The 285039-nt window shown below is 30.9% G+C and overlaps 36 protein-coding genes across 43 annotated transcripts; 20 read left to right on the plus strand and 16 right to left on the minus strand.

Annotated features, from left to right (window-relative positions):
• The first annotated feature begins 6283 nt into the window (after window positions 1–6283).
• Window positions 6284–12703, plus strand: LOC123293974 (transient-receptor-potential-like protein). Its single transcript, XM_044874996.1, has 18 exons — window positions 6284–6401; window positions 7286–7523; window positions 7621–7763; window positions 7842–8022; window positions 8124–8315; window positions 8418–8652; window positions 8754–8906; window positions 9127–9516; window positions 9821–9944; window positions 10007–10202; window positions 10411–10605; window positions 10651–10876; window positions 11047–11167; window positions 11229–11312; window positions 11375–11622; window positions 11687–11986; window positions 12063–12271; window positions 12398–12703. Exons 1-18 carry the CDS (start codon window positions 6298–6300, stop codon window positions 12629–12631), a joined length of 3573 nt encoding a protein of 1190 aa, XP_044730931.1. The 5' UTR covers window positions 6284–6297; the 3' UTR covers window positions 12632–12703.
• A 3677-nt stretch (window positions 12704–16380) lies between these two features.
• LOC123293975 (transient receptor potential protein) lies at window positions 16381–25671 on the plus strand. The gene is made up of 17 exons (XM_044874997.1): window positions 16381–16556; window positions 17171–17315; window positions 17378–17473; window positions 17538–17680; window positions 17802–18003; window positions 18098–18503; window positions 18896–19048; window positions 19280–19425; window positions 19797–20037; window positions 20099–20222; window positions 21145–21340; window positions 22864–23022; window positions 23086–23308; window positions 24151–24304; window positions 24407–24573; window positions 24636–24839; window positions 25035–25671. Exons 1-17 carry the CDS (start codon window positions 16390–16392, stop codon window positions 25595–25597), a joined length of 3489 nt encoding a protein of 1162 aa, XP_044730932.1. The 5' UTR covers window positions 16381–16389; the 3' UTR covers window positions 25598–25671.
• Window positions 25672–27925: 2254 nt separating this feature from the next.
• On the plus strand, window positions 27926–40969 carry LOC123291735 (calpain-D-like). The gene is made up of 18 exons (XM_044872133.1): window positions 27926–28141; window positions 30126–30436; window positions 31124–31484; window positions 31893–32542; window positions 32609–33020; window positions 33890–34153; window positions 34325–34440; window positions 34518–34671; window positions 34901–35048; window positions 35107–35174; window positions 35653–36055; window positions 36662–36851; window positions 37305–37507; window positions 38045–38550; window positions 38790–39066; window positions 39134–39400; window positions 39611–39753; window positions 39825–40969. Exons 1-18 carry the CDS (start codon window positions 27969–27971, stop codon window positions 40003–40005), a joined length of 4827 nt encoding a protein of 1608 aa, XP_044728068.1. The 5' UTR covers window positions 27926–27968; the 3' UTR covers window positions 40006–40969.
• A 19341-nt stretch (window positions 40970–60310) lies between these two features.
• On the plus strand, window positions 60311–61621 carry LOC123294199. Its single transcript, XM_044875309.1, has 3 exons — window positions 60311–60547; window positions 60783–61059; window positions 61608–61621. Exons 1-3 carry the CDS (start codon window positions 60311–60313, stop codon window positions 61619–61621), a joined length of 528 nt encoding a protein of 175 aa, XP_044731244.1.
• Window positions 61622–63076: 1455 nt separating this feature from the next.
• LOC123294201 (zinc finger protein 184-like) lies at window positions 63077–63698 on the plus strand. Its single transcript, XM_044875312.1, has 2 exons — window positions 63077–63613; window positions 63681–63698. The coding sequence occupies exons 1-2, from the start codon at window positions 63086–63088 to the stop codon at window positions 63696–63698; spliced, it is 546 nt and encodes a 181-aa protein (XP_044731247.1). The 5' UTR covers window positions 63077–63085.
• Window position 63699: 1 nt separating this feature from the next.
• On the plus strand, window positions 63700–64836 carry LOC123293486 (zinc finger protein OZF-like). Its single transcript, XM_044874332.1, has one exon. The coding sequence runs from the start codon at window positions 63767–63769 to the stop codon at window positions 64817–64819; it is 1053 nt and encodes a 350-aa protein (XP_044730267.1). The 5' UTR covers window positions 63700–63766; the 3' UTR covers window positions 64820–64836.
• A 1296-nt stretch (window positions 64837–66132) lies between these two features.
• On the plus strand, window positions 66133–67923 carry LOC123294202 (zinc finger protein OZF-like). The gene is made up of 2 exons (XM_044875313.1): window positions 66133–66564; window positions 66736–67923. The coding sequence occupies exons 1-2, from the start codon at window positions 66133–66135 to the stop codon at window positions 67921–67923; spliced, it is 1620 nt and encodes a 539-aa protein (XP_044731248.1).
• Window positions 67924–72312: 4389 nt separating this feature from the next.
• Window positions 72313–84075, plus strand: LOC123294204 (zinc finger protein 845-like). The gene is made up of 10 exons (XM_044875314.1): window positions 72313–72451; window positions 72710–73674; window positions 75981–76362; window positions 77124–77320; window positions 78452–79621; window positions 81625–81762; window positions 82100–82660; window positions 83278–83401; window positions 83531–83749; window positions 83858–84075. Exons 1-10 carry the CDS (start codon window positions 72313–72315, stop codon window positions 84049–84051), a joined length of 4089 nt encoding a protein of 1362 aa, XP_044731249.1. The 3' UTR covers window positions 84052–84075.
• LOC123291857 (zinc finger protein 718-like) lies at window positions 79723–81206 on the minus strand. Its single transcript, XM_044872288.1, has 3 exons — window positions 81107–81206; window positions 80454–81041; window positions 79723–80207 (listed from the first exon to the last, which is right to left on the minus strand). The coding sequence occupies exons 1-3, from the start codon at window positions 81185–81187 to the stop codon at window positions 79926–79928; spliced, it is 951 nt and encodes a 316-aa protein (XP_044728223.1). The 5' UTR covers window positions 81188–81206; the 3' UTR covers window positions 79723–79925.
• A 695-nt stretch (window positions 84076–84770) lies between the features above and the next one.
• On the plus strand, window positions 84771–89161 carry LOC123291967 (26S proteasome non-ATPase regulatory subunit 2-like). Its single transcript, XM_044872453.1, has 6 exons — window positions 84771–84928; window positions 84997–85053; window positions 85970–86646; window positions 86781–88408; window positions 88619–88737; window positions 88885–89161. Exons 1-6 carry the CDS (start codon window positions 84860–84862, stop codon window positions 89059–89061), a joined length of 2727 nt encoding a protein of 908 aa, XP_044728388.1. The 5' UTR covers window positions 84771–84859; the 3' UTR covers window positions 89062–89161.
• A 1216-nt stretch (window positions 89162–90377) lies between these two features.
• LOC123293471 (cytochrome P450 4C1-like) lies at window positions 90378–93925 on the plus strand. Of its 2 annotated transcripts, XM_044874311.1 has the most exons (10): window positions 90378–90669; window positions 90727–90930; window positions 90997–91185; window positions 91247–91313; window positions 92068–92194; window positions 92258–92437; window positions 92995–93235; window positions 93341–93520; window positions 93599–93735; window positions 93806–93925. In XM_044874311.1, exons 1-10 carry the CDS (start codon window positions 90474–90476, stop codon window positions 93818–93820), a joined length of 1536 nt encoding a protein of 511 aa, XP_044730246.1. In that variant the 5' UTR covers window positions 90378–90473; the 3' UTR covers window positions 93821–93925. The 2 variants fall into 2 exon arrangements, with proteins under 2 accessions (XP_044730246.1, XP_044730245.1); XM_044874310.1 differs by lacking the exon at window positions 93806–93925 and having other exon boundaries at window positions 93599–93793.
• Window positions 93926–94382: 457 nt separating this feature from the next.
• LOC123294207 lies at window positions 94383–95315 on the plus strand. Its single transcript, XM_044875318.1, has 3 exons — window positions 94383–94498; window positions 94597–95158; window positions 95305–95315. The coding sequence occupies exons 1-3, from the start codon at window positions 94397–94399 to the stop codon at window positions 95313–95315; spliced, it is 675 nt and encodes a 224-aa protein (XP_044731253.1). The 5' UTR covers window positions 94383–94396.
• An 11-nt stretch (window positions 95316–95326) lies between these two features.
• Window positions 95327–97399, plus strand: LOC123293733 (zinc finger protein 121-like). Its single transcript, XM_044874635.1, has 4 exons — window positions 95327–95454; window positions 95617–95740; window positions 96434–96655; window positions 97180–97399. The coding sequence occupies exons 1-4, from the start codon at window positions 95368–95370 to the stop codon at window positions 97356–97358; spliced, it is 612 nt and encodes a 203-aa protein (XP_044730570.1). The 5' UTR covers window positions 95327–95367; the 3' UTR covers window positions 97359–97399.
• Window positions 97400–97874: 475 nt separating this feature from the next.
• LOC123294208 (zinc finger protein 16-like) lies at window positions 97875–108265 on the minus strand. The gene is made up of 9 exons (XM_044875319.1): window positions 108252–108265; window positions 106313–106343; window positions 105674–106255; window positions 105486–105609; window positions 104518–104736; window positions 104207–104441; window positions 101859–101868; window positions 100243–100977; window positions 97875–99005 (listed from the first exon to the last, which is right to left on the minus strand). Exons 1-9 carry the CDS (start codon window positions 108263–108265, stop codon window positions 97875–97877), a joined length of 3081 nt encoding a protein of 1026 aa, XP_044731254.1.
• LOC123293587 (dolichyl-diphosphooligosaccharide--protein glycosyltransferase subunit STT3B) lies at window positions 107417–115673 on the minus strand. Of its 2 annotated transcripts, none has more exons than XM_044874457.1 (10): window positions 115396–115673; window positions 115089–115307; window positions 113279–113522; window positions 112608–112978; window positions 111826–112004; window positions 111542–111753; window positions 110807–111340; window positions 110457–110698; window positions 110243–110330; window positions 107417–109582 (listed from the first exon to the last, which is right to left on the minus strand). In XM_044874457.1, exons 1-10 carry the CDS (start codon window positions 115578–115580, stop codon window positions 109499–109501), a joined length of 2358 nt encoding a protein of 785 aa, XP_044730392.1. In that variant the 5' UTR covers window positions 115581–115673; the 3' UTR covers window positions 107417–109498. The 2 variants fall into 2 exon arrangements, with proteins under 2 accessions (XP_044730392.1, XP_044730393.1); XM_044874458.1 differs by having other exon boundaries at window positions 109528–109582; window positions 110239–110330; window positions 115396–115672.
• Window positions 115674–117018: 1345 nt separating this feature from the next.
• On the plus strand, window positions 117019–119041 carry LOC123293588 (vesicle transport v-SNARE 12). Of its 2 annotated transcripts, none has more exons than XM_044874459.1 (2): window positions 117019–117146; window positions 118111–119041. In XM_044874459.1, the coding sequence occupies exon 2, from the start codon at window positions 118162–118164 to the stop codon at window positions 118504–118506; it is 345 nt and encodes a 114-aa protein (XP_044730394.1). In that variant the 5' UTR covers window positions 117019–117146; window positions 118111–118161; the 3' UTR covers window positions 118507–119041. The 2 variants fall into 2 exon arrangements, with proteins under 2 accessions (XP_044730394.1, XP_044730395.1); XM_044874460.1 differs by lacking the exon at window positions 117019–117146 and adding an exon at window positions 117564–117586.
• Window positions 119042–120136: 1095 nt separating this feature from the next.
• LOC123294209 (zinc finger protein 883-like) lies at window positions 120137–130775 on the minus strand. The gene is made up of 10 exons (XM_044875320.1): window positions 130689–130775; window positions 129224–129502; window positions 128252–128551; window positions 127711–127876; window positions 127445–127554; window positions 126807–127128; window positions 126455–126523; window positions 121947–121978; window positions 121072–121393; window positions 120137–120884 (listed from the first exon to the last, which is right to left on the minus strand). Exons 2-10 carry the CDS (start codon window positions 129479–129481, stop codon window positions 120289–120291), a joined length of 2175 nt encoding a protein of 724 aa, XP_044731255.1. The 5' UTR covers window positions 129482–129502; window positions 130689–130775; the 3' UTR covers window positions 120137–120288.
• Window positions 130776–132026: 1251 nt separating this feature from the next.
• On the plus strand, window positions 132027–134793 carry LOC123293389 (TRAF3-interacting protein 1). Its single transcript, XM_044874193.1, has 4 exons — window positions 132027–132279; window positions 132794–133911; window positions 134101–134312; window positions 134387–134793. Exons 1-4 carry the CDS (start codon window positions 132027–132029, stop codon window positions 134535–134537), a joined length of 1734 nt encoding a protein of 577 aa, XP_044730128.1. The 3' UTR covers window positions 134538–134793.
• A 3614-nt stretch (window positions 134794–138407) lies between these two features.
• On the minus strand, window positions 138408–142292 carry LOC123291976 (lysM and putative peptidoglycan-binding domain-containing protein 2). The gene is made up of 3 exons (XM_044872467.1): window positions 142077–142292; window positions 141719–141996; window positions 138408–139907 (listed from the first exon to the last, which is right to left on the minus strand). Exons 1-3 carry the CDS (start codon window positions 142242–142244, stop codon window positions 139604–139606), a joined length of 750 nt encoding a protein of 249 aa, XP_044728402.1. The 5' UTR covers window positions 142245–142292; the 3' UTR covers window positions 138408–139603.
• A 1511-nt stretch (window positions 142293–143803) lies between these two features.
• Window positions 143804–146307, plus strand: LOC123293585 (transcription initiation factor IIA subunit 2). The gene is made up of 3 exons (XM_044874454.1): window positions 143804–143939; window positions 144012–144246; window positions 145961–146307. The coding sequence occupies exons 1-3, from the start codon at window positions 143868–143870 to the stop codon at window positions 145984–145986; spliced, it is 333 nt and encodes a 110-aa protein (XP_044730389.1). The 5' UTR covers window positions 143804–143867; the 3' UTR covers window positions 145987–146307.
• A 1231-nt stretch (window positions 146308–147538) lies between these two features.
• On the minus strand, window positions 147539–147992 carry LOC123294211 (E3 ubiquitin-protein ligase RNF180-like). The gene has a single exon (XM_044875323.1). It carries the CDS (start codon window positions 147878–147880, stop codon window positions 147539–147541), a length of 342 nt encoding a protein of 113 aa, XP_044731258.1. The 5' UTR covers window positions 147881–147992.
• LOC123294212 (protein-cysteine N-palmitoyltransferase Rasp) lies at window positions 147856–152065 on the plus strand. Its single transcript, XM_044875324.1, has 5 exons — window positions 147856–148106; window positions 148311–148480; window positions 150686–150900; window positions 151298–151644; window positions 152052–152065. The coding sequence occupies exons 1-5, from the start codon at window positions 147986–147988 to the stop codon at window positions 152063–152065; spliced, it is 867 nt and encodes a 288-aa protein (XP_044731259.1). The 5' UTR covers window positions 147856–147985.
• A 479-nt stretch (window positions 152066–152544) lies between these two features.
• Window positions 152545–178731, minus strand: LOC123294215 (dynein axonemal heavy chain 17-like). The gene is made up of 51 exons (XM_044875326.1): window positions 178579–178731; window positions 177945–178178; window positions 177409–177605; window positions 176810–177102; window positions 176438–176747; window positions 175649–176069; window positions 175126–175376; window positions 174827–175016; window positions 174026–174281; window positions 173668–173951; window positions 173157–173488; window positions 172754–172983; window positions 171729–172161; window positions 171383–171599; window positions 170184–170522; window positions 169634–169906; window positions 168998–169243; window positions 168706–168934; window positions 167908–168275; window positions 167611–167806; window positions 166349–166836; window positions 166011–166273; window positions 165731–165932; window positions 165359–165583; window positions 164779–165266; window positions 164384–164602; window positions 164089–164326; window positions 163446–163945; window positions 162851–163070; window positions 162613–162777; window positions 162079–162278; window positions 161578–161923; window positions 161280–161519; window positions 160972–161205; window positions 160525–160651; window positions 160200–160462; window positions 159718–160017; window positions 159079–159248; window positions 158629–158926; window positions 157614–157948; window positions 156907–157447; window positions 156214–156530; window positions 155760–155892; window positions 155461–155687; window positions 154862–155318; window positions 154191–154430; window positions 153929–154111; window positions 153656–153829; window positions 153411–153559; window positions 152718–152912; window positions 152545–152644 (listed from the first exon to the last, which is right to left on the minus strand). Exons 1-51 carry the CDS (start codon window positions 178729–178731, stop codon window positions 152545–152547), a joined length of 13689 nt encoding a protein of 4562 aa, XP_044731261.1.
• A 2870-nt stretch (window positions 178732–181601) lies between these two features.
• Window positions 181602–183877, plus strand: LOC123292501 (uridine diphosphate glucose pyrophosphatase NUDT14-like). The gene is made up of 6 exons (XM_044873209.1): window positions 181602–181757; window positions 181821–181864; window positions 182216–182280; window positions 182674–182881; window positions 182987–183063; window positions 183366–183877. The coding sequence occupies exons 1-6, from the start codon at window positions 181677–181679 to the stop codon at window positions 183515–183517; spliced, it is 627 nt and encodes a 208-aa protein (XP_044729144.1). The 5' UTR covers window positions 181602–181676; the 3' UTR covers window positions 183518–183877.
• Window positions 183878–184298: 421 nt separating this feature from the next.
• LOC123292498 (lysophospholipase-like protein 1) lies at window positions 184299–186453 on the minus strand. The gene is made up of 4 exons (XM_044873206.1): window positions 186190–186453; window positions 185140–185264; window positions 184925–185069; window positions 184299–184767 (listed from the first exon to the last, which is right to left on the minus strand). Exons 1-4 carry the CDS (start codon window positions 186275–186277, stop codon window positions 184412–184414), a joined length of 714 nt encoding a protein of 237 aa, XP_044729141.1. The 5' UTR covers window positions 186278–186453; the 3' UTR covers window positions 184299–184411.
• Window positions 186454–199095: 12642 nt separating this feature from the next.
• Window positions 199096–205211, minus strand: LOC123292497 (INO80 complex subunit D-B). 4 transcript variants are annotated; one of them, XR_006535005.1, is made up of 9 exons: window positions 205071–205211; window positions 204736–204871; window positions 202117–202809; window positions 201179–201529; window positions 200342–200835; window positions 200072–200179; window positions 199818–200000; window positions 199263–199741; window positions 199096–199208 (listed from the first exon to the last, which is right to left on the minus strand). XR_006535005.1 is itself a non-coding variant. In XM_044873205.1 (8 exons), the coding sequence occupies exons 2-8, from the start codon at window positions 204765–204767 to the stop codon at window positions 199413–199415; spliced, it is 2187 nt and encodes a 728-aa protein (XP_044729140.1). In that variant the 5' UTR covers window positions 204768–204871; window positions 205071–205211; the 3' UTR covers window positions 199096–199412. The 4 variants fall into 4 exon arrangements, 3 of the variants coding, with proteins under 3 accessions (XP_044729140.1, XP_044729138.1, XP_044729139.1); XM_044873205.1 differs by having other exon boundaries at window positions 199096–199741; window positions 200072–200176; XM_044873203.1 differs by having other exon boundaries at window positions 199096–199741.
• A 622-nt stretch (window positions 205212–205833) lies between these two features.
• On the plus strand, window positions 205834–209134 carry LOC123294217 (F-box only protein 44-like). Its single transcript, XM_044875331.1, has 5 exons — window positions 205834–205961; window positions 206059–206187; window positions 207104–207840; window positions 208765–209032; window positions 209100–209134. The coding sequence occupies exons 3-5, from the start codon at window positions 207139–207141 to the stop codon at window positions 209132–209134; spliced, it is 1005 nt and encodes a 334-aa protein (XP_044731266.1). The 5' UTR covers window positions 205834–205961; window positions 206059–206187; window positions 207104–207138.
• A 405-nt stretch (window positions 209135–209539) lies between these two features.
• On the minus strand, window positions 209540–226207 carry LOC123292500 (uridine diphosphate glucose pyrophosphatase NUDT14-like). Of its 2 annotated transcripts, XM_044873208.1 has the most exons (7): window positions 226149–226207; window positions 211693–211836; window positions 210726–210769; window positions 210596–210660; window positions 210288–210501; window positions 210137–210213; window positions 209540–209865 (listed from the first exon to the last, which is right to left on the minus strand). In XM_044873208.1, exons 2-7 carry the CDS (start codon window positions 211801–211803, stop codon window positions 209717–209719), a joined length of 660 nt encoding a protein of 219 aa, XP_044729143.1. In that variant the 5' UTR covers window positions 211804–211836; window positions 226149–226207; the 3' UTR covers window positions 209540–209716. The 2 variants fall into 2 exon arrangements, with proteins under 2 accessions (XP_044729143.1, XP_044729142.1); XM_044873207.1 differs by lacking the exon at window positions 226149–226207 and having other exon boundaries at window positions 211693–211923.
• Window positions 226208–232219: 6012 nt separating this feature from the next.
• Window positions 232220–234627, plus strand: LOC123292154 (UDP-glucosyltransferase 2-like). Its single transcript, XM_044872711.1, has 4 exons — window positions 232220–233125; window positions 233372–233594; window positions 233672–233891; window positions 234175–234627. Exons 1-4 carry the CDS (start codon window positions 232283–232285, stop codon window positions 234470–234472), a joined length of 1584 nt encoding a protein of 527 aa, XP_044728646.1. The 5' UTR covers window positions 232220–232282; the 3' UTR covers window positions 234473–234627.
• An 850-nt stretch (window positions 234628–235477) lies between these two features.
• LOC123292504 (UDP-glycosyltransferase UGT4-like) lies at window positions 235478–238539 on the minus strand. Its single transcript, XM_044873213.1, has 4 exons — window positions 237475–238539; window positions 236237–236474; window positions 235869–236094; window positions 235478–235798 (listed from the first exon to the last, which is right to left on the minus strand). The coding sequence occupies exons 1-4, from the start codon at window positions 238306–238308 to the stop codon at window positions 235513–235515; spliced, it is 1584 nt and encodes a 527-aa protein (XP_044729148.1). The 5' UTR covers window positions 238309–238539; the 3' UTR covers window positions 235478–235512.
• Window positions 238540–241621: 3082 nt separating this feature from the next.
• On the minus strand, window positions 241622–246465 carry LOC123294220 (UDP-glycosyltransferase UGT4-like). The gene is made up of 4 exons (XM_044875334.1): window positions 245506–246465; window positions 242442–242679; window positions 241973–242198; window positions 241622–241907 (listed from the first exon to the last, which is right to left on the minus strand). Exons 1-4 carry the CDS (start codon window positions 246340–246342, stop codon window positions 241622–241624), a joined length of 1587 nt encoding a protein of 528 aa, XP_044731269.1. The 5' UTR covers window positions 246343–246465.
• Window positions 246466–248362: 1897 nt separating this feature from the next.
• On the minus strand, window positions 248363–250805 carry LOC123291673 (UDP-glycosyltransferase UGT5-like; the record flags this gene model as incomplete). Its single annotated transcript, XM_044872039.1, has 4 exons — window positions 249945–250805; window positions 249231–249450; window positions 248701–248920; window positions 248363–248621 (listed from the first exon to the last, which is right to left on the minus strand). Coding segments are annotated over exons 1-4 (1527 nt in total), but the record flags the coding sequence as incomplete, so codon positions are not given.
• A 1283-nt stretch (window positions 250806–252088) lies between these two features.
• On the minus strand, window positions 252089–254546 carry LOC123291671 (UDP-glycosyltransferase UGT4-like; the record flags this gene model as incomplete). The annotated part of the gene is made up of 4 exons (XM_044872038.1): window positions 252089–252409; window positions 252471–252696; window positions 253134–253356; window positions 253740–254546. Coding segments are annotated over 4 exons (1548 nt in total), but the record flags the coding sequence as incomplete, so codon positions are not given.
• Window positions 254547–256057: 1511 nt separating this feature from the next.
• On the minus strand, window positions 256058–269822 carry LOC123294226. Its single transcript, XM_044875340.1, has 17 exons — window positions 268908–269822; window positions 267231–267453; window positions 266638–266857; window positions 266393–266577; window positions 262874–263670; window positions 262594–262816; window positions 262330–262535; window positions 262089–262201; window positions 260211–260955; window positions 259931–260153; window positions 259653–259872; window positions 259445–259588; window positions 257154–257898; window positions 256868–256931; window positions 256591–256810; window positions 256318–256461; window positions 256058–256151 (listed from the first exon to the last, which is right to left on the minus strand). The coding sequence occupies exons 1-17, from the start codon at window positions 269778–269780 to the stop codon at window positions 256058–256060; spliced, it is 5439 nt and encodes a 1812-aa protein (XP_044731275.1). The 5' UTR covers window positions 269781–269822.
• Window positions 269823–271585: 1763 nt separating this feature from the next.
• Window positions 271586–278212, plus strand: LOC123294227. The gene is made up of 10 exons (XM_044875342.1): window positions 271586–272418; window positions 273306–273528; window positions 273591–273810; window positions 273993–274173; window positions 274299–274368; window positions 274951–275816; window positions 276699–276921; window positions 277273–277492; window positions 277557–277795; window positions 278166–278212. The coding sequence occupies exons 1-10, from the start codon at window positions 271597–271599 to the stop codon at window positions 278210–278212; spliced, it is 3111 nt and encodes a 1036-aa protein (XP_044731277.1). The 5' UTR covers window positions 271586–271596.
• Window positions 278213–278848: 636 nt separating this feature from the next.
• Window positions 278849–281281, minus strand: LOC123291924 (UDP-glucosyltransferase 2-like). Its single transcript, XM_044872385.1, has 4 exons — window positions 280250–281281; window positions 279828–280050; window positions 279549–279771; window positions 278849–279146 (listed from the first exon to the last, which is right to left on the minus strand). Exons 1-4 carry the CDS (start codon window positions 281081–281083, stop codon window positions 278855–278857), a joined length of 1572 nt encoding a protein of 523 aa, XP_044728320.1. The 5' UTR covers window positions 281084–281281; the 3' UTR covers window positions 278849–278854.
• Between the last annotated feature and the right edge of the window lie 3758 nt (window positions 281282–285039).

Here is a 285039-nt window from a genome sequence, read left to right on the forward strand (position 1 = left end):
TTGAAAAAAAAATAATAGAACAAACCGTTTCACGCCCCCCCCCCCCTTTCACTTAACGTGTCGCGTATTCTTATTATTATAATTTCGCTTTTATTATTTTTTTTAAAATCCCATAAGATTAAAATGTAATATTACATCGAACGTATTACAACAGAAACCAAACACAACTCATGTTATTGTAAATATCTGTATATTGTAATTACAGAATGTTTCAGGAGGCATTCATTTATAATTTACAATAAGCAACAAAAAAAGTACTTCAAAGTAAGAATCTAGTAGCTTTTAGCAATTCTGGCTTCGATCACTTTGTAAAGAAAAGCTAAAATCTCATGAATTTTGAATATCTAAGGAAAATTTTAGACAGTTTAAACTTGATGGAATGTACCGAAATTTTTAAATAAATACAATTCATTTTTTCTGTTTGAAATTAAATTCTAAAATTTAATAAAAATGGTGGAAACGCATATAAATTATGTATTATATCCTATATCAATGTATTAATATATGTATTTTAATTTTATCTGCGCTCCCAACATATTTATCAAACTTATTTGATATAATGAAAAAATTTAACTTTATTAGAAAATCAATTTCACAAGCTATAAATTACGTATTTAACCACCGATATACGTCACTAGAAAAGAGCAATATTTAGGCAAGTTTTCTGAATCATCTGCCTAAGGTGTTGTTGGCTGGCAAAAACCTTGATGGCAGTTTATAAACCATAGAAAAAAATTATCTGTCATTTTTTGTCTTGTCAATTCTTAAAAATCATCTATCATTTTTTTTTTAAATTAAATCGATATGGGATCAATTCAGTTTTTCGGATACCAATAGATGAATAAAACAAACCTTAGCGAATAAGTATTTTTTGTGGTGGGGACAACTGAATCGATCGAAGCGATCTCTGTGGTAAAATTTTCTCTAAATCATGTTGTCGTTGAAAATAAACACATTTATTATCATAAATTGAAATAGAACTTGCTCGACCCGTTCGGAATTGCTCCCCGTGACCACCGATACCCGTGACCATCTTGTATGCATGGCTTAAAACAACAAAACATTTTGTAGAAAAGTGGTTACAAAAATCAAATTTTTGCTTGAATTAGTATTAGAAGAACATGGTTTAAAAAATAGTTTATTTAAAAATACTTTAATAGTTTTGAAACATGTTTGCCTGATACACTTATTATTTAAACTTGTCTAGACTGTTTTTTCTCCTAGGCGGTACATTTTTAGACCGTGTGTTTATTTTTCACCAGAAGCCAGCATGATAAGCTTGAAAATGAGAGGCAAATCATGGAATTGGAGAAATGAATAAGAAAGATAAGGTATGGACAGAAAAAAACATGCTGGAAAAATAGCTTTATAAAAGTATTTACTAAAATTTTATTTAAAAAAAACTATTTGCTGCGACTTTATCGGTTAACCACAACTTTATTCTCAAATAATTTTGATATTTATTTAAAATTTTTATACTTTCTTTCTAAATCATATGTTTCATTAAATACTACTCTCTTTCAGAAATAAAATTGAACTTTTTTTAATTTGTATCCCTAGAAATTTTTACGTTAATTTCCGACTAATAAGGAACGAAACATTTTATTTTATTTTTTACTAAATCGCAGCTTTATTATTTATATGAATCAGTTAAATCGTTCATTGCTTCTGAGACATTCTGTAAAAACAGAAATTACTTTTTTTTTTTAATAAAAATTGTATGTATAAACTATTAAAAATATTGTATTAATGGCATATAAAACAGTCTTATTTTATTTTATTTATTTATATATTTATTTATTTTGGAGAAATTTTTAATTTTCACATATGTACCTACTTAGAAACAAATACCTACATACAGGATGTACCACTAAATATATATATATGTTAATTTGCAAACAAAACAATAGGGTGACATCCTGTAATATAATAAAATTATATAAATGTATATTATTGATGAAACTTGTATTTTTCTTAATGGCTGGATTGTAATAAATTCGAAAAAAAATTGTATCTTTAAAAAAATAAATAATATTTTGTAAATATTTCAAAAGTTCTAAAAAAATAAAAATCAAAGTTTTTGAAAAGTCAATGTTGAATTTTTTTTTGTATTATTTGATTTACCGAAACTTTCCATACCTCCTAAAAAGCTGATCATTCCTGCAGATGATAAAAATGAGTAAAAAAATAAATGTCTCGATCAAAATATTGAAAATTTCATAATTTTCTTTTATCATCTATCGATATTTCGATAACTAGGACAGATATCGAAAAATTTTATTCAAATTTTTTATCTACATTCATGAAGTTATAATAAAATTCATCATCAAAGTTGAAAATAAGATAAAAATAATTTCAATCCTAAATCCATTCTGCTCGTACATTCCTTATATTAAAGAAACCCGAAGAACCAGGTCCAATCTAATATCAGAACATGATGTTCCCCATTAAATTCTGCAACATTTATTTAAGTTATTTTTTCATTGATTAGCTACAAAAAAACAAGATATTAAGGTGTATAGATTAAAATGACGCATCCTGTATATAAAAGAAAAACACCTGCGTTGGAGGCATCAGTTTTTTTTATTGTAAGAATGTATATCAATTTCATTTATCCCGGAAAATAAAAAGGAATTATACAATAAAGAAGACGAGTAACAGCTAGTGTCTTATAGAATATTATTATTAAATGAATATTAAAAAAATATATATTTAATATGATGATACTACGAATAGAAAATATGATTCCATTATTCTAAAATATAAACAAATTTAATAATAAAAATTTATTCTCATTGTAAATACTTTTGTTTTTCATAGAAAATAGATGTCCTGGGGATTTTAAAAATGTCTAAGATCTTACTACTTACAAAAATAATCAACTTTTTGATAGAAGAATATTGTTTTTACTACGAAAATCGAAAAAAAGACGTATGAAAGCTGTTGGCAAGTTTATCGCGCGTTAGCTTTTTTGGTATCACGTGATCAATTTGCTATGAATTAGCTACAGATATAATAATCGTAACCTAAGAAACTAAACCTTTTTTTAATCGTAAAAACGACACCAAATAATAATCAAACCTGTACAATATTAACTATTCATGAAGTGATTCGAATCTTTGGTTACTTCTTATAACTGTTCATAGATGGCTTCTTTTTGTATAGCCTAATTTGCAATCTCACACATAAACAGTGATGTATACGAAAAAATGTTTCAAACAAAAGTTGTTTATTTTTTTATAAAGAACATTTTTTATACATAAACTTTTGTTCTATCTCTAACGGTTTACAAGATGGGTCCTACGGAAACAAGATCGAATTGACCTATGTTGCTCATTTAAGATCTCGACCTCACTTTTTATGTCCTGAGCACACTATGGAATTTTCAGCTTGATATTCTTTTTCGTTTCTGAGTTCCCGTGTACACAGACGGATAGACGGACAGACGGACAGACGGACAGACCACCGGAAATCGACTAATTAGGTAATTTTATGAAAAACTATAACAAAATTTTATTCGTTGCACCAGTATTTTAAAGCGTAACAAACTTGGGACTAAACTTAGTAAAAAAACGCTAAAATTCATAGAATTTTTACATTTATACGACAAAATTTTTTGCTTCTAGATAGCATGGATTATGTTTTATTTCATACAGTTCCTGGAGTATTATAGACAAATTATATACCTAAAGTTTAAAGTTTTTTTTTTGGCATCTAAAGGTCATATCCACCACCACAGCTTCTTCTTAGTATCATTGTTTATTTATCAACAATAAATTATATGTTCTATTACATATTCAATCAAGTTTTCGGTAATGATTCTTGTTAGAACAGAAATACCTTGTAAGATTGTAAAGTTTCTATTACCTATTCTCTCTATGTATATATAGTTTTCTTTCGTCATCCCACAGGATTATGTGTCCCGTTAGGAAATTAAAATTAATATATATATATATACGTAAACGTCTCAGTATCTACTAAATCTTGGAACTGTTATAATTTATGCGCTTAAAGTACAATATAATGTATTTTCTATTGAATTTTTCGTCTGCTTTGTTGTACACAATAAATTTTTTTAAAGTTTATAAATTTTTTATTAAATTATCTTGTAAATAACAATTGTAAAGTACTTAGACGATTTTTTAGCCAATTAAATTATTATCAACTATAGTCAAACCTGGGTAAATGAGAACTGGATAAGTGAGAAAACTCTATAAGTGAGAGTAATAGCCAGGACCCGTCATTTAAAGCTCCCGAAACCTCTATTACCGAGAAACAAAAACCTCTGTAAGAGAGAGTTGTTTTTCCCTCATGGACCTCTGTAAGTGAGACTGCTACTTATCTATACCTCTATAAGCGACAGTCGAGCTTTATTTATTTATATTATTTAGGAGGAACTATAGCTACAATTTACTACATTCGTACTTACTGTGACTTGTTATTGCTGCGTACCTCTATAAGAGAGAAACGCTACCCATGTACCTGCATTAGCGAGAAACTCGGGTTAGTGAGAAGCCTCTATAAGCGAGAATGAGATTGTTCTCCCTTGAACACTCGCTTATCCAGGTTTGACTGTATTTAAATCTATTTGTAAATACTCACGTAGGTAGGGCGACCTAAAAGAATATTCAGAGGTGGCTCAAAAAATTTGAACAGTAAGACGGATTTAAATGCGGTTTTAGGCATTTGATTCGCTAGAAATTAAAAATATGCAATTTGCATAAATAATATGCATTTTAACTTCATTTGAAATTAATCGAAAATGATTCCAAACTTGTTACTCGGAGGTTTTTGGGAAATTTTCCTGAAGTTCTCGGAAAATGCGTCATATAATCGGTCCAAGCTCTCGTTACTTGGGGAATTTTTGGCGTTGCTGAACACGAATATCGTGATAGAATCGGAATCCAAGTACCTGCGGTCCAGAATAACCGAGTTATCCTGGGAACCAACCTCGGAGATCAATTCTGTCGCGATGAGACTCCCCAAAAACTGTTTGATTCACAAATTTTCTAAAACAATTTACAATAATATAATTAAATATACAATATATTTAGAGACATACTTATAAAGTAATTAAATGCGTACAAAATAATTGAGAACATGTTTAATCTATTTTCATGGCCATTTATTATAAAAACTAGGAAATGTTACCCAGTTTATTATGCACTTTTTATATAGGTATATTATTGGTTACCTGCATTTGTAAATGTAATCCCATCTAATTAAATAAAAGTATTAAAACCAAAAAGTCAATTTGTTATATCGAGTGAACTATACCAAAAAGTTAATTCTTATATATTATTACTATATAGCAAGTTTATTTCTGTCCTGTCCTTACCTTTCTTATTGTTTTATCAAATTCCATGATTCACCTCTCATTTCAAGCTTATAATGTCTCTGTGTGACGAAAAATATACTCACGGTCTAAAAATGTATCGCTTAGGAAAAACACGCTAGACAAATAATAATTTGGACGAAAAAATATCATAAATTTAAATAATAAGTTTATTAGGCAAACATGTTAGTTTTTATAGATGTTCTCCTAATACAGAGGACATCCTGAAGCCGGAACAACAGATTTTTCACAACTATTAAGCTATTTTTTTATACAAATATTTTTTAAACCTGTTCTCTTTATACTAATTGAAACAATTAAATTGTTGTTTGTAGCCACGGGTACAGTGTGGCCTCGGGTACCGGTTTCGCACGGGTCGAACTAGTACAACATTAGTTGCATAATGTTTCGAACTTTTTTTAAGTTACCCACCCTATAAAATGCATAATATAATAGTTTTGTAATACTTTCAATCGATTGATTAACTTTCGAAAGACTTCTTTGATTCCTAACAAAAAGTTTCAAAGTCATTTTCACTTGTGTTACGGTTTCGAATAGATGTGCAAGAACTTAACGTTATCACTTATTTGTATTATTACTTAAAAGTGATAACGATTTTGAAAAAAACTGCTCAAATTGTATTTTGATATTATTATTCAAAATATAATTGAGAAAAAATACTCCAAAATTTAACGAAACCGTAACACAAGTTTGTTTAATTTGGGGGCCGAAACAAACTTGCAGTTTTGATGCAATCGGTATGCATCAAGCGATTAATTAATTCTAAGTGTATGGTCGAGTAAATAATTGAAAAAAAGGAAACTAAATAGGCCACAAAATGCCAGAAAAAGGCGAAGATGGTAAAAGCGATACGGTAATTATTTAAAATAAAATTTGAGATAATCGAAAATTTAACCAATTTGTTTTTTGAATAGGTCGAAATCGAAATCGATACTGGTATTATGAAAAGTAATTATGAATTGCCAACATTACCAAAACCATTAACTTATGAAGAAAAAAAGTATTTATTGGCAGTTGAACGAGGTGATATTGCAAATGTTCGAAGGTAATTTATAATATGGCGAACTATTTAGCTTTTTTTCGATTAAAATTTACAACAAGAAATTAATTTTCGACAAGAAATTAGTTAGGTCCAATATGAGAGAAAGTCAAACCAATTTGGCTACAAAAAATAATTATACCACAAAAAAATTATTTTATTTTTTAAAAAAAGGAATTATCTTTTAAGGGTATTCATTACCATTTTCGAGGAGCAAATACTCATTTCGAAAAGTTTTGTTTAGAAATAATGAATCTACTTGTTCAGATCAATCAGCTGACCTTGAATAAGTCTTTTTTGTTTAACATTTTGCTACCTAGCCCTTACAAATGTTTACAATTTGTTTTGGATCTCAAAATTTTCGTTTTCGAGAATCTTTTACAAGCAAACTAGTTGAAGCTGCCTGTAAATTTTCAAGGGCTTATCTTTTATAAATTTGGAAAAAATGAACACCAAAGTTTTTTCCTATTTAGCGCTCCTCACGAGTAAAGAATGATATTTATGAAAAAATGTTTCAAAATAAAGTTGTATATAATTTTTAAAGGAACATTTTTTGCACAACTTTTGTTCCTTCTCCAACGGTTTAAAAACTGAATTCTACGGACCCAAAAGCCAATTGATCTACACTCACTTTTTACGTCCTGAGAACGCTATAAAAATTTCAGCTTCATGTCTGTTTTCGGACAATCGAAAATGTAGTAATTAGATAATTTTATCAGCCCCTATACACCCAAATTTTGTTCGCAGCATCAATATTTTTAAGCGTTACAAACTTGTAACAAACTTGTCTAACACTTTCAAAAGTAAAATATTTCTGGCCATACAAAATCAAAAATAACTTTTTGAGAGAAAGAAATAACTTGACATGCCTCTTTGAATGTTGATTTTAGAATACTTCAACAAGCCCATCGCACACATCATATTGATATGAATTGCGTGGATAGTTTGGGTCGAGGAGCATTAACAATCGCTATAAATGGTGAAAATATGGAAATGGTTGAATTGCTGGTTATTTTGGGTGTGGAAACAAAAGATGCATTGCTACATGCAATCAACGATGAATTTGTGGAAGCTGTTGAATTACTTTTAGAGCATGAAGAAATTATTCATAAAGAAGGCGAACTTTATGTAAGTTTTTGCGGGCAGAAAAAACAATTTTCTTTTGCAACTATTTCACCAAAAGAGAGATCAAAAATTTTTTGAATTTTAACTTTATGTTTTTTAGAGTTGGCAAAAAGTGGATAGCAACATCTCAACATTTTCACCAGATATTACACCGTTAGTTTTGGCAGCCCATAAAAATAATTACGAAATTATAAAAATTCTTTTGGATCGTGGAGCAACTCTACCAATGCCTCATGATATCAAGTAAACAAAAAAAGTCCTTATAATTTCTAATATTTTTCATAATTTCCATTATATTTGAACATTTTTTTTTTGCGAAAGATGTGGCTGTGATGATTGTATCCGAATATCAACTGAAGATTCATTACGCCATTCTTTGTCCCGTGTCAATGAATATCGGGCACTATCTAGTCCGTCGTTAATGGCATTGTCATCCAGTGATCCAATTTTAACAGCGTTTCAATTGTCCTGGGAATTACGTACTTTAGCGTTTGCAGAACAGGTAAAAAGTCCAGTAATACTTAACCATTTATTAAGAATACGGAATCACCAAACTTACTTTATTGTGGGAGTCACTGATGAAAATGTTAATTTTTCTGGCAGGAATGTAAAAGTGATTATTTAGAATTACGTATGCAATGTCAACAGTTTGCTGTCGATTTACTAGATCAATCTCGAAGCTCACAAGAATTGGCGATTATTTTAAACCATGATCCGGATGAATTACCATTCGAGGATGGTGATCATATGAAATTAGCTCGACTTGAACAGGCCATCAATTATAAACAGAAAAAGGTAAAAGCTTAAATAATTTTGATAAAGCAAAAGCGCAATTTTTTAATCGTTATACAAGCGATTTTCGTCTCAAGTATTTTAGAAAAATTCTTCTTTTTCTAGTTTGTTGCTCATCCAAATATTCAACAACTATTGGCATCAATTTGGTATGAAGGTGTACCAGGTTTTCGACGAAAAACTTCAATTCAAAAATTAATGATATGCATACGTGTGGCATTATTCTTTCCAATGTATTGTACTTTGTACATTTTTGCACCGAATACGCCAACTGCAAAATTAATGCGAAAACCATTTATGAAATTTTTAATTCACGCTTCAGCTTATTTATTTTTCTTATGTAAGTTTTTATTTTCATTTCCAAGTTTCGCCAGTGGCTTTTTTCAAAGTGATATTCATAATTTTTGTTTTCTAAGTTTATTCTGTTAATTTTGATTTCAGTAATTCTAATTTTGGTATCTCTTCGAGCTGAAGTTCACATTATACAAATGTTTGGCACTGAATCTATGAAAATATGGCTGGACGAACAATTAAAAAGACAAAGAGGACAAGGACCAACATATTTAGAACTGCTGGTCGTGGTGTATGTGTTAGGTAATGCCCAAAATTACTATTTAAATTGCAAAATAATATCCAGCGAGTTTTTTGTGGTAACTGTCAGTTCAAAGCCCCTTGATCACAATATATACATTTTTGGGACCTCTTTCGGGGGCTAATTTATCTATTAAAAATTTGGCTTATTTCAAAAGCGTGATAACATAAAATTTAAAAAAAAAAACGGATTTAGTCGAAAATATATCATCGTTTGTTTCAGGATTCATTTGGGAAGAGACGACTGAAATATTCTTAGAAGGAATGCAAGCCTATCTACGAAATATGTGGAATTTTATTGATTTTACCAGAAATTCTGTGTACGTTGGAACAGCAATATTAAGAATAGTGGCATACATTCAACAAATGTATGAAGTAGCCGAAGATCCATCACATCGTTATATTCCACGTGAAAATTGGGATGCATTTGATCCACAATTAATTGCTGAAGGTTTATTTGCTGCAGCCAATATTTTGAGTGCATTGAAATTGGTTCATCTATTCTCAATAAATCCACATTTAGGACCACTGCAAATTTCGTTAGGTCGAATGGTTATCGATATTGTGAAATTCTTCTTTATCTATAGTCTGGTATTGTTTGCATTTGCTTGTGGTACGTAAATTCCCTGGTGTTAATATTTTCTGCCGGTAGTCTAATTTAGTCTTGCAATGTTCTGAAAAAGAATTCTAGAAGAAAAAGTAAGTCTAAAAAATTCTGAAAAAGTATCAAAAAATTACTAAGCAGTTTGAAGGCTGCATTTAAACAAGTTTTTAGACTCTTCTAGAAGACTTTTTCAGAATTAATCAGAGATTTCATAAAAATTAAGCTTAAGCTTGACTAATTGATTAGTCACGTGTAGAAAAATCTACGATTTAATCTACAGGAGTTAATTTTTCATTATTTGATGCCATAACAGGTTTGAACCAATTGCTTTGGTATTATGCTGAAATGGAAAAGAAAAAATGTTACCATTTACCAGGAGGTCTTCCTGATTGGGATAATAACGGAGATTCTTGTATGAAATGGAGATATTTTGCCAAGTATACAATGCCATGACTTCAAAATTGAATCTTAATAGCCTAATAACAATTGTTTTTTTTAGTGTTTTTGAAGCATCACAATCATTGTTTTGGGCCAGTTTCGGTATGGTGGGCTTAGAAAGTTTTGAATTAGCTGGTATTAAATCATACACACGATTTTGGGGCTTATTAATGTTCGGTTCATACTCGGTGATTAACGTAATTGTTCTGTTGAACTTACTCATCGCTATGATGTCCAACTCGTATGCAATTATTGAAGTAAGGAATGATTTTAGATTAACGACTGGAGTTTACTACTTAAGTTTTGTGTAGTGCGATGTGTCCGTCAGGCTGTTGTCAGTTTCAAACAATAGATGCTTTGTAGCTAGCACAAAAACGTAAGGTTATTCGATCACTTAAGAAGTAAACTTCAAAAAACTTCTATAATCTATTTTTTACTTGTTCTATAATAGTTGAATTTTTTTAGGAACATTCTGATACTGAATGGAAATTTGCACGAACACGATTATGGATGAGCTATTTTGAAGAAAGTGCCACTTTACCCCCACCATTTAATATAATGCCTACACCAAAATTAATGTTTAAAATGTTGGGATTACGTAAGAAAGATAAATTAAAACAAATGTCATCGAAGGTAAACTTTCGTAAAACGGGAAGATTTGTTAGGAGGCATATAATTTTAATATTTTCCCATTATTGATTTTAGAAACGAGAAGGTAAAGAAAAAGAACGTGATATTCGATATACAGCTGTAATGCGAGCTTTAGTTTGGCGGTATGTTTCTGCTATGCATCGTAAGATGGAAGAAGATGTTGTCACTGAAGACGATATTAATGAAGTTAAAGGAGATATTTCAGCAATGCGATATGAACTTTTGGAAGTATTTGAACGCAATGGCATGGATATATCTAGTTCGGAAAAGAAAGAAAAAAGTAAGTGGTTTAGAGAACATTTTATCATGTCGGCATGTGAAGATATTCAGTTATTATTTTTCAATAAATTAATTCTGCAAGCTACAGAAAAAAACTTTTCCAAAACAATACGACCTCGACCTATGGCCAACAAATTACAAAATTATAACAGTAATTTCTCTTTTTTATAGCTGTTTTGGGTAGAAATCAGAAAGTATGGGAACGACGATTAATGAAAGATTTCCAAGTCGCACCAATCTCAGCCATGGAAGAAGAAACACCAGCTGAGGCTGAAGATAATCCGCTTTCAAAGTAAGTTCACTTTGAATTAATACGAAGATATGACCCTTATTTTCAAATGTAATGTCAATAGATTCCGAAGAATTGCACGACTTGCAGTCAACACTTCCAGTTCTTATAAATGGGGTCAAGTTGTCGAAGGAGCAGTTTGTCAGTCGTAAGTATACTAATCGATAGAAACTCGCTTCAGCTTAGTATATTTTCAATCAAAAATTTTAGTTCACAAATTGGACGATGTCACAATCGCGAAGCTTACAAAAATCAACAAAATCTTCAACGAGCAATGGAAGAAGCTCGAAAATTGGTACTTAAAAGTCCATTACCCGGAATGTCTCGAGCTGCGTCTCCAACTGATTTGCCTGTGGATAGTGGTGAAAATTTAATGAGTCTCTTAAAAGATATTTCTGCAGATACTGGGGGACGGTTTACTCCAACACCGTTGTCCAAAACACCAACACCAAGTGAAGGTTCCTAATTTATTTTTTGTCTTATCGCATCAATTGTAAACAATCTAATAATAATATTTTCTAGGAAAATCTTTAGGAATAAGTGGATCAAAATCTCCAGCATTAGGTCTTTCAGCGTTGACAACACAATTGAAAGAAAAATCACCGGCTCCGACACCCCGTGGGCCAACTCCGACTCCATCAGGAAAAATATCGAAAACACCAATTGTCTCCAGAAGTCCATCACCTCAAAAAGACGATGATACTACATCCCCACCAGAAATTGCATCACCCGTGCCATCAATAGCATCTCCACCACCTCTTATATCAATTGATAGTCCACCGTTGAAACCTGAAGATATTCCTTCAATTGCTTCCCCAACAGGTGAAATAAATACTTACCAGAATAGCGATTTTGACATTGAACAAATAAAAATGATCGATTAATCAATTATTTTTAGGTGATGAAACACCATTAATACCAATTCGTCGAACCGATGGAGATTCTCCACCCAAAGTGATCAAACGTAAAGCGCCTGGAATAGAAACATCTGTTAGTCGACCAGCCGCTCCAGAAATTCCACCACAATCTACACCAGGAGCGATTCCTCCACCACCAGCTAAAGTCAAAACACGACCTCCGACACCGCAGCCAGCAGAACCAACACCTGTAAGATTATTTTTTAATTCGTTTTCGAAAGCTAGAAAGACTTTGCAAGGAGTAATCAGAAAAGAAATGATCTTTAGAAATCTTTGTCTTTCATAACTATTATCTTTAACCTTAAATTTCTTCTAGGAACCATCACGAATTCAATCTCCAATTCCTGTAGTTAAAGTAACGGAACCAGAACCGGCAACGCCAAGTGAAGAAGAGAGTACATCAGCTATGATATCAGTACCAAGTACAGAATCATTAATCAAGAAAGATGAAGAAGAAGAAAAAGCAGCTTCACCAGAACCATTGCGACCAGTTCGTAAAATTGAGGATGTTAGTACGATTAAACGTCAACCTAAAACCGGATGGTTATAAAATCAGAAAATTGGAAAAAAAGGAAAATGAAATTTTATCAAAATCAATTTACGATTAAATCGTAATATTGATGAGTAAAATTTTTGCCATAGTACAGTCAAATTTGTAACAGAATAAAGAAAAATGAAAACCTTGCTCATTTTTTGCTAATCTTAAAAAATTCATAAATAGGCAACTTGTAGAACATTTATGTTATAATGTATAATACATTTATGTTGACAAACTCACATGTACGCAATACAAGTTGCCTATTTCTTAAATAAATTGACGCAACTAGCTCATAATTAAGAAACACATTTCATAAAGTTTTAGCAAAAATTGATCGGTTTATTTCGTTAATTAGCCGATTTTTTACTGTACTATAATATTAGTGACAACTGAAGTAATGATGGATGATTTTAAACATAAACAAAAAAATGTGAAATGTTTTATTTATTTTTAATAAATATTAATAAAATAATCTAATTGTTTAAAATTTTCATTGAGTGGTTTCTTTTTATAAACCTACCAAAAATTCATCCCCTCTTCAAAGTGATTAAAATATAAAGGAGATTTGGGCACTTGCAACATTTTTCACATTAGAAAAATTTCGATTTTCCAAAAATTAATCTAGAAATTGTCAAAATTAATAAAAGCAGTAATTAATAAAGCCTTATCTTGTTAATGATTTGAATCGAAAATCTTCTGAAGATTTTTCTAATTAGAATTTTATATTATTTCCCCAGCATGTTTTTGTCTGTCCATGCCATAATTTCTTTATTTCTTTCTCAAATTCCATATTTACCCCTCGTTTTCAAACTTATCCTGCTGGTTTATGGAGAAAAATAGTCTGACGATCTAAAAATGTACCGCTTAGAAAAAAAACAAGCCAGCCAAATAAGATTTTTAACGAAAAAATACCATAAATTTAAATAAAAATTGTATTAGGCAAATAAAATTCGAATGTAACAGATTTTATAGATGTTCTCCTAAAATGGAAGAAATCATTAAGAAGTTACAACAGATTTATTTTTCTAAAGCCAAGTTTCAAATTAACTAATTTAAAAGATATTTAGAAACAATTGCTTCCTCACAGTTAATTAAATCTTTTCTAATCAGTCAGTTTCAGAAATAGAAAAATTTGTCATTTTACCCTATATTAGTAGAATAGAATAGATAAGTATTATGTATAAAAATAAACCACTGGTTTGAAATACTCCAATAACCTTCATATTACAGTATTTTTGAAGAAATCCCTCCAGAAATTTACTATTTAGACGGCTCAAATGATATTGATTTCAGCAAAAAGTTTATCTGATATATTATTACTCTAGCAATTTTGTTTCTGTCTTACCCTTATCTTGATTATTCCTTTATCAAATTCTATTATTCATCTCTCATTTTCAAGCTTATTATGTCTAGGTTTGACGAAAAATATACTCACGGTCTAAATATGTACCGCTTTGGAAAAAACACGCTAGACAAATTTGAACAAAAAAATCTTTTTCAAAGATATGATGGCATGGAAAGTCGAAAAATTTAAGTTAGTAATTAAATGAGAAATTTTTCCGGTTTCAAACTTTTGATTTCGGCTGTACCACTGAATCGAATTTGAAGTTTAGATACTCTTTCGATGCAGAATTTAATCTTCTTTATTATTGAATAGTATGCCATTTTCCGCCAAAAGCCATGCACACCATCTGGAATTGCGGATTACACTCATTTAGGACCAAATGAAAGTATTAAAACAGCTAACCAAATGAAAGTATTATTTCCAGCTTGCTGGAAATTTATTCTTCGAAACAAATTAATTTGATTGGCTGAAATTGAATATAAATTTTCCAAACAAATCACTACTAAACATACCATTGGTTTTAATAATTTTTTTCAGTAATTTCCACCGTTGAAATCCACAAATTTACTATAGCAAAGAATATTCAAACTTGTCCTATTATACGAAAACTTATTTTGTTAAAAATTATCTTTAAAATAAGGAACAGATTACAAAAATTTTTTGTTTAAAGCCAATATTTTTTTTATTGTTTTGAAGTATCTATATGAAGGTAAAATATTTTAAAACTGGATTTTCTTTTTAATAACATGTTATTAATGAAAAATCGTGTATACGATGGTATGTTATGTGTTTTATTGGAAAATTGTGATTACATAAGATGATCGGTAAGAATATACAGGGCTTACTTTCACAAAAACGAACTAGTTCAGATGATACTAAATCGAAAAGTATTGTTTTCGTAAGCAGATATAATTCTCGAGGAAAGCCAATGAAAATTAAAGTTAACAGGAACACAGATGCTAAGCATTCAGACATTACACCTAAGTTTTCAAGTACTATAGCATCTATAATTTCCTAGTTTCTGAAGAATCTTCATGTTTTAATGTTCCTTGAAAAGTTTTTTAATATATGCAATCCTTATTACACAAATGTCTTACAAATAGACTAAAAATATAAAATTGAAAAAAATAATCACTACATAGTATAAAACAAAGTCGCTTTTTCTGTCCCTATGTCCCTATGTCCCTTTGTACGCTTAAATCTTTGAAGCTACGCAACGGATTTTGATGCGGTTTTTTTTAATAGATAGAGTGATTCAAGAGGAAGGATTTTATGTATAATACATCCATATTATAGTAGAGTAAGGGGTTGAAATAGAGGTTGAAAGGGATATGCTTCAAAAACTAAAAAAGTTGTGCATCGATTAAGCTCAAATATTGACACGATATACAACCAGCTTCAAAGATCTATTGTTTTTATCTACTTTTAACCTTCGGAGGGTAGAAAGGTGTAGCGAGAAAGTGGGGAGGAATTATCGAATATTTACAAATATACCTAAGTGGGGTATCAAATAAAAGAGCATGACGTGTGCATTACAAAACTGTTATCCCACGCAAGGAAATGTGGAGGGAGGGGTGCAAGTGGGGATGTTGCCCAGCAAAGCGGGTAGTTCGCAGCTAGTTATTTATAAAGAAACCTATTATTTATAGAAGTTTTGGGTACACCCATGCCAATTTTTAGCTTTAAGCCAGTAGAATACAAATATACGCAGGGAAAAAAAAGTAAAAAGTTAACGATTTTCTACAATTTTTTTGCAATTTACTCGAAAACTATAAAAAAAAATTGAAAAAACCAGCAAAAACAAAGAAAATTTTACATTGATGTAGTTCATCGGAATCTAAAAAGTACAAGTTTTCAAATGAGCTATTGAAGTTCGAATTTCGATGATTTTTCGCAAAGATACAGTTTGAAATTTAGGTAAAATTTTGTTTCTTTAATATATTTGAGCAGTTATAAAATACATCAAAATTTTGAATAATGTATATTATTGGGTCCAATTTTTTGACGATTCCTATTAAAATTTTCAGCACGTCTTCTGAAAATTCATTAATTATACCCTGTATATGAGCTATATGGTAATACATTTGACCTGTCCATGTCCGAATAAACTCTTGTCATAATATAGGAATATAGGTATCTAATTCTGGTAATTGGATTACGCGAGGGTATTGGTTGGATTGGATATGATATACTTACTTATACAAATTATAATGATTAAATTACTTTTCATGAAAATACACTTTTATATCCAATTCCTATCTAGCTTTTTATTATATTAATCACTTTTATTAAATACCTAAACATATCGTTCTATTTTTGTCCAATTTATCTAACTTACATGTACGACAACTTTTAATTCGAAACAAAAAAATATCGAAAATTAACAAAACGAAATTCCAAAAAATAAAATTTAATTTAATAAAAAATGTCTAGTCGTATTACTGAATCACGTGAAGATTTATTAGTTGGTTCTGAAGAAATTCGTAAATCACGGCAATCGATACAATCCAATTTTATCGAACATGTTTTAACGCCTGTGGAAAAAACATTTTTATTGCATGCTGAACGGGGTGATTGTGCAACAGTTCGAAAGTAAGTTTATTTTCTATGCTTTTTTTTAATAGAAATTTTGAACAGTATTAGTTTTACTAAATTATAATTAAGGATGTACGAGGACCAAGGTAATTTTGGATAAAAGGCGTGATTTTTTTGTATATGTTATAAGTTGGACTAAGTCTTAATCAATAAGGTATTATCGTTAGTGAAAAATAAATTATGAAATTTGAAAAAAGTTAAAATTTATGTAAAAATATATTTAAATATTCTGATTTCGAGTCATAAAAGCACATTTTTCTTTTAAAATATTAAAATTAAAGATCGTAATTTTTAAACTGTATATCATGTGACCTAAAACGCGGATAAGCCCTACTGTGATGTCATATCGGTATGGGCCATAGACCATCAGTTAGTTCAGTGTAGACAGCTGGGTATAATATATCCATAGATAATAAGTATTTATATTTATTATAATCCCCTGATAATGTCAGGGGAATTGTCCGATTATTTAAATAAATAAATGATTTCAAAAGTGGACATATTTATTATTGAACTTATAGGCAAACGATAGATGGATGATATGTTTTCATAGATTTTCCCAAAACTATCAATATGCGTTAGGTCTAATTAAGATATTAAAAATTTTCTAGATTGATCGAAGATCATAAAGATCAAACGGAGATATTAGATATTAACTGTGTGGACCCACTCAATCGTTCCGCATTAATTTCTGCCATCGAAAATGAAAATATTGAACTTATCAAAATTCTACTTGAAGCCGGTATTCAAGTTAAGGTATACGCTTCATTTTACGATGTTTGAATTAGGACTGAATTTTATTTAGTGGATTGTTTTAGGATTCACTTTTACATGCCATAAAAGAGGAATATGTCGAAGCAGTAGAAATTCTATTACGATGGGAAGAAGAAAATCATCAACCAGGAACTCCTTACGTAAGAAAATTCATCGTTTTAAATCTTGAAATACGAAATTATCCTCTTTTTGTTTTGTTTCTAGAGTTGGGAGGCAATTGATAGATCAGCTGCAACATTTACGGCCGATATAACACCGTTAATTTTAGCTGCACATAAAAATAATTATGAAATTATCAAAATTCTTTTGGATCGTGGAGCAACTTTACCAATGCCACATGATGTAAAGTAAGAATTATATCCCCTTCAGGGCAAAATATAAATACATTGCCAAAGGAATCGAAACCAATTTAGCTAATTAATAATTAGAATCAAACCTCTGACTTTAATATCTTTTTTTTTTTTTTAGATGTGGTTGCGATGAATGTGTAACGTCCAGCGAAACAGATTCTTTATGTCATTCGCAATCTAGAATTAATGCATATCGAGCATTAACTGCATCATCGTTAATTGCTCTATCCTCGAAAGATCCACTTTTAACAGCATTTGAACTATCTTGGGAATTACGTAGATTAAGTCGAATGGAAACAGAATTTCGAAAAGAATACAATGTAAGTAAATATTCTGTAAAAATATATCGAAATAATTTGACTCGGTTAACGTTTTTCGATACTAAAACCAAAGCTCTATTTTATTTATTTTCAGGAACTTCGTGCAAATTCACAACAATTCGCCACAAGTCTTCTAGATCATGCACGAACCTCATACGAACTAGAAATTATGTTAAATTTTGATACAATCGGTGATAATTGGGATCCGGGTGAACGACAAACATTAGAACGATTAAAAATGGCTATCAAATATAAGCAGAAACATTTCGTGGCACATCCAAATGTTCAACAATTATTAGCATCAATTTGGTATGAAGGTTTACCGGGATTTCGTCGTAAAACAATAGTTGGACAATTATTTCAAGTTGCTCAATTAGCTGCAATGTTTCCAATTTATTCGACCATTTATATGATGGCACCATACTCGAAATATGGTCGATTTATGAAGAAACCATTTGTAAAATTTATTTGTCATTCATCGTCATATTGTTTCTTTTTGAGTAAGTTTTTAAGGTCAATCAAAAGAGAGTTCTATCGGGTACGCTGTGTTTAATCTAAATGGCCATTAACCCGTTAGCACTCGTGAGTTACCATTTTAACTAATTTCACCATATTTCTATCACAAATTTCTTTCATTTACTGAGTACGACTTAAACTAACAAAAGTACACGAACAGGCTCGAAAATTTCCGAAGTTAATATATTTTGCTTACACCTTTACTCTCGTGATGAGAGAAATTCTCACAATTTCTGAAGGGTTATTTATGCTTTGAATCGAGCGTGAGCAAAATATATAACGCGAGCGCTAACGGGTTAATTCGTTATACTCGATGAATGCCATCTTTTAGATAATCGATCAAAATAAATTCGTTTTCATTCAAATTTTTGTACAGTGTTATTGGGTATCGCCTCACAACGGTTAGAAATTTTGGTCTTAGAATGGTTTGGAACTGATTGGATGCAAGCGATAGTTGAGGATTGGAAAAGAAAAGAGCGTGGAGCTGGACCGGGTTTTGCAGAATGTGGTGTCATTTTATATATGATAAGTAAGTTTTATCAACTGGAAATTTTCTATAAAAAAAGTTGAAGGCTCCCCTTGTGGAAAAAATTCTCGGTCAAAATGAAAATATGCACGAATAACATTTCTTGAATTTTTACTTTTTCTTAAAAAGCTTGAAAAAGTCTTTATTTTCAGTTTTGACAGAAATTTTTCCACAAAAGTCCTTTTGCAAATGTCGTATTTTTACCTGCTTTAATTTAAATAATTATCCTCGTAGGTTTAATTTGGGGAGAAATACGTGCCTTATGGACTGGTGGAATAGCGGAATACATGGAAGATTTATGGAATATAGTGGATTGTATGACAAATTTTTTCTATGTTGCATGGCTTGTTTTAAGGATCTATTCATATTACACAGTTCAGGTTAGATAAAACTGGTAATTTTGTATTTCACATTTTCTGATAAAAAATCGATACCAGAGGGTATTGTCCTCTGTATGAGAAAAAAAATTTAAAAATATATTATCGAGACAGCTAAGGCAAAAATCAGTCGGAAATATTGATTTAAGTTCATGTTATTACGTCATACGGCTATGTAAACTAAAAAGTTTTAATTATAAACAATTATCATGCAAAATATCAGTGTATTTGTTTAAACAGCCAACTGACGTCATAACCACAGAGCAATATGGCTTCTGGGCGCGAAATTTGAAAATATAAAATTTAAATGCATTTTAGAATCTTATTGAGATACTTTTCACAAATGGATGTAATATCTTATTTTTATTTCACAGATGGATGATGCCATGGGTAAAAATCCATGGATACCACGTGAACAATGGGAACCATTCGATCCAATGTTACTATCGGAAGGTGCATTTGCAGCGGGAATGATATTTAGTTTTCTAAAGTTAGTTCATATATTCAGTGTGAACCCACATTTAGGACCATTACAAATATCATTAGGTCGTATGATTATCGATATTTTAAAATTCTTTTTCATTTATACACTGGTCTTGTTCGCTTTTGGTTGTGGTAAGTTTCAAAAGTTCAACTTTTTAACTAACACAAGCTTTCAAACGGAACTATTTTTTAGGTTTAAATCAATTGCTTTGGTATTATGCAAATATTGAAAAAAATAAATGCTATCATTTGCCAAATGGATTACCGGATTACGACCAGAATGAAAAAGCCTGTTCAATATGGCGTCGCTATGCAAAGTAAATACACATTTTTTTATGTCTTATTATTAGCCCAATACGATAGTTGCCTGATGTCGAATTTATTTTAAAACAAGTGAAAACAAACAATTGACTGAGTTCATTGTTGAAATACCATACATAGTCAGTGTTGATTTCTTTATCACATTACACATACATACATGTGACACATACATAACTGATAATCAAGTATAGTACATATTATAAAATTTTCGCCTAATTGGCGCCCTCACGAGTAAACAGTGATGTTTACGAAAAAATGTTTCAAACAAAAGTTGTTTAATTTTTGATAAGGAACATTTTTTACGTTTAAACTTTTGTTCTATCTCTAACGGTTTACAAGATGGGTCCTACGGGCCCAAGACCCAATTGACCTATGATGCTCATTTACGAACTTGACCTCACTTTTTACGTCCTGAGTACGCTGTAAAAATTTCAGCTCGATATCTTTTTTCGTTTTTGAGTTATCGTGTCCACAGACGGACGGACGGACGGACAACCGGAAATGGACTAATTAGGTGAATTTATGAGCACCTATGACAAAATTTTTTTCCTAGCATCATTATTTTTAAGCGTTACAAACTTTGGACTAAACTTAATATACTATGTATATTTCATATACACATAGTATAAAAACGAAGAAGTTATAAGCATTCAAAGATTATTACCCATCTCTTTTAGCAAAACAAAGTTTCGTATGTATTTTATATGTATCTCTATGTTAATATCGGAAAATGACGTCCGATTTTGTCGAACTTTTTCCATATCTTTTAATATTTTCCCAGTCGAATATTTTTGAAATACTTTGTACTTGATTGAGAAGCCATATTTAGTTCCAAGGCTTCTTTTAATCATCATTATCTGATCCCTTAATTAATAATCATAACGAATTAATAATTACATATTTTAATTGTTTTTACAGTTTATTTGAAACATCACAATCTTTATTTTGGGCAAGTTTTGGTTTAGTTGATTTAATGAATTTTGAATTAACTGGCATCAAAGAATTTACACGATTTTGGGCTCTGTTAATGTTTGGATCATATTCTGTTATAAATATTATTGTATTACTTAACATGTTAATTGCTATGATGTCAAATTCTTATCAAATTATTTCGGTAAGTTGATCATTTATACTTTAGTCAAGTCACATTGAGCAATTTTTATTTTAACTTTTATAAAAATGTTTCGGCTGTCCCGTAGCTAATCAACTAGTTAACTAGGCAATTTGCATGACGTAAATGTAATTAAATGTTTTAAAAATAAGGTAAAATAGGCATTTATTTATAAAAACTATTCATAAAAAAATTTCGAATATCACTTGCTCCCAGTCTAATTCTATTCGATCCCAGAATTAATTATTTTGATAGAGTCAATCAAACGGATATGACTGAAAATAAATGAAAAACTTAATAAAAGTGACTAATTTTATAAAACTAGATTTGTTTATTAATAAATTTACAAGTGTTTGATGGTTATAATTGAATCTGGACCACAAATATAAACCTGTGATTCGCACATGGAACATGAATAGGTTCCTTTACCTATCCTATCTACCTTCTCTAAATTAGCTTTGTATCTAAAAATGATACCTATAATACTGATGTACCTTTTATTTATATTTAATTAATAATTAAATTAAATAATTTTTATTAAATTTAAATATTTAATTAATTTGTATATCTCTAACTCTCTATATTATAAATGTGAAAGTAAGGATGTTTGTTTGTTTGTTTGTTTGTTATATCTCATATATCGGATAACACATGAGCTATAATTTATAAAGATATATTAAACAATTCATTTTGAACCATAAATTTCTGCAAAAATTGTAATAATTGTAATAGTAAATGTCAAACAATTCATGGCCATCTTTTCTGATATACTCTTTTACATTTTAATTATGACTATTTTACACTTTAAAAAATTGAAAACTATGCATATATTTTAGCTGTGTAAAATATTCCCCTAGAGTGGTATGGACGGGGGGTAAGTGAAGTCAATAGAGGTGGAAGCTATAAAAAGCGGTGGTTTTTACTTTTAATCCCAGTGAAGCGGGCGGGTATCAAGCTAGTTTTATAATTATTACAAACTACAGAATGTAATAGTAATCTTGAGTTAAGAAATCTGCAAGACGCTCCAGGAGGCATTCTGTAAGAAGGTCCACTCATCCAAGAGGGTCGATCATGAAATCAATAAAAATAAGAAACTCTTTTTTCGAGTAAGAAAACATTTTATAATGTCGACATGCGATATTCAGTTACTATTTTCCGAAAAAGTTAATTCTGCAAGGTACAGGAAAAAACTTTTCCAAAATTCTGCGTGCGTACCAGCCTCTACACCGCGATGTAAATAATGTACGAGGCTAAACCGTTTAGCTGATCTTCAGACGTTGTCGATCGAAGACAGAGGAGAGTAACCCAAAAATGAGTCCCTTAAGAAAACATATAATTTATAGCCAAACTATTCCAGAAAAGTATAACGTCGAAATATTTTTGGTTTCTTTATTCAAGTTTTGCAATATTGGCATCCGAATTTCTTTTGATTTCGCTCAAATTTTTAGAACTATTCTATATTTCTCAAAAAGGATTTACCAACTTTATAAGAATAGGTATATTTAATATAGGAACTTTATGTTTAGGAACGTGCTGATACAGAATGGAAATTCGCTCGAAGTAAATTATGGATGAGCTATTTTGAAGAGGGTGATACGGTACCCCCTCCATTTAATATATTTCCAACGCCAAAAACATTCTATAAACTATGTCGTCGAAATAAACGTCAATCTAAATCATTTATGGTAAGTTCAACGAATAATGCTGGATTCTAGCTTGTTTTTTATAATAAATTTTTTTAAATTTAGAATAAATCTCGAGAACGGGCAGAAGAACGTCATGCAACGGTAATGCGTTTATTGGTAAGACGTTATGTTACCGCTGAACAACGGAAACGTGATGATTATGGTATTACAGAAGATGATGTCATGGAAATACGTCAGGATATATCTACGTTACGTTACGAGCTCATTGATATTTTACGGCAGAATGGAATGCGAACACCAGTTTTAAATGTGGGAGAGTCAACAAGTAAGTATCTTTGGAATATACTAACTAGAATTGGCAACAGAGTGATAACTATCTCTCAAAGAAGATTAAAAAGGATAATAGATGCAAGAGCATGATTGTTAATGCGCATGTCTTAATCTATATATATATAAAAGAAAGTCGTGTTAGTTTCTCCACTTATAACTGAAAAACGGCTGAACCGATTTAGCTGAAAATTGGCAGAGAGGTAGTTTAGAGCCAGGAGAAGTACATAAGATACTTATTATTCCGTTCGACAGCATTCCCGTGTGACTTGACATGAAACGTCAGTCACTATAAAACGTGGTATTACAAAAAAGAATCAGACTTGGAATAACAAAACGCAAATGACAGCTATGTAATTATGCAATACTCAATGAATTATGACTATTTTACACTTAAAAAAATTGAAAACTTTGCATATATTTTAGCTGTGTAAAACAATCCTTTCGAATGTTATGAAAGGGGTATAAGTCAGATCAAGAGAGGTGGAAGATAAAAAGCGGTGGTTTTTACTTTTAAGTCCAGTGAAACGGGCGGGTATTAAGCTAGTATACAATGTAATATCTATGTAAATACGGAATAAGCGATCATACTATCTTCAATTTTACTATAAATCTGCCCTTAAAAAGTTTGGCCTTAAATTTTTAATCCAGCACTGATACAAATTAAGAATTTACATGGCCAGTGCCAAAGAAACATAGCAAAATAACTCTTGCATCTATTGATAAGCCGTATTTTGCAAATTAGTTGGCCAGCCATAATGTTTTCTCCCCTTATTTTTTTAGAAATATGTGATTTTGACAAAACTTTCTCTCATCAATTTAATATTTATTTTGTTTTAGTTGCTGGGAAGAAAGGTCGTATAATGGAACGCCGTTTATTAAAAGACTTCACAATTGGAACTGTGGAAGGAGTTCAAAATATAATAAGTTCAACAAAAGAGCCCCGTGATGTATTCAGTCAAATTGCTAAAGCGATTGGAAAAAGGGCTAGCTCGTAAGTAAAGCCAAAATTTGTGTGTTAGTCTTGTCTCTATTTATCGAGGTCTTGGTCCTGGTATACAAATGTTTTTATTGATTTCTGGCTTTTCCTTTCTAGGAAAAATAAATCTGAAGAATGGAATACTATTGTACGCCAAAGTACCATAGTTCGAGATCCAATTGGATCAACGACTGAGGCAGCTTTTAGAAATTCACGTCACAGTTTAAAACGATATATTGCATCGAATACAAATAATGTGGCAATCGATCAAAACAAATTATTGGGTAAAATTATTCTGCCTGCAATTGGTGATTAATTAACCTAAAAATTTTATTACTTTTTCTAGAATATAATCCCAGATTGGTTGAAGTACCACCAACTGCTCGATTAGCTTATGCTAAGTTCATGAAAGCAAAACTAAAACAGGATGAAGCAACGAAACAGATAATCGAAGATGTTGTTAAGGTTGAAAAGCAATTGTCACGTGACAATAGTCAAGATCACCATCATTCGCGAGGTAGCTCTCTTAAGAGTTTGATTGCCCTCAAAGGTAAGTTATACAAAATTTTTTCTGAAGGTAATTCATCTAACAAAAGCGTTAGTGCAATGGATGTATACTTGTGTGCTGTCGACAAAGCATCTATTGTTTGAAACTGATAATAACCAGGCAGACACAGCACATTATACAGCACTTAAACTTCAGTCGTAAGCTGGAACTGACTCACACAATTTTTTAAAATTCTAGGTTTACTGCAGGAATCATTGGAAATACAATCAGACGAACTTAGCGAAGTTGAGAAAAAAGAAATCATTTTATCACCATCTCCGATACTCGAGGCTGACGAAGAGGCTGAAGCTCGATCTCTATATAATCGGCGAAGTTTAGCGCAATCTCCAGATATGTTAGATCAAAAAACACCAGTCAAAATCGTTGAAGATACAAAAATTGATATTGAAGAGAGTGAAGCAGCGAGACTTGAAGAAGAAGAAGTACAAAAGGATTTATTGGTTATGGAAAAGGAGGATTTTACACCGTCATTACCTCCCGTAGTTGTAACAACTAGTTCTCCGCCGGCTGTAAGAACACCGACACCTACATCAACTAGGTCTCCAACACCAAGTATTCGGTCACCAACACCAACTCTTAGTCCACAATCACCTACTCCTAAACCATCTTCACCTTCCACGAAAAGTCCATCCCCGAAACCCACCACCAGTTCAACTCCACAATCACCGCCACGAAAAGTAACTTATAGTACCGATGGAAAATCAAAAATTTCTGGAATGAAACGAACAGGGTGGCTTTAATCGATAGAGAGCCGTAGAAATACAATTGTAGGAGTAATTTTACAAGTAACTTATTAAAAATAGTATTATTATTATGACAAACGTTTTATTTATAAAAAAAAAAAAAAAAAAACCTTTAAAAATCTTATAATCAAATCCCTATTTAATATAAATGTGAAAGTACGGTTGTTTGTTTGTAACGCTTTCACGCAAAATTACGAAATGGATTTTAATAAAACTTTACAATAGCTCATACATCAAAAAACACATACCTGATTTATAAAAGGTAGGTTAAATTTGACCGTAAATTTCGGGGTTCAAAAAATCGATTATTTTCATAATACACCCAAATGTTATCCGATTTGAATGAAATTTTTTTTGGAACCCACTAATTTCGGGATAAAACTTTTTATTTTTGGTATTATTTTTAACCTATCTCACACCGTTGTGCGAAATATCAGTACTAGGGCTCCACTATCTTCAAAACTTTTATAGGTAGGTTAGTTTTGTCCACAAATTTGAAAAGTATGACCCAAATTTAGTATAATTCCATACTTGGTTGATTAAAATTGGATATAATTTGGATGTGATAGAGCAAAATTCAAATTTTTAGATTTTGATGACGTCATAAAGTTTAAAAAATTAATAATTTTCATAATAAATCCAAATGTTATCCGATTTGAATGAAATTTTTTTTGAACCCCACTAATTTCGGGTTAAACTTTTCATTTTTGATATTATTTTTAACCTATCTCACACCTTTGTGCGAAATATCGGTACTAGGACTCCACTATCTTAAAAACTTTTATAGGTAGGTTAGTTTTGTCCACAAATTTGAAAAGTATGACCCAAATTTAGTATAATTCCATACTTGTTTGATTAAAATTGGATATAATTTGGATGTGATAGAGCAAAATTCAATTTTTTGGATTTTGATGACGTCAGAAAGTTCAAAAAATTGATAATTTTCATAATACACTCAAATGTTATCCGATTTGAATGAAATTTTTTTTGGAACCCACTAATTTCGGGATAAACTTTTCATTTTTGATATTATTTTCAACCTATCTCACACCTTTGTGCGAAATATCGGTACTAGGGCCCCACTATCTTCAAAACTTTTATAGGTAGGTTAGTTTTGTCCACAAATTTGAAAAGTATGACCCAAATTTAGTATAATTCCATACTTGGTTGATAAAAATTGCATATAATTTGGATGTGATAGAGCAAAATTCAATTTTTTGGATTTTGATGACGTCATAAAGTTCAAAAAATCGATTATTTTCATAATACACACAAATGTTATCCGATTTGAATGAAATTTTTTTTGAACCCCACTAATTTTGGGATAAACTTTTCATTTTTGATGTTATTTTTTATCTAACTCACACCTTTGTGCGAAATATCGGTACCAGAGCCCCACTTTCTTCAGAACTTTTATAGGTAGATTAAATATGATCACAAAATTGAAAAATATAGCCCAAATTTAGTAAAAAGTGGTTTTTGTAGGTCAAAATTTTTCCTCAATGAATCAATTAGGCTTACAAATATTGCCTAACATATTCATTAACTATTTTATACCTAATAATTATTAGTAGTTAAAAAGTCTGAATATCCTTCGTATAGGTTGCTCAGGAAAAGTAAGACAAAAACCTATTTGTGATTAAAGGCGATCAAGTATATTAGTTACGATGTATTCTGGTTATTTAAAAATGTGCTTTTTTTTATTAATATATCCATCTACCTTCTGATTTAACAACGATAGCTCGAGCAGAAGAACTCCCCCGAACAACCATCGCGATTTTAAAGAACTAAAAAAAGGTCTTTCTTGCAATAGATTTTTATTACCAGGAGCGCTAATTTTTGAAACTGCCTACGGGTGCAAAATTTCTTAGTCAAACTGGCTTAACTTATTTACTTTTTACTACGTTTTCCCATCTCTAGATTTATCTAGATTTCTAATGAATTTTTTATTGACCACACTATACATTTTGATATAATTCTATAGAATGGATATTAAGTATTGAAGTTAAAAACATTATTTACCATTAGTAGAACAAAGATACCAACATCATATCCTATCTTTTATTATCTATATGAAACAAACATAGACAGCCATATACATTTAACATGCGTAAAAGAAAGATATAAATATAATATTGATAATACAGAAATATAAGTAGAGGTAGTTAAATAAATTTATATCAATATGGAGTACCAGCTGTTCTGTCAAAATCATCAAAGTCATCATTATTAAAAGAGAATATAAATAATAAAAGAATAATAAATAAATAAATATTATTAAAAATTATATTGAAATAATATAAATACAAATAAAATAAGAAACTTTAAAAATAAATTGTGTGATTCTTGTAGCCATGAATCTATTAAAATGGGTGCTATTGCATCAGTGCTTCAATGGAATTGTGATGAATGTAGTTTAATAAATCCAACAGAACGTTTACAATGTTTACGATGTGGACATTTACGAGATAAATCGTTTACATCCAACACAAAACATTTTAATAATGATCAAAATTTTAATAATTTACATTTAAAAAATAGGTAAAATTTTTAACAAAAACATTTGTTCTGATTTTCAATTTTATTTTGTGTCTTTGATTTTATTATTATTATAAATGTAAACGAATTTTTAAATGTGAAAAACACATCACAGAAAAGCCAATTTTATAAGAATTTTTATGAAAATTTTTTATATACAAAAAAAAAACATTTGTCAAGTGGGGGGTTTATGTTAATGGTTCTGTAGTATAGATGAACAAAGGAACAAAAGAAGTTATGATACAAGGAAAGGTCCCTAATTAAAAAAGTTTACGTCGTAATTTTCGTAAATTGTAAATAATTAACGGCAATTTATACTAATATTATAAATTCGAAAGATCAAAAGTCAGTTTGTTTGTCCTTATATCTTATTCCTTTCGTAACTTGTTATATCTCTATCTCTTTTCATTTAACATCAATTAGATAAAGAGAACGATTCATACTTGATTTTTTTGCCTATCTCTAGATTAGGCAGGGTTACCAACTTAGGGGTTTTCCCCCCAAATTTAGGGGTTTAAAAAGTCTAATGGGGTTTTTTTAGGGGTGTTATATTTTTAGGGGTATTTTTAGGGATTTTTTTTCAACTTCGAATATTCACTTTTTTAAGGTTTTCAGGTTAAAAAACGAATAATTATATTATTTAAATAATTCAATTTGGTATTTGATTATTGATTAATTATTTATAAACGATTATGTAATTAATGTAATAATACTTAATTGTTTATTTTATTAATAACATTTATTTATATTTTTATAATAATGTTTTTTTTTTTTTTTTTTTTTTTTTTAAGGGAATCTCGCAGCAATTGTATTTTAGGGGATTTTAGGGGTTTTTGGTTGGAGCTTTAGGGGGAAAAAATTTTGAGAGTTGGCAACACTGAGATTAGGAGATTTCCCTTCATTTCCCAGATACATTGGTTCGGTTAGGAACTCTTCCGCTTACCTACTCTAAGTAAAAGAGCCAGTCAAAAATTGATCTTTCATATAGAAAGAGGCGGCGAATGATTTAGATACGCCTGAACACTTTCTCTAATGTCAAAGTTAGGAACACTTTTTCTAATCTCAAAGACCTTTCTATGGTTCATCTTACTCTATGTAGAGGAGCAAAAATAGATCTTTCATGTAGAAAGAGAATGATTTAGATATCTCTATTTCTTTTCATTTATGTTAGTGAGACAAAGAAAACGGTACATACCTACTTTTTTTTTGGCATTTGTTAGGTTAGCAACACTTTTTCTGGTCTCATAGATCCGTCTATTGCTTACCTACTTTTTGTAGGGGATTCAGTAAAAAATCGGTCTTTCATGTAGAAAGAGAAAGTGGATGATGCAGATATCTCTATCTCTGTTCTTTAGCAACATCAATTAAAGGGGAGCAAAAGTTGGTCTTTCATGTTAAAAAGAGAAAAGGAATGATTTAGATATTTCTATTTCTTTTCATTAACATCAGTCAGACAAAGACAACGATACATACTTAATACTGTTTTTTTTTGTCATTTGTTAGCAACACTTTTTCTCATCTCCTAGATTCACTCTTTGCAGGGGAGTTAGGGAAAAATTTAACATATGTCTCCTAGATTATCTTTGCACTTTTTTTGAGGCCCGATTTCGGAATCAAAAATTAAAAAATTTCATTTTCTGCTAAAATATCATGATCGTAGAAGTCTAGACGTAGAGATTTAGCCCTGAAAAACCGCTCTACCGTAATCCCCCGACCAAGTGGAAAGTTTTTATGAAAGATGCTTTTTTAAGCATTGTTTAGCTTTCTACGATTTGACGCTGCTGAAGTTTTTTTTCCATCCAAGTGGCAGCACGGCCTAAACTGACCACGTGATCTAATTTTACGTTCAAACTCAGTGTCAAGCGTCATCGTGAAAATACATCTTAAGAGTTCAGCATGCTTAATTCCAAACTCGTTTTCTATTACACAGTTTTCTTTGCTTTCAAAGACCATGAAATTTAATTAACTTTTCTCTCTGTTGTTCCAGAAGAAATGACTTGACAAAAGAAAATTGTAAAAATGATATATTAGGACCACAATTGATGAGCGTAACATGTCATCGCCGTCGTGAGAATACTTCAAAACGTATCCATAAATCCGATGAATGTAATAATGATTTACTACTGCAACGTAGTAAACAATTTAGTCAAAGCTTACCAAATTTGGTACATCATTGGACATGTAATGATTGTACATTGGTTAATAACAGTGTAACACGCGTATGCGCATTATGTAATACGACATTAAATATAGCACATGCAATACATTTAATATGTTTTCAATGTGAAAATCATTGTGGTAAGTATTTTAGCTATAAAATCATGGCAAAGCGGGAGGCTTTGCCTCCAATATAGTTCCAAAGATGTAGCATCTGTCTTAAGTTAAAAACTGATTCTAGAAAACAAGTGAAATTTAAAAAACCCCAACAAATTTTTCGGTACTGAACCCTAAAGTCGCACTTGAAACCTATATTAAAACACTCCCCATTAAATTATCTTTCAAACGAAACAACAAAAATCAAAATCGGTTTATCCGTTTAGGCGCTACGATGCCACAGACAGACAAACACACAGCGGTCAAACTTAAAACATCCCATTTTTTTTATTCTGTTCAAAAAATTGGTCATTTTAGTATTCGACCTAGAAAGGAGTGTCTTCCTACTATTAGGTCTGCAGCCAAGCGCAATTCTAGTGAGCCATTTTAGAAAGGCTGAAATTTCTATAGGTGTTCGCCAGTACCACGTTCTCACTTGTAAATTTATTTCGGGATCTCAAAGCGGGAGGCTTTGGCACCAATATAGTGCCAAAGATGTAGCGTCTGTCTCAAGTTTGAACTGATTCCAGAAAGGGTAAAACCGATTTTAATCGAAAGGTATTCCAAAAAAAATATGGTCGGCGACAGATCTTCTGCAATTTCGGTTTAGCTAGTGCGCAATGTTTTTTTGGATTGGTTTTCTAAAAAGCCCCATTTTTAATTGAATTTTAGGTGGTGTGATTGGATTACAAAATTCAAAAAATATGATACCAATTGATGTTGGTAACAAAGTTGGTAGTACTACTTCAAATTTATTATCAACAAGTGTACCTGTCTCCTCAACGGCAACAAGTTCAAAATCTGGGGCAACATCACCATTTTTATCATATTTAAAACGTGATAAAAATCATGAAACGAGTTCAGAATTGGCAGCGACAAATGGTAGCGGCAGTGGAAGTACAAGTCATGTTTTATTAGAGAGTCGTCAAAAATTATTACCACAATGTGATCCACAAATGAAATGTTCATGTAATTGTCGTTATACGAAATTTACAACGTTTGTACCCCCATCCAAACATTATTATAGCTCAAGGTAAGTTCAAATCGTTAACTCCTCGTCCATTCTTAGACCATTAAGTACATGAACTGAGCGTCAAACGATTTAAAGTGTGCCAACATCTGAGGTAATGCCTTGGTTCAAATCTATCATGACGGATTTAGGAAATTCTAGGTTTCATCCCTTCATCCTAATCCACCCCGACTTTGATTTTCAGATGACACCCCCTTCCTTGTAATACCTCATTCAAATTCTCTTGGTATCATTTTTGAACTTCCCCCTCAATATCTAAATCGACGTGTTTCCACTCAAAACAATAATTACATCAGGTCCAGAGTTATTAAGGTATCCACTTTTGAAATGAACACACTGTAGATTTGAATGGTTCACCCTGTATTATACAGAGTATTAAAATTATTGACTTTGTTGATTGTTTCCTTACAGTTCCACATCATATAATTACATACGTGACTTTGATATTGAATTAACCAGTAAAAATGATGACATTATTGGTAATCGATTATTGGCAAACAAGAATTCTAGCAGCGAAAATAAATCACCAAAACGTCATATAACAACAAATTATCAAATTGATAATTTATTTCGACCAAAAGTCAGTCGATCCGTATCAAATGATTCGATGTTATGTCATAACACAACACGGCGAATCCCCTACAAAAATACCAATTTAGTAACAAGTTTCTACGATCTAACAATGTGTCATCCGCGAACAAATTCACAATATGTGATTGGCGGTGGGGGAAACGGTGATATTGATTCAACCACAACAACCAGTCGATTTAGTACTGGTTACACAATTGATCGCCGTCAATATCGAAATAATACGTATATTAAATCATCGTCATCATCCTCAACGAATTCCTCGAAAAATTTATGGACATGTACAAATTGTACATTAGAAAATTCAACGGATATTATATTATGTGCAGCATGTGATACACCACGACGACGTGATTTCGATGATCAGGATTCATCACCGATTAAAAAACAATGTTATTATCGAAGATCATTGTCAGAGTCACCTAGTGCTGGGGCTACGAAATCTTCAGTTATTATGAATCGTCGCAGTTTAGGTAAGTTATTAATACGGCATTTATAGTTTTCTCGCAATTTATGTTGGTAACTTTTTTGTTAAACAGGTAGTTCTTCATCGTCATCATCATCGTCAGGAGTGCATGGTAGCACATTTGATAATAATACATCAGAGTGCCTTGATAGTAATCCATTTCATTTGAATGAATTACGAAGTCGTAAACAACATCATACGACTACCATACAGAATACACCAGATTTATTGCTACGGACAACGTCTATTTGTGGCGGTGGAGAGGAAAATATTTCGAATGAGACTGATTTAGAGATTATAACACCATCAAAACCAGATGAAATCGAAAATAATAAAATTAAGTATACGTATATTGGTATGACAGCGCCAACAATTCCTCAGCATGCGACCACTACTACTACAGTTGGTGCGAAAAGTTCATCGACTATTTTGGATTTGGGCAGTGATTCGACGACGAAGTTAGATACAACAGTAACTACGAATTCGTAAGTATAGTGTTAAAATATCTTCTAAAAAACTTCGGGTATGTTGTGTTTTGTCAGATCCCAATAGCTATAAAAAAAATTAATTTGGCTACGCCACTGATAAAAATTAATATGAAAAATAAAGAATTCGTCGATATTATTCATTTATTGGCGCAAAATTTTGTTTTATTTTTATTTACAATCGACAATAACATGTTTTTTTATCAGTAATTGTTTGATTTTTTGTTGTGTAATGATTGATTGATTGGCACTTGAAGTTTTAAATAAATATTTTAATTTTTTATTGTATTCTTATTTTCGTGATTTACATAAAAATGTTTAATTTACCGCTCAGTTAAAAAAAAATTAATTACTTTATTTATAATTATTTTAAGCAATTTTTCTTATCAATGAATTTATGGTAATTTTTTTTTTAATTCTGTAAACGTGTTCATTTATTTTGTAGATTAGAAAAAAAGCTGAAATAGTGATCATTAAAGAAAGCTTATCTTAAAATTTTATTAATGAGTTAAAAAAAACTCGATTCGAATTTTTCTATTTGTATTATTCGCGATTCTTTACGAAACCGAAACCGATTTTAATTATTTTTTTTATTGAAAAGGCATTACACCCAGTTTGGTATCATTTAAGGATGTACGAGCACCAAGGCCAAATTGGACTAAGTCTAAATCAATTCTGAAAATTTTAGGAGGGAAGAGTTTTCTAATTCAATTATCTGCTTATTTTAATATCGGCCTTAATAAATATTCATCAATTTTGATCGAGCTTGCGGCAGGGTTGTTATTACACTTGGCTCTACAACTATAATATATGAAATAATATTCTAGCAATCCCAATGAAATTTCTGAGATGAGTAATTTGTTTTTTAGTATAAAAAGTAACAAAAAATCGGAAAATAGTCGTAGTGGACATCGAATGTGGACATGCCGGAAATGTTCATATGCATACAATGCATTGTGGATTGATAAATGTGAAATATGTATGTCAGCCAGAACACCGCCATCATTAATGCAACCGAGTTTAATAACAGTCACCAAAGATGGGGCACATTCTCGAGTTTCAAGTGCTTCAAATGCATCGCAACATCAAATCGATAGCATTGTTTCTGTCAATAACAATAATAATACTAATAAGTAAGTAAAATTTTCTTAATTAAAGCTATGTTTACACTTATTCAATTCTGTCCCGCAAAAAAAGTGGCACACTTAAAATTCATTTCATTTTTCGCCGTGATATATCTATTTGCGGGGCAGAATTAATTTTTGTGGTTTTAACGCCGAGATTACTTCTTTACTTATTTCCAGTAACATGGTACGCTATTTAAGAAGCAAAAACTATACAGACGATAATGTTGACCTAAATTCTATACCTAGAGTAATACTCGATGAAGGTCTGGAAGGAGATTTTCAATTTATGACAGGTAAAATATTATGTTCATTCTTCAGAGGCTTCGTTCTAAAACTAATAAAAAAAAAAAAACTTTCTAATCGATTCTAGGTGAAAATCCTGATCATACAGAACAAGAATGGACATGTAAAAAATGTACATTACGTAATTCGGGAAAAGTAACAGCATGCGTGGTTTGTGGAGGCTCTAAATTAAGGGCGCTAACGAATTCACGTGATATGACTTTACGTAAAGGAGAATTTTGGTAATATTTTAAAATAATACCGAAGGTCCGTTTTACTATTAAAGTCTAAAAACGTTGAGAAATTCAGAGTTATTTAGAGTTTTTAGGATTTATTCCTTCTTCAAATTTTTTTCCCACCAGGGTATCATTAGACTTAATTGAAAGCGATTTACTGTCGTGTTAAAATCTTAAAACGGGCCTTAAAAATAAATTCAGACTCAAATTTAAATTAATTTTGTATCCAATACAGGTCATGTCATCAATGTACTTTAAAAAATCCGCTGTCATCGAGTGTTTGTCTAGCTTGTAAAACAATTAAACAAAATTTAGATCAAAATATTTCTGCAACAAAATCATGTCATCATAGTCCAAATCGTAATTTGGGCGCTTATCCAAAGGTATAATCGAAAGTTCAATATTTTTTTTATAATTTTTCAATATATATATTTTTTATAGCGACATAGTACGGGAGCAACTGCATCAGGTGTAATCATTGGAGGCGGCAATCGTGGTGAACAGAAAAAGTAAATATTTGTTTGAGATTGATTGAATCTCAGAAGATAAATTGTGATAAATAAAATAATATTCATCAAAACCTGTCTCAAATATCTAGAAAACTGCGTCTAAAATAGGTTAGGTTAGATTTGGAGGGGCTATCCTTGAATGGGACACACTTAGACCAAAGGGTCCGTTGTGATATCGAAAAATTTTTGGTCCATCTTCGACCACTGCTCCATGAATCATTTTGAGTTGTTTAAGAACAACAGGAGTACCTTGATATCAACTCAATCTAGATTTTCAGAGAAAACCCAACAACCTAATTTCCTCCCTTTGGCTTAACCAAGTTCTCATCCCATTCGTGTCTGGTTTGTATCTTTACTGAGAACTTGGTCCCGAAGTTAAGAGAACTAAAGGGCGGTTTTATTGCAATCTCTCTTCTGAAATTCTAATTAATCGATTTTACCCATTTGATATCTTCAAAATGTCGATCAAAAATTTTAGAATACATTCATGGCAACAACAAACTTCGTCCATCACAGCTCAAAATGATATTATTACAACGACATCTTCTGGAAGCAGTTCTTTGGAGCCTGCCACTACAATTCCATCTTCTGTAATATCACCATCATCTACATCTTCTACGCGTCAACAGAATCATCAAAACTCACAACAGACGCAACAAAAATCCTGGCAATGTTTATTGTGTACTTTTGAAAATAGTTCGGTGACCGTAGCATGTGAAATGTGTCACAGTTCACGTTGTCTTAGCTCATCAACAGAATTATCAAGTCAATCGATACCACGCGCTCCACGCCAAGAAAGTAAATTAATGGAGAAATTACGGCATACCGAAGAGGCTGCAGCGGTTGATCGATGGGAACATATTGTGCAATATTGTAAACAGGCAAGTAAAAATTTTGTTGCTAAAATTAATTGGAGTAAATTTTTTTTATCCATACTATAACAGAGTATGGATGGCAATTTGGGCCAAAATTAATGCCATCGGAAAAGTTAGCGTGCGTTCAAAAATCTTCTGTCGAAAAAATAGTTAAAATTCTATGCAAATCATCTTTTTTTGCCTTCAAACTTTTTTTAAAGTTGCGAATAGATTGCATGAATGATGGATCCAAGGTTTCGAACCCAAACCTTCAATACCTGACACCTAGTAGGTTTTTACCCGTGCAAATAACATGCAACGAGGTTTTATCGTCACGTCCTCTATACAGGCTTTACAAGTGGTTTCATCACAGATGAAGGTTGAATTTCAATTGACAGTATCCTGTCAAAAATCTCATCAACCCTGTCAAATGTGTTCTTGTGTCTGTCGCATACTCTGTGCCTTGCTTTTGAAAAGGGTTTGATGGCAAAAAAAAAAAAAAAGTTGGCATATTTGATTTTGTTTCTGGTTTAACTTTGGAAAAATTTGATATAATATTTTGGATGATTTCTGAACGTATGTGTGGCAAATGACTTTTTTTTCTGGTGTTGTGCTAAATAAAAATATTTGTAGACAAATGAAGCATTTGTGGATGATTCATTCCCGCCAGCACCCAAATCATTATATTATAATCCATCAGAGTCTAGAGACACACATGTGGTACAATGGCGTCGACCACAGGATATTGATGTTGAAGGTGAATCGGATTCAATTGTACCATGGGCTGTCTTTCGTACACCAAGACCATCGGATATATCCCAAGGCAAGAAATCTTCTAGTACTACCTGTGAACGCATGCCTCCAAATTCCTTAAAGTGCTTGTGTGTGGAGTTACGTATCTTTTATTTTATTATTTTTTTTTTTTTATTTAATACATTGCATGAAAACTTTTTATTGCCTTTTTTTCCAAGAAGTTGTTTTTACGAGTATAAAAGAGGCTTTTTGTGAAAGCAAAAAAAAAAAACCTTTTTTGGAAATTTTGATTATTTTGACAGTTAGAAAATCGTTACAAACATTGTTTTTTTTTTAATGTAATAAATTTTTGTTGCCATTTTTTCCTTGTCTATGATTTTTTTTATTTCCTGAACACATTGCATGATAATTACCCTTAATTTTACCCATTTATTGGTGTATTGCAGGGATGGTGAACCAATATATTAGCTCTTAAGAGCTAAAGATAAAAACAAGTGTTTATTTTTTTTTTACTATTTGACAGGTGTTTTGGGTAACTGTTGGCTATTAAGTGCGCTGGCTGTGCTAGCCGAACGTGAAGATTTGGTACGCAGTGTATTGGTAACAAAACAGTTATGTCCTCAAGGGGCATACCAAGTGCGTTTATGTAAAGATGGTCGATGGACAATGGTTTTGGTTGATGATTTATTTCCCTGTGATAAACGTGGCCATTTAGTGTATTCACAAGTATGTTGTCTAATTCCGTTTAAATTTAACGCACACGACGCTAACGCAAATGGGTCCTTAGCACCTAGACCAAGAAAATCCTCCATGTCTTATTTGAGAACTAGCTATCATCCGAAGGCCAGACGTCTTCGAGTAAGGGGTGCTATTTTTAGGCAGATGATGTTATAGGATTCTATCGAGACCAGATCCAAGGTTTCAGACCAAAACAATCTAAACCTGACGTGCTGCAGCATTCTGTAGGTGTAAACAACGTATGTGGAGATTTTATCGTCCTACAAGTGGGATCATCAGAGATCCCCATGTTATGAAGATGGTAGTTCAATTGACTGTTTCCTGTCAAGAGTCCCACCACTTTCTTCAACTGTGCTGAAGTCTTCAACCATCTCTAATTTAAAGGTTGTTTCGATTTTAATAAAAAAATCTTGCGACTAATGTAATATCCAGGTCTTGAGTTAGCTGACTTGAGTAACGTTGTGTGCGAAATCTAACAAAATTCTAGTAACAGTCTTCTGATTATTTTGGTGTATTTATATCCAGGCAAAACGGAAACAATTATGGGTACCTTTAATTGAAAAAGCTGTAGCAAAAATCCATGGATGTTATGAGGCGTTGGTATCTGGTCGTGCAATAGAAGGCTTAGCAACGTTAACGGGTGCACCTTGTGAAAGTGTTCCATTGCAACCATCAGCGTTACCCGCGCCACCCGAAGATGAAATGGATAAAGATTTAATATGGGCACAATTACTGTCATCAAGGCAAGCGAAATTTTTAATGGGTGCTTCTTGTGGAGGGGGAAATATGAAAGTGGATGAGGATGAATATCAACGTAAGGGATTGCGTCCACGTCATGCGTATTCAGTGCTCGATGTACGTGATACGGGTGGTGTACGTTTATTACGGTTACGGAATCCATGGGGACATTATTGTTGGACTGGTGATTGGTCAGATGATTCACCAACATGGACACCACGGCTACGACATTTATTAATGCCACAAGGTGCATCTGATGGAGTTTTTTGGATCTCATTTGATGATGTTTTAAAGTAAGTACTTATTGACCCTCTCCTCGCTCTGAACATCTTTCTGTCAGCCAACACGATTATAATCAAAAGAAGCACAGGATTGCCAAACGCCCTTAAATGACCTGACCCACTCCAGAACAGCCACTCTAACCTAACACAATCATACAAAATCGAAATGATAGTGAGCTAAAAAATGACCTGTAGTTTATTTTGGATTTCAATTTCAATTGAATTTTCAAAAATTTTCATTTGGTTTGCAGGTATTTTGATTGCATTGATATTTGTAAGGTTCGTTCCGGTTGGAATGAAGTTCGTTTGCAAGGAACATTACCACCATTATCGTCCACACCGCATTTATCGTGTGTTCTGTTAACGGTTTTGGAACCCACGGAAGCTGAATTCACATTATTCCAAGAGGGTCAACGTAATTCAGAGAAATCTCAACGATCACAACTTGATTTATGCGTAGTAGTGTTTCGTTCACGTAGTGCTGCCCAACCAGAAGTGGGGCGTTTAGTTGAACATAGTAAAAGACAGGTAATAATCCAGATCCAGATCAATTTCAAAAAGATGGGCCTCTGAATATGTGCTATTTTTTGTTTAGGTTCGAGGATTTGTTGGATGCCATAAAATGTTAGAACGCGATGTATATTTATTAGTATGTCTGGCATTTAATCATTGGCATACGGGAATGGAGGATCCAGCTAGTTATCCAGAATATGTTCTAGCTATACATAGTTCAAAAAGACTGTTGGTGGAGCAACTAGGCCCACCAGATTATGTACTCGCTGATGCAATTATTAATTTAACACTAGCTAAAGGACAACGACATGAGGGTCGCGAAGGGATGACTGCATTTTATCTAACCAAGGTATGTAGCCTTTTTTTATAAGTCGGGAGACTAGTGTAGTATTTAGCAGTCATTTCTGGACTGCAGAAAATTTCGAAAACTGTGTCTAACAACGTTAGAAGAAATAGTTGTTAGATAGGGCATTGAGCAATTTTTAGCCGTTAGAATCACTGCCAATTCTAATGTTTGGTTTTAGACCTACTAGACATGTATGATTTTGGATTACTTTAGGGCTGGGCTGGTCTTGTCGTAATGGTTGAAAATCGTCATGAAAATAAATGGATTCATGTCAAATGTGATTGTCAAGAGAGTTATAATGTAGTGTCAACACGTGGTGCGTTACGAACTGTGGACTCGGTTCCACCATTACATAGGTAATTTTCATTAATCATTTTCCTCGAATAAATCATATTTTGTTGCTCAATAAATTTGTATTATTTTCCAGACAAGTAATAATAGTTTTAACACAATTGGAAGGTAGCGGTGGATTTTCGATTGCTCATCGATTAACACATCGTTTAGCGAATAGTCAAGGTTTATACGATTGGGGTCCAGTTGGTGTGAGTCATTGTCCGAACATCGATAATCAAGTGGAGGGTTTACATTCACCAAGACTAATTACGTGATTTCAATATCATCTATCGTATTTTTTAATCATCAATTAATTATGCTGTGATTTTTATCAATAATTTTTTATTTTTATCTTTCATATTTAATTATTATTATTTTTTTAATTTCTTGAGTGCCATTTTGTTTTCCACACTACTACAACACACGACGAGTATTTTTTTATAATACACGAATGATTTTTTATTATTTTTTTTTACTCTACAAAACGAATTCCCCTCGATCACTCCATTTTGTTTAGTAGATACATTCACTGAGAGGCACTATAAGTGGAGAACATTTATCGACCACCATTTTGTAAATAATTAGAATTTTTTTTCTACGGACCCATAGGTCAAGACCCAATTGACCTATGTTGCTCATTTACGAACTCTATATGCCTAAAATTTCAAAGTAAGGCCGGATTAACCATGTCAGGGTTCCTAATATGGATGCGTTACGTTATGTAACGCATCCATATTATTAGTTCTACTTCTCGATACTAGATGGCTCTGTTCTACAGATACGAAGTATTTCATCAACTGCGTTGAAAAAAAAACAATAATACATCATTTTCAGTTCCTAATTTTACCTAGTAAGATACTTTTTTTTCTCAAAATGGCGTAATTTCATTGATATCAGATGATCTCTGTAATATTTAAGCTGCTTTAAAAATTAAGTGGCTCTTATTTTACGGATCTTATTGGACACAAAATGGCGGTCGATAATAACCCAACATGCAGCGTTCAAAATGCTATTACAACAATAGATACGCATACCTAGAAAAGGCTGATTGCGTTTCGTTTATTTATTTTTTGCAATTTTTTTTATTTTTCTGGAAAATGTTTTTGGAAGAAAATAATATTTGCGGTGCGCGTTTCACACACACACACATACACACACATTTGTACAAACAAACAAATATTTCTGGATCTCTTATTGTGTAAAATCAGTAAAATATCAAAATGAAATTATTTAAAAACACTGCCGATTGAAAAAATATTTAAAAAAAAAAAAAATAGAAATTGTAAGCACAATATTATTACAAAACAAAACAAAAAACTGTATATTTTGTAAAAACATAAAAAAATAACTAAAAAAACAATACTTTTAGGTTATGTCCTTTGTTTTTTTTTTCAGGTTGGACTATTTTAATTGATAATGGGTCAAATCTTTTAGGATGTCTAAAATACAGAAAAATGTTGGATACGAAGGGGAAGAGTTTTTGTAAATCTTGACCTTCAGGATCATTTCGGGTAGAAGAACACTTTAAATTGGAAAATTGTTCCTTAATAAAAGATACCATTTTTCAATGAGAAATAAGGGAAGTTTTTCGAAAAGATATTGCTTGTGAAAAGCGATGAAACTTTGTTAGTTTTGTTAAAATCATCCAAAAATATACTTTCATTTGTATCTAGGATAGTCTACGAATGCTTCAAGGATCTGAGTCGGCTAGTACTGAATAACACCAGATTAATCTGGATACCGGGACACTTTGACGTTAAAGGAAACGAAGCAGCGGATTCGTCAGTACGAGAGGTGTCATCTCAAATTCCCTCTTCATCCGAGCCTGATGAGAGAATGGCTACGACAACCCCATCTTGATTACTGGGGCCAGTTGAGGAGGGTGATTGGACTCTCGGCAAGACAGTGCCGATCAAAATCTGGATATCGGGCCTCTCTGACGCCAAAGGGGACGAGGCAGCGGATTCGTCTATGATTTGTAGTTACATTTTCACGATTTTTGTCTAATCTATTCGATTTACGATAAAATGTATCGAATAGAAGAAGTTTTCTTCCGATCTGGGCGAAAAGTGACAACTTTCGCCCCTCTTTGCTAAACAAAGTTGCCGCTTTCCAGCTCCTTCGAGCAGAAAAATAGTATAAATACAACGAAAGCAAGTAAAGAATGTCTCCGATCTCATATCTCAGAAACCAAGCGACTCGACTTTTCTTTTGCTCGATAAAAGTTTAATATATGATTGTATTTTCTAATTAAAGTGTTCTTTTATCCTTCTATCTCTTATTAGTAAAGACCTAGAGAGTACTTTTGGATAATCCTGACGATCAAGATCCCTTTCAGATCAATTCAAAATTTACTTCTTAGAACGCACCATTTTTTATTTGAAAATTTGTTCTGTACTTAAGTAACTCTACAAGATTTTCTCCGGTATCGATTTAAACAGTTCACCTTGTATAATAAAATAATGTTCTCTGATTTGGAGTAAGTATTTTTGATGAATGTGAATATAGAAGAAAGCTAGAGTTTAAAATTTGAGACACCATAAAAATTTTAATATTTTACTTAAAATTTATTTCTTCCGTAGTAAAAAAATTTCAATGAAATTGTGAACTAGAAAGCTTTAGAGTCAGTTCACATATAAATTTTAATTAGAGCATTTTTTAATCGATTTTTAACATTTTATTCATGGGCTAGATTTTGGGTGAAGGGGATGGGTTTTTTGAGGACCCGAGGATCAGAAGATTGCTTCAAATAAATTTATTAAATGTACTCTGTCGTGCCCATGCACAAAATGTTAAATTAAGACCATTCCCTGAAATAAAATTTAAAAAAGACATTATTTTTCACAAAAAGAAGTTTACGTCACATGTGCGCAAACCAAATAAAAAAGGCTTCGGAAATTTTTTATGGAAAATAGATGCCAATCAAATTAACTGAAATTAAAATATTTTGTAGTTTTATTTTATAGTTGAAATAAATGTCTGGGGCCTAAAATCGTAATTTTAACCGTTGTCCAATTCCCGTGGATAGCCCAAACTCAAATTGAAACTGGCTGTGCAATTTTCTATCCCCCAATATGCCCTCTGCTGCCATTTGGATAATTTTTATGTCTGTAATTACATAAAATAAACGTAATACGATCGAGATCCAGGCCTCGATCGTTGAGTACTCTGTACTGTGCATATCAGGCTGTCTTCTATTTTCAATCAAAACAATTTCAATTGTTTTCAATCACTTAGACAGCCTGATGCGTTCATGTATAAAGCACGCAACGACCAATGACTAGTCCCCGCCTAAATAGGCGCCTTAAATTTAGGCTACGGACGCTTTTAGCACGGCCAGTCTATAAACCCTACATATATGATTAATTTCAGTGAATTTGAGCGGTATCATTTACCGGAGCCCTCTTCAATAATTTTGTATCACATGAAATTGTAAAAAAAAACATTATATAATTAAATTTTTGATTTCCAAGCAAAACATATATTTATATTATTAAATAGCATCAAACAGTGAACAGTGCGTGTTTCATACCATTAAATAATAATTAATTAATTTAATTAAAAAGTAAATATAAATAAAATAATAAACATTTAGAAAACCACATTTTTAAAACTGTGATAAAAAAATAAAATAATAAAAAAAAATTATGATGATTGGTAGTCGATTAAAATTAAAATCGTTTTAAAAAGAAAAACTCAATTAATTACTGATTAATTGTTTATGATGAATTTTACTCATTGAGAAAATACCACAGAGCTACAAAGTTGCCACCAAATGTTTGTCGCAGTAGAGAGAGACAGATAAAGTGGGCGCGGCGCGTATAACTGTCATCATTTCTCTTATACGCCTAAAATTTCTGTCTCTTTCTACCTCTTCACTGCGGTCAAGAATTCACGTATTGCGTTTCCTATGTCTATACAGCTCTATGGTATTGTCTCTATGATTTTAATCTGTAAGCTTGTTTTTAAGTTGGCAATATTTTGAGACACACAAAATTAAAAAAAACAGTGGGTTGTGTTTTTTAAAAACAGACCACAGATTTATTAATAAAATATAAATACAATTTAATTTATCTGAGGCATTTCAAAAAGCCTGAAAATTTGAAAAGAGTGTTAGCTATTCCGTGCTCATAAAGCGGAGGGCTTTAGTCCCAAAAGAATGCCAAAGATGTAGCGTCTGTCTCCAGCTTGAACTAATTCCAGAAAACGGTGGAAACGATTTTAATCGACAGATGTTCCACAAAAAATATAGACGAGGAGAGGGGGCTCATAATGGTTGAAAATCAGCTCAATCCAGACCATCTTACATCTTTCTGGAATCAGTTCAAACTTGAGACAGACACTATATCTTTTGCCCTATATTTGGCCCAAAGCCCCCTCGTTTTGAGAACGCAGAATAGGCTTACGATTGAGGACGCGACAATACCTATGCAATTTTCATTGTTTCTGAAAATACTCCCTAAAACTAAGCTTGGTCGCAGATCTTAAAGAGACCTAACAGCATGAAACTATCCTAGCACAAAGGAATCGGTTGGATTCAAGTTGGATTGGGAGTGACTGCCTCCTCGCTAGGACAGCTTCTAGGCATTGTGTAAGCCCGATTTAACATGGATGATTGATTAAATTGTATTTTAAACTGTTTGTAAAATGTGTTTGATTTGTTGTAGATTATTTTTTTTATAATTGGAAGTGAATAGTGTCCTATAAATGAAATGAAAATAATAAAAAACTTTTAGAATCCATAGTTCATGAAAATTGGACCGAGAGCCATTTTACAATAGAGAAATGGCGGGGGCCAAAATATTGATTTATTTTATAAATCTTTAGAAACATTCCTCTGTATTTTTTGATTTGCTAAAATTCCGCATATATGCTACCTTTTTTGACCACTCTTTTTCCATTGAGCTGAACTATTCGCTTCCATTAAATAAACTTGAATATTATTTCTGATCTCAAATGTGTTAATGTTGCATCTCATAATATTTACCATGTCTCTGATTATTTATGATTGCTCTCAAGGCTAGTACACTTTGGTTGCTTTTATCAATCGTAAAAAGAATTAAAATATGCGACGAACCATATTATTTGATTTCTGGCAGATGTTTGCCGTTAGTAATTCGAGAAAGCTTATAGAACATTCATTTCAAAACGGCTGGGCAGAACATAATTTAAAATACAAGTGATTTTGTCCGACACTCGCAAGAACGCGCTTTAAATTATTGAAATCTAAACTAGAATTGAAAGTGTCGTTCATTTTAAATCTTTTTACTTGTACGCACAAACAGAGCAAATGCACGCATTCTATACAAATGTGTGAGAAAAAACAAAATTAACACCCAAAATGTACTGCCCATAATTAACAACAGTTTCGAACAATTTTATCCCTATAATCGAATGTGATAAGTAAATTTTTATGATTATTATTTGAATTAAATTTCGACTTTTTCCCTCAATTTCCTAGATCAATTTCGCTGTTATGGTTTTGACCCGTTGCAGAAAGTTATAGATGGGTCAGTCTTCACCAAGGTCCTCGAATCCTCATCCTGCATTATTTTTGGTCGATAACTTCGGGACTAAAATCTCCGGGACAAAATTTTGCAAACCAACGTCGAATAGGGTCATGATTTCCCGATTCTTGAAATGTCACTGGCTTAAAAGGATCGCAATGATACATGCTCATTGGCCAAACATTATTCATAGGATCGAAGCTGATTCTCCGACGCCACAATTTGTTAGATACTTAGAAAAGTATAAATTGTACGGACACCAAAATACCAGTGTGCAGACTGTCACCAAATTACCAAACGGGTAACATACACGATTACCTAATTGATATTGATGATGACTACATGGCTGTTGAAATACTTATTTATATAATAAAAACTAAGAAATTGAGGAAAAAATCGAAATTTTAATTCGAAATATCGTAGAGTTCTCATTTATTATCTTTGATAATATTTATATGATTATTTAAGTTCAGTTGGACGAAGATAAGTACTAAAAATGGTACTCGATAAGTTTTTGGTTTTGTATAATATACAACAAAAAGTCACACAGAAAAAACTGATTCATAGAATCATGCGCAGCGGGGCTCCAGGGCTATCTGTTAACGAGCCATCAAATGATACAATCGGAAAATGTTATCTTCGATCTAGTATCCATTTCACAGGTTTATTTTTCTAGGGAAAATTTACCTGCCGAAATTAATTAGTGTGATGACTCTTTGTTCTATAATTGTAGGGTTAAAATTTACAGTAAAACCGTATTATAAAAAAAATATAAAAATAAACGTTTAATATATATTTAAAAAAAAAAAAAAAACCATTAAAAAAAAAAAACAATATATTGACCACTGTTCAAGTTAATTATTGGCCGCATTTATTAAATTTTAGCAGTTATTTATTAAAAATCAATAAAATTGATCGTATATAAAAATTATATTCATTTTGGAGTTTTTATTTCACCGACACATCAAGTTAAAATCCAGATTACTTTCAATTACTACTTGTTCAGGGAGTCTATGAATGATAAAGCTCTATGATTAATCGAATTCATAAACAGCGGTCAAAATACCTTCTAGAACAAAGGAAGAGTTCGAAATATTGGAATTACTCTGACTTTATACGTCAAATTAAAAGTTATTCCAAATTTGTAAAACCTTTTTCAAACTTTTTAAGAAAAAGTAAAATTTTAAGAACTGTTATTCGGATTTATTTTCAGTTTTGACAGAAAAGTTTTTCCACAAGGGCCCTAGAAGACAGCTTTGAAAAAACAAAAACAAAAATTATTTGTAACGCGTTTCTAGATGTGAGTATGAAATGGTCTTGTCAAAAGTTTGCCAAGATGAAAGTATTAATAATATCTTTAATTTTAGTATTCTTACTACATCGAGAACTTATCAATGCTCATAGTAATCAGAAATTCGATCATTTGTCCGAAGATTGTGATTCAAGAGACTTTTGTAATAATGAAGGGATTTGTGCGTATTCGGGTTCTAGGAAAAAGTGTACTTGTCTTCATCGATACTACCATGGCGCACGTTGTGATATACTGACTAACAATTGTGAACAAAGTAGCATGGCTAAAGATTGTAAAGAGGGAGGTGGAACGTGTATACCATTGTTTGGTAGTATTTATTGTGACTGTCATGGTGCATTCCATGGACGTTTCTGTGAGATACCAATCAAACTAATACGTAAGTGTATATATTCTAGGATATAGCACGTAAAAAAATCCATGAACCCTAACTTTAAATCGCTTGCTAGCTCTTACTCTTACATTACTAGCTACAGAAATAGCTTTGGCGATCACATTTATAAATGCTAAATTTTTTTTTTTTTATATTATAGATCATTGGTGTAAAAAGTTCAATATGTTTTTTGAGCGTCGTTTGGTTGAAGGAACAGAAGGCACTGCATATTTTGTTTGTGATCCAATAAAAAATATTTACCCAAACAATCATCATCAATTTATAATAGCGAATTTTTTTGAGCAAATATTTATCTTAAAAGAAACAGACTTTGAAAAAATTACCAACGAGGATATATCAAGCATTGAAGCGATGCATGTTCCAAAGGACTCGATACGTAAATAAAATACTTCAGTAATCGTTTTTTTTTTTTTTGGGTCCAATAGACCGTAAAACGGTACGGTCTATATCATTCGTAGACCATGAGCTAGTTTCGATGTTTCTATTTGCTAATAAATAATAAATTGTTAATTAATTGAAACATGTTAAAGTTGCAAAATAAATACATAGGCAACTTGTATTTCATGTATGTTATATCCTTACATATGTATAACAAATATGTTATACAAGTTGCCTATTTATTAATTTTATAAGTCAATTTTTACATGAACCATTTCATTTATGTTTATTAACAAATTGAAACATTTGCGCAACTGACTCATGGTTTACGAATTATATTTTCCTGGTGGAAAAATTTCTCTGTCAAAACTAAAAATAAGCCCGAATAACAGTCCTCAAATTTTTACTTTATTAAGTTAATAAAATATACTAAAAGAGTTACTAAGACTTCTAAAAATTCCTTTTTCAAAAAGGTATCAAAATAGTAAGTACAGTCAAAATCGCTTTTAACGACATTGAAGGGACCAACAAATTTCGTCGTTGTTAGCGATATGTACATTTTTATATTAAAGTACAAGTATGTCGATCATTATTACTGACTAATTTCAATGACGAATGGTCGCTATAACCGATATACGACGAAATTTGTTGGTCTCTTCAATGTCGTTATAAGCGCTTTTGACTGTACGTGTTGTTATTTTTACATCTTTTTGAAAAAGGATTTTTTGAAGTCTTAGTAACTAGTAATTTTTTTTTATCTCTGAATAACTCTTCTGGAAGAGTCTGAAATTTTGGAATACGATTCTTTAAAACTTTTTAAGAAAAAGTAAAAATTTAAGAACTATTATTCGGACTTATATTTTCTGTTTTGACAGAGTAATTTTTCCACAAGGGTTATGATAACTAAGAAAACACATTTAGCAAAAAACTGATCGGTTTATTTCATTTTCTTTAATTATAGTCGATTATTATTACAGCTACCCAAGCATATGTACACACTATCAACTTTAAAGTATTACGTTACGGTGCCGTAATCTATAAAGCTGTTCTAACAGACGATTATCGCCAATATACAAAAGGTTGGAGTGGTTATGCAATTGAAATGGATGGCCCTTACGAATTTCCCGCCTTTAATGATAAAAAACCCGAGGAATGTGTTACAGAAGCACGATTGTTGGGTGCCGGAGCTAGGTAAATCAGGATAAATACGTTTTGTAGGATTTAATATCAAGGATGTTTTTTTTTTTTTTTTAAATTAACTAATTAAATTATTTTAGTCCCTTTTTTGGATCGGCTGTGGTATTAATGAATAAAAAACAATACAAGATTACAACTGCTTTAGAACGTATTTGCAAAGATGAAGAAGATAACGATATTTTCAATCCTGATACATATGAATGGAAATTTTTTGTTTTTGGAAATTTATCAGATTTTTGTATGTAGCTTATAATTTTTTACTCTGTATGAAATGTGTATCAAGATATACTAATTTTAGTCCCAAGTTTGTGTTTGAGGAAGTACGGTGAACATTTTTTTCGGTAAATGACAGCTCAAAAACCCTTGATTACAAAAAACACAGTTTTGGCAACTCTTGTGGGTCAAAATTTTGAATTATTTCATTATTTCACACAGTACCTATTGATAAATAGCAAGTAATCAGGTGGTCTAAATTGAAACTTCTGAATAAGTGGTCCACTTACTGTTAATAGTACAAATATTTATCGCCAGATGGCGGGATTTATTTGAATTTGAATATTTTTATTGGCCTTAAAAATGGTAAGTACAAATATTGCCATCTAGTAGTCGAAATTGTAACTACTGAATTCGGGTCTTGCCCTGATTTGAATTAGCATGAATTATTATCGCCAGTTGGCGAGTTGCAACTCCCAGTTATCAATAGAACTCACAATAATGTTAACTGTACAAAAATTACTCGGTGAGAGAGCTTCAAAAAAGTTTTCATCATGAAGAAAATTTATCACAGATTCCAAAAAGAAAACATCATGAAAATATGAAAACATATCATCCATCTATACCGTTTTCCCATTAGACCAATGTTAAATATGTCTACTTTTGGACAATTAACCCCCCCCCCACTTTTTAAATTTTCAGAATTGATTTAGACTTTGCCCAACTTCAAAAGTTTTTATTCCTAAATTGCCTCGGCGCTAGTAAATCCTTAAGAATAATTATAGTGAATGCATTTTGATATTTTTGTAGATGTCGATTTTAAAATTGATGATCTTGCAACATTAAAGCCAACAAAAACAGAAACGGGTATGAGTAAAAATAAATTTAAGCTTGAAGATTTTCATAAGCCGTGTCAGCCTTTGTCACTTGTTAGACAATATGCGATAGTCAGTTTAGAAATGAAGGAAAAAGAAAAAAGCAGAACAATATTTGTAAGTTTTTTTGTTACTATAACTTTTTTTTTTAAGTTACACTTCGTTAGCGTCGTTATCAGCGTCGTTAACATCATTGAGTTATCAAGAAATTAGCAAAAAGGGACGAATATAGAAATCCCTCTGGAAAAGAGAAATCCCGATATACTATTTATCAAAATTGATGAACAAATAGCAAAGTTGCAAGGGTTTTTTTGGTGAATTATTTCTTATATTTGAACGTTTATAGGGTTGGATGGTGGTACCAGAATGTGAATTGCCAATATCATATATTAAAGGTGGTCAATGGGTCTATGCAAATTTTAATGAAGCCAAAATTATTCTTCAATCAGAGACATATAAAAATCCAACCGAAAAAGGATTAGGTGTTCCTTCGCCAGCCACACAAAAGCTTGAATGGTCATGTACATCGGATGATTCAGTTTGTAGATCTTATTGTGTTGATATGAAAATTGCAAAACCACCAAAAAATGATAGTAATTTGAATTTTCTTGATTGCTTACATATTGTCCTCTTAGGCTGCAGAGGGTACAGTTAAGCTTTTTACCTGTAAATATTTTTTTTTGTAGAGCCAACATGGGAGTTCAAAATTGGAAAATACGATGAAAAGTACGCAACCGATTGTGATATAAGGATAAAATTAAAAACAGAATTTACTGAGAAAGCTCCAGATAGTGTTTATGAAACAACTGCAACTTTTAAACTGAAGTTGAGATTAGAATATGATATGCCTATGTTTGGAATTAAGTTAGTATCTACCTTATCCCCGGAGAAATAGGTCCAATCTGATGCCCCCATCAAAACTCTGCAAAAATAAAAGCTCTATAATTTGATTTTAGATGTTTGAGAAATTGTTATTGGGTTGATTACGATGATCTTCATCCGATGATGGATCCACATGAAATATTATTCGTACAAGTGACATGTTTCGATGATGAACCAATATGTACCAGACGTGATGAATATGTTTTTAATTGGGGATTTATCGATAATGATAATTCACCAGTTTATACAGATGAAATATTTCATTACATGGATGAACCAAATGTTGCAATTATTTATAAATCGTACACGATGCATGAAATGCCACTTCTCAGTATTGTATTGGGTGCTGGTCAGTATTATGGATTTTTATTTTGCCAACCCTGGTGAAGAGTGCGAGTTTAAGATTCCGTAACCAAAAATTTTTCGGAGGTTTTTAAAATTTTGAAAAATTTCGCTTGTTTACAGCAAAAGAAGAGGAAGGTGATGCTTCAGCAACATCATCAACAGTAGCACCAACAACAACACCAAAGAAACGAATGTTGACTACACAAGAAAGAATGGCGCAAACACAACCAAAGAAAAGTTATAGATATCAAGAAGTAGCTGAAATGAAATTTGATACACAAGCAACAAAAATAACACGTAATGTAAATCCAAACGAAACGGTAGCAAAATATGAATCATGTCCGTTGGAATTAACTTATCGTGGATCGTCATTTATAACAGAATTCGAATTATGTATACCAGATGATTCAAGTCGATTTACATCATTTACATATATGTTCTTTCAAAAGTTTGGCGATTTTACACCAGGTACAAATCTATACATATAAAATGCTATAATTAGCCATAATATATTAACCCTGTACTATTTCTGATATTATTGGCTTAATTTTGAATCGTATTCTAAGCCTCCTGAAAGAGAAATACCCACCGATTTGTAGCGAGATCTCTCATAAGTAAAATTCAAATTTTATAGAGTTTTAGAATAGTTAATTTTGTAGGTGTGATGGTTGCGTGGGGCCAATCCAATTATGTAACGAAAATAGTACTTGGAGCTTCTGATTTAACATCGATTTCAGTTTTTAGAATTCAAGATGCAACAGAAATTGAAACAGAGATTTTCCATGACCCGATTTATGTAAGTTAATGTCATTGGGTCACCGCCAAATAAGTTAGTTTCGCAAATTTGTTAATAAACAAGAAATAAAATATTTATAAAATTCATATATAGGCAACTTGTATTACGTGTGTGTTATATCCTTATATATGTATGTATAACATATATGTTATACAAGTTGCCTATTTATTAATTTTATAAGTCAATTTTTACATGAACCGTTTCAATTACAATTAATTATTTATTAACAAATAGAAACATTTTAGAACACTTTGAATTTAAAAAAAAAGTTTTAAAGATTTCTTAGTTTTAAATTTTAATTTTTATAATATTATTTAGTTTTGAATTATCTTATCAGGTCACACCAAGAAAAGATATTCCCAACTTACGTGATCATTTCAGTTTTATCTTCAAGATATTCGATGGTGCATGGTCAAGATTTATGTCTGTTCAAAGAAATATTGAACAACTGGAATTAAGTGAACTCGTTCAGAAATATAATGCGTTCTTTCATGAAAAACAAGTGATTTATTTTTCAAGATTAGATTTGGAATTAATTTATTATATTGAAGATTATCAACGACATATGACCAAGATATTGTTTAATAATATGACTAATGTTATTATTTATTTATTTATTCACTTCTTAGACCGTAAGATAGTGTGTTCGATTTGGTTGTCCCATTGACCCGCTTCTGTCTTGGAGAAGGTGAAAAGAACAAGGTGGGATAAAGGGGACCCGACATGAATAGCACGGTCTTTAATAACTTCAGTCAAAACTAAGCCAATTCCGGTTAAAATAACTCGGGGCCAATACAATTCCGGTCAAAATAGCTCGGTGCCAAAACAATTCAATCTGTAATGGCGTTTATACCCATTAATTATCTACGGGTTGTCCATGCTTTCAATGGGGTCGAGTTAATTCTAAAATTTCGCACTCTTCAAGGAAAATCAAAAATCTTAATAAATATTTTTTTAATTATTAATAGATTGAGTATACTCTTTCCATCGAAGTATTACAAATAACAACAATGTATCACAAAGCATTATTGTTTTCAACAATACCATTAGAATTAGAATTATTGAAAATAATACCAGAAAAACTTCAAGATTTAGTCAAAAGTGCATTTAAGCTTTTATTGCCTTCAATACAAGAAACTAGAATGCATAGAATACTTGAAATATCAAGGTAAGTCAAAAAAAAACTAGTTTGACCCAAGCGGAATTCCGCAGAGCGATACTCGTGACTAAAAACAGAGTAGAGAAATAATATATTATCAATAGTAATTTACTTTATTTTTATTTATAGGCAACTTTATTACAGATATGATATGCAAATTGCATAATAAACAAAATTAATTTTTCAAGTTAAATGTTAATTTCTCTAGCCTGTTTTTCCTAAGCGGTATATTTTTAGACCGTGAGTCTACTTTATGTCTTTAGCTAGCATAATAAGCTTGAAAATGAGGGCTTAATCATGGAATTTTATAAAGTAATAAGGACAAATCTCCAATAATCACTCACAAAATCCCCGATTTTAATTATTTGAAACCTATACAGTTAAAAGTAAAATAATTTGATTTAAACAGTCGATTAATAGAAGCTTTAGCTGTATGCATATATCCGAATGAGGACATATTTTCAAAAGAAAGCAGAGACGCTTACACAGAAAATCTAATAAAAGTTGCTGACGAACCCGATATACCAATGTATTTAGAACCATGGGCGTATGACATTGATGATTATCCTTATCCAGAATTAGAAGAAGACGACACAAAAGAGGTAAGAATTGTTAACAAATTTTGACATCTTGGCGACGCCCATGTCTTCAAGTGTACAATCAGACATTTATAAAGTTTTTTTATTATAATAACATTTTCTTAGATGACCAAGGCTGCTTATAAAACAATGGAAACGGTTGCAGCACTTTCACATCTTGTAGCTGTAAATTTAGTACCCAAAAAAGATGAAGTTTTAGACGAGTAAGTACGATATGAGATTCGCTTTTCTCGAAACGGAGTGATAATGATGCTCCACCTATATCTGTATCCCTACCGTTGATTTTCGAAATTTATCTGGTAAATCTGAAATGATGGAAAATTTTCGATCGTCTCTTCAATTTAAGTTGCCAAAAAGTATAAAAAAATAAAGGTGAAATAAAATTTTGTAATTTTCAGATTTACAAATTTTCCAGGAATAATTTTTGAACGCCATCGAAGTAAAATCGATTGGAGTTTTTATGTAAATGTTAAAACTGGTCAAAAACAGCATTTTATTGATCTACAACAAATTGGTGATCCAGAAATTGGCGTAGTTATAATTGAAGAAAATTTTTGTAAATCACAAGCTAAAACTTTTTTCTCTCTTCAGGTATTATCTTAAATATACCGCCTACGTCAAAGTATTCATCAAGATAATTTCAGGCTTGTCCCCTTTTTAGTCTAAAATAATCTAGTAAAGCAGATTTCGGCCTGATGAAAATAAAAACGTTATCGTGCCTTATTTCGTACCAATCCGATTTAATAATTAAGAAGGGACATTAACACAAAAATATTTGATTCTTTTTTAGTTTATAATCGCACCATTTAATCCATTTTATTGGACAAATAAATCAAGATTTATTATAAAATATCCATACATGATTAAATTAACTAAAAATATTGAAGGGCTACAAATACCGGAAAATAAAAGGGCTGCTAAGAAAAAACAATCTGCTGCGAGTACTCCTAGAGGAGGTAGTCCTTCAAAGGGTACTCGTACAGAGGGTACCGATACTCTTGTAGTAGATCAAACTCGTAAAAAACGAGCATTAAAAAGCTCTGATCTTGAGACGAAAAATACGGTGATCGAAGATGAGATGCTTCGTGTAGAAATGCCAATGAGAACATTTAAACATAATTATACAATGGGTGAGGCTATCTATTATCATGATGAGAAGAAAGTGAAGGCAGCTGATCTAACTTTATCCAAATTTAAGTTAACAATTGATGATAAAACGCCATCGATGTTAATTTGGTCATACGATTTGATTGATAAAGGAGCTACTATAAATGTAAATAATTCTATTTTATTCTTAATTATTATCCTACCAAAACGAACCAAAATGGAAAGGACTACGCTTAAGGTGAAAGGACTGCGTCAACCGGATTTCATAGTCGTCCAGGAATGTATTGCTTTTTTCTACTAAATACACAAACTACCATTTTCACTTAAGTTTGGAGAATGCATACTTTTGTCCGGAGAAATCATAAATCGGAGACTCCAGCCCAAAGCCAGAAAGATGGCAGCCCCGCAATATTGCTAAGTACCTTTTTTCGAAAAAAAAGTACCTTTTTTATTTTTGTGTAGAACTTTGATGTGATTTGTTTTAGGTTACTATTGAAGCAAATGGTCAATCAATTAAACAAAAACATATCACACAAAACGATCGTTTAATATTATTCGATTATAAGCAATTGATACCTGGAGCCGGTCCGGATACCGATATAATCTCGGTTGCAAGACCAGCTGTAAGTATATATCATTGACTTTATATTTTTACCATATTTGTTAGGTTCAGTTGATTTTTTCATTGAATGAGAAGACAAAATATGTATCATATATATTTGTACTTACATATTTTATCCTATGCAACATTGTAAACAACATTACCGTTAAATATTATACATCTATGCGAGCTAGCATAGACAGTCTTTGTTGGGATTACGAGGGGTTTGAATTCTAAAACACCACGTCCTACGCCAATCGTTTGATGATAAATTTAATAACTTGGATATCTTAAAAATTTTTTTAAAACTTTTACATTTTATTTATAAATTCAAAATACAGACTCCAAGAAATACGATGTACGGCTTGGAAGTGACTGGTGTGGAATGCCTTGCTTGGAAGACTGAAGAGCAAACAGAATGGGAGCCAGATTGTGACAGTGTAAGTTATTAGTGTTAGTTTCTATTCATTGGAAATTTAAAAGGCAAAATTAACGCCAAAAAGTAAAAAAAGGATAATCAGTCTATTTATTTTTCTAGTCCAAGATTGAAGTAAATCTTATAGATAATAAAGTTTCATGTGTTTGTAAAACATCAGAGACTGCAATATATGCGATTAGTTTAAAGCCATTGGGCATCAAACCTGACGGGCAATTATTGATTGATTTTAAATTTGATATTCAAATGTGTTCTATATGTTTTTTAACTTGCTTGATTGTCTTCACAATGTTTTTGATTTTATTGTATATGGCAATCAGATTGGATAACAACGATTATAATTGTGTAAGAAAACTTTTCTTAAACCCACGTTAAACCCACCCCCCCCCCCCCCCAATATAACTTTTCCAAGATGATCACAGCGGACTATAAACTAGAAGTGATAGATTTGATAAAAAATACCCTAAATATATGGAATTGGGGAAATATTGTCGTGGGAATATTTAGTTCGAGGATATTAACACAAGCGTTTATAGATTTGGGTACCACACTACGTGAAATAGAAGCCACCGGCTATGAAATCCCTAGACCCAATAAAGCTTACCTTTGGATCGTTTTATGAATGTGAATTGAATACTGTTAATGTATTAATTGTTTTTTTTGTAGAGACGCGTAAAATATTTAATCGATAATCGAGAATGCGAAGACTATCCGTATGTTGTAATTGTTTATAGTAGTGGAACATTATTAACAACTTCCAATATTGGAATCAAAATATACGGAACATGTGACAATAGTAAGGTTAGCAAATCCATTATTTATCTAATACAAGGCTCTATTGATAATAAGGAAGCTATACGGAATGGTTCTGCTCATCAATAATGGAAAAATCAATACAAGCAATATTTAGCTAAGAAATTTTAATGCTAACATGCCAGCGCCACGTGTAAAAAAAAAGTAAACCATATTTATTAGACTTAGCTGATTTGTCATTGAATGAAGAGACAAAAGAAGATACCATTAGTTTACATTGGCTTAAATAGATTAGTTTAAATCGATTATCGATAAAATTCAGTTTAGTTATTGTACCCTTCTATATTTTAATTTTCAGCGACATATTCTACGCGGCATACAGGCGCCTTTAAATGGCAGTACTATCGAATATTACATTTTAACTACAGATGTTTCGCTTGGCCAGTTAAGAGCTATTGAATTATGGATTGACTATCGTGGCAGTCGCCCTGAGTGGTAAATTCTTAATTTTTATGAGCTTCTTAGACGCTTTTACTTTTCGCCTCTAGTGGAAATATTTTCTGCCAATAGTCTAATATAATCTTACAGTGCGTTCTGAAAAACAATTCTAGAAGAATTAGTAAGTCTAAAAAATAGCATGAGAACTGATGAGTTTTTATATTTTCCTGATTCTAATTATTTCTGAGTCTATTTTTCCGGATGTATTGATCTTTGCCCATGTCTGTTTTCCGAATAAGATATAATCTCATTATTTTTGACGTCTTTAGGTATTGTGAAAAAATTATAATACGTAATTGTAATGAGAAATGTGAATGGGAGTTTGATGTAAATGAACGATTTTCATTGGTTAATGATCAGTTTAAAGACCATCATTTTATTCCGCTTAGACCAATCAAATCAAAACCCACTTTATGTGAACAAATTTTTAATGGTGAAGAATTTATACTCAGACACTTATGGTTTGGCATGTTAAGAAGGTATTTTTAAATTCAATTTTATTCTCAAGCTTAGTTGGCATGTCCGTTTCTTATATAATTCCCCCATACTACATCAATGAGTATGAGAGAGTACATACACATTAAGCAATGTGTATAAAAAAGATATTCATTATACTAAGTCACCATGATTAAATTATTCTTTTTATTTTATAAGGAAATGGTGTCATGGATTTTCACGCGTTGAACATGTAACTTGTGGGTTTGCTGTGCTGTTTATAAGTATGTTCTTTACAATGGTTATAATGGGTATAACAAGTTGGTCTTCATGGGCAGATTCTGATTTTTGTAGCATATGTTTTTTTTACGCTTCATGGGTTGGACTTGCATCCCTGGGTGCTTCCATTTTAGTCGTATACCCATTCCTGTATATACTTAGGTAATTTTACAATTAATTACAATTGAGAAGTTTCCATCCCTAAAACTGTACAAGTTTTTGGGACTGAAAAGTCCCGATAGTAGGGAAACGAGATGATGTATCTGGTAGTTAGAGGGTTAAAGTGAAGTTTGTTGGATTCCATTTAACTTGGACTTATAACACAAGCCTCAATGTGTCTTCTATATTTCTATTTTAAAATTATTTTTTTTCTAAATAAATTTTGTTTTACTCAGAAATTCTAGATTGAAAGATAAATATTATGCTGGAATAGATCCCATTTCAAGTCCTCCATATCGTCAGCTACCGTGGTGTGTAAAACTTATAGCATTGTAAGTTTTCACTTTAAAATACTGTATATGACAAAATTATTTGTGCTCAAAAAATGAGTCGAAGACTATGAGTATGGCAGGCTTTAGATTTTCCAGGGGGGTTGTTAAGCCTGCCTGACGTACCCCTGGCTACAATCCTGATACTCATACACCAGGCTCAAGAAATTTTTTCTTCGATTAATTTAATTTGTTGTTGTATTTTTCACGTTACTCCGCACTCTATCATTCTTAAAAAAAGTATTATCCTTATAATCCTGGTAACGCTATCCGCATTGGTTGTCCTTTATTACGGATTTGAGTTTGGTCTGCGTAGAAGTATCACATGGTTACTAAGTATGATTATGATATTTATATTGGATGTGTATTTTATTGAAAGTGTGCATGTTTTCATACGAAATTTTCTATATTTCTTTTTTTCAAGGGTAAGTCTAAGCACATACACAGTGAAGCAAAAGTCGCTGTTAATATTTGCTTATTCAATTTGCTAATAAAGCTGAAACTTTGTAATAATTTTGTAGAAAAAAAACCAAAAATATTTTTGTAATGCATTACTTGATTTTAATTATGAAAATCAATTGAAATATGCTACTGCGGCTTGTAAAAATCGATTGCTCAAGAAAGACATGGCCAGACCACTGCCAAAAAAAATGATAAAAGTAAGTGCAGAACAATAAATTTTCAATTGGACTCAAATTTTAGGAATTTCTTACTAGAAAATTTCTCGATTACAGAGCTAAAGAGGCATCCTCGAAAAATTACCCTCGAAAAAATGGAAAACACAATTTTTGAAACTTGCTTTTCAGCCCCTCTGCGATGCAATAAACATGACAATAAGACACGAAAGTTTGTTAAGCTTTCGCTCAGTCTGGAAATTAAGCATGTATCTAGTTCTTCTAAATTTTGAGTCTGGATTCGCTCCTAATATATATATTCCACATTCGAAAAGTTTTAATTTTACTGAATTATTTCTAGATATTACGTACAAGAGAACAGAAATATTTCGAGCATAGAAAACGGGTTGTACGAAATGTATTTTTCATTTTCTTATTTATGTGTCTTCTATATTTAGTCACTCATACATGCCAAGACCATGCATATTTCCATGCTTTAGTTTACAAGAAAATGTTCGACGAAGGAATTTATACACAAACTCAAGGTTTAAAGACAATCGACGATAATAATAAGTAAGCGTTTTGAGCTTTGCTCGTAAATTTTTTTCTTTAGATCCGTTTCCGGGATAAAACAACGTTTTCTAAAAAATCTCCTGCTTATTAAATTTCATGAAAATCGTTGGAGCCGTTTCCGACATAAAACGATGTTGGACTCAAATTATTTGAAATAAAAAAAGAGATAATTACTTGGCTTTCTCCGAAAAGTTTTAGTATAATGAGAAATAATTATTTGTTTAAGGATTTTAAATTTTATAAATTATACATTACTGGTTGCAACACATTGGCGAAAACCACATTGGGTAATGAGTGGTGATCGAAAAGTACTTGGAAGAATTCGGTAAGTACAGTCGAGGGATCACAAATTGGATTTATACATTTCTAATTGAAAATAAAAATAAACCGGTGTAAGATATCAATATGGTTTCTTTTTAATTTGTAAGTGAAAAAGGCCTGATTCAAAATCTTAGCTGAGTCGGAAGTAGAGTTAAAGGGGCCCCGGAGCAAGAAGGATGAGATATTCGGGCTGCCATTATAAATCACCTTTAATTCGTTAATATTCAAAAGTTGTTCGATAAGATTTTAGTAGTTCGATAGGGGATTCCCCGAACCTGGACCCTTTTGTAATTTCTGCCCTGAATCATAGATATCTTATACCGTTTTGGTTTTATTCCAATTTAAAAATGTATAATTCTTATCTCATCACCAACTAATGAATTTTCTTGTATGATCTTTTTAGTTTGCGACAAATTCGAATCAGAACAAATTTAACATGTCTTGTCCATAGACCAATGACCTACTACGCTAGTGAATTATGTCATGGACCATTTAACTATGATTATATGGATAATAAAAATTATAGTTCAAATTGGACGACATATAATACAACCGAAAAACGGGAATTACGGGAACCATATATGTATCATAAGGGAGAATATATGGAATATATGACTCCATCATTTGGTAGGTTAGGTTAGAGTGGCTGTCCGGGGGTGGGACATACTTGTGATACTGTAGGTTTGGCCCATCCCCGACCACTACTCCATGAACCATTTAAAGCTGTTTAAGAACAACAGAAGAGCTTTGACGTCAACTGACTTTAGGTCGGAGAGGTCGTCAAATTCTCGGAGTTATTTAATAATGTAAATATGTTCGTAATGTATGTAGGGCACACTGGACAAATTCCAAAAGGTGGATACTACGCATATCTTGGACGTTCGCTATTATCAAGTCGCAAAATATTAAATCGCCTTACAAAACAATTCTGGTTTGATTTAAAAACTCGATACTTAATTGTTGAATTTGCATCGTATAGTGCTGATTCTAATTTTCTAACTGTCGTCAAGTTGATTATCGAAAAATCTGCATCCGATTCATTTAGAACTTCGCCGCATGTAAGTAAACAAATTTGTAATTTCATTATATAGACATTAAAATGACGAAACTTGGATTGTTTTTATTCTCCGGAGGACCCTGAATTAACTGTGCAGACTCTCGATAATATCATACTATCGTAACCCAAATGCCGACGAACGTCCGTCTCCAGGAGGGAAAAGTGAAAAAACAAAGTATCCAAGTTTGTAATGTTGTCACGTTCTAAAATTAATTTTTTTTTCCTTGTATTTTCAGATAACGGCAATTCCTTTACGACGTCCATTAGATTCGTCCATTCCTCATTACGTCGGACTAATACTTATACCTGCATCATATACAATTTTGATAACACTAATCTGGTATTTTTATATGAGCGATCATCCCCCCTCGAATCTATTTCGATACTACCATCAATATATATCGTTTTATGATTTACTCATGATAATTTTAGTTTTCATTTACACCATGTTCTTTCACACCTTGCAAATAGCTCAACGAACTGCAATACGACAAGTTGGACGTATTTTAATAAGTAAAAAATTTGAAGATTTTACATATTTAGTACAAATCTTACAATTAACACAATATTTGGGTGGATTTTTAATTTTTTTTAATGTTGTCTATTTATTATCATTTTTAACATTTCGAAAAATTTTACGACCATATTATTATTCGCTCAATTTATGCCGTATATTTCCAAGTTTATATATTATCGTTATTGTATTAGGTAAGCGAATGAAAATCCCTTTTTTTAATCGAAATAATAGAGAAGTTGCCAATAGTAAATTCAAATGCCAGTGACGTCAATATATCGCTTTAGTAACGACACCACACGGAGAAATGATAAAATAACATGCAAGATGATAAATGGTTTATTTCTCAACTTGTTTAACATAATTTTACATAGAAACAAGCCAAAAAATGTGAATTAAGCATGATTCCGATTGGCTCGCAGCCTCAATGGGTGTAAATACGTCACAACCAATAAAAAGTACTTAAATATACTTTAGATGAATTATTCTTTCATTCATATACGAATTTGTGGCAAAAAAAAAATTAATGCAACTTCTCTATTCGTAGAGGTTTGGCTGTAAGTGGAAAAAGTGTCATTTGGTAATGAAAAACGAGTATCTGACTACTTATGAAAATTTTCATGTTTCTGGCGGAGACTTAAATGTTTGCTTTGGTGATTTTTGGCCTATAGTTCCAAAAATACGTGCGGAAAGAAAGTAGGTGTAGCAGAGTAAAAAAATTTCGAGTCTACTTCCATTATTTTATCCGATCGTTTTGTTTTTCGATGACAATATTTCGACCCACAACCAAACCTAATACGTAATTATTATTCCGCAAACTTACACATTCTTACTGCAATATAGGTGGCTCCTTTTTCTTCTGGACATTTGGTATACATGCATTTGGTGTTACCCTAAAATTTCTAGTAATGTCACTGAATCCAAATTTAATGGATAGATATTTCCAAGATATGTACCCATATGCCAGATTTCCATTACTTTGGACGATTTTAATAACTACATATTCGACAGTCTTACGATTTATTGTAGTTTTTATCTGTATTATCAATACACGCTTACAATATGGAAATTCGCTGATAAAACATCAAATAAACTTGAAGGAAGAAAGAAAAACATATAAATTTTCATTCAATAATTTTGTCCGAGAACGGATTTGCTTCAAGACAGATGATATGGATGCATTACGAAAGTATCTTGATGAACGACGATTTATGAATATGGTACAGGATAGGGAAGGATATACTCTATCCTGTGAGAGATCTCTGGATGAAAGATGTTCGTCTACTTGTTGATTTTTCGGTGATGAATATATAACGGGTTTTTTTTTGGAGGTTCACTTGTAATATCAATGAAAAAGGCTTTATTTGAAATATAATTTCGCCATTAATTCACCGAATGTTTTATTCCAAGTGTTAAATTTTACAAGGTTTATCGGCGTAGGCAAGTGATTTTACATATACAACCCCCCCCCCAATCTAATGGTGGTTAGATCGCATGATCAATTTGGAGGCCAAAAAAATGGCAAACCAAACTAAACACAAAGAAACTGTCTGCTGTCTAATAGCTTATCAAACAAGAGGTTGCCAAATCAAAGATGTGGACTTCTAAAAAAAACACCTCCTCAAGTATTATTTTTAATGTAATTTGAATAAGTTTTAAATAAATGCTATAAAAAACCAGATTTTGGGTATCTTTTCTATTTGATTCTCGAAGAGATTCTCTTTATGGTCTAAGGGACGGTATAAAGTCAATCTTTACTCATCCAAAAACCAGATGAGACATATTTTTTATCAAATTACATAAAATATTGTGATTTCACTGAACTTTTGCGCTTTTTGACTTAAAAAAATTACCTATCACGTATCACTTTACTTTTTTTCTTACGTATCTACAATGGATTTGACCTAAGCAATTACCTCAGATGCTGGTATGCTTAAAATCGTTTGACAGTCTATGTAACTCTAAAGTCAATGATTCTGTCACTGTGACAGATTTATATTTGAAAACATAATCACCTGTACGAAAATGTCAAAAGATTTAAGTTTTGATGAAAAAACTCTTGACATAAGTGATGAACTGATTAAAATGGAAAAAGAATTACATCCAGAAACAGGATTCGTGGTTAAGGAAGAAGAATGGGAAGAAAATGTTTCAATAGAACCTCAACAAAATCAGAATGAAAATGAAATTAACAAGACAGTTAACAATAAACAAACTCTGAACCAAGAAAAACGTTTCACTTGTGATGTTTGCGATAAAAAATTTGCCCGAATGAGTCATTTACTCGAACACAATCTTATTCATTCCAAAGAAAAGAATTACTCATGTGATCGTTGTGGTAAAAAATTCACTCGACAAAGCAGCTTAAATCGACATAATCGACAACAACATGCCGAGGAAAAATCATTTTCATCAAATATTAAAGATGAAGGTTGGTCAAATCAATATTTTTCATGCGATATTTGTGAAAAAATGTTTGAATCCGAATTTAATTTCGAAACACATAAACGGTGTCACACCGATGAGACGTTTTCTTGTGATGCTTGTGAAAAAGCTTTTACCCATTTATTGGAACATCAAATATTGAAAATTGAAGATAAACCGTTTTATATTAAAATAGAAAAACAATCCCACTTAGAAATCATATTGAAAGAAGAAATATTCGAGGAAAAACATGATAATGATTTGGAACTAGAAGAAATTCGTATGGAGGAAAAAACAGTAGAAGAAAAGTGTTTTTCGTGTAATTCTTGTGATAAAACGTTTTCCAGAGAAAGTTATTTAACTCAACATCAACTTACACATTCGAAAATAACGTCTGCGAATTCATGTAATTTTTGTGGGAAAAAATATCCAACAAAAGCTCTTCTAGCTCAACATAAACGAAAACACACGGGAGAAAAACCATTTTCATGTGAGATTTGTGGTAAATTATTTCATGCGCGAACAAATCTACGTAAACATCGTCAAATTCACACGGAAAAAGAAAAATCATTTTCATGTGATGTTTGTAATAAAACTTTCACATTGAAACGTTATTTACACGAACATAAACGATCGCATTCGAGCGAAAAAAACTTCTCTTGCGATATTTGTGGTCAAACGTATGGCCGGAAAAGTTACTTGGATCGACATCTACAAACTCACACCGGAATCAAGCCGTTTGCCTGTGATATCTGTGATAAACGATTTTATCGTTCATGCCGATTAAAAAAACATAAACGAGCTCATACTGGTGAAAAACCGTATGTCTGTGATGTTTGTGGTAAAACATTTAGCCGGCCGGATAATTTAGTTCGACATAAAGCGATTCATACCGGTGAAAAACAGTTTGCGTGTGATGTTTGTAATAAAACATTTGCGGATCCAAGTAATTTAATTCAACATAATAAACGTGTACATTTACGCGAAAAACCGTTTGCATGCGATATTTGTGGGAAACAATTTTTGGTAAAATGTCGTTTAGCTATGCATCGACGAATACATACCGGTGAAAAACCATATCCGTGTGATGTTTGTTTTAAAACATTTAGTCGACCGGATAGTTTAGTTTTGCATAAGCGTACGCATACGGGGGAAAAACCGTATACGTGTGATGTTTGTGATAAAAAATTTACGCAATGTATTGAATTGAGTAATCATAAACGAACGCATACGGGGGAGAGGCCGTTTTCGTGTGATGTTTGTAATAAGACTTTTGCATTTCCAAGTAATTTAAGTCAACATAAACGAATTCATATCCGAGAGAAATCTTATTAAAATCCTATTTTATTAGCCTTTTTGCCTCTGAAGATTAAAAAAAGATCCGCTAGATGGCAACACTAGGGGGGGGGGGGTACAAATATATTATTTCTGAAAATGTGCAAAATATAAAACTTGCTATCTTAACTATGATTCCCAACAGTTTTCCATTAAGCTTTCTACAAATGTAAATGCTAGGATAGTTCCTAACAAAGCCAGCCATAGCTGAAAACCTTCTCCTCCCCTTCATTTTCCCTATCCTGTTATTTTGACATATTCTATAGAAAGTATGTATTGTTAAAAAAAGAATGAATAAAGATTGAATTAAATACAAAGAATGTTGTACTCAATTGTGAAGGGTGTAAGGTATACACAGGGACATTCCAGGAAATTGTGAAGCCGACGAGCTTGCCAGAAATGGCACAATGCTGCCGGACACAAGCATCAATAAATACCCGGGAGTTTCATTTGCGAACTGCAATTTACTCCTGAAAGAGGATGTTCTGAAAAAGATCAATCTTAGATGGAGGGAATAACGTACTTGTGGTACTACGAGATAGATATGGTCTGAGTACAATCGCAGGCGTTTCGAAGTTCTCATATCACTTCCAAGGGCCTCTGTTCGCAGAGTTGTTGCGGCTATCACAGGACACTGGCTGGGCGGCAAGCATGCTGACCGCTTAGGCCTAGCAGTGTATCACGACTACTGCAGGAGCTGTCACAGTGGTGACGAGGAGGAGACAATGATTCATCTTCTCTGTCACTGTCCAGCTCTTGTCATGAGGAGATGGACTTACTTGAGCCAGCCACTCTTTGACGACCTCTCCGACCTTAAGTCAATCGACGTCAAAGCCCTCCTGCTGTTCTTAAACAGCACTAAATTGTTCATGGAGCAGAGGCCGGGGATGGACCAACCCATTTACGTTATCACAACGGACCCTATGGTCTAAGTGTGTCCCACCCCAGGACAGCCACTCTAACTTAACCTAACCTAAGGTATACGTTGACATTGGGTGACGTCAAAAATAAATAGAAGCTCTTTTTGTTTACCGAAAAAGGCTACGATTACTCGAAAGCCAAGTGCTAAATCGAAAGTGTTACTCTTCATTTTCGCTTTATTAAGCTTATAAATGGGCGAATTTCACCTTCAAGTTGTGGCGTCACGCATATCGTAATCGTGCCGTTATGGAAAAAATGTAATGTAACGTCAATGGAAAGATATGTCTATAGAATTTATAAGTCTGTGGGTTTGGTCTATACTGTCACTATTGACAGATAAACGATCGTTCAAAGAAATATTTGTAAACAAATTACAAAAATAATAAATAAAAATGTCCAATCATTCAGTTTTTGATAAACCTCTACAAGATATTGGTGAAGAAATTAAAACGGAACAAGAATTACATCCAGAAACAGATTTAATGGTTAAAGAAGAAATACGAGAAGAAAATGTTTCAGTGGATCTTCAACGAATTCAAAATGAAGACAAACTTTTATCAGATGAAACAGATAAAATATTATCCACGGAAATCAGTTCGGTTGACCATAAACGAAATCTAAACCGGGGAAAGCATAAAAAATTGTCAAAGACATGTAATTTACGTGAACATAAACTTCTTCATGTTAAAGAAAACAGTTTTTCGTGTGATTTGTGCGGTAAAAAGTTTACTCGACAAAGTAGTTTAACGCAACATAAACGAAAACAACACGCCCAAACTAATTCATCCGATATTCAAGATAATAAACAAGCTGAAATAAACGAGGTTTTTCCATGTAATGTTTGTGAAAAAATGTTTGAATCTGAATTTAATTTCATTACACATAAACGTTTTCACACTGATGAGAGTTTTTCATGTGAGCTTTGTGAAAAGGCTTTTACGCATTTATTGGAACATCAAATATTGAAAATTGAAGATAAACCGTTCTATATTAAAATTGAAAAACAATTTCATATTGATATAAAACTCAAAGAAGAAGCACCGGATGAAAGTGTTCACTTGGAAGAAATCGATGAAAAGAATTTTTCTTACGAGTCGGATGACAATATTTCAGTGAAAAAGGAAGAAATTAGTGAGGAAAAAAATAAATCTTACGAGTTAAAAGAAAATATTTCAGTGAGTGAAATAAGTGCAGTGAATTCAAAAGAAAAACCATTTTCATGTAATTTTTGTGAGAACAAATATCCAACAAAATTTCATTTGGATCAACATAAGCGAAAACATACCGGAGAAAAACCCTTCTCATGTGAGATATGTAGTAAATTGTTTCATTCGAAAGCAAATTTAGTTAAACATCGTTTAATTCACACCGAAAAGGATAAATCATATTCCTGTGAAGTTTGTAATAAAAGTTTTAGCCAACAACGTTATTTGCACCAACATAAACGAGTTCATTTGATTGGGAAAAATTTTTCGTGTGATATTTGTGGAAAATCATTCGGTATCAAGAGTTGTTTGGTCAACCATCAACGAACTCATACCGGAGAAAGACCATTCGCATGTGATATTTGTGATAAACGATTTTCCCGGCAGTGTCATTTACGTCGACATAAACGAGCTCATACTGGTGAAAAACCTTATCCATGTGATATTTGTGGTAAACGATTTACAACCAGAGACATTTTAAAAGTGCATAAACAAAATCATACCGGGGAAAAACCGTTTTCATGTGAAGTTTGTGGAAAATCATTTCAAGCAAAATCAAATCTACTTACCCATCAAAAAATTCATACCGAAAAAGAAAAATCATATTTCTGTGATGTTTGTAATAAAAGTTTTAGCCAACAACGTTATTTAAACGAACATAAACGAACTCATTCGACGGAAAAGAATTTTTCTTGTGATATTTGTGGTAAAACTTATGGTGGTAGAACGTGTTTGGTTCGACATTTACGAACTCATGCTGCTGTTAAACCACTTGCACAGAAAATTAATAAAAGAAATCGTACCGATGGAAAACGATTTTCATGTGATATTTGTGAGAAATCATTTAATCGGAGAAAATTATTAGTCGTACATCAACAAAAAAGTCACAATAGTGATAAAATTTTTCCTGTTGATAGTTTTGTGTTTAATCTTCCATTAAGCGCACCTGATTTAACAGGCACAACGCGGATTTTCTAAGCTGACCTCGCAAAAATATTATCTCGGAGGAAAAAAATAGGGTACATTCGGTAGTGAAGAGTAAATTATGAAATTTGATAAAAATTAAAATTTATGTAGAAAAATATACTTAAATATTCTGATTTTGAGTCATAAAAGCACATAATTGTTTTATTTTATTAAAATTAAAAATTGTAATTTTTAAACTATATATCATTTGACCTAAAACACGAACGAGCCTTGATGTGACGTCATATAGGCATTAACCACAGAATATTATAAATAGATAACGCGAGGGATATGCTAGCCTGTAAGTGGATGCGATATGATTAATGAGAGAGAAGACTGGCAGCTAGTTCCTATGTGTCCTTGTCTAATCTATATGTCATAATCATATGATGCATAGAGATTTTGTGTAATGTAAACAATATCTAGCCAATGACATATAGATTAGACAAGACACATAGGAACTAACTGGCAGTTTTCTCTCTCATTCATCATATCGCATCTACTTACAGGCTAGCATATCCCTCGTGTTATCTATGTATAATATTCTATGGTTAAGGCCTATATGACATCACATCAAGGATGGATCTTAATCAACCGCTGTAGTTGATTCAGGCAGGCAATTAGTTTTGCTTTAAATTCTTCGTCCGTTCTGCCGGAGCACTGTGCAAAACGAAGTTGCCGCTATCTGCTTCCATCAGGGAGAAAAAGAGTATACACACCATGGGAGCAAGTAAAAAATGTCTCAGATCTCATGTTTGTCACCCTCGGCATCGAAAAATGAACATGAGATGTGAGATATTCTTTACTTTTGCTTCTTAGGTTATGTTCCAATATACACTGAGACCACTGTAAGATATGACATTTATTCAGTATACTGCGAAGCCGTTCCTTTTTAATCAGCCATACTGGTTAGAGCGGGACGCAGTCCAGTATACTATTACTTCGTTTTTTGACACCGTTGTCAAACGAAAATAAATTCATTAAAAAGTTTTTCTTATTAAAAATATTCTCTCCAGTAAGAGCACTGAACAGTGTTCTCAGTGTATATTGGAACACAGCCCTAGATGTATAATATACTATTCAGTCTATATAATTTATTAAGTCTGTGGTTTATACTGTCAAACTGGCAGCGTCATTATTGGTATTTTTTCATTTTAAAATTTAGATAATATAGAAATATTTGTAAATAATTTAATAAATAAATAATTTTAAATTAAATATTTTAATTTTTTATGAACCTTGGCAATGATAAAACATTAATCATTATTTTCACGTCCTAAGAAAATTACTACGGAAAGCAGTTTAACGCTAAATAACACAAAGTTCCTTTCTATCCCGATACTCAAGAATCAAACAATTCTGAGCATAAATAATTTGTCAAAAATGACTTTTTCATGCGATGTTTGTGAGAAAATGTTTGAATCTGAATTTAATTTCATTACACATAAACGTTTTCACACTGATGAGTCTTTTTCATGTGAGCTTTGTGAAAAGGCTTTTACCCATTTATTAGAACATCAAATTTTGAAACTTGAAGATAAATCGTTTTATATTAAATTTGAAAAAAATCTTCACACAGAAATAATACTCAAAGAAGAAGCACCGGATGAAAGTGTTCATTTGGAAGAAATCGATGAAAAGAATCTCTTTTACGAATCAGATGACAATATTTCAGTGAAAAAAGAAAAAATTAATAGTGAGGAAAAAAATAATTCTTACGAGTTAAAAGAAAATATTTCAGTGAGTGAAATAAGTGCAGTGAATTTAAAAGAAAAACCATTTTCATGTAATTTTTGTGAGAACAAATATCCAACAAAATTTCATTTGGATCAACATAAGCGAAAACATACCGGAGAAAAACCCTTCTCATGTGAGATATGTAGTAAATTGTTTCATTCGAAAGCAAATCTAGTTAAACATCGTTTAATTCACACCGAAAAAGAAAAATCATACGTCTGTGATGTTTGTAATAAAAGTTTTAGTCAACAACGTTATTTAAACGAACATAAACGAACTCATTCTGTAGAAATAAATTTTCCTTCTGATGAGGATAAACAAATTCACACCGGAGAGAAACATTTACAAACGAAAACTTTTACGTGCGATGTTTGTGATAAATCATTTTCGACCAAATACATTTTAGTAGTTCATCAACGAAAACATACCGGAGAAAAACCATTTTCATGTGAAATTTGTGGTAAATTATTTCATTGAAAATATAATTTAGTTAAACATCGTTTAATTCACATCGAAAAAGAAAAATCACATTTCTGTGATGTTTGTAATAAAAGTTTTAGCCAACAACGTTATTTAAACGAACATAAACGAATTCATTCGACAGAAAAGAATTTTTCTTGTGATATTTGTGGTAAAACTTATGTAAAGAAAACTTACTTGGACCAGCATTTACAAACTCACACTACAGTGAAACTATTTTCATGTGAACTTTGTGATAAAAAATTTTCGTATCGTAAATCTTTAGACTATCATCTTAAACTTCATTCGAAGGAAAAACCGTTTACGTGTGATGTTTGTAACGAAAGCTTTGTCCTTCAAAGTCGTTTAAAAAGTCATCAATTAAGACATTCTGGTGAAAAACGGTTTTCATGTGAAGTGTGTCGTAAAAAATTCTTTACGAAATATGATTTAATTCAACATGATTTTGTTCATACGGGGGAAAATCGTTTTACATGTGATTATTGTGATAAAACGTTTAATCGTAGAAAAAGATTACAGGCACATCAGCAGAAAAATCACAATGGTGATCAAATTTTACCTGATCAAACAGCATGATCAATAAATATTGAAAAAATTTATATTTTTTTGTTATGTAAAAAAATTTATATTTGTTTGTTATGTAAAAAAGTTTATATTTGTTTGTTATGTAAAAAAGTTTATATTTTTTGAATAACTTTTAATGTATTAAATAATATTCCGTAAATCGTTTTTTAACTATTTACTTAATAGCAATATGTAGCCCATGGAGGTTAGAGAGAGAAGGAGAACGATCGCTACGCGCTAAAGCATTAGCGCGTCTGTCCCTGAAAATTTGTAGAGTTAATAGTTCATTTTCCAGCCACCAGCCGAGTTGTCGTCGGTAAGTAGTATCTGCGAAGTTAGCTGTTTATGAGTACAAGTAGATGAAGTTAGTACTATTCAAATTTATAAAGTAGAATAGATAATTTATAATTTATTCATTAGCAAATAATAATAATAATTAATAATAATTTCATTATTTGCTTTTTTTTCCTTTCAATAATATTATATACACGTATATTAAACGTTGATAGATCATTTGAAATTAGCGCACAACACCCCGCTTTTAATGAGACAACTTAGCGATCCCAGCGCCTCACTTATTCTGTCCATATTTTGGGGACAATATTTTCTATAGCGATCACATATAAATTAGACAAGGACACAGAAGAATCTCACTGGAAGTCTTCTCTCTCATTCATCAGTTTTGGGCCCTGGCGTTCTCTAATTGTGAGTATGTTTCGTATTATTCACCAGTATACGTCATAAACCGATGCCATACTGGTGAATCTGAAAATATAATGGCCAGTACTTGACCTCTTATTTTAGGTTAGTCAACAAAATAACTTAAATGTATTTGCTCTATGATACTCTTCAGGAGTTACTTTGAGCGTATAAAATTTCTTATTGCATTCGTCAATTACGAGTAAGTCTTTTTCATACGCCATTATTTCTTCTTAATGAAGAATAAACAAATAAATGTCTTGCACAACACCCGGTGAACAAATGTACACTGTCATGTCCGTTTTACCAGTACAATATGGCGTCGATTACTAACGTCGTAAACACTGGTCAGTATACTGGCGAATGTTATGAAACACACCCTGTATAAACTCTTTGGTATACTATGATTTGTCATAACAGATGACGTCATGATTTATGGCGCACGATTATGAAGTGTTCTAATGTCACAATTTTTTTAAGCGAGTATGTTTACTGCAAACCACTTTTAAATGGGAATAGGAATCATTTTTTTTGGTCCCCACAATCAATTCGACCTGTTTTTGGTTCATCGAATTTACTGGAAGTATCTATTGTTAGTCTACATTTAGTCTAGATAAATTGAAAATTTTTATCAGTCTATATAAAGTATAGGTCTGTGTATATAGTACGAATGCAGTAATATTTTGTTCCTAAAATCTAAAATTTGCATTTATTTAGGGTTTCGATTTCGACATTAAAGATGAAAAAGGGAATCCTTATAATTTCGCCATATCTATCTGTGCAAATTAAAATTTTATAAATATTATAAAATTCTTCTAACTTTGCAATTTGTTCACCTACCATATCGTTTGATTGCTCTTTCAAAGAAAAATAAAATAACATTAAAAGTATCCACAATTTAGATACACTTTTGAGCCAAAAATGTCGAATGATAAACTTCCATTTATTAAGATGGAACAAGAATTACATCCAGAAATAGAATCAAAAGTTAAGAAAGAAGTATGGGAAGAAAATGTTCAAGTTGAGCAGATTCAAAATGAAAATCAACCCGAACAAAAACGTATTCATTCAAAAGAAAATCATTTTTCATGCGACATTTGTGAAAAAATGTTTGAAACAGAATTTAATTTCATTACACATAAACGTTTTCACACTGATGAGACATTTTCTTGTGAGGTTTGTGAAAAAGCTTTTACACATTTATTAGAACATCAAATTTTGAAACTTGAAGATAAACCATTTTATATTAAAATTGAAAAACAATTTCATATTGAATCAACTGTAATTAAAGAAGAAAAATTAAATGAAAATATTTTAGTTGATCAATCGAAAGAAAATATACAAACGTTAGTTAAAGAGTCAGAAAATTTTCCATGTGATGTGTGTGATAAAAGTTTTAGTGTGCAAAGTTATTTAAATAAACATAAAAAAATTCATAGTGGTGAAAAACCGTTTGCGTGTGATATTTGTGATAAAAGTTTTCCTCGAAAAGCTCATCTACAAGAACATAAACTTACACATTCCAGTGAAAAACAGTTCTCATGTGATTTATGTGATAAAAAATTTAATGTGAAAAATTATTTAGATAAACATCGACGAACTCATCTCGAAGAAAAACGTTTTTCATGTGATATTTGTGAAAGAAAATTTTTCCAACAATATCGTTTAACTGAACATAAACTAACACACTCGAGTGAAAAACCATTTTCCTGTGATATTTGTGCGAAAACATTTCGAGTGAAAAAATATTTAGAAGAACATCAACGAATGCATACGGGAGAAAAACCATTTTCTTGTGATATTTGTGAGAAAAAATTTACTCGACAGTATCGATTACACGAACATAAATTAACGCATACTGGAGAAAAACCGTATTCGTGTGATGTTTGTGGAAAAACGTTTTTCGTAAAAAATTATTTAGATAATCATCAATTAATGCATACGGGAGAGAAACGATTTTCATGTGATATTTGTGAGAAAAAATTTGCTCGATCACATCATTTACATGAACATAAACGAATTCATACTGGAGAAAAACCATTTTCGTGTGATGTTTGTGGTAAATCGTTTACCACACAAAGTAGTTTAGGGAAACATATTCGACTTCATACCGGAGAAAAATCTTTTCCATGCGAGATTTGTGATAAAAGATTTGCTCAAAAAAGTACTTTAATGCAACATACAAAATCACATACTGGAGAAAAACCGTTTTCGTGTGGTCTCTGCGGTAAATCCTTTACACGAAGAAATATTCTAGCGACACATCAAAAAAATACTCATTTTGCTGAGAAAATTTCCTAAGATGTGAAAAACTCAGAAAAAGACTTACTCTTACTTTATTTTTCTAAATAAATTTTCAGATAATCTCTTCCGAATTTTCACTAGAGGAAACTGAAATGATTTTAAAGAGTGGGATAATATTTAAGATTATTTAAATTCCCACCCCCCTGACAGAATAGTGATTTATGACATATGTACAACTGCCCCTATTTATAGCAAGAGGGCGGGGTATATAAATCCGCCTTTTAAAATATTTAAACTATAAAAAGAATGGAAAATTTCTAACATCAGGAAAAATTCATTTAATTTAAAAGTAAATATGATAGCCTCACCAGGATTCGAACCAGCGTACCTTGGAATTAGAGGCAAGTGCTATACCCACACATCCACCCATCATGTTTATAATCGTATAATTAACTTAATACTTATCTTTACTAAATCGATAATTTTCTTCTGAAAGAATAAATAGGATAGAAAATTTAAAAAAATAAAACAAAATTTAAAATATATAACAATTTTTATTTATTTATAACAAAAAAAATAAATGTTTTATATTTTCATGAAATATCATTTTGTACATTTTTATAAAACAAATTAAACAGAGATTCTTTTTTTCTTATTAAAGTTTTTATTCTAAATAAGAAAATTCTATCACTTTTATATAATAATAATAAAGGGTGTCCCAAGATTAACGTCTGATTCGAACTTCTGGCGTTAATTTTGGAACACTCCTTTATAAAACACAATATTTACTTTCTTATAAATACTACTAACCAAGTCATAGAGATATGAACATAGCGAACGCTAGCCTGTAACTGGATGCGATATGCAAAGCGAGAGAGAAGACTGCCAGTACGTTCCTATGTGCCCTTGTCATAGTCATATGTCACAATCATATGATGCATAGAGTTATGTGAAATGTAAACAATATCCTACCTAATGACATATGGATTAAACAAGGACACATAGGAACTAACTGGCAGTCTTCTCTCTCATTCATCATATCGCAAATTTTGGGCAATGGATGTTTGATGCTCTATGTATGATACTCTATGCTAAAGTTTAGAGTTCTATTTAACCAAAGTGGCACTGAACAAGAGAGAGTGTACTCTCATGCTCGGTGTCAGTTTGATTTGGTAGGAATCTTTCTTAAAGCTTAAAGGTATCTTTCCCCTTGAAAAATTATTGACTTTTAGATACAAAAATTATGCCATTTCCTTATAATATGATAAAAATTGGGACTACTGTATCCTAAATGTAGATTTTACAATGAGTAATCGATAATTTCTTGCAAAAATTGACGAGCAATCTAGCTGCTTATCAAACATCTAGAAAAATGATTTTGTCATTGTTAACTCAAGCAAGCTAGTTTTTTTTTTAGTCTATGGGAATCGTTTTACCAATATTGGAACGCGCTTCTGTAAATATCGTTATCAATTTCGATCTTATCAAGTGTTCTTTTTATAATCTTTAATCATGGATGAAATTTTCGATTTTAAAACTGTTTGTAGAATATGTTTAGAAAATAAAGAAGCTATGATTTCAATATTTGATGATACATCAAACGGAATATTATTTAGTGAAATGTTACAAGAGTGCACTTCTGTCTTTGTAAGTATAACTTGAAAATTATCAGAACAAAATAATGCTTATAAATATTATCGAAGATAATAAATGAGAACTCTAGGATATTTTGAAATAAATTTCGATTTTTGCCCCAATTTCCTAGATCAGTTTTTTGTATTTTTAAAATACGTATTTTCGACTACCAAGTAGTCATCATCAGTAAGAATTACCTAGTGATTACTTTTATTATGAATGTTACTCTTTGCTAATTTGGTGGCGGACTGCACAATGATACTTTCGTTTGTCTACAGTTTATACTGTTCACAGTATCTGTCAAAGTGCAGTCCGCCACCAAATTAGCAAAGAGTAACATTCATAATAAGAGTAATCACTAGCTAATTCTTACTGGTGATGACTTAATGCTTTGCTTATTGAAGTCAAGTTGTCATAAAATCCTTATTACTACTTGATCTCTTTACAACATCCTTTTAAAAGTCCCTTAGACCACGGTATCAGTAGCAAACCTTTGGGAATTTTTATGAAATTGTAGGACTAATAAATAACAAGTTGGGTACTTGATCTTGAATGAAACTATTCTAAATAAGGCTACCATAAGAGAGAGGGAGGTGTGTGATGATTATCGTAAGAATTCTGGAAGGGAAGTTCAAATCTGGCACATGAAACATTGTATTCATCCCTCCCCAAAGCATCCGAAATACGTTAAAAAAGCAATTTTGTTATAGGTTTCTCATAATGATCAAATATCCAAAAATTTATGTGTAGAATGCTCGGAACAATTACAAGCAAATTATAAATTTAAATTAAAATGCATAAGATCTGATAATCTTTTAAAAGATTCTGCTGCTGAAACAGATGTAAATCTTCCATCTGAATCGGATAGTATATATATTATAATTCAAGATGAATCTGATCACGAACATAACGATAACGAAGATGCATCTATGGAGGAAGTATTTATTAAAAGTGAACAAATGGATTCTGATTCAGATTCCATGACACGAACTAGTTATCAATGCGAAGAATGTGGAATAGAATTTCAATTAGAACAAGATTTTATCTCACATTTGAAATTTGAACATGAAAAAGATACGAGAAAATGTTTAGGTATAATTTGTTTTGTCTAAAATGTACCAAGAAGTATTAAATAAAACCTATATAGTCACAAATCGGTTATAATGACGAATCTGTTATTATAACGAATTTGCAAATAACGAATAGGGTATTCCACTATTTTTGAAAAAGTACTTCAAAATGTTGATTTTGCTAATAAAATGCCACCAAAAATTTATTTCGGAAAAATACACACGCTTTCTTGCCAAAAACTTAAATTAAATTTTAAACTGTCAAAAACACGGGCATCCAATTTGATGACGTAATATGGGTATCACTATACGAAATAACACAAATAAGTTTGACAGATATATTCATAGACATCTGATTATAATAAATATAAATACTTATTATCTATGGATATATTATACTCAGCTGTCTACACTGAAATAATTGATGGTCTATGACTCATGCCGATATGACATCACAGCAGGGCTTACCCGCGTTTTAGGTCACGTGATATACAGTTTAAATATTACGATTTTTAATTTTAATATTTTAAAAGAAAAATGTGCTTTTATGATTCGAAATCAGAATATTTAAGTATATTTTTACATAAATTTTAACTTTTTTCAAATTTCATGATTTATTTATGACTAACGATAATACCCTAATGTGGAAAATTTCAAAGATGCATTAATTTTTTCTTGATTACTATGATATTTTATTGAAGACTATTAGTGTTTTATTTACAAAATCTTGGTAGCATTTTTATAATGAGAACGTAAGCCATTAAAAATTTCTTTGATATTCAGGTAATACTTACACATGTAATACTTGCCACAAAGTATATTCTTCGGAACATGGTCTTAAAAAACATTTAATCAGCCACGGCCAATGTAAATATTGTGATCAAAGTTATGACGATGATACAAAATTACTACAACATATCGAGGAGCATCGTCGAATTGGATTTACGTGTAACGAATGTGGTAAAAAATTTAAAAATTTTGTACGTTTCAAAATGCATACACAAATGAATAGTAACGGTGTACGATTTAAATGTACACCGAAAAAAAATTTAAATCTTAAATAAAGAAAATTTTTTTAATTTATTTTGTTATTATTATTAATTTTTTACTCTCCGACCTAAAGTCAGTCGACGTCAAAGCCTTCCTGCTGTTCTTAAACAGCTCCAAATGGTTCATGGAGTAGTGGTCGGGGATGGGCCAACCCATTAACTGTATCGCAACGGATCCTATGGTCTAAGTGTGTCCCACCCCAGGACAGCCACTCTAACCTAACCTAACCTATTAATTTTTTAAGATAGTGTAGAAGTATCGAGACGGAAAATCCGAAGATCACACCATTTTTGTGACCAAAGTAGAAACATTTTAACTTTGGTTTCTTTGCATACTTATACAGGGCTAATTTGGCTATACATATAGGAAACTTTTTTTACTATAAGGTTTACGAAAAAAAGTTATTCTTTATAAAAAGCTTTGTTTTCTAAAATATTAACATTCACTTTTGACATCGATTTTATAAGTCTTACATGAATTGAAGTGCATTCCTCTAGCATGTCACCGTATATTTTTGAATCAAAAGATACGTTTATAAATATTGGAATTAGATTGTCTACTTGTTCTAAACAAATTCGACAAATCCAATTCGAAATCATTGAATTTAATCGTTCGATTATTTATAATTTTGTATATTATTATTATAAAGGTTTATTTTAATTTAAAAATCAAATTTGGACAAAAAGATCGATCCTCAATTTCATTCAAGGTTAGTGTTAGTGCCAAGGTTGTAACGAATAGGCGAATTTTGCCATTTTTATGCTATGTACATCCAAAACTAGTAAAGTATATGCACCCATAACTAGTTTTGAATGTAAATAGTAGATGAATATATCGTGGTTGTCATGGATATGGCACACACACAAAACATATCTCACATTGTTACGGGACGGTTTCTGCCAGTTTGCTCACCATGCCAAGACGCGTTAATGAACTTGTTCCAAAAGTTTAAGTTATAATTTTACATGTATATATTTATAAAAATCGATTTTGCTATGACTAGAAGTAAGTTAAATATGTATCATATGATTGGTCTATAATTACCATTTATTTAATTTAAGAAAATGTCAAACGATTCACTTGGTGGCGATCAGAATTCTTCTTTCCGTAATGAGGAACACATCAAATTGGAACAAGAATTACATTCAGAGGTAATAATTAAAGAGGAGATATCAGATGAAAATGATGATTTTGATCAACAGCAAATTGTGAAAGAGATAAATTCATGCAATGTTTGTAACAAAACATTCTCCTCGAAAAGCAATTTAAATGCACATTTACGAATTCATACGGGAGAGAGGCCATTCGAATGTGATCATTGTGATAAAAAATTTCGTCATCATAGTCATTTATTAAGCCACAAACGTACCCATACGGGAGAACGGCCTTATTCGTGCGATATTTGTAATAAAACATTTACTCAACAACAACTTTTTGCTAGACATAAACGAGTTCATGCAGGAGAGCAACTTTATCCATGTGATGTTTGTAAGAAGAACTTTATCATGAAGAATAATCTAATTATCCATAAAAGGATTCATTCTGGTGAAAAACCTTTCGAATGCGTTTACTGCGATAAAACATTTTACGCTAAAGGTAATTTAAAAGTTCATTTACGAAGTCATATCGAGGAAAAACGATTTTCTTGTGAAGATAGCTTAGCTGTTAAAAGTCGTTTGATTGGGGATAAACGGGTCCGTACGAAAGAAAGAATTTTTTCATGTGACGTTTGTGGCAAAACATTATCCTCGAAAAGCAATTTAAATACACATTTACGAATTCATTCGTGGGAGAGGCCATACAAATGTGATATTTGTAATAAAGAATTTTATCAACGTAGTCATTTAGTAAGCCATAAATGGACCCATACGAAAGAACGGCCTTATTCGTGTGATATTTGTAATAAAACATTTACTCAACAACAGCTTTTTGCTAGACATAAACGATATCATGCAGGAGAGCAACTTTATCCGTGTGATGTTTGTAAGAAGAATTTTAACATGAAGAATAATCTAACTATTCACAAAAGGATTCATTCGGGTGAAAAACCTTTTGAATGTGATTACTGTGATAAAGCATTTAACACTAAAGGTAGTTTAACAGTTCATGTACGAGGTCATATAAAGAAGAAACAATTTTCTTGTAAAGTTTGTAAAAAACGATTTGTTCAAATACATAAACTGGATAAACATAAACAAACTCATAAAGATAAGAAACTTTATTCATGTGTGGTTTGTGATCAAAAATTTATTAAAAAAATCCAACTAGATAAACATAAACGAATTCATAAAGATCACAAATTATAATTTTTAATTTAAAACAGATGTGCAACTCTCTGAGAAATTTTTACTATATTTAGTTCTAAGAAGGTTCCTTACTCCAGATGACTCTACGTAAATGTTTGGGCCATCAGTTAGTTTACAACATAGAATTTACACTCGTTATTATTAAGTTTTCTAATAAAAAGCCGTAGAATAATATAATTTAATGAAATACATATAATTAATTAACAAATGGCCTGTAAAAAGATTCTAATTAAAATCGGTAGATAGGTTCTTCCTTAACAGGATTGTCAAATGGCAGGTGTGTGAGCGGATTCGAATTTTTTTTTTCTTTAAGCTTCTCTCTGTATCGTCTCATCTCTTCTGCTTTCTTTTTTCTTAAAGCTTGACGCGTATCGTTGGATGCTGTTTGTTTTAATAAATGTCGTAGTCGTTTTCTGTTTTCTGATTCTTTCTTTTTAAATTCTTCAAATAATCCACTGGCTTTTAGCTTTTCTTTCTGCTTTCTCTTCCTTTCTGCTGCTTTTTTGGCCATCTACAAGAAAAAAACGAGTTGATTTTAGTGTTTAGGTCTTGTAAATCGTGTTGATTTAACTTACACCAAACTAGTAAATAATAATTTTAAATATGTTAATAATAAAATGAATGCTATTTTGTTTCAAATATTGCAATAAATTATTATTTTATTTAAAAAAGCCTCGCTTTATTTAATTAAAAGACAAATAATTACAATCTGTGCACGTAAGCTAATCAATTAAAAACAGTATAAATTATTGATTACCTCTCTTTTATATGTGGCACAGTCATGAGTATCACTAGAATTTTTACCACATATTTCACATGTTTGATGAATTTTTCTATGTTTATATAAATTAATCCTGCATCCGCAGATTTCTCCGCATACATTACAACGATTAAACTCCTTACAATGTATTTTAAGTGTATGAGTTCTAGAAAATATCTTTTTACAAAATGGACATTGTATTGTTGAATTTAAATGTACATTTTTATTGTGAATATATAATTCGATAACATGCGAAAAACTTTCCGAACAATATTCACATTGATAGTTTGTTAATAGATCTTCTGTATTGAACGTTTCATTAGTTTTATCAACTTGTTGTTCATCTATAATGGGAAAAGCTTCTACTTTACAAACATTCTTTTCATTCATGCCCATATAATAATTATCATTAATATTAACTTCGTTATCCAAGGATTCTTCTTCCCTTTTGATTGGTAAATTTTCGATAGCCCTATGTAATGTTTTTTCAGATGTTAAACATTGAATTTTAAGTTTGTAACTTTGTTCCGTGTTAATTGAGCATTGAATGCAAATATTTTTAGGTAATAAATCATCTGTGGATATCTAAACCAAATACAAATTCATAATAAAAATTAAATTTTTATTGTATATGTTTAAAAAAAAATTACATTAGCTGAAGCACATTCTACTAATATTTCACTGTATGTTTTTGATTCAAAGTTTAAAACTTTATCAAATATTGAAATCATCTTTTCATTTTGTTGTAAACAAATTCGACAAATCGTTCCAAAATTATTTAATTCCATTTTGGGAATTTGAAACCACCAAGCAGTTGATTATGATTTACTGGAATAGAAGTACATTCCAATAACATAAATGACAGGCATGAAATGACAGGTAAGGCGGGTCCGTCTATGTCACAGACTTATATATATATATATGGTAGTACCCGAATCCCTTGAGGCACCTGAATGTAAAGAATGAACGCATATGATCCCTAAAGAAAATTGTCTTCGGGCATATTACGAATAAGATATCCCTCGAACAATCATACAAACAAATATATGGACATTTTACGATCAATATTTGTAACCGTTACAAACTTGGCACTAAATTATAATGCAAATGAGGATTGATCTTTTTGTCCACTTTTATAATAATAATATAAAAAATTATGAATAATCGAACGATTAAATTTAATGATTTCGAATTGATTTGTCGAATTTGTTTAGAACAAGTAGACAATTTAATTCCAATATTTACAAAAGTATCTTTTGATTCAAAAACATACGGTGACATACTAGAGGAATGCACTTCAACTCATGTAAGACTTATAAAATCGAAAATCGGCGATGTTACTGACACCATCCACAGACCGATATAATTAGAGACACGGACAATTCGAAATTAACCCGTGGATCAATGAATGAACGTAATGACAGGGTTAACAAAAAAGCCAAAAACCTTCAGTGCCAACTCCACTCCATTGAAGTTTTGACCAAACCGTGGATCCGTGAATGAAAGTTTGTGAATTTAAATCCGGGTATCCGTGGCTAACAAAGTCCGGACAACCAATTATTAGAAGGATATAATTGGTCCGTGGATGGTGTCAATAGACACGTCGATCGAAAATACCTTTCTAATTTTTACTATTGATTTAGATTTCTTCGGATGATTTGCTACCTAAAAATATATGCATCGAATGTTCTAAATACACGGAACAAAGTTATAAATTTAGAAATAAATGTTTAACTTCTGAAAAAATATTACAAACGGTTATCGATAATTTACAAATCAATAATGAACAATCCTTGAAAACTGAAACTATAAATGAGATTAATGAAAATACGAGGACTTACGAAAGTAAAGATTACCCAATAAACGATAAACAGACTAAAACGAACTGTAAACGGTTGAATAAAAACGATATAACACGGTATCAATGTGAAAATTGTTCGGAAAACTTTCCGTGTGTAATTGAATTGTACAAACACAATAAAAATATCCATTTAAATACAACAATACAATGTCCATTTTGTAAAAAAAAGTTAACTTCGTTAAATGTACTAAAAAATCATTGTACGGAGTCGAATCGTTGCCAGATATGCATGGAAGATTGTGGATGTCGAAATAATTTACTCAAACATAAGAAAACTCATAAAATGTGTAATATTTGTGGCAAAAAATTTCAGTACGCTTATCAATATGCGAAACATAAAAAGGTAAAAAAAAAACGTTCATACTTCAACCAAGATTACGAACCGATCCAAAAAATTGAGGGTTGCTTGGAGACCTTAAATCTGATTTTTCGTATTCGGGAAATTAACCCTTTCGTTACCATGTTGGAAAATGACTTTTTACGTTTTCCCTTACGATACTGTTTGCATATCTGTATTTAAAGTATTAATTTAAGAAGTCAAATACTTGTTTTATTGTTTAAAGAATTAAATATTAAAGCTACTCTAACTTTATGCTTTATGAATTAATTGTAATATAAGTTTGAAAAAGACATACTTCTGATTTAGTAGTCAACCTAATATGTGCGTACATTACCTTCATATGGTTTGATCAGGATATTTGTTATGACATAACATAAAATTTCCTTGTTCTTTAAATTATCTGTATTATGTTTTGGTCCATTTTGCGTTCTATTTGAATGAATAGAACGTAAGATATGGACCAAAAAGCAAAAAAAGTTATTTTTCAAGATGTCGAAATAGTTAATTCTTCAAAAACCCCCTATTGAATGAATGAATAAAAAAATCTAGTGTCAAAACTTTTGGGTCTACCCTCTACGATTTACGTGAGTGCTCTGGACCAAGAATGTTTTCTTTTTTAGATTCATTCTGGAGAAAGATCACACCTGTGTCCTTATTGTGGAAAAGCATTTACTGAATATGGAAATGCACAAGATCATATACGAATTCACACTGGTGAAAAACCATACCATTGTACGCTGTGCGGTATGTTTAAAAATTTATAAAGTTTTGGAGAAAATGGACACCAAAATTTTTTCAAATAGAAGTTATCATATATCATTCTTACATAAATAATTGTTTCAGTTCTTTTTCCGTTTTTTTTTTTTTTTTTAGATTCTAAATTTAGAGTTAGTTCTGGTTTAAAAGTTCATTTACTTTCACATTCGAATGAAAGAAACTTTACGTGTGAAACATGTAACGCTTCATATAAAAAATTATCGGATTTAAAGAATCATATGGACATCCATAAGAATATACATTTTGATTGCAATCTCTGTGATAAACAATTTAGAACTAAACCACAATTATTAGGTCATCGTCGTGTACATAAAGGTATATATCAATTTATTTTATTTACACCATGGTTGGAAAAAAATATTTAAAGAAAGAATAAGCGTTTATAAGTCTTAGAAAACTCTGAATAACTCTGATAAATTTTAGCTGAACGAAAACATGTTTGTACATATTGTGATAAACGATTTTTGGTAAAAGATAATTTAATTATGCATATACGAACACATACTGGAGAGAAACCATTTGCTTGTAGCATATGTGGGCGAAAATTTTCCCATAGACAAGCTGTTACTAGACATGAAAAAATCCATGCTCAGAATTCAATATCAGATTCAAATTGAGCTAAGAATAATTCGAACAACCTTAAAAATTCGAAAATACTAATTTTTCAATATTTATTTTATTTGAATATTTTTCAAATCAATAAAAAAAACATTTTAATAAAAGGAATTTTATTTGTCAAAACCATCCTTAACCTCAAAGTGAAATGAAACCAGTAGGGTAGAGTTAGAGAGCGTCAGAGGGAGAGGGTGGATAACGGAATTCTGACTTGGAAATCGTAATCAGCGACTCTAGAGACTCCCGGGTATACTTTTTTGGCCCATTTTCTTGAACATTTGCAGAATATTGTTGTTTTGGGTAAGCAGAGGGTGAACTATCCCAGGAGGAAAGTGTATATCGTATTTCTTACTTCGAAATCGAGATCAGTGATCCCAAAAACTAGATCTAGATGACAGCACGGCCTAAATTGACCACGTGACCTAATTTGACGCTCAAACTCAGCGTCAAACGTCATCATGAAAATACACCTTTACCCTATTAGGTACCATTTTCAGTGGTGGGGTCTTCGCCTAAAAAATTTGAAAGAAAACTTCTATTTAAATAAAGTTTGAAAATAATGAACAAAAAAAGTATATTTAAAATAAATAAATAAAGTTTTTGAAATTGTTAACATTTAGTTTTAGGGTTTTTCAGTATTGTTAAGTTTGTAATTTGTAACTAACTTCAGTAGTGACATTCAAATCTTCACTGACGGTGCAAGTTTGTAGTTTTGTTATAATAATCTGAATCAGTATATTTTCATTTGTTATTACAATCGTGAGTTAAAATTTTTCATAAAGTTTTCTTTTATTTATTAAAAGTTTCAATATGCCTGAACAAATAAGTCCTGATAAAAAGCCTACGGCTACAAAAGTTAAAGATGAAAAACAAGAATTGGTATGTGTAAATTAAAAAATGAAGAGAAAATCAAAAAAAGGTTAATTTTTTCCAAAATTTGTTTTTAGTCTGAAGAAGATAAACAGCTACAAGAAGAATTGGATTTATGTGTGGAACGTTTACAGGTAATTAAAAGTGTTGGTTATTATTTCACCGGCTTATTTTTCAATAAAAAATCGCGTTTTAAATTTTGTAGAGTATACTCTCTGTGAGTAATTCATTGTATTTCAGATAAAAACTGTTCTACTACTTTGTTTACTTCGTTATCTTAATCGTTATTTGTAAAAAACTAGGTTAGGTATCGAATAATTTGTAAGCATTTAATATTTTGTGTTCTTAAATAATGAATAAATAGAATAGCTCGATTTTTGTAAAGTTTGGAACTGAAAGATTCTAGAAAAACTATCAGAGTGGAGCAAATTTGCAACTTAAAACACGATTTAAAAAAATTTTAGGATACAGAATAGTCGAAGAAAAAAAGCATAGAACTGTCGATTTCGTGAGCAGTAAGACGGATCGGGATACAGTTTTTTGCCTTCGATTCGTGAGGGCGTCTACAAACTTTGTGAACAAAAGTGGTGTGGGAGAAATGTGAAACTGGAAATTAAATATCGATGGAAATGGATCTATTTTGGGTGTTGGAAGGTTTTGGAGGCCGTTAAACTCGAATATGACAACGAAAATGGCCCCCGAGGTACCTGGGGCTCAAGATGGGCAGTATACACATCATCTTTTGGAGTTTGACGAAATATAGTACATATTCTCGTAAAACTCCAAGAGACGATGTGTACACTGTCCGTCCTGGACACCAAGTATCTCGGGGGCTATTTGCGTTATGATATTCGAGTTCAGTGGCCCCAAAACCCTTGGACAACAAAATACGACACATTTCCATCAATATTTATTTTCCTGAACTGCTCACGAAATCAACAGTTGATCAATTTCTAGTGCTTTATTGCTTCTTCGCCTAGAAATTTTCTTAGCTTGAAATTCTCTCTGAAACAAAAGGATTTCGAATCTAATTAGTATTTTGATTTTCAGGAAGATGATCAATCATTATATTTACCATCATTAGAAATACTTCGATCTCATATTCGAGCATCGACCACATCGATGACCTCCGTTCCGAAACCATTAAAGTTCATGCGTACCCATTATGACACAATGCAACAGGTCTTCGAAAAAATCAAAGATAAAGAAACGAAAAAGGTATGCGCCAATGTTCTAAGTGTTCTCTCCATGACAATGGGTGAAAATCGCGAATGCTTAAAATTTAATTTACTGGCGGCACCGAACGACATCTCACAATGGGGTCACGAATACGTTCGTCATTTAGCTGGTGAAATTGCATGCGAATGGAATGAGTTACCCGATACCCCCGAAAGTGATTATATACGAGAACGTTTGGTTGCGTTAGCCGAACAAATTGTACCGTATAATATGTCGCATAATGCTGAAGCCGAAGCATGTGATTTGTTGATGGAAATCGAACATTTGGAGTTACTTTACAAGTACGTCGATGAAAATGTTTATCAACGAGTTTGCTTGTATTTGCATTCGTGTGTACCGTATGTTGGAGATTCCGAATATTCGCCATTGTTAAAAACAGCTTTGCGTCTCTTCATAATGTTTAAGCAGTATCCGCAAGCGTTGCGTTTAGCCATGCAGTATAATGATCGCTCTTTGATTGAGGAAATTTTCACCAGCTGTACTGATGTGTAAGTATTTTTACCCCGACATACCTGGTGTTCTGTTATTGACTGCAGATCGTGGGCCTACAGAATGCAGTCAATAACAGAACACCGTGTATATACAGAATGTTTAAACAATTATTTGTGTTTGTTTTTTGTAGAGCAATTAAAAAGCAATTGGCATGTATGCTAGCACGTCAACAAATTTTCATCGAATTGAGCGAAAACACACAGGATTACGATGACCTGTTGGAGATCATGTCAAATGCACATCTGAATCATCACTTCTTGAATCTAGCGCGTGAATTAGATATCATGGAACCCAAAACACCCGAAGACGTTTACAAATCACATTTAGACAGTTCACGACCACCCTTTGGTGGTGGTCAAATTGATTCAGCTCGTCAAAATCTAGCATCCAGTTTTGTGAATGGCTTTGTAAATGCTGGATTCGGTCAGGATAAATTATTAATGGTTGATGGAAATAAATGGTTGTTTAAGAACAAGGAACATGGGATGATGAGTGCAACTGCATCACTTGGACTTGTGTTGTTGTGGGACGTCGATGGTGGTTTGACGCCAATCGATAAATATTTGTACTCGTCCGAGGACTACATCAAGTCTGGAGCGTTGTTAGCTTGTGGTATAGTTAATTGTGGTGTTCGTAACGAATGCGATCCAGCTCTTGCTTTACTCTCCGATTACGTTCTCCACAACACAATTGTAATGCGTCTAGGTGCAATATTAGGTTTAGGTCTTGCGTACGCTGGCTCAAATCGTGAAGAAGTTTTATCAATATTAACTCCAGTTTTCTCCGATCCTAAATCTAACATGGAAGTGATTGGAGTTGCTGGATTAGCTTGTGGAATGATCGCTGTTGGATCGTGTAACAGCGAAATTACGGCCACAATTACACAAACTTTGATGGAGAAATCTGAATCTGATTTGAAAGATACATATGCGCGATTCTTACCGTTAGGTTTGGGTCTAATACATTTGGGACGCCAAGACGCTGTAGAAGCTTTAATTGCTGCTTTAGAAGTTATACCAGAACCTTTCAAATCGATGGCCACAACTTTGGTTGAAGTATGTGCTTATGCTGGAACTGGAAATGTATTAAAAATTCAACAATTACTTCACATCTGTTCGGAACATTACGAAACTTCTGGCGAAGAATCTTCCACGACCTATTCAGGTGGTGCACCAATTACACATATTGTGAATAGTAAGGATCGAGCATCGGCAAAAGAAGCAAAAGAAAAAGCACAACGGGAAAAAGAAGAACGGGAACGTAGCGATCAAAGTAGCAAACAAGCGATTGCGGTGTTGGGAATAGCTTTAATTAGTATGGGCGAAGAACTGGGATGTGAAATGGCTTTTAGAACGTTCGGACATTTGTTACGATATTGTGAGCCGGTTATACGACGATCTGTTCCATTGGCTTTGGGTCTGATATCCGTCTCAAATCCAAAATTAACAATTTTAGATACGTTAAGTAAATTTTCGCACGATTCAGATCCAGAAGTAGCGCATAATGCAATCTTTGCGATGGGTCTCGTTGGGGCTGGTACAAATAATGCTCGTTTGGCGGCTATGTTACGTCAATTAGCACAATATCATGCAAAAGATCCAAATAATTTGTTTATGGTACGAATTGCTCAAGGCTTAGCGCATTTAGGTAAAGGTACATTGACCTTAAGTCCATATCACAGTGATAGACAACTATTGAGTCCTGTTGCCTTAGCTGGAATTCTAGCGACAATTGTTGGATGTTTAGATGTAAAAAATAGTAAGTACTCATCCAAAATCAGGCTGGCGATCAAATCTAACCTCAAAAACTTCGCTTTAGTTTCGATTTACCTTCTTGGTATGGAAAGTAGAGATAAGGAGAATCATTTTATAAATCAAAAATTGTCCGTCGAAAAGCATTAAATAATGATCGCCATCCTGAAAATTCATGCTTAAACCTTTTTATAATTTAATTTTTGTTTTTTTGCAGTCATTCTTGGAAAATCACACTATTTGCTGTATTCGTTAGCTGCTGCTATGCAACCAAGAATGCTTGTCACCTTCGATGAGGAATTGAATCCATTGGCTGTACCTGTTCGTGTAGGAATGGTATGTCCAAATTTTTCATTATTTAGTATAATACGTCTACATAATTAGAATCAGATTAGGCAATTAGAACGAAATCAGAGCTATTATTGAGGACTCCCGAGTAAAAACATTCATTGATGCGACTAAGTGTGTGTTTTGTTTTTACAGGCTGTGGATGTTGTCGGACAAGCAGGACGTCCTAAAACCATAACTGGTTTCCAAACGCACACAACACCTGTATTATTAGCGTACGGTGAGCGTGCTGAATTAGCTACGGAAGAATATATTCCATTAACACCAATATTGGAAGGTTTTGTTATATTAAGAAAGAATCCAGACTTGTAAAGATAAGTGAACAGTTTATTGTTAAGTGCTGTGTGTTTGAATTGGAAGCTTTTCAAGCTTCATTTACAACTTAATAACAAATTTAAATTTAATAAATAAATTGTAAGTATTGAATTTCAAATCCCTTCAAAATCCTTTATATAGCAGTGGCAGACTTTTCTCATGAAAAATTTAAAAGGTTTTTGTTAATTTTTTATGAAAGTATAGGTCGAGTAGGTCCTGTAACTCGAAAATTACGCATTTTTATACCATATATATGTAATATGCAAGGTATATTACGTTTAGTCCCAAGTTTGTAATCCTTAAAAATATTGATGCTACGAAAAAAATTTTGGTTTAGCATTTTGATCTTTTTAAAATCTTTTAAAAGTTATTTTATTCTATCTGATTTACTACATGATATAAACCCCCCTTCAGCCCAATGGCGCGGGAGTTAAAACTAAAAAGTTCAGCTTTAAACCATATAGACGTTTTTTAGGATAATTTTCGGAAGCCAATGCAAAAAAACGCAAGTCGATATACTCAGCAAACAATTTTTTCAAAGGAATCAAAAATTCTAGATTCATTTTATTGTACTATAATTGTTTATTGGAGACAATTGGGAACTGACATGGAGGCGTGGCTTAAAAAACATGTAGAAAAATATCTAACACTTTTAAATGTTAAACCCATTTGATAGTTAAAAAAACATTTTTCGTTTTCTAGTCGTCGTTAGTTGATGAAAATTTATTTATAATTAATGTGGACTTTAATGAAAATTTTTAAACGTTTATTACATGAGGCGTGTTAACTCAAAAACAAAGATCACAACCTGGCAGTCACATTGAATGTTATGGAAGCGGCAGACAGAATTAGTTGCAAAATAAAATATAATTTTATGAACTTATCACAAACTAAAATGTTTGAAGTCTAGAAACTCGAAAAACAAAGATTTTTATAAATCTTACTAATGGAAAGTTATTATTATTGAAAGAATGCCCAAAGTATTACACTATTGAGAAAATATTTTATTAATTTATTATTATTATCCTTATACAAATTTAACTCCGAAAAAATTATTATAATATTTATAGTAACAAAAAATTTTCTAATAACACTGTACTATCGCCTGCCTTTGGAAATTTATGGAAAACTACATTTAAATTTTTATTTGTTTTACTCTTACAATCTCTAACTGCACAAGTTATTCTATTTTTTTATTTAACACGTTCTGTAAAAATTCCAACTTCTATTTTTAATTTTATTTATCGATAATTTATTATAAACAATTTATTGCTAATATAAACAGTATTTACTTACTCGACAATTGCCTCAATTTGTCAGTTCCTAATATGTATAAATACGTAAAATAAATACATAAAATTAAATTGGAAGTTCAACAAATGCTGTTTAAAGCAAAATATTAACACAAAATGTTTTTAACATTATTATTAACATGCCTTGTTAATAAAATAATTGCGGTAGTGTTGTTAGTAACAGTGATTGTAGTTAGTGTAAGGATTTATTTATGGAATTATCTTAGAATGTGTTATTATGCATCCAAACTTCCTGGCCCACCAGCTTATCCAATTATTGGAAATGGAGAATTGTTATTTGGATCTCATGAAGGTAAAATATTAAGAAAGTAACACCGACGACAACTAAAGCTTGTTTATCTCTTTTCAGAAGTGTCACATAACTTATTAGATATGTGTCTTCAGTATCAAAAATCGCTGATACGATTGTGGTTAGGCCCAATACCATTAGTTTTAACATTAGACCCAAGAGCTATTCAAGAAGTCTTAAATAATCCAAATGCTTTAGAAAAATCATTCGTACATAAAATAGTATGGAACACTACAATGGGAAAATCAATTTTCACATCTGAGGGTATTCCTAAAATTTGATTTATAATAAGTTTATTCCTAATTACTTACTTAACTTTTAAAATCTTAGTGCCAGAATGGAAACATCATCGGGGAATTATAGTGAAAGGTTTTAGTCCAATCATTTTAAAATCATATTTTAAAATATTTGTGGAAAAGATAAATATTTTAAGTGAAAACTTGGATTTCGAATTAAATAAAGAAACATCGTTTGATATATTTAAGTATTTATCAAGAACTACTGTGGATTCAGTTTGTGGTAAACTATTTAAGTTTTGAAAACTGTTAGGATACAATTAAAGGATTTAATTTGATTTTAGGATCAACAATGGGTGTAAATATTAACTCCCATAAACATAGTGAATCTTACTTTGATGCTACACACAGGTGAATTATTGATTTTAAAATAAATGAAAATTTCCTTGTTTTTACTAAGATTTCAAACAGCTGTATCTCGTAGCGAAAAGTCATCGAATTTACAATCGAAATAGCTCGTTTGAAAACTTTGAGTACTTTCTTGTTTTGAAATCTATTGCTCAAAAATTTTTATCACACTTGCCGCTTTACACAGGAGGTTGCAATTGGTAGAATCGTACCAAAATTCGTATCGAAATTGTTGCTGGCTCAAATAAGTCCATCTCCTCATGGCAAGAGCTGGATACTGACAGAGAAGATGAGACATCGTCTCCTCCTCCTCCACCTTGTGACAGCTCCGGCAATTGTCGTGATACACTTCCAGGCCCAGGCTTTAATGTTTTGGAAATATTTTAATTGAAATTGAAATATTTGAGTTGACTTTGTTCTTTTGAATTACCTAATTATTTTACCATTTCACTTTTCGAAATGTTTAGAGCCAGGTTTATTTAACCATTCATTTCCATAGTAATTATTTATATCTTAAAATTATAAGTCTTGCCTTTTCCAAACTGAATCGATTTTGTTGAAGATCATCGCCAATTCTTTAGTTTTTTTCGGGTATGGAACCCCAAGCTCGCACTTGAAACATCAAACGTATAACACCCCCTTTTTTTAGTTCGGGGGTTAAAAACATGCTCAAATGTTTTCAATGTTCGGATTAGTTTTTCAGTAGGCACCAGTTTCCTGTACTCAATGCTAGTTAAGGTGTAGTTTTTTTTTTCAGACTACTTTATTTCGTGGTAGTAAGACTCTTCAATGTATTTAAAATTCCTACTTTATTTTATCGATTTACAGAAGATTATAAAATAGCATCCAAATGCAGTAAAATTGTTCGTGAATTCACTGAAAAAGTAAGTTATGAATTCAGCCAATTAAATCGCAGCCATCGCAGTATTGACAGAATTTAATTTTAGATTATTGCGGAGAAGAGAAACAAATACGAAAAAATCGATAATAATTTAATTGATGTTAAAGCAAACAAGAAAAATGAATACAAAAAACCATTATTGGAATTTTTAATGGATTTTACTAAAAATAACGAACAATTCACTGATGCACAACTTCGTGACGAAGTTAACTTCATTATTTTTGCGGTATTTAGGAAAATATATCCTCTTTTCCATGGAATTCTTTTAACGGAATGGGTAGAAATTTGAGAGGCTGTGAATTTCTTGCTTGAGAATTTTTTCCTCTACGAAAGTTTTTTTTTTATAAACATATGTTTCAGATTTAGTAGGGAACTCAAAAATGAATGTTTTGTATATATTTTCGTACAAACTTTCATCCCTTATTTCACTCTTTTAGGGGATAAATTTCAAAAAATCATTTCTTAAATGAGACCTATATTATAATATCAAAATCGGAGCTGTTATTGAGGACTACCTAAGAATAGGACTCCTTGAGAGGATTCCCTATTTTATGTATTCCTTTATCCGATTATTCTATCGCCTTCAAACAATGTTCATAAATTTAAAGCTTGTCACGCATGTAAAAATTTTAAGGTACCCTGAAACAGCTCAATTATGAAATTTTTCGTAGAGGAAAAAGTTATTAAACAAGACAGTTTCCTCAACAGTCTTCCAGATTAACTGCCATTTTGAAATGCCTATTAAATTCTATGCTTGACGAGCCTACAAATTTTTCTCACTAGGCTTACGAAACATCAGCAAATGCTCTAAGCTATGTTTTATTAAATTTGGCTGCACACAAGGACATACAAACTAAAGTGTACAACGAAATATTGGATGTTCTTGGGGAAAATAATGGAGACTCAATCAAATTTGATGATTTACCAAAACTGAAATACATGGAAATGGTTATTAAAGAATCAATGCGAAGGTACTCAACAGTCCCATTTATGGGAAGGCAGGCGACTCAGGATATCAAAATTGGTAATGTTTAATTCTTTGCATTTTTTACGAGTAGTAAAAATTCCGCTCTCGTAATAAAAAACAAAAAGCTAGAGTAATAATATATAAGATTATGCGTTTCTGTAGGTGATTATACAATTGCAAAAGGTGTCATTATAACAATTCCAATAATAGCTGTACATTTAAATAAAAATTATTGGGAAAATCCACTAAAATTTGATCCAGAACGTTTTACACCAGAAAATATAAAAAATCGTCATCCTTACGCTTATATTCCATTTAGTGCTGGTCCAAGAAATTGTATTGGTAAAAATTCCCATAATAACAAATTCGAATTAAAATATGCAATTTTTACTTAGATAAGTCAATAAAATTTTGTTCTAGGTATTCGATATGCATGGATCGTTATGAAAATAACTTTAGCCACATTATTAAGTCGATACGAATTTCATACCGATTTAAATTTGGATGAATTACGTTTCCAATTTAATGTATCTTTGACATTGGTAAATGGGCATCAGGTGCGAATCACTCCACGGCAAAATCTTTAAGAAGTCATTATTCATATATTTTGTTTTATTGTAATTTTAGAAAGTTCCGAATTAAAATTCAAAAAAACAAACATTCAAACGTGATTTCTATTGCATCATTTTACTGATATTTGCAAAAATAATTAGGTCCCCAACATAAAACCGCAAACCTGTTTAGCCCAATTTTATCATTATTTTAAAACAACGTAAAAATGCTCGGAAGTTATTAACAGATAATATATCGATAGTCTCTGTTATTAATTTCAAAATTAGCATTATTAGAGAGCGCCAAAAAACTGCGTTTAAATATCTCAAAATTATAATGTATTTTAAATATTTTTTTACACTTAAATACGGTATGAATTGAATTGAAAATATAAAAAAATACATGAATATTCCCTATTACTTTATTTTAATTTTATTTTCTTTCCGCTTTCACGCCAAAACCGCTAATTCTACAGAACAAATTACTCTCAAGTAAGAGCACTGAACAGTGCTCGCACTCTCGTAGTGTATATCTGAACGCACCCGTAATCAAGTATACCTAACCTGTGCTGTCAATACAGAAACATAAGTAAAATACAAATTTGCTGATATGGATTACATAGATTTTACAATACATTGTCGAATTTGTTTGGTAAAAAAAGAACAAATGATTTCAATTTATAATAAATCTGAACAAAAAATATCAGATAATCAGCAAATAATTAAAATATCATATAAAGATATGCTTGAGGAGTGTGCTTCAATACATGTAAGTTATAGAAAAATGAAAAAAATGTTTACACGATTTATAAGATTTATTTTATTTAGTTTTATTGTACCTAATTCGTTTATATAAAATTTATCCAGATATCAACCGAAAACGGTCTTCCAAAACATATTTGTTTTTATTGTTCGAAATTGTTACAACAACTTTATAAATTACGAATTCAGTGTGTTATCTCAGATCGAATATTAAAAAAATGTTTATTAAAATCAAATGATAATTCATCAATTATGGTTGAAAATGATTCAACCGATGGTTTTGATTATCAACTTGCGGATATTAAATCAGTTTCTTCAAATAGTGATATTGAAGAAATTATGATTGAAGAACATTTAGATAATATGTCTGGTGAACAAATTATTACTAAAACTAAAATGTCTTCCGATATAGATCAAACTGAATTAAATCAAATTAAAATGTCTTCTAATATAGATCAAACTAGAATGTCTACTGACTCAAATCAGAATGACGTACATCAAACTAAAATGTCTTCCGACGTAAATAGAACTAAAATGTCTTCTGACGTAAATAGAACTAAAATGGCGTCTAACTTAAATGAAACTAAAATGTCCTCCGACGTAAATGGAACTAAAATGGCGTCTAACTTAAATGAAACTAAAATATTAAATAAAGAACTAAAATGTAGTTTATGTGAAATAATAATTGATAAAGAAGAAGAATTTATTAAACATACAAATGAAATTCATTTAAAAGAATTACATAAATGTAATTTATGTAATAAATATTATATAAATTTAAGTGCATTACAATTACATTTATATAATCATGAGAATCGTTGTAAATATTGTATGAAAACATTTGAAAATATTACACGATTAAATGATCATATACAAATGGATCATGAACAGAAATCTGAATATCCATGTTCAATTTGTGGAATTTTATGTAAAACAAAAACTATACTTAAAAGTCATAAACGAGTAAGTGCAAACAAAATTCATGTTTTAATATCGAAAACTTTATATGAAGAAACAATCTCCCACTGAAATAGAAACCCCTACTCCAAACTCTAACTAGAAATTACTATTTTATATAAAGCCAATGAAAAAACTTAATAAAAGTCAAAAAAATATTTGTTTAAGAAACATGCGCAACCAGAAGAATATTTATGTCCGTATTGTGGTAAAGTACTTAAAGATGCAGCTTTTATGAAAGAACATTTGGGATTACATACAGGAGAAAAACGATTTAACTGTAAATATTGTGGTAGGTGTAAAATTCCTCGTAAAATTCGTAAGTGGCTTCATTTCAGTGTAACCTACAACATTTTTGCAAATGTGAAGCTCTTGAAAAGCAAGCTGATTACAAGAAGGATAAAGTTGAAAATATACAAGACTTTGGTTCGACCAGTAATAACCTATGGGAGTGAAAACTGGACACTTACGGTAGAAGATCAAGAGAAGATAAGAAGGTTATCAGTAGAATCTATGGAGCGGTACAAATCAATGAGACAGAATGGCGTATCCGGAACAATAGCGAAATAATAGAAGTCCTGGACGGTGAAGATATTGTTAAGTTCATCAAATCCCAAAGACTCCGTTGGTTTGGGCACGTCCAGAGAATGACGACGCCAGGATGCCAAAGAAGATACTTAACGCCAATATCTATGCTACCAGGAAGAGAGGAAGACCAAGGCTCAGATGGACCAGGTGCTGGATGATTTGAGGACAATGCGAGCCACTGGATGGGGAACCAAGACCCAGGACTGCAACGTCTGGAGGCGCATTGTGGAGGAGGCCAAGGCCCACGTCGGGCTGTAGCGCCTATTGTTGTTGTTGTAGGTTACATTGAAATGAAGCCACTCACGAAATCATACCCCTCCTCTGTACTGTAGATTAGCAGTCTATTAAGTTTTTGAATAGAAATTTTAAAGTATTAAAAAAGAAAATTCTATTCTAGATTTAAAATTTGTATTTCGAACAGCATTGTACAGTCATATGGTGACGCATACTAAAATAAGCAAGTATAAATGTAAAATATGTTTGAAAAGCTTTTGTCGAGCACAAATTTTACGTCGTCATCTACTCACACACGCAAATGAAAAGAAATATGATTGCAAAATTTGTGGTTGGCGATTTAGAGATCCATCTGATATGCGAAGACATACACAAATACATTCAGGTATATTATTTATTACTACTCCAATAAACGAGCAGAAAAAAAGATGAAATCTCTTAATTTTGACCTATAGCACTCCTCTTCTAGTACGTGGAAAAATTTCAAGCATATTTCGAAAAGTCAATGTTTTATGAGTTATTGGCGATTGAAATTCGGAATGTTTGACGTTTAATACCTGAAAAGTTGGACGGTTTTTGAAGTATATCATACACTTTTTAAAGTACTTTAAAAAACCTTGAAAATGAAAAAAATTTCAAGTCATTTTCACGAAAATTAACGGAGTTTAGATTTTATCGCCCTATCGTTTGCCATTTTTAAACATATATTTTTCCACCATCTAGAAGTTGTAGTTACCACCCCCTGGGAGAATCACCACTTGACACCATATTGTTCTAGAGCGTGAGCAATGCCTAATCCAAAATAGGAGCTATAGGAAAGAATTTAGAGGGTTAAGCCTCGTTTACTGGAGTATAAAAACTTTAATTACCTACAAGATTAGATTCATTGACATGAAGAGTTTGTTTTAGGTTTAAAAGCACATACTTGTGAATTTTGTAAAAGATCATTTATACGAAAATATCAATTGACTGTGCATTTACGTACGCACATGGGAATCAAACCATTTGCTTGTACAGAATGTGACAAGAAATTTAGTCAAAAGCATGTATTACTTAGTCATATGAACAGGCATCATGATAAAACATAAATTTTATCAGTTTTAAGGTAGGTATAGTAGTTAATATGAAGACGGGAAATCGTTTAGTTAATAAATTGTTTATTTTCTAAACAACAATGATACTAAAAATTTATAATATATTAAAATAACAAAATGTAATATTTTATTGATGAAATTTAAAAATCATAAAAACATTTTTAAAAACTCAGTTGAATAAAATTTAGCTATCAAATTCAATGATTAAATTTATAAACATAACTTTAAAATTTCCAAAAGGCAACGTAATTTGAATATACAGTCAAACCTGGATAAGCGAGAGTTCAAGGGAGCACAATCTTATTTTTACTTATAGAGGTTTCTCACTAACCCGAGTTTCTCGCTAATGCAGGTACAGGCGATTCTTGCTGGGCTCCGATATATCAGTCAGGACATTGCCTATTCCTCCTCCAGATTATTTCCCCCATCTGAAATGTTTCTGATTTTAAATAATATACAAAAAGAATCATTTTAAAATAAATTTATTCAGTTCAAGATTATCAATAAAATTTACATTTTTAACATAAAATTGTTAACCGGTAAAATTTTATCACCATTATGAGTTCTCTGTTGATGTGCAAGCAAAATTTTTCTCCGCGTAAATGATTTCCCACAAACATCACATGAAAAACGTTTCTCTCCGGTATGAGTTCTTCTATGTGAAACCAAATTATTTTTATGTGCAAACTTTCGTTCACATGTTTCACACGAATATGGTTTCTCACCCGAATGAGTTCGTTTGTGTCTTTGTAAATGACTTCGTCGGGCAAAACTCTCGTTACAAATATCACATGAAAACGGTTTCTCTCCCGTGTGCGATTTAAGATGTTGAACTAAAGTATTTCGATGAGCAAATTTTTTATTACAAAGATCACATGTATACTTTTTTTCGCCGGTATGCAGTCGTTGATGCACTTTTAAAATGCCTCGGGTCGTGAAAGTTTTCCCACAAACATCACACGGATATGGTTTTTCACCAGTATGAGCTCGTTTATGTCGACGTAAATGGCACTGTCGTGAAAATCGTTTATCACAAATATCACATGCAAATGGTTTTTCACCGGTATGAGTTCGTTGATGTCGAACTAAATAACTTTTCACACCAAATGTTTTACCACAAACATCACAGGAAAAGCATTTTTCCGTAGAATGTGTTAATTTATGTTCGTTTAAATAACGTTGTTGTGTAAAAGTTTTATTACAAATCTCACATAAATAACATTTCTCGTTTTCGGTGTGAATTCGACGATGTTTAAGAAGATTTGTTCTCGCATGAAATGTTTTACCACAGACATCACATGAAAATGGTTTTTCTCCGGTATGTTTTCGTTCATGCTCGACTAAAACGTATTTTGCGGAAAATTTCTTTCCACAAAATGTACACGAATATGGTTTTTCTTCGACATGAATAGAACGTTGATGATCAATTAGGTATTTTTTGATGGTAAATGATTTTCCACATAAATCACAGGTGTATGGCCTTTCTGCGGAATGCGTAAGTTCATGTTGGGTTAGGTTACTTTTCGTCGTAAATATTTTATCACAAATATCACAACAAAATTGTTTTTCTTCGCTTTCAGTTTTTTCATGTTCTTCTGATAAATTTCCATCTGATTCATAAGAAAAATGTTTATCATCATCCTAAAAAAAAAAAACGTCCTTAAGTTTTCTAATATAAGCATCTAGTGTAGGCGCTGGGTGGATTTCGTGTGCATTTACAGGTTCTACCGAACAAGGAGTGTATTTCCACGTATTTTTACCTGCTGGATCCGAATTTTCAACTTACTCATCGCTCAGCGTGGAAGGGGGGAATTGATTATTCGGCCATAGCTCCTAAACTATTGAAAATTCTTAGCAAGTTGAAAATTCAGATTCCGCGGGTCGAACTTCGTCGAAATTCGCTTCTTGTTCGGTAGTACCCACAGATTATAGTTTTTAATTAAAAACAGATCTGCAACTACCTGTAAAATTTTTAATATTTTCGTTCTCTGAAGGTGCTTTTCTCCAGGTGGTTCTACACGTTATATTCGTGTAGGGCCATCTATTAGTTTTGATAATAATTTACCCATTTCAATGGTTGTTGGAGAAACAATATTTTATATATTTTTAAATAAATAAACAATACGTCTTTCAAAATTCGTTTGCATGTCATTAAAATTCGTTAAATTTCTTTGTGTGTATTCTTAATTGGTTGTCTTTATTAACATTTTGTGGATTATTTGTATAGTGACATTATTTAAGTATTTTGACCGTTTTCATTGTGCCCCTGTTCATTAACTAATTAGTGTAATTTAGTCGTTTTAAGTGTGTTTATATTATTTTCCGATTTTTTATGATATGTAGTGAGTTTATTTTAGTGCTTAAGTCTTGTTAATCGTGTTGATTACATTTAGGTAGTGTTTATTTGTGATTATAATTGACTATTAACGAAATAAAATGGTTTTACATTACATTTAACTTACATCAAACTAATAATTAATTGTTATTAATAATGTTAATATTAAAATAAATGCTATTTTATTTCAAATATTGCAATAAAATTATTATTTTTTTTAATATTTGTTATTTTATTTAAAAAAACTTCAATTTATTTAATTAGAAAACATAAAAATACAAAAAAATTTAATAAAAAATGATATACTGAATAGAAATATTTTGAATAGTATCTAATTCCCGCCATTTCATGTACAGTAGAGTTGCCTATCTATTTATGTAATAAATTATAATCTGTGGTCGAGTTAGCACGGGTTAGCTGTTTTTTACACTAATCAGGAAAAACTGTTATTGACGATTTCCGTCAACGAATTCGTAATTTACGTTCGTTATTTTCCTGAGACGTTTTAACATTAAGAAAAAAGTGCTTAAACTAAACTTTTACCTGATGAATTTCTTCCGGTGAAATACTTTCCTCTGGTGCTTCTTCTTTAAGAACGAATTCTGTATGTAATTGTTTTTCCGCTTTAATATACAACGGCTTATCTTCAATTTTCAAAATTTTATGTTCTAATAAATGGGTAAAAGCTTTTTCACAAACTTCACATGAAAATGACTCGTCAGTGTGAAAACGTTTATGTGTAACAAAATTAAACTCCGATTCAAACATTTGTTCACAAACATCGCATGAAAAAGATCCATTTATCTGATCTTGCTCACAATTAAAAGAACTTTCTTGTACATCTGGTAGTTTTTTTTCAGCGTGCATTTTACGTTTATGTCGAGTTAAACTGCTTTGACGAGTAAATTTTTTACCACAATCATCACAAGAAAAATTATTTTCTTTAGAATGAATAAGTTTATGTTCACGTAAATTAGATATCTTGGTAAATTTTTTATTACAAGAGTTACAAGAGTAACGCTTTCCCCGCTTAGGGATTCGTTTATGCACAATTGAACTGATTTCTGCCGTAAATATTTTATCACAGGAAAACACTTTATCTTCATTTTGTTGTAGTTCAGCAGCAGCAACATTTTCTTCCCATACTTCTTCCTTAACTATTAATTCTGTTTCTGGTTGTAATTCATGTTCCACTTTAATGAGTTCATCACTCATATGCATAGAACTTTGTTCATTACAAAATAAATTATTCGACATTATTGAAATTTCTTTGCAAGTGTTTTTAAATTATAAATATTTTTGTGTACAAAAATTACGCTTGCATTAAGACGCCTGTCTAGCTGACATATGAAAGATCACAGACTTATATTAAATTAGATTGACTGTGTCTGTTTGACCACCCGTTTGTGCATGGCAAAATGGATTTCTCAATAGAAAATATATTCTAATGCGACGCCTAAGGATACGATTTTACTTACCTGCTTAGTTCATAGAATATTAATTATACTTAAAGAACGCGAGGGATCTGCTAGCCTGTAAGTGGATGCGATATGCGAAGCGAGAGAGAAGACTGTCAGTGAGTTCCCCTGTGTCCTTGTCATAATCATATGTACATGTATACTTATTATATGTATTAGTAAGTATAAATATATGTATTAGACAAGGGCACAGGGGAACTCACTGACAGTCTTCTCTCTCGCTTCGCATATCGCATCCACTTACAGGCTAACGTTCGCTATTTTCATATATCTATGATTTAGTTAGTATTATTTATAAGAAAATATATATTGTGTTTTATAAAGGAGTGTTCCAAAATTAACGCTAGAAGTTCGAATCAGACGTTAATCTTGGGACACTCATTATTATTATTATATAAAAGTGATAGAATTTTCTTATTTTGAATAAAAACTTTAATAAGAAAAAAAGAATCTCTGTTAAATAAATAAAAATTGTTATATATTTTAAATTTTGTTTTATTTTTTTAACTTTCTATCCTACTTTCTCTTTCAGAAAAAAATTATCAATTAATTAATTATTTAGTAAAGGTAAGTATTAAATTAATTATAAAACATTTATATTGAAAATTTAAAACATTTTTATTTTTTTGTTATAAATAAATAAAAATTGTTATATATTTTAAATTTTGTTTTTTTTTCTACCCTATTTTGTCTTTCAGAAGAAAATTATCAATTAATTATTTATATAGTAAAGGTAAGTATCAAGATAATTATACATTAACATATAAGCCGTGTGGTTGTGTGGTTATAGCACTTGCCTATGAAACCAAAGTACGCCGGTTCGAATCCGGGCGGGGGTTAACATTTTAACTTTTAATTTAAATGAATTTTTTCTGTTTAAAAAATTTTTCACTCTTTTAATAGTTTAAAGTATCTATAAGATTATTTTAATTCCCACCCTTTGACAGAATAATGATTTATGACATATGTATAACTGACGTAATTTATAACAAGAGGGCGGGGTATCCTTATAAATAACGTCAGTTATACATATGTCATAAATCACTATTCTGTCAGGGGGTGGGAATTTAAATAATCTTTAATATATTTCAATCTTAAAAATCATATTCTCCTATTACAAAATATTAAAAATATGTACAAAATGGTTTGTTAGCTCCGCGATCTTAGCACCTCATGTGCGGAATTTCGATTGACCAATTATACCATCTGAAAGGTCAGAAATTGGTCATAAAAGGTCAGTTGGTCTCATTAATTGGTCAGCATCAGAAAATTTTTATTAAAGATTGAAAAAACTCCACCTATGCGCGATCGGGAAGCATTCGCTGATAATTGGTCAGCTAATATAAATAATTGGTCAGTTTAATTTTATATTCAAAAAATAATATAATTTCGAAAAAATTTTCAATTTTTTCAACATTTGTACTAGGAGAACATAAGTGGGAATTAGTAGTTCCTGATAAGGAGAAAGGTGAGTTAGTGTTTTCACCCCGAAAGTCTAAAATTTTATTTTGGCAGAAAGTTATTGGTCTGCCCACTAGAGGTCACACTCACCAAACACGGGTGTGCAGACCACTAACTTTCTGACTTACGAGGTGACAACAATTACCTTGCTATCAGGTACTACTTATTCCGTCCGTCCTTGATGTTCTCCTAGTAGAAATGTGAAAAAAATTGAAGTTTTTGAACGAAAAAAAACTAATTTTTTCATCATTTACTAGGCAAACAAACATGCTGTGGTGGAAATTTGAAAAAAAATGAAAATAAAAATCAGATTTTGCTTAAAAGATTTAATGAACTTTTTTTCAATATATATGTCCTCACCTAGTTTCGAACCAAGGGACTATTTATTCGAAGTCAGATACGCTAACCATTATACCATTAGGGCTCTGTTATTCGTATTAATAAATAATTATATTCATATTTTCGACTTTCTTAAATTATAACAAAAAGTAAAACTCATTTTCGGAAAATTTTGAGTAGTATTATTACAAAAAAAAATGGCAAACGAAGTTTGAAATACTTACCTATCGTGAAGTTCGAAATACTCACCTATTTTTAACTGAAATAATATTGTATAGCTACAGAGAGATGGGGAAAAATAAAATAAAAACAGGGTTTAAGTTTTCAACTTTATTTAAATGAAATCAAAATACATAAAAACTATTTACGAATTACTTGCACATAATTCCATATAATTAATTTAATCTTAAAAAAATTTTTTTGCATCAACTTTTTTTTACAAACCAAATACCACACAAAAATAAAATGAAAATCCAAAAAGAATATTACGTATTTACAATCCAACTTCTTTATCTCACCTATATTTTATAAGAATTTGTTTGTACCTTTACTAAAAAAAAATTAATTAGTTAATTAATAATTTTGTTCTGAAAGGAAAAATGGGATAGAATAAAATAAAACAAAATTTAAAATATATAACGATATTTATTTATTTATATTAATTTGAAAACGTTATCCCGAAAATAGGAGAACATGTTATTTCATACAAAAATAAAATTAATTATATTAATCCCACTTACCTACTTATGTCATAAATCACTCTTCTGTCAGGGGGTGGGAATAAAAACATAAAATACACCTGCCTCATCTCTCACTTATTTATCTAAAATAATGACATTATCTCGGCATAATAACTTTTTTAATTAAAAATTAAATGGGCCAATGCTAGATTCGGACCGTGGTAATCTGAAACCTGAGGCGACTATGCTAACCACTACCCCATCTTTGATATATAATAATTATCAATAATGTAATATAGATACCTTTTACTCACCTGTCTTCAATAACATCTTGCCGTCAATTTGGGTTTACATTCAAGGGATATTTCTAAACATATTCCAACAAGAAACTTTCTGCATTAATTTGCAGAAAACAATACCCGAGCTAATTCAGGAAAATGGTATGTGAAAATAAAACAAAGGGCATAATATAAAAATTAACTTTTTTTTATTATTTTTATTTTTACAACTTTACAATCATTAATCAGAGGTTAATTCGAATATTTTTACTCGATTTCAATTTTTTTTTCCAAGTTTCTATGTGATTTTGATTGTTCTATATTTGATTTTAATTTTTTCCTACAATATTTTTGATGAGTATAAATGGATTGTTTGTGAGTAAACTTCTTTCCACATAAATCACAAGCAAATGGTTTTTCTCCAGTATGCGTTCTCATATGAGTTCTTAAATTATACTTTTCTAAAAATCGTTTATCACAGTACGTACAAACATGTTTCGGTTCATCTAAAAATAAAATATGTTTTTTTAAAATAACGTATTTTTCGAATTAAACACATAATTTTTGTTAGTTAGTTCTTACCTGTATGTATCTTTCGATGACCTCGTAAACCATCACTAGTTTGAAGTTGTTTATCGCAAACATTACATTGGTATATTAAATTGTTATGGGTCTTCATATGTTCGTTTAATGCCGATTTTCGTTTGTACGAAGCATTACATATTTCACACGAATACTTTCTTTCGTTGGAGTGAGAAGTTAAATGCGCTTTCAAACCAAAACTAACTCTAAATTTGGCGTCTAGAAATATTAACAAACAAAAATTCGTCATCATCAAACCATCATAGTCGGATAAAGGAAAATAAAATAGCCATTATTAGGGAGTCCTCAATGACACCTTCGATTTTGATGATTTTTTTTTTTAAATGATTCTTTTTGTATATTATTTAAAATCAGAAACATTTCATAAAGGGGAAATAATCTAGAGGGGGAATAGCCAATGTCCTGACTGATATATCGTCGCCCAGCCTGAATCGCTAATGATAGAAGTTTAAAATTTCGAGAGGATATTGATTTTATACTGTAGATGTCACATAAGAAAGGATTTTTCGAAATTCATCCCCTGGATGAATGTAGCTTCTATAAGTGAAAGAAATTTTAAAATCGTTTAAGTAGTGAACTCAAAAATGACGGTTTATATATATTTTCATACAAGCTTTCATCCCCTACTTCACCCTTTTAGGGAGATTAATTTCGAAAAATCCTTTTCTATGTGATACCTACTGTATAAAACCAATATCTTCTCGAAATTTCAAACTTCTATCATAAGCAATTTAGGCGGGTCGTCGATATATCAATTGTGACATTGTGTATTCTCCCTCCAGATTATTTCCCCCATCTGAAATGTTTCTAATTTTAAATAATATACAAAAAGAATCATTTTGATAAAAAAAAATCATCAAAATCGAAGCAGTTATTAAAGACTCCCTAAGAATGGCTATTTTTTATGTATTCCTTTATCCGACGATTCGAGGAAATGATAAACTTACCACAAAGCGTACACTGAAATGGTTTTTCCCCAGTGTGAATTCGTATATGATCTTGTAAATTTTTATAATCTGCAAAAGCTTTCCCACAATGAGGACATAAATGAGGTTTTTCACCAGAATGAACCTTTAAAAAGAAAATAAAGTGAATTAAACAGTTACATAACAAAGTAGGGACACTTTCTACCTACCATTTTATGATTAATACATTTAGTTAAGTTACCAAATTTCTTGCCACATATTTCACATGTTTGATGAATTTTTCTATGTTTAATTAAATTATTCCTGCATCCACACTTTTCCCCGCATATATTACAACGATTAAACTCCTTACAGTGTACTTTAAGAGGATGAGTATTTGTAAACATCTTTTTACAAAATGGACATTGTATTGTTGAATCTAAATGGATATTTTTGGTATGAATATGTAATTCGAGTACACATGAAAATCTTCCTGAACAATTTTCACATTGATAATTATCGATTTCATCTTTGTTTAAAACTTTAGTGATCGTTGTTTCAACCTGTTCTTCATTTAATAAATCTTCTTCAACTTCCTCAATTTTACAAACATTTTCCTCATTTATACAAAAATTATCGTCGATATCAATTTCATTATGAAATGGATATTCCTCTTTGATTCGTAAATTTTCGAGAGCCCTATGTAATATTTTTTCAGATTCTAAACATTGAGTTCTAAGTTTGTAACTTTGTTCCGTGTAAGTGGAACATTGAATGCATATATTTTTTGGTAATAAATCATCTGTGGATATCTAAATTAAATAATAATAAAAATTTAAAATTCTTGAATATATTTTATACAAACTTACATTAGCTGAAGCACATTCTATTAATATTTCACTGTATGTTTTTGGATGAAAATTTAAAACTTTATCAAATAATGAAATCATTTTTTCATCTTGTTGTAAACAAATTCGACAAATTAATTCAAAATCATTGAATTCCATTTTGGGATAATATATTAATCAAAAACCACCAAGTAGTTTATTTTGATTTACTGGAATAGAAGTACATTCCAATAATATAAATGACAGATAAGGCGGGTCCGTCTATGTCACAGACTTATATATATATATATAGTAGGCCAGCTCCCTTGAGACGTCTGGACGTATGTATTTTGGTCTGAGGATGAATGCAGATGATTCCTTAAGAACATTGTCAGATTGTATCACACAATTTAGTTTTTATGAGAATGATACAAAGGGAAATAGTTTTAAACGCCTACAAAAAAAAAAGAATTACGAGTCTAAAGAAACAATTTCCACCTAATTTGTTCCAGTGGCTTGCTTACATTTTAGCTCTTATATTTGAACTCTTCTTTCACGTAAACAGCTCGTGAGATTTTTCTGACTAAAGGAATAACGGTAGGATTTAATCATTTTCCCACGTCTATAATTTGAAGAGAGCCCAGAGCGGTGATAAATTGACGACCGAGGATTAGACCACGTCCAGATAGGGGCTTTTTTCCTGCTATCCTCTCCACTCAAGTTTCACGTCCTTTTATATATATCTATATATTTATGACGTGAATTAAGTCGAGTCTTTAGTCGAGCAATAGCATTCGAATAAAAAAAGTTAGCGCGCTTTTATTAAGCGAGTTCCGAAATGGGGAACTCGTACGACTGCTTCGAAATGTATTGAAGTAATGACTGTAGATCTGTATAATATTCTATGTCTATAAAATGACCTGTAAAAAGATTCCAATTAAAATCGGTAGATAGGTTTTTCCTTAAAAGGATTGACAAATAATAATTTATTTATTTTGTTGATTTTAGATGTCTTATGAAGATCTAATAAAAATATTGAAACATTACTAAAATAATAATTGTGATAAAATTGTTAAACACGTCCTTGTGCCCACTTTTCTGCGAATAAATTTAAATTATAAATAATAAACTATTTGTTTAACTATAAGAAGTGTATTTCAAACATATTTAACAATACTTATATCAACAGTGAAATCACATTCATACAATTGTCTACAAACACATGTCCCAGTTTTTTTTTATTACATCCCAGTGAACATTTTCAAAAATGTTTGTCATATTTATGTCAATATTTCCTAATCTATTTATACAGAAATACTTGAAAAGTACTGAGATATCGGATCATCAATTTGTCGGACGTCGAGAGAACGTATCTATTGCACTTACATTTGATTAAAACATTAGTTCCGACTTTTTTTTTCACGGTACTGAACACTCATTTCCGTCCATTCCCTCTAATGTGCAGTTTATCAGTTTCCATGTTTTAACGTAAAAACATTATATCATGTTCTTACGTAATGTAGCTTTGAAAAAAATGGGAAGGGGTGATTAATATTTGACACAAATATGGCATAATTTAAAAAAATGTTCACTGGATTGATTAAAATGAAAAATAATTATGTAGAATGAAATGTTTGCTTTGTGTCTTCATAAAAAATATATATAACAAATGAAAATTAAAAAAAAAAGTCAAATCAAATCAATGATTTGGTTTATTATTTGGATAGAAGATCCACCGAAACCTAAATAACAATAAAAAAAAAAAAAAAACATAAATATTAGATACGTAAGTTAGCGCGCTTTTATAAAGCGATGCCATTTTAATACGCTATTTAAAAACTCTTACGAATTGGAAATATCCGTGAGCTACCTCAATATATTGACGCGGATTGAGCTACAAATCGATAAAAATGGTATCTGTATCCAAATAATACAAAGATCATTGAGTCAAATATAAATAAGATATGATTTTTATTCTTACATAATTAGTCGCATCAATGTATGTTTTTAGTCGGAATTCCTCAATGACATCTCCGATTTTGATGATTTTTTTTTTCAAAATGATTATTTTTGTATATTATTTAAAATCAGAAACATTTCAAAGAGGGGAAATAGCCAATGTCGCGATTGATATATCGATGCCCAGCCTGAATCGCTAATGATAGAAGTTTGAAATTTCGAGAAGATATTGATTGCATACAGTAGGTGTCACATAAGACAAATTTTTTCAAAATTCATCCCCTAAAAGAGTGAAATAGAGAAAGTTTGTATAAAAAAATATACAAACCGTCCTTTTTGAGTTCACTACTTAACCAATTTTAAAAAATTCGCACTAAAAGCTACAATATTAGATGATGAACAAAAAGGAAGTTGAGAGAATTGAAGGCTATAACGTGGATAACTGCTAGTTATTATCTACAAAAAAGGTTATTACCATTTTTAGCTTAAAGTGCACGGTTGCGGGGTTATAGGCCGTAAAGGTTTTTCTCAAAATGGCAGCAACTTCCCTCTCGAAATTTGTAAGGATTTTGTATATTTACTTTCAGTAAATAATAAACCGATTTTTAGAAAAAAATTAACTCCTGTAAATTAGTGCAAGAAAAAAAACACACACAGTTCACAAACTAATTTAAGGGACTTTTTCAAATTGCAATTACGAAAAAATGATCCATGTTCGATCAAAATCGGTTCATTATCAAAAAAGTTTGATTATTTCCTGTACTATTATGCTTGAGGCAAAGAGGATAGGATAGAGGAGAAACAGCCCATACCGCCTCTACCGAGTAAGGCTTTTAAACTTAATAGATATTAGTCGCCCCCGCAAAGTAGTCAAACTTAATAGTCATACCCGCAAAAGCCGACAAACTTAATAGTTGATCGCTACAGACTCCAGATGTCACTTAAAATTATATTCCTGCTTCTTCTCTACCCTATACTCTTTGGTTTGAGGAACGAAAATTGAACGATAAATATATTACAAAAATAAATTTGGGACTTTTTCTTTTTTTAAATGCACACACATGAGCCAATGTATTAATGTAACTTAATTCTATTTGTTTACTGATTTATCAATATCAAAATTAACATTGCCAGATTTATTATTTAATATTTCACTTCATTTGCTTGTTTTGTTTTTGTTGTTGATGAGAGGGGTTTATTTTTTATCTACGTACCCTTATTTATTTATTATTATTTATTATGAACACATTTCAATTTACAAAAAAAAGACTAGGATGATTGTTGTTTAGAATTTCTTTTACCTTTTACTACAATTGGTTTAAATTTTAATGTACCTTTTTTGCGCCTAGAATTCTAAATAAACAAAAGAAAAAAAAAATTATATTAATTTTTGGAAAAAACGTTTCATTTATCTCATCCCATCGGGAGGGAGGCTGTGATCAATTTTAATACGTCATAAAGAATAATGATTTTATCTAAAAACATGTCTCAAATATTTATGATATTTGAATGTTGGGAGTTTGTAGACTGTGGGGGGGGGGGGGGGGCCCCACAGGTTTTTACTTCGTGAATGGCTTCTTTATGACGAGTCTACCAAACTTTCCTCTATGATTTTTTTCGAACAAGTTGTAAGATTTATAAATCGGAATCCAAGAACAGTCAGTGAGTCTTTATAAAAAAACTGTGCGACTGTATTGTTTAAAGCTTACTTAAAGAAGTCAAAAACAAAAATTTTTGCGATCTTGGCCAGGGGTAAGATCTTGCTCACCCCTTCTAGGCGGAAGAAAAATTTATGCTGAAAATGAAAAATAGACCTTTTTCATGAAAAGTCGAGTAGAGCCTTAGAGCATTTTTAACAATAAAAACACACCGATTTCTAGAAGTCTACATATACATTTTCCAAGATAAAATCATTATTTTATACAGTGAAACTTGACTAGTTATGTCGTATAAAATTCGTCACGGGCCCTCAAATCATTCTTTATTTTTTGTTGGAAAAACTTATAAACTTACTTTTTTTGATATAAAATTATGACTTAGTTTTACAGTTCGTTTTGTTGGAGGAATACTTGGACGATTGAATTCATGGGGTTTTTTTACTCTGAAACAAAAATTTATATAAAAATTATATTTAATGCTCCGCTTGGCATTTTACGTCCAGAGTTCACTGAATTTTGTAAAAAAAATAAAAATAAAATAAAATTAATTTTCTAGTAGAAATACTAACCTGTATATCCGAACCAACCAATGTTCCGTTGTATACGCTTCTTCTAGATACGTTAAATCGAAATTTTTATTACCAATGACAGAACTTCTTGTACGATCGTATCCTGGTGGTGATGAACCTTGATCTAATTTTAATTCACCAAATCGATAATAACTTAATTTATACATTAATGAATTTAATAAAGTTGGTGCACCTTTGGAATCTACACGGAATTCACCATGTTCTGTAAAGTAATCAACTTCCTGAAAATAAAAAAGAATTTAGAGAATTTAGAGAATTTATGGATTATTCTTGTTATTTTGAAGAGAGTAGAAAGGATTTTTAGGAATGAAAAAGTGAAATGAACTTACCCGAATATCTTTTGGATGTTCACCCTCAGCAATACGAACCATCCATAAAAATTTATTAATATCATCACCAGAATAGCCAATCACCCCACCAAATATGACTAAAACATAATCAACATCCAAGGATGTCATTATTGTATACGCAGCACTTTCATTTGATGACATTGCTTTGCCCACCAAAGCAATATGACTATTATTCCATGTATTATTGTCAACTAGCGTTGTTCGATTCGCCATACCAGCTATTTGATAACCATAATCCCACCAACTCATCACACGAGCATCATCCGCTGTATTATGTGACAGCCAATAATATGCTTCACGGAAATCATCCAATATGTATCGTGTACCATCTGGACCGTATGATGCTAACACCACACTTGGACTTGAGTATGCATTACTAGTGACCCAGGTACAATGTACGGCGAACATCATTAATAACATAAGAATGGCTATTACTACAACGCTTCGTAAATTCATTCCAAGTCCGTCACCTTCTTTTTGTTGTTCATGTTTCATTTTTCTTAATTTTCCTGCCTGTAAAAGAAAAGAAAATAATTAAAATTGTGCAGACCTTACATAGTCTAAAATTAAAAAGAATATCGTGGTAAAAAACACTAAGGTTTACAAAGTGGCTAAAAACACTAAGGATTACAAAACTATGCCTTTAAGCATCCGAATGTAAATTTTCGAATGTGTGTTTCGTTTAATTTGACCTTGAATGGGAGTACAACATACCTTGTCATATAAATTCCTATTATTTGAATTTGACGTATCTTCTTCTTTATCACTGCCATCTTCATTCGATGGTAAATCTTCATCTTTTAAGAATAGTTCAAGAAGTACTGAAAATGCAACACCACTTAACATACACACAACCGGTGTAAGTGTTAACATCAATCGAACCATGACACCAGCAAAGTAAACGGCACTTATCGCATACAAAACAACTGTCAAAAAATAATAATTCATTTCAAGTTCTTTTCTTTTTTTTTGGGTAAATTTTTATAGTTAATATTTACCGAAAACTCGTTCATCGTTAATGTTCTTAATGACATACCACAATCCAGCTGGGAAAGTGGTAACAAGAATATGTAAATCAAAGAAGAATGAAAACCAAGTTGTTGGTTGATGCTCTGACACAGATGCGATAATTGGTATATGAATTTTAGCATACCCTGTATCCCATAATGAATAAAACCTGGAAAAAATGTATTTATTTCAGTTAAAATTAGCTTAGGGTGGCTGCCCTGGGATGAGACACACTTCTAGAGCAAAGTATCCGTTGTGATACCAAAAGAGGGTTGTCCCGTTCCAGGCCACTACATTTGAAGCTATTTAAGAACAACAGGAGGGTTTGGACGATAACAGAATCAATTAAGTTCGAAGAGGTCATCAAAGAAAGGATGGCTCAAGTGAATCCATCTCCACATGGCAATATGGTCTAAGAGACAAAGAGACAGAATCGAATTTTGGTCGTGATCTGTAGTCTTTCTAATGTAGTTGTTATTACGTAAAGGGGGTGTGGGGAGAATCATTTTCGGTAATGATAGACAAAACCACGCCCATTATGTCTGCCCCTTTTCCCCAAGAAGTGAAAATTGAAGTGGACAAATGACTAAGTCTTGCTTAAGCAATAAAAAAAATTATATTTTTGGTTTTAATACAGGGTGAAGCAGTGAAAACCACGCTTTGGTTCTCATCCCATTCCTGTCTAATTAATATCTTTACTGAGAACTTGTTCCTTAAGTTAGGAGAGGATAGAACTAAGGAGTGTTAAATAAATTTTAAATAATAAACTTACCGCCCACTCCATGGAGCAATAACTCCAGCATATGTTAATGCAACAACTGTTAAAAATACAACTCCAGCAGCTGATAAAAGACCAACTGTGAACAGGTACTTAAACTCTGATTTTGATAATATTGATTGCAGATATTTTAGTATTCCTACAGCTATCAGCAATGCAAACACACCTGAGGCTGCCATATGTTCACTTGTACGTATCGGTTGGAAACCAACAAATGGTATTTGCATTGAAAATAAGAGTCCCAAAATATAAAATGTTGTATAACTTGTAAACAATCGGGGTGAATAACGACCCATTAAAAGTAACACAAACACATGTAATGGAATTAAATTTATTATGAATACATAACCTCCCCATGCAGATACCTGAAACGAAAAACAAATTTATAAAACATACTCCCCAATATGCGAGGAGCAATAAAGATGAAATCTCTAAATTTTGATCTATAAACGGGCAGTTTTTGAAGTACCTTTTTAAAATGTTTTTAAAGTCGACTAAATTTGCTACAATATGAGACTAGAATCATCTCTGTAGACCCGATACTTTCCGAGATAAATCCTTTCAAAATTTTTCATTATTTCTAACTTTGAAATTCTTTGCTTCATTACTTTCAAACGACAAGGTTACTGTATTAAACTTTTAAAAAAAATGTAAAAGATACTTACCATATAAAAATATGACAAAGCAGTCATTGTGGCCCAAAAAATAGATCCAGTCTTAACAGATTTTACCCATAGGTAATAAGTAAATTGTAATGCAAATATTGCAATTCCTTCATTATCATAACTGCCAGCTACCGAACGACTAATATATCCAGGCACAATGGCTATAAAACATGCCGCAAATAAACCAGCACCCGATGACCATAATTCTTTTGTTAATAAATATGTGGATATTGCTGTTAATCCACTGTACATTCAAAAAAAATCAAACATTTGTTTAAAAAAATGATTTTTAACTTTAAATAGAAATCTACAAAAGTCACTTTAATTTTTAAATATTGATAACTCAGTAAATTGAATTTAAACTACAAGGCTAACTGGGCAGTAACTTCGGAGTCCATCATATTTGGGGACGAAGATATATAAGAATTAACATGAAAAGAGTTTTGAAATAGGTCTCATTCTTAATAGGGTATTATCGTTAGTCAAAAATAAATAATGAAATTTGAAAAATGTTAAAATTTATGTAAAAATATACATAAATATTCTGATTTCGAGTCATAAAAGCACATTTTTCTTTTAAAATATTAAAATTAAAAATCGTAATTTTTAAACTGTATATCACGTGACCTAAAACGCGGGTAAGACCTGCTGTGATGTCATAGCGGTATGAATCATAGACCATCAATTATGTTGGCCCAGCTGTCTACACTGGGTATATATTATACCCAGTGTAGACAGCTGGGTATAATATATACATAGATAATAAGTATTTATATTTATTATAATCAGATGTCTATGAATAGATCTGTCAAACTTATTTGTGTTATTTCGTATAATGATACCCATATTACGTCATCAAATTGGATGCCCACGTTTTTGACAATTTAAAAAAGGTTTAAAATTTAAGTTTTTGGCAAGAAAGCGTCTGTATTTTTCCGAAATAAATTTTTGGTGGTTTTTTATTAGCAAAAATAACATTTTGAGGTACTTTTTCAAAAATAGTGGAATACCCTATTACAGTAGACCCGCGGTTAATTACAACAGACCCGCGCAATATCTTTAAAAATTTTTTTTTAAATACTAGAATACTTCGCATCTTAAGTGGGAAAATCAAGGTGGCAGTATTCTATAGTCTGACAAATTCGATAATTCGACACCACGGTTCCACTTTATATGCTTTTTATAGTGATTATCTACGATTAAATAATTAGCTATGTATATTTGAATATATTACAGTGAAACCTGATTAAGTGAGACATCAAGGGACCTGCAAATTTGTCTCACTTACCCAGTGTCTCGATATCCAAGTATAAATAAATATCTATCTCATTTACAGAGGGTCCCAATAACAAGAGATCAGAAAACAGGTTATTTCAGTTATAGAGATGCGAAAAAAATGTAGCATTCTATAGGTGAACCAATTTTTAAAATCGGTTAAGTAAGGAATTCAAAAAAGACGGTTTGTATATATTTTCATACAAACTTTCATCCCCTATAAAATCAATATCCTGTCGAAATTTCAAACATCTATCAAAAGCGATTTAGACAAGGCATCGATATATCAATCGGGACGTTGCCTTTTCCCCCCTCCAGATTATTTCCCCAATCTGAAATGTTTCTGATTTTAAATAATATACAAAAAGAATCATTTAAAAACAAAAAAATCATCAAAATCGAAGCAGTTATTGGGAATTCCCTAAGAATGGCTATTTTATGTATTCTTTTATCCAACTAAAAATACATCGAACCTTTCAAAATGTTTAAAGTGACTTTTGTACCCACCTTATAGAAAAAAAAACATATATCTCACCTGAAAATAGGTGCTAAAAACACACAAATATCTCTAATATGAACAGGAATATTTAACGAATGAAGAATATAATGTATACTTCCAGATGTTATCATCAATCCTGGATACACAGTTCCACCAACGATACGTCCCAGTGGATACCATGCTCTCTCATCAAACCAATTAAGAAAATTATAAAATCCATGTTGTACCATATAAGCGGTGGCCCGATAATTAAACCTATATAAAAATCGTATCGATTTTATAATTTCATTGAAAAAATCGGATCTATAATTCGAATGTAAACACAGTGTCAACAAATACATACCATGGATCGAATTCATGTATAATACTTTCAAATCTAATAACGGCGAATAAACGGGATGAAAAACCTGATATCCATGCTAAAAGTAATATTGTAAATATCAATAAACTACTTAAGCCTGCTTTATTATTCATGCTATATGACTTTTGCCGGCTTTGATTAGGTCTTGCATTGCCCACCATTTTCATGCGGCTGCCAACAATTCAAGAGTCGTAACAATTATGACACGTCGCATCAACAAAAAAAAAAAAGAAACTATAAAAAATGACACGTAGAAAATCAAATTACACTACTTAATTACGAATATCATCAATAATTAATAATAGTTATTTTTAATTATTATTTAATTTTTTTATTTTTAATTGCAATTTTATTTTATTTTTTATTAAAATTATATTTTAATACATATTTTTAAAATAATTTCATTTTATTTATTTTTGTTATTATTTATTTCATGTTGGCATTAATTAAGTACATTTTTCACTTCCATACACTGTATATAAGTTAGTACGGAGTATCTGTCTTTAAAAATTAAATAAGGTATTTTAAGAGATATAAAGGGGATTTTTTATATCTATTGAATAAAATTATTTGAGGAGATACAAATTATTAATTTGAAAAAAATTCCATTCAATATTTACATTTGGCAGTGTACGATCGAGAAAGTGGAATACGAGTTACATCGTAAAATCATAAAAATTTTGTTTTTGATTTGATTAAGGTAGTTGGATCACGCAAGCAAAATCTTAAGAAATCTCTAAAACTTTTAAAATAAGTAATTAAAAGCCGTATAATGCACACGCTCCTTGAATTTGAAGACAATTTACCACGCCTAATAACATATGATAATAGGGAATATTCATGAAATTTAAATTTGGTTCAAATATTTTTCTTCCGTAACTTTAATGACTGGACATTTCAAATAAACCATTATTTTAGTAATTAATATCTTTTTAATTACTTAAAATTAATTAATAAAAGTACAAATTCAGTGAGGGCATTTAAAAATTTATAAAACGGAAATTCAAATTTGTATACGGACGTGACATCATAGTACGGGCTTGTCAAATTTGTTGACATACTGTATGATATTAATTACTTACATTTTATATGTTATTTCATTAAATTATACTATTCTACGGCTTTTTATTAGAAAACTTAATAATAACGAGTGTAAATTCTGTGTTGTAAATTCATTTTTTTAAAGTGTAACTTATACATGGAACTGTCACTAATTGACAGATCACGTACTTATACGTCATCAACAGAGAGCGCCAAAAAACTGCGTTTAAATATCTCAAAATTATAATGTATTTTAAATATTTGTTTACACTTTACTTAATTACAGCATTTTTAAACAGTATTTATATTTTTTACTTTGTTATAACGGTGTAAACAATGAATTAAAAATATAAAAAAAATACATGAATATTCCCTATTAAAAATGACATTTTTAACACACGTAGCATGAATTACTGGAATAGAACTAAATATCAATATTTTGGTAATTAGTACCAAAAAAAAAAAAAAAAAACGATCAATAACTATTTAAAAGTTTAACGTGTGAAATAAGGTTCATACTCGCCCTCATCATAGAGGTTACAAGTTGTATGCACATAGAGGTTGTGTGGCGTACACACTTTTTTTTGTCAAGTAACTAAATGTATATGTCAATTGTCAAATATAAAAACAAGTGATAAAATTATGTTTTGATTAAAATTATTTTATTTTAAACTTGAGTTACTTATCGCAAGGTAGATTTAGTTTTACTATATATAAAAAATTTTATTATTTTTTTAACATTGAACATTTTTTATAATCATATGCACATGCAAACCAAACCAATAGTGTTATTACACGTAATTAATTAATGTTTTTGTATTTCATAGGAAATTAATAAAATAACATTAAAAAATTTATAGAATTTGATCTAGATTAAGATCATATAATTAAAAAAAATGTTTAAATAGTGTGTCATTATCATACTATGAATTTTGGTTCAATATTAGTATAACTTTAATTGAAAGACCGGAAAACTGGGGAAAACTTTTGGGAAAACATGCATTGATTCTCTTTCTTCTAAACTGACAGAACCTGGCTATTAACTACCTCCCCCAATTCGAAATAATAGGATAATTGAAATTGTCCCTCAAATTTAGTATCGATTCTGGAAATGGCTTGCTTAGATAATAGTGTAAGCGTACTACTTTTTTAAAAGAAAAAGTTCGTAACAGGGCAAACTCAGAAGGGAAAGGGTCGAAAACCTGCTTTTATTTGGTTTATAATTCTTTATTCCGTGAAAAATATGCAATCGTTATGTAATTTGGTACAATCTATTTGAATTAAAAAAAGACCGCCTTTTAAAGTCGCTCAAAAAGATTTTTTTTTAACGATAGGCAATTTCAGCGTCGGTCATTTTCTTCGTAAAGACATCAAAATTCATATAAACAAATAAAAATATATTACTGTATGAAAAAAACTGATAAACTATACAATAATCAAATTTCATATTTATTCCCATTTTGTAATTTTTTATGCAATACAAATTACATATTTGATGTAATATTGTGTAGAAGTTGCCTCATATACGTATGAGGTAACGCTTATGAGAACTACAACCCTCGGGAGGTTTCTTGGGGTCTTAACTACTTATCGTCAAATTTTCAAATCGATTAGAGATATAAGAAATAATTTAGAAGTCTATTTCATTATTTTCAGATCCGAGAAACTGTTTCTAAATTCCGTAGTAAATAAACGAAAAACGCTACAATGACTGCATTTGGTGATTATGATTGGGAGAATGAAAATCGTCGAATTGCAATGGAGGGACGTGCTGCTCTCGAACGTACATCAGAGAGTTTAGCACGTACAACACGTGTGGCCATTGAAACAGAACATATTGGTACAACTGTTGTAAATGAATTAGAAGAACAACGTGAAACATTATTACGTGCAAATGAACGATTACATAATGCAAACGATGGTTTAGATCAAAGTAAGAATATAATGCGTCGTATGGGTCGTGAAGTATTATATAATAAATGTATTTTAATTATGATTATATTATTAGAGGCCATGATCTTAGGAATACTTTTATATTTAAAATTACGATAGTCATTATTTTTGATTTGATAAATATATATACGTGGAAGTGGTGAACAATACTGCAAATAACACTATGGTAGTAAAAACCAGAAATTTCCACTTAAAATTAACTGAAACTCTTCCGTTCTTGATTTCATAAAATTATTTATCTACGGCCGTGAGATAAAAAGTACTTTTCTCACTCAGTATGTGTGAGAAAAATAGTTCATTCCCGCACTAGCTTGGTAGAATCGATGGAGGACGAGTTTTGTTTCAGTTCGCGCATGTACCCAGCCGACGCCATCTTAGCTTGTTCCCGCTTCCTGATTCAAATTTTTTAAAAAACATATATAATTATGTGGTTTTTTACTTCGCTAAGGGCTCGCTTTCGACTTATAAACTAATAGCGGGCCGGTGGTGACTGGGTACCGTGCGAGGGAGATTATCGAAAGTGAGAGAATGTCCCCATCCTACTCCTACCTGCGCAAGAGCATACCTTGTCTAATTCTACCATGATTTTAATATCCTTGTTTAAATTACTGATCGATGTCTTAATGGCAGTACTTTAACCACTTTCATATTTCTTTTTTATATGTAAAAAAATGTATTTTTTAATATTTCTTTTATACTAATTAGACTTAAATTAATTATGTAAATATTAATTAAAATAATTGTAAAAACAATATAAATATATCTTTAATTTTTACACGATTTATTAAATATTATCTCTTTTGTTTCTTTTGCTTACACTCGGGGCTGGCCTTGGTGAGTCATACATTTGGCGTCCTTTTAGAAATACTTATTTAATTATAACTAATAAAACTTATCAAATATTGAGAATTCCTAAATTTTATATGAAGTTAGAAGAGCGTACTAAAATTTGCTATAAAAAAAATCCTCGTAAGCGTTTTTTGGACCTTACGATAGTCGCTTTCTAAGCAAAATTGACATTTCTGGATTTAAAATCCTGTATTGTCTGAAATAATTATCACACTAAAAATTTACCGGGATCTACTTAACAGTTTTTAAAATCTGCTAAAACCCAAATGCGCATGGAATAAAAGGCTTCAATTATTCGAAAACAAATCATGAAATTTAAAAGTAAATTCTTTTTATTAATAATCTTACAAATAACGACAACTGAACTAAAAAAAAAAACTTATTACCAAAATATTATTTAATACAATGTTTGGTCTGGGAGAATGATCAATTTTATACCTTAAACTTTTTGTCCAAAACTGAATGGTTAGGGAGCAACGAAAATTTGGTTCATCCTAAAGTTATTTGAGCTACCGGATGGACATATTCTCTACATACCTAGCCACATTGTAGTCCAGCTAACCACGAGCTAAACAAATCACCACAACTGGTGCTAAATCAATCCAACTTAGTTATGGTTGGGGGATTTTTAGCCTTATTTTGAAAGAAATATTACAGTCTGGCTTTAGAAATATTCTATGACGTACAAAATTCATCAAAAACCCCTTAATTTATTATAAACAAAATACTTTAAAACAAAAAAAAAAGCTAATACAGAGTGTCACCTTTACAGTTTGCAATTACAAAAATTATATTAATTTTTCACCAGATGATTATACTATTTTATAAAAATATTAATAATCTTTATTTTTTATGAAAAATAATTTTGTGTTTTGTTATCTACAATTCATGATTAATCATTAGAAACTTTTATCCAACCGATTTATTCTTAGTGGACGAAATTCTATTACTCTGAGGTATCCCAACCTTTGCGGATACTTATGTGAGTGTCACCCTTTAAAAATAATATCTAAAAAAAAAAAATGCTAAAAACTATGCTAATATGTCTTCAATTTTCTCATCAGAATCACCAGCTAAACGTAAAATATGTTCTATAACCTCATCGACGGATTTATTATTGAGTAAAGACTCCAAAAAATTATCATTAAGAATAACTGCAAATAATAATTTAGTATTCTCACGTAATCGATCAATATATTCTAAATTATCGTCGACAACGGGCACCGAACCACAACGTATAATTAACGAATCCAAAATTTTATCAATTGGTTCATCAGGCCATCCAAATTGTTGTAAAGTTGAGTGCTCAATTAACATGAGTAATAATTTTTGTAGATTTTTTATGTACATATCTTCGATATATTCAAATTTGATATCGGTTTTTTCCGACTTTTCATCGTTTATATTCATAATGTAACCACGTAACTTCTCTTTTTCAATACTCGATAATACATTATCGAATTCATCACGATGTTTTGCACGTAAATGACGTATCAAACAATCTAAGCGGATAAAAGCACGTCCACAATCGTGACATATACGTGGCTCTTCTTTACGATGCGTTAATAGATGGAATTTTAATGAGCTCTTCGAGTAGAAACGTTTCTTACATTGCGGGCATTCATGATCTGCAAATAAACAAATGTTGTAGGGTTTCTTCATTCCCGAAAGATGCAAGAAAATTGTTCTTGATAATCGTCATATAAACTTAAGAATGTACGAGCACCAAGACAATTTTAAATAAAAAGCTTTTAATATGAAGTTGGATTAAGTCTAAATCAATTCTGAAAATTTTAGGAAGGTTTTGATACGTACCTTTTCGACCAGTATGAATCATGGTATGCCTTGCTAAATCCTCTTTACGTATAAATGTCTTGTCACAATGTGTACACTTCATCGGTGGTTCACCTTCGTGTACATATTTCATGTGTATGGTCAAACGTAATCGTCGATTAAATGTTTTACCACAATGTTCACATTCATAACCAAATTGACCAGTGTGGTAAAATAAATGAGCACGTAATTGTACTAATTGTATAAATCTTCGCCCACAAAAATTACATTCATGCGGTTTATTATTGGTATGAGTGCGTACATGACGATTTAATGTTTCTTTTGCAGCAAATTTTGCATGACACTTAAAATAAATAAAAAATAAATAAACAAAATTATTATCTAAAAATTCTTACTATTAATCTAAAATGCCATGGTTGGTTGTTTCTTTCCCTTATAAAAATAATCTCAAAGTTTTTAATCAATAAATTTTGAATCTATTTTTTAACAAAAATCAACTTTCCATGGACCTTTAGACTATAAAGTATTATAATTTTATAAAGAAAATGAAAGAAAAATAAATTTAATCTTACCATATTATTCCATTCAAGAATGCATTGAAAAATTGTTAAAACAAGTAATTAACAAATGAAAATAACAACTAACAGAATTATTAATTGTAATTTGAGTTAAAATTATGGCGAATAGTTTAAGAAAAATGTTTCATAGTTATAAAAACGACCCGTCCGAAGGATTAAAAACAAAAATGTTTGTCTTTACAGAAATTAACTTATTATTTTATGAGTATTTAGAACGAAATATTGTATCTATTATTAATATTTCTAAAGGTTATAAACGTTTTATTTCAAAATAATCCGAATCAAGCCATAATAATTCTAATTTAAAATTTCACCTACCTCTTTACACTCGTACGGCTTCTCCCCCGTATGTGTACGTTCATGTTTTTTCAAAGCTGCCTTTATTGCAAATGATTTTTCACACCAAACGCAAGCAAATGGTTTCTCACCTAAAGAAAGAAATTAGAGAAAAGCGATTCTAATTAACGAAATATTTTAAAAGGTAGCGCTAAAGTGGCCAAAAAATGTTTATATTCGACAAAACTATGCGTGTATTGTAAAAACCAACCCAACATGTTGATCAGCTTAGTATAACGGCATCAATTCACGCCAGCAAAAAATCAATTGACCACCATTTCAATTAACCCGCAAAAAAAAGTGGCGCTCTTAAAAAAGGTATATTTCGGCGAAAAATGATTGGAACTGAATGAAATATACTGGGTGGGCCATCTTTACATGTAAATATCTCGCCAGAGGCGCCACCTATTTAAAAATGATATGACATCAACAAAAATTGTAGAGTTCGATGGGAGCCAACATCTTCTGGCATCAGATTGGACCTAGTTCTTCGGGTTGCTTTAATAGTCAATATAGATTCTAAAGGTAAGAAATAGAATAACACTTTAAATTAGAAAATTGATCCTCATTTTTTCGATAATCGTCAGCTTTCAGAGGGAATACGATTTAAAAATATGTCATTAAAAATATGGCGCCACTTTTAATGCGGGGACAGTATTGAGTATAGATAGTAATTGAAGATTTGTGTTTTACCTGTATGAGAACGCATATGAATAACATAAAGACTTCGAGCATTAAAATCACGATTACATTCCTCGCAACGGAATTCTTTTAAATATTTATTCTTTTCAAGTTCACCGGAATGTTGTCGTAAATGTGTTTTTAATTTTGTTAACAATTTAAAACTTTTATCACAAACCTAAAATAAAAAAATTACTTATTTAAAATTGTTTGTAAAAGAAACTATTTTTATTCTCCATTTAATCTGGACCGTAAAATTTTTTTGCAATGAACAGATACGTGGCTGATGTTTTTCCAGAATGCTAACAGATATGTTAAAAACATTTTGGGCAAAACATCAGCCAGGTAAACGGGGACCGTAGGTATTTTTAACGAAACAAAAAGTGTTGTGTTTTTATTTTTGCGGAGAAACTGTAAAAACATTGCCCAACTTAGGTAAGTATAATAAATATTAAATCCAGTGGAGTAGTGAATGACTTTCCCAAAAATTATTGAGTCCCCATTTTTAACAATAAATTTACCTTACAAATATGCTCTTCTGTACGCTGACCACAATCAGTTTTTATATGACGATCTAAAAAAAATTCTCGTGAATAGGTTTTGTTACATTTTGGACAAGAAAAATTTTTTGGCTTCGGTGTTTTAACATTTTCATCAGAATTATCTTCTGATTCGTCTTCATCTTCTTCACCTTCCATTTCTTCTTTTATTATTTCAATACCAACTGGCGCCTAAACAAATAATAATTATTATACAGGATGGGTCATTTTAAGACATAAATATTTTCCAATTTTTTTATGGTATGTACTGAGTTTATTTTATCGCTTAGGTCTTGTTAATCATGTTGATTACATTTACGTAGTATTTATTTGTGATTATAATTGACTAATAACGAAATAAAATGGTTTAACATTGCATTTAACTTACATCAAACTAATAATTAATTGTTATTAATAATGTTCATATTAAAATAAATGCTATTTTGTTTCAAATATTGCAATAAATTTATTATTTTATTTAATATTTGTTATTTTATTTAAAAAACTTCACTTTATTTAATTAGTAGGCATAAAAATACAAAAAAATTTAATAAAAGATGATAAACTGAATAGAAATAATTCAAATAGTATCTAATTCCCGCCATTTCATGTATAGTAGAGTTGCCTATCTATTTATGTAATAAATTATAATCTGTGCATGGATCAGTAAATGAACGCAATCACAGCGAAAATCTGACGTTCTAGGAAATTTTTTAAACTCACTAAAGATAGCGTTAACGTTAAATACACGATATTATACAAATAGCTTTACAGAGTTTTTTTTATTACCTGCGAATCGTTATTTTTCTCCGATATTTCACTGTCATTATCATTTCTATCTTCACTATTTGCCGTACTCTAAATAAACAAATTTTAATATGTTAATTAATAATTATAGTAATTTTACCAAATAAAATAGACCGTAGACGTGAAATTCAATTCTTGTCCCTTGAACATTGAACAGCAATTACCAAATTAGTGATGCCCCAAATTACCCATCAAGTATTAATGTTTCTGTTACCCATTTTCTATATTTGTATTATTTATATTCAAACAAAGTAAAACACTTATCAGGGACAAAAACTAGACGTTTACGGACCGTTTTAGAGAAGAAATGTTTAATAAAAAAAATATAAATTCTTACAGGTTCTAGTTTTAAGTCAATCAAATTTGCGGCCTCATTAAACTCTTTCACAAAATTTTCAACTACGGTATCTTTCATTATGAATGTTTTTTCTTGAACAAATATTTCACTTTAAAAGCATTATTTTAATGTTTATATGAAAGATTTGTGTTCTGTCATAATTTTTCACATATGTAGACTTTTCAGCTTCTTTTTTTTACCTTTAGTGAATTTTTTAGGTTGGCATCACTTCATTTTTTCATATATATAATCCATAGACTTAAAAAATCTTTCTGAGATAAAGCATACTTTATACATACGATAATTTCTAAATAGGGTATTATCGTTAGTCAAAAATAAATCATGAAATTTGAAAAAAGTTAAAATTTATGTAAAAATATACTTAAATATTCTGATTTCCAGTCATAAAACCAAATTTTTCTTTAAAAAATTAAAAATCGTAATTGTTAAACTGTATATCACGTGACCTAAAACACGGGTAAGCTCTGCTGTGATGTCATAGCGGTATGGCTGGTGATTCTTATTTCTTATTGATCGTATGCAAGATCAATGAGATCCATGGTTATCATCTATTACATATTGCTTTGATTTCATAAACAAACAATTACCCTCAGAAAGTGGATTTAAAGACGTCAAATGGTTGTTGTTATTTCTTCTCCATATTTCAGCATCTAAATGTATGAGCCAGTTCATACAATATTTGATCTATTTAGGACCTTACCAATTCGGAGTAATAAGCGTTTTCTGTTTTTGTTAGGAATGATTTCTGAAAGCATGCATATTTATTTTAACTTTATTCGGTAAAAAAATGGCGTAGGTGATGGAAAAAGACGTGAATTAAGCCTTCAAATCATCAGACTGTATATGAAAAAGATTTTTAAAAAAAATTTATTTTTTTATTGAAAATATGTAAAATTTATAATGGTTTCAAAAACATTTATCTATATCTTTTGAAATCAATTTCCCTTTCTTTTCTTAATAAATTGAATAGATACATATATAAGGAAATTTCGTAAGGCACTAATTATTAACAAAATTATTTATCAATTTCTTAATCTAACAAAAATCTGAAGTAAAGAAGTCCTGTAATTACAGTCATTTCAGAATACCTGAAAATTTTAGAATTTGTCTGTGTCGAATAAAACGATTTTTGTATTTTTAGTTCAATAATTTTTTTATTTGAAATCCTCAAATTTCCGGCAATTCTAAAAGGACTGATAAATACTACACCTGGCTCCAGGTTTATACTATATATAATTTAAACCAAAATTTGTATAATTCTAAAGATCTACCGTATAAAAACTTTTTTGAACGAATTTCCTTAACGCGGCTTATCATGGCGAGGAAACTGAGAAAAACCGAGAACTTTTTCATTTCCTGTTTTTTCGTAAAAAAACAGGAATGTCTTCATATTTCGACTGAATTTCCTTATTTATATCATCAATAATAATTGTCAACTTTTGGAAAGTTTGTCATTAAATAGCATTTTCTTCACAACAACCTTAATGTAAGTTTTTCATTTAAGAAAATAGAATTTCAAATATTTTAACAGTTTTCCGTCATGAAATTAAACGGTTTAATGAATGTTCGTATTTACCATTAAATAGGTATTTTAACATCATTCGATTCATTGGTTTCTTCTGGAACACAGGATAATTGTAACACAAAATTAACAACCTCATCCACGGTATTATTATTCAACAATACTTCAAGAGCATCATCGTTAATAATTCCCGTAAATAAAATTTTCGTATTCTCACGTAATCGATCAATAAATTCTAAATTCTCTTCGTTAACGGGTACAGAACCACAACGTATAATTAACGAATCCAAAATTTTATCAATTGGTCGATTTGGCCATCCAAAATTCGTTAATGTAGCTTCATCAATTAAAATAATTAATAATTTCTTAAGATTCTCAACAAATAAATCATCCGACCAATTAGTGCCTTTCTCCAATTGTGGCTGTGCGGATAGAACAAGTTGACGGATTTTTTTCGATTCAGCTGATGCAATCATATCTTGCAGCACGTCACGATGTTTAGCACGCATATGCCGAATTAAACAATCTAAACGAATATAGGCGCGTCCACAATCGTAACAGATTCTTGGTTCTTCATGGCGATGTGTCAGCATGTGTGTTTTTAAGGCTGGCTTCGAGATAAAACGTTTTTTGCAATTTGGACATTCGTGTTCTAAGGAAAGAAAAAAATTTATTTATTATTAAATCTGCCGTGAGTTGACATGGAGCTATCTGGTATGGGAGTTTATGGACCTAGAATAAAGGAATAGATTCTTCCTCTTTGACAATATGCGACGTTTTTTCAATCAGATATCTTTGCCATGCGGAGAGGTGCTCAGATCTGTCTGTAACTCTCTGTAAGGTTACAGAAGTGCACATATCAGCACTTTTTCAGATAATCGTGCTACACTTTGGACACTTGAGGCGTCAAGATTCAAATCGAAAAAAAAACGTACCTTTCACTCCAGAATGTATAATTTGATGTCGAACCAAAAAGTTTTTCGTTAAAAACGTTTTCTTGCAAACTTCACATTCCAATGGTTTCGCTCCTTCATGTTCGTATTTGACGTGTAACGTGAGAGCATTTTGTTTACTAAACGCAGCTCCACAAGTTTTACAAATACATGAATATTCACCGGTGTGATGGAACATGTGCGCACGTAGCTGCATTGCTTGTACAAAACTCTTATTGCAGAACATACATACGTGCGGTTTCACTGCTGAATGTGTTTTCATATGTCGATTTAATACTTCTTTCGCTGTAAATCGACGTTTACACTGGAAAAAACAATTTTTATCATCAATTTTCGTGATTTTTATAATCAATTTCGTGGGATCGAGATATGCCTAACTTTTCACACCCTCTCGGACCATGTTTTTATACGGATTTCCTTGTTTTATTTTATTTTAAAATTATGAATCTCTTAAAACAACACCCGTTACATATGATTATCAATACTCACCATCTTTCAAATCCTTATCATAAGCGTTAACTGTACAAAAATATATTTTATTATGAAATCAGTTGAAACTACATAGTTGTTCCGCACTATGTAAGTACATTAATTAAAAATTTATAAAAACAATATCATACCTGTGGACACATAAATGGTCTTTCTCCAGTATGTACTCGTTTATGTTTTTGATAAGCACCGCTTGTTGGAAATGCTTTTGGACAAACATCACATTGATATGGTTTTTCACCTGAAAAAATTTTTAAAACTTAATATCGTCACTCAAGGCGAGAATTCTTAAGAAATGTATCTTTAATCGAGTCGGAGAATAAACTCAACGCCTCGAGAATTACCATACGTCGATAAATCAGAAACCCTACTATACAGATGAAGAATTTAAACTTACCAGTATGAATTCGCATATGCACCAATAAAATTGCTTTATTTTTCAAAACTTTATCACAATGTGGACAAGCTACAGATTTATCTTTCACAACAAGTTTATTATCAACGTGAGCGGATTTTAAATGAGCCCGTAAATTGTCTGGTCGTGAATACGCTCTACCACACACCTGTAAAATAAAGAGGGAAATCTAAGGTGAAGAGTTTAATTAAACCCATTAGTATTTATAATGCTCTTGTAAAATCTACAGACCCGTGTGCCTTCCTTTACCTCCATAGGCGTAAAAATTAGAGTTTTAGCTACCAAGAACTCCACATTCTACGCTCATGAATTGATATTTCTATAACGTTGATATGAGTTGTTTTGTATAAAAAACAGTGTTACCAAGCCAAATTTTATCAAAATCGCGTTAATGTTAGAGAAAAACAAACTATATACGCCAAAATAGAGGAACTTTTAGCTAAGCTATATTTTGTAAAGACCTTTTAGGCACACTCTGTATATTACTCTAATTTTCTTTATTCACCTAGTGATCGATGCTTACCTTGCATTCATATTTAACTTGGGTGCCCGTACAATTGGTATGCTTTAAATGTCGACTTAAATAAAATTTCTTTTTGTAAACTTTGACACAACCTTGATTTGGACATTTATAAATCTTATTCTCATCGCCATCACCGTCCTCTCCATCATTCTCACCATTCTCATCGGTTTCAGTATTTAAACTAATATCTTTACGATCTTCTTCGTCGAGATCATCATCATTTTCAATTGAATAATTATCAGCCGTTCCTAATATAGTTTCATCTGCTCCCGAACATGTATTCTTATGTTCTTCCATCATCTATACAAATCATCAAATTTTTTTTTAATATAAACATCAAATCCCAAATATATAAAGGTTGGCCTTAAAATTCGCGGGAAGACCCCATTTGATTGTTCATTTTCACGGCAAAACAGAAAAACTAAAGTAATGACACTGTTTATTTGTGCCCCAATAAGACGATTTCAGAGCCCTAAAATATAAAGCTGGACCTAGCTGTGTATCACGACTACTGTAGGAGCTGTCACAGTGGTGAGGAGGAGGAGACAATGTCTCATCTTCTCTGTCACCGCCCAGCTCTTGTCATGAGAAGATGGATTTACTTGAGCCAGCCTCTCTTTGACGACCTCTCCGACCTAAAGTCCTTCGACGTCAAAGCTCTCCTGCTGTAGTGCCCGGGAATGGGCTAACTCTTTTTCGAAATCACAACGGACTCTATGGTCTAAGTGTGTCTCACCCCAGGACAGCCAATCTAACCTAACCTAACCTAAGAACAAATATGAGAATTTTCGCCGACAACTCGTTTTTGACGAAAATAAAGATTATTTTTTAAACAGCTCCAAATGGTTCATGGAGTAGTGCCCGGGAATGGGACGAAGTAAGTCTACTAGGGTGATGGACATGCCTACCCTGCTCATTTGAGTAAATCCGCCACTGGTTACGTTCCCAGATTAATAATAAACATATACTTACAAATGATATAACATTCAATCTACAAACAGGACATTCAATCATTTTAACGTCTGTAATCTCTGCAGATCCATCATTTAAAATCTCTTCATCATCTTCAGCTTCCTCATCTAAATCGATGTCCTCATCTTCTTGCATTTCCTCCGACGCGAGAACATCAGATTCATCAATTTTTAGATCATTTGTTTCTGATTTAATTAAAATTGTTTCTGATTCAATTGGTGGTATATCAATTATTTCATCAGTAATAATTTCTTCCATTCTGAATAATTATGAAGGACCCTAAAAATTAAATTCAAATTTCTCATATATTTATTCTACTAGACAGTGAAAACTCCCTCTTTCAACTTTGCTGCTGACAGCTTCGGGAATTTTGTACATAGATATTTAAAACAGTCTCCACACTCTTGCAGGAGTTTTACAAATTGTTTCATCAATCCCAAATTGATATGGAGAGGTGGCAACAAAACTTTTTCTGGCGGCACCAAAGTAGTATTGATAACATTTTTCTCTCCAGGTTTTAAAGTTTCTCGGGGTGGCCAATCACTTTTAGTCCAATAATGTTCTCTGGCTCTACTATCCCATAAGAATAAGAAGCAAGGGTATTTAGTATAGCCTGCCTGTTGACCCAAAAGCATCGTCAGCTGCCTGCTGACCCAAAAGTCCCCACAAACTATCCATTAACGGTCCTGATATTTGATTCTTTCCAGGGTAATGGCCAAGTTATTACAGTTAGTTTTCTCCCATATGCACAGAATACCCCATTGGAAGCGAAGCTAATTTATTTTCATCGTGCAATAATATTAATTAAAGACTAGTTTATGCTGTTACTAATATCTATGAAAACCATATGTGATAGAATGTTTTGAATAGTTTTCCTGTTTTTAGGAGGTCAAAATCTATAAGAAAATGTAAAAAAAATCCTATGCAGTTTTTTAGTCGCAGACCTGTGTTATTAAAATTTTAATGGTTTGTATTGTTTTAAATCGTTTTTTTTAACTACAGTTTTTTTCATGTCCTTTAGGCTCAATCATTTACGTGAGTGTTCCAGAGAAAAGCTAAATCATTTTAAAACATAATACTAACAGATATTATTTTATTTATTCATATTATTTCATCTAAACGTAAAAATTTGTTGAGAAAATCAGTTCTAAATTAGATGTAACTGTAACCTATAAAAACCTAAATATTCTCGATTTAATCATTTTAACCTAAATCGAGAATTCAATAAAAATTTCAATTTTAATTTCAAAATAAAAATCAAATATAAGAAATTCAAAATATTTGAAATACTTATAACAGTTTATATTCGAATATAATAATATTAGCTCCTAAAATACCATCAATCTGTTTGTCATGAATACATATTTTTAAGTAAATTTGACTAACTTTAAGTAACTTTGTAGATGACGATAACTCAATTCGTTATTTAGATCGATTATTTATATAAAAATAAAACAATAAATACCTGTTATAATGATTTTAAAACACTTTTATATGATTAATAATTATCAATTCTAATAGAAAATTAATATATTGAGTACACTAGCATAAATTAAACGCCATTTATAAGGAAAATAATATAATTGCATTGCGCACTAAACATGTCTTTGATACTATTCAAATAATATGATTTTATCGGATTTATTTGAAAATTTTAAATAAATTATTCACAAATTTTATTTTTTATTGATTGGAAATTGTTATAAAATTTTATAAAAGTTGTTTTAAAATGTTTAAATTTATATTGAAAAGTTTACTTATTTTAAGTATTAGCTATGCTAATATTCGTCATATCCGTAAAAGCGATTGCTTTCATTCTACAAAAAATGGTGTACAAGGTCTTCAAATAAAGCACTATATTATAATATTTCTTGCAATTCAAAGATTTTACACATTATAAAACAAATATCAATTTTTTTTTTCAATATTACAAAAAAGATCATACTCACTTTTTTTTTTGTGCGTAGAATCGAACGCTATTAAAAATTAAAATGTATAAAATTTAGAGTGATATTACGATAAATGAAGACACTGTACTTGTAATCTCCAAATACTTACATAAATGTATTCATGATGTATTCACTTGTTGACATACTTGTATATACTGAGTAATTCTAAATGTTTGAAACCAAAAAGTAATCGTATAACAGTTTTCAAGACACTGTCTATACGATTTTAGCCGATACATCAGAAACTTCTTATTAAATCAGCTCAAGATTTTTAGGCACAAACTTTGCTATCATGCCTTCTTAATGCATCTGGGATAACTTGATAAAATCGTAGCTTAAATTTCATACAATTTTTGCTAAACTTGAAAAATGTCTAAAGAAAATTTCTAGACTAATTGCATGAATTCATCTTTCTCTGTCAAATAAAATTTGAAAGAATTATGCTGGTAGAAAAAATATTTGAAGAAGTCTTAAAAACTCTGAATAACTGTGAATTACTAAATGTTTTTGAACTATCTCATTCAGAGTTGTTCAGTCTGAAGAATTAGACAGCCCAAAAACGTTTAGAAATTTAGAGTTATTAAGAGTTTCTAAGACTTCTTAAGGCTTATTCTTTCTTCAAATATTTTTTCCACCAGGGTAAGTTTTCAGATTTTGATAATTCATATAACAACGATTTCTATTATTCACCAAATATTCCTTAATCCACCCCTTACATGCTTCTATGGTAACCATAAAGAAAACAAATCTAATTACATGCAATATTTATTTTGGAATTTCACAATTTTTCGTAAAAATTTAGTAGTCAATTTAGAAAAAAGAATTGGCATAAGATACTAAGATAGTTGATCAAAATGAGTGAAGATATAAAGTTAGATGTGATAAAGAAAACCCAAGATACGCTTGGAAAATATGTGAAAAAACCACCATTAACTGAAAAATTATTGAAAAAACCACCGTTTAGATTTTTACATGATATTATTACAACAATTAATAAAGATTATAAAATGTTTGATGGAATTTTTACGGAAACAGAATTAAAATCGGAAAATATTAAGGAGAAAGATGATAAAATTAAATTTTTGTTTAAATTAATTAATACAATGAGTAAGTTAACTCTTGTATCCATTTTGATTTTAATAAGGACAGAACATAGAATAATATATGGGGCAGGTTTCCCAATTCTCATAAAACTAGATTATTCCCTTCCATAGCTGAAATAAAGTTCCTAAAATCATTGCTAGCCTTGTCAAATCAAAACTTGTTACTCCTTCGGAAATCGTTGAGATTAATTTTTGTTTAATGAATCACTCGTTTATTTTCAATTTTACACGAAAAATGGAATTTACCAAAGTTGTTTGGAATTAAATTTCCTACAATTTTGATCCATATCAATTTTTTCGTAGGATCGATATTTTTCGATTTAGCGAGGGGGAGAGCCTATATACGAATCTGAGTAAAAATCGGACACGGTTATGTTGTGTTGTTTACACATTTTCCGAAACCTCGGAGAGATATATTTCAAATACGAGAAACGGAGGAAACTGAAACATTTCTGGTCCAAACTTAACAGTCCAAAGATATTTTTATCGTAAATATTTTTAAATAATTTCCTTTCCAGAACTTCTTACAAATACGGATATCCCTGCACGTCCAAGTAAAATTGTAGCTGGACATGAACCAACAAAAACGAATGAACTGTTACAAATAATTGGAAAAGCAATTCAAAAAAATCTCACTGCAAAAAATATTTTAGACCAGATTAAAGAGGAAAATTTAGATTTAACAAAAGATATAAAATTTAAACCTAAAAAGGCGGCAGTTGAATCAATGAGTCGAAGAAAATCGAAAGATACAACTTTGTCGAAAAAATCATCGAATGAAAAAATAAAAAAAGTTGATAAGAAAAATACGGAAACGCCATTAACTTCACGAGACAAAATACGTAAACAGAAAAATGAAATTAATAAATTGGAAAAAGTTAAACCTGAAAAATTGCTTCATACTCAAAGTAGTAATAGTAATACTTTACTAAACAGTTCTCAACCAGAGATCAATCTGATTTCAACTGATGATCCGAAGAAAGAGGAGTTACTTGTCGAAATACCAAGTGTGATTAACGTGGAAATTGAAAGTAACAACGAAAATAAGGAAAATGAAGAAAAAGTCGAATACCAAACCATGACTAGCAGGAGTAGTAACGTAACTGAATTAGATGAAACGGATATTATCCTAGAACCAAGTAATGAAATATTCAAGGATAATCCACTAAATTTAGAAAATGCATCGAACGAACCAATTTTATTAGAATCATCAAATCTACCATCAAAGGAAATTGATAAATTAAATCAAAAATTATCCGAATCTGATTTGAAAATTGATAAACCAAGACAACCATCGGCACGACCACGAACTAGTCTACGTCCACCAAGTGCTAGACCACCTAGTGCTCGTCCAGCAGCTCCTCGTATCCGAGATCGAAATGATGTTATTTTACCACCTGAAAAAGTGGTTCCATTGGGAAAAGTTAATGTAATTGTCGAAAACTTCGATAAAAATTCAGATGATGATAATGAAAATTTAGTTGTAGTTGAATCAACATCGAATATTCCTGAAATAGCCTTACCCTTGAAAACATCCACGATTCAAGATCAACAACCGCAAGGACATCTTGTGGAACAAATTTTAGAAACACAAAAAGAATTGATGGAAGATACACCAAAAATACCAATGCAAATTGTAAGTAAATAATTACCTACATTTGTCCAACGTCCTGAATTGGATTTAAAGCCGTTGGCCGTTGAAAGAATCCTGTGGATTCATTTGCTTCTAATAGAAAATGTGTCCATTCTAATACTCTTCTATTCCAGTCCTTTGGGGGTTCACTTTCTTGAATTAGTTTTCAAATTTTGTAAATCTAATTTCCAGGAATGGGAAGAAGATAGTCAAAGAAATCGTGAAACAAAAAAACGATACATCGAAAATATACGAATGAAAATTCAAACAATCACTCGAGCAGCATTACCATTGGGACAAATAATAAATTTCCTTCAAGAAGATTATGATAACATTATTAGAGAATTACAAATATGGCGGAATGAGAATGAAAAACTAAATGAAGATATTGCACAGCAAAAAATGTAAGAAAAATCCACCTCCCTCAAATATATTTGATAGATTTTGTTCATAAGATGATTTGTTCTTTGCTTTGTAGAGTAGCAGATCGAAGTCTTGAACCATTCCGTAAACAATATATGGAAATGGAAGAAGAAATTGAAAAACAAAAGGAACGAAATAATTTGTTGAAATCGGAAATTTATCGAAATCAACAAAGAATCGATCAGTTACTAACGACTTTAATATAGTTTCACCGTTTTTAAGGTCATTGGCAGCAACTAGATTTGCGTAAGATGTCCCTCTAGCGATAATTGTGAAACTAGCGAGTGTTGAGACATTCATGTTCAATATATTATTTAAATTGAGTAAATTTTTTACAAAAAGCATTTACTTTGAATAGGATCCGTTCTTGGTCGTAAACCTAAATGTTTTCAAGGTTTTACTGTGAAGGAAGATCCATGCTTATGTAACGAATATGTGCCACTAACTAGTTTTGCAATTAACGCTAAGGATTCGACTCGTAAGCAAATTTAATCGTTTTCAATGTAAAATAATGTTAATTCTACAAAATTTAAAGATTATATTTTTAATAATATATTTAATAAAATCTATTTCAAAATTCAATTTGCGATTATATTATTTCTGATCCTTTTTAAGCCCATACCCTAGGTATTTCAGATTACATGAATTCTGTCACGTATTCCAAAAATCATGCCATTTTTTACCCGAAATTCTACTTTCTGGCACAAAAACGGAAAACTAAGTATTTATCGTCTAAATAAACTGTTATCTAGAAGATATTTTTGGTCGCTGATTACGAATCTGATGTCAGATTGTTATAGGAGGTATTTTTTGCCACTGATAATGACTCCGATGTCCGATTACACAGATTCTATGATTCGTAATCAGTGAACAAAAGCATTTTGAAGATCGTCGCAAATTTTTTAGTTTTTTTGGGTACGGAATCCTGAACTCGCACTTGAAATATAGCTAAAAACACTTTCCGTTAAATTACCTTTCAAACGAAACCAAAAAAATCAAAATCAGTTTATTCGTTTAAGCGCTACGATGCCACAGACAGACAGACACACACACATAGCGTTCAAATTTATAACACCCCTTTTTTTTGGTTCGGGGGTTAAAAATACAATTAAATGAATTGGAAGAAAGTGAGTTGATTTTCTTGAATTAAGTAAATAAAAGTGATTTTTAAAAAAATATATTTTTTTAAACAAAATTTAACAATTATTTAAAATAAACTGAAAATTAAATTTTTTCTTTCTATGTATTTTTTTTTTAAGTATGATAAATAGTTTTATTTATTTTGTTTAAATTATTAATAAATGAAATTGTAAAAATTAAAATAAGCTACACCTTTTATGATTAATAGGTTTGTTTTAACTAATTTGTGATCCTGAGAGACAAATTTTCGACACAAAACTAAACGCAATCGCAAAGAAATTTGTTGGAAATATTATGCTTCATTTAAGAGTAAAAACACATCGAAGATATCTAAGTACCTAGTCACTAGTTATCGACGCTTGATCTAACATTTTTCAGAAAAAATATTGTTAAAATAGTAAGAACTTAGTAAATATGGCAATGTCATCAGTTACTTAACTAATCACCTCCGAAGTGCGATTATTCTTAGAATCACAATGCAATTTTGCTAAAACAAACATAATATCAATTTCGAAATCTTCATTTTATCGACTAGAAGATTGAAAGAATATCATTTCTAAGCATTTCTTGAAGGTATTACCGCATTTATTTAAAAGAAAAAAAAAACTATTAACTTAAAGCATTTAAAAAATCACTTGATTCTGAGCTGAAACTGATAAATCGACTTGCAAGGCAAGATTTAAAATCACAATATTCTGTAAGAATAATTAAAATGAGTATTAATTATATTCGGATGCGGCAATCTTCAAGAAAGTATCTTTATCTAATAAAAACGATTATAAACTCAACGATTTGTCATGCCTTACCAAAAAATATCGGGAAATACTCTACGAGAATACAGAGTGTCCATTTTTTAAGTTGGCATATGCTTGAAACTCTATAGATAAATAAATTACAGTGGTCAAATGTCTCAATGATTAACCAATAAATTAGGGGTCGCTGTCGAAAATAGAAACAAATCGTTGTGTTTATGGACGTTCAAATTAATTATGTAGCAAATAAAACCAATTTCTTTCAAATAATTAAAATACATTTTTAATAAATTATGATAGTTACTTTTGAGCTCTTCGAATCAAACCCGTTCAAGATCCTTGGGAGAGGCATCCAGAAAGTTACATTCATTAAAAATAAAATAATTTTCCTTTTTATTCCATGTAGTTTATGAAAGTATTACAAATGAAAAATTTGTTATTTATTATATCTAGAAAATAGGCTCTCAATTATTTTACAAATTAATAATAGGGGATAGTACTATGAAGGGTTTATTATGAAAGGGTCCTTAATTATTGATATTCATTCTGATAAATTCTTAAAATGTCCTCAAAATAAATAAATAATCATTTACAAAGAGAAATAATTAATTTATTCTGGAAAAGTACTATCTTTCCACACGCTTTTCATTCGATAAAATTGTAATAAGCCATTTGCCCTTGCTAAGAAGATCGTGTACAAAGAGAGAGCTTTTATCCTTACTACGAGAAAAAACCCGCTTTAAAACTTATTGCACAATGGATTATTACTCCAGTCATCTTAGGGTTTCATTTTTTGTACAAAAATTTATTTTGATAGTACAAATATTGTCTCAAAAGACATATATGGTCACGTGTGCTTCCGTTTGATTCTGAGGGGAAACCCTAAGATGATTGAAGTATACAATATTTACAATTACTTCGTATAAGTACACTCCAATGCAATATTTATGAACCATTAGGTCACTAATTCAAGATATTTATATATGTAATATTACATGTTCTTTCTTCTCCGACTTGGTCCCCTGGTTCAATTATATTACATTTTAACTGTACAGAATTACCAAAAAAACATAATATGTACACAATAATTAAAATAGTAGCTTAAAAAAAACACAAAAATATTGTGAGAACCCTTTGTTTTATTTGGACTTATCAATTATTACTATTTTTTTGTCATGTTGTAAAAATTTTCTAAATTTTGTACGATACATATAATCTGAAATTTAAATCGATAACACATAAACGAACGGTCTATATAAAAGCTGGAATAAACTCAAAAATAGACTGAGTTCGGAAAACGGGAAAAAAATTTAGCATATTATTATCATCAGTATTGCCATCGTATCGAAATTTTTTCTATAATATCTCATCAAAATCCTTCAAACCCTTTTTTTGATGAAAGCAATTAAAACAATATTTGAAATGAAATCAAAATTGTTGTTTTCAGACTTTGATTTTTTAGAATTGTTTATGATATCCATATATGTTTAAGTAGCTCATAGACGTTCAATATTTTCGTCTTTCTAGTAATATTGCACAAATATTAACAAAGCATGCATAAAATTTGAATTTTGTCGAAGAAAATAGTTTCATGCAGGTTTATAAATTATATAAAAATTTCTTTTGAAATGTTACTATTATTATATTCACTGGCCTACATATTTCATGAGTCGTTTTCTAAGACCTAGGTCAGTTTAACAACTATATGTTTTATCATGCTAACGCCCCAATTTCCAAAGTTTTCGTCAATAAAAATGTTGTAGGTTACACTGAAATGAAGTTTCGTGAGTGTGTTAGTCACGAAGTCATACCTCCCTCTGTACTGCAGACTATGAGTATACTATTGTATTGAATTAGAATAAAAATATTGAACGTCTATGGGTTGTTTTAAATTTCATTCTTCATAATATTTATATTATGCCAGCATAGTTTTATAATTATTTTTAAAACCAACAAAATTAGTTTTATAACCAATGGTTTATAACTTGTTATTAAATATTTAATAGATATATAACGTATATTAAATAATAAGATATTTATTTACAAACGAATCGTTTATTTAAAACGATTTAAAAAAAAGTTGGAGTAGTACACAGAATGAACGAAGGGTTAAATAAAAATTCCCCAAATTGTAAAATTATAAACTTTCTTTTTAAATGAACAGTACACATAAAACCAATAAAAAAAATAGGGTATAAGAAGGAAGCTTCTCGAATTATATTCTCTGCAGTTCGATGGTTTTTCTAATTTAATCTGATAAAAATCATATAAATAGGAGATTTTAATTTGCATCCCTATTCTAATTAATTATTTTAAATATTTGTGCACTGTAAATTATTCGAAAGCATATAAAGCACCACAAGTGGTATATTAGTAAAAAATGGAGCAATAAAACTCTTGTTGTCGTCGGGCCCCGTTCTTTTGACAATCTGATTACGACAAACAATTTTAAACCATCCGGTAATAAAAAAGTTAGGATACCAAAAGTGGCACTCTATACACTAAAATAATATGGATATCCCAAAATTAACGCAAGAAGTAAGAAGTTTCATCCAACGATCCACTTTCATCCGACATGGGCACCAGATACAGCGGGGGCCATTTTCATAGTGATAATCGTGTTCCATTTCCCCGAATACACTCGAATAACGAGCTTCGATAAAATATGTTACATATTCTCGTAAAAACTGCAAGAGACGAGGTGCATACTGTCCACCCTGGGCACTAGGTACCTCAAGAGGACGCCTTCAAGAATCGAATGCAAAAAAAACATCCTGATCCCTTTACTGGTCACAAAATCGTCAGTTGATCCGTTTTTAGTACTTTATTTCTTTTATCTACTTTATTTTTTGGAATATCATTTACTTAAGAGCTTGATGTGTGTTTTTTGTTAATGTTTTTTTATGGATGTGTTCCGTAATATTCGCCAGTGTACTGGTCAGTGTTGGTGACGTCATGAACCGACGCCATACTAGTGAATCGTTCCGAAATATACTGGCCAGTACTTGACGTCATATTTTAGGCTAGGCAACAAAATAACTTAAATGTATTTGCTCTATGATACTCTTCAGGAGTTACTTTGAGCGTATACAATTTTCCATCGTATTCGTCAATTACAAGTAAGTCCTTTCCAGACGCCATTAGTCCTTCTTAATGAACAATAAATAAATAAATATCTTGTACATCACCCGGTGAACAAATTGTACACTGTCATGTCCGTTTTACCAGTACAATATGGCATCGATTTCTGACGTTATGAGCACTGGCCAGAATAATGGTGAATATTACGAAACACACCCTATATAAAAAGAAAAACATATGAATGTTATCATATCAATACATTAAATGTAGTAAATATTAAAAATAATTAATGATGGATGCTACAATTCAAACATTTCATCTTGCTGTTGTTCTAACCTCTGTAGAGATGTACGTAACTTACGACCTGTTTGTGTGATCACCATGGGCACTGTATGCACTGGCTGTGTATTGTATTGTTGATACGATGTGCTTGATGAATTATTACCTATACTTAGAATATCTGGCGGGGGATGTGACATTGATTTCATGATCGCTGATGATGTGCTATTCGATGAGCCGCTGGTTGTAGACGCTTGTCGTAAACGTGATACGGCATGTTTCTTTTTTACATAGCTACACTCATAATCATCATCCGAAATAAACCTGCAAAAAAATTAAACAAAAAATTCAGTTAGTCTTAAGACACTTAGAAGTTCAAATTGGTGAAATATAGAAATACTGGTCGTAAAAGTACGTGTAATATTTTCTTATGACCTTGCTTTATTTAAAAAACAAATTTTTTCCAAGCGAAAATCGATACATTAAAGTAAAAATGTAAGGTGATAAATATTTTTGATAAAAATGCTGATAATTTAATGATTAATAGAATTTGGTAGAATAATATTTTGACTAAATTTAAATAAAAATATTCCAATTAATGGTTAATTAAAATTATTGTTAACATCAATTAAATATCGATTATAAATGCATTAAAATTATTTACAGGTTGTGTAACGAGAAATTTTTTATAAAGTTATAAGTCTGCGGACAAGTTGAGTCCGAAATGTTGAGTTCGTCAATCCTGAGAGAAATATGGCGAAGAAGCTGTGGACATACTGTTTGCCGCTATACTATTCCAAATCTTATTACCCGGAGAGGACCCTTTTGCCTAGGTGCTAGGGACCCATTTACGTTACTTCTCTTTTATTATTATATCCAATTATCTAATACACACACTGTATATTATTTACACAAATGGTGAATATCTTAAATACCAAATATTAAAATTAATTTGATAATTTATTCTTAAATAAATAATTGCTTCTCAAGCAGTCAGATAATAAATTATCAAACATTAAAAACTATTGAAACTAAAAAAAAAAAAAAATTGGTTTCTTATCAGTTACGGTGATATCAGAATGGCGACACAGTTTATTTAACACTTATTAACACTTAAGTCATAGACGAACATTTACATTTTATTATATAGCGTATATTTACTCTAACTTTTAGCCCCCTCAAGATTAGGTTCACTGAAATTTACATATGATGGATTCCCATGATTTCTGAATTTTTGGTTTTAATAAGTGAAAACAAACAATTGACTGAGTTAATTGTTGAAATACCACGTATAGACAGTTTTGATGACGCAATCGTTTGTTTTTTGACGTCACGTAAATAAAGAAAGATTTCCACTCTTAAGTAGCCACACACACATAACTGATATTCCCATATTAATACATACTACAAAATTTTCACCTAATTAGCGCTCTCGTGCGTAAACAGTGATGTTTACAAGAAAATGTTTCAAACAAAAGTTGTTTATTTTTTTATAAGAAACATTTTTTACATTTAAACATTTGTTCTATCTATAACGGTTTACAAGATGGACCCAATGGACCTACGGACCCAAGATCCAATTGACCTATGTTGCTCATTTACGAACTCGACCTCACTTTTTACGTCTTAAGCACACTATAAAAATTTCAGCTTGATATCTCTTTTTGTTTTTGAGTAATCGTGATGACCGACGACAGACGACAGACTTACAAACAGAAATGGACTAATTAGGTGATTCTATGACCACCTATACCAAAATTTTGTTTGTGGCATCAATATTTTTAAGCGTTACAAACTTGGGACTAAACTTAATATACCTTGATATATTTCATATACATGGTATAAAAACTAAATAATAGCAACTTAAAAAAACACCCTGTATATAACAATTTTCACAAACATCAAAGTAGACTATTTTTAAAAGTATCACTTAGAAAAGTGCACTATTTGAAGAGTATCACTTTAGAAAGTACACTATTTTTAATAAATCTGACTGTAACACTAATTTTTGTTGGGAAAACATAGTATGGTTATATTCGTAAACAAGCGGATTTTTGACGTGAACCGAATTCAGTACTTGTGTAAGAATATTTTTGGAAAAATAAATTATTAAGATAAAAAAAAATGTAACTTACTCACTGTTTCCTTGTGATTTTCTAACTTCTTTTTTCGTATTCGCAATAGAATGATCAATATTCGATAAAAAATCATCAATTGTCGGTTCTTCGAGATCACTAGACGGTGATACGGGCTTACTACTAGAACTATTATTATTCATATTTACAATTGACATGTCTCTGTTCACTTCACTTGGACTAAATGGACTATCGGCTGCAACCGGAATCAATAAATACTCCCGTAAAAATAAACTATCGGAAGCCCACAATCTATTCGTCCTGCGAATTTGTTCAGTCTAAAAACAAAAACAAACATAAGTCTCATATGCGTTCTAAATATGATTAATTAGGAAAAGAATGTGCAGTATTTATTTACCGTAACTCCATATTTTAAGGCAATCCCTTGCAAAGTATCGGTGGACTCAATGGAATGTTTAATTAGATTTTCATGACGTTTCATATGTTTTGAGGTACTACCATATTTTTTTAAAGATTTTACAGAATCTCGAATAGAAAGTTTCTCATATAACTCACTTTCTGCCATTTTAATAATTACTGACCTACCTTTTATTATTCTTTTCTTCCATCGTGATTTTATCTATGATTACCAACACAAAAATTTTTTCAATTTATGTCAAAATTTTCTGATGGATATGTTATGCAATATTTATTACACACCAACTTAAAAATACTTTTAATTAAATGTCACTAACGTTTATTTGCTACCTCCATATACAAAACTTAGTATTCGGCACTTAATGGATATGGAATTTTATAGAAGCCGTCACCATTTATAGTAAAATTATCTATGATTTAATAATTTAGTACCGACCCCTTTCCAGTCAAAACTGGTGTAAAACAGAGCTGCTTGCTTTCACTTCGACCCATCTGGAGATCACACCAACTCAGAAGACACACCAAATTGAAAATATTCGAGACTAATGTTAAAAGTGTTCTTTTGTATGGATGTCAAACCTGGAAAGCCTCGCAAAGCATCACCAGACAACTGCAAGTCTTTATCAACAGTTGTCTCAGACACATCCTCAACATTTATTGGCCCAACACGATTTCCAATGAAAACCTGCTGAACTACTGTCACCAAACTCCAGTATCACACACCATCAAGCAACGCAAATATGATTGGATTAGTCACACACTCAGGCGAAACAACAGCATTGCCAAAGAAGCACTTGAGTGGAACCTCCAAGGAATAAGAAAGGTGGGCCGACCTCGTCATACCTGGCGAAGAACCAAGGAGCAAGAAATTACTGAAGAAGGCAAATCCTGGGGAGAATTCAAGTCCATGCCACATAATCGAGTTCGTTGGCGAGCATTTGTTGAGGCCCTACGTCCCTCTCGGGATCATAGGACATAAATATAAAATATATAAATAATTTAGATTGGCTATATTTGGATATTTTTGTAAATGTTATTTTACAGGAATTTTCTGAGACAGAAAAAAAGTACAAAGGAATGAGAAATAGAAAATTTGAAAGGCTAAACTGTGAATTTCGGCAACTATGCTCACATCAAGAATGATAGTCTGTTCAATCCATTTTACACAAAAAATAAAACACGATAAAATACCAAAATTTACAAGAAAAATACTTATCAAAAAATTACAAATATCAAAACATACTGTATAATAAAATTTCAATAGTAATTTGTTTGCAATATTTTATACTATAATTTTATAATGTACATAGAGGTCATGTCCGATTTTTTTAAATTTAATGAACACTTTTAAAATTATTTTGGTATTTTATTAAAAAATATTATTCATAATAATTACTATATTGTTAAGTTTACGCGTAGGAAAACAAGTCATCCACCCCTAGGGCTATATCATAGAAAATAATCTCACTTTGAGTCAAAATCGAACAAATTGAAAACACAATATACAGAAAATTTAAATTTTTTGTGATTTAATTTCAATTTAAACACTTTTAAATCATTTACTTTGATTTGTATTTTGAATTTATTGAAGAAATATAATTAATTTAACCTGTTGATAGTTTCGCGCCATATTTTAAACATTCAAACATGTCGATACTGGTTGCCACCTGATAATTTCATAAATATCACGTATTATATAAAAGCTATTCATAACCGATCTGAAGTGCGCAGTGTTTCTTTGTAATTGATAGAGAGACACGAGAAGCGCAAGATGTCTTATCAACTATATCGAAATACGACCATCGGTAATAGTTTACAAGAAAGTTTGGATGAATTAATTCAGGTAATAAATATCACAAATAAATGTCGATAAAAATTTAAATTATCACAATATGTTTTTTTTTTATTTGTTTAGTATGGACAAATAACACCAAATTTAGCAGTTAAAGTGCTTTTACAATTTGATAAACATATTAATCAAGCTTTAGCTACGCGAGTAAAATCACGTTTAACATTTAAAGCCGGTAAATTAAATACATACCGATTCTGTGATAATGTATGGACATTTATGTTAAATGATGTTGAATTTCGAGAAGTACAAGAAATTGCTCGAGTTGATAAAGTCAAGATTGTTGCGTGTGATGGAAAAAGTATGTAATTTTTATCGTTTACAAAATATTAGAATTAGTTTTTAGAAAACAAGTATTTTTATTGTTTTGAAGGCTTTAATTATCTTATTTTATTTAGCTTTTGATAAAATTGTTAATTTTGGCGCCAAATTTAATGAACTAGTACTAAAATCATTTACAATGCCAAAAATTGGCAAGTCATTTTAAATAAAAATCAATACGTTTAATAACATTATAGACTAACATTCCAGGGCCCCCCAGACCTTACTTATTTTCTGATGGACAAAATAAGTGAGTACAGTGAACGTATAAATGTAATAATGGGGGGTTTAACCTCCGTTTTTATGGCATACGCCTTATCACAGAGGCCGGCCCACATCATTATTTGTTAATCTTTATTTATTCAATCACATTTTTGATGTGGGTAAAGTCGGTTACTTCGTTCTTATCCAAGGCGACGACAATGTGATCAATTCTGGAACTACCATTAATTATAAATTGTTCACACTGCCGCTGCCTGGATTCGAACCCGCAACCTAAGTCTTGATAGTCCAACGTTCTAAGACTAATGCCTTAGACCGCGCTCGGCCATTTTGACTACTGAACGTATAAATATCCGCTAGCTTGGCTTGGGTCGAATGCCAATTCTCAGGAATCACAAGAACTACGTAAAAATTGTATTCAAACTATTTACAGTCTGAGTATTGTAAAAATTAACACTGCCAGACCGCTTCTGTCGGTAGTATTTACTGCCAGACACTTTAAATATCGAAAATAAAAACACAAAATCTTGGCAATCGCTCAAAACCAATTCCACTTAATAATAATATATGTTGTAAGACATGTTCATACAACTTTAACCATTCGAAACCCCCCGGAAAATAGGAAAAACTCCCCAAAATTACGTCTTTCAATTCAATACATGCTAGAAAGTTGGGATTTTCATACAAACTTTCATCCCCTATTTCACCCTTTTAGGGATTGATTAATTATGAAAAATCCCTTTCTTATGTGACACCTACAATATGAAATCAATATCCTCTTGAAATTACAATCTTCTATCATTATCGATTTAGACTGGGCATTGATATATCTGTCGCGACATTATGCTATTGCTTATTCCCCCTCAAGATTATTTCCCCCATCTGAAATGTTTCTGATTTTAAATAACAAACAAACAGAATCATTTTGAAAAAAAAAAAAAATAATCACAATCGGAGATGTTATTGAGGATTTCCGAGTAAAAACATTCAATGATGCAAAATAAATTTCGATTTTTGCCCCAATTTCCTAGATCAGTTTTTTATATTTTTAAAATACGTATTTTCGACTACCAAGTAGTCATCATCAGTAAGAATTAGCTAGTGATTACTCTTATTATGAATGTTACTCTTTGCTAATTTGGTGGCGGACTGCACAATGATACTTTAGTGTGTCTACAATTTATACTGTTCACAGTATCTTTCAAATTGTAGTATCTGTCAAAGTGCAGTCCGCCACCAAATTAGCAAAGAGTAACATTCATAATAAGAGTAATCACGACTAGCTAATTCTTACTGATGACGACTACTTGGTAGTCGAAAATACGTATTTTAAAAATACAAACAACTTATCTAGGAAATTGGGGCAAAAATCGAAATTTATTTTAATATATCCTAGAGTTCTCATTTATTATCTGAGATAATATTTATATTTATTGATGCGACTAAATTTGTGTATTTTAATTTTGTTTCAGATGTGAATGATGAAGGAAAAAAATAGTTCCATGCCAAATAGTTAACGAGTTACTTAAAATTTTGTTTTATTTTATTATTATTATTAACGATTAATTTACTTTCTTTTTTTTTATTAATAATTATTATTGTCAATTACAACAACAAAAGGCATCTGCGAGACGCAGACGATGTAAAATAATTTCTTTGCTATTTTTCATACACGGTGAAAATTTTGTTCCTTGATGTATAATCGACGAGAAAAGTTGTATGTTTGTATAAAAAATAATTATTCGAAATATTTGATAAAAAAAAAAAATTTTATATTGTAAGTTTAAAAAGAGTCAATAGATGTTAATTTATAAGTAAAGTTTTTGTTTTATTTATTTCTTTTAAGTGCAAATAAGAGCCCACTGGTTGAGCAAAGGCCTCCCCTAATAGTTGCCAATTTTCTCTGTCTTCTGCCTCGCGCATTCATTGATCAGTACAGTATAAGAGAATTAAACCTCTAAATTGTTTCTTATAACTCCAATTGACTTAAAAATTTGATGGTAAGTAGATAAGACCCTAAGAAACAAAAGTTATATGGTGTCAAATGGTGTTTTTACCCAGAAAGTTGTAACCATCCTGTCTAGGTAGTATTAAAAAATTTTTTGAAAATAACAACGGGAATTGATAAAAGTATATTTCGAAATCAATATTTTCCCCGAGTTATTGGCGATTGAAATTCGGAGTATTTAACATTAAATATCGGGATTTATCTGCTTTGAATTTGAATATTTTTATTGGCCTTAAAAAGTTGTAAGTACAAGTATTGCCGTCTGGTAGTCGAAATTATAACTACTGAATTCTTTTGATTTTAATTAGTACGAATTATTATCGCCAGTGGGCGAGTTGCAACTCCCAGTTATCAATAAAAAAATATTTCCAGCCGTTCTATAATAATTGTATACAAATCATCTGGCTCTCGATCTAATATGATTGACCAGGAAATATGGAAATCTAAAATATCTCTAAAGATCTACGAATCCTGAAAACAGTACATAAAAGAACGTAAGACATAAGCCAATTGGCCAAACCAAGAGTTCAGTATATTCTGAACTGTCGAAACAAAATAGTAGTAAAAATTGTCGGTCGATAAAACTCAGTACATTACAAGGGCGTCGCCAGCCGATGGCAGAGGGGAGCAAGTTGCTTTGTGGAGAATAGGAATGGGTATTAGTGTTAAGAAAACATGTATTTCTTCTAAAAGTTATTTTTTTTAAACCTTTAGGCATCGATATTTCGAAAAACTATGGTATATATCGAAAAGTTTTACTCTTAATTTTCCTAACAAAATCTTTTTTGAAAATTTGAAACGGCAGTTCAAATATTTTCATATAGTCACTTACGTGATATATTTTCTGTTTCATGATACCAACAGACTTGAAATTATTCAGCGAAGATACTTCAAAATCATATAAAAATCAGTCCTGTAGTTTGGATGTACATAACCTTCACGTTCTTCTATTTAAGAGTTAAACTAAAGAGAAAATGAATTGATTCAAGTTTCTTTTGAAAGGAAAATAAAACTATTATTATTTTAATAAATAAATTGTTTATCAACTAATTAAATTCTTTACATTAACAGATGGATAATCAATTTTACTTGACATTAAAATAACAGACGGTACACAATATTGTCCACAAAAACATTTGCCACTTGAAACAAAATCAAACGTTCCTAATTTATTCTGACATGTTGGACAATAAAATTTCCCTTTTGTCCAATTACTTTTTTCGATTGCTTCTAAAATCCATGATGAATACGATGATTCAGGTATGAACAACTTCTGTGTATGATTCGAGTCTTTACACACGCTCTCATCACCATGTTCGCTTACTGTTTGTGATACATTTATTATATTAAATCGACACTTTTTACATTTTATAAAATCGTTCATTTTTATTAAAAATAATTCACGTTCAATAAATGTGTTCAAATAATATCAATCATTCTATAAAGTTTTATTTTTTGAAAATAATAATCATAAATGTGATTATAAACTATGATGAAATTAGATACAAAAGATGAAGAACGTTTGTCAACATTAGAAATTGGCGCGTATTTTGTATTATGGATAGTTTCGGTGGGATATTCAATTTATAATGTATTTTTAGTATCACAAGGTAAGTAAATAAATAAATAATAATATTTGCAAATAAAAATTATTAAAAAATGGGAACAACGATCAAGGAATTCCATTCAAATAGGAAACAAGATTTTGGGTCACATTTTTCGCTCACAAGAGAGTACTCTAAATAATTTTAAAATTCTTTGTTGCGTTGATTTAGTCAAAATTATAATCAAGATTGTATTAATAACTTTTTCAGATTTGAATCATTCAAATAGTTTAGAAAAAGGATGGCCCTTTTTAAATCGTGCAAAAGACATGCCTGATTATGAATGGGAACTAGTTACAATTTATTTAAAAATTATAATACCGTGGATTGTGCTTCATTTAACTGTTGCTGAAATATTAAGGAAATGTAAATCTTATCAGGTATTCTCAAATTTAGTAGCAAGTATTTCATATTAATTAAGTATTAGGTATTGATAGGTGGGAGTTGCAACTCGCCAACTGGCGATAATTATTTGTACTAATTAAAATCAGAAGAAGTCCCGAATTCAATAGTTATAATTTTGACTACCAGGCGGCAATACATGTACATACCATTTTTAAAGGTCAATAAAAATATTCAAATTCAAATCAAAAAAGTCCCGCCAACTGGTGATACAAATTTGTACTATTAAACAGGAAGTGGATCACTTTTTCAGTAGTTCCAATTTAGACCACCTGATTACTTACCATTTATCATTAGACAGAAAATTTTATTTGAAATGGGCGTATTCAGAACAAGAAATTGTTGATTTAATCTTTTAGGCATTCAGAATATTAGTTTTTATACCATGTATATATGTAAAATATATCAAGGTATACTAAGTTTAGTCCCAAGTTTGTAACGCTTAAAAATATTGATGCTAAGAATAAAATTTTGGTATAGGTATTCATAAAAACACCTAATAAGTCCATTTCTGGTTGTCCGTCAGTCCATCCGTCCGCCTGTGAACACAATAACTCAAAAACAAAAAAAGATATCAAGCTAAAATTTTTACAGCGTACATAGGACGTAAAAAGTGAGGTCGAGTTCGTAAATAAGCAACATAGGTCAATTGGGTCTTGTAAACCGCAGGACCCATCTTGTAAACCGTTAGAGATAGTACAAAAGTTTAAATGTAAAAAATGTTCCTTATAAAAAAATAAACAACTTTTGTTTGAAACAGTTTTTCGTAAATATCACTGTTTACTCATGAGAGCGCAAGTTAGGCGTAAATTGTATAGTATGTATTATATGGGTATATCAGTTATATATGTGTGTATGTGTAATCAAAACTGTCTATATATGGTATTTCAACAATTAACTCAGTCAATTGTTTGTTTTCACTTGTTTTTAATGATATTTTTTTCCAGTTAATTCCAATATGGTATATATTTGTATCAACATATTTTTGTATAAAAATTTTTGGTCTATTTTCAACATTATTATTATGGACTCAACCATGTCTAACCATTCTTTTAATTTTATTAAATAATCGTACATTAACATGGGTCATAAATATCGTTATTATTCTATTAATAAATGTTTTACGTTCAGAAGGATCATCAATATACATTGATTGTTTTAATATTGATGAAGAAACATTTTACATGTTAATGATAACATTATCATGGTTCACGTTAAAATCTTTGAGCTGTACATTAGATTTTTATACAACGAAAATACCACGGTAATAATTGATATCGAAATAGTCGATAAAAAAAATTAACTCTAGGTAAATTAATGTAGTTTTATGAGAAATCGAACGATGATCACAATTTAAGCCATAAAAGAATTTCGCGCAAGGTGGAATACTCTCAAAAACTCTTGAAAAAAAAAATCTAAAGATCTCATCACCAAAGTATTTGAAAGGGGCCCAGACATGCTTAATCTTGCCTTGAGAGTGGATATATTTTTCCCAGAGTTAATTTTTTTTTTTGGTAAATAAATATATATTAGAAAATGGTTGAATGCAACGTTTTAGAAGCGGCGGTAGTGACATCGATGCCGAGCAATTAGAGAACATTGATATCATTGATATATTTGCATATATGATGTATTTACCATCAATTGTATTTGGTCCAATACAATTATATTCAAATTTTATACATGATTATTCAGATACAGGGTGTACTAATAATTTTATGTGTAGATTTAAAATATTTGTTGTACAAATATGTAGATATTTTATGTGGTTCATTTTCATTGAAATATCATTACATTATGTATATATTACAGCATTACAATTTAATTTAACGGTAAGTTTTATTTTTATACCATGTATATATGAAGTTTAGTCCCAAGTTTGTAACGCTTAAAAATATTGATGCTACGAACAAAATTTTGGTATAGGTGTTCATAAAATCATCTAATTAGTCCATTTCGGGTTGTCTGTCTACCCGTCTGTGTAAAGATATCAAGCTGAAATTTTTATAAATGTGTTCAGGACATAAAAAGCGAGGCCGAGTTCGTTAATGAGCAACGTAGGTCAATATTGGATCGTTTCTAATATATTTCATAGTAATCTTTGTGATCGGTGGCATGCCCAAAATATTGTGCCATTGGTTCGCCATTCTTATCAGATAAAAGTATTATTTTTATTTTTAAAGGTTTTGGATAAAAGTTATTGGGCTACTTATGGATTAGGTTACTGTATGGGACAATTTTTTCACATAAAATATGTGGTAATATATGGAATATCAACAACAATTATGAAATTCGAAAATATTAAGGCACCTCCAACACCAAAGTGCATTGGTCGAATACATTTATACTCTTACATGTGGAAATATTTCGATTATGGGTTGTATTTATTTTTGGTTCGGTAAGTTTTAACCATCCTGTAAGTGGATGCGATATGGGAATTGAGAGAGAACACTGCCAGCATATCGCATCCACCTACAGGCTAGCAGACCTCTGGCGTTCTTTAACTGTATTATCTCTATGGTTTTAAACATGTAAATCCGTGAATAACTATTGTATTTCGAAATGACAACCGAAAAGGGGCCAGAAAAAGCGTCGTGACGTCCCTTATGGAGAACCTTTTAATTATTTCTAACTATAAATATGTGACGTCAAACCAGAGAGGAAGGAGTTTCACAAATGTGACCACTTGTCACAATAGACGGGAGGTGCATTCAAAACTAATAAAATTTGTTGCTATAAACGCCATGCCAATCCTTTTGGGGAGCCATCGAAGCCAAAGTTCTTTTGATTTCTAGGTATATCTATATTCCTTGTGGTAAATCACGTGCCTGGAAGCAATCATCAAAAATATTCGCCTCATTTTTATGTTTTTCATTTGTTTTCATCTGGCATGGAATGCAATTATTTATATTTGTATGGAGTTTCTTAAATTATTTTGGTGTTCTTATTGAGAATATATCGACAAGCATTGCCCAAACAAATTTATTTAAAAATTATGTAGAAAAGAATGTTTCTAAGCGATCATTGCGACGCATAAAATCTCTTTTTGCAACACCATTAATGATTTCATCAGCATTATCAAATTTCTTCTTTTTTGGTGGTATGAATGTTGGAATGTATTTTATACGAAAAGTATTTGATGGTAAGTTTTCATATATTGATCTGAATTGTATTTGGAGCATGAGTATGTCCATCTCGAAGGATGTACTCGAACAAATATTATTCAGATCAGTAATTTTAAAAATTGTATTACTTATTTTCTAAAAGTTTTCTTTTTATTTTCAGCAAATTTTCATTCAAATATCATTTTATTTTTTTGTATTTATACGTTGTGTCAAGTGTCAACCGAATTTATGTTAAATGAAAAAAATAAAAAATTTAAATAATTTGAGTGTTTTTTTTTCTTTTTGTTAATTCAAAAACGCCCTCCATTAACTGCCCGTAAATTTGAAAAATAAAGTATTAATCCATGACATGAATCAACCACTTGGATTTATATGACTCCAAGGAGTACAAAGATCATTTTAAAATGTGGTTTCCAAATTTTAGAGCGTGACGAGTAATCCTTCTAAATTTGCGTCATATTAAACCGTCAGCACTCGCGTAATGAGCATTTTGCATGGTATATTGGATTGAACGCGCGAAATATTTGACGTATCGACGTATGAGCAAATCTTTCGTATTAAATGTTCCTTACGGGTTAAAGTTTGTGACATACAAACTTAGAATCAGTGCAGGATTAACCAAAGTTGGGGCCTCTAAGTAATACAATTCTCCAAGGTCCCTAGGCGTTGTGAAAATCAGACGGCGCTGTTCCCCCTTTTTTATACTGTTCGTAAATCATCCGAGACCCCCTGGTCAATGAGAAACTCTTGGCAGGTACGCCTAACACTAAATCCGCCACTGCTTAGAATGTCAAATTTATGGCAACGGAGTTATTTAACAGATTAAATAAAAACAAAGCTCAATTGAAACGATAAACTATTTTATTTGCTTGCATTGTATGCTAAAAACTATTAAAATTGTTAACAATTAGAAACAATTAAATTTGTAAAATTAGTGCAACTCCTGCTAAAATCCATTTCGATGCTTTGGCTTTCGTTTTTAAATTAAATGTCCAAACAAACGTAGGTCCACGCATTCTATATTTAAAAAAAATTTAAATGTAAACAATTATTTTTTTAGAGCTTTCTGATTGGACGAAAAATGATTTACCTAGTTTTATAAACGGGACATTCGTAAACATTTTTAGTGTCTTGTTTATCTTGCGTAACAGCTCGAATGAATACAACAGGCATTTGAGGGAATAATTCTTTCATGTTTGATTCAACAATGCTACCCAGGGTTGTATCCCAGCGTGCTCCTTCCATTATCAGTCCATAAATATATGCTCCTTCTCGTGGAGCGGCTCTAATATGATAAAATTAAATTTATTAGTTTTAGGCCGTAAGATAGTGGCAGATTTGAAAGTCTCCTCTAATTAACTCTCCTCTACATTGGAAGGGACTGAAATAATGACTTAGTATTGCCTAGATTGGAAGTAAAATTTTCGAGGTTTCCGCATGGATAACATATCGAAAAATTAGTCTGCTCGATTTCAGGATCAAAAATTAAAAAATTTCACTTGCTGCTAAAATATCATGATAGAAGAAGTCTAGAGGAAGAGAACTTTAAAATCGAAAAAGAAAAAAAGTTATGAACAAATTTAAAAATGGCTATTTTCGTTCATTTTTAGCTTTCTCGACACCTACGCATCCAAATTGGACTTACCAGACATCAATGGATAGGTTTTTATGAGATCTATTTTTCTGATAGCAATTTTGTGAAATTTATTTTGCCCCCGTACATTAATTGAGCAACTTGTCCTCTCATAATCCCCCGATCCTTAAACTAAAATTATGCCCTTACGTAAAATCTTCTCGATTCCTTTTCGTAACATCACAATTTAAACACATTCTATCCAATGGCCATTCATTTTTCCTGGCTGTTTGTTGCATGATAGCTGTTAAAAGTGATTGCGGATTGAAGAAGCCAGCTAACCAAATAGTTGCAGGTAACTGTGTTATAAAATTTTGTTTTTACTTTATTTTAGTCCAAGAAAACGTATCTATCGAAGAATTTTTAACGACCAAAAAGTCTGCTTCTAAACTTACCGAAAAATCGGATGTCCAGTTTGTCAATTCAGACATTCGTACAGTTAAATCTGCAAACCAGCCGCCTAATGGTAATAAACTGGGATAGGCTAATTTTTCCCAGGCAGGCGGTACTACGTCCATAAATAAGCATTCTTGTAAATCTTCCATAGCTTTTGTTATTGTAAGTTCACCCTATAAACATGTTTTTTTGAGTAAAAAACTTTGGAAACTCCGCCATTAAATAACAATATCTCATGGAAATTGTTTTTGATTTCCGAATCAAATTTGTACCTTTAAACCTAGTTCAACTTCTTTGAGTTGAGTTTTCATTGCATCCACTAAGTGGTTCATACGCTCACATTCTTGAAACGCCACGATCGTATATGGTGTTAAATCTTCAACTTTGGCATATAATTCGGCCATGTTATATAAGTCTGGTAATTTATCCGTAAAATCCTCTAATATAGTTTTTATCTATCAAAAAGTAGAATATATTTACTAACAATTAATTGCTAGTGAATTTCAAGTGTAATCGAATTTGAAAATTTGTTACCTTCTCATCTCTAGGTACAGCTTGTTGTGATGCACCAGCATCTCTTGGTTGTAATTCGAATAATGTTTTAAATAACACTTCGCCAACAGTTGTTAAAAACCCAATTTCGGCGTTTGGATGTAACCCATATAAATATGGCGTTTCCGGTGGTAAATTTTCATCAATATATTTTAAATAGCCTTGATAATCTAAAGTTGGAGGTGCTAAAAATCCAGGTGCCAGATACACTTCTGAGTCAATCTAAAGAAATTTAGAGATTACTAAATAGACCCAACGTGTACCAAGTATACACATTTGACATTATAGTTCATAGACTCAGCTTCGACTAGGGACATTTGGATCAGGAAGGGATTTACATAAAAAAACATGATTTCACTGAACATTTTTCTTACGAATCTACAATGGGTTTGACCTAAGCAATTACCTCAGATGTTGGCACGCTTAAAATCGTTTGACACTCAGTCTATGTAGCTATAATGTCAATGACATTTTTGCTTCACATAGAAGATTAACAAAGACTCGAACAGGTAGGTGAGTTTTCTATTGCGGAAAATAAAGATTCAAGGTAACTCTTACAAATGATAACTAAATAAGTTATCTAAATGATTTTATTCGACAGACAACGTAGAAAAATTGATCGTTTTAGTAGAGCTGAATAATTTTTTGCTTACCAAATCTGGATTCATATACTCTTCCAAAAACGTTCGACATAATTTACGATCCCAATCATCAGTGATATGACCACCATACATAATTTCACCAAATAAATATCGCAGATCTTCCCATGGTACTTTCGGATTAATTTCTAAATAATTATATAATACATAAACACATATTGTTAAATCGCCAACATTAAATGGATAAACACGATTCCATCCTTGAGCACCAAATTTTCTACGTTCAGCAACGACAGCGTGAAAATAGCATAATGAAAATAAAATTGATCTGAATTCTGTATCTTTGCTACTCATTTCTAAAGTATCTTCTGTAAATTGATGGAAAGCAGCATGTAAATTTGGTGCCATACCCGTTGGAGGTTCATTTGTTATTTTTATGGATGATTCGAGTACACCCTGTGGTAATTTATTAAATGATGGATCTGGTGCAGGTTCTGCACTAATAAATAGTCTGCAAATTCAAGAAATTATGTTTTACAAAACTTAGAATTGAGTCGCTTGCACTGAAAAGTGAAAAGTGCTGATAATACAGGCCGAAACAGTTTTTCTCTAAATGGTGGCATTCCCTTTTTTGTTAGTTAAATAAGTCTCACCTATAATTATCATGTACTCCTTCTAAAACTTGTTCCATTTTCTTATCTAAAGTTGGTAACCATCTTTCCACTAAATGGATATTTTGTAATAAGACCCAATGACCATCTCTAGATGCGGTATCCATAGCTGATTCTGCAACTTCTTCTTGACCTTGTCCAAGTGATACATTATGGAAATTATGATTGTCAGTAGAATATCCTAAAGTACGACCCAATTTTTCTACATCCTACACACAAAGTCATCATTTTTTACATTGAAATGGGAAATACTCTGGTATCAGTTTTGGAGAGAATCTTACCTTCATCGGATCGACTCCAGGTGACAGAATGAAAAATATGGGTGTAAATGCTGACGATTCCGAAAACGATACAGGAAATGGAATAATATGAGTTTCGATAAATTTTTTTCCCAATTTAATATCCACAAATACTCTGAATAATGAAATATTATTAAACCCAGATGGATAAAAAAAAAATACAGTGGGGCACATGCACTAGAAAGTATTATTGCGTTGAATATTACTTCTAAGACAAGCGCGGATCCACCCTTGGTCAGGGCCGTCATATATTTTATAAACATCTTGTAGGAATGGATTATGTCGATCATGGGAGTTCATACTCCAACTCGCACTTGGCACGATTTTCGGGTGACTGTGAACACAACCTTTTTTGAAATTCGGATCCACGCCTGCTCTAAGAAGGTTTTAACTAATTTAAAGGGAGTACATCCTATATATATAATTCATAACATACTTTACGGCATAAGTAATGCGATCCGGCCTCAATGCTCGCATCATACATAACTGCTGTAGAGGAGTTTTATTTTTCCATTCAGACGGGAATTTTTCATACTCTGGTGCTTCAGAATTTACAAACTTTTTCCATCTTTTCCATGATCCTTCAATATCTTTACCTAAGCCTTGGAATTCGGCCAGAGTGGATAATGTTTTTATTGCTCCCCAAGCAGTTGGAGGTAGAAAATCTAGTGGTGAAACGGTAACTGGCTGAAGTGGCATTCGAAATAGAAAATCAATTTCATCAGCTGGACATTCCTTATTTGCTGAGAGGATCTATCGAATTTAAAAGAATTAGTAAAGGAGAAAATACTAAGAGCTAATTATTCAAAGAGGCAATATTTTAGGAATTGTAATCGTCAAATTAAGTTTAGACACCGAGATATTAGTTACCGAGAGTTTAATTCCGAGATATTGGCCAAAAATCGTTTTTTATGTATATATAGCGTTGATTATCGCAACCCCAGCACTTTCGAGACTGCACATTAGTAGGATCTTAAACTAGTTGGCGAAACCTTTGCCTTTGAATAAGGTCACGTAAAAATATTTTGAGCCGGCCAATATCTCGAAATATCTCGAAAACTACGTTTAGATCGAACTGTTGAGCTTAATGTCGTAGTTAGCATTTGATTTAATAAAAACAAAAACGTACTTGTAAAGTTAAATGACTCAAGAAAATTAATTTATCCTTTTCGAACAAACTTCGATTCGTATACAGATAAACAGAAAATGTAATATTATCAATTAAATTATAAACCCGTTCGGCGACAACTTCATTAGGTATTGCATTTTCAATAGCTCGTACAAAAACAGCACTAAACGCTTTCAATGAAAATTGATAAATTGGATTGATTTTTTGTAAATCGTTTAATACGAAATATAATAGTGAGCTTCGAGCACCAGCTGGTCTATATGCTTCACGTGCTTCATCAATTTGTACGGTTGTCACTTTAGCTTCTTCAACTTTAATATTTATTTCGGCAGCAGTTTTTTTCGTTGTTTCCAGGTTTTCAACCAATGCCACATCACCTAGTATGTTACCACTAGCAGATGATAAACGTGCTAACAGACTTGCTTCACAATTTTTCAATGTTATTTTGAAATTGTTATTTTGTTTTGTTAGCTCAGATTTTAATAATTCTAAGTCAGGTCGTTCAGCTTTAACCACTTCAGCTAAAAGTTGTTCTTCCAATCTATAATAAAAAGGACATCTTCAGAATTTTGGCACAGTATTTCGAAAATATATATTTTGCACTGCATCAAAGATCAATGGAAAGGAGTGGGGGTCACATATAGATAGGTTCAAGAAAGTACCTTATGGTTACAACTAAATGCTAGTTTTTTTACCCAACTACTTACCCGTCCTTTGTAACAGTAAAATTAATAAGTGTACACTGTGCTTGCATTTCTGGTCTATAATGTGGATTCGCTAATTTCGTATGAAGAATTAAACGGAATTTTTCACTAAAATCGACTTCTTTATCACCCATTTTTAAAACTTTTCCCTTTTTTATTAATACTCGGCCCAATAATGGATCTAGCACTGCATCAACTGATTCACCAATATTTTCTAGTAATACAGTGTTGCCATTCTCAATAGCTCGTTCTAATCGATCTAAATAGTTTTTCATTGTCAATCGTAATACTATTAATTCATCTCCGTATTTTGTTTTTATCCATTTGATTCCTTGTAACTAAAAACATGATTTAAAATTGTTTCTAGAGCCAGTAGTTTGATTGTCATTTCAAAACGTTTGGAAATTCTAGAGTTCTTTGTTAGGATCTTGTCAACTCTTTCCCTCTATGAAAATATTCATAACCAGGACCTTACTTTTGCAGGGAAATCGAAGTTCTTGGCTATGAAAGATTTTGGAGACCGAAAGGTTTTTAGGCTCGACCTTGAAAACAGTCAAATACTACGACCCTAGACCCATCACATGAAGATACGAGATTACATATTCACGTACGAGATTACATATTCACGTACGAGATTACACATTCACGTACGAGATTGTTAATTTTCGAAATTTACACCGCTTTCGGATTCGCTAAGTTATTTCAAATGCTTTTGTCTGCAAAACGGTTACAATTTCTGTAAAATGTTGGCAAAACAGTCTCTTTTTCTTTGAAGAAAGTATTTAAGAAGTGAATCCCTGAATTTTTTATCATAGGTGGATTAACCAAAACGCTGAGAAAGTTGACTCCGCCTTTGATGTTGTAGGAGGAGTTTAAAGAATGTGGGTTTGAATTTAGGGGATTGTAGGAATTTGTGAAGTATGTTAATTTCCAGAGAATTTTAGTATATATTCCTTTTTGGTTTTTTATGCTCACTTGTTGAACTTGTATTTTGGGTCAGTAATACGTGAAATTTTACCTGTGGATCAATCATTAGTGGCCATCTCGATGAGTTTGTTAATATTGTCGCATTTTCTGTGGACATTCTATCACTTGGTAAACCTTCATTATTCCACTGTGCAATTTGAGCATCATCTGTTAGCAATGTTAACGGATCTAAATCGGGTGTTTTAGGTATTGGTTGCCTGTCTATAAACGGTTCCCAATATTTATTTATGAGATCTGCACGATATTTTCTTGTGAAACAGCCCACGTATGAAATGAAGGCTGTCACTTGTAATATATCACCAGGCAATGTTATAATTGATTCGTTTAAGCTTGAAAATATAATAAAAATTTAATTGGTTGAATAAGAAGACTAATTTTTTTACTTTCAAATACTTTTGGCCAGCTCTCTATTGATAATCACTGGGAGTTGCAAACTCGAAAACTGGCGATAATAATTCGTACTTATTAAAACATCAATTACCTTATGACCGAAGCCTTCCATCGTATATTTTCTGAAGCCAAACCATTGACTAATCGATTGGCTAAATCAATTGTCAAAGCGGTTGCATCTGCTTCTTGTTGGCATTTTATTTTAGCCTCGACTGCTGAATCGAATTGTGCTTTTAGTTCTCCTAATTGTTCTTCTAATTGCTATGTTAAAAAATAGAAATATTTGGGATCATTAACGTTGTCGAAATCAATATGCGGAGAAAAATGAGGTCGGTAGTGGTAGTTACAAGACAATTATTGTTATCTCTACAGTCCCTAGAAGATCTGTAAGTTAATTTAGCTAAACTTGCCTTCCAAAATACTTCGTTTGGGAGTTAGGTGGTTCTTATGTTGAAATTTTGAAAAAATTTTTCGTCCAAACATGAAATGTTATTTTCCTAAAATTGGGGTATGTTGACATTGATTCATAGGAGAAAAAAGCTCACATAAAAATAAGTTAATCTGCAACCTATTGGCGTAGACCGTGGAGATTTTAGATTTCAAATCACCCGGACACGCCCATGGAGGTAAAGGACTGAAAATATTGAATCTAGATTCACTTGAATTTCGACAAGAGGCAATAGAACAGAGATCAAAATTTCTAAATGACAAAATTATTGACAAATTATACCTCTAATTTCAATTTTAATTCTAATAATCGATTTTGGGCATCTTTTAACTCTTGATTTGCTTTTTGAAGTGCTTTTCTTTTTGGTTCGACCACAACATATACATCATTATATTTGATTATATTAATGACCCATAATGAAAGACCATAAGCAGCCATTGATTTAGCTTTTATTGATTCTGGATCAAATTTAGGATTACTTAAGTATTGTTGTTTGGTTACTTTTACAACTTCTGGTGCGATATTATCTTTATCATATTTAACCAGATTTTCCAAAAATTTATCGACTTTAGCCATCATTACCTGAAAAGTTAGTAAATAATTATCGTCTTGTAAAGTTGCTGCCCCCATTTGGCGACGCCCATGACATTGGTTATTTTAATTGATGTGCATTTATTAGGGTTTGCATAGACGTTTCAATGCGTCTCAGTTTTACCTTGCCTGGGCATGAAAAATAATGTGGAGAACTCTTTTATTCGTAATACCTTTGCAGCTTTCCAAGATCTATCTTTTGGTACTCGACCACCTTTGGCCATTAAGACCATAACAGCTTCACAAACCATTATTACAGCTTCTGGTGGTGCTCCAAAGGATTTTAATTCAGTTAGATTCGTTTTATTTAAAGTATCTAAAGCTGCTTTTGCTTGAATTAGAGCAGGTTCTGCTTTTCGTAAATCTTCAGCACAAGCTTTTGCCTTCTTGGTTACATCTTCTTCAATAACTCGCACTTTTTTTTCCTCACTCGCAGCTAAAGATAAGGGAACAGTTAGAGATAACTCCTTATAGCCTTTTAGTTTCTTGAATTCTTACCATAGTCTTTTTCTTTTCCAACTTTTTCATTCTCTTCACTTACGATTTTAATTAAATCTTCGGCAGCTTTATTTTTTGCTATTAATTCAACCTCTTGTAAGCCTAATTTTTCTTTTAATCCCGCTACCTAAAATAATTATTCATGTTCCAAGTTTAAAACAACAAATCTTTTGAGATAATTTTTGAGATTAAAGTTGGTTTTACATCTCAGAAATTGCAACACGTCTTGGATAAACCTAGGATCAAGGCTGTAGCTAGAGTCGAATTTGAGGTAGGGTGGAAATGAAAAATTTATTATAATTGATCTGCCCTCGGATCAACGGGCTCCTAAATCAAAACCCATGTATATCACTGACCTCGAGTTCAGTGATGTACATTCAATAGCTATTCAGGAGTTCGCCCACTTAGCCGATTTAAATAAATTGCTCTCTTAAATTAAATACTAACTTCACCGGCTGTAGTTCTTAACTTCTCTAAACCATTAGTTAATCGATGAATTCGATCTCTTGCTTCATCAATATTCTTTGTCAATAATCTAGAATATAAATCAATTTGTTCCAAAAATGATTTTGGCGTTGTATAATTATATCTCTTTTCATTTGCCAAATACACTTGAGACGTTTGATTTACGATCGTATGAACATACGACATGTAAAGTGAAACTGGAACAACCAATTCATTCTGCAAACAAAAATTTATTATAATTGGAAAATGTGTAAAAATAATAATCCATAATAGTAGTAATGAATACAAACCGGTAAACATGGTAATTCAGATAAAAAGCGCTTTGATACTGATTCTAAAGCGTCTTGGGGCCATTCATGAAACCAGTCAATTGACGTACAATTTACAATCGCTGGAAATTTTCTTCCTCGAATACGTAATGTTGATCCAACTGGTGAAAAGCATAAAGTAATTTTCATGGTTTTACGTACGCGATCAATAAAAAATTTCCAACAATTTTCACGTGTATCTGGTATTCCAGCTATTTTCACCTATAAATAAAAAATAAAACTTTAATAAAAAACTATAACTTTATTAAAATGAATTTACTTCATTTCGCATAGCAGCTATAATATTTTCAACATCATCATCTGGGAACAATTCGGGTATTTCACCAGTAGCCAATATATCATTTATAACAACCAAAAATTTCTCATCCGCTACTTGAGAATCATTCATTAAAAATACGATTCCAACTCCTTTCACGCCAGCTTTCATATACAAAACGGCAATATCTGCTTTTAAATCTGCTATTGAATAGCCTTTACGTAATTGAACCTGGAATACTTCCAATGATGAGATACTGGCTGCTAATCTAGACAAAGATTGTTTTCCAGAACCACCAACGCCAATTAATAGACCATTTCCACGTGGTGCTTCCATGATTCGATTTATTCTGCAATGGATATATTTATTATAAATTTTGGTTCCTACTGTGGTCAGACTTAATTTTGAATAAGCAGAAAATGAATGTTAAAAAATGAAATCTGTCACAATGTTTTCAGGAGTGGCTAATGCTAGAAGTAACAACTTGTATAACTTATTATTTACCTGCATAAATGATACATAGCATCTTCAAATAATACCAAATTCATAATTGCAATCAATTCATTATAATTTGTTAATGCCTCATTTAATAATTTATTCAATTGATCCCAATCTCTAATTGGTAAGTACTTTGGATCACCTATTCCTTCCGCAAAATGGCAATATATTAAAGGCTCCGTAAAAATAGAAGCTTCATTTAATTCCTACAGAAAATGATATTATTTATTACATTCTAACGTTCGAAGAAATGAATAATAGTTAAGTTTTTAATTTTGGTATCGTTTTAAAACTGCGATCAAAGATATCTTTAGGGCCTAAGTACGATGGATGGATCTTAACGGGCCTGTAACGGTGACGAAGTAGTACGTCCAAAACTACCTTCTCGTAATTTTTCTTTAAGATCCTCTGCAACTCTGCTTCCCAGCATAATAGATACATGAATAGAAGGGGTTGGGGGTTGAACTTGAAGGGGTTGGGGGAGTACACACTGTGAACAATTCTAATATTAAAAAGTTGTAATAAATTCGTAATATTTACTTCAATTTCACCCTTTTTAATACAATCGGAGACAATTCGATTAAATATTTTGATATCTTCAGCTTCAACTAATTTATCACAATAGACACGTGTAGCTTCATGCATATAAACGCGTAATAAATCTGATGTATTTTTAATACATTCACCTGTTGTAAATAAGATTCCCTGAAAATAAAAATTCTAGTAAAGCAAATTTTCTGAATAGCTACAAAGGTTCTTTCAATTGTTAATTACGTACCTGGAATATATTTGAAAGATCTCGTATATTAAAAATATAATGAAATTTAATAGCCGTTGGTAAAAAGTTTTCTGTAACTTTTTTATGCGTATCTAATGCGATCGCAATCACTTTTTCGATTTCGTCAGCAACAGATGGTAAATATTTATTATGTGGTGCTATCAAATGTTGATGTAATATTTCTGAATAAATTCGCATTAATGCGTCAGTTCTTGGAAAACTAAAAATGTAGAAGGATTCATTTTAACAATATGCGTTTAATCCCTTGTGGAAATAAATCTGTTCTGGGACTATTATAGAATATTTAGTTTGAAATTCAGAAAAAGAATATATGAAGTAAACCTATCTCTGAAAAAGTCTGAAAATATCAATCAATTATTAATCAATCATTTATGGCCGAAAATGGTAGAGTCCCCGGTAGATTTTCGATCACTAAAATTAACGAGAAAGTAGACAAATGGAAGACAAGTGGACCGAAGTAGGCAAGTTTTCGGTCAAAAGACCCCACTCTTTATAGAATTTGCTACAGGGCTCTCGAAAAGTGACTACTCTGGAAGTAACAATACATTAACCCACGAAAATTTGAATTACTAACCTTACAGCAAAAACACAAAAATGTCTTTGTAATCGTGGATCAATTGTAAAAGATCCAGCTGTTGGATTCATGCACGCAACATATTGTACATTATGGATTTCCTTTAATTGGATCTTAACACGATCATACCAATGTTCATAATCCATATGTTGCCGGATTAATGTGTGCGGTTGTACTGTTCCATATGTATCCACTTCTGGCATATTTAAATCGTCAATAAAATATATCATCATTTTGGTACCGGGTGGTCCATAATTTCTGCCAGCTTTTTTTACTAACGGTTTTTCTAGTACACGCTGTAACATCTCGGATGTTGTGTAGAAGTTGAATGGTACATTACATATTAGATAATTTTCGGGTAATGTACCTAATTTATCTGAAATAATTACACTTTTACCAGTGCCTGCTGTTCCAATGAGCATAATTGGCGCTTTTATCGGTAACAGTAAATCCATAAAGAATCTATAACGTGATGTTTCACTTGTATCTACTAAAGTACTCTGAAAAAACAAAAATGGAATTTTTATTTTGAAATTTGTTTTGGATACTTAGAGGAAGAAAAATCTGTCCTGGAACTCTGGAACACAGGAACAAAGATAAACAGAGGTAATTCTTGAGGAAAAAAATTTGTTAGGACACCTACCGATAAAGGTATGTCTGTATCTAATTCAAATTTTTTCACTCGATTTGACCATGGTACAAATTTTTTTGTTTGTGGATCTACATAATAATCAAAAACAGTATTTTGTAAGGGAAATCGAACAGTTTTAAATTCATTAATCCACCATTTATGGAACTCATTACGCCAATCAATAAGTTGATCTTGAAACATTGATGATCCAAATGCCCAAACGGAAGCGAATACAAAATATATTTCATACCTGTAAAATGACATCATTTTAAAAGAGATTTAAATCACCGGAAGAGGAAGACCTTACCATTCTCTAGGACAATCTTTTGGTACATTTTGTGGTGTTAATAAACTTTCCAAAAGAAAGCATAACATCTCAAGATGGGCACATTCAGGAATTGAAGTAATTTTCTTTAATTTTGTTTTTAATACTTCCAGACATGGATTCACATATTTATCGAATAATATTATCAATTGTGCTTTTTCTGATGCTGTCTCTCGAGTTTCGATCCATGAAGATACAAATCTACAAAATTAAATCATGTTTTTCTTAAAATCATACAGTAGGTTTGGACCAATTCTGGTAAGATCGATTCCCACGATAGCTACAGTTTTGGGTTGTGATTTCCAACAGATGAAAAAATTTGTTTACTTAGCCAAAATTTCTAAGAATCTAAAAAGAATAATTAAAAAATGCCTTACGGATTCCATCCCAAATCAGCTGGATTAATGTATAAAATTCCAGCACGCGAGACAGTAGCTGGTGTCGCAGTTCGTAAATTTGATATTTCAAATAGTAATCGCATTTGTGCTGTAAGAGCAATTCGTTCATTACTGGCCAACGTTAGTACTTTATTATCATCCATGACAGTGTTCAATGATTCAATCCACATCGGATCTATGTCCCCATCCAAAACTAGCCATTTAGGACCATCGCCTGGTAGTTGAGATTGATCACGTATTAATACGGACACTATTCCATCTTTCCATTCACGTGTGGCTGGATTAATAATACCAAATAGTTCATCATTTGTAACAGTTTTTGGATTTAAGTCATTATAATATGGTTTCATTTTTAAATTTTGATATGTTTTGTATAAAGTTCGCCATACTTCACTTTTTCCCGTGCCAGCAAATCCAATAATAAATACTGAATGTCGAACGGCAAATAATTCTTTAAGTTGTACAATCTATGGAACATTTGTAATATAAATATTATCAAAGGACAGGAAATAGGGGTAAAAAAAGAAATTGTGCGGAAAATTATGAAGGAGAATATTACCTTCAATACAAATCCATCCTCAGGTTGTAGCAGCCTATCAGTAGCAGCTTGTTTAATTTGTGCCTCAAATTCTAGATCCCTTTTTCTGGGAACATCAAGTGCTGGAAACAAATCACCAATAAGTCCCATAAAAATGGGTACATCGTCCGTAACTATTTTTGGAATGTTGAAATCTCGTAACGCTCGCATAAGCACTTGGTCTTCGGGCCTTTGTCGGTCAGATCGCTTTAAATATTTTACTTATTAAAATTTACATTTAAAAAAAAAAAATCAAGTTGGTTTACCGAGAAATTAAACCAAACATTTTATATTAAAAATTTTGTAATTTTGGTTAATTTTCGGTGAAACAGCCAAAAGCAAAAAAGTGTTTACTTTTAAAGATCCTGCAACCACAAGTACAGATTTGATTGCTCTTAAACCCCAATCGTAATGATCTTGTTTTGAAAGTAATTCTCTGCATAGTGTATATAATGTTATAAACTTTCTGGATAATAATCGAGCATCTTGAAAACCTTCTGCTACCAACATTATTTCGGATATTAGCGCAAAATCTGGTACAACCATAGCACAAGGCCTATAAACATATAATATCAAACAAATTTCAAAAGCTATTTCTTCATTCTAAAATAGTTTATGACTAATTTACGAATACCTGAACAAGGCTTTTAAATTTTCTGGTAATTCAGCTCGTCCAGCATATCCAGGATTCATTGTTATAAACATACCAACTGTGGGTATTAATACAATATCATTCCCATAAAAAAAGAACACTTTCTTTTTAAATTTAATAGCATCGAGTATTGTTTTTACTTGAACAGAAATTACAGACAACACTTCAACGGCAATTCGATTAAATTCATCAAAACAACCCCATGCTCCTGTCTGGGCTAATCCTTTATAAATATTTGCACAGGACTGCAAAAAAATTTAGTGTTAGAACAAATACATAAAAATTTATTTTGTGTCAGACATGTCAGATAAAGAAGTAACCTTGTAATCCATTTGTTCTGAACAGTTGAAAACATACACCATCATACCTAATGCCTTTCCCAAATCTTTAGTGGTCTCCGTCTTACCAGTACCAGCAGGACCAGCTGGTGCGCCACCCATAATTAAATGCAACGATTGTGTTAATGTAATATAACATCGATCCGTTAGAGGTGTAATCACTAAACGTGGAGTATTTCCTAAATATTCATAATCAAAACGAAATTGTGCATCACAAATATTAGCATAACAATGACTTGTTTCATCTTCCCAACGATGACGTAATTGACTTTGCCATTGAAATGCACCACCATTTTCAACTTTTTCTACAATCATTTTGGTCACAACATCACGTGAATGTACATCAATTGTACAGACAGTCATAATCTTTTGTCGATCGCCTTCAGTTAAATCACCAAGTAGTAACATTATTAAATTATTTAATTGTATGACTTGCTTCTTCGAAAAATCTTTTAGAGCGTTCTCAAATCCTAAAATTAACCGTTTGAAATTAAAATGTGTGAAAACAGAAAGGATCGAAGTAGCAGATGGTAAGGCTAACAAGTGAAAACAAATAATTGACTGAGTTAACTGTTGAAATACCCTGTATAGAAAGTGTTGAATGTCAGTGCTTGCATTATTTTCTATAAGTTAGAAGAGTTTTCATTTTTGAAAGTATTTTCTACTAGTTTTTTTCCACTAGTTCTTTTTTTCTACTAGTTTTCTACTACCTCTTTTGTTTTTGAGATATCGAGTTTACAGACAGACAAGCGAAAGGGTTGGCGCATCTCAGTCCACTACCCCATGAACCATTTGGAGCTATTTAAGAACGGCAGGAGTACTTTTTCGTCAAGGAATAGTCTGGAAACGTTGGCTCAAGTGAAACCATCCTCTCATGACAAGAGTTGCACAGAGACAGAGAAGATGAGACATCTTTTTTTTCCTCTTCACTGTGACAGCTCCTTCAATAATCGTGATAAATTGCTCGGTCCAGGCGTTCAGCGTGCCTGCTGCTTAGCCAGTGTCCTGTAATAGTGGAATAGGCCCAAAAATTTTGGTTATAGATCTTCTACGATTGTACTTAAACCATTCAAACCATATCTGTCTTATGGTATCACAAGGACGACGGTGTTCGATGACGATTTTAGATTATCTTAGAATAAAGGAAATTTTTCGACATCTTAAACAACTTTTCTTTTGAATCGTATTCTCTGGATTTTTTAAGCAAAGAAATTAAATAAAATAATTAAAAATTATGAAATCACCTTCTTCCATACGAAAGAATGATAAATTAACTTCAGATGCCCACCATATTTGAGTTGCTACTAACGCAGGCTGTGCTGGCCAATCGAACAGCCACTTATCACGTGGTTTTTCTTCATAAGCATAAACTGAATCATGTATACATTGATTTACAGTTACTCGCATGATATCTGTTAATTTATTTAACCATATTTCTACCTATAAGAAAGAAAATTTTTCTATATTTACGGTAAATTCTTTGAGGCAGAAGCGTTTAGCCCAATATATTTTCGGAGCAAACAAAACAAAAATAAACTTACTTTTCCAACGCATTGAATTTTACCAACAAATGGCATATATTCGCCATCTTTCGAAGTCATACCTTTTGCATCTTTCAGTAAATGATCACCTTGTTTTAAGAAATCTAATTTTGCCATTGAATCGTATAATTTTGTCAAATGTCTTTGGACTAGTTCTGGAGAGTTGCCATTCGATAAAATGTCTAATAAATCAGCAGACGATATAAAATAAAATCGTGGATATGTTAATCGTTTTGTTTCCAAATAATCGTTTAATGCTTTCTCACAGACAATTAAATCGGCATTTAATGCTTCAAGCTTATCATAAAGACCTGATTGGTTTGTTGCTTTTACAAAATTTGGTGTTTTTAAAATGTTTGCTAGTAGGTCTGTCTGAAAAATAAGATGTTTTCTATTGAAATATATATTTTAAAAATTGGGGCTTAACTGCGCATTAGTTCTAAGATGAAGCTATAGGATTCTAAGATGAAGCTTCTTTGACGGATTTCTCTCCGGATTGATGGATCCAAGACTTCGAAGACAAATAATACAGATCTGGGCACCTGTTCAGGTCTATTAACTCCCACACCAGATTTTTGGCCCTTGATCCATCCGTATAAAAATATAATTGGAATATCTCGATTCCATTTCTCACGGGAAGGAACGATTATCCTAAATTTGCAATCAAAACTGTAATCGGACCAATGGAATTCTACACCATTTCTACAAGTGGGGTCTGTACAGTCACCGGTTTATAATGAAAAGGTTTTAAAAGAGAACAGACCTGGGATTAATTGGCGGATAAAATCTTTGAATTACTTACTCTGAATGTATGATTAATAACATCAAATTTTTTCGATTCTGCAGGTAATTGCTGACGAATATCATCAGATCCAACAAATATTGATTCCAAGTACATCCATTTACGTTGTACCTCAAACCATAATGCATTAACTGCATCGGATGTAGATAATTTTTTTTGCCATTCTGAGACTTCATCAAAAAAGAATGGTATATATTTTGAGTTCAACATATTTTGTATTTGGACCTAAGTAAAAATGTCAAAACTTTAAAAACAAACATTCAGTGTTGACAAGTTTTTAAAATCAACCTGATTATCTTCTAAAAGTTCAACAATTTCTTCACTCGGACGTACAACATCGCATTTAGTTTTCTCCATATAATCGTAACTCATTTCCATGGTGTTCCAATTATTTGTTATATCTCTTAGTGCCTTTTCCATTTGTTGTTCCTTTATAGCTTGGTCCACTGTATTTTTAACATCTTCCTCAAATTTATGCAATTGGAGCTCTAATAAATCGGAAAGTGTTGTTTGGGGAGTCATTTCAATTTTTACCTATATTCAAAAAAGTTAAAAAAAAGCTAACTAATAAAATTTAGACTATAAAAATAAGTTCTCTAATATCTTCATAAAACTGCATATTTTGATCGCTGTTTAAAATAATTTTCTTCCCACAGACATTTTCAAGTTCTTGAACAGTCGAATTTCTTCGACCAGTCGAAAGTCTAACTGTGGATTATAGACCGTGGGACAGAAAGGGTGTTTTGTAAAATGATTAATATATACTTGAAACTTCGCGAGGGGTATCCTTTTGACAAGTCTACCATACCTTTCTCTACGACTTTTTTCGAAAGTGATGCGTTCTCGAATGAGCACACGATAACGTCAAGTTCTGTCCCACGATCTAGTATTATAAGACTAAAATTTGTCAGGTATAGTCCTTACTTTAGTCACTTGCTCCAATTGCTTCCAATGACGATCTCGAATTGCAGGATTTTGTAATTCAGTAACTGCTTTTAATGATGTTAGCATATTTTTTACTTCAGCATCCAACGCTTCTATAATTGACCAACCACGAATTTCTTTATCAAATTGACGAATTTCTTTTGCCATTTTTTTACAATCAGTTTCCATAGCTTCAACATCAATTTTTTGCCATAATGTACTTTTCCATTCATCGAATCGTGATTTTGCAATTAATATGTAGTCCCAAGTTCTCTGATTTCAAAATAAAAATATATTAATATTAAATGGCAGACAAAACTTTATAGCCTTTTCGGAGGGGTGGGGTAGAAGTAAACCGGAAACAAGTGGATCCTAATTAGGATAAATACTGGCAGACATTTCCCCCCATCCCCCTTCCCACTAGCAAATGAACCACTTTTACCCATTTTGGGATGAGTTTAGGGAGGCAGAGTTGGATCGGGAAATGTCTGCCAGTATTTTGAGCAAATTTTTCTGAAATCTTCAAAATAGAATTAAAATATTAACCTACCTTGGCCATTGGTAAAATTCTGCGAACATGTTCAATATCTAGATATTCTGGTAATTCAACTTCAAACAAAGTTGCCTGATCTTTAATTTTGTTTAGAACCCCTTCCAATTGTTCACATTCTTTATTACATTTATCCAAATGAAAATATGGATTTGTACATTCGAAATTAAATATTGGTAATTCCAAGAATTTTTGTTTAAATTGTTGTTGTCGAATTTGAAATAATGCTGATCGTTTTAATATCAATTTACACTGAGCGGCATGTAAATCGGCAATATTTGATTTGACAGTGTACGACTGTTTTTTTAAACTGTTCCATTTATCAGGTAATTCTTGTAGCTAGAAAGATTAAATACAATTTACTTTATTTATTTATTTATTTATTTGATATGCCCTATTGGGCTAATCAATCCATACATAAGTACATAAGCTCTGATAAAACAATAAAAAAGTATATTTACATCACAAAAAAGAAAACTTCAAATTCTTGAAACAATTAGTTAATAAATAATACTATAAATATCAAAACAATGGATTTCGGAATTATATTAGACTAAATGAAATGAAACGTTGGGGAAAGAGTGTCAAGTTATTTTCCCCGTTTTATTAATCATAAATTATTTTCCCCGTTAATCTTGCTGCTCTGTTGTTCAGTATTTCTTTCAAAAAGTTGCCCACTTTCAAGGCAGTTTCTTCATCTCTAACATTTAAAACACTTTCTAAGCACGATAACCCACCTCTCATCAAATCAAGTCTTTTACCCTCATTGACTCCTGGACAGTCAAAGATTAGATGGTAGCCAGATTCACCTCCACCACATAGTGGACATATTCTTTGATTATTTAATTTATTTTTGTTTTCCCACATGTATCGTCCCAATCGGAAGTTAGCCAGAACTCTCCTCGTGCTCTTCTGCGCTACTGCTAGATAAGGTGCCCCGTATACAAAGTGGCCAATTTTATTGAAAATGTCCAAAGACGGCATATCTTTTATATTTTCAAACATGTTTTTTCTGTGCCACACATGTAAGAGTTCTTTTATATATTTTTTTTTACTATTATATGATTTTACAATTTACTTAGAAAGTAAGATCTTATTTATTTTAACAGAATTCTTAGGACTTGAGGTTCGTTGTGGTTCGATAAGTTGGCAGAAAGCCATTCTATCAGGACACGTCGAATGAGTTAAAAGATAATTACCAGGGCATGAACGTCTTCCTCAAATTTAACACCGTATGTCTTTAGTAACTCCATAAATCCTTGAATGGGTTTAAACATTCCATCCGTTTCCGCTTGACGATCCTTAATTTTATTTAAATAAGTAATTATTCGAACTAATTGCCCGTAATCATCTTGAACAATTTGTTTGCTTAATTCAGCGGTAGCTTCTTTTATGAATTCGTCCAAAGTTTCCAGGCTATTGAACAAAAAATTCTTGATTACCTTCAATCAACATTTGAAAGCGCAAAGATGGATAAATTAATTTCTTGCACTCTTGATTAACCCGAGACGATTTTGGCTCCAGAAACTAATCAAAAATACAAACCTGCTAATGACATGATTAACAATATAATCTTTATACATATTGCCCCATTTTCGAATATGATTTAAAATTGCTTGTCGTATTGGTCTCATATTAAGATTTAGCCACGCATCAAAAACTTTATCAAATTCCAATTTTTCACATTCCTCATACTTTTCCTCATAAAAATCAATTCTATGTTGAAAATCTTCAATTAATGGTTTTTTCTCTTTGATGACCATTGGTGGTTCCGTTTCTAACATCATACGTTCTTCATCGGTTAATTGACGACTATACTTTAAAAATTCATCTAATACTTGTTTTTTATCATCGGACCATAAGTATCGTAGTGGTTCAAATGATTCCACATGTTCAACGATTAACTCGATTGCTTGAATAACTCGTTGAATAATTTCAGTTGTATCATCGTAAATGTAACGATCATTTTCGATAACCTCTGGAATGTTTCAAGTGACAAATATATATTTTTACTCTCAATCGCGATACGTAGATTCTGTTTTAATATCCCTTACGAAATCTTTTACACTGAATATGTCTCATATTTATGCCTGTTGTATATCCTACACGGTAAGAAATGCATGGCGTTTACTACAATGCTGGTATGGTATAGAGACAGATACATAAAGTATCTGAGTTAGTAGCTTAAATAATATTACAGTATTGAATAGGGTTATCCACCAGAATTATTGTGGGTAACGCAAGCTCAGTATGGGCCTGACACCCATAGTGCATTGACTCGTCCGCCATAGCTATTGCTAATGTTACTATTCCTTCAATACAGTACACAGTATGGTGCTCACTGAACGTTTTGAATGAACCAAGGTTTGCATTTGAACAAAAAACAGAAACTCGTGTCGAAAAAAACAAAACTGCAACTTTCCACAAACTTTTTGAAGATTGGCAATGTAATGGCCATTACAGCTTCAGTTTTGTTTTTGTTTTTCAACAAAAACTCAACTGCCCGTTTAGTGGAAATAAGTATAAATATGAGGCATAATATGTTTTTTCAAGAAATCGCTAATTTGTACCTCGATAATGAGGATATGGCTGCCTTTCATCAACTCGCGGTATCAGTTCACCTTGATAAGTGATATCATTTAACAATTCTTCAATTATAGTGATTAAACTACCAGGAGCTTCTGATTCTATTGGTGGCTTATAATCCAAATCAGGTTCTTTTAAACCTAAAACGACTTCAAAGAGAGGTGGTGTATTTGGTGGCTGAACTGGTTGTGTATTTGTCATGAAAATTTCGATACTGAAAATAAAAGCACATTTTTTTAGAAGCATATAAAAAAGATAAGTCATATGGGCTCATTCGTCAAGATAGTATTTTGGACAAGATTTTTTTCCTTACGTTCTTCTAAAAATCGATGTATTCGAAAATACCATATTATAAATTTTCGTTAGAAAATAGTGGGATTATCAAACCTTTTTGCGCATATATTTAACAAAAGATGTTCAATCTTTCTATCTACATATTCCTCATATTTCTCCCATTTTTCCCGTCGGAATCGTCTAAGCTCCGCCAATGTTTCTTGTGCTTCCCACATTTCTTCTTCTTCAGCAAGACTCTCTTCTGCTTTCGCAGCTAATATTGCTGCTTTTCTCTCCTTTTTCTCCTCCTTACTTTCTTTCTTTGATACTTTAGCTTTCTTTTTATCTCCTTTTTTACCTTTTCCTTTTTTATCTTTTGACGGGGGTGGCGATGGAGGCTTAGGCGGAGAAGGAGGTGGTGTTTCTTCCTCTTCCTCTTCTTCCTCCTAGAAATAAATAATACACAAATCATTAATACACTGCCTTTTTTAGCATCCTAAAAAACATAGCTATTCCGACCGGAATAGGTCTAAGAGTTGGATTCATTGGAAATGGTATAAGGTCGATCTTCACCCATCTGATGACCAGATAAGACAACGGTAAAACGTTAAAATTAATTATTAACCTCTTCTTCGATTTCCTCTTCTTTCACGTTGAAGTACAGCAAATAATTCTCTTCCATTACATGCTTAAGATCTTCAGCAATTGTTTTAATTGCACCATATCTTTTATTTTTCGCATCTTCTTTTGTATCGATAGCTAATAATTTACCATTTTTCCTATCAAATAGATATTGTTTGCCAAGTTCTTTTAATGCATCCAATACTCCTTCTAAATTCTTTTGCGCTTGTAAAATTCGATTTTTTACATTCTCAATTCTTTCGTAAACAGCTTCCACCGGACTCAAAACTAATAACAAAAATCGGGAAAAAAAGTTGAGTTAACACTTTTTCGATGAGAAAAATAAAAATTTGTGTACAAACCATCATCATTCCATGTGTATGTCTGGATTAAATCATTAATCATTTCATCAATAACACTCATATCGTTTGATATCATTTCCAATTCGACATCTGTACAATTCTCAATCAATAAATTATACCATTCTTCAATACGTTTCAATTTGATTTTAAATTTATATAATTCTTCATTTCTACCATAAAAATCTAATCCTGCTTTTGGAAGATCTTTCATTTCAGCATACTTTAAATAGCGAATTTCACGTAAAACTTCCTCTAACTGAAATTCAAACAATAACAATAATGGGTTACCGTCATCTTGACACCTGTGATCTCTCCGTTCTCTTTCCTCCGATCAGCTGGACTCAAGTCCGAAACAGAAGAATTTATTATCTGGGGTACAAACCCTGTATCCTCTCTCCCACTTGGGCAGGCATGATATCGTTAATTTTTCATATAATAATAATAAGTAGGAGGGGTCCGCAAATAAGTCCCGCCTAACACCCATATCAAGGAGTCATATGTACCATCCTTGAGAACAATTTGTCACCCAAAGTCTCCGGATTAGAGATGCTATTTTAAGCAGATAAAGCTATAAGATTCTGTTGTGACCAGGATTTCTCCCAGGATCGATGCTTCCATGGTTTCGGACTTAAATATTCTAAACCTGACGTACCGATATGATATGAAAGTAGTAGTTCAATCTACAATGTCCCGTCAAAAGTCCCTCTACCATTCTCAACTGTGCTTTAGTGAGTTTCAAGCGAGCACAGTCGAATTTTAGGTTTAATGTATTTTTCCCCAGAAAAAATCAGTTCCACTTACTTGCTGATCAAAATTTACACGTATTTTATCGCCATCACGTACTAGAACGGACATGTTTGTTTTATCTTTTACAATATCTGGAACGGATGTAACCCAATCATCGAATACTTTTTCTGATTTTGCAGTTAATAATTCAATCATTTGTTTATATTTAAGTCTGATGTATTCGGCTTCTTCAGTTTCAGCAATTCTAGGGCATAAAATTTAACTAAAAATAACCAACTTACACCCAATGCCACTTTACAGGACCTTGTTCCAATGTTTCTAAATTCTCCGCACATTATCGAAAAGTTACTTACTTGAGTGTTAATTCATTAAATTCCAACATTGGTTGTTCGATGCGAGCTTTTAATTTATTAATCCAAAAAATTGTGCCCGCTACTGGTGGCATATAAGTATCAATTGGAATACCATATTTTTCTCCATTATCAAATAAGGATTTGGTCGTATCTAATTCGACGTGCATTAAATCTAATATATTTTTCAATTTTGGTTCAATTTCTTCGTAAACTAACGGTCGATATAATAAATTCCCGAGTACTTTCAGATACTGTTACAAACAAAAGAAACTTATCATTTTATTAAAAATTCAATTCGAATTTTAAGGGATTTAATTATATTCCTTTCGACTTTTATTTTAAGCTGTATTTAATCAAAATACGGCCACAGAACTTAGAGCACAGAGAATGATACCACAACCAAGACCGAAGGCCGAAATTTTGAACAAAAAATTCTTCTTTACGTTTCTGACTTGAATTGGCGGACGAAGTCACGGAAAAGCCTAAATAAAAATGTTCAAATAGATTTAAAGAAATAACTTACTTTAAATATACTTTCCAAATTAAAGCATTCATCATAAGCCTGTGAAAATAATGCTCCCAATTTCCTATCTAAATCAATAACTTCGTCTAAGAACTTTTGATAATCTTTATCAAATGAATCATCATCTGGATCTAATGGATCATATGAAATATTTCCAAAATGTGCATTATACTTGGTGAATTCATTTAAAACCATTTGTACTTTTTGACTAATGCCACGTCCTTTTATACCACCAATTTCAACTTTTTCCAATCGTCCAAATTCAATAACAGTTTGAAAAAAATCATAAATTTTTTCTACACGTGTTATAAATTTTAAAAGACGATCAAAAATCATTTTTGGATGAAAATTCCATGGTAATGCGTCTTTTTGATTTGGAAAAAATGTTTCTATTTTGTCACGATATTCTTCATACATTGTGCTGTAAAAAATATTAGGAAAACGATTATGGTGGAATTGTCCGAAATATTAGAATTAGAACATTCAGATTACTTTTGTTGCAAGCTGAAAGGAGCTTTCATACTCAATTTGTGGCCGTCATTACTAAAAAAATTTAATTGAATGTTGGATCAAGGGAATTTTGGAATCATTTCTGTAAAAATTAGCTGACACCTGGTAGAAAAAATATTTGAAGAATTAGTTTTAAAAACTCTGAAATTCAAAGTGTTAGGGAACTATTGGCAGAATATATTTCCACCAGAGAAAAATCGTGAAGAAGCTTGCACTATGAGTGGCTTGAACTATTATGTTACTCACAATGAAAAATTATGAAAATAGAATTCAACTTACATAAAACTTTTCAGTATATCAAGAACAGTTTCTAAAATTTTAACTTGTTCTTCGCTTTCCCCTTGAAATATTGATGCTGGATCTAACTCCTTCGTACACTCTTCAACAATTGAGTTAGCAATTTCACGCAACAATAAAGTCATTTTTGAATTTAAACAAAAATAACGTGAATTTGCCCATAATAAGCACACACAATGTAACATTGGTTTCAAATAGCTACGAGAATCAGTAAAATCGTTTTGTTCCAATTGTGTGAAATGTTTTGCTAGCGGTTTTAAATGGACTACAACGTCACGTGCTTCTGCCACAGCTGCATAAAATAAATCACTGATTATTTTTCATTTTTCTAAGCTCTGACTATAGAGTTATTACCTGCGACAACATTACGAAACAATATTTTAAAGCTAGGATAATAAACACTCTCTGTTAATTCCAAAATAGATGCCATCTTTTTAACACGTGGATCACGTAATTGTTCATAAATTGATTCCAATGTTTTTAAACGTTTTTCCCAAAATTCGATTTCCATTAATGGTGATAATTTTTCACCATCTTGTAAGCCAGTCGATGATTTCTCTTTCATAACATCATTTACAATTGTTGACCATTTTATGATGCTTTCTTCAATCGATGATTTCAATTTGATATCAAGTTGTTCGCCACCACTAACGTAAAAAATGAGGTAATCAGGGGAAAGTTAATTATTAACGCAACACGAGTTTGTAATATCGAACTTTTCTGTGTATACTTCCCATCAAACAAGAAATAATAGGGGAGCCTAAATATCTCTAACTAGGGAAGGGTTAAAAATGAAAGTAAAAAAAAAGTGACTCGAGCGCGTCAGATTTCTATTGGGGACGTTAAGTGGACGCCAAGAAAGTACCCATACCTTAGACTGACGATTTGGAGGTGACACAAGCTCATAGTGGATTTTTTTTAAATGTAAAAAAAATAAAATAAATTTAAAATACCTTTCTCGAAAATCTTGTTCTACTTCATATGCCCTTTCTGCACCAGCTGGCATTGGTAAAAGAGTTTCGTTTTCCATTGCGCCTTTAACTTGGAGAATATCGTTTCGAAACTCATGTAAATGTCGTTCCAAATCCTGTATAACTACTGTGGGCCAACCTACTTGATTTTTAGGATTTCCCAAGAGTGGTGTAATTAACTAGAAAATCAATTTTAATAATTTATATCTACAAAATCCTAATAGTTTGTAAAATATTTGTTGATAGACGTATCCAACTTTCGGTCTGAAATGGGGAAACTGAATTTTTCGATATAGAAGCGGGGCAAATTAGTATTTTGGCACAAAACATACTAAAAAAAATATAGCCCAGTGTGAAACGTTTGTGTGTTCTGTATACACAAACATACAAATAGAATATAAAGATTCGAAAAGGTATTGGCATAAACACTTCATACTTAAGACAACGATATCGATGATGATACCAGATTCAGAGCAGCGCAGTTGTCATGACTTTCTCCTTGAGGCTGTATAACTTACCTCTTCAAGAAGAATTTTAAGTTCATCTAATGGTTTTGGAGACATATCGCCAAACAGTAATACTTTTGAAATATTTTCATTTGTTAATTCAATTGCTCCTTTTTTCATAAAATAAACGCATTTATTTTTCACATTTTTTGGATATGAAAATGAAGGGGTCAATAAACCCGCAATAGACATTGTAAAAATTATGTTCATAACATTTGGATCATTCAAAAATTTCATGACAAGTTCCTAGAAAAGAATCGATATTTTATGTTTTTTGTAAAATGTTCAAGTTTTCGTGGACATTAAATCTATGCGAACATTAGGTCTCGGGAATTGTGAAATAGGAAAAAGTGTAAGGCAGTTAGGTTTAGCGATATTGCTTGGGAGAGAAACGAATTAACGCAGTTATTTGGGCGCCTGACATGAACTCTGTGATATACGTAATTTAATCCAGAGAAAGGATAGTCCAAGAATTCTACAAACGACCCAATGATAAAATCGAATTTGTTTGTCCCAAAAAAAAGTTTTTCATTATTATGGGAATTCTTAATTTTGGTATGATTAACTGATAAATAAAATTTCCAATTTTTTAGAACATTTTCATTTTTCTGGTATCGAAAAACCTTAAATTTAAAAAAATACAAACTTTATAATCTTCAATTAACATCATTTTATTCCATTTTTCCATTTTGATTTTTAAGGATTTTGCAACATAATTAAATAGATATTCCCAACGTTCATCTTCAATAATTGGAGCACCTTCACCATTTCCATCTTTTTTCTTCTCTTTATCACCCATTTTTAGTCAAGCATATAGAAAATTAATTAGGTACTTAATTAAAACACACAACTGACCCAAATTAGATAATAAAAATCATTAATTAGATGAAATTTATGGGTGTAAAAAAATTAATTTAAATTGTTAATAAACAAATTCTATCAATTAATCCTTGACAACAATCATTGCATGTTTATTAAATCAATAAATTATTGCCAAGGTGTCGATTATCACACCCCATTAACCACTTTTCTAATAATAGGTGATTTGAAATAATTCCCACTTGTTGGAATGTTTTGTAAAACACGCAAACTGTTTTACAGGATGCTCTACGATTTCATGGACGTACTTTATGAAGGGGTATCAGGTTCTTATACAATTTGGGGTACCGTTGGAGATCCAAAGTTTAATATATTTGGAGCTAAAAGATATTAAAGGTGTTATTAAACTTTGCTTATCACACTGTGTCCAGAGGACCCAGACCTTTTTTGCAACTCAATTTTAAGTACTTAAAGCAAATGATAGCCGGTCTACTACACCATTTCCCAATAGTTGAAGAGGCAGCGAGTGTGGTAAGTACGTTTGAAAATGATTTTTTGGAATTCATTTTTTTCATGTATTTTGACTTTAGATTGAAGAAAAAAGTTTTTAATTTATCTTTGGCGACGTTTGATTTTTTAATAAATATAACAAATATATTTTACAGTCAACTAACTTCTTAAGTTCTTACTTACTTTACTTTTTCTTGTTTTCTCCAGAATCGCAAAGCGCTGTGTTTATATATTAATTGTATGTTTATTCTAGAATGTTGTCAAGTAATCACAGTGATATGCGTAGGTATATTCTTGTCCATTCTTGTACATTTTAGATCCTTCATTGTAAAATATGTTTTATGGCCAAGCCACTATTTTACTTTAATAGATAATAGGGTACAATAGGGTAATTTCGGTAGTGAAAAATAAATTATGAAATATGATAAAAATTAAAATTTATGTAGAAATATACTTAAATATTCTGATTTTGAGTCATAAAAGCATATAAATGTTTTATTTTATTGAAATTAAAAATCATAATTTTTAAACTGGTCCTAAAACACGAGCGAGCAATAGGGCTTTTCATTTTAAAATCACGATTCACATTTGTTTCGTACTAAATGATTTATAACCAATGTGATAAAATGAATAACAAATACCTTCTATCTTAGTCCTACTTATTGCTGTCAGTACGAACAAATAAACTCTGCACTTGCGCTTATGACATGATGAAAAGGCCTATGATGCGATACCATAGATAGACAAAAACCAGAGACTATATCAGTAATTTTACCGATATATTCTCTACAAAAACTGTCAGTTCAGGGCAGAGACTATATCAGAAGAATATATCTAACTATTTCTCCTAGAAAACTTAATTAATAGAATTAATCAGAGATTTTTATGAAAATTTAGTTAGGAAAATAAAATAAGAGAAAGACTTTTTCAGAATTAATCAGTAAAATTTAAAACATTTCACATTTTCGAAAAATTAATTAACAGGTGAAACTAAATAAAAGCTTGTAATTAGTTAAATTTTTAAATGTTTAATTATATTTGTAGTTGGAATATTTCAAAATTAGTAAAATTAATAATTGTGGGAGAAATTAAACTAAACTAACATTTCATGCGCAAACCATTTTATAGATTACTAGAGTGATACCCACCCGCTTCGCTGGGCTTAAAAGTAAAGATTGATTAAGATTGCTCTCGCATATTCCCTTTCTATAACGCTAGAAATAATGGTAAGGATGGTTTTACACAGGTAAAATATATGTACGGTTTTCTAGAAGTCGTAATTATTCATTGAGTCTATCAGCAAAGATGGCCGTGGAATATTTCATATTGACTATTTTTACAGAAATCTGTAATTTATGATAATGTCAAATGACTACTTTTACAGAAATCTGTAATTTATGGTAATGTCAAATGACTACTTTTACAGAAATCTGTAATTTATGGTAATGTCAAATGACTACTTTTACAGAAATCTGTAATTTATGGTAATTTCAAATGTCAAATTACATTAATTTTTAAATTTTTTATTAATATATCTTTATAAATTGCATCTCATGTGTTATTCTGAATTATTAGCTATTCGCGATCGCAAGATACGGTGTCGCCGCGCAGCGAGGATTAGTGAAACTATTATAGAGGATTTTTAGTTTTGACAGCTACACAAGTGCTGAATGTTTTTGTTGTTGAGATGGAAATTATAAAAAATGAAAAACGTTGTGGTGTTCCCCAGTGTGGGAAAACAAGGTCTACAGGCGTCAGTTGTCGCACAATGTCGCAAAAACATGCTTGCACTTGCTTCCCGCGCCCGCTTTGCAAGAACAATAGCATTCGATTTTTTTGTTGTCATTGGCTACAAACACTTTGATTTAGATCTCATGAGGTTTCTCGGTGATGTTCGACGTTTGCAAACATGAAGATTTGATTAATAAACAATTATTTTGCTTAGATTGGATACCACAGAAAAACAAGTTTTTGGAACGAGAAAGCGCCTCTCCTCCCATCAACGGCCTTACTGATCCACCAAGTAGATAAAATATATCACCAATATTAATATCCAGGGCTTTCTCCATGTTAAAAAAACAAATAAACAAAAAAAATGCAAAAATTTATTTTGACAACTTGAACGAAAATCCTCTATATCGGCCATATTGCATTCACACCAGAGCCATCTCTAGGTAATTTCGTTCGCCAATATTAGTGTACAGTGTCATTAAAAAACATTCGCTAGTTTTAACGTGAAATCGTAACAAACAAACAAACAAACATGCTTACTTTCGCATTTATAATATATAGAGATAGAGATTTTATTTGTTTAAGTGACATTTACTTTTGAAGGTTTTAAATAACCTATGATTATTATTTATTTCTAATCTTTTTTTATAAATTGTACCTAACACACTAATAAATAATTTTAATATGGAAAAAGTAACCGATGTTTCGTTTTCTCCATTAGAAAATTCACAATATATCAGACCTTTACGAATTAATTTTACTCAAGTAAGTCAATTTAGATTATTAGATAAATGAATTTAGATGATGATAAGGGAATTTTTTTTGTAGAATGGGGTGAAAAAAAATTGGGATTTAATGGCAGTTCATGATAGGTAAGTTAAAGTGTTCCGGAATTATCCACATTTAATGTAATGATTCTAAACATAGAGAGGCGATAAAAGAAACCTACTACCCAACTTTTGAAGTTTTTGAGGGTTCCGTAGTTTTTAAGACACTCATTTTCATCAAAAAAAACTTGTGAAGAATTGTTGAAAAACATTTTTGGATATTATGAAAGATTTTTAAATCATAAAATGCTTAGATCTATAAATTTTTCATCATCAAATCAAACTTTATTAAATTTGCACTTAACAGGAAATAAAAACTTGAAATATTGCACTAAGTTGTCATTTTTACCCTGAATAAGTATCATTTTGTTCACTAATTATAAATAATTATTTTAGTGTGGTCATAGTTTTATTTAACGTTACAAGAAAGAAACTGATATTCGTTAAACAATTTCGACCTGGTAAGTTAATTAGTCTTTGCATATTTGTCACACCCACGAATGTAGTAATTATAGTATATATCCATGGTAATACCATACAAAAGTAATTAATACTATACAGTATATACAAGTTTGACAAGCCACATACTATGACGTAACGTCCGTTTTAGAAATTTGAATTTCTCTCACTGTATTTGTACTTTTATTAATTAGATTTAAATAATTAAAAAGATATTAATTACTAAAATAATGGTTTATTTGTTACAAATAGGAACAATTTCCTGACAATTTAAGTGGCAAATAAAGGACCTTTCATAAACTGTATGGAAAGCTATTTTATACATCGACTTGTGAAAGATCCTTTCGAGTCTAATTTTTTATTTTTTTTATTTTCATAATCTTAATTCTTTTTAGCTGTATATTATTCAAAAATTCCAGCATCTGAACGAAAAGAAACAATTGATACAAAAAAATATAGTCCCAAATTAGGGATTACATTAGAATTATGTGCTGGAATTGTAGATAAGAATAAATCAATAGATGAAATTGCTAGAGAAGAAATTTTAGAAGAATGTGGATACGATGTGCCATTAAATCAAATACATCGTATACTAAAACATTGGTGAGTGTATTTTTTGTTGGTATTGGATCTGAGTAGCATTTGTAGACCGATCACCTTTCCCCACCTTTAACAATTAGTAAGTAATCAGAATATTATAATTTGCAGTGTCAATCCGGGGGTTTTGGGTTGTGGCCAAACATTCTTTTATGCTGAAGTCACTGACGACATGAAAGTATCCGAAGGTAAGTAGCTAATTACTAAGCAATCCACAGATTAAAACGTAATTCTGATGGTTATTGAAGTATTCAAACTTTTGCAATGTTACGAGAATCATTTTGAGATGTTTAAACGCAGTTCTTTTGGTGCTCTCTGTTGATGACGTATTAATATGTGATCTGTCAGTTGGTGACAGTTCAATGTACTGTTTACTGAACCAAATTTAAATTTCATGAATATTCTCCATTCCTTTTGATGTCTGAGATATTTCGTATTGATCTGTGAGATATTTTAATAAACAAAAATTCAATCAAAAATTTGATAACAGGTGGAGGTGTGGATGATGAACTAATTGAAGTTGTTGAATTAAGCGTCGATGAACTTAAGGCTTACATACATAGTGATGAAATCAACAGTCCTCCAGGTTTTCTGTTTGGAGTTCATTGGTTTTTATTAAATAAACCACAATATGCTGGTTAAAATTGATTCTAATTAAGTTGTTAATCATGAATGTAGGAAATCAAAGAGATGTACGTCTTTTCGAATTCAACACGTTTTTAAATTGAACTGGAATATTTTCCAAAGACCGAAACATGTCACTATCTTACGGTTCATTACTTGAGAACTACCTTGAGTTCCAAGCTCTGTTTTTCCTACCTTCATATTGTAAATAATCTTGTACAGAATACGAATTCATGCCTTATTTTCAAATAGGTAAGCAACATAAGAGACGAAAATGTACTTGAAATTTTAAGCCCAAAAACTAACAACCATTCCAAGATACTTGGAACAAAAAAACCGGTATCGGAAATTAAAATAAAATACTTAAAGTAAAATATACAACCATTTATTTTAACTTGTTTTGATTTTTTGTTCAACCTTTTCCACTTTCCACAAAAATATGTAGAGTTTTATTGCGTTAGGTTAAGATAGAATGGCTTTCCTGGGTTGGGACACGCTTCGTTGTGATACCGTAAAAGGGTTCGCACAATCCCGGTCACTACACCATTTGTAGCTGCTTAAGAACAGCGGGAGAGCTTTGATAACATCGGATTTAAAGTAGGAAAGCTAGTCAAAGAAAGATTGGCTCAAGTAAGTCCATTGCAGTCCATTGGCTGGACAGTGGCAAAGAAGTCGAGCCATCGTTTTTTCCTCCTCCCCACTATGACAGCTCCTGCAATAATCGTTATACACTGTTCCAGGCGTCAATTCCAGGAAAGATACTTGAACTAAGAACGAAAATTAAATAAATTACTAAACCTAGAGAAAAATATATAACAATTTATTTTAACTTGTTTCGATTTTTATACAACTTATTTATCAAGACTGCACAAAATACGTGGTACTTTCAGAAAGACGTAGAGTTTTATTCCGTTACGATGTATCACTTTCTAAAGGTGGTAAAGTTTTATTAATCCAATCGATTAATTTTAATATTTCAGTCTTCTTTAATTCATGCATTGCATTGTGAATAACATGAAATTCGCCATCCACACCTAGTTTTTTCAATTCTTGAAACGTGTTCTGACCCCATGATAGATCCACTAATGAATCACGATTCCCGTGACACATAAATAGTGGAGGTTTTGGTGTATCGCCATTGGTTTTTAAAAAATCGTAAACAGCGGATGTTTCGTTCAAAAATGATGACAAAGTGAAGACTCCAGCAGCATGTGGACAAAATCTATAAGCTGAATGGAGGGCTAAAGCTCCGCCCATGGAAAATCCACCTAAAATAAATTAAAAAGGAGATAAAATTTTAAGTAAGAATGGAGTTTGTGCTTTGACGACCGAGCAAAACACCTAGAAAAGCTAGCAAAAGTACATAAAGATTTTTATTTCGTTTGTCTGAATCGGGGTAAAGGAAACAAAATAAAATATACAAACCAATTATAATTCTTTCAGGTTTAATTCCTTGTTCAATTTCTCCATTAATTATTTTTTTTACTTCATCTCCAATTGATTCAATTGTTTCTTTATGTTCAGGTACATCCGGTGAAATGCTTAATCTATCAAACCAAACATTACTTAACTAAAAATAAGCTGCTTTAATTATAAAGATTATTAAAATTAAACAAAAAATTTATGATTATTAAACTCACTTCACCATTATTTGGTGTGTACGGTCGTAAAGGTGCTGTTGGGAATAAGACACGCAAGTGTGGAAAAGAAATCTCTTTTCCTAATACAAATCTTATCCAATCTTTTAAACCTTTCCCAGTATCACCTATAAATTAAGACGTATTAAGAATTATGACGTCTTTTAGACTGTCTGGATTTTAGGAAAACATTTGGTTGAAGGCAAAAGAAACGAGATATTCATCGATATAAAGTTTTGTACAAGAATAGGGTATTCCACTATTTTTGAAAAAGTACTTCAAAATATTGATTTTGCTAATAAAAAGCCACAAAAAATTTATTTCGGAAAAATATACACGCTTTCTTGCCAAAAACTTAAATTAAAATTTAAACCTTTTTTAAACTGTCAAAAGCGCGGGTATCCAATTTGATGACGTAATATGGGTATCATACGAAATAACACAAATAACTTTGACAAATATATTCATAGACATCTGATTATAATAAATATAAATACTTATTATCTATGGATATATGTACCCAGCTGTCTACACTGAACTAACTGATGGTCTATGACTCATATCGATATGACATCACAGCAGGGCTTACCCGCGTTTTAGGTCACGTGATATACAGATTAAAAATTACGATTTTTAATTTTAATATTTTAAAAGAAAAATGTGCTTTTATGACTCGAAATCAGAATATTTAAGTATATTTTTACATAAATTTTAACTTTTTCAAATTTCATGATTTATTTTTGACTAACGATAATACTCTATTCAGCTTATTCCCGTTAGATTCCAAGGTGAAACCGTAAGATGATTGAAGTTCTACGATAAAAGTAATCTTAAATTCTAAGACAAGGTAAGTTACTTTATTTGACATAGAATAAAAATTTCCAATTACAAAAAAATACTGACATAAATAATTCTTTAATGGTTTCGTCAACTTCATTTGCATTTAGCGAAAAATTACATGATTACAAGTAAATCAATTACATTTCAATAACATTCTAATTTTACATAAAGATTAAAAAAAAGATCATTTATTTTTTTTAAATCAAATCTTACCTGATCCATGGAAAAACAAAACTGTTCCAGATGCTTTTTTATTTGTCTGAACAATTGTTTGAATTTTAGTAATATGTTTTGTGGCCATTTTAGCTAGATTTAATGCCCCAAAAAATGCAAATTTTCTTTGAAATGATTATCACACATAAACAAATAACTTGTTATGTTTATCAGTTCTTAGATAACCTTTGTATGTCATTTGTAAACATTTCAATATGATAGACGACGTTCATTAAATCTCAGGTAATTCTCCAGCAAGATTTAATTTATTAATTAAAAATTAATGCGTTTAAATTAATTAGCCATCAAATTCTATAAATAAATTGTAAAGTCATTATTATGCATAATTTATTATGCATAATATCTAGTCAAAGTCTATCTATGATCTAAGGTTAAGTCAATGCCTGTGTTTGTCAAAAAAACAAGCATGCTGACGTGCTCAGTCATTCACCCGCGTATTATATGGATCTCTAAAAAAGTCCACAAAATTGAAGAAAAAGAAAGATTTACCAAGAAATTTAATAACCTAGCAGTCCGTCGTATAAAAGTCGACATTTTCTTTTTCCATAGGCGTAACTTTTTAAGTGCTACTATAGTGCTTCCGAAATCTTTGAAAAATTTAAACTATAGCAAATAAAAAGCTCCTGAAAATATCTACTTTTATACGACGGACTGGTTATTAAATCCTGACAAACCTCTCGTTGGAAAATCTTAATTAAAGAGAATTGAAAAGAAGCAATTGATTGAGTTAATTGTTGAAATAGCATGTATATAGACATTGTTGATTACGTATTTGTTAAAATCTAAAACTACCCTTAAAAAATTGGGGTTAGATACGCCCCTGAAGGGTCGACTTTTTTTTTCGAAGTTTTTACAACTTAATAAACAACTGAAAATCGTGTTTATGGCCCTAATTTTTCGTTTCCACGCCTAAATTCACCTTATAAACTCCTAATTTTCGTCTAATCCAAATTCAATATTTTTAAGTAAGACTAGTCAATTTTATGGGCCTCTATTTTAATATGGCGCGCAACTTTTAAAACAATGCAAGTAAAATTAAAGAATTGAAAAGAAATTTTAAAGTAAATGGAAGATGAAATAACTTACCTAAACTGTCTTATCGTCTTTAAATGATATCGGACCTTCTTTGCTATCGTTTCATTGCAGCATAGAATAATCCTTAAAATGATTTCCAAAAAAAATGTTTCACCCGAATGAGTTTCCTTCTTCCTTCTTGTAAACACAGATCACAATAGATACAAGAAAGTTTTTTACCAACTTCGAAAAACTTTTTTTCGTCCTATATCTGCAATCTTGTGATTCCTTCATAAAATCCAAGGAAATTTTTGGATTCTAATTGATGTTTCAAATTCTATTTGAGGTGGAGTTCTAAATATACATATTCTTAAAAACCACGACTGCGAAAAAAAAAATTTTGTTTAAGATGGTAACAATTTTATGGAGAGTATATTTAATGAAATTCTACAAGGTTGTGAAGCTGCAGAGAACACATCGCAAAGAAAATTGAAGTCTATAGAAAAATAAGTTTTATTATTAGTACACATACATATACAACAATACCAAGCTATTATAAATCGATTTTTTTAACAGGATCAAATTTAAATAACACCTTTTTCCAAACACGTTTTTAGTAATATTTACAGAACCATTTTAAAAACGTAATAAATTTGAAACATTACATTAAATATCGCAGCGAAAGACAATTACCGAATTAAAGACGAAAAATACGTATTTATTAAAATTTTTAAAAGTGTCATTTCTTGGAGACACTGTACAATGCAATGAAATCCCTACGATATTTTTTTTAATTTCATGTTTCTAAATTTTAGAGAGCGCATAATTTTTTCACAGTTTCATGTATCAATTTTAACTAATAGTGGATAATAATATACCTCGGAGTTTAAAAACGATAGTATTCATCAAATTAATTGAAAGAAATTGCAATTTAACCCACAAAATCGCAATAGCTACGTAGTATAGGGTCCTAGAAAAATTAATTTTCAAATTTCACTATCGAAAATAAACTTAGCTTGGTCATAAAATAAATACCTATTTTGATTGATTGAAGGGAACGTCAAAGCCTCCTTGTAGCCTACCGAAGCCTTTATGATCCTCCTTTCGGATGGAACGTGACATTACAGCCATAGTTCATAAAATAAAAATACCCAATGTTTAAAATTAAACATCCATATACCGCAAGTTATCCTGCAAATTATTTTCTTTGCATAAAAAAAAAGATATCAAGAAAATTACGTAGCTTAACATCATTTCCACCTTTCCCCCGACGTTGCTCAACGTAGCTTTTGAACTAATCATTTCCAACTCTTGAACGGATCACATGGTTTTTCAGTTTATTTTGAATTTGAATGTATGTTTCTTGGGCGAATTTTATAGCCTAAAATCTCAATGGTAAGACGAATTTAGATAAATGAGATGCATTGACTTTCATTGACTTTAGAGTATACATAGACTAAGCATTGCCTATCTTTCGTGGAAACATCTGAGGTAATTGCTTAGGTCACCTAGGGATATTTATCAAAATTATACATTTATCAAAAAAAGCATACATTGAATTTTCATATCACAAAATGTTTTACATAAAATATCATGATTTCACCGAACTTTCTAGCTTTTGACTTAAAATAAATACCTATCACATATCACTTTACATTTTTTCTTACGAATCTACAAGGGATTTGACCTAAGCAATTACCTCAGATGTTGGAACGCTTAAAATCGTTTGACATTCAGTTTATGCAACTCGAACGTCAATGATGAGATGTCAATTGCCTATAATAAATTTAAATGGATTGTAATTTAGGAAACAATTACCCATATTCGACATTAAAGAATCAATTTTATTTGAAATATTTTATAAAAAAGGTGTTCTCATAGATTTTATCCTGATAGTTTTAAAACTTATTTAAGTGTATAGTTTTTTTTTTGTTGTTATTTCTAAACTTATACAAATATTTATTAATAATTAATTAATAATATATTTATACTAATATAAATAAAATTGTTTTTTTTCTTTTTTTGTTGTTTTTCAATAATTTTACAAAGGTATTTGCGCCAATAAATTAATAATTTCACTAATTATATATATAATATTAACTATGCAATTAATTAATAATTATGTACAAGAATTGGTTGTTTTTTATAAAATAGATTATATACAAATAATTATTTGAAAGCGGCACAAATAACATATAAATAATAATTATTGATTATTACCATTAACCACACATTTATACTTCTGCTACCATAATGAATGAAATTCGTTTGATTTTTAAATTTAATCAAGAATATATTTTTATACAGTTCGAATTTTTTTAAATATTGTCGAATATTTCATTGTCAAAATATCTGAGTCATTTTACACGAAAAATCATTCAAGCTTCGAACGAAACGTAAAAACTTTAAAGTTACAATTTAGATACCAGCGTACACGGAAATTCTTTGCTGTGACGTCATTTATTCTAATATTATACTCTTAGGTTTTGCCTCTCGCATTCTTTCTCTTAAAAAACTATTTCATATTCAGCTGCGCACATCTAAATGATGGCCTGAAGTTTCTTGCGAAATAGGAAGCGTATCATATACCTTCACATTTCTTGAGATAAGCCATGTTCGTATGAGTTAGTTACCTCGAAAGACACTCACTAGATAGCCAAGTATTTCTGGTTACGACAGACCGTAGACGTACACGATTTCTACAAAAAGCTTGGCAAGTTCGCGACCGGTTGCCCACTACGTATAGATTTAATATCAATTTTGATATTTTTGAATTTGACTCTTATTTATTTTAACAATGAACTATTCACTGAAAACAATATAATTAACTATTTAAACAAAAAAAGTATTAAACTCAAGTTGTATAGGAACTTGGTTGATAAATATAATTAACATATTTATTTATAAATAATAACATTGAATATTTTGAAATAAACATTATAGTCCAGTAATCTTGTCCCCTGAAAGTACGGGGTTACTTTGCGTCAAATCCGTTCAAATCCGCGTCAAATCAGAGGAAAATATTGATAGGCTCATCATCACTACAGCTGTAACAAATATGGAAGAGGCAAAGAATCAGATGTCCGGAGATGTCAGATGTTTTTGACAAAGTTGCGTTCGGTACTCAAGGTCACAAACTTGGATTATTCATTGGGCCAACATCATAAACAAGTCTGTAAAAAATCAGAACTACTGGATTTGACGCAAGCTCTGATGCATAAAGTTACTGGATTATAAACGTTACAGGTTCTTTTTAATTTGAATAATAATTCAATAATACTCAGAGATGTAACCAGGCATCACAATCAGCTCATTGATTCCCATAACTTCATTTCTTACGAACTCGAAACCGTTAAGATAATAGATCTGGATGCATCTCTGATAATACTTATCAATTATTGATCGAAACTAAATTCGAATGTTGAATTATGAACATTAGTTTTTGTTTCAAAATATAAGACAACTCATTATTTGTCGTATACCTCAAGTGACCTTATTCTAACGATCGAATTCGGGTGTCTAGATTCGAGGTACCCAACAAGCGTATTGATGTTAATACTTTTCAACATCGATGTTAAAAAGAAAACAGTCATACTATGAAAATATCAATGATGATGAGAGAATCAGTCATCTAAATCAAGAATAGATACAGATAGATAGATGGGATCGAATTGGAAATTTCATATTAGAATTGAATTGGACTTTTTTTATCAGGGATTCAAAAGACATTTACGATCGATTCTTCCAAATTTTCTGTATCCAGTCCTGTTTATTATGATTACAAATGAACAATTACACATTTTAAAATTAATATTAACTTAAAATTATAATATTTTAAACTTTGGTTTCTTTCTATTAAATATTAAATGAAATCATAATAATTGTGGTCAATGAACGTTATAATATTTAACATCGATATTAGTAGCTTTACTTCCCTTGCCCACATTTATTGTATGTTAAAATTGCCATAGGCGTCGCTAAAAAATACAAGTCAGTACAAAAATTGTCCCTGATTATCGGTGGCTTTTTAGTAGCCTCTATGTCCCCTAAATATTTTCATTCTAGCGACGCCTATGCTAATAACACTGTCAAATAGGTAAAATATTGAAAGTTTTGGCTAAAACTACATTTAATCATACAAAAGAGATGTTAAATTTCAAGCAAGATCGAAACTTCTACTTTCGATGGAATAATAATCTTACTTTTGACAGTTTTTTTGAACATAACCTGTCTGTAATTCCTGCTAATTAACTACTAAATATGTTTTGCTATTTGAAGTGTCAATACATGATAGTTTACTAAATACATTGAAACAAACTCTTTAAAAGTCAACAAAGATCAATAATTTACGCTTTGTCCCAGCGTACATTTGTACGCCTTGAAACAAGGTTTTATACAAAATCATTGACAATGCGTTATCATAATCATTGCAATTAATCATTTTTGTCTTTTTTATACTGATTTTGAAATATTTGGAAAAATAACTTAATAAATTTTGATCTCGACCCATCTTTCGAGCTAAATATGGACACCACTTAACAACAATTCTATTCTAACCTGATAATTCACGTTTACTTCGATAACCCACAATCATCAGTACAAGACTGCAAATCGTTGGTAAATGGAATCTGGTTGAATCAATTTAAAAAGACTAAAAACTGTCGTTTTTGTGAGCAGTAAAACAAATCGGGATACGTTTTTTTTTTGGATTCGATTCGTGAGGGCATCTACAAACTTTGTAAACCAAAGTGATGAGGGAAAAATGAAAAACTGGAAACTCAACATCGACGGAAATGAGTCTAATTTTGTTACTTGAGTGTTTTTGGGGTCGCTGAACTCGAATATCACAAAAAAAATGCCCTGCAATGTATCTAGTGCCCAGCGGGTAGTATACACTGCGTCTCTTGGAGTTTTACGAGATTTCAATCAATTGAAAGTCATTTAGACATCCTGATTCGCAGTACAAGTACGCAACGTCCGTAGTACAAGTAGGCGCCTTAAATTCAACCACAAGCGCTGATAGCTCGGCATAGAAAGTATTATGTGCTTATATACGTTCTTGAACATATGTAACATATTTCGTCCCTAGGCATCCACCTTACGTCCATTCTGGGCACCAAGTACCTCTCTGGGGCCATTTTTGTATTGATATTCGTATTCATCGGCTGACAAAATTAGAAAAATTTCACTTGATATTTAGTTTCTTTTTTTCCTTTCTCCCTCATCAACGCTAAACAACATCTTTTCCGGAATCAAACTTCTTTTGACAAGCACTACATCTTTTGCGCTCTATTGGAGTCAAATCCCCCCCCCCTCCGCTTGGATAGCGTAGAATAGGTTAGCAATTGAGATTGATTTCTGAAATGACTTAAAAAAAAAAAAAAACCATCCCACGATGAATATTGCTTACGAAATGATAATTATGATGTTTTTTAGAGACTATCAGTATAAATTTTGTTTTATAATTAATATATTCTAAAATAAATTAATTTTCACAGTTAAAAGTTTCATATACACCATTATTTACAAAAAGATGATACAAAATTTTATTTTAAACGAATTCTGTTCAAAAATATATCTATCGTGTAAGACGTCGAAAACTTTTTATTGGAAATGATAATGTCATTTTATTTTCTTTGATTTAAAAAAAATAGACAATTAAAATAGTAATTATTTTTTCTTAATCACCGAATCAATCACAATATTTATAAAAATAATATGACAATTATTATTCATTTTAAATTAGTTCTTATTACATGAACTTAAAACTAGAGTGGAGAGGGTAGCACGAAAAAAGGCACCTATCTGGGCGAGGTCTAGTCCTCTCGGTCGTTGCGTACTTTGTACTGCGCATCAGAATGTCTTTCGTTTTCAATTTTATATATTTTCAATCAATTGAAAGTCATTTAGACAGCCTGATGCGCAGTACAAGTACGCAACGTCCGATGACTAGACCCCGCCCAGATAGGTGCCTTAAGTTCAACCACAAACGCGGATAGCTCGGCATAGAAAGTGTTATGTGCTTATATACGTTCTTGAACTGTCTGTTTAAACTCATGTGCACGTATGTTGTTTTAAAGTTTTATTCGAGCAACGTTTTCTAAGAATCGAATAGCATTACTTAACCATCGGTGTAAGATGAAAAAATGAAAACTCGCGCCTTACTCGCACTACTAACATGACAGCCATTTTTTAACATGGAGTTCGATCTCCTTCTCAAGTCTCCATGACTTTTTCTATCAACTGAATAATTAAATGAAGTAATGATTATATTTTTTTATAGTTTTCATTAGTATTAATAGCGCTTTCGACAATCGCCTTGATATGTACTTTGGAGCGGACTATAACAATCCAGCTCATGGTTTGTACGAGCCATGAGAAATACAAGGACTTTTACTTTATATCGTATCCGGAAGCATCAAGACGAAAGACATAAGCGGTAATTATGGTGTAAATACTAAATATAAACGTATTGAGTATCGGAGTATCCAAGACGAATATATTTCTCAAGCTTTTTGTGTCCTTGTATATTATTAGTCTAATCATTTAGGGTTTCACCTCGGAATCTGACGGAATTAGGCTGAATATTTCTACAAACCTTTATTTGAATACTTAAAATATTCGTGCGTTCTTAGATATTCAAGGTCAAAGGTTGCAAAATCTATTTTTTTGAGAATATTTCGTTTTCTCTGGTGGTCACCATATTTGGTCTGGTGGTCACTACGTTTGGTCTCATATATACAGACTGATAAACACATTCCCACTCCTTTGCGTTGCTCAGTCGGGTAAAAAAAGGTTTTAGACGTAATTTGTAGAGAATTTTATCCTCTACAACTTTTATAATAAATGTAAATACGATTGAAGGAAAAGGAAACGATATATTTAAAAAAAAAAAACTGGATTTTTGCGACCCATGGCCTTGAATATCTAAAGACGCTGACACGTGACCATATGTGACTTTTGACACATATATTTGTACCATCAAAATAAAAGTTAGATTCAGATAATTCCGTTAGATTGCGACCCCCCTTTTTTTTTACTTATTTGGCTTAAACTACAGGATGTTTTAAATAAAAAATAAATCTTTTCTAAAAACGACAGAATTTTCTTGAGAGTAAAAAAAGTTTTCCTTTTAAATTTTATAAGCAGTCTTAAATACATATTAATGAACACTACTACATAAAATTTACTTAAACTTATTTTTGATTACTTAAGTGCAATTAAATTTTATTTTTTTAATTGAATTCTGACGTTATACAAAATATTAAAAACTGAAAATTTGGTCAGCTCATCCTGTTTGATTTTTGTATGAAAATTTTTTATCACAAGTCTTGTAAAAATTTTAGCTAGCACATTGAAAAATACTAATTTATTAATTGTGCGCTATTTTTGGAAACAGTGACACGTAGATATCTATAAAAAAATTTTTATCCTTATTTTAATTTTCTTTTTACATCAATTTCATAAAATTTTTCTGAATATATTTCACTGGTTTTAATAGGGAGTGATCAAAATTATTTCGTTAAAAATATCGATAGGCTACGATAACGTTACCCATGATTTTGAGGATATTGTGTTCAAAACTGGTGACACTGTTCAATGTAAAACAGAGCTAGCGCCAGAGATCCATTAAAATATATGCATTATACATTACATAAATGATATAATAGTTGCTAAATTTTTGACGCGAGTACTATTTTCAATAAAAATTCCGTAACCCCACCGAACGCAACTTTCTCAAAAATCGAAAAAAACATGAAAATTTCGGATTGATCGTACCTTTTCAAGGTGCTTTAAAATAGACTAAATTTGCAACAATATGAGACTAGAATTGTCCGTAGATACACTGTGTTTTCAATGACAGATGACATAAATAAAATGTGATAAAATGCGCTTTCGCAATAGTAATCACATGGATTGCGGTACTAAAGTCAGCCAGACTGAAGGGTTAATTTTTAACGAATGTATTTCGATTTCTCCCTGTTCTTAAATTATTGAACGTGAAAATTAATCCTATATATATATATCATTATTAATTACACTTTCAAAAGCAATTATCTATTTTATTTAATACAATTTTAACAAACCCGTCTTTTTTTTTTATTTAAACTAAGGCTTATTTTATGCTACGCTTGTTGCTACAACAATTTTTTAAGTAACGGAGTAAAATTATTATTAGCCCGATCATCTTATATAAATATTTTCGAAGATAATAAATGAGAACTCTAGGATATTTCAAAATAAATTTTAATTTTGCCCCAATTTCCTAGATCAGTTTTTTGTATTTTATAAATACGTATTTCGACTACCAAGTAATCATCATCAGTATGGATTAGCTAATCGTTATTACTCTTATTATGTATATTACTCGTTGCTAATTGGTGGCGGACTGCACGTGCAAGGAATTCTATTTAAAATTTCAAAAACAAATCTCATCAAAGACGCTTCGTCGTTGAAGATCAAGATAGCGAATTATCGAAGCAACAATCGTAGTACAAATCAGCCATTTTGAAAAACAGTCGTTACATTGAAATACAAAAATTTATTAACTATTCCATTTACCGATATCTTAAATATTCCTACCTTTCAATATTAATGCAATTAGTTTCTAATTTTCGAAGTATTCACTTAAAACATGTTTACCTTTGGCTTTAGGCGAAAGCTTTTCTTTAAATAAAATCGGGGTATCGTTTATGAATAATCGTATCCGTACAAGTTCGTTTCGTTCAAGAATATCTCAATAGATGATGCTAAATGATAAACAAAATTTAAATTAAAATCCCATAGTTATCCGAAAACATACATTTTTCTTAATAAATATAAATGATGAAAAATGAAAATTTAAAACAAATAATGAAGATTTTGTAGCTTGATATTTTTTTAATAATTTTCGAATAAATAGCGAAGAAGCATAAAAAAATATACAATTATTTTGAAAATTAAAAAACAAATTATGAAAAATAAAATTTTTTCTTGGAATGTAATGACATTTTTTATTCGTTCTGTATACAAGGTGTTTCTTTTAAATTTGACATATACGTGAAACTCGAAAAATAAGATTAATCGAGAAAAATATTTCAAACAAAAAATTAGTTAGTTTCAAAGGAACACATCTTACACGAGTATTAAATTCGATCTACGTTTTCAGTTAATTAAAACTTCACTCTGTTTCATAGCCAAATGGCAAATATTAGACGAATGCCTTAAGTTAGAAAGTTGTTTTGTGTCCCGTTTTTGCTTGAGCTTATACCATTTGCGGAAAATATTTCGAACAAAAAATGTTACTTTTTAATCAATAACAACTTTCTAATTTAAAGTGTTAATCTATCAATTGCCAGTTATTGAGTAGAGTAAGCTTTTCATTGAGCCTGAAAATCTAGGTCAACTTTAATGTCTGCCTATACAGACTTATAATCCCCGGTATAATTGTAGCAAAGTGAATTTTTTGTTTTTTGCAGATTTTTTAAAAGCTACGGTCATTCGCACATTGATTTGTAAGTTTTTCCTTTTATTCATTAAAAATACAAAAAAAATTTTGCTGTCGGTCAAAAATTTTCATTAAAATCCAATCGAATCGAGCAAGCCAGTTTAAATAGGCCTCACTACAGTTTGAGATTGATAATCGGTTAAAAAGTAATAAAACATTTGAATTTCGTGAATAGAAAATTTTGTTAAAATATAATCCAGAAACAAAAAAAAAATACATGAAATGAGATACATAAATGACGATTTAAAAAAAAAATGGAATAACAGAATGATGTGGTAGCATTCAGAGCAACTAAGAGTTGGGTATGTAACAAATTTTGATGATCGATATTTATTTTATTGTGTTTTGGAGGGGGGGTTTCGTTATGGAAAATGAAATTTTTCAAACTTTCCTGTTAATTTGATTTTATTTTGAATCGATCCCATCTTTCTAGCATGTATAAAACAGAAAATCGTTACTTTGGTGTGGTTTTTCTCGCGCTCTCTTAACAATTAACAGTCAAGCACTTAAAATTCAATTAGGCCAAAAATTTTTGCGGTATGTTATTGAGCAAGCTTTATACTACAAATAAAAGTGCAATTAATACAAATTACATTGCCAACCGATCGTCCACGTCGCTTGAAATACGGCCAACAGTCGCTGGAATGGTTGACACTGAACCTACTCGAAAAGGTAATAAAACATTTTGTTGTATTCAAAAACTAATCCAAATAAATTGCACTAATCCAAAAATATCTCCCATACAGAAATCGATTTTTCTGGCGCACCCATTACTATTTGTAAAATTGTGATAATTTGCAAACTTGGGATATGTATTCCCGATTTCATTTATCAGTGACGTCATTTGAGTGTTTCAACTCAAATGTATCTCTAAAGTCTCAGTTACTCTAAATGTATCCATTGTTAGATTTGTAAAACGAGATTTTCAACATAATATAAGGAAGATAATGTACAATGGGAAAAAAATGAAAAAAAATAGTAAAAACTAAAATAAAAATTTAGTGAGATCCATCCATATCATAAATAACAACTAAAAAATTAAAAAATAATTGTATACCCTAAATTAAAATAAATTATGATTATGTAAAAAAAAGGTACCAACCAATTGAATTATTTTAAATGTTTACAATTCCAACTACTAAATACTTTGAAAAATTCCTAACTAATGCGAAAATAAGTGGAAATCGAGACGATAAATATAATAATATAAAAATAATAAGCGTTAAAATAAATTATTAATACGTTTTTCACATCACTTAAGTGTAAATTATACATTTTAAAAAGTTCCCCTACAAGATATTTTCAGTACCGTCTTCTTTTCCGTTAAGAAATTTCGTTTTCTTAAAGACGGCTCTGATTTCACTAAAAAAAATTCATGCATTTAAAAAAAATAATTGTTTTTATCAATTCTTAGACCTTTCAAAATTTATATAAAGGTAATCTCAGATGCTATTCTTTTAAAAAAAATTAAAAAAGAAACATCATTTTAAAAACTATCTAATTTTTAATAAAATTCACGCGTTTCAAAAAACTTTTAATATTGTTTAAAAAAAAACTTCTCTTGTTTTTATCCGTACGGGTAAAAACATGAACATCTGTGGGTACCTTTATAATTTAAAGATTAGTCGATGTAATAGGGAATATTCATGTATTTTTTTTATATTTTTAATTCATTGTTTACACCGTTATAACAAAATAAAAAATATAAATACTGCTTAAAAATGTTGTAATTAAGTATCAAAAAGTAGTATTTAAAATATATCATAATTTTGAGATATTTAAATGCAGTTTTTTGGCGCTCTCTGTTGATGACGTATAAGTACGTGATATGTCAATTGGTGATATTTCAATGTATTTTGTTCAAATATTTTTCTTTCGTAACTTTAATGACTGGATATTTCAACTAAACCATTATTTTAGTAATTAATATCTTTTTAATTACTTAAAATTAATTAATAAAAGTACAAATACAGTGAGGGCATTTAAAAATTTATAAAACGGAAATTCAAATTTGTATACGGACGTGACATCATCGTACGGGCTTGTCAAATTTGTTGACATACTGTATGATATTAATTATTTACATTTTATATGGTATTTCATTAAATTATATTATTCTACGGCTTTTTATTAGAAAACTTAATAATAACGAGTGTAAATTCTGTGTTGTAAATTCATTTTTTTAAAGTATAAATTGTACATTGAACTGTCACCAATTGACAGATCACGTACTTATACGTCATCAACAGAGAGCACCAAAAAACTGCGTTTAAATATCTCAAAACTATAATGTATTTTAAATATTTGTTTACACTTAAATACAGTATTTTTAAACAGTATTTATATTTTGTACTTTGTTATAACGGTGTAAACAATGAATTAAAAATATTAAAAAAAAATACATGAATATTCCCTATTGATGATTTTGATACCACTCTCTCAAATTTCCAATTGTTCTGAAGTCTCGTGTCAAATACTACGCCCGACCCTAGATAATCTTGTAAAAAAAAGTCAGTGATGTAAAAACAAGTTATAATTATTGCATTTTTACCTTAAAATTTAATTAAAGCGACATTCTTTTCTTCACATTTTCAGTTAACTTCTTTCTCACAATCAATTCTTAAAAATTATACACTGATTCAATTTTTTTTGTTTAGTTTTTTTTAGGTTAGTTTCAATAAATTAGTTTTAAAAAAAAACTCTAGGAGGGCATATGTGCAGGTGGTTGTTGAACAGATATAATATTATCTAAATTATGAATTCGTGATGGAATTACGGTTGGAACTGTGGATGAAACTGTTTGAGCAACACTACTACTACTAGTTACACTAAAACCATTTAAATTTGGGAATACATCTGGCATGTGTGCCAACGATTCAACTAATGCATGTTCATCTAACAGCGAATCTAAAATGCCTTGAGTTTGTGACATTTTCTCTAATGATTTCACATCTTGATTAACAGCTTCGAGAGCACGTTCTAATTCTTCGGTTTCTTCACGTGTCGGTTCATATACACCATTTCGATCAACTATAATTTTAAATATTTTATCAGTAATTTTTAAGCTCAAATCAAAAAGAAACAAAATGAACCTCCAGAAACTTACTGGCAAATAAATCATTGAAAGCGTCCGGTGGTATTTGATTAAAAACATTCGTCAAATCAGTTTCTTCTAATAATCTAGATGCTTGATTTACAAGTGCTTCCGCTGGTCCAGCTAATTCTAAAGGTAATTCCTCACCAACTCCCAATACTTGAGCTACCATATCATCATCTGGCTCGTCACCGCCTGGATTTTAAATGTTTTATTTTTAAAATTATATCAAATTAAAAAAATCAATAAATAAAAGAAAAGCATACCAAAATGATTTGGTGTAGATAATTCCGTAGATTCGGCAAGAGGATTTGAAAGTCCTAAATCGTCTGAACTATCGCATGCCGATGATGTTTCAGCCACATTAATATCTGCTAAACATTCCGAAAAAAAACATAATAATTTTTAAATTTTTATAAAAGCCTGTCGGGGAAAATAATTATGGGGAAATAACTTGGAGAGGGAATAATTTGAGGACTGCAGTCTTAAAACATTCATTAATGCGACTATAATAACTAAATAGAATAAAAATTTACCAGTAGATGATTTGGTTTCTGAGTGCAGTTGAACATGTTGTTTATCATGATGCTGATGCTGATGCAGATGATTATTGGACGTAGTTTTCGATACATGATGATGCTGTGATGATAATGAAGATGAAGAAGAATGTTGTGATGACGATGGTCGTTTACGTTTCTTACTTCGTTTTTGTGGACGTATCATCGCTGATGGTTTCACTTTTTTACGTGGTTTCTTTGGTTTAACAACTTGACACATTTTATTATAATTATCACGTTTTCTTGCATGCTCGATACACAAAGGTAGTTCATGATTTAAATCAAACACTGGTATACAACATTGTGTGTTGTCAGCAAACTTTGCTGTACAATAATCATATAATAATTGATCCGAATTATACATTATATGACGTCCACAATGTCTTGTACATGGTAGTGCTTGTGCTTTACAAGGGCCACCATCACCATCGTAAGAACACTGTCGTGGTGGTAATAAACCTGAGCTACTCGATCTGTTTTCAATTTGAAAAAGAAAAAAAAAACACCATAACCAAAAATTATACTTTTATTAATTATACAATAGAATCTCGATAACTCAAAACTCGATGGCGTAAAAATCTCTAAGAATCTTTTCAAATGGATCAAATGGATTACAAGATTAATCCTACGGACCCAAGAACCATTTGACATTGTTGCTCGTTTAAGAACTCGACCACGCTTTTTACGTCATAAGCACGTCAAAGAGAGTGAAAGTTTCCTTGACTTCCAACGACATTAAATGTAATAATATTAGTAGCAAAGCTAAGAATAACAGTTATTGGTAAATATTTATTTAAAAAAAAAATCCACACTCACCGATGTTGTAAACGATCTCTAAACCTAGAATGTTGTTGTAAAATAATATTAGCTATTTGTGAACATTGCGTTCCTTGCATTGCTCCAATTAATTTAATCGTTCGATGACAATTCATATTATCATTAATCCTCTCCAATTTCTGTTTATATAATGCACGTGCCATCCGTTCACGATTCCTTTGTATATGCATCTCACGATCCACTCCAACCAGTGTACTCCAATGATTTATATTACCCAATGTCATAACACCTTCATCCATATCCGAATCATCGGTATCCGATAAACTAAATGCATCACACACATTACCATACTGATATGGAGCATGCCAAACACGTTTTCGCGTTCGTATCCTAAATATGGAGAAAATTTATTAGTACCACCATCAGTTTTAAAGAAAAATTATTGTAATGCACAAGAAAACAAAAATTTAAGCGACGAAAAACAGATTTTTGGCGTTAACTTCAACTAAAATGTTTAACTAAACTAAACTAAACTAAAAACGGTTAAATCGATATTCGAAGGCCAAATTTTTAACGAGTAGTTTTCGAGCTACGGGCGATCAAAGCTTTCTGTGAAACTGCGATTAAAGCTCCACATACGTTATAGTTATATAGCTCGTAGTTCAAAAACTATCTGTTAAAAAAATTTGTGGCCGTAAAACCTTTTGATCAGAACGATCCGAAAAACATTTTGGGGATGGTTTGAAACAAACCACGCACATTGCCGCATGGTTTGCTTGTTTACGTACAAAATCTAATGTTTTCTCACAATAATAGAATAACAATATAAAAAGTGGGATAATTTGACCAAATCCAATTAAATAATTTTATACTTTTTTTTTTTTTTTTAAATTACTTCCATTAGTATCTGCCATGTTGCTGTCAAACATTTAGTTTTTTTTTTTATAAAAATATTGATTTAGTTTATTGATGTTTACCTTTGTAATGTTTCATGATGTGTTGTTTTTAAATTGACACGTCGTGTTTTAGTTAAATTATTACCCGTATCCGTAAATAATTTACGATACACTGTACTATTATTATCACTTATATCTATAATACTGGGCTTAACATCAACAGAAGAAGATTCAATTTTTGTAATATTATTTGGTACAGGACTTATTTCTTTTTTATGTTTAACATTCACTTTATGTCGTGCAATTTGCGCTTGCAATTTGTTCATTGTTTTTGAACAGACACCACCACCACCATCATTATTATTATTTGTTTGTTTTTCACTTTTTATTAAATTAGGATTTAATAAAGCTAACGTGGTCGTGGTCGTATTGGTATTGGTATTATTAATATTAATATTATGTACATTATTTTTATTATTAGGTGAAGAGGATTGTGGTGGTTCTGTTTTAATTAATTGTTTTTTTAATAATGTTGCACTATTTAATAAATTTACTTCCGAGTCATGAAATGCATATGGATCATCGTATGATACTTCTTTTTTTATTAGAAACGAACATGAATTCGATGTGATTTTATTATTATCAACATATTTTAATGTTGAATGTGTTGTTGTTGTATCCTTATTGATTAATGATGGTATAGATGTGGTCGGTGATCGTTGAACACGCGGTACTGTTGTTGTTTTTGATGCAGTATTAACAACTCCATTGCATCTGAAAATATTTTTTTTAATTAAAAAGAAATTGTAAAGTTAATCAATTTTTAGAAATCTCTATCTCTATATTATAAATGAGAAGTAACAATGTTTGTTTGTTTGTGTGTTTGTTATGCTTTCACGCTAAAACTACCGAATGGATTTGAAAGAAAGACTACAATAATTTAGCTCATACATCAGAATATTACATGAGCTATAATTTATAAAACTATATTTAAAAAAAATTAAATTTAATCTGACATTTTACTGCGCCTTCTATTAGCATCATTTTGAACCATAAACTCAATGAATTATGACTATTTGACATTTAAAAAAATTGAAAACTGTATATATATTTTACATGTGTAAAACAAACCCTACTATTATATCGAGTGTTATGAAAGGGAGATAGTGATAAATGAAAGTGGTAAAGGCTACAACGAAATGGGCATTACCAATCTTTACTTTTAAGTCTAGAGAAGCGGGCGGGTATCAAGCTATCAGGGTCGTAACGAGGGTACATAGCGCCGATGGCAAATATAAAGGTTGTGACTTATATATATTGGGATCGGCTCTAACGATGTTGATGAAATATTCTATACTGGTAGTATTTAACATAAGAGTAAAGGCAAAATTGGGAATAGCAGACATAATCGTGCCGTTTTATCTTAAAGAGTCTGTACATTTAATTGATAAACTCTTTTAATTTATTCAAATGATTATCAAAATAAGTATTGATTTCTCTCAACGTTTCCGAGCAAAACAAGGAACTTATTACTCTCCTAAATGATGCTGGGGTATTTTACATAAGAAACTGATTACAATTTTGATAAACCAAGTATGTAATCCACCTAAATTTGGGTCATACTTTTCAAATATGTGATCAAAATTAACCTAACTCTAATGGGTTTCAAGAATGTGGAGTCCTAGTCCCGGAATTAAGCACATGCGTGATAGCTAGCGAAAAACAGATACCGTAGATGAAAAAAATGACCCAAAATTAGTGGGTTTTAAAAAAAATTCCAATAAAATCGGATCAAATTTGCTTGTGTTATCAAAAAAATCGAATTTTTTAACTTTATGACGTCATCAAGTTCAAAAAAATTTAATTTTGCTCTATCACATCCAAATTTTATCCAACTTTGATAAACCAAGTATGTAATCCTACTAAATTTGGGCCATACTTTTCAAATTTGTGATCAAAATTAACTTAGCTCTAATTGGTTTCAAGAATTTGGAGTCCTGGTCCCGGAATTAAGCGCATAAGTGTGAGCTAGAGAAAAAATGGCATCGCAACTGAAAAGAATGACCCAAAATTAGTGGGTTTCAAAAAAAATTCCAATAAAATCGGATCAAATATGCCTGTGTTATCAAAAAAAATTTAATTTTTTAACTTTATGACGTCATCAGAATCCAAAATATTTAATTTTGCTCTATCACATCCAAATTTTATCAAATTTTGATAAACCAAGTATGTAATCCTACTAAATTTGGACCATACTTTTCAAATTTGTGATTAAAATTAACCGAGCTCTAATAGGTTGCAAGAATGTGGAGTCCTAGTCCCAGAATTAAGCATATGAGTGTGAGCTAGCAAAAAAAACAGACATCGAATCAAGATAAAATCGGACCAAGTTTTTCAGGGCTTAATCTTTTCGCCTAGTCTTCTTCGAGCATGATATTTTAGCAGCAAGTGAAATTTTTTTAATTTTTGATGCCGAAATCCAGCAACAAAAAAGTGCATGAAAAGGATGATCATAAAAACTAGTTAATTTTTTTACAATTTCTTGAAATATCTTAAGAAAAGTGGCAAATATTCCTAACAACAAAACTGTCTTACACTTAATTAATTTATGCATATTTCCAAACAACCATAGATCATTATGCCTCATAAAAGAAGCATAAAAATGACTCAATTATTTGTTAATTATAACAAATTTCTTACCGAATATTTGTTGGTGCGGTCAAATTAAACATTGTGACTTCATCGCAAAATAACTCACTTATTTTGAATGGAACAATCTCTTACAAGTGGGGATAACAATTTCTATTGACGTTGTATTCCGATATGTCATTTTGAGCTATCAACAAAACATAATAATATTAAATAATTTTTATTACTTACAAACATAATTCAAATCAAAACAAATATTACGAAAAATTGTTGTATTTTATTTTGAAAGTTGTATATCAAGCGTAAACAACTTAACCAAAAAAATTAAAAAAAATTAATGACATTTACTATAAAATATACAAATTTTATCATTACCAATTAATTACCTATAAATATTTATTAATTATTACATTAAATTGAAGGAAGTATTTGATTTATTTATGAATTTTATAAAGAAAACAGATTATGTAAACTCAAGTTGAATTATTATTGAACAAAAAAAACTTAAATAATGCTTATTAAAAATTATATTATTATTATCAGTCAAAATTTCATAAAAAACATGAATATATTAATTAAACACGTATAATCACGCTGAATAATTGCACATTAAAATTAATAAAAAAACACAAATTATTGTCCAATAATTAATGTTATTAGAATAGACTGACAGTATAAAGCAAATGGCGGCGTACATAACAACATTTTATGGGTCTTTAATCACTAAATATTGGTAGCCTTTCATTTAAAATTGGTAGTAAATGGTAGAAATTTAATGGCGGGATTATTTTAAAAGAAAAACCTGTAGCTCTTAGCTACAAAAAGTATAAACAAGCTCACAGCTTCTTCTTTTATCTAGCTAAATTTTATAAACCTAATTATATTTATGATCGAGTTAAAAAGTTTACTTAAAAATTATCAATACTGCAATTGTTTTCTCTCTGTAAATTTAGCACCCGTTGTACACTTTTTCTGTAAGAAAAAGATAGGTAATCATTGTATGGGGATCATTGACGTTGTATACTTTAAAGTCAATGATGAGGATGCAAAATTTACCGAGAAACGACGTGCGATAAAATAAAAACGTCAAAAATATCTATGTTGGTAGCTGAAAAAAATTTAACTTTGAATTAAACTTCAAGCGATTCTAAATTCAATCACAATAGGGCTTTTCATTTAAAAAAGGATTCATTTTTATTTCGGATTCGGATAGATGTCAATTTAAGAAAGACATATTACATATCTTCTATCTTTATCAAAAGCGCTGTTTGAAAAAGGTAAAATATATTCGATTTTCCTTACTTGAATTTTGACAATTATCCGAAACAAAAGCAAATAATTATTGAAAAATCTTTTTTTTTCGTGTAAACTCAGCTTTCAAATAAATGTACCGTGCATGAATTTTATTGGAGTCGTTTCCATGGTAACGATACACTACTTTACATTGACGTTAAAGTTATATAGACTGAGTGTCAAACGATTTTAAGCGTGCTAACATCTGAGGTAATTGCTTAGGTTCAATCATTCTTAATGCAACAAGTTTAATATTAATTGATATTTTTCAATAATTTTCATTTGACATTTACTATTAACATTTACATGTAAAGAATTGCAAATTAGTCATAACCTTAGATAATATATTTTAAGTCAAAACAGCCTTTTTTAATGCCAAAATATTACACTGGAAGCGCTGGTGTTGATTTTATTGTCCCTTGCATTGATTGATTACCATGACTACGTACACAATGAATATAGTAAGAGAGCCCAAGAGAGGATTTTTGTAGTAACTCGAGCGCGTCAGATTAAGATATGGGGAGTTCCTTGGACTTTCCTTAGTATCTCCACCAAATATCAGCCATAATTAAGAGGGGACACGCGTAGGGCAGACGATCAGATTAGTAAAAACAAAATTGCGATATTTGAATTAACTCGAGCGCGTCAGATTAAGATATGGTGGGTTAGTTAATAGATGTTAAAAAATGTACATTCCAATAATCTGACGATTTAAGCGAGACGCAAAGAAATGGGTGGCTTGCAAAGTTTGTTACCCGTAGTAACCCAAGCGAGATCAAAATTTTTTCATATTATTGAAATTTAGCATTTTTTAGCATGTAATTAACCCACCATATATTAATCTGACGCTCTCGAGTTAATCTAACCGTCTGCCCTATGCGATTCCCCCCATATTTAGGGCTAATATTTGGTGGAGGTACTAAGGAAGGTCCAAGGAATCCCACAAATTCCCCTCTTGGGCTCCCCTACTAATAGATGAGGTCGTAGACTTATTAGAAACATTTGGAGATGAGACAATTGTTGGTCGACGAACCTTTTTCTATTACTATTACTACTATTGCTATTATGAAAACTTTATGAAAGCTAAAAAGTAAAATTATTAAGGATTTAAAATTTATTTTTCAAGAATCACACAAACAAGTTAAAGAATATTTATATAAAATGAATGAAGAGACAAATAATGGATTAATACTGAATAATCAATATTATTTACCAGCAGAAATATTATCATTGATATTAACTAAAGTTGATGTCACAACATTGTCAAAACATTGTACACTGGTATGTAAACAATGGAATGGAATTATTAAAGAAAATGTATGGAAATTAAAATGCGAACAAGAATTAATGGAAAATGATGAAAATAAACAGAAATTACGACAATTGTTACGACAAAAACAATACTCTTATATTGTCTATCAAACTATCTTTATTCGAAATCAATCATTTTATACAAATTTAATAAAAAATTGGGATAATTTAAAGTTTTGGAAAATATGTCGATATAGTATAAGTGTTTTTTCGTTAGAAGATATTAATGATAATATTTGTAAAATTACGGATGAAATGAAATTAAATAATATTACAAAATGTTGGACACCAGCAATTCATCTGCCAATGCGTAAAATACAAATTATTGATTTATGTAAACGAACTGGTTTAACACAACAATTTATTGATGAATATCAACCACCAATTTATGTAAGTGATTGGTATGGAAATCGGCGGACGGAACATGTCACAAGTATTTATAAATTATGTGTCGTCTTATATGATACGGATTACAATGAAATCGAACGTTGTAATTGTAATTTTTTGTTTGAATCGATTGTGGAACAAGGACAGGGTGGTTTTTTTCGAAAAGTATGTTTCATTTTTGTAAATAAAATCTGATGTTTATAATGGTATAGGCGTTGAGTGGGTTTCGGTTGAATTTACAGGTCCTACCGAAGAAGGAGTGTATTTCCATGCTCATCGCTCAGAGTGGGAGGAAATTTGATATAAACAAATTAATTGTTTAGGAGCTATAGCCGTATAAACAATTAATTTGTTTTTCAAATTTGCTCCCACTATGAACGATGGGCAAGTTGCAAATTCAGATTCAGCGGGTCAAAATACGTCGAAATACTCCTTGATTGGTGGGATCTATCAATGCATACGAAACCCACTCAGCGCCTACACTATAATACATGATAACACTTTCAAATTGCTAATAGTACAGTCAAAGATGTAACAGATTAACGAAAATGAAATAAATCGATCACTTTTTGCTAAAATGTTTCGTTTTCGCCCGTATGAATTTTATGATTTTCATTATTTTTTTCCTCGGTCTTATAGCTCAAAAAAAAAAGAAAACAAAATTGATAGTCCGCCACCAAATTAGCAAAGAGTAACATTCATAATAAGAGTAATCACTAGCTAATTCTTACTGATGATGACTACTTGGTGAAAATACGTATTTTTAACACAGCCAAATTTGATCCGATTTTATTGGAATTTTTTTGAAACCCACTAATTTTGGGTAATTTTTTCAACTCCGATGTCAGTTTTTAGCTAACTATCAATTATGTGTTTAATTCCATGAACAGGACTCCACCTTCTTGAAACCTAATAAAGCTAGAATTATTTTGATCACAAATTTGAAAAGTATGACCCAAATTTAGTAGGATAACACATTCCATCAGATTTGTGCATAAATGAGCGATTTTTTTCTTTTTCCTTAATTAGCCAATTTTTACTGTATTATAACTCAAATTTTATAATGAATATTTTCGTAATAACTTTTAGGCTCAACATGTATTTAAAAATTATGGTAAAAATGTAAGATACGTTTATTTTTGGCATTCGGCTATTGATCGTATTCGAGAATGGAGAGAAGATCAATCCTGTTGTACTAAATATGCAGGTGCAAATGTACAATTATTTTATCCAAATGATACTCGTTTAGATCACGTGATCGATGGGAATTCACAACAAAAAATTCATAAAAATTGTCGTAAAGAATATTGTGAAGTTGAATGTATATCACAAATTCCTGAATATTTTACTAATAAAAGTACCTATAAAAATTGGTTTTTAAAATAGTTAACTATTTAGTTTTTTTTTATTATTTAATATCATAGAATATCTATTTTGTATTCACACAGGGCCGGATTAACCCTCAGCGGGGCCCTTGGCTACCATCAATTTGGGGGCCCTTTTTTCACGTCCGTTCCCTTCTTTTTTCGATTAAAAAATACAAACTTATATCTTTCAAAAGTAATAATATCAATAAAATTACTATCTACATTTTAAACATGTCGTTTTCTACATTTGTTTTCGGCAAATTCATCAATTATATCATCAATATCGATTTTGTTCAATAAATCTGACTCAATGCAAAGTATATCTAACATCTCGAGTCTCTCTTGTCGCGTTGTAGCGCTTTCAGTAGCTTTGATTCTTTTCAATTGCGAGAAGGATCGTTCGACAGAGTTCGGTGGTTTTGTTAATTCAAAATATGTGTCAGGAGTTAAGAGGGATTGTCGAGTCACTGAAAAACAAGTCAAAGAGTCATGGCAGAAAATATGTTTTTATTTACTGAAATAGTTTATAATTTTGACAAACTATTCAAATAGTGCACTTTTTTTGGACAGTTAATTTTTGGTATCAGATAATTTTTGGATAAATGTAAATTATATCCAGAAATAATTGCTTTTGTTGAATACTGTGAACGTAACATTTTAAAAATTATTTTTTACTATTTTATAGAATATTTTTCTTTCTTATTTAATAAAAACCATATTAGACCAAATAGTAGATTGTCGGTGGTATTGATTGTAGATTTTCCTGCAGTTAATTCCATAACTTCTTCAATTGATAATTCCACCAGATCTTCACAATTTTCACCTAAATTCAATTTGAAATTAATTTTAAAATTTTGTTATTTATTTATAGTTGGGTGTTATTTATTATTCCATGGATAGAAGCCAAGATCGATGTAGAAATTAATAGCAATTCTCTTTTTCATTCGTCTCAATCCGATCAATAGAAGCAGAGATATTCAAGAAAACATCACCAAAGTAAACAATGTAGAGAGAAATTGTTTCAAAACCGCGTGCAGAAGGTCGTGCGGATCGTTCCGCACAAAAAACGTATATTTTGCGTTTACTTCACTTACCTAGCGAAACTTTCATAGAATTGTTGATTTCACAATAAAAAAACGTTGATTGATTTCCGGCTGGTGACGTATCAAAGCTAGAAATATTAAGCATTCATTTTACTCAAGTATAAACGACTCACTTTTGAAGCTTTCTTAGATAAATACAAACCAATAAGTAACAACTTTTTCAATATTATTCGATGAAACTTTGTATCCAGTACATGTTTCGATTAAACTTTCAACTGTATTTTCGATGCTCTGATTATTTTGAACACTTCCAGAACAAAATTCATATGTTAAACCTAATTCAATTGGATATTTTTGTAGATCTATGGTACTTTCATCCGGTAATTCTTTACCAAATGCTTTAACTAAATATGCACCTAAAAATTAAAATTAATAAAATTAAGGTTCAAAATGAGACGACCTTGATAGGATTTTTTGTTGTTTTTCCAGTTTAAGAACGAATTAGATTACCTGGACGGAATTTTTTCCATAATAATAATTTTTTGGTGGTTGTATTAAATATGCAAACATCTATCCTAAAAATAACCTTTAGAAACCATTTTGTGGAATAAAATATAATCAATTGTTTAGATACAGTTACCTATTTTCAGTTTTGATTATGTCCCAATTACGCTCTTCGTTATTCTGCAAAAGAAAGGATTAATTATTCTTCATAAATATTTGGATTGATATTATTATAGGACAGTAAGTGGAAATAATAGGCCAGAAAAATAGATAGAAATAGAACTGGAAAAAATGGGTCTATGAAAAAATAGTACTGGAAAACGTAGACTCCTGAGAAAAAAGACAGAAAATAGGCCTAGAAATGGAAAAAATAGGCCTCCTTATCTATCCGCGAGTTGGCCATGCCTTTAATGGGGTTGAGTTAGCGCGGGTCTGCGGTTTTTTTGGATTTTTGTTTAACCCTGTGATTGCGTTCACTCACAGATCCAGGTGTTCGCGATGCTTTGGCATACGGCCAAAAATATAGCCGTAAGATGAGATTTAAAGTTGCACTTTGGGGTTAGATTACTCGAAAATCAAGCACAAAATAGCAATTTATAATCGTCATTTCCGTTTTATTTGGATATAATTGGGCAAATCCCACTTTCAAATCTTGGCGCCACTGTTATCGTACTCAACCTTCTCATTCTTGGAGCCAACATTGTCGATTGTGATGAATTTGTCGTGATAATTAATGAATCTATTTTTCATTGGTCTGTTTTTTCCGAATCTTTGTTTTCTTGTTTCTAATTATTTCTGAGTTTTTGTTTCTCCTGGCCTGGTGTATTTATTTTGGATCTATTTTATAGGGTCATTGGGTAGGTTGGGTAATTGAAATCTTCCAAATCTTTAATCGGAAAATATGACTTTTCAATGGATAAATATTGATCAGTACTTTTGATAATAAAACTAGGTACACATTGCAAACAGTGCTGTTAAACAAAAAGCATGTTGCATGCTCTCTCATTCTCAAGTTTTCCCCGAATTTAGTAAACTAGCTCTTTAGTAGCCTAGATAATAAATTCTTGGCTTATAACTAAAATAATAAGTGAATAAATACATACCATTTTATACGTTAAACGAAATGGTTGGAAAATTTCTGAATATTTACATTTTGTAATCTGTATATCAGTGATGTTCGTAGAACATCGATTCTCTGTCGTTGAACTGTTCATTATTTGTTATATTTATTGTTGACAAACACAAAACTGGAACAAAAAGAAAAAAACTATTTAATTCCTGATTTTTCCAATTTCTTTACATTTGTATTATTTTGTAAAATTAGTTTATTCCACCACTCCCAAAAGATTAAACTTTCCCAAAGAAATATTCAATTTATTTAGTAAAATTTAATTTTATCGATTTTCTTATCTCATATTTCTAAAATTTAAAATATTTAAATTAAAATTTATTATTTTATTTAAAGCTTCATTAATTTTGAAGTTAGAAATGCAAAAAATGATATATGAGCTCATTTCAAAACAAAATGAATCATGTATGGAATACAATGAAATGAATCATTATCACGAGCGAAGCGGGAGTCGGTAAAAGCTAGTAAATTATAAAAATTTGCAATTTTGAATTTTTTAAGCAGTTGTACATGGCGTTGATTGTTTACAGACCTTGAATCTCTATAGATTCGGACCTATGTATATTAGTATTTTAAAAACAATTTAACAGATGTAAATATTACATTACCTACATTATTTATTTACATTTAAAGTAGAACGAATGCGGTACTAACTAAGGATAAATCATACGTCCTTTAAAGGTTATCAAACGAGAGTACTTTTTAAAATCAAATTAATATTTATTCAGTATTTGGGTGATATTCAAGTCCAAACTTTGTAGCGAGTAGAAATATTGATCGTAAGGTAAATAAGGCTCACATTTGAAATTTCTCGGTAGAACATACCATCACACTTCACTCTTTACGCAAGCATGCGTTTAAACGTTACGGTATTGGTCCGCAGTCGCTCGCGTCGCCAAATATTCAGTGACGAATGATGCTTTGTTGAAACAACAGGTATAGTTTTATAATTTTTCGTCCTAAGAAACTATATTTGAGCTTAGCATGTCATGTGTAGCCAACAACAGCAAAAATTTTTCCGGTAACAAATACACCGTAAACTAATGTAATTAATTCATAATCGTCTAATAATAGTGTATTCCACTATTTTTGAAAAAGTACTTCAAAATGTTGATTTTGCTAATAAAAAGCCACCAAGAACTTAAATTAAATTTTAAACCTTTTTTAAACTGTCAAAAACGGGGGCATCCAATTTGATGACGTAATATGGGTATCACTATACGAAATAACAAAAATAAGTTTGACAGATTCATAGACATCTGATTATAATATAAATATAAATACTTATTATCTATGGATACATTATACCCAGCTGTCTACACTGAACTAACTGATGGTCTATGACTCCTACCGCTATGACATCACAGCAGGGATTACCCGCTTTTTAGGTCACGTGATATACAGTTTAAAAATTACGAATTTTAATTCTAATATTTTAAAAGAAAAATGTACTTTTATGACTCGAAATCAGAATATTTAAGTATATTTATATATAAATTTTAACTTTTTTCAAATTTCATGATTTATTTTTGACTAACGATAATACCCTATTACCATGATCGTATAACCTTAATATACACCCACAATTCAAGTACCTATAACAAGGTACACAGGCTTGCATACATATATTATTTCCGTTTTACTTTGTATTATCAAAATGTATAAATCTCTTTAGGTACATTTGGAAAGGAAGAAGAAATAACATCCGAATCTCAGAAGATGTGAGAAATATATGCCATCTGTTATACTTTTAAATATTTTTTTTTTTTACGTTCAATTCAGTTGTTTGTTGGTTGTGTGTTATTGTCGGCAGGTGTTTAATGAAACAAAAATCACACTTTGCACACAAAAAGTACACATTTTACTACCTCTATCATCATCATGATTCTCTTCTACCGCAGTCGTTTTTATCCTGTACAACATGTTCTTTTTTTTGAACGTGGGAACTTTTTTTAAGCAAGGTTATTTGGTATTGTTGTTAAACGTTGAGAGGATTCTTTGTTTTGTTATTTGATTTTGGAGATCCTCCATTCATGAAAAGATCAATAATATTGATTTTTATTTTTCCATTACATTTTTTTTTTTTTGGGTATTATTCGATCTTAGGTATATAAAATGATTGGCTCTGGATATCCAAATAATGAAATAGACAAAAAAAATACTGACATGTTTTTAAGAAGTAGGTATTTTTAGAAAAAATACGCAAATAGCTCTAATAGGTTTCAAGAATTCGGAGTCTTGGTCCCGGAATAAAGCATATAAGTGATAGCTAGCAAAAAACTGACATCACAGCTGAAAACAATGACCCAAAATTAGTGGGTTTAAAAAAAAATTCAAATAAGATCGGATCAAATTTGCCTGTGTTACAAAAAAATCGAATTTTTTAACTTGATGACGTCATCAGAATCCAAAAAATTTAATTTTGCTCTATCACATCCAAATTTTATCCAATTTTGACAAATTAAATATGTAATCCTACTAAATTTGGGTCATACTTTTCAAATTTGAGATCAAAATTAACCTAGCTCTAATAGGTTTCAAGAATGTGGAGTCCTGGTGTCGGAATTAAGCACATAAGTGATAGCTAGCGAAAAATTGACATCACAGCTGAAAAGAATGACCCAAAATTAGTGGGCTTCAAAAAAAATTCCAATCAAATCGAATCAAATTTGCCTGTTTTACAAAAAAATCAAAATTTTTAACTTGATGACGTCATCAAATTCCAAAAAATTTATTTTTGCTCTGTCACGTTCAAATTTTATCCAATTTTGATAAATAAAGTATGTAATCCTACTAAATTTGGGCCATACTTTTCAAATTTGAGATCAAAAATAACCTAGCTATAATAGGTTTCAAGAATTCGGAGTCCTAGTCTCGGAATAAAGCATATAAGTGATAGCTAGCAAAAAACTGACATCACAGCTGAAAAGAATGATTCAAAATTAGTGGGTTTCAAAAAAAATTCCAATAAGATCGAAAATAATTTGCCTGTTTTACAAAAAAATCAAATTTTTTAACTTGATGACGTCATCAAATTCCCAAAAATTTATTTTTGCTCTATCACATTCAAATTTTATCCAATTTTGATAAATAAAGTATGTAAACCTACTAAATTTGGGTCATACTTTTCAAATTTTTCATCAAAATTAACCTAGCTCCAATCGGTTTCAAGAATCTGGAGTCCTGGTTCCGGAATTAAGCAAATTAGTGATAGCTAGTGAAAAATTGACAACACAGCTGAAAAGAATGACCCAAAATTAATGGGTTTCAAAAAAAATTCCAATAAGATCGAATCAAATTTGTCTGTGTTACAAAAAAATCGAATTTTTTAACTTGATGACGTCATCAAATTCCAAAAAAATTATTTTTGCTCTATCACATCCAAATTTTATCCAATTTTGATAAATAAAGTATGTAATCCTACTAAATTTGGGCCATACTTTTCAAATCTGAGATCAAAATTAACCTATCCCCAATAGGTTTCAAGAATGTGGAGTCCTGGTTCCGGAATTAACCACATAAGTGATAGCTAGCAAAAAACTGACATCGCAGCTGATAAGAATGACTATTGGGAAACATTACAGCAAAATTACTAGGTATATTCGATCGTAAAAGGTTAATTTCCTCCCAAATTGCCAAAGAACATACAAGCGATAACGATTATACAACCGTTTTTATAATAATTGTCTTAAATATTTTAATAAATTGATTATAAAATAATTAATAATATTGTATTATTTAAATGTAAGTACATTATATCCATTACTTAAGTCAGTTTTTTTGTTTTTGTTTTTTTAAACATAGGTAAGTGTATAAAATAAGGTATATTAAGTGATTACATAAAAGTAACGTACATACATTATTAATTTCAACTTCGACAGTTAATTCATTTATAAAATGATAAACTAGTTAAATAACTTATTCGTTGGTAACTTTAACTTTACTTATCCATACAAACAACCAACAGGTTGTATTTTTATACTCTGCATATATGTAATAAATATGGGATACCTATATGAAACTTAGTTAAAAGTTAATAAAGCAGAGATTCATTCAATTCTGGTAAAAATTCATCAGAATAACCCAAAAACGAATGGAAAATTGGTCGTATGTTATATTTTTTCTTCATAATTCACTTCAAATTTATTATAATTATTTCAAGATTTTAAAAAAGACAAATTAATCAACCAAAAGTATTAAAAGATAATTTTTTTAACATAAAAGTTTACAACTATTTCAAAAAATTGCATCTCTGCGAAAAAGCATCCAATTTGGAATCGAATATGGAATATATTGCTCGAAAATTTGGCACATTGCACGAAGGGTTAAAAGGGTAATAAATGTTATCCCTAAGTTTTATATGAAGTTTAGAAGCGTTCCAAAATATTAAAAATAATTAAACTACAATTTTGTTAAAACCGCTCGAAAGCTGGTATATTTTTCTTAAAAATGAGGCTAGAAAACAAATTCCGTATGAGCTTTTGGACCAAGATATTCGCTTTCCAAGCAAAGTTGACAGTCCTGGATTTAAAATCCTATATCAACTGAAATAACCATCGCACTGACATTATCCTCAGATAATTCGAAAACTTAAATAGCTTTCTTTTATGCCCTAGCTCAGTTGGTTAAGGCGTAACCAATTCCGTCCGCGGTATGCTTAGGGTAGCGGGTTCGATTCCCGCCGTCGCAACAAAATTAATGCCATACACTCAGTGGTTCGACACGTCCAGAAAGCCGAACACTTTTCGTTCGCCATGTAATACATAAACGAGTCCGTCTTAGTGAGTTAAATTCCACAATAACTCTGTTAAAACGTATATAAAGTCATAAAGATTACAATCTGTTTAAGCAACGTGTTAGTCATATAAGATAAATCTTGTTTATTTTCATCTTACATATCAGTATCAGTATGGGAACAACGAATATATGCTGTATTCGAGATCATGGCTGATCTATTTCATTTGTTAATTAATAATAATGATCTTCTATGTCTTCTGATCAAAAATACTCGAAAAATCAATTTACAAACAATTATTGTTTTATGATAGTCCCCTCTATATTTTAAAGTGACACCTACTTCGTCTAATGAGTATTTTTTCCATACTCACATCTCCCGAATTAGGCCTCAGATTGAAATTTGGTAAAGAGCTTTTCCATTTGTCTTGATAAGCTTAATTTACTGGTATAATTTTCTGCTCTCAATACCAGAGCACCCCGTATATCGTTTAATACAAGAAGTTCATCCGTAATACAAATTTTACAGGCTTTAGGAAAATGAGAACTTCTATTTGTAATATTTGTATTTTCAAAGATAAAATCGATCAACGAATCCAATCAGGTTATAAAGATTAAATAGTGTTATTATTATATTTATGGTATAGTAACTAAAAGAACATAATTAAGCTCCTTCTTCCTAACTTACAAAGTTCTGCTTTATAAAGTCTGTCTATCTGCACTTCTCAGTATAATACAAGAATGATTTAATTAGTTTACGATTAAACGAAATATTATGAAAAATTCTATTTAAATATGTATATCATGCATATATAGAGGTATTACATATGTTTTACCTTCTAGCTAGCGTTTTTATAATCTTAAGAGTATACCTAAGTATTATAAACTATAAAAACATGATGCTGAAAGAGCAGTCCAAAATGATAAATGATTCTTTAAACAGACAGTTTTATATAATCTACACCCTCTTAATAATTATTTTTAAAGCCGTGCTAAAAGTAGTTCTTCTTTTTTTCAATTACTCTCTTTATTTTAGAATTCGTGTCGGAAATTTTCTTTCAAATAAGATGGTTTAATAATAGACCGTGAGATAGAAAGGGTGCTTTGCGAAATGATTAAAACATACTTGAAACTTCGTGAGTGGCTTCTTTTTGGCGGGTCTACCAAATTTCTCTATACGAGTTTTTTTTTAAGGATGTATGAGCGAGGGCGTGGGAGTAAAAATTTAAAAATAGATATTTTCAATTTTGATGATAAATTTATATTATTACTTGACGATATAAGACAAAAAGTAAGAATAAAATTTTTCGATATCTGGCTTAATTTTCAAAATATCGAAAATTGAAAATTTTGTTTAATTATTTAGCTTTCGATATTTCGAAAACCAAGACACATATCGAAAAATTTAATTCTTATTTTTCGTCTACATTCATGAAGTTATAACAAAATTCATTATCAAAGTTGAAAATAAGATAAAAATAATTTCAACCCTTAATCTACCCTGCTCTTACATCCCTTATATGGACGGTGACACTTAGTTTTTTTCTTTTCTAATTCATTGCTAATATGCTTACTTTCTATTAAAAAGTTTTTTTTAAATTTGTTTTCATTCATTCCAAATGAAAATTATCAAAAACTTCCAAAATATGTCGTTTTTTGAGATTCCTCCATAAGAGCCAATGTATTTTATATCGATTTTTAATGACTTTTTTCTTAAAAATTTGCCCGGTTACCTATGGTGAAATTTTAACATACGCCACATATTCTTTGAGTAAAAGACTACCTACAAACAAATTTTGAGCCTTTAAATCAAACATTGTTGTCATGCTCATACATCCTTAAACAATAACATATTTTGTCCGACAAAAATACTTTTTTAACTTCTTTTTTGTTTTTAACTTCTTTAAGTAAGCTTTAAACAATACAGTCGCACAATCTTTATAAAGATTCATTGGCTTCTCTGTTATTAGAAACTTTTCCCAAGAAATATTACAAGATGATAGGATATCTAACTTCTCTATCAAGTTGAGTTTATTCAGTGTTTTTAAACATTAAAATTCCTTAACATTTAAATAAATTGATTTCCTTCGTAATAATAATTATTCTCATTTGCTACATATTCGTAAAGTTTATCGAACCATTTAAAAAAAGAAATGAAATCAATTTGTTTGTAACTCCTGTTCGTTCATATTTTAAAAAAGGAAAAAATGAAATTTATTAGTGCAACAATAAAATATAATATTTTTTTAATAACTAAAAATTGTTTTTAATTTAAATGTTATTAATTGAAATAATATAATATTTTAATGAGTTACACTGTGTAACATAAATTCAAACAAATTTTGTTGTTAAGTTCTTAAATTAAATATATATTAATTGTGAACGAATATTGTTATAAATATTATTTAAAACTGGAATGTTTTTTTATTATGAATACAGGTGATTCTTAAAACATTGGTAAGGGGTGTCACTTCCGGCCATTGCGTCATTGAGAAGTCGCAATCCCACTGGAAGGAGAACTGTAAACTTGGCGTCCCTTCTCAATTAATAATACACTGAATAAGCGGGAAAAAAGTATCGATAGTGAAAAAATTCCTGATCCCGGAATTAGACACATAAATGATAGCTAGCAAAAAACTGACATCGAAGCTGGAAAGAATGACCCAAAATTAGTGGATTCCAAAAAAACTTCCAATAAAATCGGATCTAATTTGCCTGTGTTACAAAAAAATCGAATTTTTTAACTTGATGACGTAATCAGAATCCAAAAAATTTAATTTTGCGCTATCACATCCAAATTTGATCCAATTTTGATAAATAAAGTATGTAATCCTACTAAATTTGGGTCATACTTTTCAAATTCGAGATCAAAATTAACTTAGCTCTAATAGGTTTCAAAAATGTGAAGTCCTGGTATCGGAATTAAGTACAAAAGTGATAGCTAGCAAAAAACATACATCGCATCTGAAAAGAACGACCAAAATTTAGTGGGTTTCAAAAAAAATTCCAATAAGATCGGATCTACTTTGCCTGTGTTATCAAAAAAATCGAATTATTTAACTTTGTGACGTCATCAGAATCAAAAAAATTTAATTTTGCTCTATTTCATCCAAATTTTATCCAATTTTGATAAACCAAGTATGTCATCCTACTAAATTTGGGTCATACTTTTCAAATTTGAGATCAAAATTAACTTAGCTCTAATAGATTTCTAGAAAGTGGAGTCCTGGTCCCGGAATTAAGCACATTAGTGATAGCTAGCGAAAAATTGACATCACAGCTGAAAAGAATGACCCAAAATTAGTGGATTCCAAAAAAAATTCCAATAAAATCGGATCAAATTTGCCTGTGTTATCAAAAAAATCGAATTATTTAACTTTGTGACGTCATCAGAATCAAAAAAATTTAATTGTGCTCTATCACATCCAAATTTAAACCAATTTTGATAAACCAAGTATGTAATCCTACTAAATTTGGGTCATACTTTTCAAATTTGAGATCAAAATTAACCTAACTCTAATAGATTTCATAACGTGGAGTAATGGTAACGGAATTATGCACATAAGTGATAGCCAGCGAAAAACTGACATCACAGCTGAAAAGAATGACTCAAATTTAATGGGTTCCAAAAAAAATTCCAATAAAATCGGATCAAATTTGCCTGTATTATCAAAAAAATCGAATATTTTTTGTTTTATGTATAAATCATACGTTTTGTTTCTTCGCTTCTTTTGCTGTTGCGCCGGTAGCGGGTGCCTCCTTTGCCACGACCTAGTTACGGACCTGAACATTGTGCTTAAAATAGATAGACTTGACTAATCGTTCTACCTCTCTGAGACAATTACTGAATACTGAAAGTAATGTTTTGCCAAGCAATCGAATTTTTACAAAGTGATTCAAGGTGGCGCATGTAATCTTTTATAGTTTTATCCTCTACAAAAATTGTAATCATTTTTGGCCGTGATTGCTTTGGAATCTTCGAAAATTTGTGTACTAACTTGAAAGTCATACTTTATAAAAGTATGTACTTTTATACATATAGATACAATGTTTTAAAATGTTGAACTAGTTTTGTAATTGATGGCCTGTTAAATGAACACACCAGGTTGTCTTGACCGGAGAGTATCATCTCTCATCATAAATAACAACATATGAAAAAAAAAGCTTGAACAGCGGGTGTTATCAACCACATATTACACGCACTTCATAACTTATTTTTTTCATATTTCAAATTTGTTATTGAAATGATTAGAACTCAGATTTATTTTTAATAATCTTTTGTAGACTTACTTAAACTTGATTTTGATATAAAAGATTAGCAATTAATTTTTAATGTTAACATCATTAAAATATGATAACGTTAATTTTAGTATATATGCACTTATTAATATCTTATATTAACAAGTGAAAACAAACAATTGATTGAGTTAACTGTTGAAATACCAAGTATAGAAAACACTGTCACATTACACATATATAACTGATACACATACTATACAATTTGCACCTAATTTCCGCCCTGATGGGTAAACAGTGATGTTTACGAAAAAATGTTTCAAACAAAAGTTGTTTATTTTTTTATAACAAACATTTTTTATATTTAAACTTTTGTTCTATCTCTAACGGTTTACAAGATGGGTGCTACGGATCCAAGACGCAATTGACTTAGGTGGCTCATTTACGAACTCGACCTCACTTATTACGGCCTGAGTAAGCTATAAAAACGAAAAAAGATATTCGTTTTTGAGTTATCGTGTACACAGACGGGCAGACAGATAGACAACCGGAAATGGAATAATTAGGTGATTTTATGAACACCTATACCAAAATTTTGTTGGTAGCATCAATATTTTTAAGCGTTACAAACTTGGGATTAAACCTAGTATACCTTGAAATATATTACATATATACATAGTATAAAAACACAGTTTATGCATGTTAAGGCTTATTTGTAGTGGCAGAAACGAAGCAATGAAGTTCCAAAAATTTAAATAGTAATTCGGATTTGAATGCGGTTTTCGGACTTTGATTCGTTCGAGCGTCAGCAAATTTTGTGACCTAAATTGAGTTATTAGAAATTAAAAATACGCATTTTGCATAAATAATATGCATTTTATAATTGCATTTCCTTCGGCTAATAGTGATAACAATGATTCCAAACTTGTTACACTTGTTATGGTCGCTAAACACAAAGAAATGAACACGTCAGAATTGGCCTCCGAGGTGTCTGATGTCCAAGGTAAACGGTATCCCCATTGTCTCCTGGATTTTTCAGGAAATTCGTTATATAATCGGTCCAAACTCGTTGTCCGGAGGTTTTTTCGGGTCGTTGAGCACGAATATCGCAACAGATTTGATCTCCAATCTAATCTTTATTCTGTTTTCCCTGTTCATGCAATTTTCTGATATTCATAAATGTTCTTTGAATAAAACAAAATGGCTTTGGTATATGTTTGTATGTAAAGCAGATTCTGTAAAATACATCGTTTAGTTTGTTTAAATATCCACATTTGTACATTCTTGAATGCAAAAGACCACTTTGCATATTAATGGCTACCAATTAATAATGTTATCATAAACATATAAATCCGTGTATCTTGAATTTTAATCGAATATCTTTTTAGAATTGAAGTAAAATAATTATTAAATATTTTTCACTTAACTTATAGTACAAGAAATGCTCACTCGAAATGCGAATCATTTTTTAACTACTAGTAAGTAGCAGATCTAGTAATTTGCTACCTCGTGTTTCAATTCAAAAATGCTTCAATTGGTTGGCATCTTGACTTCCGAAGACATTCGCTTGGTCTGCTTTACTTAAAACAAAACTCACAACTGAAAAACCCAATTAAATTTAATATCATTTGACTTGTAACAAATATTTATCATTCACACAGAAGTATAAGGATTCAAGAAATTTAGGCGTTATTTTCAGTTATCCATTCGTGGCTACCTTATACATTTCCAAGTGAGATTGATTCGGTGGAAGCGCTGTAACTGTAGCTCTTCGGCTTGCATCTAGCAAATATAGTATAAGTAGTAAAGGGAAGGTTAAAGACTGGCAAGCAAAGCTTCCTCGGTCTTTTTACTGGCTAATAATTTTACTCACTACTCCAAAAGAGATTGTTTCAGAGTGCTGTAATTGTAGCCCTTCGGCTTGTATTAAACAAATATAGTACAGGTAGTAGAAGGAAGGTCAAAGCCTAACAAGTAAGGCTTCCGGTACCCTGACGTTAATGTCAAATCTACAAGTCTACAAGTTTAATGAGTCAAGCAAAATAGTTCATATATTCAAGATTTATATATTCGAGCAGTCTATTCCTGGACTATTACATAACTGATTCAACCATACTTGAGTTTAAAATAATATATAGTTTTAATAAGGTATAAATTTTACAACACCTTCGAGTATAAACACATATTACATAAACATTTTGTAAACACTATAAATTTGTTTTTAATAAAAAGAAGAAAAACGTTAACACGCGCTTCGTCTTATTACACTCCCCATCATCAAAGGTTTATTATTTTTGTTTCTCTACTTCCAAACTAAAGCTTTTCAAGCTTTAATTTCAATATCGTTCAAACTCAACAACAAATTTTAACCGAGAAAGAATCAGGTAATAAGTATTCTCAGAAAATTCCTTGAAATAATAGACATTAACTGGAGATAAATTCATGTATGAGTGTGTCTCTTGAGATTGTTACCGCTCTAAATTTCGCATGTAATGAAAGCTTGTAGTAAAGAAGTTATTCGTAAGAATGTTTAACAACAACCGTTTAAATAAAAATTATTATGTTATAATAAATTGGCGTAAACTTAATTATTAATACAAGCAAATTTAAAATTATAATAAATATATAGATTTAACTTAGGTAAAATAAAAAAAATTAACATGCAAATAAGCACTTAAAATAATTTTTAGTTTCACAGTTAATATAATGTTGTATTTAGAATTTTTATTTTTCAAGGTTTCTTACATAAAAATATTTCAATGTTCCATGCAGTATACAGCGTGTCCCCGTGACTCGATGGACATAGCTTAAAGGTGTGATTCCTATGCTGTGTCAGACGCGGTATACTGCTCTTATGAAATCTAATGCAAACGTAGTCATCGATGCGTCATTGTGTCTGGTGCGGCTGCAGCTGGAAGGAGTCGTGCGACTATATCTCTTTTTGAGCACCACTGACGCAACTTTACTCAATAATGTTTTTATTGGTTAAATTCAATAGTACCCATAACTGTTTAACTATAGGGTTTTGATCAAAAGTCCAAAAGGCACTTTCGACTTAAAATTGTTCAGAGAATACACTCTTAAGTAATGACCATCGAATCACGTGACACCCTGTATATGTACTATCGGAGAAGAAATATTTTACTTAATTCAATTAATTTTACAGCTACTTTTATCGAATGTTGAAGTAGGTGCAAAGAAGTATCGACGGAATTTGTTCTCCAAGACAATCACTTTTATACTAGCATTTAGTAACAAGTTTTTTCATCAGGCACTAAAACCTCCGGAAAAATAATGAAAAGCCAGGATTATAGATCGACAGCAGCTGCAATGCTGCACAGAAATTTCGAAAGACTTGTTGATAGCCATCAGCATCCTTATGCTCATATTCATAGACTCAAAATAATTGTTCTACTAGTTTCTAAAAAGATCGAATTCGGAGGGGATTCTCTAACTAAGAAATATCGAAGTCTACATAAAATACGAGAAGCACAACATTCCTTCGCCATCAATCATTCATTAACTGAAAGCGGGCAATGCAATCATCGACAGAATTATCTTAAGGACAGTTTTAGTTTGACAGAGCATGGATCCTATCAAGCATGGTCCATTATTTTAAGTGAGGTCTATTGAATAATATTTAGTGAATAATTATTTTTAATAAATCTCCGAAGAAAATTCTTTCTCGAACATACAGAACCATTCTTAGACTAGTCAAAAGTTTTTTTTCCATTATTTCTTTTCGTATTTAATAAAACTTAAGTTTTGGTGCCCATATTTGGATTATATTACCTGGTAATTGAGAAACACTTGTTTACAATTTTTCTAGAAAAGTATTTATTATTAAAATTCAAACAAATTAGATATTAATATCAATAATGACTATCAATTTCCAAGTATTTTTCATGAGAAAAATTGTTTCGCTTCGATTGTACAGTTTGTATAAATTATAAGAAAGTATATTGTTTATATACTTTTTTCTTGTTAGTAAATAAAATTTATTTATAAATAAATTTTATATTTTTTGTGATAAGAATCAAAATAGACTTCTTCATTATTTCTATTAATCAATAAATTTTCTCCTACACTACTTGAAAACCTTGAATATATTTTCTCACATTATTTATTCTACCTACGGAGTATTTCTTTTGCTTTTTTGTGGAAAAGTTAAAAATCAATTGTAAGTTCCATTTGCGAACTGCAAGTTGCTCCTCAAAGAGGATATCTTAAAAAAGGCCAATCTTAGATGGAGGGAGGAATGTACTTGTGGTACTTTAAGACAAATATGGTCTGAGTATAATCTTAGGCGTTCCGAAGATCTTATATCACTTCCAAGGATCTTATACCACTGGCTAGGTGGCAGGCACGCTGAAGGCTGAACGCCTGGCTCTGACAGTGTATCATGATTACTGCAGTAGCTGTCACAGTGAGCAGGGGGAAGAAACGATGATTCATCTTCTCTGTCACTGCCCAGCTCTTGCCACGAAGAAGTGGACTCACTTGAGCCAGCCTTTCTTTGACGATCTCTCCGACTTGAAGTCCGTTGACAACAAAGCCCTCCTGCTGTTCTGTTCCAAAAGGCTCCTAATGGTTCATGGAGTATTGGCCGGAGATGGGCCAACCCTCTTTCGGTATCACAACGGAGCCTATGGCTCTAAGTGTGTCCCACCCCCAGGACAGACATAGAAAAGATTCACTTTGCATTTGTGACATATTTAATGGCACAATAATTACCTGCAATCTGGATTATCGAGTACATTAAACTGTTTGGTTAATTATCATTCACAATATTTATTTTACCTGTTAATTAACCAAATAACTTACCGGTAAATAATCGGATAATTATCCTAATCGGATAATTGTCCCAATAAGATCATTAGGTTCCGAAAGAACTAAACGGGAGCAATTTATTGATAGCAAAAACGTTAGGAGAAACAAAAGTTTTGTATTAATAATTGCAGCACTTGTGGGATCTGAAGGAGCAATTTTTTGATATATGAATTAATAATAATAATCTAATATAATCTAATATCCCACGCTAACTTTATTAGAGTGGATAAATTGTCCTCTCGAATTTCTACTCACAGCTCTCTTACTATAACAATGTCGATAAAGTCGATGCCGAACTATACATTATACAATATTATCACTGTTATACATATGTCAAAAAGAGAGATAGAAATAATTTGTTCACTACTATCATAAATATTCCACTTCCTATTTAAAGTTATATATTATCCTACCTGACCTAATCTTTTATTATCCTAGTCCTGTATTCCTATACCTACTACGTGACATTGAAATAATTCCATTCGGTTTTTATTTGCAAAAATAAGGTTAAGTTTCATACATAAACTATGTTGTTGACTTGACAGAACACATATAATATCTTATTTTTATGTTTTTAAGAATACAACAGTTGTTTTATAAACATTATTTAATAAATAAAATATTACATACCCAAAATATTTATAATAAACAATTTTATTAATATTAATCAATATTTAAGTAAATATATTTTTAGTAGTAGATACAATAAACACACTAGTAAGAAGAATCTACTACTCTTGAATAATTTCTTATCATACAACTAACCTAAAAATAATGTACATAGATGTAGTTTTTAATGGAACATTAAAAATAAAAAATATATAAAAGTGTTTTAGTATTCTCTTTTATAGTTTACTGCTGCAGTAGTTTTGTAAACGTCTGTGTAATATAAGAATGTTCACTTGTAGATATTTTCTTGTAAAAATGAGTATTTATTTATTGCAGTCAAGGCAATTTTAGGTTAAGGGTTAAAATTATTTGTACCTTATTTTCAACTTTGATGATGAATTTTGATATAACTTCATGAATGTAGACGAAATATAAGAATAAAATTTTTCGTTATCTGTTTTGGTTTTCGAAATATCGAGAGCCAAATAATTAAGGTCTATTTTGAAATAAAACCTTAGATTTGGCTAGGCTTGGATAAGTTGTTTTTTGTATAAAAATTATCGCTAAAATTTGGCTGACTAACAATTATTATTTATTATATCTTATATATATAGGAGACTTTCTATAGATATAGATAGATAGTCACTCATCACGATATCTCTGGAACTATAAGACCTAGAGACTTGAAATTTGGCAGGAATATTCCTTTTGCCAAGTAGAGGTCAGCTAAGAACGGATTTTACGAAATTCCACCCACAAGGGGGGTTGCGGGGGTGTTCATGAATAAAAAATTCATATTTTTCAATTATGGCTTTTAATAGTTCAAAACTTGGTCAGAATGTTTTAAATTACATTTAGAAGATTTTTTTAACCTTCGGAGGGTAGAAAGGTGTAGCGAGAAAGTGGGAAGGAATTATCGAATATTTACAAATATACTTAAGTGGGATATCAAATAAAAGAGCATGACGTGTACATTACAAAATTGTTATCCAACGCAAGGAAATGTGGAGGGAGGGGTGCAAGTGGGGATGTTGCCCAGCAAAGCGGGCGGGTAACAGCTAGTCATGTATATATGAGATATATCAAGGTATACTAAGATTAGTCCCAAGTTTTTAATTATATTTGATGTATTATGCTACATATAGGCGTAAACTAAATATTGACAAATATCTTGTCTAGTAATCTTAATTAAAGAGAATTGAAAAAAATACACGAACTAGGACTTGAACTCGGACTTCTTGGATTCATGTCAAGCGCCCCTACCAATTAGGCTATTCGAGTTCTAGAAACGAATGCAATTATACGTTACATAATTATATTATGTATGTGTTTGTTTGTTTATAGCATGTTCTAGATCCACTGAGGAAGTGAGAAGAAAGAAATTCATTTTACTTTGTGTGTAAGAGTGGCTGTCTTTCTTTACTTACATGACGTAAACAAACAAACGATTGCATAATCAACACTGTCTATACATGGCAATTCAACAATTAACTCAGTTAATTGTTTGTTTTAAGAAAATTTAGACATAGGTGGAGTCTCCACGTTTTGTTACGTTTGTTTTAAATATTGAATGTTAAAATAAAATCAAAAAGAAATGAATAATGACCCTTCAAATATATCAGGAAAGAAACAGTCATAATCAATTTTATTTACATCATATCAATAATTTTATGTATTATTATTTTTTTACATTATAAATAAATAAATAAATATAATGAATTGATTCTTTTATCTGTGAGAACGCCGAAATGTTTCATCTTGTTTAAATCATCATAAACATTTCTGTATTATACATAGTTTGTTTAAAAATATTAGGTATATATAAAAATAGATAGGCAACTCTACTGAACATGCAATGTTGTTCAAAAAGTTCCCTGGAAAAACATGGCGGGAATTAGGTATTATTTGAATTTTTTTTTTCAGTTTTTAATTTTTTGTAGTTATTTTTCTAAAACTATTCGACCAGTCATCATCAATGCACCCGATTTTTGTACTTTTTGGGTCAAAATAACCTTATATACTGAGTTTTATCGAAAATGGAGATAAAAAAAAATTTTCGATTTTTTGCAATTTTTTTAAGGGGTACCCCTTTGAAAAAATCGAGAAAATCGCAAAAAAAATTTTGTTGTGGAATTTGATGAAACTCGGTGGATGGGGTAATTTTGATCCAAAAAGTATAAAAATCGGGTTAATTTAATGATTGGATGCAGAGTTTCTGAGATATCGCAATATTTGGATCGATTTTAGTCCGTATCTCAAAAAATATTCGACCAGTCATTAAATGCACCCGATTTTTGTACTTTTTGGGTCAAAATTACCTTATATACTGAGTTTTATCGAAATTGGAGCTAACAAAAATTTTTCGATTTTTTGCAATTTTTTTAAGGGGTACCCCTTTGAAAAAATCGAGAAAATCGCAAAAATTTTTTTGAAATTTGATGATACTCAGTGGTAATTTTGATCCAAAAAGTATAAAAATCAGGTTAATTTAACGATTGGACCTATAGAAAGTTACTTCTAGCAAAACTTCTCCAAACTAAAAGATGGCTCAATCATTTAATCGTGTAGAACCGCCATCTGGAGTAAGGCACCAATTCTTAGAACTAAAAAAAGTAAAAATTTCTCAAGGAGTTGCAAATCTCTGTTTAAAATCTCTCTATTAAAAACTATAAATCTGTACAATAAGGTATTTCTAAATCAACTATATATCTTACCTTTGTACATCTTCTGACATTATATAATCATCAATATATTTTATATTATTTTTTATTAATAAATATCGATCAAGAACTGTAGTTAATAATCTCTTTAGCAAATGACTAATTATAATATACATTTATTTATTACAAATATCATTTTGTTGAACTTGAAAAATACATTTCTTTTTTAAGGTTCTTTACGTTACTCATCTTCTTCAAAAAAGGGATCATTCTCGATAGCTAACGTAATAAGCTAAATATTTGTACAAGCCTTTATTTTGATCGAAGAAATGTTGGGGATCGTTTTGATCGTTGAAATAAGGGATGATAATTTGTATGAAAATTCGTCTATTATCTATAGTACTTAAGGTAGTACTATCGGTAATAGACTTTGCATTCAGAATTTAATGAAACTTGGCATATTGTCCATTATTATATCATAATTAACCAGTTAAATTTTTAGAGGCGTTCAGAGAACTGATAGGTCCCTAAAAATTTAACTGGTTAATTATGATATAATAATGTACAACTATGCCAAATTTCATTAAATTACCTTAACCGATTTCAAAAATTATTCCCCTTATTGAAAGTTATATTATCAGCGAGTATCATGGACAAAATTTCATTTTCAAAAAAGTTCCACAGTAAAAAATTAAAATCCATAAAATTGTGAGGGCAAGAAAAGTGACGGATATAACGCAGTAGTCTTTGTTTTTAAAGTAGAAATTGCCACAGCAAAGCGGGCGGGTATCTGCTAGTTTTATTACAAAAAACCAAAATATTTCAATAAAATTCGAATACGTAAGTAATTTATAATAAATTCATAAATTCGTCACCGGTTTCGTCATGAGATTTATTATAAGTAATAAAACAATTTTTATTAGTAAGATTTATATTTTTCCAAAATTTATTTTTCCCTAAAAAACCGTTTTATTATTTAGGTACATGTTCATTATATAATTGTTTATTAATTAGAAAATAAAATTAAGTATTTTGGTGAATATCACGTCAATTACAGTTATGCAAAGCAAAGATAACTTACTTATTTACTCAGTGAATCCAATTAAGTCGACATCTTAATATGGAAAACTTGTGTTATAATTTATTTTGCGAAAAAATGTTATCCTTGATTAAAAGTTCTGCATTACCTATAGTCGGGTCATTTTAGCATTTCATAGAGAATTTTTTTGTACCTCAACCTATCGAGCCAGTTTTTTTTTTTTAAATGACCAGGAAGGTCCATATATCGGAATCTACATCTAACTTTTTGCCGCTAGAAAGTTTTGGTTTTTTCTATGGGCCAGATAGGCCAATCATTAGAAACAATTTATGAGGTGATTTTCGAACTCGGGGGTTTTCGGGGTCTCTGATCACTATTTCGTAATCAGGGATAACTTACCTCGCCGATCCAAAATTGCAATATTCTGTAAATATTCAACAAAATGGATCAAAAAAGTATACTCGGGGGTTTTTGGGGTCACTGATCACGATTCCGAAGTTAGAATGGGAATATACTAACCCCCTTCATGGGGTTTTTCGCCCTTTGTTGACCTAACACTGCAATTTTCTGTAAATATTTAATTTGGACCAGCGGGGTGAATTACCCCCGGAGGGGGGGAGTATATCGAAATTCTTCAGAATATTGATTAGCGATCCCGAAAACTCCCATATGTACGTTTCTGGCCTATTTTGTTGCATTTTTTCAAGGTATTCGGAAAGTATTGACTTTTCGAAATATGTTTCAATGACAATTCTTGCTTAGAATTTATTTTTATATGGATTCCCGTTGTCTTTTATTCCATAAATTTTCCCACCTCCTAGAAGAGGTGACTCCCAACCCCCTGGACAACATCGCACAAATTTTTGTTTTTAAATTCTTCAAGTAAGCTTTAAAGATTCATTGACTGTTCTTGGATTCCGAAATTTTAAGATATTTAAACTTTACGGACTGTGTGACATTTAATCGAAAGTTATCTCTATATATCTTTATTGTATTTCAAAGTTCTTGACCAATTATTAACTTTTTGTACTTGACCAAAATATTGAGCAACAAGATAACACGCGTGTGTTGCATGTGTGCGTCGTCAGTAAACGTACTTATCGCTTAGTTAAATTATATACGTCCCTGACACACGTAAATAAGTATACTTAGGTTAAATAATTTTATTTTTATTGTAGGTACTTTTTATAGTCTAATAATAATAATAATAATTTGTCAAAATTATACTTTATAGCTTTAATGAAAAGGCGAAAAGTAAATTCGACACTTTCAAACACTTTGAAAAATTACTTCTCGTATATGATTTTTGTCCATATTTCTAAAAAATACTCTCTACAGTCAAATCGACTAAGTCAGTGACAAAAAAATTTTCCGATTTTTTTTGTTTCTTAATAGCAATCTTTTCAAAAAAGTTTAAAAAATGACAAAAGTCATTTTGTCTCTTATTTGACCGAAAAATAATATTTCGCTTTTTATGACATCTTCTCTAAAAGAATGAAAATATAATAAACAGCGTTTGAGGCAAGTTTTTAATAGGGTATTATCGTTAGTCAAAAATAAATTATGAAATTTGAAAAAAGTTAAAACTTATTTAAAAATATACTTAAATATTCTGATTTCGAGATCAGAATATTTAATTAATTTTAAAATTAATTAACGTAATTTTTAAACTGTATATCACGTGACCTAAAACGCGGGTAATCCCTGCTGTGATGTCATATCGGTATGAGCCATAGACCTTCAGTTAGTTCAGTGTAGACAGCTGGGTATAATATATCCATAGATAATAAGTATTTATATTTATTATAATCAGATGTCTATGAATATATCTGTCAAACTTATTTGTGTTATTTCGTATAATGATACCGATATTACGTCATCAAATTGGATACCCGCGTTTTTGACAGTTTAAAATTTAAGTTTTTGGCAAGAAAGCGTGTGTATTTTTCCGAAATAAATTTTTGGTGACTTTTTATTAGCAAAATCACCATTTTGAAGTACTTTTTCAAAAATAGTAGAATACCCTAATTGCGCTTAAGAGCGACAAGTATTGTGAGCACTCGGTAGGAATTATGTTCTTTGTTCTATAATTTATGACTTATTTATTAAAAAAAACTTCGTTTTCGTTTCGGGTTTCGTACCGAAAAGGTCGTAATTGGCAACGTAGACACGTTTGTTATTTCTACATTTCACCAATTTGAATTTGTTGACAACAGGCATGAATCTGAAAAATGATTTGAATACATTTTCCTGACTATGAAAAGATATGTTGAAAATTTGGGTTTGAATTTTCTATGAAATGTTAAAAGCGTGCACAATTTACAAACAAATACCAAAAATTATATATATGTATATATATAAATATCCTTTAAATTTATTTCCAAACAGTTCGTCCTTTCGAGTACAAGATTTCCATCCAACACGCTCGGTAAAAAAAAAAAACAATTCCGAATAAAATGTTATTACTAAAATCATTAACGATCTTAATAATTTTCTGGCTAAAATCTGTGAATAGTGCAAATATTCTCTTTATATCACCAACGGCATCGTACAGTCATAGTGTGGTTTATTTTCCAATAATTCGTGAGCTTTCATTACGTGGCCATAAAGTCTTAACCATAATACCGGACTTAATTAATGATCCCGAATTAACAAATTTAACCGAAATCGATATTCATGATGAAGCATATACGACAGTACGAGCGCATTTACCAGTGATTATCAAGCAAATGGTTAATAATGATGGACGAGCTATTGATGAAACACGATGGTATCAGAATTATTCGTATGATGCTACAGAAGTATTATTTCAAAATCCCGATGTTCAACATTTAATTCGACATCCAGAACTGTATCATTTTGATGTTGTCATAACGGAATGGTACACATATCAAGCGAGTACAGCTTTTGCGGATCTATATAAATGTCCATTGATTGGTATCTCATCATATTCGTTATTTTTATCGGGATTGGATTCAATTGGGAGTCCAACACATTCCACATATGTACCAAATTCATGGGATCTATATGTGAATCCTCGATCGTTCTGGGATCGTTTTAAAAGTTTCTTAAATGCAATTGAATATCGATATGATTTTAAGAATAATTATTATCCACGTCAAGTGTATTTGGCGAAGAAATATTTTGGTAATAATGTTACAGATATCGAAGAGATTGAGAAACGTGTTAGTTTGGTGTTAACAAATACGAATCCAATAATACATGGATCCTATCCAAAAGCGGCGAATTTAATTCAATTTGGTGGAATACATGAGCAAGTTTATAAGCCGTTACCAAAGGTAAGAGTTCCTTAAATGTAAACTTCACAGAACATGCGAAGCGCTGTCAATAAATATAAGCGAGGTAATAAAATCGACAAATGACGAAAAGGTCGAAATTATTGGTATTTACAAACAAATACAAAAAAATTAAGAAATTAAAAGTTTTTCACTTTCCCTTGAGAGCTGATTTATTTAATCGATTGATTTTCATGGTTTTTCGTAAAAATCTAAACGTATTTATAATTTTTTTTTTTTTTTTTGTAGGATTTAGAACAATTTTTGGATAATGCCAAAGCTGGATTTATATACTTCAGTCTTGGGTCAAATATCAAAAGTGCTTTATTAGGCGAAAAAAATATTAATACGATACTCAACGTATTTAAAACACTTCCATATAGAGTGTTATGGAAATTTGAATCGGACAATTTACCTGGCAAACCGAATAATGTATTCATTTCCAAGTGGGTTCCACAACGTGCTGTCTTAGGTAATTGAATTTTTTGATAGTACGACTGATAAATATTTTGAATACCTACTTAAAAGACAGTTTTTTTTTCTTTATAGAGCATGAAAATATACGGTTGTTCATAACTCAAGGTGGTCTACAATCGGCTGAAGAAGCTATCAGTGCCCAAGTACCATTAATAATTATACCATTTTTTGCGGATCAAAGTCAAAATGCTGGTCGTTTCGAAGAACTTGGTATTGGAAAACGTTTATTACGTACAGACATTACGGAAATTACCTTGGCAAATACGATCAATGAAATTATAAACAATAGCAGGTTTGTACCTTCATATATAACACGACCATGGGGTCACACACACACAAATGATATTCCCATATAATACATACTATAATGTTCTAACCTAGTTTGCGCCTTAAAAGTAAACAGTGAAGTTTTCGAAAAAATTGAAATGAATCGCTTTTAATTGGAAAAAATTTTCAATTCATTCCGATTGAATTCCGATTCAATCCACTAGAACTAATCGGAAATTTTCAATTAGTTCCAATTTATTATGTAGTGTAGATAAATATTTTATAATTTTTTTAATTCAAAATTTCAGTTATAAAAAAGCTATTATCGAAGTATCAAATACATTATGGGATCAAGACACTGATCCATTGGATCGTGCCGTATGGTGGATTGAATATGTAATACGACATAAAGGTGCTAAATATTTACGGAATCCAGCATTAGACGCTCCATGGTATCAAGTTCAATTATGGGATATTTATTTATTTATTTTTAGTATTTTTATGTTGTTATGTGGCTCTGTATATTATGTGAATCGACAATTATATTTTTATATTCAAACTGCATGTACAAAAACTTCTAAATTTCAAAAACTTAAAAGTACTTGATACATCTTTTTAATCCCCGATTAAAAAAAGGGGTGTAGTAAGTTTAACGAGTCTGTGTATCTGTGTGTCTGTCTGTTTAGAGGAGCTATCATGCCCCAAACGAGTCGATCAGACCTGATTTTAAGGCGGTTAATTTTTTTTAGAATTTTTAATTAAATTATATTTAAGTTTAGTTTTTAAATTTCAAAGTATTAATAATTTTTACTTAATATTAAGGATAAATATTTGTTATTTATTTTGTTAATAAAAATATTTTATAATTTAAATTTTATTCATTTCTAAATCCTTTAAAATTGTTAAAATTGAGAATGGAAGGGGCAAAGCCTAAACACAGGGATTATTGTATTTGTCAGAGGACCCAATATGCCTTAAAAACATCCCTGTAAAAATGATCTGATATCATATTTTTGTAAAATGATCAGAAAAAAAGTTAAGTAAGGACGAATAGAGCATCGATTTTAGCTTATAACTATGTTATTTTTGGTTCCACGGCTAAAAATTTTTTGAACCAAAGAAGTAGAGAATTGTATTTGCAACAAAAAATATTTTAATTTCATGTGGTTTATAATATTTACAGAAAATTTTAATTATTCTTCTCACAAGCAGTATGTATGAAATGCTTCTTTATAAATTGAAAGTCTGAAGCTATATTTTACCGTTGTACGACATAAGTATTTTAAACCGTGATTATATACCTATATAGTTAAAGTTCTAACTGACAGAAAAAGTCGAAGGCAAAACCATTGAAGATAGAATTATTTTTAAAGATTTATACCGAAAAACCAGTTCAATTGATTTTCTTACAAAATCAAATGTTTTTATTTGATGCATAGTTTTTTTGTATTTTGTAAAAAAAACTGATTAAAATCCCCAACTACTCCCAAAAAAAGGGGGTTAAGCACCTCCCTGAGTCGCCGATGATAAATTTCAATGATGCAAAACTTTTTTCCTTTGAAATACGTAACAAAAAGTTTATGGAAATATGGAAAATAAAATTACAAAGTGTCAAAGTCTATTAACAAAACAATATTTAATATTTTTTAGACGTTTTTCTTTGAGTCTAGAGATATTTTTGATTTAGTAAAAACTATTAATCTTCTAGAGATAAGATACAGAGTTACAATAAAAAATACTATAATACAAAAAATAAATAAATAAGCGTCAAAAAGATAAACTTCATTCCAAGTTGCGTTCAATGCAGGATTCCGTAAATATTTAGCACCTTTATACCGTATAACATATTCAATCCACCAAATAGCACGATCCAACGGATTGTCCGGTTGATCCCATAACATGTTCGCTATTTCGGCAATACTTTCTTTGTACCTGAAAATTAAAACAAACATTCGGAAATTTTTTCATTTTTGAAATATAAAAATTTTTGAGTGGTTCAAACCTGGTATTTGTCATCACTTCGTGAATAGTTTTTTGTAAATGTTCTTCGGTTATTTCTGATAATAATAAACGTTTTGCAAAACCAAGTTGTTCAAATCTTCCTGAATTGATATTTTGATCGCATAAAAATGGTATGATTATTAAAGGCACTCTTCGAGGACTGCGAAGAACTTCTTCTGTTGATTGGAGTCCTCCTTGTGTTATGAATAACTTTATATTTGGATGCTCTAAAATTATAGGCAGTGTCACATTGAATATTTATCTAATTAGCACACTAATTAAGTCGAAAAACAACCAGTTTCAAATTAATGTAATTATTTTGTATTTCGTGACAGAAAAATAAAATATTTTAAATAATAATAAAAATACCTAAAATTGCACGTTGTGGTAACCATTTTGAAACATAAATATTTGTTTGATTAGCAATCAATAATCTTTCTCTTAAACTTCTAAGTTCCAACTTCCATATGACTTTATATGGCAACTTTTTAAATACATTAACCATTGTCTTAAGTATTTTGTCACTTAAGTGATAACTTTTAACATTCGAGCCAAGACTAAAATATATAAATCCATTGTGGGCACTATCTAAATATGACTGTATATCCTGGAAAAAATATATTACATATAAAAATTATCACCCACATCATTATTTATTAATCTTTATTTATTTAATTACAAACATATTTACTATTACATTTTGATGTGGGTGGAGTCGGTTACTTCGTTCTTATCCAAGCGACGACAATGTGATCAATTCTGGACTCCCATTAATTAAAAATTGTTCACACTGCCGCAGCCTGGATTCGAACCCGCAACCTAAGTCTAAATGAACAAACAGACAAAGACAAACGCCTTAGACCGCTCGGCCATTTAGGCTCTAGAAAAAAAGAAGATGAATTGCACATTGAGTCGGGAATTTATAAGGATATTCATGATATTTTTTTTCGCAATTCGTATAGTCTAGCCAAGAAGTTCAAATTGCTGAAATGTGGATAGCTCGTTGGATTCGGAATGATGTCTAGAAAAATGTGCCGGAAGCATTTTTTGGCTTGTAATAAAAAATATGCATTCTGGACAGCGTTCCGATTTAACCAGTAAGGAATATAGCTAGCTGGCTATAAAGGAACGGCTTCGCAGTATACTGAATAAACGTCATACCTCACCTTCATATTGGAACGCACCTTCTATCCCGTACCTTTTGGGATCTAAATTGACTAATAAAGTAACCTAGAGAACTTGGTTACCTATCTGATGTTAGAACTTGATGACCCCCCATCAAACTCTTTCTTAAGTTATTTTTTTGTTTGGTTAACTACAAAACCAGCTATTAGCCATAAAATATTAAAATAGTTCATTTTGTATAAAGCTTCAAGTTAAGTAGGGCTCGGCAAAGCTCTTAAGGAAACTGGGTCACTTTTGAAAGTAAATATAAATTGATCACGAACAGTAAAATAAAGTTTGCAAAATTCAGATTTTGAAAGATTCAATCTATAGTACCTTTAACCAGAAATATTCGATCTATTAATATACATATGTCAAAGCTCAAAGATGACGCATTCACGGAGCCAAGGTTCTGCTCTCCAAAAAAAATTCTAAAATCTTACCTTATTCAATGGTACAAATTTTGGTTTATGTATTCCAAAAAACTCAATAAAATTTGCTACTTTTGGATACGCTCCATGTATAATCGGATGTGTATTTGTCAAAACTAAACTAACATCTTGTTCCATTTCTTCAATACTTCGATTCACACGGTCACCAAAATTCTTCTGCACTAAATAATTTTGTTTTGGTAAAACAAAATATTTATAATATATTCGAGTTTTAATGCTAGTATAAACACTCATAACACGATCCCAAAATGATGATGGATCTCTACGAAGATTCCATGCGTTTGGTTGATAAATTGGATGTGTTGGATTACCAATTGCTTCATGATTATGTGAAAAAATTGTATACGATGATATTCCAATTAATGGACATTTAAATAAATCAGCAAATGCAATTACAGATTGATAAGTTAACCATTCTGTGATAACAAGATCAAAATGATATTTTTCTGGATGTTGTATTATTTCTTGTACGTCAGGATATTGGAAATATGCATCCATTATTTTATGCGAAAAATCATGATACCATTCATATAAATCAAATCGCCAATCATTGAGTAATCTATCCAATCCATTGTCCAAAGCTTGATTTGCTAGTTTATATGCTTCGTCATGGATATCGATTTCTGTTAAATTTATTAATTTTGGATCGTTAATTAAATCAGGTATTATTGATACAACTTTATGGCCACGTAATGATAATTCACGAATTATTGGAAAATAAATAACACTGTGACTGTACATCGGTGATGGCGATAAAAATAATATATTTGCACTATTCACAGATTTTAATATTGTACAAATCAAAATAAATTTAATTAAAGCCATTTTTACCGAAAGATCTTTAATATTTTACAGATAAATCTTACAGATTTAGATTTTATTAAAAATTCGAGCTTGTACATGTGACCATCAACACCAGTTGGTACAAATCTCTAGTGTTCAAGGTACTTGCCACGAATATCAGAGATTCAGTTTTGGATTCGATATAGGAGTAACTTTCTCCAAATTTATTTTATTTAATCAATATTGAGATATAAAATTAATCGTGCACTATGATTAATTATAAATAAATATCTAATAGAAAATTTGTTAAGCCGAACTTATTTATAGAAGTTGTGTAGGAATAAATAAACATGATTGATATCAATGTCCGGTCGAATCTTGTGTACCAGATGTGTATTGTACAGAAGAGTAGAACAGGAATCATTCCAGCTAAAATTGATTACAATTTAGTAAAATATATAATAATATTGAGGCCTCTCTTTTCCACTGGGCACTCTGACAGTTTTATGCAAAATTTTAAATAGATTGGACAAGGATTCTCAATAGACTGTTATCGGATGCCTACGCCATACAAAAAACACACCCTCCAAGTTTCAGGTCTTTACGATCAGCGGTTTAGGCTGTGCGCTGTTCCGGCAGTCAGTCAATAGTTCAGTTTCTACTTTAAAAACAAATACTTTTTTTTTATGGAATGTGGGATCAAAATTAACCCTTTCTTTTTGCAATTTCCTCGATTTTTACAAAGGGGTACCCCTTAAAAAAATTGCAAAAAATCGAAAAATTTTTTTTATCTCCAATTTCGATAAAACTCAGTATATAAGGTAATTTTGACCCAAAAAGTACAAAAATCGGGTGCATTTGATGACTGGTCGAATAGTTTTTGAGATACGGACCAAAATCGATCCAAATAATGCGATATCTCAGAAACTCTGCATCCAATCATTAAATTAACCGGATTTTTATACTTTTTGGGTCAAAATTACCCCACCCACCGAGTTTCATCAAATTCCAAAACAAAATTTTTTTTTGCGTTTTTATCGATTTTTACAAAGGGGTACCCCTTAAAAAAATTGCAAAAAATCGAAAAATTTTTTTTATCTCCAATTTCGATAAAACTCAGTATATAAGGTAATTTTGACCCAAAAAGTACAAAAATCGGGTGCATTTGATGACTGGTCGAATAGTTTTTGAGATACGGACCAAAATCGATCCAAATAATGCGATATCTCAGAAACTCTGCATCCAATCATTAAATTAACCGGATTTTTATACATTTTGGGTCAAAATTACCCCACCCACCGAGTTTCATCAAATTCCAAAACAAAATTTTTTTTTGCGTTTTTCTCGATTTTTACAAAGGGGTACCCCTTAAAAAAATTGCAAAAAATCGAAAATTTTTTTTTACCTCCAATTTCGATAAAACTCAGTATATAAGGTAATTTTGACCCAAAAATTACAAAAATCGGGTGCATTTGATGACTGGTCGAATAGTTTTTGAGATACGGACTAAAATCGATCCAAATATTGCGATATCTCAGAAACTCTGATTCCAATCATTAAATTAACCCGATTTTTATACTTTTTGGATCAAAATTACCCCATCCACCGAGTTTCATCAAATTCCAAAACAAAATTTTTTTTTTGCGATTTTCTCGATTTTTACAAAGGGGTACCCCTTAAAAAAATTGCAAAAAATCGAAAAATTTTTTTTATCTCCAATTTCGATAAAACTCAGTATACATATAAGGTAATTTTGACCCAAAAAGTACAAAAATCGGGTGAATTTGATGACAAGTTGAATAGTTTTTGAGATACGGACAAAAATCGATTTTTTATTAATTTAAAGGCAGCGGAATATTTAAAGCTGGCCCTGTTAATAACTGATGAATTTTTTTATCATAAGATAAAAGCAAGGTATGTGAATGAATTGGATTAGAATTTTATTAACATTGATTGACAATATTAGTAACTAAGAAATACCACAGGAAATGAATAAGATAGTAAAGGTCCCTTATCAGAAAAATTTGAAATAGATCACCAGTTAAGCAGAACGGTTATAGTAACACTACACAAGCCCAGCAAAGTCCTCACCTCATTACTAGTAGATTCAGCCACTATACAATACCAGTAATGTACTTCAACAGCATATTCTTTGCTACTGAGAATGGAGTTAGTGACATATCAAACCCAGTTACTGAAAAAACGAAGTCGAAGTGGTTGCTAGTAGTTCGGTGGCTGAAACTTAAAATAATACTGAAATAATTAATGAACAATTTCAGGAAAACAATAGTCACGATCACGGGACGTTTAAGACACGTCACGTTTAGTCTGCATGATTGAAAGATCATAGTACACAGCGCAACGACCATCAAACAGAAGTTATTGCTTCTTATTTTCGATATCGCTTCTCTCACCTATGGAAGAGAGGGGTCTACATTGAATAAAAAAATGCTCTCGTAATTTATGGATGGATGTCCCCTTAGCCAAAGAAATCCGACATAGTCTGTAACTTCGTCCATATACTACCGTAGCTACTTCATGCTTAATTCTGTTTTGCTAGAAAGAGATACAAACAAATCTTTGATGGCTTTTATCTTGGTTATTTTTATAGTTATTCGAAAAATAAGTTTTCTCTGCTTTTTTTTTTTTTACATGAATGAGCTTTTATTAAAACAAAAAATTAAATGAAATGCATATTCCCTATTGGTGGCTGAAGAAAAAAAATTTGTTAGTTTTCTCATGTAAACAGAAATTTTATTTGGTTTTCCCATATTTTAATGATAAGGTGCGCTTCTGTATTAGCAATTTCCTGTGATAACATTTCTCAGCTTAGATATTATACTAGTTTTGTTCAAGTATTAACAATACGGTATGGATAATTATAATCCACTTATATACCTGTCTTTAATCCTTTTATTATATTATCAAAATTTGCGATAAGCCTTTCTTAATATACACATTCCGGAATTCCCGCAGATAATTGAATTACTTATCTGAATTATTAAAGGTTGGTTGACAAATGACGCATGAATTTTTCCAAACTATCTATTATTGATATCAAGGGCAATTCCGAGATCTTAAGATTTCCATCAAGAAAGCTCGAGAAATTTCTTACAATTTTGGTCTTTATCATTTTTTTCTTACGATCAATATTTTTCGATAAAGACGCGAAAAGAGGTGGTCGTAAAGTTTGTTTTGTTGCATAACTCGTTCATTTTTACGCGGAAGATGGTTACCTTCGAAGTTGTTAGGAATTAAATTTTCGGTGGTAAATTGGCAAAAGGATGGGATTAAGTTAGAAATAAAAAAACATTAAAAATAATCTTTTTTTTTACAAGAAAATATTTAATTTTTATTAGACTTTTTTCTTCGAACGTAGAGATATTTTTGATTTACTAAAAGCAATTAATCTTTTAGTGATAAGATACAGAATTACAATACCGAATACTAGAATACTAAAAATAAATAGATAAACGTCTAAAAGATTAGCTTCACTCCAAGTTGCATTCAATGCAGGATTTCGTAAATATTTAGCACCTTTATGCCGTATAACATATTCAATCCACCAAATAACACGATCCAACGGTTTTGTCGGTTGATCCCATAATGTATTTGCTATCTCGGCAATACATTCTTTGTACCTAAAAAAAATTATAACGTCAATCAATATCTCGTTTGGAAAGATAAATTTTTGTGTGACTCAAACCTGGTATTATTGATCACTTCGTGAATTGTTTTTTCTAAATGTTCTTCAGTTATTTCAGATCGTAATAAACGTTTCCCAAGACCAAGTTGTTCAAATCTTCCTGCATTTATATTTTGATCAGATAAAAATGGTATAATTATTAAAGGCACTCGGTTAGGACCACGAAGAGCTTCTTCAGTTGATTGCAATCCACCTTGCATTATGAACAGTTTTATTTTTGGGTGTTCTGAAAAGAAAAGCCTAGAAGAAATGTGATATCAAATAAAGCAGACCTATCTTCAGAAAATAACTCTTTGTATCTACTTCTTTATATTTTACGCATTAAGAACACGATTCAATGACAAAATAATTGAATAATTTTTCTAATTAGCACACTAATTAAGTCGAAAAACATTGGATATCAAATTAATGTAATTATTTTGTATTTCGTGACAGAATAATTAAATATTTTAAATAATAATAAGAATACCTAAAATTGCACGTTGTGGTAACCATTTTGAAACATAAATATTTTTCTGATTAGCAAACAACATTTTTTCTGTTAAATTTCTAAGTTCCAACTTCCATATGACTTTATATGGTAACTTTTTAAATACATTAATGATTGTATTAATAATGTTATCACCTAAATGAAAACTTTTTATATTTGAGCCAAGACTGAAATATATAAATCCATTTTCGGCATCTTCCAAGAATAATTGTAATTCCTATAAAAAAGAAGATAGTTATATAAATAAGCGTTTAATTTTGATTGAGTCAGCATTTCATTAGGGGTCGAGTAGGAACCCTGGTGGAAAAAAATATTTGAAAAAAGAATAAGTCTTAATAAGTCTTAGGAAACTCTTAGAAACTTTAAAAAAGTATTAAGAACTCTGAATAACTCTGAATTAGATCTAGTCCGAAAAAGTTGAGAAATTCAAAGTTCCTAAGACTTTTTTAGAATTTCTTATTCTTTCTTCAAATATTTTTTCCACCAGGGAAGTTCTCTTCATTTCAGTGCAACATACAACGTTTTCCTTTACGAAAATTTTGGAAATTGAGGCGTAATTATTTAATACCTTAAATTTATGACTCAAAAACGTTTCAACATACAAAAAAAAAGTTTCGGACAAATTTGTAGAAAATTTTATTCTCTACAACTATTATAATACTTAAAGGCTAATACGATTGAAGGCAAAATAAACGAGATATTCACAAAAAAGTATGATTTTCGTGACCGTTGATCTTGAATATCTAAGAACGGGCACGTGCGACTTTTGAGGCAATATGTGTCTTATCAAAATAAAGGCTTGTACAAAAATTCAGCTTATTCCGTTAGATTCCGAGGTTGACCACTTTTTTTGACTGAGATGATTATAACTGAGCAAAAAAAACATCTAGCTATGGAAATGACATAAATAATTGAGCCAAAAAGTACAAAAGTAATTTTTATTTAAAGCACTAGCGGACCCGACAGACGTTGTCCTGTAGAAACGTAACTTCAATTCATTAATATCTATATATGTTTAGTAATTTTAATATTAAACAACACCTCAATACTAATAAAAATGCATAGTATACAGTAAGTCGCAATAATAATGAAATACATATATTAGTTATATGAGCTCCCACCATTTAATGAAATTTAGTTTCTTTTGTGCGGAACCCTCAAAAACAATTGTAGCGGACCTAATGGTGAATCTAAACCATCCTCGAATCCTCTTGAACACACACACAAAATATCATCAAAATCGGTCCAGCCGTTTTTGAGTTTTAGCGAGACTAACGCACAGCAATTTATTTTTATATAATGGTACAGATCAATAAAATTGAAAAAAAAACCCAACTAAACCCACACCCACACCTACACCCACACCCACATCCACACCCACACCCACACCTACACCCACACCCACACCCACACCCACACCCACACACCCACACTCAACCCAACCCAACCCAACCTAACCCAACCTAACCCAACCTAACCCAGCCTAACCCAACCTAACCCAGCCTAACCCAACCTAACCCAACCCAACCCAACCCAACCCAACCCAACCCAACCAAAAATTACAAAAATTGTGTTTTTTTGAATTTTTTATGATTTTTTCGATTTTTACAAATTGCAAAAAGTGTAAAAAAAGTTTTTGTTTCCGATTTCGATAAAACTAAGTTTATAAGGTAATTTTGACCCGAAAATTACAAAAATCGTGTTTATTTGACCATTAAATGAGTAATTTTCGAGATATTTTATGAATCTGACTGTATAGCCAACATTTTCATTCCGTTCAGTCTCTGAAATTATTCCGCATTGAATCTAATTATTCCGAAATTGACCTTTTCATTTCAATTACGATTCATTACTGTTTCGGACACACAGTAATAAGTTTTTTTCTAAACCATCCCTGAACTATAGCGAACAAAACAAAAAAAAAAATTTTGAAAATCGGTCCAGCCGTTTTTGAGTTTTAGCGAGACTAACGCACAGCAATTTATTTTTATATATGAGGAGCTTATCTGCAAACCGGGTTTTGTCCAAAAATTTCCAAAGTGGGGTTTTGATTGATTATTACTCCATAGGCTCGTTTACATCAGAAACAGTATTCCATTTTGTGCAAAAAACTATTTGTCCCATTAAAAACTGATGTTGAAAATGAAGGTTTTGTGCAAAGTGTGTTTTGTCCACCAGAAGAGGTAGGGTTCTAGCAATGCAAACCGTGTTTTGTCCACTCAGCCAATAGGAACTGTCCTTTTGCTCATGTGACTAACCACCTATTGGTTACTTCAGCTTCAAAATGTACCTGTTGGTCATGTAATTACGCAAGCGAAGAAAAATGATGTGAACAAACTCCTACAGAAAATGTTTGATGAAAACTGGGCTGACAAGGAACCTTTAGAAGATCTACGGCTTATGTGGTATAAGAACATTATTTTTGAAAATCCAACAGCTATTCAAGAAGCTGAAGAAGAAGAGTGTGACTGTCTGGCAGAGGAAAGGTGCGACCTTCACATATAATGAACTGTTTATGAACCCTATAACAGAACTGTTTACCTTTTTGATGTTGATATCAATAAACACGTTTGCATTCAAAACGAGTTTTGTCCAAGATAATTTTATTCAAACCGAGTTTTGTCCAAACATTTCCTGCAAAACGGGTTTTGTCCAAACTATAATGTTGATTTTTAACACTTTATTGTTTACTTAAAGGTAAAGTTAGTATTTAAATTGATTTAAGGAGTTAATATAAAAGAGCAGAAAAAAATTCAACAAATAATTATAAAAAGAGATAGTTGTATCAGTTTTTTCTCCCTCCTGAAAAATCCACCGAATGTGACAAAACCCGGTTTGCAGATAAGCTCCTCATATACAGATTTCGTTTCAAAAAGCACTGAAAACTGATTGACTAACATGTTTCTATTAAGACATTATCATGTATTAACTAAATGGATAATCCACTGCACCTAAGAGTAATGACTTGTTCACCTGAGAAGCAGAAATTAACTATTCTAAACTGTCACCAGGGTACGCTATTAAAAAACTTTTAAAATCTTACCTTTTCCAGTGGTACAAATTTTTGCATGTGTATTCCGCCAAACTCAATTAAATTTGCTACTTTTGGATACGCTCCATGTAAAATAGGATTTGTATTTGTTAAAACTAAACTAACATCATGTTCCATTTCCTCAATACTTCGATTCACAAGTTTACCAAAATTCTTCTGCACTAAATAATTTTGTTTTGGTAAAACAAAATGGTTATAATATAATCTAGCTTTAATTGTAGTGTAAACACTTAAAACACGATCCAAAAGTGATGATGGATCACGAAATTGATCCCATGCATTCGGCTGATAAATTGGATGCGTTGGATTACCAATTGCATCGTGTCCATGTAGAAATATTGTATACGATGAAATTCCAATTAATGGACATTTAAATAAATCAGCAAATGCAATTACAGATTGATAAGTTATCCATTCTGTGATAACAAGATCAAAATGATATTTTTCTGGGTGTTGTATTAATTCTTGTACTTCAGGAAATTGGAAATATCCATCAATAATTTTATATGAAAAATCATGATACCATTCATATGGATCAAAACTCCAATCGTTGAGTAAACCATCCAATCCAACCATGACTTGTTCTGCTACTTTATATGCTTCGTCATGGATATCGATTTCTGTTAAATTTATTAATTTTGGATCTTCGATTAAATCCGGTATAATTGATACAACTTTATGGCCACGTAATGATAATTCACGTATTATTGGAAAGTAAACAACACTGTGACTGTACGAAGGTGTTGGTGATAAAAATAATATATTTGCACTATTCACAACTTTCGATATCGTTAATAAAATGAAAATAAATTTGATATTTAGATCCATGATTTTGTGATTAAATTTGATTTAATAATAAATAATTTTATAAATAAGATTCAAGTGTATTCAACAACTGGTTTTTATTGTTATTTATTAACAAAAACATTGTAGTTAAGTTATTTCATTGGCTGTTAAACTTTATACTCAACAAACAAAGATATTATTAGTAGACATTTATTTCTGAATTGCAACTTCACCAGGGTAGTGTTTATCATAAAAAGATGACCACTCAACAGAAGGTCAAATTCATTTTAACCTGTTAGTACTCGCGTTATGAACATTTTGTTCACGCTCGATTGAAAACATTAAAAAACTTGTATTTTTTCAAATGTTATAAGTATTTTATTTATTTTTGAAAGACGAATTTTTCAGATATTTGCAACCCATTTAAATTGTGAGAATTTATCTCATCACAAGTGAAAGGGAAAGTGGTCTATAATGATCCCTCGTTGTTTTAAGTAAAGCATTAAAGACTTCTAGTATATTTATCGATAGATGGTTTCCACGCGATCAAATTAATCGTTCAACAAAGACTCATATGGTGATGTATAAGCTAATTTGTGTTTTCCAGCAAAAATATTAATTTTACTGCTTTATTATTTATGGTAAAACAAATTTCAAGGGTAAATTTCTTTTTTTGTATTAGTTTTTGCCGGCTAGCTGTTTTTTCTCTTGGCTTTTGTTGACTTTTAACAATATTATAACACATTTTCATAGGCGTATAATAAATTTTAAGGTCAGTTTTTATGATGAAATTCATATATGTCGTTACGGGTAAAATGATACCCTTTATATAGGCTAAAATGATCCCTATTTTAGCGACAAATTATACCAGAAATATTTTTTTATGTGCTCAACCGTTTTTAAGATATATAGGGCTGTGAGTGCCATAGCTGAAACTGACTCACTTACTGTCTGATATCTATACGAATTCTAAGGGACTTTTAGGCATGCTAAAATATCGGGAAAATCGAAATTTTGATCTTTGCTTTGACATTGAACAACTTATAACGGACGCACTAGATTTTAATAAGACTTTTCAAACAAGTCTCATTCCGTAGATGACTTATAATCATAATGACATTACAGTTGGGTTAATTTACTTTCGGTCGATTACTCTTTGCTTTTATTTTTAATTATTTTAAACTGATAAATCAGAATGACAAGATAATAATACATGCATATTAATGAAATATCGGAAAAATCCACAGGAAAGTCACCTATACACACCATTATTAAGATCGGATTATTGCTTTGTAGTTTTCCTATCGGCTGTCGAGAAATTTATCTGTTTACATTGCAAAATGTTATCTATTTATTGTATATACACTATTATCGATATTAATTTATATTACACTAGCAGCTACTAGCCCGCTTCGCATGGGAATTTCAACTTTCAAAACAAAGACTACTTTCATTTTTGAGTTATCGTGTACACAGGACGAACCGACGGATTTTAAATTTTTGAAGTACCATTTGTAAACAAGAAATGCGAGATCCTTTAGCACTAAATACAACACTGGATAAGTAGTGTCTTCTTTAACAAAGTAAATTAATAAACAATTGTGAATATTAAAAGCCAAGGACATCGAAATTTAATTTTTTCGCACACCAACACATTTCAAGTGTAAGAGATACACTACCACCAATCGTCGATCCAGAGAAAGACAAAGGAGATATTCGTCTCATCCAAAAAGAAGGAAAGTTAAGTTTTTTAAACCAAATTAATTACCAAATTACCCGGTTCTATGCCATTTTGATTCAAGAAATACATAAATCAGACGATTAGACGAATAATTTCTGAAATTCGTGGGCTTATTTCTCGAAACAATTTATTCTAACAAAAAGAAATAAAGACAGAAAAGGTATAAAAATCCACAAGTTCATTTGGAATATTTTTTGAGCTATCTCAAGAATTGATCCGAAATAAAAAATTTCCAAGGAATGTTTAAAAATTTCTAGGAATGTTTAAAAATTAATAAAACATAAAAATTTAATTCCTTTTAATTTTTTTCGATTGTTTACAAATTTTCGATTTCATAAATAAATACAATTTTCGAATTGCAAAAGAAACGATTACAATTGCTAAAATCAAAATACTTAAAATAAATAAATAAACATCCAATAATTGGACTTGATACCATGGAGCATTCAATGCTGGATTCCGTAAATATTTAGCACCTTTATGTCGTATTACATATTCAATCCACCAAATTGCACGATCCAAAGGTTTTGTTTGTTGATCCCATAATGTTTTTGATATTTCGATAACAGTTTCTTTGTATCTAAAAAAATAATAAAGATATCAGAATATCGATAAATTTTCGTTTCCTTTTTTTCTCTTCAGGCAATGGTATTACAAACCTGGTATTATTTATGATCTCGTAAATTGCTTGCTCTATACGTTCTTCAGTTATTTGTGATCGTAATAATCGCTTTCCCATACCAAGTTGTTCGAATCGTCCACCATTTAAATATTGGTCAGAGAAAAATGGTATGATTAATAAAGGTATTCCAGCACGAATGGTTTCTTCAGCGGATTGGAGGCCACCTTGAGTCATGAATAATTTGCAGTTTTTGTGTTCTAAAATGGAGCAAGGTACATCAATTGGTTAATTCTCTTTAATTAAGATTAACTCGACAAGCTTACGTTATTGTATCATATAAAACATCAATAATAATCAAAAGACTTTAATGTTTAAATTAGTATACTACCTATAACCAGCGGACGATCAAGACGCTTCTAACGATACATCATTTGTCAAATTATGATAAGTAGTTTAGAAGCTAGCTCCGAAGAGATGAACATACATACATATCGGTCAAACACATAACCCTCGTCATTGTATAGTCGGAGTAAAAAAGAAAAGCTTAGCAAATTATATGAGACCTGCCTAAAATTGCACGTTGAGGAAGCCACTTTGAAGTATAAACATTATTCAATTTTACATTAAGTTCTGATTCAAATTTCCATACAACTTTATAAGGTAATTTTTCAAAAACGTTTAGCATTATGTTGATTATTTTATCACCAAAGAAAATACTTCGAAGAGCTGATCCTAAACTGAAGTAAATGAAACCATTTTCGGCGGAGTCTAAAAACGATTGCAAATCCTAAAAAAAAGATTGTTTATGTTAATGTTTTATCACGAGTAACGCCACAAAAAAGTTAATTTTAAGACGGATGGATCTATCTCTAACGGTGTAACATCATATCTCAAAAACTGTTAGACATACAGAGCTGAGGGTTGGCTTCAATTGTTTCAAATTTTATATACTTTCAAATTGATAGTAGCAACTAATGTCAAAAGTCCATAATTTTTGAATTGAAGTGCAAAAACTGAAACAAGTCTAAAAATTTTTGACGAATAACGTAGGTCGCACTTTTTTGTTTCCAAAAAATCAGCTTTACATCGCGCTTGATGATTTTATTTCTGTCTTTGTAAGATTTTACTGGAGTATTATTTAGGATTGTAATTTTAATTTTCCAGAGAGCTTAATTTTAATTAGCGTGCATCCACCGTTAAATAACTCAATCGCTCCCAGGTGCGAGACGAACTTTATTCCCTCCTGAGTTCAATATAAGAACAATACAAAAGCTTTCTTACCTTTTCCGGTGGTACATATTTTTGCACATGTATTCCTCCAAACTCAATTAAATTTGCAACTTTTGGATACGCTCCATGTAAAATTGGATTAGTATTCGTCAACACTAAACTCACATCTTTCTCAATTTCTTCAATATTTCTCGTTACACGATCCCCAAAATATTTTTGCACCAACGAATTTTGTCGAGGTAAAACATAATATTTATAATGTAACCTGTATTCAACTGAATTATAAACACTTTTTAAACGATCCCAAAACGATTTAGGGTCCACATGTTGATCCCAAGCATTTGGAATGTAAGTTGGATGTGTTGGATTACCAATTGCATCGTGTCCATGTAGAAATATCGTATACGATGATATTCCAATTAGAGGACATTTAAATAAATCAGCAAATGCAATTACAGATTGATAAGTTATCCATTCTGTGATAACAAGATCAAAATTATATTTTTCTGGATGTTGTATTAATTCTTGTACCCCGGGGAATTGTAAAAAGTGATCCATAATTCTATATGAATAATCATGGTACCACTTAGTTTGATCAAAATATGGATTATTCATTAGATTATCCATCAAGTATTTTGCATCTTTTAACCCATATAAGTGATCATGTACATCGATTTCAGTTAAATTTGTTAATTTCGGATCATTTAAATTATCCGATAAAATCGAAACAACTTGATGGCCACGTAAAGATAATTCACGTATTATTGGAAAGTATGCAACACTGTGGCTGTACGACGGTGATGGTGATAAAAATAAAATACGTGCACTATTCACAACGTTTAAAGTGATTGAAATCAGAATTAGTTTGTGTAAATTCATTTTTGAATCAGAAAATTGTTTAATCACTCAAATTTATGTACAAATGTCAAAATAATGAATACTTATACTGACTTTAATAAGTATTAGCTGTAAGATGAAACTTTTATCGTGTTAGTTATCTCAAATATATTTTACCAGGGATAAATTATTAATTAAATAAATTTTGAACTGCTATTACAACGACATTCTACGCCTCCACTTTGGAAGGGACTGAAAGTAGGAGATACTAGCCATAATCGCAACCCTTAACTTTATGGGCCTGAGGACCTAAGTCTACTTAATCCAACAGTTTTGGCGTTATACCTATGTTCTTGAAGTTGCAATTTTGAAATCGTTTTCATCTATAACTTTAGAACGGATACCGCGACTTTGATGAAATTTGGTGTGGTGACACTGTGTGTGACACTTTGCCACATAACATGTGATATTTTTTTCAAGAATTTTATCCTAATGAATTATTACTTGAGATAAAAATTCTCTTATTACCACTCTGCAAATATAAGTGAACTTTATTTAATAATTTAAAATGATAATTTGTTAATCATAAGATTTGTGTAAATAATTGAGCCAAAATTTTTATCTGAGAATGATTAGTGAATTTTTAATTATTACTAAGCTAATTTTGTCATTTTTGCCCATTTTGAAGAAGGAATTTCATAGAAGTTTATTATATTTGACCGTATTTCTCATTCATTAGTTTTGCAATTGTCAAGAATAGATGTAATTTTAATATTCTATATGTTTGAATAAAATTGCTTTTCGAATTACTTACTCGGAATAACTAATATCTAAATTAGAGAAGTTTAAAAAATAAAGACATTTATGGCAACCCATCATGGCCCTTTAGTCTAGTTTAGAAAATTTTTCGAAGTATTTTACCTGCTATCTCTTTATCTTTTGTAGTTTTGAAAATTTTTCGAAGTATTTTACCTGCTTTTTCTCTACTTTTTATAGTTTTGGAGAAATAGACACTAAAGTTTGGCCTTAATTTGGTCTCTCACGGGAAAACAGTGAAGTTTACGAAAAGTTGTTTCAAAAACTTTTGCTCTATCTCTAACGTTTTACAAGAACCAAAAGGATCTACCTATGTTACTCATTTACGAACTTGAACTCACTTTTTGACTTATCGTGCTTACGGGCGGACGAAAGAATAAACGAAAATGGGCTAATTAGAGTTAATCTTTTTATGGAATTCTGGTGATTGAAAGTTTTATTATACTTATAAAAAGCTTCTTTTTTTATTAAAAAGTAAAAAAAAAATTACATAAAATTTTCTATAAGATATTTACAATTTTTTACGATTTACCTAAAAATTTATTATTCTAATATTGACCTTGGTGAAACTTTATTGCTTTTTAATCTTTTTAGATTTCTTACATGTTTTTAATTTGATAAATAAATACAATTTTTTACAAATAACAGAAACAAGCACAATGATTAAAACTAAAAGACTAAAAATAAATAAATAAACATCCAATAATTGGACTTGATACCATGGAGCATCTAATTCTGGATTCCGTAAATATTTAGCACCTTTATGTCGAATCACATATTCAATCCACCAAATTGCACGATCTAATGGATTTGTTGGTTGATCCCATAATGTTTTTGAGATTTCTATAACAGCATTTTTATATCTGAAAAATTAATCAAAAAGATTAGAAGTTTTTCTAGTTGACTGATGATGTGTTCACAAACCTTTTATTGTTTATCACTTCATAAATAGATTTTTCTAAATTTTCTTCAGTGATTTCGGATCGTAATAAACGTTTTCCAATACCTAATTGTTGAAATCTGCCAGCATTTTGACTTTGATCAGAGAAAAATGGTATTATTAAGAATGGGACGCCACGACCACCCCGAATTGCTTCTTCGGTAGATTGAAGTCCACCTTGCGTCATAAACAGTTTTATATTTGGATGCTCTAAAATCAGTAAAAGCAAAATAAAATCATAATTAGGGGAAAGTGCTAAATGATGATCCCTAAGAGTAAAATGATCCCTAATTGTTTTAAATGAATCATTAAATCCATCTACAGTTTTTATCGATAGATGGCTTGCACGTGATCAAGTTAATCATTGAACAACGACTTTTGGTGATGTATAAGTTATTTGGTATTTCGTAGTAAAATAGCCATGGAGCCCGTGAAAGGTACAGTATGTGCCAGAGTTTATCCAGGTGTGACAGATATTTTCGTCAAGTTTTGAGCTGCAACACCAACATTTTTCGAAAGTAGTAACTCAAAACGAACAAATTAAGTAGAACTCAAACTTTTCACCATTTCCTTGGCGAAATTTAAGCAGTTTAGATGAAAGTTCCTCGGCGAATTAAACAGTCTGTAATACTGTAAAACTTCCTTACCTAATATTGCACGTTGTGGAAGCCATTGTGAAATGTACACATTATCAGGTTTACCAGGTAAATTGGTTGATTCGTATTTCCATACGACTTTGTATGGTAATTTCTTAAACACTTTTAAAATTGTGTTAATAGTTTTTTCACCCAAAAGGAAACTTTTAATATTTGATCCCAAACTAAAATATATGAAACCATTTTTGGCACTGTCTAAGAAGGATTGCAAATCCTGCAAAGAAAAAAGAGATTGATGCCATGTTTTGTTATGTAACGATTATTTTCGACATTAGTAATGTGGATTTTATCGGTACCATACCGACTAGTGATGAGCAAAATTAGCCACGGTCTTGCAGTATTGGACTTGGTCTTTCAAGTTTATTCGATATGTTGTTTGCAATGTAAAGGCAATGTTAAATCCAAGTTTCCGACCTCGGCAAATGACCGGGTCATGCCGAAAAATAAGAAAAACCTCGAAAATTTTGACCTTATTTCAGTTTTTGCCGATTTTAACCTTTCATGTACAATAAAATGGTACTCCTTGCTCGATTGGATCTGTAAATGCATGCGAAATCTACTCAGTGCCTACACTAACTGTATTTATTAAGATCTTACCTTTGGTAATGGCTTTATTGGAGGATCATGTAAACCACCAATTTCAATTAAATTTGCAACTTTTGGATACGCTCCATGTAAAATTGGATTAGTATTCGTCAACACTAAACTCACATCTTTTTCAATTTCTTCAATATTTCTCGTTACACGATTCCCAAAATATTTTTGTACCAACGAATTTTGTCGAGGTAAAACATAATATTTATAATACAATCTGTATTCAACAGCGTACACAGCACTTTTTAAACGATCCCAGAACGATGATGGATCTACATACAGATCCCAGGAATTTGGTAGATAAGTTGAATGCGTTGGATTACCAATTGCATCGTGTCCATGAAGATAAATTGTATACGATGAAATTCCAATTAATGGACATTTAAATAAATCAGCAAAAGCAATTACAGATTGATAAGTTATCCATTCTGTGATAACAAGATCAAAATGATAGTTTTCTGGATGTTGGATAAGATTTTGAACTTCTGGAAATTGGAAGAATGTATCCATGGCCTCGTATGAATAATCGTTGTACCATTTGATTTGACCCATTGCACGTTCATTACGCATCATTTGATCGACGACCACTGGTAATCTCGACTGAATCATTTGATAAGATCTATCTCGAATATTGATTTCAGTTAAATTTATTAATTTTGGATCGTTGATCATATCTGGCATTATTGATTCAACTTTATGGCCACGTAATGATAATTCACGTATTATTGGAAAGTAAACCACACTGTGACTGTACGAAGGCGTTGGTGATAAAAATAATATATTTGCACTATTTACAGTTTTTAAAACTAATGAAATAAAAATTAGTTTCAGTAAATCCATTATTATTTTTAGTTATAGAAAATTAAATAATATTTTTCAGAAAGTTTTTCTATTTTATTTTACTTTGTCGTGATTGATTTAATACTTTACGATTACTAACTATTTTTTAAGACTCCTGTTTAGTTGTTAGGAGTTTCCTTTGATAAGAACTATTTTTGATAAGAACATTTTAAACTTTAATAACAGTTTAATAAATTAAAAATGAATAGACACTATGACTTGACAATACTTGTATTTATATTGATTATTATGAGTGCAATTATTATCAATGATTATTTAATGAATTACATCATGTAAATTTAAATTGACGATCACACGCTAGCGAGAAAAGTGGCAAGTCATACTCACGTGAATGTTTTATGTTCTTTCTCAAAATCATATTTTATATAGGAAGTGGTTCATAGATGCAAACAATTTCGAAATCAATAAATTAGTCGGAATTTGATGAGTAAGACATGGATTGAATCCATACTCTCTACATTCAGGTGCGGGGCGAGAATTAGGAGGTGAAACTTTATGTGTATAAAGAAGTGGTTATGGTATATGGTTAGGCTAGGTTAGAGTGGCTGTCCTGGAGTGGGACACACTTAGACCATAGGGTCCGTTGTGATACCAAAAAAGGGTTGGCCCAGCTCCGACCACTAATCCATGAACCATTTGGAGCTGTTTAAGAACAGCAAGAGAGCTTTGACGTCGACGGACTCCAGATCGGAGAGGTCGTCAAAGAGAGGCTGGCTCAAGTAAGCCCATCTCCTCATGACAACAGCTGGGCAGTGACAGAAAAGATGAGACATTGTCTCCTCCTCGTCACCACTGTGACTGCTCCTGCAGTAGTCGTGATACACTGCCAGGCCTAAGCGTTCAGCATGCTTGCCGCCCAACCAGTGTCCTGTAATAGCAGAAACAACTTTGTGAAGCCCTTGGAAGGGATGGTATATAAAAAAGCAGTTTTTTGTACTCGGATCGAGGCGTAGTTCAGTTTTAGATGATACGTAGTGTCGCATTTAAGTTGAATATATTTGTATTATGAAACATTTCAATCAAGACAGAGGCTTTTTCTTTTAAACTGTAAGCCTTAATCTCAATAAAATTTATTCTACGCTAGCATGTGGGTAATCGTAGCGTTTTTTTAACACTGAAGATGACATATGAGTTTATTATCATTTCTAATTTTGCAATATTGTTATTTAATCAGACACGGACTTTTAAATTTTCTGATATGGAATTATTTTCTAGCCCTCATTTCATTATTTGTTTATAGGGAACATTTATTACATTTTAACTATTGTTCTATCTCTGATGGTTTACAACATGAGTCCACCCCAATGACCCAGTGACCCAGCCTATATTGCTCATTTACAAACTCAAAGTCACTTTTTACGACTTGAGCACATTATAAAAATTTCAGTTCGATCCCTTTCATTCTTGAAAATCCCAGTTATATGATAAACATTTTTTCAAAGCGATTCGGTCAATATCATTTAAGTAATGTTCTTTGGGGTTACCCACCGGGAACTTGCACTTTTACGTTCAGGAGCATTTTTTAAACGGAATGGATATACAGCCATTAACCAACTTTTTTTTTTAAATTTAATTAATTTTAATTTTATGATTTTGCAAACGACATATTTTAGATTTAATAAAACAAATTAATTTTTTACAAATAAGAAAAATAATTACAATAATTACCATTAAAATAAAAAAAATACAAAAATAGACATCAAACAATTCAATTTCATACCATGGAGCATCTAATGCACGATTTCTCAAAAATTTAGCACCTTTATGACGAATCACATATTCAATCCACCAAATGGCTCGATCCAAAGGTTTTGTTGGCTGATCCCATAATGTATTCGAAATTTCGATCATATTTTTTTTATAGCTGAAAATTTAAGAAAAATTAAAATTAAAAACCCGACTGCGTCAAATAAAATCTGTAAAAAAAGAAATTAGTCCAGTAGATACAAAGCGACTTCGAAAATCTGCCACGAACGATGAAATAATATCTCACCTATATGTATTTATCACTTCATAAATAGTGCCGTTTAAAACTTGTTCCGTCAGTTCAGCTCGTGATAAACATTTTCCAATGCCAAGTTGTTGAAATCTACCAGCGTTTTGATATTGATCGCTAGCAAATGGTATAATTATTAAGGGCACTTGAGCCCGAATAGCTTCTTCCGCTGATTGTAGACCTCCTTGTGTCATGAACAGTTTAATATTAGCATGTTCTAGAGAAATAATCCTTTAGTTATCTAGATTTTTTCTTGTTAAATCACAAAACATACCCAATACTGCTCGTTGTGGAACCCATTGTGAAATAAAAACATTATCAGGTTTACCAGACAAATCCTTTGAATCGAATTTCCATAAAATTCTATACGGTAAATTTTTGAAAACTTTAAGGATTATGGTAATAGTTTTTTCACCCAAAAAATAACTTTTTAGATTCGATCCAAGACTAAAGTAAATAAAACCATTCTTGGCATTATTTAAAAATAATTTTAAATTCTGTTGACAAAAAAGAAGTTGTAATCGTAATGTTTTGGGAAGTTGTAATCGTAAAATTCTAACCTCTGGTAAAGGTTTATATTCTTGTTCATGAATGCCTCCAAATTCAATTAAATTTAACGCTTTTGGATACGCTCCATGTAATATAGGATTTGTATTTGTTAAAACAATGCTTACATCCTTCTCAATTTGTCTCAAACTTCTGGATATTTTATTTCCAAAATACTTCTCTACCAATGCTTCCTGTTTAGGAAGCATATGATGATTGTAATAATTTCTATAATCATTTGCATTTTTAACACTTTTTAAACGTTCCCAAAAGCTTGCAGGATTGATAAATTTATACCATATATTTGGGAAGTAAACTGGATGCGTTGGGCTACCAATTACGTCGTAACCGGATAAAAATAACGCATAAGATGAAATTCCAATTAAAGAACAATTATATAACTCAGCAAATGCGACAGTTGATTGATAAGTTAACCATTCAGTAATTACAACATCAAAATGGTATAATTTTGAATTTTGAATTAAATTTTGGACATCAGGTTGTTGAAACATCCAATCTAAAAGACTACATGAAAAATTATCCAACCATTCAAGAAGACTCATTTCAGACGTATTATCTGTTATCTGCTTTACTAATATTGCTACTTGTGGTCTTATAATGCCGTATGCACCATCATGGATATCAATTTCTGTGATATTTATTAATTTTGGATCGTTAATCAAGTCTGGTATAATTGTTACCACTTTATGGCCACGTAATGAGAGTTCACGTATGATTGGGAAATATACAACACTGTGACTGTACGAAGGCGTTGGTGCAATAAATAAAATATTAGCATTTTTCACGTTTTCGATCATAACCAAAATCGTAACCAGTTTTAGAATATACAACATTTTTTATCAAATTCACCATAAAAACAAAATTCCAAACACGTTCGACGCAATAAATGACTTGAATAGCTAACAAAAATGAAAACTCATGTTGATAGGAGTTATCAATTTTATTAATGATGAATAAAATTAATTGCAGTGAAAAGATAATACTAAAGAATGACTAAAAATTTTTCTTCCTACAATGGGCTTCAAATCGTAGCATGAATTTATTAAGGTAGTGGAACCGGCGACTGCTCGATTCCCTAAAAAAGTATTCAATGACTAATTCACTAATTTATTAAATATTTTTTGGGCAAGCATAAAAACCATCACTGGCAAAGAGGCAATCCCATCCGTACACAAATACGCCGTAAATTTAATATTGGGTTATTGATATAACAAATTGAGTGCATATTTTTTAATTCTTGTAAATTTGAAATAATTTAAAGAAAAATAGTTAAAATAGCTAACATTTTTTTGTTAAGAGTACATTTTCATATCAAAACGACATGAATGATAGGAAATTTTCTGTTTTTTATTTGATAATTACTTTTTTGATACTTTTTTACCAGGAATTTATTACAATAATATTAATAAAAAATCAAAAAAACTCGACTGAGTTAAATATAAACTGAAAAGAAAAAAACAAGTTCAGCAGTTTACATAGCGACTTCCCGACTTTAACAGTCAGGACCCATAAAAATCTACACCGGCTCAAATATTCTCAATAATGGATCTCGACTATGTTAAAGTAACTTTGTAAACTGCCAGATTTGTTTGTTTCTTTTCAGGTTATATTTAACTCCTAAAAATCCTTTTAGTTAGGATTTTTAAATATCTATTCAAGAAAACTGGGTCTAGCACGAAATTTTGCACAAACGCTCCTTAAAAGACGTAAGTATGGACTAAGAGGGGATTTTTGGAAATTTCTCTCCCAGAGGCTAAAATGAAGTATGGAATTTTATATGAAACTTGGTTCAATTTTGAGAAATGTAAAAATTGATATATGAGCTCATGGTTTAAGAAAAAGTTCACTGTATTACTTTTTTATGAAAATCCCTTCTTTAAGGGATTCCAATAGGGGATGAAAGTTTATATGAAAGTTCGTCATTTTTTAATTAATAACTTAAGCGATTTTAATAATTATTTCACTTATAGAAAGTTACATTCTCAGCGAGTATCAAAGACAAAATTTTATTTTCAAAGAAATAAGGTTTCCACACTAAAAAACTAAAATCTATAAAATTGTGAATCAGAGGGAGGATAATTAAGGGCAAGGAAAGTGAGGACTATGACGGGAATCAATAAAACCTTTTTTCATTTAACTAGTTTTAATTTTAGAACGCTGTAGTTGACAAATTTTAAAATTAATAAAATTAATTATAATTTTACAAATGATGAAAATAATTACAATTATTAAAATTAAAATACTAAAAATACAAAAATAGACATCAAACAATTCAACTTCATACCAAGGAGCATCTAAAACGGGATTTCTTAAAAATTTAGCACCTTTATGGCGAATTACATATTCAATCCACCAAATGGCTCGATCCAAAGGTTTTGTTGGCTGATCCCATAATGTGTTCGAAATTTCTTTTATATTTTTTTTGTAGCTGGAAGTTAAAGAAAAAATGTATATTGACCACCAAAACTGTCGAGCTATGCGCACTGTCTCACCTTTTGCTGTAAATTACTTCATAAATAGTGTTGTTTAAAACTTGTTCAGTCAGTTCAGCGCGTAATAAACATTTTCCAATACCAAGTTGTTGAAATCTACCAGCGTTTTGATGTTGATCAGCAACAAATGGTATAATTATTAAAGGCACTTGAGCACGAATAGCTTCTTCTGCCGATTGTAGGCCTCCTTGTGTCATGAACAGTTTAATATTTGCATGTTCTAGAGGTAGAAAGGTGATCTGATTATTTATGCATTTTATTTAAATAGTTAAACATACCCAATACCGTCTTTTGTGGAACCCATTGTGAAATAAAAACATTGTCAGGTTTATTCAGTAAAACTTCGGATTCATATTTCCATAAAATTTTATATGGCAACCTTTTAAAAACTTTAAGGATTGTAGCAATCGTTTTCTCACCTAATAAATAACTTTTTATATTTGATCCAAGACTAAAGTAAATAAAACCATTTTGGGCATTATCCAAAAACGATTTTATATTCTGAAAGATACAAATAACTTATTAAAATGGCAGTTAATCTAACTGTAAATTTCTTACCTCTGGTAAAGGTTTGAGTTGTTGTTCATGTATTCCACCAAACTCAATTAAATTTAATGCTTTTGGATACGCTCCATGCAATAAAGGATTTGTATTTGTTAAAACAATACTCACATCCTTCTCAATTTCTCTCAAACCTCTAGATATTTTATTCCCAAAATGTTTCCTTACCAATGCTTCCTGTTTAGGAAACATATGATACTTGTAATAATTCCTATATTCAATTGCATTTTTAACGCTTATTAAACGATCCCAAAAAGAAGACGGGTTTATATATTCATCCCATGAGTTTGGTAAGTAAACTGGATGTGTTGGGCTATCAATTGCGTCGTATCCAGATAAGAATAATGAATACGAAGAAATACCAATCAAAGGGCATTTATATAGATCGGCAAATGCTACAGTTGATTGATAAGTTAACCATTCAGTAATTACGACATCAAATTGATATAACTCCGGACGTTGAATTAAGTTTTTAACATCAGGATGTTGAAACATCCAATCCAAAATTATATCCGAATAATTATTTAGCCATTTAACATTGCTCATTGTAGGTGCATCATTTACAATCTGTTCAATTAATGTTACCAATTGTGGTCTAATAATGCCGTACGCTCCATCATGGATATCAATTTCTGTGATATTTATTAATTTTGGGTCGTTAATCAAATCAGGTATAATTGTTACCACTTTATGGCCACGTAACGAGAGTTCACGTATGATTGGGAAATAAATAACACTGTGACTGTAGGAAGCGGTTGGTGAAATAAACAAAATATTAGCGTTTTTCACGTTTTCGATCATAACCAAAATCGTAACCAATTTTAATATAAATAACATCTTTTAATACTTAGCCGGAAAACAAAATTTCCAGCAAATTCAGTAGAACTAATAACTTGAATTGCCTAAAAAACTGAATACGAACAGTCCACTTCTTCTGACTAGCATTATCAGTTTAATTAATACCCCCTACTTAGAATTATTAATTGCTGTGAATTGATTAATTGAAAGTGGCAAAAAAATTTCTTTTAATGTATTTAAGGTTGCTACTGGTCAGGTATTCAGAAATTCCTTTACAAAAAAATTATAAACAATTTTGATTGACAGATAGAAAATTACAAAATGGTGTTAGTCGGTTAGCATAAAGAGTAACTGTTAGAGAGACTGTCTTGGAGTGGGACACACGTAGACCATAGGATCTATTGCGATACCAAAAATGGGTTGGCCCATTTACAGTCACTACTCCATGAACCATTCGGAGATGTTTCAGAACAGTAGGAGTGTTATGTGTAGCCAGTGCACCATTTTGGAATTTTAAACCCACTGTTTCCCCATGTCTCATTTGTAGTTTTATAGCATCATAACTACCTTTCGGGACATTTCCTTGACGTTGGATCTCCAAAGTAGTTTGGTCCAGGATAATGCCTAGGAATTTTTTCCTTTCTCCGATAGTTTAAGGCAGCCCCCCTCACCTTTGGAAGGGTAAAGGAGGGGATAACGTATTTTCTTGTAAATAGTACCAGCTGTTTTTTGTCCGAGTTCATCCCAAGGCCAGAGTTAGAGCACCATCGTGCTAAAACTTTTAGTGCGGATAGTATTATGTGTGATCAAGTATCAGAAAATTGCGAGCCTTCTAGCTTAGGATACGTCATTCTAAATCACTCTGAATTGCGGCAAATTTTTGCCGCAAGTAATTTAAAGTGTAATAACAGACTGTTATCATTTTATTAATTTTTTATCATTTAATTTTTTTTTATTTTAGCGCTTCTTAAACGACAAGTTTTATATCTAATAAAATACATTATTTTTTTACAAATAATGAAAATAATTACAATTATTAAAATTAAAATACTAAAAATACAAAAATAGACATCAAACCATTCAACTTCATACCAAGGAGCATCTAAAACGGGATTTCTTAAAAATTTAGCACCTTTATGACGAATCACATATTCAATCCACCAAATGGCTCGATCCAAAGGTTTTGTTGGCTGATCCCATAATGTATTCGAAATTTCTTTTATATTTTTTTTATAGCTAGAAATTAAAAAAAATGTTGGTATATTGACTGCAAAATTTGGCACGAGTAATGAGTACAATCTCACCTATTATTGTTTACCACTTCATAAATAGTGTTGTTTAAAACTTGTTCAGTCAGTTCAACTCGTGATAACCATTTTCCAATGCCAAGTTGTTGAAATCTACCAGCGTTTTGATATTGATCAGCAAAAAATGGTATAATTATTAAGGGCACTTGAGCACGAATAGCTTCTTCTGCTGATTGTAGACCTCCTTGTGTCATGAACAGTTTAATATTTGTATGTTCTAGAGACAGAAAGGTGATCTGATTATTTATGCATTTTATTTAAATAGTCAAACATACCCAATACCGCCCTTTGTGGAACCCATTGTGAAATAAATACATTATCAGGTTTATTCGATAAATTTTCGGATTCATATTTCCATAAAATTCTATACGGCAACCATTTAAACACTTTAAGGATTGTAGCAATCGTTTTCTCACCCAATAAAGAACTTTTTATATTCGATCCAAGACTAAAGTAAATAAACCCATTTTGGGCATTATCCAAAAACGATTTTATACTCTGAAAAATACAAACAACTTATTAAAATGACAGTTAATCTAACTGTAAATCTCTTACCTCTGGTAAAGGTTTGAGTTGTTGCTCATGTATTCTACCAAACTCAATTAAATTCATTGCTTTTGGATACGCTCCATGTAATAAAGGATTTGTGTTTGTTAAAACAATACTCACATCCTTAACCATTTCTCGCAAACTTCTGGATATTTTATTTCCAAAATGCTTCTCTACCAAAGCTTCCTGTTTAGGAAACATATGATACTTGTAATAATTTCTATATTCAATTGCATTTTTAGCGCCTTTTAAACGATCCCAAAAGGATGACGGGTTTATAAAGTCATCCCATGAGTTTGGAAAGTAAACTGGATGTGTTGGGTTACCAATTGCGTCGTATCCGGATAAGGATGTAGAGTACGATGAAATACCAATCAGAGGACATTTATATAATTCGGCAAAAGCGACAGTTGATTGATAACTGAACCATTCAGTAATTACGACATCAAATTGATATAACTCTGGACGTTGAATTAAGTTTTTGACATCAGGATGTTGAAACATCCAATCCAAAAATATATACGCATAATTATTTAGCCATTTAACATTGTTCATTGTGGGAGCATCATTTACAATCTGTTCAATTAATGTTACCAATTGTGGTCTTACTATTTTATATGCTCCATCATGGGTATCAATTTCTGTGATATTTATTAAGTTTGGGTCGTTAATCAAATCTGGTATAATTGTTACCACTTTATGTCCACGTAACGAGAGTTCACGTATGATTGGAAAATAAATAACACTGTGACTGTAGGAAGCAGTTGATGAAATGAATAAGATATTAGCATTTTTCACGTTTTCTATAAGAACAAAAATCGTAAGCAATTTTAGAATAAATGACATTTTTTATATGTAATTGAAAGCGCATCCAGGGTAACTTATGGCTTAAATAGCTTTCAGAAATGAGTATACTGCTTTTGGCAACCTTTCTTACTCACAACCTTATGACTGTATGTTGCGATTAGTGAAATATATTTTGTATTTAAATATGAAAAATTTTTTAAATAAAATAACAATAAAAATAAATTTGTTTCACTTGTAAGTTATTTATAATTAGAATAATTAAAATTATGAAATTTTCCATTGATGTGAATGGTTATAAAAACATGTCGAATGAATTTAATGAATTTAATAAAAAGTAGTTTAAGATCGCTTCGCTATTGATCGTCACTTTTAAAAGAAAAAAACTAAAGTATAAATTTCTTAAACAAAGAAATTCTACATGTAGACCGTGAGTCAATAATAAAGCAAAATTTCTCTAATTCTTGTTGTCTGCCATTTGGAAGTTTGATAAAGTAAATTTTGGAAATATTTCGAATTTGGTCGATTTTTATATTAAATAAATTCGTACGCAATTTTCCGATATTTCAATAAGGTTTTACAATCATGTGGACATGTCCAAACTTCCTTTAAAAGTCATCGAAATTCACAAAATCGAAAAAATCGATCTCTAATTCGAAACTCGAGTCATGATTTAAACGGTATTTTTCTGACTTTCTAAGCTTATTTTAATGAACCTTTTTAACAGTAAAGAAAAAGAATCATAGAAGTTTCACTTCATTATCGGCTCAAGGTCTCATAATGGTCGTAAATATACAAAACTTAAAAAAAAATAAATTAAAAGTTTATAATTAATGTATGGGATTAAAGTAGGCTGTCAGATAGCGACAAAAAACTTTTTGATTGAAAAGTATATTACTTTTGACGAAAATGAAGAGATTGCAGGTGAACTAATAGAGGCATATAGAGGTTAGATATGATTAGAGCCCATTGTGATACCATATATGTATTTTACCACCTTTCCGCTGATAATTTCATTTATCAGCTCCTCAAGTTCAGAGTCTGAGTGCACTTCCTTCATGCATATACACCATGCACTACACCAGCCCATCACAACTATTAGTTATATTAATTTTGTTGCGACGGCGGGAATCGAACCCGCTACCCTAAGCATACCTCAGACGGAATTGGTTACGCCTTAACCAACTGAGCTAATAGAGATACTAACATATAAAATTTAGTACTGGTTTTAGTGAAACGATTCGTACAGTTTGACTCAAAACTATTAGTAAAAGAGATGGTATAAGGTCAAACCTCAGCCATCTGATAAGCAGGTGAGACCTATTTTTCATGAAATTTGATTTATAAACACAGCTGAGGGAGGGGGGCGGGGTTTAAGACATAAACGAAAATACGAGACACCTTGACATGGCACTACCTAACAGTCTATGAATTGAAATGATATGAAGTACGAAAAATACATAATTATTATTTATTAATGGCACAGATAAATCGATATTACATTATATCTGTGAATACGTTGCAGTAGGTCAGGAATATTGTGCTATTTTTTTGTCTTAATCAACAAATCGTTATCAAATGTTTAATTTTAATCTGAATATCGCTAATTAATGGTAGCATTTAGCTTAACTAAGCGGTTTAATGTGCAATTTAAATAAAAGGAATCATTTTTTTGGTCCCTGGTGTTTTTGGTACATCGAAAAATTTACTGGAAGTGTCTATTAATCCGTGATAGAAAAAAATAGCAAAGCGTTCCTCACCTATAATTTATGCATCAAGCATTAATTAAATTAATAAAATAATAATGATGATGAACTTGACATTAATTAATTATGTAGGTATTTATTTATGAAGTTCGAATAACTTTCTTATCAAAAATGCATACAAAGTGTCTATCATTTTAAACAAACCACTTGAAAGTTTTTAACGAACAGCTTTAGGAACAAATAATCCGAGTGAGAGTGGTTCTACTCGAAGGAAATTTTATAAAGGCATTAAAGTTGACCTTGAATTTCAAGGTAGTTTAAAAATGATCTCAAATTCATAACTAATAACAAAAAGTGGAATTTAAAAAACTAAAAAACCCCCGACAAATGCGATTTATTTCTTGTAAACCGATTTTCGGAAACTTAGCTATAAAATGTTCGGTTCGACCGTTTAAGGACTACGATGCCACTGAGAAACACATAGACGCACAGATAAACACTTTAAACTTGTATCTCTCCTTCTTAAATCAATATGAAAGTGATGGTCATGGGCATCAGATGAGATGAAAAGGATTCTTAGAAGAGCTATCATTTATTGGAACAAATTTTTGGAAATATTTTAATTGAAATTGAAATATTTGAGTTGATTTTGTTCTTTTGAATTATTGTTTTGAATTACTTGATTATTTTACCATTTCACTTTTCGAAATGAATTGAGCCAGGTTTATTTGATCATTCATTTCCATAGTAATTATTTATATGTTAAAATTTTATCAATATTGTCAGTCAAATCATTCAATGTCCAAAGAAACCTCAGCCAGTGCCTAAACTAATTTGCTATATTCATTTTAGGAAGTAGAAATAATTTTCAGGAAGAATTAAAAATCATAAAAACGTTTTACGATTTAATTATTTTTAATTTTATAACATTGTAGATGTCTTGTTTTAGTTTTAATAAAACAAATTAATTTTTTACAAATAATGAAATTAATTACTATAATTAAAAGTAAAATACTAAAAATAAACAAATAGATATCAAACAATTCAACTTCATACCATGGAGCATCTACTGCTGGATTTCGTAAAAATTTAGCACCTTTATGGTTAATCACATATTCAATCCACCAAATAGCACGATCCAAAGGTTTTGTTGGCTGATCCCATAATGTATTTGATACTTCAATAATATTCTCTTTGTAGCTGCAAAATTATGAAAATTAAAATAACTAGCTAAAAATATTGAAAAACTTTTTCACAAACCTGATATTATTTATGATTTCATAAATTGCATCTCTTAGAACGTCTTCAGATAGTTCAGCTCGTGATAAAAGCTTTCCAATACCAAGTTGTTGAAATCGTCCACCATTCTGGCCTTGATCAGCGAAAAATGGTATAATTATTAATGGTACTTTAGCACGTATAGCTTCTTCGGATGATTGTAAACCACCTTGCATCATGAATAATTTTATATTTTTATGCTCTAAAAATAATTAAATTTTGTTAAAGGTCATTGGTTCGTTATAAATGTAATGATTGGGCCAGACACGATTACGAACTGGGTACATAGAAACTGAAAAATTAACTTATTGATTGTATTCACTTTGCTTGGTACTTCCTTATTTTCGTTTTTCGTTTCGTTTGCGTGGCCTTTTCTGTCGATAACCCGCCAACACGATGTTTGAGAATAAAAGTACTCTTGTAATTTTTGCTTTAGGGAGGCGCTTAGTTATTGAAGTACAAATTCTTGTAAAACTAAAATTGCAATATTAAATTTCTTTGTAGGAACTCTTGCTACAAAACTTATCCGCTACTGATTGTTTCGTAGCTCTGTGTCTGGCCATAGGTTAACATACCCAAAACAGCTCGCTGAGGAACCCATTGTGAAATATATACATTATCAGGTTTACCAGGCAAATTTTTTGATTCATACTTCCATAGTATTTTGTACGGTAAGTTTTTAAATACTTTTAAAATTATAGCAATCGTTTTTTCACCCAATAAGAAACTTTTAATGTTCGATCCAAGACTAAAGTAAATAAATCCATTGACGGCACTATCTAAGAATGCTTTCAATTCCTGGAAGAATGAACACTATAATGTAAATTATACCTAGCTACTGATAAATTATTAAAAAGAATCATGCCATTTTTTAACAAAAATAATTTAACGACAGCTAAGGTTTAACCTTCGATTCGTTTTATTGATAAAAAGTTACCTTAAGCTAATTATGGACTTATATAATGCGTAAAAATAATGTTAAAAATGTGTTTGGCACATCATTACCACATTAATTAATTGGCCAATGTAATGAAAAATCTTTCAAATTCCTAGCCAATGTGATGGCAAGGCCGACATTCATAACAACTGAATTCGGTGTCCTTGTAGTCACGGTCGGATTAACTATGAGCCTAGGGATCCAATACGTGCACAAAAAAATGTTTCGTACACGGCAAGAAATTTTTTGTGGTTATCACTATGTAAGTATCTGTGTGTCTGCCATACTGTGTACTGTATTGAGGGAATAGTAACATTAGCAATAGTTATGGCGAATGAGTCAATGCAGTATGGGCGTCAAGCCCATTCTGGTTGGCGATACCCACAATTAGTGTCTCTACCCACATAGAAACTCACAGTTGATGATCTTCAAACGGCTAAAATGGGGTCTCGAGAATTTCATTATCTTATTGGCGGTTGAGGGTGCGGCAAATCTGGTCACACACAAGAGATGAGTAATTTAAATGATCTGGAATATTCAAAAAAACGTGAATACGAGTGCTGATATTGAGATCTATCAGCACTCGTTTTAACGTAATCAAATATGATCTAAAACTATTTGAGATCAAATATGGCTAAGGATATTTCACGTACTACTGATTTCAACACTGACATCGACACTTTTGCAAAACAAAATTCTCGCAAGGTGAACTTTTATGTCTAAAATGGTCTCGAAAAAAGTGCACGGTCAGATCCCCGCGTTGCCTAAGGCCACTACTGCATTACCTAGGGACCTGACATAGTAAATTCGGCTATGCTTATAGTAAGTTCTTGCCTTAATGAGCTAAAGAAAAATTCTGCCGAATAAAAAAAGGTTTTTCTTCAAACTTAAATCTCAGCTTCGATAATATTTTAACAGTTTACCACTATTGTTCATAAGTTTCAGAAACTTTGAGTAGAGTTTTATAATAGTATATTGCACTACAAGGGCAGAAAATTTGTGATTGCACTGCGCGATATGATCATAGCGCGCAGTTCAGAGCTCTCAAATTTTCTGCCCAGGTAAGGTATGTATGTCTGTTTTTCTTTATTTCCAGCCGAAAGTACGTACTTTCTGCTTCTGTTGGGAAACTATTTGCTTTAGCTTTTTGCTCCTGCAGTTCTTGTTATTACGACCTTGCTTAAATACGATTCTACTGAAATTTCATTTTTACATTTGTAACATCTTAAAAATTTTTCCTAAATCCAGTTCACAATCTGATATCAGGGATCTCAACATGCTTATGTATCCTTGATTATAAAGAAAAAAAAATTACCTTTGATAAAGGTTTGAAGACTTGTTCATGTATTCCACCAAACTCAATTAAATTAGCTGCCTTTGGGTATGCTCCATGTAATATTGGATTTGTATTTGTTAAAATAATGCTCACATCTTTCTCGATTTCCGTCAGACTTCTAGATACATTCTTTCCAAAATGTTTCTTCACCAGAGCTTCTTGTTTCGGAAACATATGATGTTTATAATAATTACGGAATTCAATTCCAGTTTTAATACTTTGTAAACGTTGCCAAAGTGATGATGGATTTACAAATTCATTCCAGATAAATGGAAAGAAAGTTGGATGGGTTGGACTGCCAATAACATCATATCCCGATAAAAGTAATGTATATGATGAAATCCCAATCAGAGGGCATTTAAATAGATCAGAAAATGCGGCTGTTGATTGATAAGTTAACCATTCCGTGATTACTACATCAAAATGATATTGCTCTGGATTGCGGATAAGATTTCGAACATCAGGATGTTGTAACATCCAATCCATAGCATGATATGAGTAACTATCCAAAGATTTAATTAGTGTCAAAACAGGAGCTCGATTACTTACTTGAGTAATAAATTGAGTTAAATCTTTGATGGCTATTTTATATGCACCATCATGGATATTTATTTCTGTGATATTTACCAATTTTGGATCGTTAATTAAATCGGGTATAATTGTTACCACTTTATGGCCACGTAACGAAAGTTCACGTATTATTGGGAAATAAACAACACTGTGACTGTACGAAGCCGTTGGTGAGATAAATAAAATATTCGCACTTTCAACATTTTGGAAACATATTAAAACTATTGTTAATTTAATTATTACTAAAGTTTGGAAGAAATTATTTTGGAATTTCGTTGTCATATTTGGCGAATGCAAATTTTAATAGAACTAAATGTTAATCGAATCCCTTCTAATTTTATGAATGGCTAAATTTTGTACAATAAAGACAATTTATGACTGTAATAAATAAAAATGGATGTGATAACTCACTTTAACTTCCATGCTTATTTTATTATTAAAGATTTAAATTGTTTGTAGTAAAGTTTCATCGAAAATACACAAACAAAAAGGCCCCAAGTGTCTTTCCTCTTAAGTATCGACTTGACGATTTTATTCAGGTTCGTTAGTAACCTGCATTTATAAAAAAAAGGTCAATCCGACTCGCGGTCCAAGTTTGCTTCGCAAGAAATTAATTTAACAGTGAATGAAAAAGTAAAATTCTACAAAAGTTGAATTAATGAAGCTACCTATCAATTTTCCACTCAACATCTTTTATGTTTTTGAGAAAAAGGAAGCTAAATCTTTACCATAATTTAGACCCTCACGGGAAAAGCTATATTTAATAACGTGGAAGTTAAATTTGTGTTAAATTTAAATCTATTAAAAGTATCAACACGTTGTTTTTGCTTTCAAATTTTTCGAATTATATTTAAAAAAAACCAAGGATTTAGATAATAAAATAATTAATTTACAATTACGTAAAGCATTTACTTGTAATAAAAGACTTTGAAAAATGTTTCAAACAAAATCTGAAGCAATAAAAAGCCTTTTTTTTTTTTAAATTAAGTAAGTATGAATCATTTCTAGATAAATTTTTTTTGTAAAAATAACCATTCTTGTATTATTTACTATTTAGTCAATGAGCCAAGAGTATCGACTTGCCATAGACAAGATGATTATTCAAATAATCTAATGCTTCTTATGAGAAGCAATTTTATCAATAATTATCACAAATTTTATCATTAGTGTAGTAGTGATATTTACATAAATATGTAGATATCTGAAATGAAATGAATCATTTAGAAAGCTGTCTAGTCAAAATAAAAACTGCCTCTATATAAATCAGGTAAGAAACGTAAAAAATACCAGATTTCCAGCTAATTTCTCTATGATATTTTAATATTCCTCTAAGAATGTAAGATTAGAAAGAAAAACAAAACATTTTTTGTAATTTTTGATTTTAAAAGAAAAAAATTTAGCAATGATATTGCAGATTGAAAAAGTTTTAAAAAAACCATTCTAGAGTCATAATTTCATCCAAAATAACTTCAGATATAATGCATTTTGGATTGAAAGTTTTGTTATAAAAATGAGGAAAAACAGTACTCAAGAATCAAGACTCTGTTCTCACGAAACATTCTAGGAAAGGCCCAAATGCAACTATATCCGTTGTGAGGTAACGTATCCGTGGTGATCCAAAAGTGGATATGATAGCCAAATTTCTGTGTGGCTCACTAAAGGATCAACTGGCACGTGACAGCGGAGGCATTTCTTGTCTATGAAAAAATCGGGGTGGATTTCCATTGGTGTGCCAAGAAGCGTGATCTGTCGGCCACTATCAAGCGACCTGGGTAAACACCTGAGCCTATCATAGTCCTAGAGACGCCACGATCCATGGTAGTCCGGATGTTTTTATCAGAAATCTTCTTTTGTATAAGGTTTTCTTCAATCCATTTTGGGTATTTTCATTATTTTTAATTGCTAGAAAAGATTATGATAACATCATTTCGATATAATCGAAACAATTTTTAGACATTCAATCAAATTTCAAAATTACTTTCTGCTTGTAACATGTAGTTACACTTATTTTAAAAATGACCTCGATATCTGTTTAAATTCAAAGATCACTTTTATTCATTTAAAATTCATTTAAGATTTCAGATCGATCAAATTCAAAATGTTTTTATTTATATTTTCACTGATTTTAATTAATTATTGTGATTCTAGTCGTATTTTAGCCGTTTTACCAACACCATCGATAAGTCACATGGTAATTTATCGTCCAATATTAAAAGAATTATCTTTACGTGGTCATCAAGTAGTGGCAATTCTACCAGATCCGATAAATGATCCAAAATTAGTGAATTTAACAGAAATCGATGTACATAATGTATCATATAATATTTGGGCACAAGAAAATCGTTTAGCTGAGACACGAATTGAAAAAGAATCATTTTTCGGATCGTTTAAAAATATGTTTAAAGTATTGTTAAAAGTTTGTGACAGTGAATTGAATCATCCACAAGTGCAACAGTTAATCCAAAATGAATCGGAGCATTTTGATTTGGTTATTAATGAATGGTTAATGTATGCAAGTACTTTTGCTTTTGGAGAACGATTTAATTGTCCAATTGTGGGTGTATCATCAATGCCTTTATTTATTACTGGCCATGATACAATTGGAACACCAACATATCCTGGTTATGTACTAGATTTCATGAAATTATCTGGAATGGATTTAACATTTTGGGAACGTATTGATAATTTGTTGTATTCAATTTGGTTTCGATTATTTTATCATTGGGTTGTGTTGCCCAGTCATGATGTGGTAGCGAAAAAACATTTTGGGCAGAGTTTAAAGTATGTGGGAGATATTGAGAAAAGTGTTAGTGTTGTTTTGGTTAATACGAATCCAATATTTTATGTAAGTCGACCTTTACCACCGAATTTTATAGAGATTGGAGGAATTCACAAGAAAGAACGGCGTCCATTACCAGAGGTGAGAATTTTTCTACTTTTAGTTTTATCGATAAAATTTTATTAATGTTTAAACTTTTTTTAAAAAGTTTTCATACACTTGGGCTGTATTTTTAAGAAATGTATTCGAAAAATAGAGGACTTTCTTTCAAATTCAACAATTCATTCATTCATTGATTCGATCGAAAAATAAATAGGTTTGTAATGACGTATACGGTATTCCTGCCCATAAGCGTTACCAGTATGAAATTTTTGAAGGGATTGAATTTTTGGCATTGTAACGTGAGGGATATATACAGTTCCAAAACATAATTTCTATTTAAGGATGTATTTTTGTTGACTTCGAGTTGAGATATAGTCATTGAAATAAATACCACGGTCCTCGAATTAAAATCGTATTTTAAGAAATTTTATTTAAAAAATAAACGCAACTATCGTCAGTAGCTAAATTTATTCATTAAAACACATTCATTACAAACATTCTTTATAAGGCAGGCAATAAGACTCTCAACTGAGATAAAGGTCCTATTCCTGCATGACAAAATGAAAAATTTGTTTAACGTAAAGCCATAAAACATTTCACAAGCGGTACGAAATTTTAATCCAACTTATAGATATAAATTACGATCGGTAATAGAATTTTCAAACCCAATAAATAATTTATTGCGTGTTGTTACATTAAGTTTGCTGATCTTGCAAATAAATTTAGCTACTGACGATGGTTGCGTTGCAATTAAAATGTCCATATTTAGGGAAATTTAAGTATGTTATCTTTTTAATTATACTTTTTAATTAAAATACAATTTTTATTTCGAGATATTTATTTTAATAACAATACCTTCTACAATTAAATGCACATGGAAAAACCGTTTAGCGAAAAACACAAAAATGAAAAACGTTTCTTTTTAGCAATTAAAACAATATTTAGATGAATCATCAAATGGCGTATTATATTTCAGTCTTGGATCAAATGTAAAAAGTATATCGTTACCAATTGATAAATTAAACATTATTTTTAATGTATTATCAAAATTACCTTATAATATTTTATGGAAATGGGAATCCGATGACATTCCATTTAAGTCGAAGAATATTAAATTCTCCAAATGGTTACCACAACAAGATATACTTGGTAAGTTCAAGGAACCAGAAGAAATCGTCGAAGAAAATTTGATTTTAATTTCTTTAATTTAGATCACCACAATGTGAAGTTATTCGTTACCCAAGGAGGCTTGCAATCGATTGAGGAAAGTATTCGAAGTCAGGTTCCAATGATTGGAATACCATTTGCTGGTGATCAAGATCATAACGTTGCCAGAATACATAGTTTGAAGATTGGAAAACGAATTTACTTGGAAGAATTATCTGAACAATTACTTAATGATACAATATTTGAAATTATTACTGATAAAAGGTAAATAAATTTGTTTCAGGCAAGGAAAACTTGTTAGCCCGTCAACACTCGCGTCAATCGTCTGGTAATTTTTAGGCGCATGATGAGAAATTTTCTCACGCTATCTGCATATGCTTCAAATATTATAATGCGAGTGAAAAAGATTCAAAAAGAGAGCCTAAATATCTTGAATTTCTTTTTAGTTACAAAAATAACATTGTGGAAATATCAAATCTATTATGGGATCAACTGACAGATCCATTGGATCGAGCCATATGGTGGATTGAATACGTAATTCGGCATAAAGGTGCTAAACGACTACAAAGTGGACTTGTACATATGCCATGGTATAAATATTTATTATTGGATATTTTATTATTTTTTATATGTTGTTTAATTATTGTATTTTATTTCTTGAAACTAGTTTTGAAATTGTATAATTTTATTTTTAAAACTAAAATTAATAAAAATAAAAAAGATTAAAACTTTGTTATCTTTTTTTATTTAAGTTCCAAAATCTTAATACAGAACTCGCCAAATTCATGAAAAATTCAACTCATCATTTCTTTTTTCCCAAGAGTTCTTAAAAGTTCAAATAACATATACAAGGTTTGTTTGTTCGTTACGATTTCACGCAAAAACTACCGTCCGGATTTGAATGAAACTGTATAACAATATATAGCTCATACATTAGAATAACACATGAGCTATAATTTATAAAGATATATTTAAGAAAAAAAAAGATTTAAAGATTTAAATTAAAGATTTCTGTAAAAATTTAAAATAGTAAATGTCAAACAATTCATGGTCATCTTTTCTGATATACCTATTATCAGAAAAGGAGGAGAATTAGATCAAGAGAGGTGGAGGCTATTAAGGGGTCGTGGCGGGTATCATGCTAGTATTCTTATAAAATTGTAATAACTCTTGTTTGGTGTACATCTTCTCCAAACCATGTAATTAGTTTTAATTAGTACTTACATAACTATTCACTTTTATTAATCAATTATATTATATTTCTATTTAACCACAAACAAACATGCAAAAAAAAAATCCAGCATGACCTTACCAGAATTAATATCTAATTTCCAGAATAATTATACTTCTTTTTTTTTATTAATTAGTTTTAATGTAGTCATCAATCAAGTTAAACGTATTTAGATTTTAGTGAATGTGATTTTGGACTAACAATGAAAGTGTTAAAACACGTTTTATTATTTTTAATTTGTACATTAATAGAATTCTCAGAAAGCTCTCGAATTTTAATAATCGTACCAACACCGTCAATCAGTCATAATGTAATATTTCATCCAATTATTAAAAAACTATCCGAACGTGGACATGAAATCGTTTCAATTACAACGGAACCATTAAACGATCCAAAATTAACGAACTTAACAGAAATTAATGTACGAGAAATCTCGTACAATGTATTCGAAGATAAACATTTAATGGCTGAAAGTCGTTATCAAAAAATATCCAATTTTCAAATGTTACAAAATTTAGCAGATGTTTTAATAACAACATGCGATGTACAGTTAAATAATACCGAAGTGCAAAATTTAATGAAAAGTGATCAAAAATTTGATTTATTCATTGTGGAATATTTAATTTATCCAGTGTTTTATCATTTTAAAACGATTTTTAATGTTCCAATGGTTGGGATTACATCAATGTCATTACCACTAGCGCAACAGGATGCTATTGGTGGATTTGTTCATCCTGCTTTCCATTTGGATACTGTCGGACTCTCGTCGAGGAATTTACGCTTTTGGCAGCGATTGTTTAATTTTATTTATTTATTTCAATATCGATTGTTTTATCATTATTTCTATTTGGAAAGGCAAGAAAAATTAGCGATGAAATATTTTGGTAATGTTAGTAAGCAACGTTTATGGGATTTGGAGACAAGTGTGGATTTAGTTTTGACAAATACAAATCCTATTTTTAATATACCACGGGCGATTGTGCCACAAAATATTGAAATTGGCGGAATTCATTTGAAAGACAGTAAAGAGTTACCAAAAGTAAGTTATTGATTATTGATTTTTTCGATTATTTTTTGGGATGTTTTTTAAAACGTAGTCTCGAAATAAAGCAAATTACTTCTGTTTTTCAAAGTTTTATCCAAAATAAATACAAAAAAAAAGAATACCATGCTGATCGAAAATTTGTTCATTTCCGCCATCTTGAATTGGTGAATGGCAATTCAAGAGGAGAAGGTTGTAATATGCACACTTTCTCATAAATTTAATTCACCCATTTCGTTTTGTTTCTTCCCAAACGGGGCAAACCAGAAATTTTTTGCCTTAAATTTTCATAAATTCAACAGTATTTTGGCATAAAACACATTTAGCCCGCATCATGTTTAACTTGCAAACCATCTTTACTAAATGTTTTAATACTTACTTCTAGTGGTAGCGAAATTGCATACTGCGGAATAAAGGCGCGCGCATCGCATACTTTTATATATAAACTAGCTGTGAATAAGCCGCTTTGCTGGGCAAATTCAATTTTAAATACAAAGCTCTTTTATTTGATTCCGCATTTGGATATATTTAAAAGTATTCCATTGTTCATCCCCACTTTCTCGCTCCAATTTTTCATTCCCCCATCGAAAGTTGGAAATAGATAAAAACAATCCTTGAAGCTGATTGTATATCGTCCCTTTCATTCCGTATTTCAACCTCTTACAGCCTTTTTTCGCACTATGGAGTGGCCTATGTGTTAATCCAGGTTACAAACTATATGTTTTCAAATTTTCACTCAAATCCGTTCAGCAATTCTGGTGTGATTGAGTAACAAACATCCATCCGGCCATCCATTGCAATGTGCGCGCAAATCTTCCGTAGTATGTATTTCGCTACTGCTAGAAGTAAGTTATTTTAAAATTTGTGAAAATTTTATAGGATTTGAAATTATACTTAGATAATTCACCAAATGGAGTAATTTACTTTAGTTTAGGATCGAATGTGAAGAGTAAAACTTTGCCAATAAATATTCGAGAAATGTTTCTAAGAGTGTTTAGTCGCATGAAATATAATGTTTTATGGAAATGGGAAAATGAAACTCTAAAAAATAAACCAGACAATGTAATAACTAAAAAATGGTTTCCACAGCAGGATATTTTAAGTAAGTAACTAATATTCTAGATTAACGCTGTAGCCTGGCAATTTTGTTGATTTTCTTTTGCGAATGGCTGAAAGTACTTTTCTTTTGCTCTCCGTCCTTCTCCGAAAAAAAGATATGGTCTCTTTTTAAAGGCGAAATTTGAGTTGAACATGAAAATTTCAGTTTTCTTAAATTTTCTTGATTTATACCCCAACATATGAGCTAGCTTTGAAAAATTCGGGCCTCGAAAAAGTCTAACAAAGATCTATAAGTATAACTGTAAAGTTTAATTCTGAGCCCGAAATAAAATCAATTTAATTTGAAAAAGTTCTTCCCTGAAATTTTCAAATCGCATAATCAATACTTTTTCAGATCATCCAAATGTAAAGCTGTTCATCACTCAAGGCGGATTGCAGTCGATTGAGGAATCAATTCGAAATAAAGTTCCAATGCTTGTGATTCCATTTAATGGAGATCAACCGTATAATGCTCAACGTCTAGTCGATTTAAAAGTAGCGAAGAAATTGGAATTCGAAGAATTAAATGAAATAAATGTATATGATGCTATAGAAGAAATTATTCAGAATTCTAGGTACAAAAATATTCTTTTTTTCAAAACTTCAGAAATGCAATTGGCATCGATTTTTTTTTTGTAGGTATATTAAAAATATCGAAAAAATATCAAATTTATGGTGGGATCAACCGATGAAACCTTTAGATCGTGCCATTTGGTGGATTGAATATGTAATTCGTCATAATGGTACACAATTTTTACGAACACCCGTAGCCGATATGCCCTGGTATATGTATTGGATGTTAGATACAATTTCATTTGTATTTGGTACAATTTTGTTGATTTATTATTTAAGTCGAACGATTTATAGAATAATTTTTCGTTCTAAGAAAATGAAAAAAGATTAGTTTTCTTTTTTTTATACTTTTATATTTAATAAATATTTTTTTCTAAATTTTGTAATAATTTTATTCCGAAAAGTTTTTGGATGTCTGTTTTTGAATGTCGGTCGAATTAGAGACTATTGCTCCTCGTTGCTATTTGTACATAGACTTCCTCGATGCATGAAAATAAATGTAAAAGGAAAATGTAAAAAATGCTATAAATAAAAGATATTCTCGACTGTTCGTAAAATAAAGTGGTTCGGTTCGAATGACGTTTTGCTCGAATGAGAAATGTTTCGGGTAAGTACTATTCCAGCTTTTTTCCCTTTTTTTTTGAAATATTTCTATGGGTGTATGTTTTATTGCAGGTATAATTACGGGAGAAAACAAAATAGTAGTGAAAGTTTTATATTAAAATTTTGAAATTTACTTAAAATAGCCTAATTATCTTGAGAATACCAAATTTTTTTTTTCTCGAATCTCTAAAATTATATAATTAATAAAATAGTATTAATCATTAAACTGGAAATGTAATTTAAAATTTAAATAAAATAAATTATTTTTCTAACTAATTAAAAAACAGTAACCTTGTCCTTAGACATTACCCTTGATGTAAAAAAAAATTTATTATAAATTTATTGAATGTAATTTGGGAAAATACATTAGCTACATAATCGTAGTTATTATTTCTCTCTGTCAATATTTCAAAGTGGCCACAAAACCGAGAAAATTGGGAATCATTGTAGATAAATTAGGAAATTACTATGTAAAACATACTTTATAAACCAAGCTTCATCGAATTCTGAAAGAAAAATCATCCGAGTTTTTTCTAAAAAAACCCTTAAAAAATTGTAAAGAATCAAAAAAGAAATTATCTTCCCCAATTTTGTTAAAAAAAAAGTTTCTTTGACCAAAAGACTAATTTTTCAAAGTACTTTAAACTTATTATACCTAAATAATAATTAATTTATAAAAAAATTTTGTTTTTAGATTGAATTTATTTATAAGCAAAATAAAAAAAGTTTTATAATTACAATAAGTCTAAGTCAATTTTCATCTAATTACGTTTAACTTTTTTCGAAGATACTTTACGATTTTTCGACAATAATTTACATACTAATTTAAAACTATAATATAAAATTAGAATTCCTCCAATCGCACAACTTAAAAAGAATAAAATTACATCGATTAATAACAATTGTATCCAACTCATGTCAGCGGTAGCACTACGTAATTTTGGTAAACCTTTATGACGTAGAACGAATTCAATCCACCATACAGCACGATCGAGTGAAGATATTGGTGTATCCCACATTAATTCCGATAACTCAGTGATACGTTCTTTATATCTGAAAAACAAAAATTATAATTGAAGAACCAGGCCAAAAAAAAAAATTCGTTGAATTTACTTCAGCTGATCATTTGAGGTTTGATGATAGTAGTTGTGTACACACACATACTGCGGTCAGTGTACGTGGTACTAAAATGAATTTACTGCATATTGCTTATTAATAACAGTCATGATTGTCAGTCAGTTAGGTGCTAGAACAGAGCTGGTCAGTCAGCCCTTATTTACGAACAATCAGCTATTTATTCGGCTTTTTAAATCGGGACACGAGATAGCTGAGGGGAAAAGTTGACATACAATCATTGAATTTTTAGAATATGCATTGATTTTCCATATTGATTCCCTCCTGAACCCATTTAACCCTTGACACCTAACTAATTCCTTACTTATGTACTTAACATACCTATTATCGTTGATAATATTTAAAATTTTCGCTTTAATAATATTTTTATCATCTAATTCATCAAAACCTAATCGATCTCCAATTCCATGATAAATATATCGGGCAGCATTGATTTCTTGATCAGCAAAAAATGGTATAGCAATCATTGGTACTTTTTTATGGATTGCTTCTTCAGCAGATTGAAGACCACCTTGCATTAAATATAACTTCAAATTTGGATGACCTAAAAAAGATAAACAATTTAGCGAAATTCTTAAACAGAATTACGTAGGTACACACCTAAAAGATCTTGTTGTGGAAACCATTTTCGTATAACAACATTATCTGGCTTATTTTCTAAATTATCTAATTCAAATTTCCATAGAACCAAATATGGTAATTCTCTGAATGTTTCTATTAATGCATTGAATTTCTTTTTGGGTAAATTTTTACTTTTGACGTTAGTGCCTAAACTAAAGTATATGAATCCCTGTTTAGCATTATCAAGCAATTCTTGTAATTCCTGGAAAAAATAAAATAAAATTCAGAGGTCAAATTCTATTTCCAATGCCGGGCCTTTTCCAAAGGACGGCTACCATAGTTTCGGCCCATCAATAAGATAGACAACATCAATTTGTTTTTAAATTAGTAGTCTAGAACAAATTCTGAGAAAAATACTTTTCTGAAATTCATTTCAAGAATTCGAGAAAAAAAATACATACCTTGGGTAATGGCTTGGGTTCTTTAAAATGTAATCCCGATATATCAATTAAAGCTGGCACTCGTGGTTTCGCTCCAGTATATACAGGATTTTCACTAATAAACACCACGGTAATTCGTTTCAATGCATCCGTTAAGTATGGAAAATCTTGTCCAAAATGTTTTTTCGCTATAGCATCATGTTGTGGCAATAGTTTAAAATGAAAATAAAATCGATACCAAACTGCATAAATCACTGAATACACCCGTTGCCAGAACGTTAGCTCATGTGAATATGGCAAATAAAAATCTGGATTATAAATAGGATGATGTGGATTCCCAATGGAATCATGTCCATGCCCATTTAATCCAAATGATGAGATACCAACAATGGGACAATTAAATCGTGTCCCGAATGCAAACGTACTTGGAAATAGTAACCATTCATTAATCACCAAATCAAAATGTTCATTTGGATCCTGGATAATTCGTTTCACATCTGGATGATCTAATTCACGATCACATAGCTCCAATAAACCTTGACTCATTCCATACATGGATTGAATCGGTGAATATCCTTCTAAACGTTCTTTTGTAAATTTATTAAAACGATGCCAAATTTCATACGAAAAACTTACATCAATTTCCGTTAGATTCGTTAAAGTTGTATCGTTAATTAAATCGGGAATAATGGAAACAACTTGATGACCACGTAACGATAATTCACGGAGTACAGGATGGTATACGATATTATGACTCCATGATGGAGTTGGAAGCATAGCTAATATTCGTGCATTTTCAATCCATTTTGGTAGCAATAAAATAAAGAAAAATGCTTGTGTTACTTTAACAAGCATTTTATTAATAAAATTCTAATCGACCGTGATGGGATTTGAACCCGAATACTTCCCTTTCACAGTTAAATATACCTATTTAGCACGTACACTATTATGAAATTTTTTAATACGAAGCACTATTTTTTTAAATTCCGTTCACTTTAAACTAAAAATATAAACTAAAAAATGTAATCTTCGTCAATCATATGATTAACTGATTGATTTTTGTTTGAACAAAACGCAAGGTTATCAAGTATAAAACTTTGCTTTCTTATTTTTATATAATTTTGTTACAGATCTAGACAGACTTCATTATTATGAGATATAATTATAATTATTATTAATCATTCGGAAAAATTTAATGTGATAACACCATTTAGAAATACTCTATTTAATTTCATCAAATACAGATAATTATCAATATATAAATATTGGTACAGTGTTTGTATTTAATCATAAGGTACAGTTCTAACCAAAATCACCAGTAACATTACATTTATGAATAATATTAAAAGTCTTAATTTAACCCCTGAAAGGGGGGGGGTTGTATAAAGGAGTAGGTTAGGTTATATTGGCTGTCCACAAAGGACACACTTAGGATATATAGCCCGCTGTGATACCATATATGTGTTTTACCACCTTTCCGCTGATAATTTCAGTTATCAGCTCCTCAATTTTAGAGGCTGAGTGCACCTCCTTCATGCATATACCATGCAACTACACCAGCTCATCACAACTATTAATTATATTAATTTTGTTGCGACGGCAGAATCGAACCCGCTACCCTAAGCATAAATTTCGGGTTACTTTGACCTTTTTAAAATCTTTAAAAGTTATTTTATACTATCTGATTTACATTGCGATTTAAACACCCTTCACCTCAATGGCGCAGGGGTTGAAACTAAAAAGCTCTGCTTTTAACCATATAGACTTTTTTAAGATAGTTTTCTGAAACCAATGCAGAAAATCGCAAGTCGATACATCCAGCAACATATTTTTCGCAAGAAACACACCTCGGGCAGCATAATGATCCAAAATTCATGATCAGCGCAGAGCACAAAATAATTCTTTAGAAAAGTACTTTCAGTCTTTTTCAATTTTTTTCGAAACGGTTTTGATTTTGACTGCCATGCGACTCGCTTAAATATATTAGCCAAGAATCCGCGACACACACGGTATTAACAACATTTAACATACTCAAATGATTAATTAAAATTAAATTATTAAAGTGAGCAAAAAACTTAATGAAGTCGAAGGTTAAAATTTTTTTCGAAGGTTAAAAATATTGTAGACTTTAAGTTAAAAGGTACAAAAAAAACTCAAAATTACGAACAGAAAATTTATCGAAATAAATTTGTAATTTTTAGGTATAAAATTGATTATATTTGTAATTTAGCTTATTTAAAATTTCAATGTCGTTTTTTTCAAATTATAAACCATTTCCTCATTTCAAAACTATACAGAACTTCGCACAATGTATATCAAAATGGAATTATAGTTATGTAATCGAATTTAGACATTTGAGAGAATTTTAGAAGATTACCTCAGGCAGATCGTTTTCCACATTTGCAACTGTACAAATGAGATAAGTACAAAGCTTGAAATTGATTCGTGAAGAAATATTATCGTGGAGAAAAATTGAGTGTTGATGATCCATTGTACTGAATACAACCCTGTTAAGTGTTATGAAAATAAATATAAAAATAGTAAAACCATTCTCATGATTAATGAATGAAAATTAATTATTTTTGAAACGCGTTAATACGGATCAATAACAAATTATGTAGACCATATGTTTCTTAAAAGAATTTTGATAATGAAAGATAATTTTATGTGTATTTTGATAAATACGCAAAAACTTACACAAAAAACAACTAAAAATAACTAAGATGTAGTTACTTTTTTGGTATGTTATTTGGACCATTTAGGGAAGTGTGGAACTACGTTTTGGAAGCAAAAAAAGTCCTGCTACCTGCGTAATTTCTGGCTGCCTGCTTTTTCGGAATAATATTATTTTATATATTCTTATGACTTCAACAATTCCTTCCCGCAGCTTCATTACCGGTGTGTTTGAGTTAAGGTTGATACATTTTTTTTCCAGTTGACGGCACATCTATTTTTACTTTGTACCTACTAATTGAAATCAATAATTCATTAAAGCAATATATGTATAATATCAATCACGTTTAATATGTAAAACCAATATTTATTGCAACTAATAATATAATATAAATTAAAATTTTTATTTCTAATAATCATATTTCTAAATTAGTCAATTCAAGCACGGATCTAGAAAATTTTGGGGTAGAGGCTGCTATATGAAGTATTTTTGAGCAGTTTTTGAGGCCATTGTTTTGGTTATTTTTTATTTCATTCCAGTTATTAACTATCTCAGTATCTTCTGTGGCTACGACCTCCTACAAGCTATGTCTAATTAGATACCTTTTTATTTTTTGAAAGGGAAAATTGTCTCTACTATACCCCTCTCGCAGACTGTTTTTGATGTAGGTACAGTTCAATTCGATTTTTTTTGATAACACAGGCAAATTTGATTCGATATTATTGGAATTTTCTTAGGAACCCACTAATTTTGGTTCATTCTTTTCAGCAGTGATGTCAATTTTTTGCTAGCTATCACTTATGTGCTTAATTCCGGGACCAGGACTCCACATTCTTGAAACGTATTAGAGCTAGGTTAATTTTGATCACAAATTTAAAAAGTATGACCCAACTTTAGTCGGATTACATACTTTGTTTATCAAAATTGAATAAAATTTGGATGTGATAGAGCAAAATTAATTTTTTTGGATTCTGATGACGTCATAAAGTTAAAAAATTCGATATTTTTGATAACGCAGGCAAATTTGATTCGATATTATTGGAATTTTTTTAGGAACCCACTAATTTTGGGTCATTCTTTTCAGCTGTGATGTCAATTTTTCGCTAGGTATCACCTATGTCCTTCATTCCGGGACCAGGACTCCACATTCTTGAAACCTATTACAGCTAGGTTAATTTTGATCACAAATTTGAAAAGTATGACTCAAATTTAGTAGGATTACATACTTGGTTTATCAAAATTGGATAAAATTTAGATATGACAGAGCAAAATTAAATTTTTTGGATTCTGATGGCGTCATAAAGTTAAAAAATTCAATTTTTTTCTAAAACAGACAAATTTGATCCGATTTTATTGGAATTTTTTTAGGAACCCACTAATTTTGGGTCATTCTTTTCAGCTGTGATGTCAATTTTTCGCTAGCTATCACTTATGTGCTTAATTCCGAGGCCAGGACTCCACATTCTTGAAACCTATTAGAACTAGGTTTATTTTGATGAACAACGAATCAATATATTATTAAAAATCACAATTTGTTCCTTGTTTTGCTCGGAAACGTTGAGAGAAATCAATACTTCAATTTGATAATCTATCATTTGAATAAATTAAGTTTAGCAATTAAATGTATGAACTCTTTAAAGGTAAAATGACACGATTATGAGAACTCTTCCCATTTTGCCTTTAGTCTTATGTTAAATACTATCAGTATATGAATTTTCATCAAAATCGTTAGAACCGATACCGATATATATAAGGCGCAACATAAATACTTGCCACCGACGCTATTCGCTCCGAGCGTGAATTTCGTTTCCATGACAACGATACACTACTTTAATTATAGAATTAATGGATGCATATATAATTGTGTGGATTGCATTGAAAACTTACATTTAAAATTTAATATTCTTGTTTCACAAATTTAAATAAATAATTACGATAATTAACATTTGAAAAATAATATTTGTACAATTTGATTTCTTATTTTCACAATTTTTAATGCATTAAGTTTAATTAATTAGTGTTTTTCAATCATTTTAATTTGACAGTTTCTATATCATTAACATGTAAAGAATTGCAAATTAGTCATAACAGCCCACTTTATCTCCAAAATTTTTCACTTAAAGCGCTGGCATCGATT

This window comes from Chrysoperla carnea, chromosome 2 (assembly GCF_905475395.1).
Source record: "Chrysoperla carnea chromosome 2, inChrCarn1.1, whole genome shotgun sequence".
NCBI lineage: Eukaryota > Metazoa > Arthropoda > Insecta > Neuroptera > Chrysopidae > Chrysoperla > Chrysoperla carnea.

What these genes read in the sequence shown, in the direction of transcription:
- LOC123294209 (XM_044875320.1), bottom strand. Translation starts at nt 129,481, where the DNA reads ATGGAAGAAATTATTACTGATGAAATAATTGATATACCACCAATTGAA. An exon ending in AAGTTAAATATGAATGCAAG is followed by an intron (nt 127,877 to 128,251) that starts GTAAGCATCGAT and finishes TTTATTTTACAG; the next exon opens with GTGTGTGGTAGAGCGTATTC. An exon ending in AAAAACACACATGCTGACAC is followed by an intron (nt 121,979 to 126,454) that starts ATCGCCATGAAG and finishes ATGAACGTACAC; the next exon opens with ATACGGGGGAGAAGCCGTAC.
- LOC123292154 (XM_044872711.1), top strand. Translation starts at nt 232,283, where the DNA reads ATGTTATTACTAAAATCATTAACGATCTTAATAATTTTCTGGCTAAAA. An exon ending in TTTATAAGCCGTTACCAAAG is followed by an intron (nt 233,126 to 233,371) that starts GTAAGAGTTCCT and finishes TTTTTTTTGTAG; the next exon opens with GATTTAGAACAATTTTTGGA. An exon ending in TCCACAACGTGCTGTCTTAG is followed by an intron (nt 233,595 to 233,671) that starts GTAATTGAATTT and finishes TTTTCTTTATAG; the next exon opens with AGCATGAAAATATACGGTTG.
- LOC123293975 (XM_044874997.1), top strand. Translation starts at nt 16,390, where the DNA reads ATGTCTAGTCGTATTACTGAATCACGTGAAGATTTATTAGTTGGTTCT. An exon ending in AAATGTGGGAGAGTCAACAA is followed by an intron (nt 23,309 to 24,150) that starts GTAAGTATCTTT and finishes ATTTTGTTTTAG; the next exon opens with TTGCTGGGAAGAAAGGTCGT. An exon ending in GAGTTTGATTGCCCTCAAAG is followed by an intron (nt 24,840 to 25,034) that starts GTAAGTTATACA and finishes TTAAAATTCTAG; the next exon opens with GTTTACTGCAGGAATCATTG.
- LOC123293733 (XM_044874635.1), top strand. Translation starts at nt 95,368, where the DNA reads ATGGATCATGAACAGAAATCTGAATATCCATGTTCAATTTGTGGAATT. An exon ending in TACTTAAAAGTCATAAACGA is followed by an intron (nt 95,455 to 95,616) that starts GTAAGTGCAAAC and finishes TATTTGTTTAAG; the next exon opens with AAACATGCGCAACCAGAAGA. An exon ending in ATTTAACTGTAAATATTGTG is followed by an intron (nt 95,741 to 96,433) that starts GTAGGTGTAAAA and finishes ATTCTATTCTAG; the next exon opens with ATTTAAAATTTGTATTTCGA.
- LOC123293471 (XM_044874310.1), top strand. Translation starts at nt 90,474, where the DNA reads ATGTTTTTAACATTATTATTAACATGCCTTGTTAATAAAATAATTGCG. An exon ending in TACTTTGATGCTACACACAG is followed by an intron (nt 91,314 to 92,067) that starts GTGAATTATTGA and finishes TTTTTTTTTCAG; the next exon opens with ACTACTTTATTTCGTGGTAG. An exon ending in TGGTCCAAGAAATTGTATTG is followed by an intron (nt 93,521 to 93,598) that starts GTAAAAATTCCC and finishes ATTTTGTTCTAG; the next exon opens with GTATTCGATATGCATGGATC.
- LOC123292501 (XM_044873209.1), top strand. Translation starts at nt 181,677, where the DNA reads ATGGAAAAAGTAACCGATGTTTCGTTTTCTCCATTAGAAAATTCACAA. An exon ending in TACGAATTAATTTTACTCAA is followed by an intron (nt 181,758 to 181,820) that starts GTAAGTCAATTT and finishes TTTTTTTTGTAG; the next exon opens with AATGGGGTGAAAAAAAATTG. An exon ending in CATCGTATACTAAAACATTG is followed by an intron (nt 182,882 to 182,986) that starts GTGAGTGTATTT and finishes TATAATTTGCAG; the next exon opens with TGTCAATCCGGGGGTTTTGG.
- LOC123291976 (XM_044872467.1), bottom strand. Translation starts at nt 142,244, where the DNA reads ATGGCAGAAAGTGAGTTATATGAGAAACTTTCTATTCGAGATTCTGTA. An exon ending in CCTTAAAATATGGAGTTACG is followed by an intron (nt 141,997 to 142,076) that starts GTAAATAAATAC and finishes TTTTGTTTTTAG; the next exon opens with ACTGAACAAATTCGCAGGAC. An exon ending in AAATCACAAGGAAACAGTGA is followed by an intron (nt 139,908 to 141,718) that starts GTAAGTTACATT and finishes ATTTTTTTGCAG; the next exon opens with GTTTATTTCGGATGATGATT.
- LOC123293585 (XM_044874454.1), top strand. Translation starts at nt 143,868, where the DNA reads ATGTCTTATCAACTATATCGAAATACGACCATCGGTAATAGTTTACAA. An exon ending in GTTTGGATGAATTAATTCAG is followed by an intron (nt 143,940 to 144,011) that starts GTAATAAATATC and finishes TTATTTGTTTAG; the next exon opens with TATGGACAAATAACACCAAA. An exon ending in TGTTGCGTGTGATGGAAAAA is followed by an intron (nt 144,247 to 145,960) that starts GTATGTAATTTT and finishes ATTTTGTTTCAG; the next exon opens with ATGTGAATGATGAAGGAAAA.
- LOC123293389 (XM_044874193.1), top strand. Translation starts at nt 132,027, where the DNA reads ATGAGTGAAGATATAAAGTTAGATGTGATAAAGAAAACCCAAGATACG. An exon ending in TAAATTAATTAATACAATGA is followed by an intron (nt 132,280 to 132,793) that starts GTAAGTTAACTC and finishes TTTCCTTTCCAG; the next exon opens with AACTTCTTACAAATACGGAT. An exon ending in GATATTGCACAGCAAAAAAT is followed by an intron (nt 134,313 to 134,386) that starts GTAAGAAAAATC and finishes TTTGCTTTGTAG; the next exon opens with AGTAGCAGATCGAAGTCTTG.
- LOC123292498 (XM_044873206.1), bottom strand. Translation starts at nt 186,277, where the DNA reads ATGGCCACAAAACATATTACTAAAATTCAAACAATTGTTCAGACAAAT. An exon ending in TTTGTTTTTCCATGGATCAG is followed by an intron (nt 185,265 to 186,189) that starts GTAAGATTTGAT and finishes CTTAATTTATAG; the next exon opens with GTGATACTGGGAAAGGTTTA. An exon ending in ACCTGAAAGAATTATAATTG is followed by an intron (nt 184,768 to 184,924) that starts GTTTGTATATTT and finishes AATTTATTTTAG; the next exon opens with GTGGATTTTCCATGGGCGGA.
- LOC123291857 (XM_044872288.1), bottom strand. Translation starts at nt 81,187, where the DNA reads ATGATTTCAATATTTGATAAAGTTTTAAACTTTGAATCAAAAACATAC. An exon ending in TAGAATGTGCTTCAGCTAAT is followed by an intron (nt 81,042 to 81,106) that starts GTAATTTTTTTT and finishes TATTTGGTTTAG; the next exon opens with ATATCCACAGATGATTTATT. An exon ending in GTGCCACATATAAAAGAGAG is followed by an intron (nt 80,208 to 80,453) that starts GTAATCAATAAT and finishes TTTTTCTTGTAG; the next exon opens with ATGGCCAAAAAAGCAGCAGA.
- LOC123294215 (XM_044875326.1), bottom strand. Translation starts at nt 178,731, where the DNA reads ATGGGTGATAAAGAGAAGAAAAAAGATGGAAATGGTGAAGGTGCTCCA. An exon ending in TGTTAATTGAAGATTATAAA is followed by an intron (nt 178,179 to 178,578) that starts GTTTGTATTTTT and finishes ATTCTTTTCTAG; the next exon opens with GAACTTGTCATGAAATTTTT. An exon ending in TGGAAAAGAAAAAGACTATG is followed by an intron (nt 160,463 to 160,524) that starts GTAAGAATTCAA and finishes CCTTATCTTTAG; the next exon opens with CTGCGAGTGAGGAAAAAAAA.
- LOC123294201 (XM_044875312.1), top strand. Translation starts at nt 63,086, where the DNA reads ATGTCAAAAGATTTAAGTTTTGATGAAAAAACTCTTGACATAAGTGAT.
- LOC123294208 (XM_044875319.1), bottom strand. An exon ending in AATGTATTAATCATAAAATG is followed by an intron (nt 105,610 to 105,673) that starts GTAGGTAGAAAG and finishes TTCTTTTTAAAG; the next exon opens with GTTCATTCTGGTGAAAAACC. An exon ending in TCATCGAAAGATACATACAG is followed by an intron (nt 104,442 to 104,517) that starts GTAAGAACTAAC and finishes TTTTATTTTTAG; the next exon opens with ATGAACCGAAACATGTTTGT.
- LOC123294212 (XM_044875324.1), top strand. Translation starts at nt 147,986, where the DNA reads ATGATGAAATTAGATACAAAAGATGAAGAACGTTTGTCAACATTAGAA. An exon ending in TGTATTTTTAGTATCACAAG is followed by an intron (nt 148,107 to 148,310) that starts GTAAGTAAATAA and finishes TAACTTTTTCAG; the next exon opens with ATTTGAATCATTCAAATAGT. An exon ending in GGAAATGTAAATCTTATCAG is followed by an intron (nt 148,481 to 150,685) that starts GTATTCTCAAAT and finishes TTATTTTTAAAG; the next exon opens with GTTTTGGATAAAAGTTATTG.
- LOC123294202 (XM_044875313.1), top strand. Translation starts at nt 66,133, where the DNA reads ATGTCCAATCATTCAGTTTTTGATAAACCTCTACAAGATATTGGTGAA. An exon ending in AACAAGCTGAAATAAACGAG is followed by an intron (nt 66,565 to 66,735) that starts GTTTTTCCATGT and finishes TTCTATATTAAA; the next exon opens with ATTGAAAAACAATTTCATAT.
- LOC123294226 (XM_044875340.1), bottom strand. Translation starts at nt 269,780, where the DNA reads ATGACAACGAAATTCCAAAATAATTTCTTCCAAACTTTAGTAATAATT. An exon ending in GAAGTAATTTACAGCAAAAG is followed by an intron (nt 259,589 to 259,652) that starts GTGAGACAGTGC and finishes TTTAACTTCCAG; the next exon opens with CTACAAAAAAAATATAAAAG. An exon ending in CCCGTTTTAGATGCTCCTTG is followed by an intron (nt 257,899 to 259,444) that starts GTATGAAGTTGA and finishes GCCTTCGTACAG; the next exon opens with TCACAGTGTTGTATATTTCC.
- LOC123293588 (XM_044874459.1), top strand. Translation starts at nt 118,162, where the DNA reads ATGACTGCATTTGGTGATTATGATTGGGAGAATGAAAATCGTCGAATT.
- LOC123291967 (XM_044872453.1), top strand. Translation starts at nt 84,860, where the DNA reads ATGCCTGAACAAATAAGTCCTGATAAAAAGCCTACGGCTACAAAAGTT. An exon ending in TATGTGTGGAACGTTTACAG is followed by an intron (nt 85,054 to 85,969) that starts GTAATTAAAAGT and finishes TTTGATTTTCAG; the next exon opens with GAAGATGATCAATCATTATA. An exon ending in TACCTGTTCGTGTAGGAATG is followed by an intron (nt 88,738 to 88,884) that starts GTATGTCCAAAT and finishes TTGTTTTTACAG; the next exon opens with GCTGTGGATGTTGTCGGACA.
- LOC123294217 (XM_044875331.1), top strand. Translation starts at nt 207,139, where the DNA reads ATGAATGAAGAGACAAATAATGGATTAATACTGAATAATCAATATTAT. An exon ending in AGGGTGGTTTTTTTCGAAAA is followed by an intron (nt 207,841 to 208,764) that starts GTATGTTTCATT and finishes AATAACTTTTAG; the next exon opens with GCTCAACATGTATTTAAAAA. An exon ending in TGAATATTTTACTAATAAAA is followed by an intron (nt 209,033 to 209,099) that starts GTACCTATAAAA and finishes TTAATATCATAG; the next exon opens with AATATCTATTTTGTATTCAC.
- LOC123291924 (XM_044872385.1), bottom strand. Translation starts at nt 281,083, where the DNA reads ATGCTTGTTAAAGTAACACAAGCATTTTTCTTTATTTTATTGCTACCA. An exon ending in TCCACAACAAGATCTTTTAG is followed by an intron (nt 279,772 to 279,827) that starts GTGTGTACCTAC and finishes TATCTTTTTTAG; the next exon opens with GTCATCCAAATTTGAAGTTA. An exon ending in AATATTATCAACGATAATAG is followed by an intron (nt 279,147 to 279,548) that starts GTATGTTAAGTA and finishes TTTGTTTTTCAG; the next exon opens with ATATAAAGAACGTATCACTG.
- LOC123294211 (XM_044875323.1), bottom strand. Translation starts at nt 147,880, where the DNA reads ATGAACGATTTTATAAAATGTAAAAAGTGTCGATTTAATATAATAAAT.
- LOC123293587 (XM_044874457.1), bottom strand. Translation starts at nt 115,580, where the DNA reads ATGAAAATGGTGGGCAATGCAAGACCTAATCAAAGCCGGCAAAAGTCA. An exon ending in ATTGCTCCATGGAGTGGGCG is followed by an intron (nt 112,005 to 112,607) that starts GTAAGTTTATTA and finishes CATTTTTTCCAG; the next exon opens with GTTTTATTCATTATGGGATA. An exon ending in AACATCCAAAAGATATTCGG is followed by an intron (nt 110,699 to 110,806) that starts GTAAGTTCATTT and finishes TTTTATTTTCAG; the next exon opens with GAAGTTGATTACTTTACAGA.
- LOC123292504 (XM_044873213.1), bottom strand. Translation starts at nt 238,308, where the DNA reads ATGGCTTTAATTAAATTTATTTTGATTTGTACAATATTAAAATCTGTG. An exon ending in AATTTGTACCATTGAATAAG is followed by an intron (nt 236,475 to 237,474) that starts GTAAGATTTTAG and finishes TATTTTTTCCAG; the next exon opens with GATATACAGTCATATTTAGA. An exon ending in ACCACAACGTGCAATTTTAG is followed by an intron (nt 236,095 to 236,236) that starts GTATTTTTATTA and finishes CTATAATTTTAG; the next exon opens with AGCATCCAAATATAAAGTTA.
- LOC123294207 (XM_044875318.1), top strand. Translation starts at nt 94,397, where the DNA reads ATGATTTCAATTTATAATAAATCTGAACAAAAAATATCAGATAATCAG. An exon ending in AGGAGTGTGCTTCAATACAT is followed by an intron (nt 94,499 to 94,596) that starts GTAAGTTATAGA and finishes AAATTTATCCAG; the next exon opens with ATATCAACCGAAAACGGTCT.
- LOC123294220 (XM_044875334.1), bottom strand. Translation starts at nt 246,342, where the DNA reads ATGGATCTAAATATCAAATTTATTTTCATTTTATTAACGATATCGAAA. An exon ending in AATTTGTACCACTGGAAAAG is followed by an intron (nt 242,680 to 245,505) that starts GTAAGATTTTAA and finishes TCTTTTTTATAG; the next exon opens with GAATTACAATTATTCTTGGA. An exon ending in GAAGTGATCAATAATACCAG is followed by an intron (nt 241,908 to 241,972) that starts GTTTGAGTCACA and finishes AATTTTTTTTAG; the next exon opens with GTACAAAGAATGTATTGCCG.
- LOC123292497 (XM_044873203.1), bottom strand. Translation starts at nt 204,767, where the DNA reads ATGTTTAATTTGACCGCACCAACAAATATTCG. An exon ending in CATCATGAAACATTACAAAG is followed by an intron (nt 201,530 to 202,116) that starts GTAAACATCAAT and finishes CTCCATATTTAG; the next exon opens with GATACGAACGCGAAAACGTG. An exon ending in AGAAACCAAATCATCTACTG is followed by an intron (nt 200,180 to 200,341) that starts GTAAATTTTTAT and finishes CGGAATGTTTAG; the next exon opens with CAGATATTAATGTGGCTGAA.
- LOC123293974 (XM_044874996.1), top strand. Translation starts at nt 6,298, where the DNA reads ATGAAAAGTAATTATGAATTGCCAACATTACCAAAACCATTAACTTAT. An exon ending in ACTCGTATGCAATTATTGAA is followed by an intron (nt 10,203 to 10,410) that starts GTAAGGAATGAT and finishes GAATTTTTTTAG; the next exon opens with GAACATTCTGATACTGAATG. An exon ending in TTCGGAAAAGAAAGAAAAAA is followed by an intron (nt 10,877 to 11,046) that starts GTAAGTGGTTTA and finishes TCTTTTTTATAG; the next exon opens with CTGTTTTGGGTAGAAATCAG.
- LOC123292500 (XM_044873208.1), bottom strand. Translation starts at nt 211,803, where the DNA reads ATGAACAGTTCAACGACAGAGAATCGATGTTCTACGAACATCACTGAT. An exon ending in ATGGAAAAAATTCCGTCCAG is followed by an intron (nt 210,502 to 210,595) that starts GTAATCTAATTC and finishes TTTAATTTTTAG; the next exon opens with GTGCATATTTAGTTAAAGCA. An exon ending in GAAAAAGTTGTTACTTATTG is followed by an intron (nt 210,214 to 210,287) that starts GTTTGTATTTAT and finishes TAATATTTCTAG; the next exon opens with CTTTGATACGTCACCAGCCG.
- LOC123294199 (XM_044875309.1), top strand. Translation starts at nt 60,311, where the DNA reads ATGTATGTAGGGCACACTGGACAAATTCCAAAAGGTGGATACTACGCA. An exon ending in CATTTAGAACTTCGCCGCAT is followed by an intron (nt 60,548 to 60,782) that starts GTAAGTAAACAA and finishes TTGTATTTTCAG; the next exon opens with ATAACGGCAATTCCTTTACG.
- LOC123294204 (XM_044875314.1), top strand. Translation starts at nt 72,313, where the DNA reads ATGTCGAATGATAAACTTCCATTTATTAAGATGGAACAAGAATTACAT. An exon ending in AATATGCGAAACATAAAAAG is followed by an intron (nt 82,661 to 83,277) that starts GTAAAAAAAAAA and finishes TTTCTTTTTTAG; the next exon opens with ATTCATTCTGGAGAAAGATC. An exon ending in TCATCGTCGTGTACATAAAG is followed by an intron (nt 83,750 to 83,857) that starts GTATATATCAAT and finishes GATAAATTTTAG; the next exon opens with CTGAACGAAAACATGTTTGT.
- LOC123293486 (XM_044874332.1), top strand. Translation starts at nt 63,767, where the DNA reads ATGGAGGAAAAAACAGTAGAAGAAAAGTGTTTTTCGTGTAATTCTTGT.
- LOC123291735 (XM_044872133.1), top strand. Translation starts at nt 27,969, where the DNA reads ATGGGTGCTATTGCATCAGTGCTTCAATGGAATTGTGATGAATGTAGT. An exon ending in AGATTTTCAATTTATGACAG is followed by an intron (nt 34,441 to 34,517) that starts GTAAAATATTAT and finishes AATCGATTCTAG; the next exon opens with GTGAAAATCCTGATCATACA. An exon ending in GCCATTTAGTGTATTCACAA is followed by an intron (nt 37,508 to 38,044) that starts GTATGTTGTCTA and finishes ATTTATATCCAG; the next exon opens with GCAAAACGGAAACAATTATG.
- LOC123294227 (XM_044875342.1), top strand. Translation starts at nt 271,597, where the DNA reads ATGTTTTTATTTATATTTTCACTGATTTTAATTAATTATTGTGATTCT. An exon ending in TGGATATTTTATTATTTTTT is followed by an intron (nt 274,174 to 274,298) that starts ATATGTTGTTTA and finishes TTTTTATTTAAG; the next exon opens with TTCCAAAATCTTAATACAGA. An exon ending in TCATTTCTTTTTTCCCAAGA is followed by an intron (nt 274,369 to 274,950) that starts GTTCTTAAAAGT and finishes AAACGTATTTAG; the next exon opens with ATTTTAGTGAATGTGATTTT.